At 31.0% G+C, this 213656-nt stretch overlaps 22 protein-coding genes and 2 long non-coding RNA genes across 41 annotated transcripts; 11 read left to right on the top strand and 13 right to left on the bottom strand.

Moving 5' to 3' along the window:
• Window positions 1-1025: 1025 nt before the first annotated feature.
• LOC128041189 (syntaxin-51-like) lies at window positions 1026-3379 on the bottom strand. The gene is made up of 5 exons (XM_052630604.1): window positions 2993-3379; window positions 1888-2090; window positions 1719-1819; window positions 1584-1628; window positions 1026-1318 (listed from the first exon to the last, which is right to left on the bottom strand). The coding sequence occupies exons 1-5, from the start codon at window positions 3205-3207 to the stop codon at window positions 1187-1189; spliced, it is 696 nt and encodes a 231-aa protein (XP_052486564.1). The 5' UTR covers window positions 3208-3379; the 3' UTR covers window positions 1026-1186.
• Window positions 3380-8087: 4708 nt separating this feature from the next.
• LOC105768504 (DNA topoisomerase 1 alpha) lies at window positions 8088-14571 on the bottom strand. 8 transcript variants are annotated; one of them, XM_012588456.2, is made up of 17 exons: window positions 14385-14571; window positions 13663-13720; window positions 12296-13494; window positions 11975-12169; window positions 11741-11821; window positions 11585-11644; window positions 11376-11470; window positions 11103-11259; window positions 10895-11020; window positions 10256-10336; window positions 9982-10072; window positions 9765-9898; window positions 9396-9464; window positions 9211-9300; window positions 8854-8957; window positions 8594-8762; window positions 8088-8517 (listed from the first exon to the last, which is right to left on the bottom strand). In XM_012588456.2, exons 3-17 carry the CDS (start codon window positions 13478-13480, stop codon window positions 8449-8451), a joined length of 2706 nt encoding a protein of 901 aa, XP_012443910.1. In that variant the 5' UTR covers window positions 13481-13494; window positions 13663-13720; window positions 14385-14571; the 3' UTR covers window positions 8088-8448. The 8 variants fall into 8 exon arrangements, with proteins under 8 accessions (XP_012443910.1, XP_012443906.1, XP_012443909.1 ...); XM_012588452.2 differs by having other exon boundaries at window positions 12296-13524; XM_012588455.2 differs by having other exon boundaries at window positions 13663-13771.
• An 8327-nt stretch (window positions 14572-22898) lies between these two features.
• Window positions 22899-24115, bottom strand: LOC105768505 (probable long-chain-alcohol O-fatty-acyltransferase 5). Its single transcript, XM_012588457.2, has one exon. It carries the CDS (start codon window positions 24098-24100, stop codon window positions 23081-23083), a length of 1020 nt encoding a protein of 339 aa, XP_012443911.2. The 5' UTR covers window positions 24101-24115; the 3' UTR covers window positions 22899-23080.
• A 5613-nt stretch (window positions 24116-29728) lies between these two features.
• On the bottom strand, window positions 29729-30985 carry LOC128041193 (uncharacterized). The gene is made up of 2 exons (XR_008195857.1): window positions 30411-30985; window positions 29729-30055 (listed from the first exon to the last, which is right to left on the bottom strand). It is a non-coding gene; the product is annotated as an uncharacterized LOC128041193 (long non-coding RNA).
• A 14351-nt stretch (window positions 30986-45336) lies between these two features.
• On the bottom strand, window positions 45337-46552 carry LOC128031945 (probable long-chain-alcohol O-fatty-acyltransferase 5). Its single transcript, XM_012588460.2, has one exon. It carries the CDS (start codon window positions 46477-46479, stop codon window positions 45460-45462), a length of 1020 nt encoding a protein of 339 aa, XP_012443914.2. The 5' UTR covers window positions 46480-46552; the 3' UTR covers window positions 45337-45459.
• A 2355-nt stretch (window positions 46553-48907) lies between these two features.
• Window positions 48908-50154, bottom strand: LOC105768506 (probable long-chain-alcohol O-fatty-acyltransferase 5). Its single transcript, XM_012588459.2, has one exon. The coding sequence runs from the start codon at window positions 50088-50090 to the stop codon at window positions 49071-49073; it is 1020 nt and encodes a 339-aa protein (XP_012443913.1). The 5' UTR covers window positions 50091-50154; the 3' UTR covers window positions 48908-49070.
• Window positions 50155-56422: 6268 nt separating this feature from the next.
• LOC105768507 (probable long-chain-alcohol O-fatty-acyltransferase 5) lies at window positions 56423-57529 on the bottom strand. The gene has a single exon (XM_012588461.2). It carries the CDS (start codon window positions 57495-57497, stop codon window positions 56478-56480), a length of 1020 nt encoding a protein of 339 aa, XP_012443915.1. The 5' UTR covers window positions 57498-57529; the 3' UTR covers window positions 56423-56477.
• A 5321-nt stretch (window positions 57530-62850) lies between these two features.
• On the top strand, window positions 62851-64141 carry LOC105768508 (putative lipid-transfer protein DIR1). Its single transcript, XM_012588462.2, has 2 exons — window positions 62851-63180; window positions 63915-64141. The coding sequence occupies exons 1-2, from the start codon at window positions 62865-62867 to the stop codon at window positions 63917-63919; spliced, it is 321 nt and encodes a 106-aa protein (XP_012443916.1). The 5' UTR covers window positions 62851-62864; the 3' UTR covers window positions 63920-64141.
• Window positions 64142-64799: 658 nt separating this feature from the next.
• On the bottom strand, window positions 64800-67204 carry LOC105768510 (probable aquaporin SIP2-1). The gene is made up of 3 exons (XM_012588464.2): window positions 66845-67204; window positions 65240-65500; window positions 64800-65148 (listed from the first exon to the last, which is right to left on the bottom strand). Exons 1-3 carry the CDS (start codon window positions 67127-67129, stop codon window positions 64984-64986), a joined length of 711 nt encoding a protein of 236 aa, XP_012443918.1. The 5' UTR covers window positions 67130-67204; the 3' UTR covers window positions 64800-64983.
• Window positions 67205-79445: 12241 nt separating this feature from the next.
• On the top strand, window positions 79446-85151 carry LOC105768509 (glycerophosphodiester phosphodiesterase GDPDL3). Its single transcript, XM_012588463.2, has 9 exons — window positions 79446-79725; window positions 80794-81087; window positions 81468-81583; window positions 81715-82222; window positions 82701-82739; window positions 82876-83160; window positions 83521-83663; window positions 83943-84423; window positions 84540-85151. The coding sequence occupies exons 1-9, from the start codon at window positions 79608-79610 to the stop codon at window positions 84836-84838; spliced, it is 2283 nt and encodes a 760-aa protein (XP_012443917.1). The 5' UTR covers window positions 79446-79607; the 3' UTR covers window positions 84839-85151.
• Window positions 85152-92091: 6940 nt separating this feature from the next.
• LOC105768511 (pirin-like protein At1g50590) lies at window positions 92092-95725 on the top strand. The gene is made up of 6 exons (XM_012588465.2): window positions 92092-92376; window positions 92514-92563; window positions 92645-92683; window positions 93009-93037; window positions 94482-94648; window positions 95115-95725. Exons 1-6 carry the CDS (start codon window positions 92258-92260, stop codon window positions 95614-95616), a joined length of 906 nt encoding a protein of 301 aa, XP_012443919.1. The 5' UTR covers window positions 92092-92257; the 3' UTR covers window positions 95617-95725.
• Window positions 95726-97525: 1800 nt separating this feature from the next.
• Window positions 97526-100634, top strand: LOC105768513 (beta-1,2-xylosyltransferase). Its single transcript, XM_012588466.2, has 3 exons — window positions 97526-98216; window positions 98631-98780; window positions 99428-100634. Exons 1-3 carry the CDS (start codon window positions 97536-97538, stop codon window positions 100148-100150), a joined length of 1554 nt encoding a protein of 517 aa, XP_012443920.1. The 5' UTR covers window positions 97526-97535; the 3' UTR covers window positions 100151-100634.
• A 1455-nt stretch (window positions 100635-102089) lies between these two features.
• LOC105768514 (uncharacterized) lies at window positions 102090-103098 on the top strand. Of its 2 annotated transcripts, none has more exons than XM_012588468.2 (2): window positions 102090-102377; window positions 102763-103098. In XM_012588468.2, the coding sequence occupies exon 2, from the start codon at window positions 102763-102765 to the stop codon at window positions 102949-102951; it is 189 nt and encodes a 62-aa protein (XP_012443922.1). In that variant the 5' UTR covers window positions 102090-102377; the 3' UTR covers window positions 102952-103098. The 2 variants fall into 2 exon arrangements, with proteins under 2 accessions (XP_012443922.1, XP_012443921.1); XM_012588467.2 differs by having other exon boundaries at window positions 102133-102377; window positions 102758-103098.
• Window positions 103099-105162: 2064 nt separating this feature from the next.
• On the bottom strand, window positions 105163-108043 carry LOC105768515 (40S ribosomal protein S8). The gene is made up of 5 exons (XM_012588469.2): window positions 107911-108043; window positions 107736-107808; window positions 106997-107330; window positions 106060-106229; window positions 105163-105485 (listed from the first exon to the last, which is right to left on the bottom strand). The coding sequence occupies exons 1-5, from the start codon at window positions 107912-107914 to the stop codon at window positions 105410-105412; spliced, it is 657 nt and encodes a 218-aa protein (XP_012443923.1). The 5' UTR covers window positions 107915-108043; the 3' UTR covers window positions 105163-105409.
• Window positions 108044-114867: 6824 nt separating this feature from the next.
• On the top strand, window positions 114868-117145 carry LOC105768516 (uncharacterized). Of its 3 annotated transcripts, none has more exons than XM_012588470.2 (2): window positions 114868-115036; window positions 115839-117145. In XM_012588470.2, the coding sequence occupies exon 2, from the start codon at window positions 115852-115854 to the stop codon at window positions 116950-116952; it is 1101 nt and encodes a 366-aa protein (XP_012443924.1). In that variant the 5' UTR covers window positions 114868-115036; window positions 115839-115851; the 3' UTR covers window positions 116953-117145. The 3 variants fall into 3 exon arrangements, with proteins under 3 accessions (XP_012443924.1, XP_012443925.1, XP_012443926.1); XM_012588471.2 differs by lacking the exon at window positions 114868-115036 and adding an exon at window positions 115080-115271; XM_012588472.2 differs by lacking the exon at window positions 114868-115036 and adding an exon at window positions 115337-115704.
• A 3073-nt stretch (window positions 117146-120218) lies between these two features.
• LOC105768517 (heterogeneous nuclear ribonucleoprotein 1) lies at window positions 120219-123204 on the bottom strand. Its single transcript, XM_012588473.2, has 5 exons — window positions 122948-123204; window positions 122731-122846; window positions 122237-122464; window positions 120975-122154; window positions 120219-120802 (listed from the first exon to the last, which is right to left on the bottom strand). Exons 3-5 carry the CDS (start codon window positions 122456-122458, stop codon window positions 120789-120791), a joined length of 1416 nt encoding a protein of 471 aa, XP_012443927.1. The 5' UTR covers window positions 122459-122464; window positions 122731-122846; window positions 122948-123204; the 3' UTR covers window positions 120219-120788.
• A 9940-nt stretch (window positions 123205-133144) lies between these two features.
• Window positions 133145-135842, bottom strand: LOC105768519 (scarecrow-like protein 5). The gene is made up of 2 exons (XM_012588474.2): window positions 135696-135842; window positions 133145-135113 (listed from the first exon to the last, which is right to left on the bottom strand). Exon 2 carries the CDS (start codon window positions 134972-134974, stop codon window positions 133448-133450), a length of 1527 nt encoding a protein of 508 aa, XP_012443928.1. The 5' UTR covers window positions 134975-135113; window positions 135696-135842; the 3' UTR covers window positions 133145-133447.
• A 13009-nt stretch (window positions 135843-148851) lies between these two features.
• LOC105767879 (zinc finger CCCH domain-containing protein 18) lies at window positions 148852-156328 on the bottom strand. The gene is made up of 7 exons (XM_012587443.2): window positions 155538-156328; window positions 155253-155420; window positions 154995-155174; window positions 149551-149621; window positions 149207-149374; window positions 149014-149128; window positions 148852-148924 (listed from the first exon to the last, which is right to left on the bottom strand). The coding sequence occupies exons 1-7, from the start codon at window positions 156326-156328 to the stop codon at window positions 148852-148854; spliced, it is 1566 nt and encodes a 521-aa protein (XP_012442897.2).
• On the top strand, window positions 150260-154374 carry LOC128041292 (uncharacterized). The gene is made up of 2 exons (XR_008196044.1): window positions 150260-150469; window positions 154260-154374. It is a non-coding gene; the product is annotated as an uncharacterized LOC128041292 (long non-coding RNA).
• Window positions 156329-165177: 8849 nt separating the features above from the next.
• Window positions 165178-174220, top strand: LOC128041172 (protein transport protein Sec24-like At3g07100). Its single transcript, XM_052630538.1, has 5 exons — window positions 165178-165372; window positions 166195-167302; window positions 167405-167543; window positions 173523-173561; window positions 174168-174220. Exons 2-5 carry the CDS (start codon window positions 166247-166249, stop codon window positions 174218-174220), a joined length of 1287 nt encoding a protein of 428 aa, XP_052486498.1. The 5' UTR covers window positions 165178-165372; window positions 166195-166246.
• A 4841-nt stretch (window positions 174221-179061) lies between these two features.
• LOC105767880 (heavy metal-associated isoprenylated plant protein 47) lies at window positions 179062-190423 on the bottom strand. Of its 6 annotated transcripts, none has more exons than XM_052630613.1 (3): window positions 190338-190423; window positions 189632-189710; window positions 179062-179494 (listed from the first exon to the last, which is right to left on the bottom strand). In XM_052630613.1, the coding sequence occupies exons 1-3, from the start codon at window positions 190341-190343 to the stop codon at window positions 179229-179231; spliced, it is 351 nt and encodes a 116-aa protein (XP_052486573.1). In that variant the 5' UTR covers window positions 190344-190423; the 3' UTR covers window positions 179062-179228. The 6 variants fall into 6 exon arrangements, with proteins under 6 accessions (XP_052486573.1, XP_052486574.1, XP_052486577.1 ...); XM_052630614.1 differs by lacking the exon at window positions 189632-189710 and adding an exon at window positions 179592-179670 and having other exon boundaries at window positions 190338-190419; XM_052630617.1 differs by lacking the exon at window positions 190338-190423 and adding an exon at window positions 189852-190326.
• On the top strand, window positions 181499-184673 carry LOC105768520 (protein transport protein Sec24-like At3g07100). 3 transcript variants are annotated; one of them, XM_052630612.1, is made up of 8 exons: window positions 181499-181751; window positions 181852-182001; window positions 182504-182660; window positions 182789-182916; window positions 183006-183328; window positions 183413-183601; window positions 183872-184127; window positions 184346-184673. In XM_052630612.1, the coding sequence occupies exons 1-7, from the start codon at window positions 181670-181672 to the stop codon at window positions 184103-184105; spliced, it is 1263 nt and encodes a 420-aa protein (XP_052486572.1). In that variant the 5' UTR covers window positions 181499-181669; the 3' UTR covers window positions 184106-184127; window positions 184346-184673. The 3 variants fall into 3 exon arrangements, with proteins under 3 accessions (XP_052486572.1, XP_052486570.1, XP_052486569.1); XM_052630610.1 differs by having other exon boundaries at window positions 183872-184112; XM_052630609.1 differs by lacking the exon at window positions 184346-184673 and having other exon boundaries at window positions 183872-184340.
• A 6392-nt stretch (window positions 190424-196815) lies between the features above and the next one.
• LOC105768521 (serine carboxypeptidase-like 44) lies at window positions 196816-201163 on the top strand. Its single transcript, XM_052631013.1, is given in 11 exon segments — window positions 196816-197070; window positions 197072-197100; window positions 197609-197713; window positions 197963-198055; window positions 198145-198237; window positions 198653-198738; window positions 199146-199448; window positions 199615-199748; window positions 199991-200086; window positions 200243-200357; window positions 200853-201163. Coding segments are annotated over 11 exon segments (1401 nt in total). The 5' UTR covers window positions 196816-196861; the 3' UTR covers window positions 200991-201163.
• Window positions 201164-207688: 6525 nt separating this feature from the next.
• On the top strand, window positions 207689-211985 carry LOC105768522 (serine carboxypeptidase-like 44). Its single transcript, XM_052631014.1, is given in 11 exon segments — window positions 207689-207974; window positions 208487-208585; window positions 208832-208930; window positions 209020-209040; window positions 209043-209111; window positions 209527-209612; window positions 210020-210322; window positions 210490-210623; window positions 210866-210961; window positions 211119-211233; window positions 211729-211985. Coding segments are annotated over 11 exon segments (1401 nt in total). The 5' UTR covers window positions 207689-207733; the 3' UTR covers window positions 211867-211985.
• Window positions 211986-213656: the final 1671 nt, after the last annotated feature.

Genomic DNA, 213656 nt, shown 5'->3' on the forward strand with positions numbered 1-213656 from the left:
TAGGGACTAAAAGCATCTTTTAACTTTGATATTATTATTATAAGCGGGATAATGTCACCTTTGGTATCTGTACTTTCATAAAATGTCTAGTGGTACAAATACTTTGAAAATATATAATGTGGTACTTGAATTATCAATATGTGTTATTATTATGGTACATGTACTTTGAAAATGTTTATTATGGTACCTAAACTATTTATATATGGTTTATTATGATCCTTGGTAAAGACGGACTATTATGGTGGCTTAGAGGGCTCTTTGTCCGGCCACCCTTGCAAAAAAAAAAAAGTTCGAAAAATTTTTAGAAAATTTCAATTAAGCCCCCAAAATTTTTGAAAATTTTCATTATACCTTTTATTTTTTTTTTTGAAAATTTTAATTAAGCAATCTTAAAATTTTGAAAATTCTCATTAATCTCACAAAAATTTTAAAAATTTTTATTAGACCCCCAATTTTTAAAAAAAATCTTATTAAACCCTTAAATTTTTAGAAAATTTTACCTGCCCCCTCCCCCAAAAAAAAACCTAGTCCCAACTCCCAGGATCTGCCATTGGTAACACTACTAGAAAATTACTAAATCAACTAATGAAAATTGGACACATAGAACCCTCTTTTTTAATTATCAAGTCCACGTAGATAATATAAAAGTGAAAAACTAAATAAAACAATAATTAAATGAAATTAAAAACAAATAACTAAACATATGGTTAATAAAAAAACCCGTACTTTCAAAGATAATAAAAATATTATTTAAAATCAATTGAAAATATTATTTTAAAGGAAAACTCTTTGGAGAAGATGATCATTTGCTTAAATGGAGAATAAAATATTTTTGGTTATGTAAGTTTAGTATTTACTTCTTCCTCATTATTCATATGTTTAGTTTTTTAAATTTTAATTTAATTATTTTTTAGTTTTCACATAATGTTATTTCATACATGCAGACTTGATGAATTAGAAAAACAAATTACGTGTCAAATTTTCATTGGTTGGTCTAACAATTCATTAACGGTGTTAACATTAAGTACCATAATAAAACATATATTGATAGTTCATGTATCACATTAGACATTTTCAAAGTATAAATACTACATTAGACATGTACTATAATAAAACACATATTAATAATTCATGTACCACATTAAACATCCTATTAAAGTACTGTTATGAAATGTGATATTATCTCTTACAAGTATTTGATGAGTAGGTATATAAGGACAAGCAGAACCACAATTCCAATGACAGCTAAAAGCATGCACATACACGACCATCCGCCATTGATGGGCTTGTTCATAATTCCCAAGTTTTTCTGCACTCTCTGATACAACAAAGAAAAGAAAACACAATACAAAATTAAAACTCTAAACAACCCAAAATTGTTTCTTTTTTAGAATCAAAGACTAATTTGACGCAACGTATAATGTTGAGGTTAAAATTGTTATTATGCTAATTTTAAAAGATGCCATGCCATCTTTCCATTAGATATTTAATGGTTGATGATCAAAAAAGAAAAAATAAAATAGTTGGATGATCATTTTGTTGAGTGATCAAAAAAGAAACTTATCAATAGCGAAGTGTTTTACCTGTAGATGAGAATCGGTGACATCGACATGTTGCCCGAGGTCGTCCTGCATAAGAGAGTGGAAGATAATGTAATGTTCATTGAGGATGAATTGAAGGCTCTCAATAAGACTATTGGAGAAAATACAAAAACATACAATTAGTGTGGTATGCAGATCAAGTTCTTCGCTGACCGCTAATGCGATGTGCTTCGTGCTTACGAGTGTTTCCTCCAACTTCTCGAGACCCTCATCTTGCTCTGCTCGTAAACTCAGTATCAAAAGTCAGAGCAATTTCACAAAGCTAGGATGAAGTAAAATAACTTGCCTTTCATTAGTTGTCGTTGAAGACCGATAAGGCCGGAGTTATCCAAACCGATTGTTCTACTCATAGTATCTGGCTTAGTTTCTGGCCCTAGTAAGCTGTCCCTATTAGCAAAGTTCGACATGTTGAATGCCGAAGCCATTTGATTCGATTTTGATCTCAAATTCGTGACCATGTCTTTGCGTCGATTCATCTCCTTATCTGTTCTGTAGCCAACATATCAAGCATCAACAAACAGTCGAAACTGGTTTATATCGAACCAGTGTCTTATAAATACCCTTGAAGACATATATGATCAAAAAACAATAATCCAACATTAAAGCCAGTTTGGATATGTAATCGAACATCGCAAAGCCAGTTTATGGTTCACAATAAAGTCATTCGAATACCCAAATTGAACATCGAAATATCATATCTTATAAACACCCTAGAGTACTTATAGGTAAAAAGATCTCTTCAATCTTTTTTTAATTTTGAAATTGAGCAAATTGGACTCACAATAAAATTAGAGAAATCTAATTTCTGTTAATTTTGAAAGTGACCAAGGACAACTAAGCACAATGTTAATATTTTTCGTCAATTGTATATAATTTTGATTGGTATATTTACACGTACTTACACAAATATTGAAGGATAAATTTATTAAATTAGGAGCAAGTTGACAGAATTTGTAAACTTTGAAGGCTAAATTTATTATTATACCAATCAAAATCATATACAGTTGACAGAAAACATTAACGTCCTGATTAATTGTCCATAGTTGCTCACTTTCGAAATTGAAAGGAATTAGATTACTTTGATTTTTTTTAGAGAGATCAAGTTGCTCAATTTCGAAATTAAAAAGAACTAGAGAAGCCTTTTTACCAAGACATGATCTAAAAGAACTAATCCAACATCAAAGCCAGTTTATCATACATGTTAATTACACGTATTTGAATATGCAATCAAACATCGAAGCAACATCAAAGCCAATTTATAGTTCATGATAAAGGCCAATCGAGTACCCCGATGGAACATCGAAGTACCTATCGTATAAACACCCTAGACGACATATACGATCAAAAAACACAAGATCCAACATCAATTCACTTCAACTAAGGTGACTTACAATGGCTTCCCAGTAGGTTTAGACAAGAGGGATTGCAATCCATCGAGTCGAGTCCCTAAGATCGTAATCTTCCTTCGAATAGCTGAAGCGTGACGCTGTGTTTCCGGTCCGGACGAAGGCAAGGAACCCTTGCCGGATATCATGCCATTGATATCATCTGCAATTTTTATTGCATCATTGTATTCTTTTATCCATTTATCTGAAGGAGATGCCATTAAAACCTTAAACAATAACAATAACCAAATCAATAGACTGATTCTTAAGGACCTAATATCTAATAATAATAAAGAAGAACAGATAAGAAATGACTTAAGCTACATTTTTAGCTTTAAAATTTAACAAAATAAACACTTGATTGAAAACCCATTAAGAAATGAAAAGTTTCAAAAAAACCCATACCAAAAAAATGTTAGAAAATGATTGGAATTAGCTGATTTTTTTTTAATTGAAATTTGGAATGTTGAATTGGGGAATGAAACGAATGCTAAGCGACAGAGGCCATGGCGACATTAACAAAAGGCCAGTCCAGGAATTATTTGCTTTCTTTTCTTTCTTTCTTTTTTTTTTTCTAAAGTTTGTTCCATTTCTTTTTTCAATTAAATAATTTTAGGTGTTTAATTATTAGTTTTAGATTAGATATTATAAAAAAATTCGAAACTTAAGATTATGAACCCAATGAGCTTAATTATCACAAGGATATTCCAAAAATAGGTAAAAGTAGGTTCCTCCATTGGGAGTCAGATTGTATTTTATCTCATTTATTCAAAAAGTAGGAAAATTAGAAAATGTACGTTAAATCAAAGACTGATATTCTTTATTAAAAAATTCATGTTCTGGAACTTGAGTTTGCCGGAGCAAAAATTAGCTAAAAACACTCCAAATCAACTCCAAAAATCATTATATCGTATTGACAAGATTCAAATCAATTTTAAAAGATAATCTAATCTTATTTAAATTCAATTTTAAGTCATACAACTATTCAACTCGAATCAAGAACCAAAGATTAACTTAAAATGTCAAAATAGTTTCAAATGTCCATGGTTATACAAGCCAATATACTCATAATTACTAAGACTAGCCTAAGCCTTTGTATAAATGTCAAAATACTAAGAAGCAAATACAAATCCTCAATTTACAACCCTTAAACCGAGTCGATGATGCAACCCTCCCCCTCCCAAGATAGAGTCTTAAGCTTCTTAGAAAAGCTTTCCACCTACACATTTTAACAACTAACGCATTAAGCTCAAAGAGCTTAGTAATTACACTCGAAAATTTCCTACTTAATCCTTATCTCATATTAGTGTTGAGCTTTTATTTTTAAGTATTGAATCTAAGTTGGTTTATATCACTTAGGGTCAAAGTTCTTAAGCACAATTTCAACTAATTAGTCACTTCATACACTAGAGGAGTTTACCATTAGCTAGGTTTTTCATTCTTTTATTGATCAATCACTTGGGTCACCTAGTCATTAGTTCTACCAATTACATTATGCACATATACCACTTATCCCCACATGCTTATCTATTTCATTAGAGTCATAATAGGTTTGTTTGCTCTTCACTAATCATTTCAATATCAAATTCTTATTTAATTGTTTTTAACTTGTAATTCTTAAATTTGCTCACATTTAATTCCACTTATACCCAATTTTTCATTCTTTTCACATTTTAATCAAGTCACTTTATTTATAGACATTTTAGCATATACCATTTCTATAAGTTCATTTATCAACACTTATAAACACTTAGCCCTACTCTAGTGGAATAGGACATGGATACTCGAGATTCCAACCGATCACACCATATGTATTGCACTAATTGTGCATCTAAACTAACACACCAAACACATAACAATCTAAGGTGCACCGAAGTGCTATTTCATAAGGCATCACATTGTCGAACCAAAGCGCGCACTAATTCCTATGGCATGTCAATTGTACATAATTTCCTAACTGTTCTACCAATCTTACTAAGGTAAAAATTATATTGTTGTTCATAGCATGTTTTCATTTTCACACATGTACACATTCATATATATACATACACATGCTCAAAATCCCTATGTACTGCCACATTCATTTCTAGGGATGGAGCAGAACTAGTGGGATGACTTTCGTGGTTTTTCATCAACAACTCATTATTTTGTTCAACCACCTAAAGGTATGAGATTAATTCAAACTATTTCTTAAAATCCTTTTCATGATATTGTTGTTGCAAGAGCATATTAGAAGTGTGAAAGGTTGAGAAAGTTTTCTCTAATAAATCTATATCAGTAATTTTCTATCCACACAAATTTAATTGAGAGGTTATTTGAATAATTCAAAGTTATACTCACTGATTTGAAATCTTGCAATTTGAGGTGCATCCAATCATAACAAACTTTAGGAAGGTTTACCTTTTTTTTTTATGGTCATATCTTTCTTTCAAATCATTCTACAATTCAAGTGGATCTTTTATGTTCAAATATTCTGCCTTCAAGATGACGACGGAGGAAGATCATAGCTTTGGTTTTGTCTTGAGATTCCTGATTGCCAATATATTTGAAATATATATATTATTTTTCTAGAAAGAAATATAAAAATAAAAATAAAATTTATCAAAAAGTTTGAAAGAATGGTGATGAAAACATACCAGATGATACACTGGTTATATAAAATTTCTAGCATAAAATAGTTAGAATCTCTGAAGTAGGCTGCAATGAGACAAAAGATCTTCTTTCTAAAGAGATTTGATTCGAAACTATTATATGTCCAAGGTCCAATATTGAAATAATTTCAGAGGTTTTTCTTGACTTTATCTGTGTCAGCACACCATTCGAAATGCTCGACTCTTTTTCAAATTTGAATCTGTTCATTTAGAATCTGGGTTTTTCTATTTTATTTTTATTTACTTATTTATTAGAGGTGATCATGGGCCTGGCTGGTTGGTCTGGCCCAGCGGTCCGCCCGAAATATTAGAGAGTTTGGGTAAAAATATAGGCCCAAAATATGAGTTTGGGAAAAAAACGAGGCCCGTTTAGAAAATCGGCCGGGCCTCGGGCAAAATTTTTTTGGCCCGGGCCTGAATATAATAAATATTTTTTTTTTTTAAAAACAAATTTCTCATTTCCCCTCCCCATTTCCCATTTCCCATTTCCCTAAGCCCGTATATTTTGAAATTTATTTTTTTATTTTAAAATTTAGAAATACTCTAAAATAAAAATAAAAATTCTTTTTTTAACTCTTTATAATTTATAAAATTTTAAAATAGTAATGGTAAAATTACACTTTGCCCCTCAAATGATAAAAAAATTAATTTAATCTTTTAAAAACGGGCCAGGCCAGGCCGGACTCGGGCTTAATATTTTTCCCCGGGCCGGGCCTGGATAAAATTGTATGCCCATTTTTTGGGCCGGGCCAGGCCCGGGCATAGGAAGTGGGCTGAATTTTTTTCTAGGCCCGGCCCATGATCACCTCTATTTTTATCTTTCTTTTTTTGACAAAAAGACTTGATTTTTCCAATCCAATCAATATAATAATAACACTATCTTCTTATCCTGGATTCTAAAATCATCTCATACTCCTACCACTGTTATTTCTTGTTTTTACTCTGATGGTTCCCTCCAGCCGTAGCCTGTGCCACCTTATTCGCCAACTTCTCTTGCAATACCTTTGCATCTCTGCTCATAAGACATAATTTATAAAACCACGAGTAGAAAGCGAAGGCGCAAAATTCACACAATAAAAAAAATTATAAAAAGGAATTTAAAGAAAGAAAGAAAGAAAGAGGGGACCTTTCATGGTGCTGCCAAGGGGCTAACGCCTATTTTTTTATAATTTTTTGAGTATTTTATATATATTTTTTAATTTTATGTATTATAAGATTTTTAAATTTAATTATATTTTAAATTTTAGAATCATGACCAAATTGGTATAATGTGTAAATACTAAGGGTTAAATTTGTTGTATTTTTTAATTAGGAGTAAATTAATTAAAATGGGTAAACATTGAGGGTTAATTTTGTTATTATAACAGGCAACGTCAGCATTCCATCTAGTGATAAAACTCATTTTAATGGTAGAGTGACTAAAATTGACAACTTATCAAACATGAATAACAAATAATAAAATTTTAAAATAAGTGACCAAGATAAAATACTAATAAACTCAGAGGACTAAATAGGTAGTTTGCCTTTTATATAATCTCATTAATTTTCTTTTCTAACTATTTTAAAAAGCATGATGGGTTCACCTTTGTCTTTCTTGGGGTGGATTCTTATTGGATTTCTGAAGCTTGTTTTTCATGGTAATGTATATTATTTAAGTGTGTCATGAGTTAATTTGGTATTAATTTAATTAAGAAAATTATTAAAATAGTCTTACATATTTTAAATAAGTTATATCGTTACAATGATACTTTTGTCTTTTATTTATTTAAAGAAAAATTCCTAAAAGTTTATAAATATTGAGTTTGAACTGTATACCACTAACATTTATAATATCTCATTTTACTATTTTAACCAATGTTTTATTTTTATATTTTTATATATTTCGATGTAATTGCACAATTTCTTTCATTCGCATTATTTGTATATATTATTAATATTATTGATTGAGTTAGTGTCACAAATTTACTCGATATCAACTCAAAAAAATCATTTTACTCACACTTTAAACTAATTTTTAATTTTAATTCGTACATATATACATATATGTTGTTGTTGTTGTTATTATTAATTTCAAACTTTACATTTGATTGAATGTTAAAACGCATGATGACAAATTTAGTCTTTTAACAATTACACATTTATCAATTCGACCCTTACTTTTTCTTTAACTAAATTTGACCTTCTAAAACCTTTCAACTCTGATTAAAACATTAAATTTTTAAGTAGGAAAGCTTACATAACAATCGATGATGTATACTTCATGTTTTTTTGTTTTTCCCGATACCTTAACCAATTTCCAGTCCCCAATTAAAACCCCCTTTTTTTTTCTTTTTTTAATTTAAAAATCCCACTCCATGTGTACCATCAGTGAAGTCAATAAAACTTGCCTAACAGTACAAAATTTGATAACTGGTCTCTTTTACACCAGGAATTGAACATGATAAAAGTGGTAAGAAGAAAAAGGGAGCAAATGTATAAAATTTAACTCTGTTTATGAAACATTGTTCAATGTATATCCAGTTCGACATTTAACAGTTAGTAGGGAATGTTGAAAAAGCAAACAATTTCTTTAGCAACAGGGATGGATAAAAGAAATGGGCCAACCAGCCCTTTGATTAGATTAGATCGACATATAACATGAATTTTTCCCTCTAAAACCGACAAAAAAAAAAAACATATGGAAAAATGGATCATCATTTCAACAAAGAGGGGAGTTTTGGTTGTTCCTTTCTCCCCCCCTTTTTTTTTCCTGGGGACTGGTAGGTCGGAGTAAGAATTTAATGGCGCCAACCTGGTTCTCGTTACGGATGATTAGAATCTGAAATCCGGATCCACATCCATTGCCCAAGCAAACTTTGCCAGAAGTGACTTGTTGAATATCTGTGAAACAACATCATACAATCAAGAAATTGAATAATGTGTGTCATTCTGATAATTATAACAAACATGGTTTTACCTTCTCGATGGGAACTTCATGCCGCTTGCACCATGCAACCGTGATTCGAGGGTCAAGGTAATTGATTTTGGATGTGCCCAGTGCTACAGTTTTTAGATCCTCTTTAGTCTGCATGTCCCGTTCCATCTTCTCAATCTTTACATTTGTTTGAGCTATCTTTTTCTCTATCCTGCATCGAAAATGAATCCATGAAAAGAAGTTCGATTGTAAAATTTGCATGGAAGCCTTTAAGAAAAAGAAAAGGGAACAAGCTATATTACGCTTCAGGGGTCAAGTTCCTCTTCTGCTTCCCATCAGCATCCTTCAATGGCGGCTTCCCTTTCTTAGCCCTGTCCAAATCAGTTTTTAGCTCTTTTAGAACACCCTACAAGCAACAAAAAAAGGTCAGTCTGATAGATATGGAATGGAAAAGCACCAAATTGTAAGGAAAAGCCAAAGTGACTATGTTGCTTCGACTCTACATTTTCTTCAAGTACCCATGTTTGAACCCAACATATATTCATAAAAGGGTGCAGGGATATGATCCTCCCAATACATGTAAAAGCTTAGAAAATTCAACATACTTGTGCCGGACACATCTATTGTTTTCCAAGAAAATTTCTAGCGAGAGTTATTACCTTGAGTTCTGTTATTTTCTCGGTCAACCTTGACATTTGCGCACTATGAGATTTTGAGATACTGCGCTGATGATTACAAATGATTGCAACCTGCAGGAAAAACAATCAAACTTCTAGATACAAGAAAGTTAAGCAGAAAATAGATAACTTCATCAGCTCAGCATCTAGCCAGAAACGGTCCTTACCTCCTTGTTTGCACGCTGATAAATTACTACTTTTTCTGCTACATCACCATCTTCGGTTTCTTGATTTAACTGCATTGAAGAAAAGAAAATCTAAATAAGCATGAAGCTAAAACTTTCTTTTAAAAAATTAATCCAACCATATCACACAAGTACAGACACTGCAAAAAGCAAATTTCCATGCACAGTATTGACACTCCTAATCTTGTTACTCACTACATTGAAAGTTCTCCTAAATATATTTTATATATAATTGTAATCGTTACAGTCCAATATATTTGTCTCATACACTTATTGATGACTTGCAACTAGGGTATGCACACAAACAATATTAGAGTAAAATGCATGCAGGTCATGCATAGGTTGACATACCATATCGTCCAATGTAATGGAAGCATTATAGGTACGGAAGACTTTCGCTGTAAGACCAGGCATGAGTTCCTTCAAATGAGCATTTAGTTTACTCGTATCAAGCTCATCAAAAAGATCATCACTTTTGCTTTTCCCTGCAAAAAAGAGAGATCACACCCTTTGGCTTAAGTCATATCATATATGTCTCAATTCTAGTCACAGGTAGTCAACAACTTACTAGTTTGAAACTGTCCAATTGCCTTGTATACAGGAAGCTCAACCTCTACCGTGTTCACGTATTGGATCGAATCTTTACCGAGGAAGTCAAACTGAATGAATAAAACAAGGACAAAAATGTTAACAACAGTCTCAGCTAGCAGATAAATGACTTGGCTTCCACAGAATTCAACAAAACTAACGAGTTTTAACAGGCAAATTCCCAGAAAAAATAGGCCCATTCTAACAGTTACCAAAGAAATACTATCTTTTCTCGGAGCATATTCCAACCTTACCTTCAATTTATTTGGAGGAATACATTCCACATTTCCTACTTTAAGCGTGCAACAACCAACGGTATCAGCTTCATCATCATCCTGCAAATGGCCAACCATAACATAAGGAATACCCCAAAAAAAAGAGGGTTGTCTGAAAGTTTTCTTCGTAACTAAAAGTTAATAGGACCCAGCAACTTTCAAGACAAACATAGATTATATATTGGTTATCAATATCTTTCAACCTAAAAGATAAAACAAGACCTAAGTAAAGACTACTACATGAAGTTGAAAGAGTTAAAAGGTCAAGAGAGAAGGAGACCAAAAAGAACTAAAAAAAAATAGAAAAGCAATAGTTCAAAATGATTCAATGGAAGATGCAATCAACTTTAACCCTTTACCCTTTAGCCTTTCTGCCCTTCTGCTATTACTAGGAGCAGCCACTAACATTTTCCATAAACATCAATAGAATGCACATAGGACCACCAAATATAATACCTGACTAACACAAAAAGCCTAATAAACTACATCAGCTCGGACATTTTATTTCCTCCATTGAATTCAATCCTACCCACACAATTAATGTACAAAGAGATGTTAATGCACTTGCACAAGTAAAAAGAAACACAAATTAGATTATCCATGGTAAACATGATATACCTTCTCATTACCCGCCCTAAGAGCTAATTTGTCAATTAGATAGGTAGCAACTGCTATTTGCCTCTTTGTAACATCTTTTGCTGTAAAATCCTTCGTATATGCTGCTCTGATGTTCTTGATATAGTCCTGCATTTAAAGTGCAAACATCCATTTATTTATATAGGGTTAACTAAATAAAAACTAAAAGCACCATCCTATTGCTTATTACCTTCAGCAGCCTTGCTTTCTCATATTTCTCCTTGTCACTTTGCCCTTTCAAAGAACTGCTAGCAGCCAAAAATACATATTTGAATTCTTTTGGATTAATGGGATCATTCCAGAAAGCTAACCATGTAACAGTATTGTCATGTTTTATATCTTTCCATCTGCCAGTCAGACAAAAAAAGAAATCTCAAAGTTAAGATCATTAGATTGAAAATAACCTTCAATCTTTACGTATATTATAGAAAATAAATGCTCTTCTTGTCTCTTAAGTCTTAACCTTTCACCAGGGATTGGACATTCTGGAATTGGGGCATCCTTTCCGATATTAATGGTAATGTCACATGGACGAATACGTCTTTTCAACTTTCCCATCTGAAAGCAACAATAAATAGAAAGAGCGTCATATAAGAATCCTATAAATGGAACTATGCGACTAAAGCATAGAGTTTTTTGCGACATTAAAGTTGTCACACATGTCATCAATACCTTGGGATGCTCTCCTCGACCTCGGAAAAGTCCAGGTGGTTCAACTCTGAAATTTCCTACCTGCAGTTAAAAACAATCATCTGAATTAAATCCAGAAGAAAAGAAAGTAGTTTTAAATGGGATAAATCAAATTCTACATTGAAGCTAAATCTTCACCTTCTCTTTGACACCATCTACAATAGCCCACATATACTTTTCCTCCTGCTTCAACTTTTCTTCTTTCAAAGCCTTCTTCTCCTACAAACAGTAACCATCCTTAATGATTGTAAAACCTTCAGATAGAATTTACTTTGAAGGAATAATACGAGAACAGATATCTAGGTTCTAAGATAGATGTCATAGAAAAAGCTATAGTATATTGAAGCCAAAAATTATTTACAACCAACTTACTTCAGAACTCATTTGTTTCTTCTTCTCTTTCTCCTGCAAATGCCACTCATAGATTGGAGTGAAATCACATTTGTCCAAGCTCTTAATGACATGGTTTCTACCCAGTAATTTACTCCAATCCTCCCAGAAATTCTTCTTGAACTGTGGTTTACTCATGTAATCGGTCTCTTGCATTACCGCAAACATTGTTGCCACCTGCAGAATGGAAAGATCACATTAAAATATCCACTAAAAATCTTGCAGACATTGGTCCTCACGAAAACACACGAAAACAGAATTGACATATAAACATCAAATATATTTAGAGAGTGAAAAAGAGACCTCCTCTTGTTCAGGAGTTAGATCCACTGGTTGCCCATCATATAGCATCTTAACCCCATGAGGCTTGTATGGAGGAGGGAATATGACACCATTGTGAACCAAGGTACTCCATTTTTTCTGTCCATCACCAGAACTAGGCGACAGCTTTGTTGACTTGCTATATTTAGATTTTTTCATATCTTTCTTCGACTTATTTATCTTTTTAAATGATGAAGATACAACCTTGGTTGCCTTTTGCTTCACGGATGATGTTTTACTGACTGATGAAACCGACTTTTTTATCCGTTGGGAAATTGGAATATGATCATCTTCATCATCTTTTTCTGCTTTCACAGTAACTTGCTTGGTTTTCATCGTTGTAGGAGTATCTGAAATCTTTGGCTTCTTAGCATAAGACTGATCTGATGAATTGCCTTTATCAAGAGGTCTCTTATCTGATAACACGGAACACTTTTGCTGCTTGTCCTTCATGATAGAACCATTCTGCTGAATTTTAGAAGGCAGAGGTTTCTTCTCATGAGATCCATATGGCTTACTGCTCGATGTCCCAGTATTGGACTTCATGCTGAACCTCGCAGACAAAGGAGCATCATCATCTGGATCTTCAGCAGATCCTTTTACCTCAATTTTTGGTACCAATCGCTGTGACTGGGCAGGAGTTGAAGTGCTCACCCCTTTATTGCCCTGGCTTGAGATCCCCTTAAGCCTTGCACTCAAAGGTTTTGAGTCATCGTCGTCTTCATCGCTGTTTGTTTCATCAGTACATTTAATCAGCCTTTTCTCTTCCTTGACAGCAGTAAACTTATTCTGCTTCAATGCTTGTTTTGACTGATCACTTAATGAAGTCGATGCCTTAGAACTAACCACTGGTGACCTCACTGGTGATGCCTTGGCGGATGAATTAGATGATTTCGGGCTCAAAATAGGTGATCTGGTGGGAGGTGACTTAGACGGCAGGATTGACTTGTTGGTCCAGGCAACGGAATTTTGACCATTAGGAGCTTGTACACTGGAGGCCTGTCTCCCAGACTGTCCATCAGACCTTTGAGATGATGCCTTCTTTACTTCTGAGTTTAACTGATTTTGCTTAGAGGACGAGGTATTACTCCTCTTGAAAACTACGGGCCCATCGTCATCCTCATCATCATAGTCATAAACATGTTTGGAAGGAGCCTCAACAGCCATTATCCAACCACAAACTGTGTTGGCATGTATATCAAATCAAATATCTGATTAAAACAGAATCCCAATTACTTTGGCAATAAAACATACTTTACATCTAAAACCCTTATAAATTGACAATAAATTAATTAAACAGATTATAATTACTGTACAAGCTTAATTGCTAAACCAATTATGCAACATACCTAAAATGCCAACCCAATAACTCGAAGAACCGTCAGAATCCCCACAAATGAACAAAGCCTACCATGCATATCCACATACAAAAAACCATCCCCCCGGCGTTAAATCATCCTAGCAATGAAATTAAATGGCTAACAATAATGGCGTAAGCTCGAGGAATGACCAGCAAAACAAACAAGAATTCCAAACAAATTCCATTAGATACAGAACACCCATTACTCCAAACACCCCAAATTCAAAAGGCAACCTAATAATAAGACCAATAATAAAAGAATCCACAAATGAAAAAGGCGTTTTCCTCCAAACCCATATGCATACACATGCAAATAGTCACCAATAAGAGCTAACTAATAACCATCTAAGTTCAACCTAACTTACAATGCCAAAAAATTAGGCAAAAAGCTTCAAGCAATGATAAACCTAAGCAATAACAATGGACCGATTGAAGCTTATAATCTTTGCTCCTTTCCCCCTAAATAAAACAGAGGTTTTTGCTTAAAAAACTTAACCCAAAAAAAAGTCCAAAACAGTGAGCTAAGGTATATAACCTAATCCAAGAGAAAATTATCGAATTTAAAACATTGAAGAATAAGAAAAAAAGAAGATTAACAAAACAAAAAAAAAGTTCCCAATTTTGAGTGGAAGAAAACCCTAAATATGAAAATTTTATGGGAGGCCAAAACAAAAAGAAGGGTGCTGAAATTAATGGGGGAAAAAGGGTTACCTTTAAAACAAAAAGATCAAAGCTTTGATAAGAGAGTGTAGATCGATTCAACCCTTGCTTTATTTCTTTTGATTTCTTAGTTCTTCTATTTATCAGCGGTTTTTTAAATAAAAAAAATGGAAATTTTTTCTTTGTATTTTTTTCTTTTTCTTTTTTCTCAGATTCTGAGCTGTGTGTTAAACTTCAACCGATAAAGTTTAACATATAGACAAAGTTGTGCAGTTTTGGTAGGAGAACAAAAGGTAGCTCAATGGGCCTTGGGCCTTGGGCCTCTTTGGGGATATTATGGGCCTTGTGCCCATATGATTTTAAATTTTTATTTTTACTTTTTTATTTGATGTATTTTTATGTATGTAATTAATATAAATACGGTAAACTACACTGATAATCACCCAACCACTAGTAATTTTTCCGGCCACTCAATTATTAGGAAATTTCTTTTTTGATTACCGAATTACGAAAGTTACAATATAGTCACTCAGCTTTTCAATTTTATCTTTTTTCACTATCAATGAGCTAACGGTGGTAGGTTTGAAAATTAGCATAATAGCAACTTAACCTTTAACATTTATAAATTATGTCAATTTAGTCTTGATTCTAAAAAATTTAACCCTCAACATATACACATTGTGCAATTAAGTTGTTGTGTTTTTTTTTTTTTTGCGGTTTTATTTTTCTTTGTGACGTCAAGGGTTGATTTTAAAATAATGAGAAAATATCAAAATTACTATCTTGGGATTTTGGGTTTTTCATTTTTTTGTATAGTTTCAATCAAATTTAGTTGATAATTTTTTAGCTTTTTAGGTGAAAAAAAAAAAAAAAAAGAATAAGAAGATTAAATTACACAATGTGTAAATGTTGAGGGTTATATTTTTAGAATTGAAACAATGCATAAATGTTGAGGGTTGAAGTTACTATTATGCCAATTTTAACTATTCTATCCATTTTGGGGTGATTTGGTAAAAAAATACAATTTTAAGAACTAAAAGAGAAAAGAAATTAAATGAAGGGTTAAACTGTGATCCCATGTCATCCATATCCCTTTCTAATAGGAAAATGAGAAATGTCATGTTTTTCCTCGTGATTTGTATTAGCAATTTTTAGTTGAATTTGAATTTTTTTCAAGAGGAAAAAGCTGAAATTTAGGAGAAAAAATTTTGATTTGTCATTCTCCTAATGAAAAGTAATAGAGATTATGTGAAATCACAGTTTCATACCATATTTCTCCCATGCGTAAATAGTTTTCTAGATTTATATATTTTATATAAAAGATAAAAATACACTCATAATAAGATTTTAGTCATTTCTCAACTAAATTAATATTCAATAAATAAATAATAGTATTGTTTTTATTAAAAAATAAAAATATTTTAAAAATTTTCAAATTAAATTAATATCCTTCTGCCAAGAAGTTTCCATGGTTGATTACCAAAAGAAAGCTTTGTGTTCAACTATTGGATTTGTGTATATAAAGTCAAAATTGAAACAATGATGGATGAAAAACTTAGGTGGGTTGACAGGATTCTCGATTTCTCTAAAATAAAAATTTTTTATTTAAATCTATTTATAATTTATAAAATTTTAAATTAATAATAAAACTACACGTTGACCCTCAAAATTAATAAAAAAATTGATTTAATTCTTTAAAAATTATAAAAATATAAACTATTAAAATAATAAACTTTAATTTTTATTATCATAAAAATATATAATTTAATTTCAACTCAAAAAAATTTTCTGACTTCACCAATGCTGAAGTTTAGGCTCACAAAGAGTTTTCTAAATACAAGATGGAGTTTTCATTTCCTTATATCCTAGACCACCGAAAGGATCTAACCGCTTGACCAATCTTATATCATTCTTTCCCCTAGTCTTATTGAAAGGCTTACGGAAACTATCGACTTTTTTGAAATAATCATTTGTCTAAAAAAATTTCTTAATTTGAATTAAAATTCAAATAAAAATAATTAATCATGTCCGTCATTGGATATAAAAGGGAAAAAGAGCTCAGAGATTGAGTTCAAATATGATATAAATTGTGTTATACATCAGTAATTACCGACTCGAGCCCTACTAGGAATCTGAGTCTTCGACCCGTGACCTGGATAGGTCCCACCAGAAGATTGAGTGCGAAACAAGCCACGAAGAGGACAACAAGGCGAGTTTGCGGACTTAGCTCGCAAGGCAAAGCCAAGAACCTAGCTCGTAACGCAAGGCCACAGATCCAGCTTGCAGGCCCAAGGAAGGTCACTGTCTCAGTTCTCATACACCCATGGAGCTCGTAGAAAGGGTCGCGTGCTCCGCAGGCAACCTAGACACGTGTCCACCAAGTATGAAGCCAGCCCAGAATGTTAGTCCTGGGAACATAAAAGACCGCGTGCTTCGTAGACACGTGCTTAGGAAACCTAGAGTTCTAAGAGAATGTCAGTACTAAGAGAATGTCAGTACTAGGGACAGAGAATGCCAGTACCAGAGGCAGTGGAGTCAAGACAAAATAGTGGGGCCCTATCATGAGCTATAATAACATCTGTAACTATAACACCCCCTACTCGTATTCGTTGTCAGAATAGGGCACGAGGCATTACCGAGTTTATTGAACGTTTTCAATAATTCTGAGTTATTTATTATTCATATTCTGAAAATAATCATAATGTCCCTTTATTGGGCCTCGAAGCCCAAAACATTCATTAGGAACCTACTGGGATTAAATCAGAATCATAGGGAATTTTCGCAGAATCCTAAATATATATATATATATATATATAGATTTTAGAATTTTTTTATTTCCGAATTAGGTGTAGGATTCATAAGGGCGTATCACATAACAAATCTTTTCATAAGAAATTGCATACCTGAAACCTGTTCACTCTTTTATAAGCTCAATTATATTTTTATCTAAACACTTACCATTCCAATGCACCTTATAATTAAACATATTACCATTCAATAGTAATTTGGCACTTGCCTAAACCTCAAGCAACAACATTGGTTAGAGTACTTTAATATTGACAATCTTATTTTCTCGCCATGTCTCACATAAATTTATTACTCGTCTTAATACACATAATTTTCCTTGTATCAACGTATCAAAGGTAGTCTCATATTTACATGTCATGATACATATCATTTTCTTGTTATTTCTTCTTAAATATAAATCATTCAATTCATTATGACAATATTTCATGTACCATAATTTTTTTTATAAGTTCAATGTCTATTTATTCCAAGAGAGTTCATAATCTTGAATATACATAATTATCGTGCAAGTTTCACATACATGTATTTTCCATATCATATTTCAGATATCAAATAATTATCATTTCTATGTATTTCAAGTTTAATTTCATGATTTTAAGTACTTATCATTTCCTATTTTTAGCCCGTTAAATTTCTCAGAATTTCGATGGATTTTCAGGGGTACACTTTAGTGTACAAATTCGGGTCCGTCAATTCATATTCATGTGCGCACATTTTCCAATTCAGAGAGCACACTCATGAACCTCATTTCTTACAATGGATTACCACCCAGCTAAATCCCCGCAAGAGAGCACACTCCAAGAACCTCATTTCTTCATGGATTACCATCGAGCTAAATCCTTGCAACGACAATTACTCTAATGAGCTTGAATCTGAATTACCAGTCCAGGCTAAATTCAGACCCTAATTTGGATTACTCGTCCGGGCTAAATCCATTTTCCACATATTCTTCAGGAGGCCTATATCAAGATCACCTGTCCGGGCTAGATCTTTTTCACACATATTCTTCGGAAGGGCTATATCAGGATAGGATCACCTGTCCGGGCTAGATCCTTTTTACCGTCAATTCCTTTTCAAAGATCCATCGAATTTTCCTTCCATTCAACCTGGATTTATTTTCCTTTTTATCAAATTTATCAAGGTTTCATCAATTTTCATACAATAAACATTCAAATCACATTCACATCAATAACATACATTTCAAGCATTTAAGAATATAATTCAAGTTACACGAACTTACCTCGTTACTTGTTAGTGTTTACAATTCCACTAATCCGATGTCTTTTCTTTTCCACATTCAAGTCTCGTATTTGAGTCATTCGGATCTTTATAAATAAATAAATAAACAATCAATTTCATGCAATTTGATCATTTTTGACTTTTTTACAAAAGTACCCTTAAAGTTTTACTTTTATTCAATTTAGTCATTGAGCCTAAAACGTGCAAATTATCCATGCTAGCTGAATATTCATATATATATATATATTTTTTTTCTTTCTCCTCCTCTCCATTCCACATCCTTAATTTATATAACATGCTTATAAGTAACATTATCTATGACTTCACTATTTACTTGTAAATTTATTCAAAGCTGTCCATTTGAGTCATATTCACTAAATTATTTTTATCTTGAGCTACAGAACTCAAAATTAATATCCGCTAATTTTCCCTGAAACTACACTCACATATCTTCTTACCATAAAATTTTCAGAATTTTTGGTTTAGCCAATAAGTACAGTTTATTCTTTAAAGTCACCTCCTTCTGCTTCTAACAGTTTCGACTCTTCTTCACTAAAACTTAATTATCTCATCGTACGGGATTCGAATGATGTCACCGTTTGTTTCTATTGAAAATAGACTCATTAAATATTTTAAACATATAAATTTAAGCCCCTATATATTTTTGTTCAATTTTTGATGATTTTACGAAGTCAGAACAGGGGAACCCAAAATCATTCTGACATTGTCTCACAAAATTTATTATATCTCATGATTTACAATTCCATTACTTACACCGTTTCTTCTATGAGAAACTAGACTCAATAAGATTTAATTACATATTTTTTCATCCCCTATTTAAATTTCTAAGATTTTTAGAAAATTTTCAAATTCAGACTATTGCTGCTGTCTCAAAACTGTTTTAATGTAAAATGTTGATAACTAAATTTATAATACCTTCCTTTCCTTTCTCTTCAATATTTTTCATCACTTTCTCTTATTTCCTTTACTAACATAACAAGAATATAGAATCTTATATAAGGAAACTCTACATTAACACTAATTTCCTACTTTTCAATAATATCAAACTCAAAAATATATTAAAATCTTAATGTTCTTACCTTTTGGTATTGATTTCAAACTTTAACTTGATTTTCTCTCTCCTCCAGCTTCTATTTCTTGAATCTAACTTGATATTCTAGCTCCCCATTGTCTCCTTATTATTTTTCTCTCTTAGAAGCTATGGAAATTCTTTTGATTTCTAAGTGAAAATGGTAGATTTTTGGTAAAAATGACCAAATTGTAAAGAAAAGAAAATTTTCTTTCTTTCTTCTTCTTCTCACGTTGATGCATGGGAAAGATGATGAATTCTCTTCATCTTTCATCCCTTTTATATTAATCATTTAATAATAAAATAATACTAAAAATCTTAATAAAATATTAATTAAATAACATTTATCTAATTAATTAATTAAAAATATCACCAACATCATCATTACCTTCTAGAATTCTCTCTCTCTAATTGACCATTTTGCCCTTCATTATCTTTTGAAATTCCATCCTCGTGTCACCACTTAATTTGGTAAAATTGTAATTTAGTCCCTCAAAATTCTTCACCTTTTCAATTTGGTCCTAATTCATTCATTTTCCTTAGTTTCTAGATTATTCCACCCTTAAAATATTTACACTACTTGTCCTTCAACTTTTTCATATTTACACTTTAACCCCTCAAATTTTGATTATTTACTCTTGGGTAACAAAACTTTTCCCACTTTTGCAATTTAATCATTTCTTGAATTAATATGTCATAATATACTTCCCAATGTTGTCATAACTCAAAATTCTTCTTTTTGTCACTTTATTTCCTTACTATATCAAAGATAATATCTTACTGTAAAAATTTTTGGGGTATTACAGTAACAACATGTATAAATACTCGAACACTCCTATTAATAACACGCGAGAAAATATTACTCAACAAATCAAAATTTTATTTCAATTGAAAATCTTTTATTATTACTGTAATAGCCCAAATTTGCCTGGGCCCAGACAAAAAAAAAACCAAACAAAAATAAATGATAATTGTCCAGTCCAAATTACAACCCAAATTACAAACCCGTTACCCAGGGCCCGATAAGCCCAAAACCTTAACTAGTTTCAGTAAAAAACTGAAAGCCTAACCCTAATGCGCCGCACCCCCTGCTACTCCCATGTCCGCCGTTCTTCCTTGGGTGCACCGCTCGCGCCTCGTCCCGAGACCTACCCCTTTGCTCAGCCTTACACCAAAACAACAAACTTAACCTCTGCTGACCACCTGCAAGAAAAGAGAAAGAAACAGGACTACCGAACAGAGGCCAAACAATGCTAAACAGTGCAAAACAGTAGAAGAATAATAAAAAAAAACAATATTGTAATCGGCTATAAAAGCCTAAGAATGGATTAATGTAAGGGAGTTTTTTCTTTGAATACAAACGAAACAGAGAAAAAGAAATAAACAAAAACTAAAAAAAGGTGATTACCTTGATTTTGATTTAGGGTTCTTTTTTTTTTAACTTTATTTTTATTTTATTTTATTTTAAGCACGAAGATACAAAAAGGAAAGGGAAAAAGAACTCACCGGAGTCATTCTGTGTTCTCGTCGTCGAAGGCTCCTTCTCCGGTGACAAAATCGGTTGTAGGAAAAGGTTGATGGTCCTTTTCCTTGGTTTTTTCGGGCGTTTTGAGGCCGGATTTGAGCTCAGGGGGTCAAGACCTTAAAAAAACACTTTTTTATCTTGCCGGCCACCGTGCGCGACGGTGCTGACGCCGGCGATTGGCGGCCAGCATGGTGGCCATCGATTGGAGCTTGGAGAGGATGAGAGGGGTTGAGAGATTTGGTGAATTTTTTTTTTAAATAGGGCTGAAATTAATTTTTTGGGGTTAAAAAAATTCTATTTATAGTATAGCCCATACACGTCGTTTTGGGCCCAAGCTTCAGGTGCCAAAACAACGTCGTTTTAATGTTGCCTGATTACCCGACCCACTCCATGGCTAGGATCTGCGTTTTTTTTAAGCGGAAGGGCTAATTGCGTTTTCAGCCCTTCTGCTTTCGTGATGCACTTCAATTTAGTCCTTTGTCGCCTTTTGGTTATTTTTTAAAATTTGGCCATTGATTTTTTTCGTGTTTCAATTGGGTCTCCAGTCTATTGATCTGCAGAGGAAAGGGCACGTGTCCTGGGGATGGGGCTAATTACTATTTAGTTCCCGCTTGTTTTTGCGCATTTAATTTTAGTATTTTACTTTATTTGATTACTTAATCTATTTATTTTATTTTAATTATTTACTTTAAATTTTACTTAGATTCTGATTTAGTCCCTTCTTTCAATCTTTTATTTTTTTCTTTGTATTTATTTATTCATTTATATTTACACTTTTTTTTCTTTCTTTCCATATTTTTTTGTTTTTTTTTTCATTTACTGTTTGTTTCTTTTATTATATTTATTATTATATCTATTATTACGATCTATTTATGCATTTTATTACAAATCACACCTACGATTTCATTTACATTTTAATTAAGCCCGTCATTTTCAATATTATATATAATATTTTCCTCTTTATTTATTTACATATTTATTTGTCTTCATTATATTTAAAAATGGGTATTGTCATTTCATGTGCATATTTTGTCATTAGAACTATCATTTATTTTATTATTGATTATTTATTTAATTAATTATTTTTTGAATGTTAATATTGGTATTAAAGTGATATGTATTATGAATTGCTTATTAGAGCATCTATGTTATTGCCGTTCATTAGCGTAACATTTTATTCATATATCAATTTTAATATTACATTAATTTTTACCTAAATTCGTAAAAAAGAAAATTTCAAAAATAAAGGTAATATTTCATATTTAGAAATTCGAAAAGTTGTGCCCTAACTTACTGGTTTTCGATTTTTCTCGCGTTAAACCTAAATAACCGAATATCCTTTTAAAACTAAAATAAATGTGTTTTAAATAAAAATAAAGGCAATATTCCATATTTAAAAATTTGAGAAGTTGTGCCTTAACTTACTGGGTTTTGATTTTTCTGGCGTTGAACCTAAATAACTGAATATCCTTTTAAAACTAAAATAAATGTGTTTTAAATAAAAACAAATGCGAGTTTATTCTCGAAAATACGAGGTGTTGTGTCCTAACTTACGGGATGTGACATTTAGTTTCTTCGAGATAAGGAGGCATTTTACATATTACAATTTATCCGAGTAATTTTTAATTAATATTAATAAAAAAAGATTATATTTTAAGTTCTTTTCGAGTTTTTAATTTTTGATATTAAGACACTAATTAATCAACTAGGTACCAATTTTTGGGCGTTACGAGGGTGCTAATACTTCCTCGTACGTAATCGACTCCCGAACCCTTTTTTTGAATTTCGTGGACCAAAATTGTTGTTTTAATAAAATCAAATCGTTTATTAAAAATAACTACTTTTCGAGGTAACCCGATCACACCTCATTAAAAAAAAATTGGTGGCAACTCCTATTTTCATTTTTGTTTTCAAAATTAAAGTCGACCCCTTTTTTAAAAAAATGGTTTCGACAATTACACTACGAAATCAATTCTCAATTAAATCCAAAGGAAGGAATTAAATGGCTCGATTTTTATTTATAATAAAATTGAGCCTTAGATATTTATAAAAGAAAAAATTGACTTTTTTTAAATTAAAATATATTCAAAATGTAAGCAAACCCTTTAAAAGATCCATCAACTTGCAGTACTCTCCTATGGCCTTCTCATCTACACCATTCCTCAACAACTGCGGAAGAAACAACCAAACGGCAGTCACCGCCAGAAATCCCATAGCCAACGCCCCGGAAACCACTGGGTGCAACCTCATTTTCTCAGGCACCACCTTCTTTACCACCACTTCCGCCGCCACCGCAACCCCATGTAAGATGAAAAACCATGTCATCTCCCAAGTAGGAGCCACACGAGTCACGTAATAATACATCAATTCATGCATCAAGCCGGAGACGACAAACACGGTGATGATCGCCGGCAAAGAAGTCCACCTTGATCCGACCAAACGAGTAGAAATACGACGCATTGGGTAATATACGGTTGGTCGTAGAATACTAGTAACGATAAGGTTCCATCTACGACCCCAGAAATCTTGTAAAGAGGTAGTTAAGAAGGGTTCATTGAACTGTGGCTCGATCTCGAGCCCAAACATGGCTCGAGCCGGGATTGCGGCCAAGGCTAGGGTGAGCTCAAGCTCAATGTACATATGGACACCGTACATTGCTAGAACTACATTTTTATGGAGATTTCGTTTGTAGTTATAACAATGGTAAAGCAAAGCTAATATTAGAACTTTTATAGCAAACAAGATTGATCTTTGGGGTGGTTTAGATTTGTTTTGAGATGAGGTTTTTTGTTGAAGTTTAATGGGAAGAGACGCTAAGGAAATGAAGTGAAAAAGGTTGGACGGTGGTGGTGAGAGCGGTGGTTGGTCGAAACAAAAGAGGAGGAGCTTGAAATTAGCTAACCAAGAGAGAAAGAAGGCGGTGATGCCAACAAGATGAACGGAGGAGACGGTGAGAGGTAGGTAAAGGAAGAAGATGATGATTGGGGTTAAAGAAAAAGGCTTGAAAATGCCTTTGGGGAGCTTTGATGATATGTAGAAACAATAACAAAGGGAAACTATAGCTAAAATCCATACCTTGATGAAATTGTGAAGTTCGTTCTCCATAGGTTGATCTTTGGATCTTTGATGAAGATGACGTTTAATGTTTAATGTTGATAAGGATTGTAGTACTTGACTTTACTTAGATAAGTGCATATTTATTGTGTATTTAATTGAATGTTGAAGATAGGTGCCTCCAATCATATCATAATGAATTTAAGCCTAGAATTTATTAGTTCCGAATTTTTGTTGGACATGATAAATATAATTTTGGTTGTGTTTGATTAAAATATTGATATAATTTTATAATTATTGAGTGGTTTTTTTATTTTAAAATATTATATTAGTGAATTTAATAGCGTTAACGATTAGATTTGAATTTTTAAATTCGAAAATTAAAGGATTACATTTCCAAAAGTAAAAATATAAAGATTAAATTTCAAATGTACGAAGACTACAAAGATATATATAGAGTATATTTTAATATTCAATTATTTATTTTATAATTTAGCTTAAAAATAATTAACCTAATGCGAAGCGTGGCAACAACTATACTAGCTATATTTCAAAGTAGAAAAATGAGAGAAAGCCCAATTTATCCTTTTCATAACAGTTACCTTGTTGTTATAATTTTCAAGTTGATTACGCGCACATCGCACCAATTGTTGATACAAAATGTTGGCTTAGTGTACATGGTGATTCATATACATCACTATGGAGAGCCGTTGATGATGGTTTTGAGAATTTTAATCTCTTTCTTTTTGATTTGATAGGGCCACAATTTGGTTTGGTGGTGAGAGAAAATCTTAAATACTCAAATGGCATGCAAATTTATTATTAATTGTATACTCAAATGGCATGCAAATTTATTATTAATTGTGAATTTAGTCCCTTTATTTTAATGTAGTCTATTTTAATTTTTGTATTTTTTGAATTAGTTAATTTTAAGTCATGTATTTTATAATTTTCGTTTTAGACATAAAAATTTATTTTCGATGAATTCGACACCCATCGCAGGTGTCTTTGGATGTAATGAAACAAGTTAATATAGTCGAGTCAATATGGCTTGAAGTGGTGGAACCAGGATGTTAACCTTAATAGGGCCAAAACTAAAATTTAATGTGTATTTAATTGAACGTTGTCAATTTCAGTTGGTTATGAAAACATAATTAAATGTAATTTAAATTATGTTCGTATATTTATGTGGCTTTAAGTCATTACCTTTTTAATTATATATATTTTTAGTTCGTTATTTTAATTATAACTTTTAAAATTTTTATTATTTATGATTATATTTGTAATTATAATTGTATTTGTAATTTTTTATATTTTTTTAAAATTGAATAATTTATTTCTCGGTTATATTTATTTAAAATTAACATAAAAATACACGATAACTTAAATAAAGAAAGTTAATTTGATATAAAATTGTTCAAGTTCAAACTTAAAGATCATCTGAAATTTGAAAAATTTAGATAAACATAAATTTAAAAATTGGTTTAGGCAAAAATGAATAATTTGCAAATACAGATTGCAAATACGTATAATTATCAAATATTAAATAATAAATATTAAATAAAATAATTATATTTCAAAAATATAAAATGGTATACGTGAATCTAGACAGGCTTGAGCAAATTATTTGCAAATACGGATTGCTTTAGGCAAAATTTGAAATCCATATTTCAAGTAGAGTCAAGTTTGGGCAACTATGTATGGTATTGATATCATTAAGTGTAAACGAGCCTCAAGCTATTAGTAACGAAGCTCAAGCTCGATTTAAGATTAAAATCAAATAGTTTGAACAAACTTAATTATACTAAATTAAAGTTTATCGATGTAAGAAAAAAAATCTTAATTTTCATGTAACTTCAAACTCGATTATTGATACTTGATTTGAACTCGAGTAATACTAATTAAAAATATTAGACTAGTGAGCAATATTTAAATTCAATTTACTCAAATTCGATTAAAATCAAGTTAAGTTAAATAGAATAGTTTGCTAACTCAATACTTATTAGTTATTATCCCTAGATATGGGTGCACGCAAGAAAAATACATTATTAAAATTTGACATAATGACTTATTTGGTCCTCTAATATTATAAAGAAAATAATTTTAGCTATTCAGTTAATTTTTGTTTTCTTAAATTTTTAAACTTGTATTTGTTTGTCAAATCACCTCCAAAATAAATGAAAATTTTAACTTTTACTAGCGTGGCATACACATGGATTGACAATTAATTAATTTTTTAAAATTTTAAAAATTCAAAAAATTATTTTAAAAATTAAATATTATTAAAATAAAAAATAAAAATTTTATTGGAAATATTTTTAATATTTAAAAAAATTAATTTCACACTAGACCTGTCCATGGGCCGGGCGGCCCGCCCGAAATATGGGAGGGTTCAGGTAAAAATATAAGCCTGAAATATGGGTTTGGGCAAAAAAACTAGGCCCATTTAGAAAATGGGCCGAGCCTCGAGCACCACTTTTTTGGCCCGGGCCCGGCAGGGCCCGGCCCGAATTTAATAAATATATATTTTTTATTTTTATTTTTTAAGTTTAAAATATTTTAAAATTTCTTTTTTTATTTTAAAAATAATTTTTCGATATTTATTAAAAATGGGCCGGGCCCTGGTTTAGGATTTTATTCCCGGGCTGGGCCTGGACAAAATTCCAGGCCCATATTTCGGGTCGGGCTGGGCCTAGGAGGCGGGCCAAAATTTTTTATGGGCCCGACCCGAACCCCGGCCGGCCCGGCCCATGGTCACCTCTATTTCACACCAAAGAATTTAATAGAATAATTTCAATGGTGGTAACAATTGCACTTGAGTTTTTAAATTCAAAAATTAGAAGACGACATTACTGAAAATAAAAGTAGGGGACTAACTTTTAAATATAAAAAGTGCATAGGGAATTAGAGCATATTTTAACTTTTAAATTTTAAATTTACAATTTCACATGAACAAATAGTCAACCGAATGCGAAGTGTGAGCCTAGAACCATACTTGTAACACCCCAAACTTGACCTAGATGTTACAGGCAAATCTGGGGATGTTATCGTAAATTGATTGAAAATTCTTAATTTGTATGTTTTGCAAATCATCGTAAACTCTATTTACACAAAAACCCAGTTTAATTGAAAGCATATCTTTCCTAACTATTTTATTGAAAACGTTGTGTGCTTACACTTTCCAAAATTTATAAGTTTGCAGCAGAAATTTTTAGAACGTTGAATTTTGGGAAAATACAGTTTGTTGTTTAGAAATCCATTGTTTTTGTAGGAAAACGATTGTTTTCAATAAAAACATTTAAATAGTTTCGTGTGGAAAATGGAAATAAAATCTAAAACAAAAACAACCCAAAATGTCTAGGCAGTCTAAAATATACAAAACAATTAAACCCAAATTAAAATAAATAAAGTGAACAAAAATGTTATTATATCCGAGCTCCTGTCGCATCGACTTGCCTAAGTCTGAGGGTTACCTAAAAGTGACAGATAACAGAAGGTGAGTTTTCAAAACTCGGTGTGCAACATTTCATATAGAAATCAATCAGATGTATGTATAAAAATATATATCAAAAACAAAACTTATCAAAGCACAACAGATACAAATAATCATGTCCCCATTTGCTACACACTATCTCTGACCATCTCAACACACTATATAGGTATTATATATTCATCCAGGCCTACACACCGCTTAGTGTCGGTATGACACTAATCAAAATATTTGTAGCAGAGTTGCCAGTTTATTAGGTGATTTATCACTGTCCAGAAACATATGTGGTTGAGCCACCAAATACGACAGGTTATTAAATTGCCTACACTTCATATAACAAATCCCATCCCAGATGCAAATGCAAAACTAATAGGTATCAGATATGTTTACGATGTACATGCTTGTCATGACAGATACAAAGCATAAATAACATTTTTCATATTATACTTCACGTATTACTGATTTTACCTATCTTATATCATTTCAAACATGTGTAATTATATCAAGTTTTATGCTAACAAATCATAAAAATCCATGTTTTATAGCTTAATTAATTATATACCGACCCTACGGAGGCTTACGTTCAATCCAGACGAAGTTTACGGTCCTAGGAAAAAATCTTATTTGTCATGCTCCTATTGAAAAGAGACAAGGATGACGCGGAATCACAGTTTCATACAATTCTTTCTCTATCCCCAACATCCCAATTCTTATTCAACTAAGTTCTCTAACTGAATTTAGAAAAAGAAATAAATATCTCTCAAAGCTCACAAAGAGACTCCCACTCAAAACCTTAACCACTAAAACAAACACATGATATAATTTAACAAATCAGGAATTCATATTTTTAGGACGTTGCAACACTAATACACCAAGCTTGAAATGTGTGCCACCTTCATTTAAGATTATATAACAACGGTAAATTTTAATTTTGGTATATGTGTTACACTTGAATTTAAGATCTAATCTTAATACTTCAACTTTTTCTTTATATAATTTGATATCTTAACTTTTACAAGGTGTCATTGATTAACCCAAATCTTTTATTTAATTAAAATATTTATATAACTTTTAAGAGTTATAAATACTGTTAGAAAGTATTTGTTAAATTCAAGTCTATTATAATATTTTTATATGACTACTAAATTCAGTATAGTCCTATACGATCAAGTTTAAATGACCGCTGCAGCTTTAAAAGTTAACCAAATCCAATTGATGGAAATTAAATGGCTCTATTTTTATTTATGATAAAATTCGATAAACCCTCTAATATTTAAAAAAGAAAAAAAAAGGTTTTTTTTTTCAAAAAAAATTATGATGATATTCAAAATGGAAGCAAACCCTTGAAAAGATCCATCAACTTGGAGTACTCTTCAATGATATTCTCTTCTACACCATTCCTCGCTAACTGCGGGAGAAACAACCAATTGACAGTTACCGCCACAAATCCCAAAGTCAACACCCTGGAAACCGCCGGGTGCAACCTCATTTTCTCAGGCACCACCTTCTTCACCACCACTGCCGCCGGCATCGCTATCCCATGTAAGATGAAAAACCATGTCACCTCCCAAGTAGGAGCCACACGAGTCAAGCAATAATAAATCAATTCATGCATCAAGCCGGAGACGACGAACACGGCGATGATGAGAGGGAGCTTATTTTAATATGGGTGGGGTTCTAATATTTAAAGTTTATAATATGTTAATTACGTAGATTATGTAATTTATACAGTATGAAAATTAAATAAATTATACCATAATGTAAGCATTAAAAATATGTTAAGTTTTTTATGTTTAGAAATTTAATAAAAGAAAAATAAAAGATATATATATTTCAAAAATATAAAATGAAATAGGTTAGCCTAAACAGGCTTGAGCGAATCATTTACAAATATGAGTTACTTTAGGTAAAATTTGAGGTCTATATTTCTAAGTAGAGTAATTGGTGTCATTAGGTGTAAATGGAGCTCAAGCTCGATTTATGATAAAAATCAAATAGTTTGAGCAAACTTGATTATACTATATTAAAGTTCATTGATGTAACGAAAAAAATTCTTGGTTTTCATGTAACTTCTAACTCGATAATTTATACTTGATTTGAGCTCGAGTAATACTAATTAAAAAATTTTCCCTCAATTTCGATTAAAATCAAGTTAACTTAAAATTTTAAAAATTACTCAATTTACACGATTTTTAATATAATCTGATTTTTATATTTTTATAATACAACGAGCAAAGAGGGACAGCTGTACAAGTCCAAATTTGCCCGGGGCCCATTAACCTAAAATACCCCAGCCTAACAAGCTAAAATTAAACCCAAAAACAACAGACCCAAAATGACCCAATAATAAAAAAACCCTAACAGCCCAAAATGGCCCAAACCTAAACTATTTTCAGCAAAAAAAAGAAAGAAAAAACCCTAGGCGCCGTACCTAGGGCCTTCAGGTCTCCTCTGCCGCACGTCCCATCGGCCACCCCCACCTGCATCTGACCCGCGCCGCACGTCTCCGTCAATGCCTGCAAACACGAAAAGAAACAGAGACAGAAAATAGAAGAAGCAATATAGACAATAGGTCTTTTGATTTTTCTTTACTTTTCTCTTTGGCTATATAAAAGCCAAGCACAGATCTGTAAAAGGGGGGGGGGGGGCTAAATCACTGTAATGGGGGATTTTTCTTTTTCTTTTCCTTCGGCTAAGGCCGAATACACTGTAAAAGGTTTTTTTTTTACGAGATTTAAGAAAAAAAAAAAGTTTTTGAAGGTTTTTTCCCTTAGATTCGCATCTTTTTTTTGTCCATCTTTTATTTTTATTTATTTATTTTAGATACTAATAATATAAAATAAAAGAGGAAAAGAGGAGAAGAGACCTTACCTGCGCCGTGCCGGAGGGAGGGGAGACGGGCGGTCTCTCTTTGCTTTTCTCGGGTACGGGCTCATTTCTCGCGGGATTCGGCCTCGAATCCGTGTCCTAGAGGCGACAGGCTCCAAAAGGGACCAAAAAGGTCCGATTTTGTGCCTCCGACGACCGTGTGCGGTGGCCGACGGACGGCGGCCTGATGACCGGGGACGGCCGGACCATGGCCGGATTTGGGGATTTGAGAGAGAGCTCCAAAACTCTGTTTTTTTTTTAAAGAAAGGGGGTTGAATCTGTTTTTTTAGGGGTTTTTTTTTATATTTATACCAAATGAAAAACGACGCCGTTTCACCTAGGGGTCTCAGCGCCAAAACGGCGCCGTATTGCATGACCCGTACCTGACCCGACCCATTACCCGGAGGGTCCCCCTGTTTTCGTTGGAAGGGCTAATTGCACCTTTAGCCCTTCCGCTTTTTTTAATGTTTTTTAGTTAGGTACTTTTATATTTTTTATTTTTACCCAGTTATTTTATTGCGATTTCAATTCGGTCCACTCTGGAACGATATCGTTTTGAGGAAAAAGGAAAATTCCCATTCTGGTCCTCCCGTATTGTGCGCGCGTTCAGTTTGGTCCTCCCCTTTTATTTTACTTTCGATTTTGCCCCGAATATTTGTCTTAGAATTCAAATTAGTCTTTTTTCGTTATTTTGTTTTTTTATTAATTAACTCAGTTTTTTTTAATTTATTTATTTATTTCTCACTATTATATTATTATATTAGGCTATTATTTGTGTATCATTGCTGTTATTATATTTCTATTTTATTTATTATTTAAGTTTAAATATCTTTTAATTTCGTATTATTATTATTATTATTATCATAATTATTATTATTACTATTATTTGCTCATTTGTGCCATTTAATTTTAGATTTAATTATATATATGCATATACATCTTTGATTTAAAATATATCCTTATTTATATTTTATATACACTTTATACTATATATATATATATATACGTGCATTTTTTATAATATATATACACATGTACATATTTTTTAAACTTGTTTATATGTATGTGTTATATATATATGCATATATGCATGCTTATATTTTTTATATACTTTATAATTTATACACACCTATATATCTACACATATGTTACTTTCATAGATATATATATGCCTATGTATATTCTTTATATTTTAAAATACACCTCTTCTTTACACAAATAGTTTATTTTTATATTTTATAATTCACACATATACATATGTTTTTTATACTTTATAATTCTAACATACGTACATATATATATATATATATTTATAATTTTATTCATTACTATTGTTTCATTTGGTGTTCATTTATATATTTATTTATATGCTCATTATTAGTATTATTTACTTAAGTGCTTTAGTTTATTTGTTCATTTACTTTTATTTGTGTATATATTATTGATTTCTTTTTATTATATATTTGCCATCTTATTTATTTATCTTTTCTTATTTTGCTTGTATTATTTTATTTGCATTATCATCATTATTATTATTTTACATTCATTTTTTACCCGGATTCGTCAAAATACAGAAAATTTCAAAATAAAAATAATATTCGATATTTAGGATCTTCGAGAGAATCAAGTCCTAACATATTAGGTTCCGATTTCCTTCGTTGAATCTAAATAATCGAAGCTATATTTTTATAAAACATCACTAAAAGCTTGTTATTGGGAACTCCATATGCCGTGTCCTAATGCATTAGATATGATAAGTTATTTTCTCAAGACGAGGATTTTTCTTATAAATGCAATATTCAATGTTTAACATTTTGAGAAATTATACACTAACGTATTGGGTAACGTATTGGGTTGCAATTCTTTTACATGGCTTAAATAATTGGATATCATTTTAAATTTTACTGCGTAAGTTTTTTAGACAAGCTCATTTCGGAAGAGGTAAAATATTGTGCCCTAACTCATTAGATGTGACATTTTTTCTTTCTGAAATAAGAGAGTCTTAACGAGTAACTTGATTTATATAAGTTTTAAAATAAAGGATCGTATTTTAAATCTCTTCAAAGTTTTCGATTTTCGACACTAAGACATTAAGTAATCAACTAGGTACCAATTTTAGGCGAATCAAGGGTGCTAATCCTTTTATATTTACATAAACTTTTATATTTAATAATTTTAAAATACATATATGCATATTTTTCCATATTTTCATAATTATATATATATACATGTTTATATTTACATAACCTCTTATATTTAATATCCTTAAAACATATATATATACATATATATATATTTCATATTTTATTATTTTATGTATATACATACATATAGTCCTCTTTATGTACATACACATGTCCACATTTTATAATTTTCATCTATTTTCCTTTTTTTTATGTTCATTAATTTATGTATTTATTTATATGTCCATTTTATGCTTTAGTTTATTTATTTGTTATGGTATATACATGATTTTTATTTATTTATTCAATTTTGCTCATATTATTTTTGTTCACATTATCATATTTATTATTCCATTATGCATATTATAACACCATACTTCAAAAAGGAAAAATTTTCTAAATGATGCAATATTTAGCGTTTGGAAATTCGAGGAAACGTGCACTAATGTGCTGGGTTTCGATTTTTTCTCGTTCAACCAAATAGCTAAATATCCTTTTAAAAATTTTAAAATAAGGCAATGTTTTGCGTTTGGAAATTCGAGAAAATGTGCCCTAATATGCTAGGTTTCGATTTTTCTCGTTCAACTAAATGGCCAAATATCCTTCCAAAAATTTCAAATAAGGCAATGTTTTGCTTTTGGAAATTTGAGGAACGTGCCCTAATGTGCTGGGTTTCGATTTCTCGTTTAACCAAATAGCCAAATATCCTCTTGAATTTCAATCCATATCATCCGAGTTTTTTTAGGATCGTAATTTAAATTTCTCTAAAGTTTTCAGTTTTTCGACACTTAGATATTAAGTAATCAATTAGGTACCAATTTTAGGCGTATCGGGGGTGCTAATCCTTCCTCGTGTGTAACCGACTCCCGAACCCGTTTTTCTAAATTTCGTGAACCAAAATCGTTGTTTTAATAAAATTAAATCGTTTATTAAAAACAACCACTTTTCAAGGTGATCCAATCACACCTTATCAAAAAAAAAAGGATTGGTGGCGACTCCCGTTTTTATTTTCATTTTTTAAAACCCAAGTCGACCTTGTTTTCATCAAAAAAATGGTGTTAACAGCTTGGTGACTCCACTGGGGACCCAAAATAAGAAAGTCAAGCCACGAGTTGATTACTTTTTGTCTTTTTTGTCGAAAATTAAAAATTTGGTTTAAATTTACGATCCTTTCATTGCATTTCATTCGTCTTTATTATAATTTCCATTATTGTGGTTTATGATTGCTGTGTTAGCTTAAATTTTGGCATCTTTCTGCACATTACAGTGCATGACCTTTGGTCACACCCTTTTAAGTGGGAGTGAGAAGCTACTCCTTCGTGAGGTTTTCACTTCCGTGCATGATAGTGGATCGCTTTCGGGATACATTCGTACCTATGTCTTCGTGAGATTTTCATCTCCGTGCAGCCATAGGGAAATGTATTCCCCTGAACCGAACTCGGTCTATATGAGCCTATAATGGGTGAAGATCGAGGAATCTGCTGGTTCGGGTACCCTTACTTTAGAGCCAAACCTCATGTAGTGAACCTTAGGAGCCCACCCTAGGTAGAACCACTTCGAACCCTTAGTATTCACCCAAATAGGTGTTCTATTTATTCTTGCTTGCTCTTGCTTTGTACTAACCTGTTTTTTTTGTTATGATTGTATTGCATTTTCATCATAAAAAGGTGTTGATTCACGTTCGGTTGTTAAATAGAGAGCTTGTCATAAGGAAATTGGTTACTTGATAAAGTGGATAATAATACTTTTGTCTGAATATATTCCGAGAAAACACAATAAGAGAAGGGTGATAGTTTAATGGAGGACTACACGACCATTGCTCTGTTGCCCGAGAATTCAAGATGATAAAGATTATTCGAGAGCTGCTGAACTTTCTTAAAGAGAAGCCAACGAGCGTCATGAGGGTAAGTGATTAACGAGTCGCGGCCCGGATCAAGCAAAAAAGAGATAGAAGAGACGTCCATTTTGAAGAGTTCGTGAGATTTATCTTACGCGCGGATGAAGAAAAGGATCGTTGTCTTAGAATATACGGGCAAGGCTGTATATATATCCGTTTTATGTAAATAGACTTGTTTTCTAGTAAAGTTGTTCTAATAAGAATTGAACCAAGAATCAACGTCTCTTTTTGCGTTCATTTCACGCATTTACATTATATAACATCATGTGCATTAAGGACTATTAAAAGACTCTAATTGAATAAAATTGTTTCAGTTAACCTGGAAAACTGACACATTTACGGAACTCGAGCGAAATCAAAGAACATGGATCAAAGATCAGAAAAGCTTGAACAACTCTGAAAAGATATGCAAGATCAGATACAAGAGCGATTGGAAAGAATTCAGCAAGATATGACAGAAAAGATGCGGAAGTCCCAGAACGACATGATGGCACAGTTAACGCAGCTGTTGAGAGGAGGAAATGACAAGGGAAAAGACCCTGTAGTTAATGTTGAATAAGGAAATAATGATGACCCCTTTACCGTCCAGGCTTCACCCCTCCGCACGCGCATACTCAAGCTGAGCTGAACCCACATAAATCCTCCGTTACAATCAGACCCCAGCAATTTCAGGACGGGTCCTTCAATGCCAATGAACTTTCAAGTAGAAGTAGGTCCTAATCCTGGAGAGAATCCTACTAATCCCATGGTTCCTGATCTCGACGACGTAGTAGAAATGGAGAAAGCAAAAGTGGATCTGCCAAAACAATTAGAAGACCGGTGTAAATGACTAGAGGAGAAGTTTAAAGTAGTGGAAAATGCTGATTACCATCGAGGAATGGACGCTAAAGATTTGAGCTTGGTACCCGATTTGGTCATCCCTCCTAAATTTAAAATGCCAGAGTTTGAGAAGTATAACGTGACAAGTTGTCCCGAAGCTCATATCACTATATTCTGTCGAAGAATGACCGGATACATCAACAATGATCAACTACTGATTCACTGCTTCCAGGATAGTTTGATCGGGTCAGCAGCTAGATGGTACAATCAATTGAGTCGGGCCAACATCCACTCATGGAAGGATTTGGCACAGGCCTTTATAAAACAGTACGGACATGTGATGGATGTAGCACCCGATCAAATTGTATTGCAAAACATGGAAAAGAAGCCTAATGAGAGCTTCCGACAGTATGCTCAGAGATGGAAGGAGGTAGCAGCGCAAGTTCAACCACCACTTTTAGAGAAAGAGATAACCATGCTTTTTATCGATACTTTGAAAGCTCCATTTCTCAATCACATGTTGGGCAGTGCCACTATGAGCTTTTCAGACATAGTGATGTCCGGAGAAATGATAGAGAATGCCATAAGATGCGGCAAGATAGAAGTGGGAGAAAGCGCCCAGAGGTCAGCTCCAAGGAAGAAAGAGCACGAGATAAATAATGCAAGCGTGTTTAACAAGGGCTATTCTAAACCAATCACGGTGGGACAAGCAAGAGCAGTAACCACTAATCATCAAGGTTCTTCAAGGCAGGAAACCAATCCTAGGCCAAATAAAGAAAGACCCCAATTGACACTCATCCCGATGACATATAGAGAGCTGTATCAGAGGCTATTTGATGCGCATGTGGTATCTCCATTTTATTCAGAGCCCGTACAACCTCTGTACTCCAAATGGTACGGTGCAAATGCCCAATGTGACTACCATGTAGGAATTACGGGGCACTCAATAGAAAATTGCATCACCTTCAAAAAGCTAGTTGAAAAACTCATCAACATAGGTATTGTCAAGTTAGGTGACTCATCTACTGTAGAAAATCTGCTACCCAATCATGATTGACAATAAGGTGAATGCGATGTAGGAAGAAATGTTGAGAAGTTTTCACATTAGTGTCATGCATGAAGACAACTGAAAAGAGGCCTTGTTAGATATCCACCCTTATAAACCTAGGAGTGTTCTAAGCAATTGAACTGCGGAAGAAACCCCTGTAGTATTTAGGGCTTGTTTAGAATAATATTCTGAACAACCTTGTTGCTTTTAGCCTAGAGGTAATAAGAACTCTTTTGTGAAATAGGCTCATGTCTGAACGTCGTTATTTTAATGGAATTGCATCTTTGTGATCTTTTTGAACCAATATTCTTTCATTTCTTATGAACAACTATGATTATTCTTTTATTCTTTCTTCTAAATCATTATTGCATTCATAATCATATTGTACATAACTTCATATATTCTTTGTATATTCTTTTGTACCTACAATAGGTCCCTGAATATCAAAGACATGAGTGACGCTGCTACAGACTCAGAATCTCATTTTGAGCGAGACATGTGTTTAGAGGAATCTCACGACTTTGAAGATGACATAGATTGTAGCCTATCTCAAGACTTATTGAGGATGGTAGAACAAGATGAAAAACAGATCCTACCTTATAAAGAATCATTAGAATCCACAACTTCTTCCTATGTGGGGCATGAATGTCATTGAGCCGATCTTACCAAAAATTTCTGGTGGTCAACAATTCATCTTTGCAGCCATCGATTACTTCACTAAGTAGGTTGAAGCTGCTTCATATGCTAGTGTCACGAAGTCGATAGTCAGCAAATCTTTAAAAATCATATGGAATGTCAAAAATGATCATATTTGACAATGCACTAAATTTGAACAAGGGCACGATATCAGAAGTTGATAGTCTGTTTGAGATTAACATCATGTCGTCTCAAAGTAAATAGTATATTAGAGGTAAAAAAACTCTTCCGGGGCAATGTCGTTCTCTTGGGCCTACCACGGTTTTGCCTATTAAAGACGAGATTCTTTCTCTCTAAGTTTTTAGACCCAATCCTGATCGATGAGGAATATTCAAAGTAATCCATCATGGTCAAATGCGCCAAAAGTAAATGATGCGAGCTCACAAAAAGTTCGCCCAAGAGAATCCCATGAGAAGGACTTGGTATCGAAGAAGATCCTTCCCACACAAAAAGAACTTCATGCCAAGCTGAAAAAACCTTAAATAGAATGCTTTATCTGGAAAAGCGTCAGTCTTGATCAGAGGGGATAACAAGGACATGCCTAATCCTAAGAGTTAAGATTCAAAAAAAAAGAAAAAAGAAGAAAAAAAGAAGAGAAAAGAAAAAGAAAAAAGGAGAGGCCAAGGTAAAAACCCGCAAAGGGCGCCTTGAGACCAAAGGGGACTTGAGTTGAAAACCCAAAAATGGCGACTCAAATTTTGGATCAAATTGGGGCATGAGGCGATCAGAGCAGCTCAAATTTTGATCAGATCGGGGCATATGGTGATCTTGTTATACCTGAATCAATAGGAAAGAGTAGGCGACATCTTGGGGCAGCGACAAAGTCCTATAGATCTCCTAAACACATGTCAAACTCAGAATGATCTTTCAAAGAGTTTGTACAGAGAAGTTCAAGCTACGATATCTGGGGCATCTAGTCCTCATACTATTTATATTGAATTTTTTATTCTTGGAATACTTCTTTCTTTTTCAAGATACATGTTCCAATCAATTCCTCTTTTTATTCTTGCTATCCTTGATAATTTATTCATTTCGAGCTATGCTCTCAAATCAATTCTATTTTATCTATCGTTATGATCTGTTGCAAGCATGTTGCATTAGAGTAATGATTAATGGACTAATAATACTTTCACAATGGAAGTTTTGCATATTACTCTAGAAGTTTCTAAATAATATAGAAACCTGAAATGGGACTATTGTTTAGAAAACACCAAGTTTAAAGGGTGAAATATCTAAGAAGGAAGAATCTAAGTTAAAGACTATCCTTTCGGATTTTGTTGTCCAAACATTAATGGAACAAAATGACAAGAGACCAGAGCTTCAATGAACAAACAAGTGATGTTTACCAAGCAATAAGAAAAGGTCTTCTGGGAGAAAAAAATTCTTCATTGTGCATAAAATTTTGGTATGACACCCTTGGAATGGTGTAGGAGACCAAGGAGTTTCAGATCCTGTATCCCCGATTTACAGTGGGAGAGATTTGAGAAGGAGCTAGATCTTATACTCCTAAATTACAGTAGGAGGAGGATGGTTTTGAATTTTATGTCCCAAATTAAGGTAGGCTTAACTTTGAAAATCGCAATGAATTGAACTCTAAAGATTACAGCGGGGGCAATTTGATCAAGTAAGATATGAACATTATCAACCGGACAAGATAGCATTCTGACGCGTTGGCAATAAAGCCTTATTGAGCAATGGGCCATAACAACTCAAACATGGAAAGATCATTTTCATTTTGCATTCATGCATACACTTTTAGCCAGGATATTTTGATTCATTTCGATCATAATCACTAGGCATAAATAAGTTCATATAGGTTATGTTCCCCAAAGAACAGATCAACGAAGATGGCAAGTCTTGCTTTCCTGAGTTGACAGCGAAACAGATCGAAGAAACCATAGATTGCAATTTAAAAGATTAAAGCCACAATGGCGAATCTTACTTCTCAGGCAATGCAACGGAATAGATTGAAGCAACGACGGTGAATATCGCTTCCCTGACATTGTAATTTAAAAGATTGAAGCCACAACGGTGAATCTTACTTCCCAGGCGATGCAGCGGAACAGATTGAAACTACGACGGCGAATCTCGTTTCCCCAACATTACAATTTAAAAGATTGAAGCCACAACGGTGAATCTTACTTCCAGACGATGCAGCGGAACAGATTGAAGCTACAACGACGAATCTTGCTTCCCCGACATTGTAATTTAAAAGATTGAAGTCACAATGGCGAATCTTACTTCCAGGCGATGCTGCGGAACAGATTGAAGCTACAACGGCGAATCTTGCTTCCCCGACATTGTAATTTAAAAGATTGAAGCTATAACGGTGAATCTTACTTCCAGGCGATGCAGCGGAACAGATTGAAGCTACAACGGCGAATCTTGCTTCCCCGACATTGCAATTTAAAAGATTGAAGCCACAACGACGAATCTTACTTCCAGGCGATACAGTGGAACAGATTGAAGCTACGATGGCGAATCTTCCTTCCTCGACATTGCAATTTAAAAGATTGAAGTCACAACAGCGAATCTTACTTCCAGGTGATGTAGCAGAACAGATTGAAGCTACAATGACGAATTTTGCTTCCCCGACATTACAATTTAAAAGATTGAAGCCACAACGGTGAATCTTACTTTCCCAAGCGGTGCAGTGGAACAGATTGAAGCTATGACGGCAAATCTTCCTTCCTCGACATTGCAATTAAAAAGATTGAAGCCACAACGGTGAATCTTACTTTCCAGGCGATGCAGCGGAACAAATTGAAGCTACGACGGCGAATCTTGCTTCCCCGACATTGCAATTTAAAAGATTGAGGCCACAACGACGAATCTTACTTCCCGGCGATGCAGCAGAACAGATTGAAGCTACAACGGCGAATCTTGCTTCCCCGACATTGCAATTTAAAAAATTGAAGCCACAACGGCGAATCTTACTTTCCCAAGCGGTGCAGTGGAACAGATTGAAGCTACGACGGCGAATCTTACTTCCCCGACATTGTGGTTAAATAGATTGAAGCTACAACAGCGAATCTTACTTCCCTGGCGGTGAAATGAAATAGATTGAATCTACGACGACGAATCTAATTTCTCCGACATCGCAGTTAAATAGAATGGAGATGGCAGACCTTATCTCTCTAAAGTTGCAGTAGAGCAGATCGCATCCAGTCCTATCTCCCTAAACAGTCCAATCTCCCTGGTTGGCAGTGTAATAGATTGAATATTTCAGATCTTGCCTCCCTAAGCAGTAGTGGAGCAGATCAAGTAATGACAGATTTTACCTCCATGTGATTACAATGGAGTACATTGAAGTCAGTAATTCTATCTCCCTGGTTAGCAGTGGAATAGATTGAAGATTGTAGATTTTGTATCCCTAAGCAGTAGTGGAGCAGATCAAAGATGGTGAATCTTATCTTCCTAAGGTAGTAGGGAAGTAAATTTAAACCACAAACCTCGCTCCCTGAAGTTACAACAGAGTGGATTGAAGCTACAAGTCGTATCTTTCTGAAGTGTAATGGAGTGGATCGACGCGACAAGACACAGTGGATCAAAATAAAGCTACTTAAAGAGAAACGACAAGAGAAGTCAAGACTCGGCGAGGCTGGGCAAAATTGGTCTTTTTATGTCTTTGCTCTGTTCTCGTTACACGACAACGAGCAAAGAGGGGCAGCTGTAAAGCCCAATATTTGCCCAGCCCAAATTAACCGACTTAGACTAAACCCAAAGCCGAATGGCCCACTTACAACACCCAAAGCCCAAACAGAACCAAGCCCAATTAACCCTCAACCCAAACCTGAAGCCCAACTGACATAACCCTAGCCCAAAAGAAAATACATCAGAAACAAATCAAACCCTAGGTGCGCCGCACGTAAGGTCCCTAGTTCTGCCACCGCCGCCTGCAGCCACCTGCCCACTTGCCACCACCACGGTCACGTCGCTGAATTGCCACTTGCGCCTGCAAGATCAGAAAGAAGCGACAGAAAGCAAAAAATGGGAATAAAAAATATGTAAAAAAATGGCTATATAAAAGCCATTCAAAATTGTAAAAAAGGGGAGGGGGGAGAGAACCGATCTGGAGGTTTTGTAAAAAAGGAGTCTCTTCCTCGTTTTTTTTACAAGCATTACTTAGAAATAAAAAGAACAAAAAGAAACAGATTTAAAACAAAACATTCAATGTGACTTTTCATTTTTTTTCCTTTTCAATACGTACTTAGTTATTTTATTTTATTTTATTTTTCTCTCTCTTAACAACAATATATATTAGTACAAGAGTATTTAAATAAAAAAATAAAATTTTACCTTTTTTGGCGGTCCTGTTTGTCGGTTTCTGGGCTCTGGCCGGAGGAGGGGAGAAAGTTTCTGGTTTTTTTTTTGGAAGAAACGAAAAAATGAAAATTTTGAAAGAAAATTGGCTTAAATAGCCGAACAAAACGGCGCCGTTTTGATGGGGTCAGGAAAGCCCCAAAACGACGTCGTTTTGGGCTCCTGACCCGAGACCCGACCCGCCTACCCCAGGGGATCCGCGTGTTTTGACTGAAGGGCTAATTGCACGTTTAGCCCTTCTGCTTTTTAATGTTTTTTAAATTAGGTTCTTTTAATTTCTTTAAATTTTACCCAGAAATTTATTGTGTTTTCAATTTAGTCCCTATTGGAACTCTGCGTTTTGCAAGAATGGGATTATCTTCCTTTTGCCCCTCCTAGTTTTTCAGCGCGTTTGATGTGGCCCTTCCTCTTTTATTTATTTCATATTTGACCCCAAATTTTGTTTTAAAATTTCAATTCGGTCCTTTTTCGTTATTTTGGTTATTTTATTAATAAATCTATTATGGTTATTATTTTTTATTTCCTCATTTACATATATACATATTTGCAATTTCCAATTTTGCTATATATATGTGTGCATGCGTGCATTTTTATATTATACATACATATTTCTATAATTTATTTTTATATATATATATATATATGCTTATATATATTTTATATTTTATAATTTTATATACATTTTGTATACATATACGTGCATATACATATTTACATAAACTTTTATATTTAATAATTTTAAAATACATATATGCATATTTTTCCATATTTTCATAATTATATATATATATACATGTATATATTTACATAACCTCTTATATTTAATATCCTTAAAACATATATATATACATATATATATATTTTTCATATTTTATTATTTTATGTATATACATACATATAGTTCCCTTTATGTACATACACATGTCCACATTTTATAATTTTCATCTATTTTCCTTTTTTTTATGTTCATTTATGTATTTATTTATATGTCCATTTTTATGCTTTAGTTTATTTATTTGTTATGGTATATACATGATTTTTATTTATTTATTCGTTTTTGCTCATATTATTTTTGTTCACATTATCATATTTATTATTCCATTATGCATATTAACACCATACTTCAAAAAGGAAAAATTTTCTAAATGAGGCAATATTTAGCGTTTGGAAATTCGAGGAAACGTGCCTTAATGTGCTGGGTTTCGATTTTTTCTCGTTCAACCAAATAGCTAAATATCCTTTTAAAAATTTCAAAATAAGGCAATGTTTTGCGTTTGAAAATTCGAGAAAACGTGCCCTAATGTGCTGGGTTTCAATTTTTCTCGTTTAACCAAATAGCCAAATATCCTTCCAAAAATTTCAAATAAGGCAATGTTTTGCGTTTGGAAATTTGAGGAACGTGCCCTAATGTGCTGAGTTTCGATTTCTCGTTTAACCAAATAGCCAAATATCCTCTTGAATTTCAATCCATGTCATCCGAGTTTTTTTAGGATCGTATTTTAAATCTCTATAAAGTTTTTAGTTTTTCGTCACTAAGACATTAAGTAATCAACTAGGTACCAATTTTGGGCGTATCGGGGGTGCTAATCCTTCCTCTTGCGTAACCGACTCCCGAAACTGTTTTTCTGAATTTCGTGGACCAAAATCGTTATTTTAATAAAATTAAATCGTTTATTAAAAACAACCACTTTTCAAGGTGATCCAATCACACCTTATAAAAAAAAGGATTGGTGGCGACTCCCGTTTTTATTTTCATTTTTCAAAACCAAGTCGACCCCGTTTTCATCAAAAAAATGGTGTCAACAGTATCAATGTAAGTTCTATGGTTGAAATTCTGTGAATGTTACTCTCACTTGTAACACCCCTAAATTAATTTGAACATTTGTTCGATAAATTTTATCAATAATTAAGTTTTCATATTTGTGGTTTAGTGCTCTGTTTATGTGTTTGAGATCGGGGGTTTGAGTATTTCTTTTTGAAATTTCTCTGTTTATTTTAACTTAACCTTTACCTTTGAACTCTCGACTTATATTTATTTCTACGCTAATTTATGTAAAAAATGAGCTTGTTGTTTTGATGGTTAGGCCTCTATAAACTTCCTAGTCTTGTGTTTGAATCTTTGTGCGTGCGTTAATGAAATATTTTTATGCTACTTGTAAAAGCTTGTTAGCTTTTTTTTAGTTTAGTTTGTATTGTTTAGAAGTTCTTTTTTATTTTCTCTTTCTTTTTCTTCACTTCACTTCACGTTTTCCTTTTCTTCTTTCTTTCTTTTATTTTTGTCCTCTTTTTTGTTTCTACTTGCTTTCATTGACTGCTATCAGGTTTAATTGGAAATTTTAAGTTTTTCGTTGCGTCAATTGAAAGGTTATTGTGTAAGTTTTGTTGTCTCGCGAAATTTCTTTGTTTGCTTTGAAGTTAAAAATGACTGTTGTTTGTTTGAATCTATGTTAATTGTGTGATTGGGGATTTTTTTAGGCGAAGGACTTGTGGGAGCGGTTACTCCAACGCACTGATTTCATAACTCGTTGTTACGTACGAGGTAACGGGTGTCTTTCGAGTTGGGGTTCTATGTCAAATTTTTCGACATAAGTTTGGGTGGTGCGCTAATCTTAGCGTTGCGTTGCGAATATTTGCTTAATTGCCTTTTGGATTACTGCTTTTAGGTTTTGAACTTCTTCCGGGTGCTTCTACATTGAAACCGTACCAGGTGTGTACTGAAAATCTGATTTTCTGCGATTTTTTAATGCCAGAAAACATGACTGTCGACGTCACATGGCCGTGTGGCTGACTGTGTAACTCACTATTAATGAGTTAGAGGCACACGGGCGTGTGTAAAGCCCTAAAAATAAGTCTAGTAATTTCAAGTAAGTTTACCGGGTTTCGAGTGAAAATTAAGAGTTAATCGGGTTTATTAGTAAATTTTTAGTTAGCTTAATTTCATTTAAAAATCGGGAAATAATATTTTGGAAAATTAAAATATTTTTAGAAAAATTAATTTTATAATTTTAAATAATTTTTGGGTAAAATAAATGTTTTGGGTCAAATTAGAATTGAAAAATAAATTAAAATAGGGGTTTAATTTAGAGAATTTAAAATATTAATTACATAGGACCGTTTTGCAAAATAAGGGAAATATTTGAGTGGTTCTATGGCAAATTACCCATATTTTTAGAATTTTGGAGGGAAATGATTATTTAGTAAAACAAAGGAATTGTGAGAGTGCCTCATGGGAATTTCTCCAATTTTTGGAAATTAGGTCGGGGTTCTTCAGTTCAAAAACGTTGCAGCCTCCTCACTTCACACACAATTCTCACCCAATTTCTAAGTATTTCTCTCGTTTTCCTTTTTCATTTTCGAAGTGCACATATCAAATATTAGATCTCATCTTTTATTCTCTCAAAATTCTCCGGAAAAAATTTCCAAAGTTGAGAAAAAAAACTCATCTGAGTTCTTCAAAGGTCTTGATCCAATGTTCAATATTAGTGATTCCAGATCGATTGAAGGTATTTTCTCAACTCTAAATTTATTCTAAGATTGACAGCAAGGCGAGTTCACGGACTTTGCTCGCAGAGTGAGCTCACAGACTTAGCTCGCAAGGCAAAGCCAAGGACCTAACTCATAACGTAAGGCCACAGATCCAACTCGTAGGGACCTAGGGAATTAAGGCCACTGTCTCAGCTCGCATACACCTAGGGAGTTAGCAAAAAGGGCCACGTGCTCCGTAGGCTACCCAGACACGTGTCTAGCAGGTACGGAGCCCGCACAAAATGTTAGTCCTAAGAATAGAAAAAATCAAGTGCTCTATAGACGCGTGCCTAGCAAACCTAGAGTTCGCAGAGAATGTCATTACTAGAGGCAGAGGAGTCTAGACAAAATAGTGAGGCCCTATCATAAACTGTAATAGCATCTGTAATAATATGTATAAATACTCAACCGCTCCTATTAATAACACACAAACAAATATTACTCCATAAATCAAAATTTTATTTCAATTGAAAATTTTTTTATTTGCAGTACGAAATCAATTCTCAATTAAATCCAAACGAAGATATTTAAAAAAAATGACTTTTTAAAATTAAAATATATTCAAAATGGAAGCAAACCCTTTAAAAGATCCATCAACTTGCAGTACTCTCCTATGGTCTTCTCATCTACGCCATTCCTCAACAACTGCGGGAAAAACAACCAAACGGCAGTCACCGCCACAAATCCCAAAGCTGACGCCCCGGAAACCACCGGGTGCAACCTCATTTTCTCAGGCACCACCTTCTTCACCACCACTTCCGCCGCCATCGCAACCCCGTGTAAGATGAAAAACCATGTCACCTCCCAAGTAGGAGCCACACGAGTCAAGTAATAATAAATCAATTCATGCATCAAGCCGGAGACGACGAACACGGCGATGATCGCCTGCAAAGAAGCCCACCTTGATCCGACCAAACGAGTAGAAATACGGCGTATGGGGTAATATACGGTTGGTCGTAGAATACTAGTAACCATAAGGTTCCATCTACGACCCCAAAAATCTTGTAAAGAGGTAGTTAAGTAGGGTTCATTGAACTGTGGCTCGATCTCGAGCCCAAACATGGCTCGAGCCGGGATTGCGGCCAAGGCTAGGGTGAGCTCAAGCTCAATGTAGGTATGGACACAGTACATTGCTAGAACTACATTTTTATGGAGATTTTGTTTGTAGCTATAACAATGGTAAAGCAAAGCTAATATTAGAACTTTTATAGCAAACAAGATTGATCTTTGGGGTGGTTTAGATTTGTTTTGAGATGGGGTTTTTTGTTTAGGTTTAATGGGAAGAGACGCTAAGGAAATGAAGTGAAAAAGGTTGGACGGTGGTGGTGAGAGCGGTGGTTGGTCGAAACAAAAGAGGAGGAGCTTGAAATTAGCTAACCAAGAGAGGAAGAAGGCGGTGATGCCAACGAGATGAACGGAGGAGACGGTGAGAGGTAGGTAAAGGAAGAAGATGAAGATTGGAGTTAAAGAAAAAAGCTTGAAAATGCCTTTGGGGAGCTTTGATGATATGTAGAAACAATAACAAAGGGAAATTATAGCTGAAATCCATACCTTGATGAGATTGTGAAGTTCGTTCTCCATTTCTTGATCTTTGGATCTTTGATGGAAATGTAGTTGACTTTACTTAGATCGAGAACCATGGTCATAATATGTTAATAGGTAATTGTAATTTTCAAAATTTTGGAATTTAGTCCATATATTTTAATTCCCAAGGATTTAATCTTTATATTTTTGAATTTCAAAATTCAAGTTCAAGTATCACTTCGATAATGTTAATAAACATTAACTTTATCCATTATTTTAAAGTGGTTTGACAAATAATATAAATTTAAAGACTAATGAAGGACTAAAATAAATTTTTTTATAAAGTTAAAAGGTAAAAAATTGTCATTATACCTTACTTATTTTTTAGATCTAAAGTCAGTGCTCTCACTTAATTTTATAATGTTGTCCTTCAGCAAAAAAGTAAATACGAAGTTGAGCAATAATAATAACACGTGAGGGACTGTGGAAGTGGGTGCTGTCTTTAGGACAAATCTATATCTATATATTCAAAGCACTGTCCTCCTGCCGTCAAGTGGTAAGTCGACTGCTCTTTTTTTTTTAAATGAAAAATTTTGTTTACTTTTGAAATTTAATCTATATATTTTAACTTTTTAATATAATTTAGTTTTTATATTTTTATAATATTTTTAATTATTTTAAATAGTTGATATAATTTATTTTTCAGTTAAAATATTATGTGGTTATATATAATTTGAATACACTATAAGTCTTAGAGACAGGTACCCGATGTTCTATTTCTTTTAGATTTGTGTCGCTTTTTTTTTTTTTACATTAGAACACAATGGCTAAATTTCAATTTTAGCTTCTAGACTATGCTAAAACTTGAGAGCCTCTATCCCGACGATGTAACGCCCCCTCGCCCTGACGACGCAAATGCCACGTCACGACGTGGCGACGTGCACCTCATGTTTTTTGGTTTTCTTCTCCTAGTTAAACGTTGTTTTTAGTTTTCTACTTAAACTATGATTAACCTACGGTTATTCTAGTCATATATGCTACGAATTTTAGTCTATAAATAGGCATTAGTTACTCTAGGTTACATACAAAAGAAATATTTAGATTGAGAGAATTCAGTTACTTGTTTTGAAGGGTTTATTTTTTTGAGGCTTTGAGATTTCCTTTGATTCTCTCCATCTTTTGTACTCTCTTTATTATAGTGAAATCTCTTTTTGTCTTTGTTTTTTTATCCTCTTTTGATGAGCTTTTTCACGTACATTTTACATGTTCGATCCTGTCGTTTTTACTTTATTCACTTGTTCATTGCATATAGGGTCCATTTCCCTACACTGTTCTCGTAGTTAATTTATCACTACGGAAGAAGTCAGAGATTTGAGGTTGTTTTTGAATCTCTGTAACTGACTTATCAATTGGAGGAGAGAGAATCTATTGTTTGAGATCAGTTCAAAGTCGGAGTCAAAAACACACCTAAGGCTAGAGTTTTCATTTTATCGGTTTATTAAGTTTTAATTTTGTTTTACTTATTTCTACTTTGCTTTTATTTTTATTTAATTTTTGTGATTTATTTTATATTCCAATTTAATCCCCTCAATTTTGTATAGGTTGGCATGAGTCGTGGACACGAAAATTGCCTGGGATGCGCTATTGTTATAAAGAGATATAGATTCAGGTAAATCAATCTCTGTGGAATCAACCCTACTCTCTATACTATAAATTTAATTTCAGTTTTAGACATAAAAAATTCGTGTTGGACATATTTCTAAACAGAGATATAAGATATGATCCAACCTGCTCAAAGCCAAATATAAGGAGGACAAACAGACAAAACTTTGACAATTCACATGTTGTGTTGTGTTTTAATTATCTTTTTATAGCCTATAGTCTAGATTATGGGGAAGTCACCAAATATTGCATGGCCCGTTTTCTTATACGAAACCATGGTTTCTACATCCTGGAAACCAAACATCAAACCGACATTTTCGAAATTCAAATTTTAAAATTTCAATACTAATCATATGATAATTATTAAATTTGGTAAGTTTTGTTATTTTTAAAATTTAATGTGGTAAGTAAATATATTATCATCTGTGTAATAATATGATAACTTGTTATTTCCATATATTACTCACTAAAAATACATGCAATGGCTTAACGATTATCACTTGCTTCAAGATTGAAATTTTAAAGTTCAAAAAATATAGGGACTTAAAATCTTCCACTTGAAGAATATGGAATAAATCTATAACTTTACGTAAAGTGCAAGACTATTAATTGAATTTAATCGAACAAATTTTAGCTGCTATTATGTGGGTTATGACTAAATGTCAAAATTCAAAAATATAATACTAAAATTAATTAAAGTAAAGTATAAAGACTATATCCATAATTTTGACAAAATACTAAGATTAATAGCAGAATTTACCTTTTTAATGAAATAAAAATATAACCATGAAAACATTCTTCATAGAACTTTGTTGTTTAAGTCAGACTCAGAGAGTTATGTACTTTCTACTCAAGTTCTCGTGATTGTCCTACAAACTGTATTCACATGTCTTCTTTTATATATATATATGTATGTATATATGGGTAGACTATGCTAGTAGTTAACCAAATATTAATATTTTTTTTTTCTAAAATTACAATGATATTCAAAATGGAAGCAAACCCTTTATCAGATCCATCAACTTGGAGTACTCTCCAATGTTCTTCTCATCTACACCATTCCTCACTAACTGCGGGAGAAACAACCAAACGGCAGTCACCGCCACAAATCCCAAAGCCAACGCCCCGGAAACCACCGGGTATAACCTCATTTTATCAGGCACCACCTTCTTCACCACAACTTCCGCCACCACCGCAACCCCATGTAAGATGAAAAACCGTGCCACCTCCCAAGTAGGAGCCACACGAGTCATGTAATAAAAAATCAATTCATGCATCAAGCCGGAGACGACGAACACGGCGACGACCGCCGGCAACGAAGACCACCTTGATCCGAGCAAACGAGTAGAAATACGGCGTATGGGGTAATATACGGTTGGTCGTAGAATACTAGTAACCATAAGGTTCCATCTACGACCCCAAAAATCTTGTAAAGAGGTAGCCAAGTAGGGTTCATTGAACTGTGGCTCGATCTCGAACCCAAACATGGCTCGAGCAAGGGTTGCGGCCAAGGCTAGGGCGAGCTCAAGCTCAATGTAGATGCGGACACAGAACATTACTAGAACTACATTTTTATGGAGATTTTGTTTGTGGCCATAACAATGATAAAGCAAAGCTAATATTAAAACTTTTATAGCAAACAAGATTGATCTTTGGGGTTGTTGAGATTTGTTTTGAGATGGGGTTTTTTGTTTAGATTTAATGGGAAGAGAAGCTAAGGAAATGAAATGAAGAAGGTTGGACGGCGGTGGTGAGAGAGGTGGTTGGTCGAAACAAAGGAGGAGGAGCTTGAAATTAGCTAACCAAGAGAGGAAGAAGGGGGTGATGCCGGCGAGATAGGCGGTGGAGATGGTGAGAGGGAGGTAAAGGAAGAAGATGAAGATTGGGGTTAAAGAAATAAGCTTGAAAATGCCTTTGGGGAGCTTTGATGATATGTAGTAACAATAACAAAGGGAAATTATAGCTAAAATCCATACCTTGATGAAGTTGTAATGTTCAATCTCCATAGGTTGATCTTTGGATCTTTGATGAAAATGAAGTTTAATGTTTAATATTGATAAGGAATGTGATTGCGTTTTCTTAGATAAGTGCATAGACACGTTCAAAATTTAATGTGTATTTAATTGAAGGTTGTAGATAGGTGTATTGCCCCAATCATATCATAATGAATTTAAGATATTAAGTGGGTATTTTTTATTTTAAAATATCAAATCAATGAATTTAATCGTGTTAACAACTAGGTTTGAATTTTTAAATTTGAAAATTAAGGGATTAAATTTCTAAAAATAAAAATATAAAGACTAAATTTCAAATGTACGAAAACTACAAAGACAGAGTATATTCTAATATTCAAATATTTACTCTATAATTTAGCTTAAAAAATAATTAACCTAATGCGAAGTGTGGCAACAACTAGACTTGTTATATTTTAAAGGAAACAAATAAGAGAAAGCCAGTTTGACCTTTTCATAATAGTTACCTTGCTGTTGGTTACTTTGAACAACTGAACTAGCTTGGTACTAAAACTCTTAGTAGTTGTAATTTTCAGGTTGATTACATGCATATCGCACCAATTGTTGGTACAAAATGTTGGCTTAGTGGTAGATGATGATTCATATACATCACTGTGGAGAGCCGTTGGTGGTGGGTCTGAGAATTTCAGAGATTGATAAAAAGGCTTCTTGAAGGGTTTTAACAAAGTTTATAGGTAAAAAGGGATATTCTAATTGTATTTGGGTAAGGGAAACGATTATAAAATTCATAACCTTTGAAATAGGCTCCTTGGAGGGAATTTGGAAGCTTGGTCATGATGCATCTTTTTGCACGTTGATAATGTGATTAATCAACATGTTTTTAGTGATTTATTGTAATTAATTTTGGACATGGATGCTACTAATTCGGTACTTTTTTTTTTACTATTTTCTATATTAGTACAATGCAAGTTTGAAATGTTAGAGTATAAGTTGCTTTCAAGGTTATGCACTTGGTAATCGTTAGTTGTCATGCTGGTCTCGTAATTAATTTATCACTAAGGAAGAATTTGGAGATTTGAGATTGTTCCTCGATCTCTATAACTAATTTATCATTTGGAGAGAATCCATTATCCGGGATCAGTTCAAAGTTGAAGTCAAAATTGTGCCTAAGGCTAGATTTTGCATTTTATCGGTTTATTCATTTTTTATTTAATTTTTTGTGATTTATTTTATATTCTGATTTAATCCCCCATCTATTTTGTATAGATTGGCATGAGTCATGGGCACGAAAACTATCTGCGAAGCATTTTGGTTATAAAGAGATACAGATTCAAACAGATTAGTCCTTGTGGGATCGACTCTACTCTTTATACTATAAATTTAATTTTGGTTTTAGGTGTAAGAATTTATTTTTGGTGAATTTGGCACCTATCATAGGTGTGTTTGGATGTAATGAAACAAGTTGGTAGTGTGGCTTGCCTCTTTTACACTTTTCAAACATGCATGAGACAGATATTTAGCAAAGGATTAATGTTTTACTATGTTGGTGAGCTTCCACATATAGATGTTGGTGAAATGTTAAAGATGAAATTCTCCTATTTTCCATTGGTCAAAGAGGTTGACTTGACAAGATCCATTAGGCAAGATGACACATATAACAATTACGAATATATGAAAACAAAAAAATGAAAAGACGAAGAACAAAAATTCATCGAGACATATCTTATTTACACTTCGCAACTTTACAATTTTTCATATGATGTTTTAACTCAAAAGTATCATTATTTTTGAGGAGGGGCCGACTCTTTCGGGAGAAGTCTTCAAAGTGTCGTATGTTGAACAGCCGACCTGATCCCCCCAACAACAGAAGCTATTGTCCCCTTGTCGAGGTTTTGTCCTTAGCCTTCATGAAGAGCCATGTACGGTTCATGGAGGGGGCACCTCGAGAGATAGGTACTTGCAAGACTTGGGAAAAATGTCAGTATGGGGCGTGTGAATAATAGTGGAGGTACTTGGGTGCGTCGCGATTCAAACCACCAACCAAGGCTTAAAGACAACATGTTTGCAAACATGGTACTCTTCATTTTTTTTTAAAACCTCGACACAGGGACTATATTGATTTTTGGGGGTTTGGGTTGACTGTCAGAGGACGACACTTTAAAAACTTCTTACAAAGGAACCGATTCTCCCCTTAACAATTATGATGACTATAACAGCCCGATTTTCAATGGTATTGGAAAAGCGATTTGAAACCTCATTTTCGTAAAACAGTGTTTGTAAATATTAATATTTAATATTTATGAAGCTATTATAGTAATATATTAAAGTTTGGTTTAGTAATTTTGTTGAATTGATAGCTAATTAAGGTTCAATGACTAAATTGTAAGAGTTTATCGCTAAAGGTTTTTAATTGGTCAAAAATTTAGGGACGTAAATTGCATTTACTAAAAGGTCTAAAGAGGTAATTTAACCAATTTAAAATAAGAAATAGTGGCATATGATGACATTCCCACTATCTTTGATTAATAGTTAATTAATTAAACTTAAATTAATTAAACTTAATTAACTCATCTTTAATTTAAACAAATTAAAAGGAAAGTCATCATCTTTTATTCATCTTTCTCTCTTGGTCGAATCTTGGAGGAGAGAAACCTAAGGAAACATTTCACATTTGACTTCAAAATTGGTATGTGTAATTAAATCATTTTCTTGTAATTTTATGTTTTTGAGGCCATGAAAGATTGATTTAGCTAGCTCATGTATCAATTTGTAAAACTGTTAAAATTTTTAAAAGTTTTCATTGATAATTTCTTAAATAAATTAGTGTTAAATTGATAGGCTTCAAGCTTAGATGTGAAAAAGGATAAGATTGTAAAGTTTAAATTGTTAGTTTTGTCAAAAAGGATTAAAGTGTAAAAATTGAATATTTGATGTGAAGTTTTTTTAACAATAGATAGTAGAGGGTCCTAAAAGGATATGAGTGAGATCGATTTTGAAATCTAAGCTCAAAATTGAAAGTTATGGCAATTTCGATTTTAGGGTCTAAATTGAATAAAATGTAAAACTTTAGGGGCATTTAGAAAATGAAATTGAACTGGTACATGCATATAATAGAATGTTATAACATTTTTAGTATTGATAAATTGAATTGAATAATTGTATAGATCGAGAATTGAACCAAATCAAGATAATTGGGAAAAGAAAAATTATCGATTAGTCCTTATGAAACTTACTAGGTAAGTTCATATGAAACTTACTAAATTATCTTTTGAATTGTATTTTTTCTATTGTATGTTTATATTTAAGTGAAATTGTGGAAATTGGCTTATTTGGCTATTTATGGACTAAATTGTAAAACATGAAAATGTTGGCTATACGAAAGGGTACAAAGTACCGATATGAATGTTACATGTTTATAGGATTTGTATGAAATATGCATTTTGATATAAGACTTGAAATGATACGATTAAGATAATGATGCTAGTGTGAACTTAGTAAAAGCTTAGAATACGTATGACATGTCATTAGGGTCAAATATGGAATCGGTCAGGGATTTACATGGTTATATGAGATCCAACATTTTTTTCTCGATTTATATGTATCGTTGGTTTAGCCTGGACTAGTAACCACAATACGATGTCAGCTTGTCTGAGCAATTTCATAAATATCAGCTTTTTTTCAGAAACCCTGATCAATGTCAACTTGTGTGAGCAATATAGTCACGTTTATCCGAAATGGTAACCTAACGGAAATGAAATCATTGTAATGATACAAATGTGGATTGAATTTTACATGTTTTCAAATTGAATATGAATTCTTTTGTACATGTTTCAAATTGAGTTGTGGTAAATTAATTTTGTGTAAAGTTCTTGATATGAAAATGGACTAATCTATTCATTGTATATGATATTATGTGTTAGCTATTTCAAGATATGTCAAATGATGCCATATTGAATGACAATGTATTTAAATTTTTAGTTTGTTGTAATATCAAGGTAAGTTAAATTTCATATGAACTTACTAAGCATTATGTTACTTTTTGTTTTCCTTGTAGATCATTACCTTGCAGAACATATCAAGTAGATCGCTTTGGATCTCACATTATCCTGTTTTTGAATCAGTAGCTTTTCGATCATTTTAAGTTCGGAATTGTGGATGTATATAGGCGTTTTGTATATGTTAACTTTCAATGTTGGACATAGCTTAAAACCTTCCTAATGCATGATTTTGACAATGTTAATGTCTAGTTGAAATGGCATGTTTTGGTAAATGTGTTTGAATTAGGTTTGGAAATTAAAATCGCATGTTTGAACATGGATTAGCATAGATACTAAATTGGTATTTGAATGGCTAGTTGGTTGGATGGATGATTTATAATTGAATGAGTTGAATTGGTATGTTTTGTGTTAATTTGAACTTATATTGAATTGATTGATTGGAAATGGTTAAATGACTTGTTTTGGTATGTTTTTGGTATGGTTTGATTCAAGTAAAGATGGGCGATTTGTTCAGTAAATTGAATAGGTTGTTTGGAAGCATTAAATAGGTACCGAATGGTTCATTTTTCTTAAAAACAGGTTCCACATCACGATTATGGTTCTCGACATCGCAACATTGGAAATTCAGAGAGTCTCGTTGCAACATATTGAGGTGCCCATGTCGCGATGAGGAAACACTGAAGTCACGACGACGGTTAATTTTTAAAACTTTACAATTTGGTCCTATTTCGTGCTCGGGTCAGTAAAAGAGCTTTAGTAAGCTCGATTAAGGCTCGAGTTTAATTGATTAACATAATGTAAATGTGTTTAGCACTTAATTACATGTTTGATTGATGTTTACTGTATAATTTACTATAGTTACTTCGACAACGAATGTGACATACTATAACTCGAACCCGACAATCAAATCGGGCTAAAAGTGTTACAATAACTATTGAATGCCATTGGTAGTCTCATTTTTTTAAAAAAAGACATCTATAATTAATATTCATGTTCCACGTATATTTAAACATAGATATAAGATTTGCTTTCTCAAAAATTTGTTTTATTCCAATCTGGTCAAAGCCAACAAAAGTGTTTGATAGAAACGAGAAGGACAAACAGACAAACTTTGTGTTGTGTTTTAATGATAGTCACTAAATATGGCGTGGCCCGTTTTCTTATACGGAACCATAGTTTCTACATCCTGGAAATGGAACATCAAGCCGACATTTTTAAGGTTAATTTCTGCTATTTATCCTTAATTTTTGCGAAATTTATATATTTAATCTCTATATTTTAATTTAATCATTTTTAGTCATTAAACTTTTCAAATTTTAAAGTTTCAATACTAACCGAACGGTAACTATTAAATTCAGTAAGTTTTGCTATTTTAAAAATCTGAGGTGGTAAACATATTATCATATGTGTAATAACATGTCAGTTGATTATTTCTGCATATTACTAACTAAAAATCCATGCAATGAATTAACGATTGTCATTTGCTTCAAGATTGAAATTTTAAAACTCGAAAAATACAGGGACTTAAAATGATCCACTTGAAGAATATGGATTAAATCTGTAACTTTAAGTATAGTACAGGACTATTAATTGAATTTAACTGCTATTATTTGGGTTATGACTAAATTTTAAAATTCAAAAATATAGGACAAAAATTGATCAAATTAAAGTATAAAAATTAAATCCATAATTTTGACAAAACATTGAGATTAATAGCAGAATTTGCCTTTTTAATGAAATAAAAATATAACCATGGAAATATTCTTCATAGAACTTTGTTGTTCAATTCAGACTCAGAGAGTTTTGTACTTTCTACTCAAGTTCTCTCATGATTATCCTACAAGCTGTATTCACATGTCTTGTTTTATATATATATATATATATGGGTAAACTATACTAGTAGTCACCCAATTATTAATAAATTTTTTAATCACACAATTATGAAAAGTTATAAATTAAATGATCATCTAGCTATTAGTAAATTTCTTTTTAGTCACACAACTATGAAAAATTACAAAATAATTATTAAACTATTCAATTTTGTCATTTTTGGTCCCCAGCTGGCTACCATAAAAATAGAAATACCCAAAACTCCAAGATAGTTAGGTGACCAAAAAAGAAATTTACTAATAGTTGGAAGACCATTTTATAATTTTTCATTGTTGAGTGACAAAAGAAAATTAACTAATAATTGGGTGAATATTAAATAGTTTACCTCAAAACCCTTGCTATAATTTAAGTGCAGGTGTGTTACTTAGCATTGTGTTTGATATAGTTTTTTTGAGGCAAGAAAAATGGCTAAGGTTAGTGAGAAACTGATGGTGTATTGCTTGGTAGCAATTTTTGTGGTCATTGCAATGGTGGAAGGAATTTAAATGGGTGGATTTTTATTTATGATTTTTTTCTAAAATTACAATGATAATCAAAATGGAAGCAAACCCTTTATAAGATCCATCACCTTGGAGTACTCTCCAATGTTCTTCTCATCTACACCATTCCTCACTAACTGCGGGAGAAACAACCAAACGGCAGTCACCGCCACAAATCCCAAAGCTGACGCCCCGGAAACCACCGGGTGCAACCTCATTTTCTCAGGCACCACCTTCTTCACCACCACTTCCGCCGCCACCGCAACCCCATGTAAGATGAAAAACCATGTCACCTCCCAACTAGGAGCCACACGAGTCATGTAATAAAAAATCAATTCATGCATCAAGCCGGAGACGACGAACACAACGACGATCGCCGGCAACGAAGCCCACCTTGATCCGAGCAAACGAGTAGAAATACGGCGTATGGGGTAATATACGGTTGGTCGTAGAATACTAGTAACCATAAGGTTCCATCTACGACCCCAAAAATCTTGTAAAGAGGTAGCCAAGTAGAGTTCATTGAACTGTGGCTGGATCTCGAACCCAAACATGGCTCGAGCAAGGGTTGCGGCCAAGGCTAGGATGAGCTCAAGCTCAATGTAGATGTGGACACAGTACATTGCTAGAACTACATTTTTATTGAGAATTTGTTTGTAGCTATAACAATGATAAAGCAAAGCTAATATTAGAACTTTTATAGCAAACAAGATTGATCTTTGGGGTGGTTTAGATCTGTTTTGAGATGGGGTTTTTTGTTTTGGTTTAATGGGAAGAGAAGCTAAGGAGATGAAATGAAAAAGGTTGGACGGCGGTGGTGAGAGCGGTGGTTGGTCGAAACAAAAGAGGAGGAGCTTGAAATTAGCTAACCAAGAGAGGAAGAAGGCGGTGATGCCGACGAGATGGGCGGTGGAGATGGTGAGAGGGAGGTAAAGGAAGAAGATGAAGATTGGGGTTAAAGAAATAAGCTTGAAAATGCCTTTGGGGAGCTTTGATGGTATGTAGAAACAATAACAAAGGGAAATGATAGCTAAAATCCATACCTTGATGAAATTGTGAAGTTCGTTCTCCATAGGTTGATCCTTGGATCTTTGATGAAAATGAAGTTTAATGTTTAATATTGACAAGGAATGTAGTTGACTTTACTTAGATAAGTGCATAGGAACGTGTAAAATTTAATGTGTATTTAATTGAATGTTGTAGATAGATGTATTGCCTCCAATCATATCATAATGAATTTAAGCCTAGAATTTGTTAGTTTTGAATTTTGGTTGGACATGATAAATATAATTTTGGTTGTTTTTGATTAAAATATTGATATAATTTTATTTTTTAATTTTAAAATGTTACATTAGTAAATTTAATAGCATTAATTTGAATTTTTAAATTTGAAAATTAAAGGATTAAATTTCTAAAAGTAAAAATACAAAGATTAAATTTCAAATGTACGAAAACTACAAAGAATAGGGTGTATTTTTAATATCAATTATTTACTCTATAATTTAGCTTAAAAAATAATTAACCTAATGCGAAGCGTGGACAGAACTATATTAGCTATATTTCAAAGTAGAAAAATGAGAGAAAGCCCAAATTGTCCTTTTCATAATAGTTACCTTGTTGTTGGTTACTTGACCAGCTGAACTAGCTTGGTACTGAAACTTTTAGTAGTTATAATTTTCAAGTTGATTATGTGCACATCGCACTAATTGTTGATACAAAGTGTTGGGTTAGTGGTACATGGTGATTCATATAAATCACTATGGAGAGTCGTTCGTGGTGGTTTTGAGAATTTTAGAGATCGATAAAAAGGCTTCTTGAAGGGTTTTAACAAAGTTTATAGGTAAAAGGGGATATTCTAACTGTACTTGGGTAAGGGAAACGATTATATAATTCATAATCCTTGAAATGGGTTCCTTTGAGGGAATTTAGAAGCTTCGTCATGATGCGTCTTTTTGCACGTTGATAATGTGCTTAATCAACATGTTTTTAGTGATTTTTTGTAATTAATTTTGGACATGGATGCTACTAATTCGGTACTTCTTTTTTCCTATTTTCTATATTGGTACAATGCAAGTTTGAAATGTTAGAGTACAAGTTGCTTTCAAGGTTATGCACTTAGTAAAGGTTAGTCGTCGTGCTGGTCTTGTAATTAATTTATCACTACAGAAGAATTTGGAGATTTGAGATTGTTCCTCGATCTCTATAACTGACTTATCGATTGGAGGAGAGAATCCATTATCCGGGAGCAGTTCAAAGTCGAAGTCAAAATTGCGCCTAAGGCTAGATTTTTCATTTTATCTGTTTATTCATTTTTTATTTTGTTTTACTTATTTCTATTCCATTTTATTTTTATTTAATAAAAGGTCCAAAAAGGTAATTTAACCAATTTACAATATGAAATAATGGCCTATGATGACATTCCAACTATCTTTGATTAATAGTTAATTAATTAAACTTAAATTAATTAAACTTAGTTAACTCATCCTTAATCTAAACAAATTAAAAGGAAAAGTTATCATCTTTTATTCATCTTCCTCTCTTGGCTGAATCTTGAAGGAGAGAAAACCTAAGGAAACATTTCACATTCGGCTACAAAATTGGTATGTGCAATTAAACCATTTTCTTGTAATTTTTATGTTTTTGAAGCCATGGGAGCTTGATTTAGCTAGCTCATGTACCAATTTGTAAAATTGTTAAAATTTTTAAAAGTTTTCATTGCTAATTTCTTAAAGAAATTAGTGTTAAATCGATAGATTTCAAGCTTAGATATGAAAAAGGATGAGATTGTAAAGTTTAAATTGTTAGTTTTGTCAAGACGGATTAAAGTGTAAAAATTGAATATCTGATGTGAAATTTTTTTGACAATAGATAGTAGAGGGTCCTAAAAGGATGCGAGTGAGATCGGTTTTGAAATCTAAGCTCAAAATTGAAAGTTATGGCAATTTTGATTTTAGGGTCTAAATTAAATAAAATGCAAAAATTTAGGGGCATTTAGAAAATGAAATTGAACTGGTATATGCATGTAATAAAATGTTATAAAATTTGTAGTATTGTTAAATTGAATTGAATAATTGTATAGATCGAGAATTGAACCAACCCGAAGATAATTGGGGAAAAGAAAAATTATTGATTAGTCCTTCTAGTCTCATTTATTGCTCTTTTTCCATGTAAGTTCATATGGAACTTACTAAATTATCTTTGTATTTTTTTTCAATAGTATGTTTATATTTAAGTGAAATTGTGGAAATTGGCTTATTTGGCTATTTATGGACTGAATTGTAAAACATGAAAATGTTGGCTATATGAAAGGGTACAAAGTACCGATATGAATGTTACATGTTTACAGGATTTGTATGAAATATGCATTCTGATATAAGGCTTGAAATAATACGCTTAAGATAACGATGCTAGTATGAATTTAGTAAAAGATTAGGATACGTATGGCATGCCATTAGGGTCAAATATGGAATCACAGGGATTTACATGGTTATATGAGATCCAAAATTTGTTGCGGATTCTTAGCCTATATGTATCATTGGTTTAGCTTGGACTAGTAACCTCAATACGATGTTAGCTTGTTTGAGCAAATTCATAAATGTCAGCTTGTCTGAGCAACCCTAATCCCTACCAACTTGTGTGAGCAATATAGTTACGTGTATCCGAAATGTTAACCTAACGGAAATGAAATCATTGTAATGATACAAATGTGGATTGAATTTTACATGCTTTCAAATTGAATATGAATTTTTTTGTACATGTTTCAAATTGAGTTGTGGTAAATTATTTTTGTTTAAAGTTCTTGATATGAAAATGGACTAACCTATTTGTTGTATATGATATTATATGTTAGCTATTTCAAGATATGTCAAATGATGCCATATTGAATGACAATGCATTTAAATGTTTAGTTTGTTGTAATGTCAAGGTAAGTCAAATTTCATATGAACTTACCAAGCATTATGTTACTTTCTGTTTTCCTTATAGATCATTACCTTCCAGAACATATCAAGCAGATCGCTTTGAATCTCACACTATCCTATTTTTTAATCGGTAGCTTTTCGATCATTTTAAGTTCGGAATTGTGGCATGTATATAGTTGTTTTGTATATGTTAACTTTGAATGTTGGACATAGCTTGAAAGCTTCCTAATGCATGATTTTGACAATGTTAATGTCTAGTTGAAATGGCATGTTTTGGTAAATGTGTTTGAATTATGTTTGGCAATTAAAATAGCATGTTTGAACATGGATTAGCATAGATAAGAAGTTGGTATTTCAATGGCTAGTTGGTTGGATGGATGATTTATAATTGAATGAGTTGAATTGGTATGTTTTGTGTTAATTTGAACTTATATTGAATTGGTTGAATGAAAATGGTTAAATGGCTTGTTTTGGTATGTTTTTAGTATGGTTTTATTCATGTAAAGATGGTGATTTGTTGAGTAAATTGAATAGCTTGTTTGGAAGCACTAAAATAGGTATCAAATGGTACATTTTTATCGAAAACAAGTTCCACGTCAGAACTACAAATCTCAACATCGTGACATTGGCAACTCAGAGAGTCTCGTCGCGACGAGGAAACACTGAAGTCATGATGACAGCTTGGAATTTTTAAAACTTTACGATTTGATCCTATTTCGTGCTCGGGTCAATAAATGTATTTAGAACTTAATTACATGTTTGATTGGTGTATATTGTATAATTAATTGTTAAAATTTAATGTCAATAATGACAATGAATCACAAAGAAAGAGAGAAAAATAGAACATGCAGAATTTTAGGTGGAAATCTTTTCGGGAAAAACCACGGGCTGAGGAGAAGAAATTCACTATGTCGAATTCGAATGATACAAGATAAGTATAGATTACGTCTATTTATAGGTTTGTAAAACCATATTCTAATCAAAGTCAAATAAAAGTAATGCAGCAAGATTAAAACACATTATTGTAATCAACATCAAATAGAGGAAATAAACTTCTATACGGATTTCACTTGTGCAGCATGTACTGTACCGCGGGGGATCTACAATGGGATACGACCTTTGCCCTCGTAGATCCCCCTATCTTGCCACTTGTATTTTATTTTTAACAGGGATTTGGGTCACATAATTTCTAACATTAACGATAGTCGCTTCAACAACGAATATAGCATCCTATAACTCAAACCTGATCGGATCTGATCGGATTAAAAGTGTTACAATGAACATTGAATTCCATCGGTACTCTAATTTTTTTTGAAAGACATCTATAATTAATATTCATGTTCCACGTATATTTAAACATAGATATAAGATATGCTTTCTTAAAAGTTTGTTTTTATCCAATCTGGTCAAAACCAACAAAAGTGTTTGATAGAAACGAGAAGGACAAACAGACAAAACTTTGACAACTCACATGTTGTGTTGTGTTTTAATTATATTTTTTATAGCCTATAGTCTAGATTATGATTGCATGGCCTGTTTTCTTATACGAAACCATAGTTTCTACATCGAACCGACATTTTTAAGGTTAATTTCTGCTCTAATTAGTCCTTATTTTTTTGGAAAATTTGTTGATTTAATCTTTGTATTTTAATTTAATCATTTTAGTGATTATATTTTTCAAATTTTAAAATTTCAATATTAATCAAACAATAATTGTTAAATTCAGTAAGTTTTACTATTTCAAATATGATGTGGTAAACATATTATCATATGTGTAATAATATGTCAACTAATTATTTCAAAATTCAAAATATAGGGACTTAAAATGATCCAATTGAAGAATACAAATTAAATCCGTAACTATACGCATAGTACAGGACTGTTAATTGAATTTAACTAAACGAACTCGACTGCTACGTACTATTTGGGTTATGACTAAATTTCAAAATTTGAAAAGTACAGGAATAAAATTGATCAAATTAATAGGATAATTTAACTTTTTTAATGAATTAAAAAATATAACCATGGAAACATTCTTCATTGAACTTTGTTGTTCAATTCAGATTCAAAGATTAAGTATTTTCTACTCTTTAAGTTCTCTCGTGACTATCCTACAGACTGTATTCACATGTCTTGTTATATATATATATATATGCATGTATGTATGTATATGGGTAAAGTAGGCTAGTAGTCACCCAACTATTAGTAAATTTCTTTTTAGTCACACAACTATGAAAAATTATAAAATAATCACTAAACTATTTAAGTTATCATTTTTTGTCCCCAGCTGGCAAACATAAAAATAGAAACACCCAAAAATTCATGATAGTTGAGTGACCAAAAAAAATTTACTAATTGTTGGATGATGATTTTATAATTTTTCATAGTTGGGTGGCCAAAAAGAAATTCTAATAATTGGATGACTACTTAGATAGTTTACCCTCAAAACCCTTACTATAAATTAAGTGCAGGTGTATTACTTAGCATTGGGTTTGAAATAGTTTTTTTGAGGCAAGAAAAATGGCTAAGGTTAGTGAGAAACTTATGGTATATTGCTTGGTAGCAATATTTGTGGTCATTGCAATGGTGGAAGGAGCTAAAGGGGCAACCATATGTAACATTCCATCGAGTAGGTTGAACCTTTGCCGGCCGGCGGTCACCGGGAGATACCCTCCACCACCGACCAAGCAATGCTGTCTTTTGATAAAACATGCCGACTTGAATTGTCTTTGCAACTTCAAGGATGCTCTTCCTGCCTTCAATATCAACCCTTCTCGCGCATTTGCATTGCCTAAGAAGTGCAAATATAATCTTCACATACCACCAAAATGCAGGGGTAAGTTCTTGGGGAAATAGTTTTGTTGAGGGTTAAAAGTTTTTAAAGTGTGATCTATATTGAACAGTCTGTCGTAGTGTAAGTGGTATTATGTTCCTTAAGTGGTAACCTGTATGTCAATGGTAACCCCACTAAGGGCGAGACGCTCATGACCCTTGGTGGGTGGTTGTGTGCCCAAGTACGGTCGAGGCACTTCTTTTATGAACCGTTTACAGCTTTTGGCTAGGGATGGTAAAAAAATCCGAATCCAACGAGTTTCGACCCCAGCCGATCCGTTAGGATTGAAAGTTTTTTGGAAAATTAGGTTCGAGGCAAGTTAGGTCAAGTTTAAGGTAAAACTACTGCATTCCGAGATATTTACAAAATTACCCCATATATATAATATTAAATTTTAAGCTTAAAAAAAGATAAATCAATTAAAAATGTAATATTATTTCCTTCAAAATGAAAAACAAAACAATTAAATTAAATTCGAATCGGATCGGATCGGATCGGATTAAATTAGAATCGGATCTCTTATTAAATTTCAAGTTTAGAGCAATTTTTTTCTTAAAAATCGAGATCGGGACAGATTGGTCAAGCTTCGAGTTGACACAGAACATCCCTACTTGTGATAGAGTCAAGGACAAAACCCGAATCAAGAGACAAGTTTGTAAATCATTGTTTTCTTGTTTGATAACATTAATAGTGGGGACAGTTTTGGTTTCTAACTGATATGTCTTGTTCTTTTGCAGGCTGAAGCACACTCGAATGTTCCCTCATTATCTGCTGAAGATTTTTTTTGGACCCTGCTTAGATCTTATATGTATTGACATTGTGTTCTTTGAGTTTTTCGTCTTTCTTGCAATAATCATTTCAGTTTTCTTCTTATTATTTTTGGTCATGTCCTTAATGATTGTATTGTTCATGAATGTTACTCGAATTCGAGTTTCGATATTTTATAAAGATTTTGATATATCAGTTCACAGAAATTTAATCGTAACCCAAACACAAGCAATTAAATCCATTTGATTAAATTTAATTACTAATCTTGTACTACGTGTATAATTGTAAATTTAGCCCATGTTCTTCAATTAAATCGTTCTAAATCTTTATACTTGTCAAATTTTGAAATTTCAATATTTAACGCAAATGATAGTCGTTAATCTATTGATTGAATTTTTAATAAAAAATGAGAAAATAATATTCGACGTGATATTACATATATGATAATTTGATGTATTATATTTTAGAAATAACATAACTTAATATATTTAAAATTTAAAAATACAAAGTTAGAAAAACATAAAATTATATCTACAACTTTCACAAATTACAAGAATTTTTACAAAGCAGACAATGTCACATGCAGCAATAGGTTACACTATAATACATACAAAACAAAGAAATCAATGCAAATATAGATTGAAATCCTATACTTTTAAAAATTAAAATTTAGTCCTTATACTTATATTTCTAGAAATTTAATCCTCTACTTTTTGTATTTCAAAATTCAGGTTCAGCTAATTTTTTTGTTAAATTTTGGGTTATTGACAACATTTTTTAATTACATAGCTACCAAATGAGTACTTTTTTTTATATTTCAGAATCCAATAGCAACAAATTTAACAACAAAAGAATTAACAGGATTAACAGTTAGACCTGAATTTTAAAATCTGAAAAGTAAGGACGAAATTCCTAAAAATACAAGTACAGGGACTAAATTCCTAATTTTCGAAAAGTCGCATCTAACCATGGAATTTACATACACTTTGAGTTATCATATCCTCAAGGTCACTGATGAGTTTCAACAAACAGAGGGACTCACTCTGGTTTAGCTTTTACATTCTGTTTCGCCTCTATAGCTGGTTTAACTGCCAACCGAAAAACCCAAACCGCTAACAAAGTCGCCTCTATCGGAGCGAGCCAGTATACGAGTATATGTTCCTTCGAGATATGATCTCCACGAGCATAAGCCCATCCCATTACCTACATGTTTTAAATAATAAAAAAAAGAGTTTGACCGTTAGGTTCTGTTATCGACCACATCGATCGGGACTAAGAAACGGTGGGTGCTTACAGAGGCAGGGTTCATGCATCCACCAGTGAGATTAGAGCCAAGAATATGAAGAGTTAACTTGGAGATGCTTGCGATCCACGTCTTCATAAAGAAACTGCTAGGGATCTTGGTAGTAAGCCCGAGCGAGATGATGACAATTGCAAATGTTAAGAATCCTTCAGTTAATGCACCTTGATGGATATCGACATTCAAACGTGGCCCGGATCCAATCCCCGGAAAGATCTGGATAATGAGCTTAACCCCAGTAATAGATCCAATTACCTGAAAAGGAAAAAAAAACCATACATAACAACATATCAAAGTGCAATGAAGTAAAAGCTGTTTTTCATCTATCATACAATCAACATTTGAGATCATAAATAGCTTTGGCAACATACACTGATCAACCGAAACATAGTTCAAAAATGTTCGGTTTATGGTCGTGTGAGAAACCATGTTACAAGTCATGTCAAAAACCTAAAAGAATGATGTACTAAGCAAAGCCAAAGGGCTAACGTAAAACAACGGTTTGTTCCCCTATCACTATTAGGAGTGCAAATGAAACACTGGTGACAGCAAGCTACTCGATTCGATAATTATCGAGCCGAGCTTGAACTCAAGCAACTCAAGCTATCGAACGAGTCAAATTCGAGCTTAGTAATACTTGATTTGAACAGCTCCTGAGCCTTATCGAGCTTTTCATATTTTATATTATTAAATTACATTATTACCCTTAATATATATTATTAACCCTAAGCTTAATTTTTGGGCAGAGCTCGAGCTTAATTACAAAAATCGTTAAATGAGTAGCTCAATTATATCTCAAACTGAAAAACAGATGTTCTATCAAGCTCAAGCCAAGTATCGAGCTTAAAATTTCAAGTGGAGCTCGAGTTTGACAGTATTCAAGCTCAGCTCACTTACACCCCTATTCACTATTAAGCATGTTTAGATTCTTGTCTAAAGAGAAACAACATTCTTTGAACAACCATGTACAAACAACAGATACCATACATATAAAATACCAGACACTTGGCTTGTAAATCCAAATCCTTGGTAAGTTTGGTAAGAACAAACAACATTATAGTTCCCTAAGTACTTGATGCAGACATGAAATGAGATAAACAATGGCAGTAGATTCAGTAAAAGTATGATGGAAGCCCTGTGCTAGAAGTCAGATTGCATTTTGCCCCTTTATTCAAAAAATAAGCATAAATGGTACATGGCGTGTCACATGTCACTCTATGATATTTCTTCATCCACGCCAATTTTTATCAGTATAAATGAATGAAACTTTTAACAAAAAAGATCAATTTGCTCTTTAATGCAATGTACAGACACTAGTAAAGGGAGCAAAATATAATTCAACTTCTAATTCAAGGCCTCCATAGTACTTTTTTACCAATTTTCAGGACTAGTTTGCTTTAGTAGAGCAAAATGGAATCCCCCCCCCAATGGTTACCTAGTGGATTCTAACAAAGTATCATGCACCAAGGCACAAAATCCAAACATCAACAAACAGGAAACATCAAAAGAAATCTAAAATTCAGAATTAACCTAAACATCAACAATGTATATAATTTAATCATTAAATATACATATAATTTGTTGTAAAAAGACATTAACCTGAGCGGGAATTCTGGCCCCAACAGTGAAAAGGAAGTGGGCGAAACCACCAGACACGGCGGAGGCTAAAACAGTCAAAGGATTATAAGCGCCGCCATTAGTGACCTTACCCAAGAAGGCGAAGAAGAACATGTTGATAACGGATAAAGAATTCTTCACAAATTCAGCCTTGGGTTGGTAATCAATCCCTAAAATTTGATTCACCAACAGCTTTATCAGAAAATTAGACCATACCCACATCAAGGAGATGATAAAATCGTATATAATCACCCCCCTCTTGCCCATCTTTTTTTTTTTTCTTTCTTTTTGAAATTTCAGTTTCTATTTGATCATATACAGATTTCCATTTAGCGCTTTTCTTTCAACTCTTTGTTTAAAGCTGACAAATTTCTCCAAACAAGGAACTTTCATGGAAAATTCTGCGAATGTTTTTTTATATGGGTTAATTGCAAACATAATCCTCCATTTTTTGTAAAAGTTCTAAATTCGTCTCTGAACATTTAACCGTTAGCCATCTTGTTAAATTTTTGGTAAAAATATGCTATTAGTTCTTGTACATTGACAAAATGTGAGATTTAGTCCCTTTATAAAATATTAACAAAAGACAATAAAATATTACTTTGGTTAAAGGTAGTAAAGATAAAATGAGAGTCGTAATATTTTGGGTTCAAATCTCTTTATACACGTATTTTCTAAATTCTATATAAAATGAAAGAATAAAAATATCTTTAAAATAATTTTTATAAATAATTCACCATTAAATTAATAATTGATTAAGGATGACATCAATTTAACAAAAAAATCTTAAATAATATATCAATGCTAAATATTTTGGTCGCAAAATTTTAAAATTAAATTATTATACGACATGATTAATAGCGAAAAATATGATATGATAATTAAATTAAATTAATTATTATTTAATGTGATTAAATTAAATTAAAATGTTATATATTGTAATTAAATTAAGGTAATAGTGGGTATCATAATTATATAAAACCAACTCCTAAGCGAGTTTTTAGTAGTTAATAAGGATATTTTAGGTAACATAAAAAATTAATAGGATATTTTAGGTAGTATCAAAAATCAATAGAGATAATTTATTCCTTAGAACTTAATACGGGAATTTTTTTTTAAAGGTAAAATCATTAGTTCATTCATTGAATGGAACCATACAATTCAGAGAAAAAAATAGCAAATACTCGTCGTAGATAGTGAAGGACAAGCTCTTTCAACACAACAACGACTTTAGCCTTAACATCAAAAGAACATTATGACACACTGATAATTGGCTTTGTCACAACTCAAGCACGACGTATCTAGAGTGATTGCAAGCACTTAATACGATAAGGAAATCAACCCTAGATGGTCCAAAGCAGCGAGCAAAAATCGACAAAAGAATCGAGCATTCACCAAACTAGAGAGGATGATAACAAAATCATCCGTAAAATCACTTGTAAAACTAAGATTACATGCATAAGCAAGACTAAAAAACGTATAACAAGCGTAGACAAAAACTTCTAAAACTAAAAACTTATTAAGTAATGGAAAAACAAACAAAAAAAACATATAAAATTTAAGACAACATGGGTCCAAATCGACATTTGAAATCATTAATTATTCTGAAATACTCTCAAAACAGAAATAGATTAAGAAGTTGACAAAGAGCCACCCACTTTTCAAGACCGTCATCTATCCATCACAACTTGTGAAGACAACAAAGATATCCACAAAATATATTTGTAAATTGAAAAGAGAGAAGACATGTGTAGTGAATGAGAAAAGATATTCATAAAATTTAATTTATTTTTAAATATATATATTATAAGAAGAAGACCTTCAAAGCTTTTTAGAAAGATTTAGATAAAATTAAAAATTGTTTTAGATGATTGAATAAATATAAGGACATGTCCAAATCATAAAACTGATGTTCAAAGCTCTTCAGCTCAAATCGAGATCTTGTGTTTAGAAACATATATAAAATCATTTGGAAACTTTTATGGGGTGATCGGAGGTGTTTGGGGTCTAATATAAGTTTTGGGGAGTTCAAAACAACCAAAACAATGCAAGGGAGTCTATCCAAGGGCAATGTGTCGATACCTATACCCAAGGTTTTGGTGCCTTAGTTTGGAATTGTAGCATTTTGACTACTCTCATTGATCTCTCAAATATTATTTATTATGGTTCAATTCAATTCAATTCAATCATTCTTTTGGGGTTATGGACTGATTCAACCCGTCAATCTAATCTAATGTAAACAATCATGATTATCAATTTTATATGTTGAACTACATAAATTTAAAGTTTGAGTCTCGACCCGTGACACTACCACCAACATAACCACAGATTATGTAACTTTTTGTTTTAAAATAATTTTGTAACTCATTAAAAAAAATGGGGTTTATGATTTGCATGGTAAGGCCCAGTTGAAACTTGCTGCTTGGATATCTTCTTGGTATCCATAACAAAGTATTAGCTATCTATTCAAGGGTATGGCTTGGATACCTTTTAAATTTAAGTGAAATTTAAGTTAACTCTTGTTTGCCGATTGAGTCTTAGTTCGATTGGTATAGATATTGTTGTCAATATAGGAGGATGTGAGCTCGATTGCGTTGAAGCGCTTATCTTCCTATTTATCGGTTGGAGGGCTATGGGTTGTGTCAAAAATAACAGATATGACCAAAACACCTTTATTCGAAAATTATTAAAAATATTAAATCAACTTAAAATTAATATTTTCAATGATTTAATTTGTTTAAGTACGTTCGATAATTGATTATAAAAAAATAAACTATAGATTTTTTCAATGAAAAAAATGTGAAAAATGATAAGTAGATAAGAAGCTACTTATCACTTAATGTTGAATTTTTAATTCGATTATTTTATTTTATTTCTTTTGACGTTACCCTTTAAATAATTTACCTTTAAAATTTTAACTATTACATTTATCAAACAGTCTAATTATATTTTCCAGGCATCAAAAAGCACCTTACTTGGGATTTTAATTGTTAAAATTAAGGAAAAATAACTTATTTGGCCCTCTTTATAAAAAAAATTTATTTTAGCCCTCTATTTATTTTTTCGCCTTTTTTAGCCGTTGAACTTGTATTGTTAGTTAAATCGCCCTAAAATAAATGAAAAAAATTAATTGTCTGTTAACTTTACTGACGTGGCATCCATGTGACAATCGACATGTATGACACGTTAACAATTAATTGTTTTTTTTAATTTAAAAATATTAAAAAATATATTTTATATACTTTTAATAATTTTTAATTTTTTAAATAACTTTATAATTTTTTTAATTTTCCAAATTAAAAAAATTAATTAATTGTTATCATGGCAATCCATGTGTATATCGCATCAACAAAATTAACATACGTTAACTCTTTCATCTATTTATGGAATAATTTGATAAATAACACAAATTTAAAGACTAAAAGGGACAAAAAATTTGGATAAGAAACACAAAAGTCTATTCTTGTAATATCGTCTCAATAGTTGATTGAGTTTTAGTTCGATTGATATGGGTATTTTTGTCAATGCAATAAGACGTGAATTTGAGTGTGCTGAAACGCATTATCCTCCTATTTATGAGTTGGTGAAGCTATAAATAATTCTAAGCATTACGTTAAAAAAAATAATCCAGATAAATTATTTCAATATATATACAGAAATATATATGTGCCAAAAACCTGACAGCATATCTCAGTATACAGAAATAACTAACACATGCTAAACCATGTGCTTTTTATTTATTATGAAATATAAAGACTATGATTTCCTAGAGTTATAAACCTATGGTTTTAACATTAATTTTTAAATTACTAAATAATTATTCAACATGCACCTACCCGTATACAAAAATATTTCCGGCAATAATTAGGGTTGTCGATTGAGTCATATCTCGATTGAAATAGGTATTATTATTATTGTAGGAGGATGTGGGCTCGAGTACACTGAATCACATTATCCTCCTATTTAAGGGAGGGGAGAGAATATTTTGGTTGAATGCACACAAAAGTTTTATATATATATATATATATATATATATATTAGTATTTACTCCCTTAAATAGGAGGAAAAATACATTTTAACATACTCGAACTCACATCCTCTTACATAAGCAACAATGCTGATACCACTCAACCTAAGACCATTCAATTCAATATATACCTCTTTTAAACATAGTACATACATACTTATTTAATATTGGACCAATTATTATAATTTTTTTATGAATTTTCATCACTTAATATTTTATTTATTTTTATTTATACTAATATTATAATATCAAAATCAATGAAGTGGTCCTCACGATTTGGGTTGTTTCTATATTACCCAAAAACAATCAAATTTTCTTTGAATAATTCAAAACAATATATATATATATATATATATGGGAAAAAAAGTAAAGTAGGTGTCTTGGAACGTATCCCTTAAAATTAGTGTCACCATCATTTGCCCTTTGAACAAGTCTTTTTGTATTTAAGGCACCTTCCTACTTACACCTGTTTTGATAAGATTGATTTAGGGTAAAATTTGTCACAAGTCCTTGTATTTTTAAAATTTTAAGAATTTAGTCCTTATATTTTTATTTTTATGATTTCGAAATTCAGGTCCAACTGTTAATCTTTTTGTTAAATTCAAGTTATTTACAAAGTTATTGTTTTAATTACATAGCTACCGAATGTCAACAGCAACAAATTTAGCCGTGTTAATAATTGGACATGAATTTTAAAATCTAAAACTAGAGGACTAAATTGAAATACTTTAATCATTTATTTATTCTTATTATAAAATGATTTTGGATTATTTATTTGTATGTATATGACAAGTTGGGATAATATAAAGAGAAACTTCCTCCCACAATAAAATATATCAAATTATTTATTTTACAATTTAGGGCTTCAGCAATGCCTTTGACTATGGTTTTAAATTGATTAGGTTGTTAATTATAAATTATAATTAGGTAGGAGAATTAAGGAATATAACATTAAAACTATATAATAAAATCGAGATTGTCAACTATTGGACTATACTCACCGAAATTATAAAATCAAATTATCTCAAAATAAATGAAAAAGTTAACTTTGTTGATCGACATACATGTAATCGTCACTTTAATAATTAATTTTTTAATTATTATGATATAATAAATATGTAGATAATGAATTATCATGTCACATTAAAGATGAAAAGTATGCTTTCATAAAGGTACATCAAAAAGCATGAAGTCTACTTTAAGATTATAAGTAGTGCAAAATTAGTTGTTGGGTAACCATCTAATTGAACTTTTTTTTCTTTTAGTGTCAACTATTTTGGTCAATAAAATTCATTTTTCCACATATGAAAAGGATATATTTCTACTTTATTTTTAATATTATGATTAAAATTTATTTAAAAGTGTTATGGAGATTCCGTACTAGAAGTGAGATTAGATTATAATTTTTATATTAAAAAATACGTAAATTTCTATGTGCGTTAGGTTAAAGAGTAAGCTGATCCTTTTATTAAAAGTTTTATCTATTTTTACAACTAATTTCTGTACGTCAGTAGAAGGTACATATGGTATGCCATGAGTCACTGTTTAGTTTTTTTATTGTTACAAAGGGATAAAATTTTCAAAAGAAATGATAAATTGATTTTTTTTATCTAACCTACAATGGCTAATTTGTCTATTTTTTTTTTGCGTAGAAGGGACAAAGCGCAATCTGACTCCTAATACAAGAACTTTCATGGTACTTTTACCCACTTATATTGTATTCCCATTGAGAATGTCAATAGCAAATAATATTATGTATCTATATTATTATTTTAAGTGTTCGACTAAATTGGTGTCACAAGTTAACTCGACACCGTTTCAGTCAAGGAAATTATTAAAATAATCTTACATATTTTAAATAAATTGTATTATTACGAGGGTACTTTTGTATTTTTTATTTCTTAAAAAGATTTGAAAATATTGATATTTAAACCCATACCACTAGTATCTATAAAATCTCTCCTTTACCACTTCAACCAAAGCTTTATTTTGATACGTTTACCCACATTAGTTGATTGAGTTAGTATCATTAGTCAACTCGATCATCGACTCTAGAAAGATGATAATAACATAATAAACAATCGAAATGCATTTAATATTCTTAATCCGATATAGTTAAATACGTAATTTTCATATATATATATATATATATATATGTAAAAGTTGGGTCATTTTAAAATTCTCTTGGCTTTTACATAAAGCAACTTGCAATTAATAAAGAACTATTGGATTTATTTTTTATATATATTTTGCTTTAGATTATTTAGTAATGTCTTTAATAGTTTTATAATAACCAACAAAGGTAGAATGGTACAATTATTGCCTTTTCTTTAATATAAACATAACCAATGGTACCTTTTCTCCCTTTTTTTGTAATTAATATTTTAATCATGCATGAAATCATAATTATCATTATAAAGAGTCTAAAGATGAGTTGGTAAAGATAGAAATTCCTTTATATAATTCCATTATCAAATTTTGAATTGAGATAATCTCTTTATATATATATTAGTATAATTTTTTTATATCGTTATGAGCTAGAAAATTTTTGGGGGCCAAAGTGTAATTTTATTATTACTCTTAATTTGAGATTTAATCCTCTACTTGCGTTGGGTTAACTAAATTATAGAGTAAAATGTAAAGGTTATAATATGTTCAAAGTACTTGTACTCTTCATATATTTGGAATTTAATCTCCATACTTTTATTTTCAAAATTATTTGATCTCTCTACTTTTTAATTTTTAAAATTTAGGTCTATTTGTTAACACCGTTAAAATCTTTATGTTAAATTTGTTGGTGTGACATTTTGAATTAAAAAAATACTCTATTGGTATCCATGTAATGAAAATGACATTATAATAGACTTGAATTTAATAGAGAATTTTAACGGTGTTAACTGTTCTAAAATTCACCTTAGCATTTTAATCGAATAAAATATTTAGACCAACTAAAGGCACTACAAAGTTGAAGAACCAAATTATGTCAAAATTAAAATATAGATATTTAAAGCTCACATTTGAGCGAAATATAGGATCAAATTGAAATTTAACCACTTTTATATAATCTTAAGAAAGTAGATGGATTAGAATTGAAATTGGCCATTATTTTCTCATGTCAAAAGAAAAAAAGAAAAGAAAAGAAAAGTATGAATAGGTGTCTAAATTATATCAAAATTAAAGTATAAAACTAAATCTCAAATTTGAGTGTAATATAGGATCAAAATTGAAATTTAATTATTTTTATATAATCTTAAAAAGTATAGGGATTAAAATTAAAATTAACCATTATTTCCCTCATGTCAAAAGGAAAGAAAAGAATGGACAGGTATCAAAATTAAAATATAAAATTTGAACAAAATATAAGAACGAAAACTGAAATTTAACCATTTTATATAATCATAAAAAGTAGAAAGTTTAGAATTGCAATTTAACCATTGTTTTCTTATGTATAAAATTAAAATTATATCCTCATTTATCTTTTATTTTATTTTAAAAAGAATTTAGTGCCCAAATTTATCTGTCCTTTAATCATATACAGCTAAGAGTCCAAGCATACAATTTTGAATTTGAATTACTTGAAATAAAATAATAAAAAGAGTTTAATATATTATTTTGTACTCGAGTTTGACTTTTTTAATGTGACACTTATGTTATTTTTTGGTCCAATTCGTACCTATATTCGATGAAGGTTACATATTTTAGTACCAAAATGTAACGATGTTAATTTCTTAGTGTTTAGTTCGATTTTTTAGTAAAATAAATTTAGTATTAATTATGATTTTCTTCAATCCCGTGTTTAAGTTTTCAAATGCAATCTGATGGATGTAAGTTTTATTAATAATATTAAGGTCAACATCAAAAACCAAAAAAAAGGAAAATCAATTAATGTTTTTATACATTGACTAAACCCAGCCAAAATCCCAAACCAAAACACAATTTGCCAAATCTTACAATTTCACCCTCAACATTTTATATTGACCCCAATTTGCTATTTTATTATTGTTCTTATTATTTGTTGTGGTGGGGTTTCCACCTTGTAAGGTCACCATTTGACGCGTTAAGATGATCTCACGGTGGTGGCAGCCAATGGTATGATCCCACGTGGTTATTTGCCAGGGTGGCAATAGGGTTTGGACACACACTACCAGATAGCTGTCCTCCAATCAGAAACTTGGTGGCTTAGTGCGCCGCATCCAGTTGCTGGCTCGAGCCGTGGGAAAAGAAACTGGGCTCGGTTTTCCTTTTGGATGGGATTGAGAGATTATAAAACTTGATCAAATTAGTTTCTTTACCGTTAAATGGGTTAGTTTAGGGTTGGTTTGGATAGGCGATTGGGTGCGGTGCTGTGTGTTTAGCTTACTTTTTTGTCTCACGCTACAATACCACTACAGTATCCAATCTCACCGCCACCGCTGTTTTTACTCTAACTACAGGTAAACGCACCGCCCATCCAAACTCACCCTTAGTTCTTGTATTGTTAAAAAAATTAAATAAGATCAAACACCATATGTTGTCCAAGGAGTTCACCGTCTCAGGTATAATTTGGGTTTGAGTCGCGTTAGTCGTGTTGTTGTTAGGGATTTACTCTCCTATTGTAATTCACAAAAAAAGGTCAAATTGGAATATAGTTAATATTTACTGTTTAATATTTTATGGTTTTGTAAATCAAATCTTTTGTTTGGAATTAAACTGCAATTGAAAAAAATATTTTTTTAAGATATTTTTAATTTATATAGTAAATGTTAACTTTGATACAAAGTGTGGACTAAATTGATCCTTTTAATAATAGAGGAACTATTTTGATCCAATCCTTATAATACATGGAATTCCTTTAACAATTTTTTTTTACATTATAGGGATTGAATTTGGACTTATTTGATTCCTTTCAATGATATTAGCATACTTTGTGCTTGGCCAAGTTTGTTTCAACCCAAATTTTAGACTCATCCATATTATTTTCTTAATTTTTAAATAAATATTTATATTTTTAAACATTTTTTTATATTTTTAATTTATTAAAAATTTATATGTAACCTCTTCAACCCGACCTAGACATTAAGCCCGAATTCGAGAGATTACATCGACCACCGAAATGGCCTAGTACATTCGAAGTTTTACAAAATAGTCATATTTAAACAATCGTTTTATTTTAGAAGAAAACTTAGGCTATTTTCATAAAAAAAATTCACGAATTAACAAAAACCGATTAAGCTTAATATTTTCCTTGTAACGATGACTACTTTTGAAAACTTAGTTAATTTTTAATTTATTTATTCTTCAAAATTTATTTATAATCTAGTAGAGGAAAGAGTGATATCTAGTTTAGTTTTAATAAAAACCGAAGTTCATGCATAATTAATTAATATCCATATTTCAACCTCCTAAAATTAAATTATGTGTCATGCATGCTATTTTTAAAAACCTAAGTCTCATGCCATGAATCGAAATTAAAGCAATATAGTCTCTGGATAACACAAATATTGAATCATAAATCTAAAATATTTTAATAAAAGTAAAACTGAGTCGAGACCCTCTGGATGTCGTGTCTGCGACCTAACCTAGTGGGTTATCTATAAAGATAAAAATAATAGGGGAGAGAGCTTATAAAGTTCAATCATGAGAAAATCAGTGCAAACAATAGATAAAACATATTGAATAATAATGCATAGAATAATCACAATCGAATAACAATTCAGAACATTGTTGTTTCAAATCAACTCAATACAATATCATTTCAAAATTCATAGTTTTGTATGCGCATGTTTATGAATGCAATGTAGTTTCAATTTAATAGAAAAAGTCTGACCCTACTCTGCTACACACCACAGTAAAAGTTCCCCATAACTCATCCATCCCTACACACTGCGTTGTGGATAAACCACCGATAAATTTGCAGATAAACTGCTGCTGGGCTATGGATACACAGCAAAATTCACAGATAATATCTACTAGTGGGTTGTGGATACACAACAAAATTTCGCAATTAAAATCTGCCACTGGCTGTGGATGCACAGCAAAATTTGCAGATAAACTGCCACTCTTCCTCCGTACATATTGTCCCACCCCATGCAATGTAATATGTCATGCTTTGTAATAGAACAATTCAACACTAGCAATAGGCATGTTTAACATGTACTCAATTCATTATTAACAATAGACATGTTTAACTTGTACTCAATTCATTAATAACAGTAGACATGTTTAATACGTACTCAATTCATTATTAACAGTAGACATGCTTATCATGTTCTCAGTAGGGCGGTAACAATAGTATCATTAACAGTTTATCGGTTTCACTTTAACATAAAGCATATAATATTCACAAATCATGTGATGTAACAATAGAACTTTAAGCATTTAATTCATAGATTCCAGAATTAACACAGTATCAGGGACTTAATTGAGCAAATAAAAACTCTAAAAATAATTCAGGGAATATACAAGGACTAAACTGCACATAATATAAATGTTTGGGCAAAACTGCGATATGGCAACCTATAAATAGGCTTATTATAATTTTATTCCAAATCAAAATAAAATAGGTCAACAACCTTCAATAGATTCAATCCTTCTTAAAGTAAATCTTGATCAACTTCTTAGTAAATAAGTTTCTACTTGAAGTAAATCTGATCAACAACTTATCCATTAAGATAACAATAAATTGTAGTCAAAGTTGAACTTCTAATTCAAGTCAAAATTATCACCCCTACTTGGATACGACTTTAAACTCCTTTAACCCTAGTTTTTTGGTCATAAAAAATGTTCAACACATTCTTTATTTGCTACTTAATATAAATCTCTAATATTATCTTTATACAAGTCAAAATTGCCAACAAAACAAAATATATCTGCTATGATCTAACTGTTGTTTAAATACGATATGAAACAATAGAAACAACGATCAAAGTTTCCAAAAATTAATTTCATATTTAATGTGATTAAACATGACACACATTAAGGTTTTTGGAAAAGCTTTCATAGGTGTCAAGATATTCAATAGAATCTCATTTCGCACCTCAAAGGGCTTGAAACTCATTGTTCGTTAAATTTCAAATTGACTCGACACTTGAAATTAAGCGGTGGAAAAATATATTTTAATAAATAATTATGGATGTTTGATAATTTGGAAAAAAGAATAATTGAATAAAAATTTCCTAAGGTTCTACCTGATGTTTTTTAAACTAGACTGGTGGTTGAACTCTTCAAACCACCAGTTCCCAATTTGATTGGTTTGTTCAGTTCAAAGTAAATAAATTATTAAAAAAATAAAAAAATCCAATTCAATTAGCTCAACTAGTTTTTTAGTCCATTTCAATCTATCTATATCACTTTTTAAGTCAAACGATTTTTTTCACTTTCCGAATTGGTACCCCGAATGGTTCATGGCCCAATCAACCATTCTAATTTGATTAAAAAACATTGGTTATACCATCTAACCTTTCAAATACCAATAAAATGGAGAAAAGAAAAATAATTTTTTTGGGCTTATGATAATCTTGTGGGATCGGTGACACTCAATACTTATCTTATTGTTTTATGACAAAAACCTCAAAAAAAAAGAGGCTTAATATATAGATTAACTCTTGAACTTGGCAACTTTTCTCAAACTAACTCTTAATTTTTTCTTGGATCACATTGGTCCCTTAGGTTGGCATTTGTTACACAAATCATTCCCTATGGTTAACACCATTAGTTTTTTTAAGGCTTAATAATAGATTGGCCCCTAAACTTAGCAATTTTTCTCACACTAGCCCCTAAACTTTTTTTTGGATCATATTGGTCCCTAAGGTTGGCATCCGTTACAGAAATCGACCCTTACATTAACACAATTTGTTTATAAAAAATTTGCTAATGTGGATAAGTATGGGGGCAACACGTGGAGAAATAAAGGGATGTGTGTTTAAAATGTTTTTGTTTCTTTAATGTTTAAAATATTCTTTAATTTTATATTTTAAACTTTTACACTTTCTTGCAATTTTCTAAAAATTAACCAAATTTATTTTTTTTTGATTTTCTAAACATATTTAATTTTTTAAAATTTTAACTAAATTTGTTATTTATATATATATTATTTTCAATTTTTATATATATAATTTTTGAGGTTTTATAATTTATATATTTCTTATATTTTTTAACAAAATTTTAAGATTTTTTTTAAAGAATGGTTAAAAATGAATTCACATGTAGTTCTTTTATTTCTCTTTGTGTTAATCTCGTGGTTGTGGTTGACCACATCAAAAAATTCTTAAAAGCAAGCAAACAGTATTAGCGAAGGGACCAATTTGTGTAGAAGATGCTAATCTTAGGGACTAATATGATCCAAAAACAAATTTTAGAGGCCAATGTGAGAAAAGTTATTAAGTTCAGGAGCTAATATTAAGCCAATAATAATAGCCAAGAACCTTCCTGAAACCGGCTCGAGCCGAGCTTAGGACAACGCGTAATTTGGTATAGCATTAGAAAAAAAAAAAACCTGATTTAAAAAAAGAAAAAGTCATAATTAAATATTATAATGAATTAAAATGGAATAATTATATAAATATTGAAACCAACCAAAAAAAAACAAAAGAAATAAAGACAGCCTAAAAAGTTCAGTATTTTTCTGTTATTCTTCTCCGTAATCTTGCGCGGTTGACGAAGGAAGGGAAGGAAGAAACCGTCGACGGAGATCAGTGGCGGAACTGAGCTGAGTTGTCATCGGAAAAGATATTTCCGGCAATGGGAAGCTTACGTGGCATTTCGGTTGCCATTTTTGTAGTTCAAGCTTTGTTAGCTTCAGTAACTTTGGTATCTGCTCAGGGATCTACCAACGGTTCTCGTTGGCAGACTCTAAGTGGTGCGTTTTCTCGTTATTAGAGTCTTCTCTTTGTTTTCTTTCTCTTTAAGTGATTACATGATGAGAAGAATCTCTTCTTTTTTTTCGTCGGTTTAGTTTCTTGTTTCAATTTTTCTTTTAGCTAGTTTTTGTGTTTGATTGATGAGAAAGAGGGAAAAATGTTGAGAAAGTAGCTTTTTTGGGATGGAAGCATGTTCAATTTTCCATATTTTGGCTTAATTGTTAGGTTTCGTCTCCTCAAAAGTGAAGGAAATGATAAGAAAATGGTTCAAACTAAGCTTACTTTGACTTTGAGCTGCTTGAGCTTTTAGCAGATTCGTTAAAGTTTATTTTCTTGTGTTATGCTTGAATTCTAGCTTTCTTTTCAGTGTTTTCTGTTTGTTTTCAAAGAAAACGGAGGAAAAAACTATGAGAAATGTATGTTTACTAATTTCCAACTCCATGCTTGTCAAAGTGGAAATATTTCCTTTATTTTAAATAAAATTTGACCTTTTTTTTAAATAGATTTTTTATCCTTAAAATTTAGTTATTTTCCATTTGGTTTCTGAGAAAGTTAATGAGCCAGGTTTTTTTCTCTATCAAAGTCAACTGCAATTAGTGTTTTCTTTTTTTCCCTAATAATATGTGTGTGGGTCATTTTAACTTTTATAGGTTTACTTGAAATATAAGGCTTTTTCTTAGTCTTATAAATTTGTTTCATTCGTTCACTAGTAAATCTTTTCGGTTTTGTTGATGAGAAAATGGAACAAATTGATAGAAAATGCACCTTCATGCCTTCCTGATTTACTTATTTGAATATTATTGTAATTCACTGAAGAAAGGCTCTCTTTTTTTTTTTCCTCTACCAAAGAGCTTGAGCTTTCTCCTATTGCTTCTACCTAAGGCTGGTTGAAAGTACGATGACCTCACCTGACAGCATTCTGAGCTATACAGCATTGGAACATTTGAGTCTATAGATGCAGAGAAAACTTTTAGCATTAGCATCTATAGCAGCAAAAAGTTCTGTAAAGTTTGTCTCCCTTTTTATATGATGTTCCATAAGATTAAACGGTTTGATTGCTTTTGCAGGGAAGGCACCCTCCGTCATAGCTCACGGTGGATTTTCAGGAATATTTGCTGACTCCAGTTTTGGAGCTTATAGTTTGGCTTTATTAACTAGTCTACCTGATGTCATCTTGTGGTGTGATGTTCAATTAACAAGAGATGGAGCTGGGATTTGCTTTCCTGATCTTAAGCTAGATAATAATTCTGACGTGGCAGTTGTATACAAGGATAGGCAGAAGACTTACCTTGTCAATGGGGTCTCTACAAAGGGATGGTTTTCTATTGATTTCACTCTTAGAGAACTTGGAAATGTCATACGTAAGTGTAGCTCACAATTTCTCTTATTTTTTTTCTTTTTTTTTTTTTTCATCATCAATGTTCTCTTAGTATCATTCATTACTTTTGCCCTTGCTACATTCTGATTATTATCATCATCTCCTCAAAATTAGTTATCAGTTTTGAATCTTAAAACATAAACACATTCCCTAATCACTACCTAGTTCAAGCAATTACGAGCAATCAAGTTTTTGATATGCTTGTGCTAGTTGTTATGTCAATATTAGGACCTATAGAGGTTCAGCATCTTTTCTAAATTTCTTTTGGTTTGACTTGCTTCAAAATGTACTAGTAATAAAATCTTCTCTTCTTTCATTTGTTTGATGTTTCACATTCTAATGTTCTGTTTGTTATTTGGACAGTAAACCAAGGTGTCTATTCTCGAACTAATAAGTTTGATGGCAATAGTTACCCAATTATGACTGTTCAGGAGACCTATGCACAGTTGAATCCACCTCGGTTTTGGTTGAATATTCAGGTAAAGAATTTGCAAATGCTTAACAATGCCATCTAACTTTTTCCCTCCTGTCCCTTCTTATCCCCTTGTTAAATAAGTATAACTCCACCTTCCTGTTTTTGGATTTAATTGACTGTCTTTCAATTTTGCAGCATGATGCATTCTATACACAACACAACTTGAGTATGAGAAGCTTTGTACTTTCTGTAACTAGAAATAGGAATGTAACTATTGACTATATCTCATCACCAGAAGTGGCTTTCTTGCAAAACATTGCCCCAAGTTTCCAAAGAAGTGCAACAAATCTTGTCTTCCGGTTTCTAGGACAGAATGATGTGGAGCCTTCAACCAATCAGACTTACGGTTCTCTCTTAAAAAATATCACATTTATCAAGACATTTGCCTCCGGAATTATTGTGCCCAAGTCTTACATATGGCCTGTAGATAAGGATCTTTACTTGCTACCTTCTACTTCTCTTGTCTTGGATGCTCACAAAGAAGGGCTAGAAGTTTTTGCCTCAGATTTCTATAATGATGTTCCATTTAGCTTCAACTACTCCTATGATCCAGTGGCCGAGTATCTTCAGTTTATTGACAATGGTGAATTCTCTGTTGATGGGATGATATCCGACTTCCCAATAACTCCATCAGCTGCTATAGGTGAGTTATACGCCTCTGGATGCAATATAAATCTTCATAGAATTCTTCAATTTGTTTTTGCATCTCACACACTGATATTTGCTTTTCAATTTAAATAATGGTTGAATTTAAAATATTCTTAAGGATCATTACTTGTCTCTGTGACTTGTGCTTGCAAATGTCTTACAAATTTCTTTAGTTTTCTCAACTTAGGTAGTATATCAAGAGAGCGCACCCAAGGATCTTGCACTTTGTTGGTTTTATTCTCATTAATTGCCTCATGCCATGGTTGCATCATATAAATAAGAGGATGAAGTGAGATTTTGTCTGCCTTTTCTGTCTCTCTTTACTCTCTTAGCCTGACACGCTCTACTGCCTACAAAATAAATTTGATTATTGAAAGAAAGATTGCCTTATTTTTACTAAATACCATTACGTTTCGCTGCTAATGGATAAGAACTTTTTTTGTTGAGATGCTAACTTTTGTTGAACATTGCAGATTGCTTTGCTCACCTTGGCAGAAATGCCTCCAAACAAGGTATGCCATTATATGATGCTTCAAAGTGAAAGACCTTAGGTTTTCTTGCTAGGAGTCAGTAGTAAATGATCATAAGATTGTGTGTTTTAAGGTACCAACTCAACTAAACTATTTTTCTTTTGTTGCAATGTTACAGTGGACCTTCTGGTCATCTCAAGTAATGGAGCAAGTGGAGACTATCCTGGTTGTACAGATATGGCATATTCAAAAGCAATTCAAGATGGTGTAGATGTTATTGACTGTCCTGTTCAAATGACAATGGATGGAACACCTATTTGCTTGAGCTCTATCAATCTCATAGATAGCACAACAGTTGCTCAATCACAATTCAGCAATCTTACAACAACAATTCCACAGATTATGCCGGGCAGTGGAATATTTTCCTTTAATCTGTCATGGAGTGAAATTAAAACCTTGACACGTAAGTTAAATTTAGTTTTCTTTCTATAAAATAGAAACATAACATGTTGGGAAAAAAAAAGTTTTCCAGCTCAATCTAGATTGAAGTTTGTACATTACATTGACTGGGTTTATAAAAACTTGACGCTTTGAGGATGCTCTTCATGTTCATGTTGATGGAGCATGAATAAAAAAACCTTGCTTTGGGAGATAATGGTTCCTTACATAGGGTACTTATTTCAATTTTGTATACTTTGCCTATCATCTAAATCTGTGTTTTAGTTGCTGACATTTAGCTGGCTTGTTGTTTCTTAAATAGATATGATTTGCATTAGCTTTTCATCAACTTCCTTGTTTTAATCTTTCATTACTTTCACTGTAGCTATAATATCAAGCCCACAGTCACAGTACAAATTGTTTCGAAACCCGAGGTTCAAAAATGCTGGGACGTTCTTAACATTATCCGAGTTTTTAACCATAGCAAGCAATGCTAGCTCTCTTCAAGGTGTCTTAATCAGCATTGAGGTCAGTTCTTTCCCTTCTATATTTTTCCTCTTCAAGTTCCTTCCATTGGAGTTTACTTTCATGGTTTTCATTTTCTATTTCCACACTTTATTGAGCCTCATGATGGATGTTAAGAGGTGAGGCACAGTAACTGAATGGTCGCTATTGTTTTCCGTTGTGCCATGGTGGTATGATTAGCATGGGAGCTTAATTATCCGGAGATGCATATATTTGTATTTCATAACAAACATTTTCTTGTGAAGGGTTGTTGACATTTTTGACTTGTTTATTCCTTTTCAGAATGCTCCTTTCCTTTTAGAGCAAGGATTTGCCGTAACCAATGCAGTGCTCGATGCTTTGAGCAAAGCTGGCTACGGTAACAAGACAGATCAGAAAGTCATGATTCAGTCAAGTAGTAGCTCGGTTCTAATGAAGTTCAAGAGTCAAACCAACTATGATCTCGTTTACAAGGTTGACGAAGATATTGGTGGTGCTCAAAGTTCAACGATTGATGACATTAAGAGTTTTGCTAGCGCTGTCGTCATTAGCAAGGATTCTGTATTTCCTGAAAATTCTGCATTCATCACTAGTGCTACGAATGTTGTACCGAGGCTAAAAGCTGCTAATCTCTCTGTATATGTTCAAACCTTCAGTAATGAGTTTACATCTCAAGCATGGGACTTCTTCTCCGACCCAACTGTTGAAATAAACTCATTCTATTTAGGAGGTGGTATTAATGGTGTTATTACAGATTTCCCGAAGACATCTAATAGATATCGGAGTAAGTACTTGCTGATTGAATTTTGACACTGCTATGTGCTGAAACTATAACATTTTCATCTCATTGTACTACCAGCTTTTATGAACACCAGTATTGACGTAATAACCGTTTTGTAGGGAACCGATGCTTGAACAGACGCAATCAAATTCCTGGCTACATGAGTCCTGTGCAACCTGGAAGCCTTTATGGACTAATCACAGCTCCTTACTTGCCACCAGCTGAAGCTCCAAATCCGTTCCTGACTGAAGCAGATGTCAACGAGCCCCCTTTGCCTCCTGTTGCTGCAAAAGCCCCAAGTACTTCTCCAAATGGTACTGCACTTGCCCCAACATCACCAAATGGACAACCTAAAGTTGCTGCAGCCGCCATCATGCAGCTATTGACTGTTTTTCTTGCCATTTCTCTACTGTTTTGAAGCCGTCGAAAACCTGGCCTTGCCCTAACACGTTTTACCCCCTTGTTGTCGTATGTTATTGCTTCCGTACCGAGTAGCTCGAAGGTCTTATTGCAGGAGTGGTGTGGCAAATACCACTTGTTCTTTTTGGTTCTCTCCCCTTCCAAAGTCCAAAACAGAAGTTAATTCTTTCACCTTTTAGTTTTGAAGGTTTGTTCATTCTTCTCTCTTGTAATTTTCCAAAACACAAAATTCTTCAAAGAGGTACATGTCCTTAATGGATCCTTTATTTGATTTGTGTATAAAGATATGGTGTGATTATTCTTTTGTGTTAGCACTTACTCTCTCCTTTGTTTTATTTCCTTTGATATTAGGCTCCAAATCTTTAATTTATTAATTCCTAAAAAGGGCTAATTATGGGTTTAGTCCTTAGTCCTTACACTATACTGAAAATTGAGATTTCATCTTTCTATTTTAGTTTTGTATTATTTGGTCCCGTTTTATAATGTTATTAGTGGACAACGAGGGGAACTTTTTTTTTTTAGCTAGCTTTAAGTATTCGGGTAATATACAAGTTATTATTGGTTGAACATTGGTTAACAAGAGACATGATTTTGATTGTGTAACTCTAACAAGCAGTGTACCTCTCTAGAAGAGCTCTCCCTTAGGGTTTCTTCCTAGGCCTTCGTCCTCGTTTGCCCTTCCCAGTGACTCTTCCTCTGTCAGCTCGACAGACCTTCTTGATTCCCTCTTCCTTTTTCTTGTTTCTATTCGTTGCATTCTCTTCTTTCCTGCATTAACTCCTATTTTTGTAATCATCTTCGTCGCCACCTTTTTTCTCCCCCTGCATTTAATCTACGTCACCCAATCCTTGCTAATCTTAACTAGTTTCCTCTCTCATGCGTTCCCCTCATTATTGCTCTTACCCTTCATCCTTTGGCTATCCCATAACCCCATTAATCTCATCATAACGCTACATCCTTCCCTGTCGTTTCATTTCCTCCTCCCTATTATCCTCAGGCCTTTTCTCTCATTGTTTCGACTTCCCAAGACACCATGACTTACAGACACTTAAAACGACAGAAAATAGGATCCCTTGGTCTTGTTTCTCTTCACAGTTTACTGGTTTCCCCTCCATCACTCTCTTTTTGTTCATCTCCAATCCTTTCCTTCTCTGATCCTCCTCCTCTAAATCCCAAGATCACCTTCCAGAGATTGTGCTTGGCCTGACAACAAATCTTCTAGGACCTCCTCTAAGGATGACTTTAGCATGCAACATACCATTCAAGCTGAGGTCCATCCCCATGCAAATCCAACACTCAGAAGGGGCCTGTCATCCCTTTCAGGGGCCTGTCATCCCTTTCAACCAGCAGGAGTTTGAAGTTGGTAGAGCACAATGGAATCATTACCTAATCAGATATATGCATGACTTTAGATGTTTCGATCCTCCTAATCTCAAACGCACTATCAAATAGACTTTGGAACACTCGAGGTAGGGTACATGTAGATTCCAGAAGTGGTGACATTTTCATTCTCAGATTTGATTCCATGAAAAAACTTCATCAGATCTTTTGAGAGGGGCCATACGCCATTCATGGTGCCCTACTTATGTTAGCTAGATGGTCCCCCAACATCACTTCCTCCAGAGAACTATTTGCCACCTCACCTGTTTGGATACAAATTTGGGGACTACCATTGGAGTATTTTCGTTCTTTTGTGGCAATCAGATTAGGCAGAATCGTTGAAAGGGTAGCGCAAGTGGACAGCCATGACGAGACTCCTTAAAACATTCGTTTTCTCGGAGCCAAAGTGGAAATAAACCCTTGGAGAACTCTAATCTCTGGATGTAACATCCAAAGAGATGACAAAGTTATGCAATGAGGCCATTTGCAAAAGGATGAACGATCACATGTGAAACACTGTTCCAGTGACCTTCAAAATGTTGAGTATATGGTAAACGAGCAAAAGAATGAGATTTGTGAGAATCTGGGATATGAAATCGAAAACAATGCCAATCAGACCCTTTTCAGAGGTTGCATTAGAGCAGCCATAGCCAGAGGCACCAACCGTTCCACTTACGTGAACCCTGACACTCCTCAAGTCTAATTTTGCATTAGTTCATCTTATCTTTTCTGCAGAAGAACAAGATTCCATTTTGGTTGTAGTTTAAGAACCACACCTCCAAGAAGTTATAATGCAGATCAAAATGATGAAGCAACCAACCCCACCCCATGGCAATGGTATTTCGAGTATGGCTAACCCTATTCCTATGGATGATGACGATGAGGAATCTAACCCCTCAATGGATGAAGATGAAAAAAATAGTGAAGACTTAACTCCCTCAAAAAGAGACTTGGTGATGAATGCTATTACTGGTGATCTTCCATCTATTCCCTCTTCTTCCCTTACATTTGATAATCATGCTTTAGCAATCATTCCACATTCTAGCAACCCTATTACGAATCCCTTCTTAGCCCCCATCCTTGATTTTGGCCCCTGTGATCTTGATGTCGAAATGGATGATTCTATTAGAGCCCAACTTCTTGCCTCTTTCATCAGGGCTAATGAACTTCTAAATTGCTGGGTCAACAGACAATTCAAACAGATTGAATGGATTATTGTTGACCTATCCTCTCACTTCCTCTCAAGGAGTACATATCTTAACTCTAAAGCTTATGCTATGACTTTTAACCTATGAACAATAGATCTACCAAATTTTGAGGTGACTTTTGCGAACTAACGCCTTCTCTTGATGATTCCACCAACCAAACTGAATCAATTGTTTCATCTCACTTAGAATATAATGGTTTGATTCCTGGAAGAAGATTCACTAATTCACACATATAATATTGCATGATGGAATCAATTTCACTTTTAATAACTTCTTTTCATGAGGTACTTTTGGATAATCGTACAGTATTATTATACATTTGAGGTTCGGCTTTTAACATAAAAATTAGAAAATTCAATCCAAAAGATTTTTTCACCCTTGCTCGTTTACTCCTTCTTAGCTCTATCTCAGGCAACTTTTAGCTTGCACCCATATATTAAGCTATTCACTTTGAATTTTCTTTTGTTAAATTTTTCAAAAAAAAAAAAAAAAAAAAAACACCCACTAGATAGTAGTGGCATGCTTTTGTGCTAATGATGTCATTTGATTTTAAACCTAAGATTCTAAAAGAAAATTGTTTATTTGTATTTATATTTAGAAATTCAATATATTAATAATTAAATGGCAAAATGATAAATTTAGACATTAACTTTGACCTTTTTTTTAATTTGACATTTATTTATTTTAGTTAAATTTAGCCATTAATCTTCCAAAACAAGTTAAATTGTTTTTTTTAACGGAAATATTGACTAAAACATTAATTTTTTAACGATGTTGGTGTGGTAACTCGCATGATAGCTCACTTATATTTCATACTAACATGACACTATTTATCTTGTAACGCCTCAAATTTTGTGTTTCTGGATTGTTAAAAATTGATAAGTGAAGTGATTTGGTTTAGTGATTAAGTGTTGTTTTAAGTTTGAATCCATTCCCTTAAAGTTTTAGGTATTTTTGTCTCATTCTTGATCTTTGAGCATCTGACTTACATCTTATTTTTGTGCAAGTGTTAACAATAATAAATTTATTGGTTCAATGATAAAGCTTTAGCTTATCTTTGATAATGCGCTTGAATCCTTATCTGAGTTAAATAGAATTATTTTTACTAATGATCCAGTGTGCCGCCCATCTAAGGATATTTGGGTTAAATTCGAATTCTTGGGTTAAATTCAAGTTGTGGGTAGTTTTAGATTTGTTTTAATTTTATTTTATTTTTTTAAATAATTTATTTCACAAACTTGGTTTGATAAAAAATTATTATTTTTAGCCTGCTCCCATGTTTATTTGTATTTGTATTTGAAATTCAATACATTAATAATTAAATGGCAAAATGATAAATCTAGCTATTAATTTTGACATTTTTATTAATTTGACATTTATTTGTTTCAGCTAAATTTGATCACTAATCTTTGAAAAAAGTTAAATTTTCTTTTAACGAAAATATTAATTTTTAACAATGTTGACGTAATAACTCGTGTGACAGTCCACTTATATTTCATACTAACATGATGTTATTTATCTTATATGTCACGTTAATAAATAATTTAAATTTTATAAAATATTCAAAAATACAAAAAATATGTATAAAAGCTCATAAAATTACACATGGGTTACCATGAAAACTGTCATGGTTAAAATTTAATATTTTAGTCAGTATTTTCATTAAAAATAACAATTTTATACTTTTTAAAATGTTGATGACCAAATTTAGCTCAAAAAATGTAAACGTTAAAGGCTAAATTTATCATTATACCTAATTAAATCTATTTTTTATTTTATGTTTTCTTTTGTTTTAAACTATTTTTATTTTATGTTTTCTTTTGTTTTAAATCATTGTCTCGTTTGTCGATTAAGCCTTAACTCAGTTGGTTTCATTGTTATTGTAATAATAAGAAAACGTGGGTTCAAGCACGCTTAAATACTTCTCTTCTTCTATTTTAAGAGTAAAAAGAGTTGAGTAGAAATAAACTTTATATTAAAAATATTATTTTAAAATTATCAAGTATATAAAATAATTTTAAATTAAAAAAGTATATATATATTTTTTAATTAAGCAGATTTTTTCAACTAAGCCCTAGCAATATTTTGAGCTTTGTTAACAAAATCATCTAAATATCCACTACCCTTCTTGATGTACAATTCTTTAGCATATGCTTCCCATATGTTTCTATTATTTGATAAAAGATTTCTCCAGTCTCTCATGTTAATTTTAAAAGTGGGCAACGAAGAAAAATTGATTACGGTGTTAATGTTTTTATTATTATCAATTTTACATAATTTTGTTTGGTACAATATAAATTTGGTCCTCAATGTTTATATATTTTGTTAATATAGTTTTGATTCTAAAAATTCAACAAATTTAGTCTCAACATTCTCACATATATTATGGGCTAAATTTGCTAGATCATGACCAAATTAAAAGGATGTGTAAACTTTAAGGGTATATTTGTTATCATGCCAATTAAAATTATGTACAATTGATAGAAGACGTTAATTCGTAATTAATTATCTTTAATTGCCTACTTTCAAAATTAACAGAGATTAAATTACTCCGATTTTTTAGAAGAAACAACTTATTCAATATATATATTGAAAGAGATTAAAAATGTTCTTTTACGACTTTCATCGTTAAAAAATTTTAGTATAGCGTTAGAAATTTTGATATCGAGAATATTAAATGACTTGCTAATGAGGTATGGATCCTCCCACTACCAAATCCATGGGTCACCACTAGGAGAAAGAGGTCTAATCATGAATTATCAACAACTTAATTTTCATAATTAATCATGATAATGCAATTAATTTATCTTTTAATAGTCATTACTTAGCTAATTTTAATGCACTTTCTTTTTCCTTTGTGTGTAGTATAAGCAAAATATTATCAGCACACCATAAATGAAAACTTTTTTTTGTCAAAGGAGTGATAAAAAATATTGAAAAACCACGATAGTTAGGTGAGATGGTAAGGGTCTCTCTTACCTTAACTAGTGATCGAGGGTTTGATCTTTACTCTGGGTATGGAGCAGCTTTAAAACTACCCCTTAATAGGCCTACAGAATGCGGAGGATTAATTACTGATCTCACTCCGATAAATACATTGAAAAAAATATATTAAAAATTTCTTAGTTTCTCATTAGACTATTCTTAATCCAAATTTACCATTTTGGCTAATTTTAATTATTGGCCTTCACAACATTATTTGAGTTTCTATTATCAATTTGAATAGATATTTTAAAAATATTAAAATTAATATAAAATAATGTGAGGAAAGACTCCTCATATTATATCATGAAAATTTCATGTATATCTTTTTATCACTTTGATTTTTAATTTTCAAAATTTTGATCCAATTCACATAGCAATTCACGATGCTTTGTTAGCGTGCATATATTTTTAAAGATTTTATGAATTTTAAATAATTTCAAATAATTTTTATTTTTATAAAGTGCACATGATAATTAGGGAAATTGCTACACTAATATCTTTAAAGTTTAATGATTCAGTCAATTTTTTCATTTAAAAGGTAATAATTTGAATAAATTTTAAAAGTTGAGGCTAAAAAGTAAAAATGATAAAAAGAACTTTGTGATTTTGCCTTTTGAAATTGAGATTGGGGCAACTTGTATTTCTTGTGTCAAGGGAATAAGGGTTCCTTTGGATAGGCAATGTATTTACCTACTGTTAGTATAAAAATAGCGTTAACAGTAAAATTAAATATTGTAACGATATTGTTGCATGAGACAACAAGAAAGCTAAACGCACCGCACTAAAAGTAAACGTCCATCCAAAAGGACCATAAGAACTATTCATTTACAAATTAATACGGGGTAGAATATCCTCCCTTCATATTTGTGGACCATTGCATTTTTCAAATCATAAATAGGAGGATAATGTGCTTCAGCGTATTCGAACTGACGTTCTCTTGTATTAACAACAATGCCCATGCAAGATAAATATTGCATGGCTCAAGTTTGCTTAGTTAGATATGTTCAAGATCATCACTTTATTAAAAATTAAGTTGGATATTTTTAAATTTAATTATTTGTGTTCGTGGTCAAATTCAAGCTTGAATTAAAAAAATTCCAATACTAATTAAAAAAAAAGGCATATATTAAAAACAAAAGCTAAAACATCTGTTTGATCCTTTCAATTTCGAAATTGAATAAGTTGGTTTCTTTAAAAAATTAATTTAATTTCATCAACTTCAAAAGTGAGCAACTAAGAATAATTAATCACGACATCAATATTTTTAGCCAATTATGCATAATGTGTAAATTTAGCCCTTTGATGCTTATATATTCTATGTAAATATTGACAAAATGTGTAAATATCACATGCTAAATTTGTTAAATTAAGACCAAACCGACAAAATGTGTAAGCTTTGAAAACTAAGTTTGTTATTATAACAATTAAAAATATGTAAATTTGACTTCGATTCTTTTTTCGAGAGAGACCAATCTATTCTATATCAAAATTAAGAAGGACCAAAATGATATTTTACCGAAAAACAAAATGCTCCTAAACTAATTTAGAAAATGTCAACCATTAATGGAATAATGATCATTACCACATCATGGCAACGCTATGATGACGTTTAACTTAGAGTTGAAGGTATGGTGAGTCTTTTAATTGGCCAACTCTTTGCCCCCTCCCTTTTGACCTTCCATAATTCACATTCTTTACCTTTTCTTCACAAAAATCCCAAAACCCAAAAGAATAAAAAAATCCCAAACTTTTTTTTTCGAAACTAGTGATATCTAGCTTCAGTAGCAGTGATTAATCGTCTCGTCGTGCAAGTGTTTTCTGAAAAGATAGACTACTGATTACAAATGCCCGAGGAAAACAATAGTTGTGTTGGTTTAAATGAACCAAGATTGGTAGTGAGGAAGTTTTTGGCTAAGCCACAATATGAAGGTGTTGGAGCCATAGTGAGAAGAAGCATTGGCAGGTAACTTGGGAATATATATATATATATATATATATATATATATATATGATCAATTTGGTGCTTATTTTTTTTCATTAAAATGAAGGAATTTGAGCAATTTAGATCAAAGGGTATATTTTTTTCATCTTTTTTTGCAGGTTTGAGTTGAGATACTTTGATCCTTTCCTTGTTTTGGATGAATTTTCAGGTTAGTGTCACTCTGTTTTTTGCTCTGTTTTCTGTCCTTTTTAATATCTATATTGTAATGTTTTGATTCTGGAAATTGCAGTCACAGCACCTGCTGGATTTCCAGATCATCCACACAGAGGTTTGATTTTCAGTTTTATATATAGGTTTAAATATGCTATTAGCCCATGCACTTTTATATAATTTGAGATTTAGTCCATATACTTTTAAAAGCCTCTTAATTTACCCATTTAAAAATCTTAGTCAAAATAATTATTATCATCGATAGTTTTCATTAAAATTTATCAGATAATAACTTAATCAACATGTCAAATTAATAATTTTTTATAAAAATACTTACGATTTAATGATTGAATTGGAATTTTTAAATAAATAAAAAAGTTAGGAACTTAATTTCTTTTTCTTTTTGGTTATTCTTATACATACTCTGTTTCTCTTGTTAACAGGATTTGAGACAGTCACCTACATGATACAGGTATACAATTTATCATTTTAAAGCTAAACCTACATACTCTGTTTTTTATTGAAAAATTATGTGTTGTTGTACATTATTAAGAGCGACAGTCACGAACTCCGAATATAATAGACCATAAAACTAACATGAAATATATCAAAATAATAACTTATAAAAGAAAAAGAAAAGTCAAATTAGATGTGATAGTTTAACTTTAAAGAAAGCAACTCATAAATGATAAATTGATAATCTATCCTACTTGAATGATTAGATATATAGATATGTATTGGGTACTGAGATATTTAAAGGGTTAAAATATTTGTATTTTTAGAAAAAATTAAAATTTGGTTTTATATTTTTATTTTTAAGAATTTAGTCCTTTTACTTTTCAGATTTTAAAATTTAGATTCAATTTTAAACATTATTATTTTTGGTTAATTACAACATCATTATTTAATTACATGGCTACCAAATAAATTTTTATTTCAAAATGTTACACTAAAAAATTTAACAAAAAAATTACCAATGTTAACGGTTGGACTTGAATTTTGAAATTTAAAAGTAAAGGAACTAAATTCTTGCAATTAGAAGTACATGAACTAATTGGGGTTTCTTTTTTTTGTTTGTATTTGACAATTTGTCGTTTTTTTAGGGTTATTATAACTTTTGCCTAGAGGTGCTCATGGGCCGGGCCGGGCGCATAAAAAATTTTGGCCCGGGTCCTAGGCCCAAGCCCATCCCGGCCCAAAATATGGGCCTAAAATTTTGCCCAGGCCCGGCCCATTTTTTAATAAATACCAAAAAAATATTTTAAAAATTAAAAAAATATTTTAAAAATATTTTAAAAATAAAAAAATTAAAAAATATTTTAAAATTAAAAAATTTTAAAAATAAATATATTTATTATATCGGGCCGGGCCGGGCCAAAAAAGTGGTGCCCGAGGCCCGGCCCATTTTCTAAACGGGCCTCATTTTTTTGCCCAAGCCCATATTTCGGGCCTATATTTTTACCCAAACCCTCCCATATTTCGGACGGGCCGTCGGGCCGGGCCGGGCCACCTGGCCCATGAGCACCTCTACTTTTGCCCCTAAATTTGGTAACTAAATCCACGATATACTTGTACTTTTTTTCCCACTTTGGTACTTGAATTCGACAAAAAAGTTTATTTTGGTCCCTGACCTTAAAAAATATAACGGTTTAATGATGTGACACTCCTAGATTGTGCTACATTGACATCTAAAAAAATAGTTGACGTAATGACATGACACAACTTTAGAGTTCTACATCATCAAACTCTTATAGTTTTTTAATTTCATGTATCAAAGTGGACGAAAAAAATATAAATATTAAAATAGACCTGGTTATTAAGTTTAGGGGAAAAAAATAAATTTAACCCTTTTTAAATTAAGGTTTTTAAACAAAAGTGTATGAAATGAAAGTTACCTTTGGTTGATATTGCAATAGGGGTCAGTTACACATGAAGACTTTGAAGGGCATAAAGGGACCATTGGAGCTGGTGATCTTCAATGGATGACTGCTGGGAGAGGCATTGTCCACTCTGAGATGCCTTCACCACATGGTACCCAAAAGGGTCTACAACTATGGGTCAATCTCTCCTCCAAATATAAAATGTAAGTTTTATTTTTTTTATATATATAAAAATGAGGTTCGGGAAAAGAAAAACTATCGTAAATATTGGGTTCGGATTCATAATTAGGTGACTATATAAATCGATTTTCTAAATCCCGGTTCAAATAAATAGACATTTACAAGTTTTATGAAATTAAAATGGGGATTAAAAGAGATCACAAATTTGCTAAATACTACCTTTTGCTCTAGTTCTAAGTGTTACATTTAAATCTTAAACTTATTAAATGGTCAATGATAAAATGTATCATTGTATTAACATATATTTTTGTAGTTTTTAAAAGGATTAAATCAAAATTTTTATCATTTTAAGAGTAAACTATAATTTTACCATTTATTTACTTACTGAAAGTACAATTTTTTATTTTTTGAGGGGGCCAATACCCTTGCTTGCCCCCTTCCAAATTTGACACGGGTGTCGGATTGATAGTTTTTGTTGAACATTTACAGGATGGAACCAAAGTATCAAGAAATATCAAGCAAGAACATTGCAGAAACCACAAAGGATGGAATCAAAGTTAGGGTTATAGCCGGTGAAGCCTTGGGAACAAAGTCACCAATCTACACAAGAACCCCAACAATGTATTTGGATTTCACTCTAGATCCCGGAACTCACCTCCAACAACCGATACCTAAACCGTGGAACGCCTTTATTTACATATTAGAAGGAGAGGGTGTCTTTGGGCAGTCGAAATCGTCGGCGAGTGCTCACCATTTGCTTCTTCTAGGACATGGGGATGGGTTAGAGGCATGGAACAAGTCCACTAAATTGTTAAGGTTCATATTAGTAGGAGGTGAGCCATTGGATGAACCATTGGTGCAATTTGGACCATTTGTGATGAACACTCAAGAAGAGATTGATCAAACAATAGAGGATTTTGAGAACTACACCAATGGATTTGAGAAAGCAAGGCATTGGAGATCTGAATCTGGTCTTAGCCTGGATTTTTGATTCTTTGTTTTTGGTTTAAGAAGTATCCATTGGTTATGTAATAAGAAAAATATAATTCTTTCTTTTTTTATACAATTATCTAATAAATTTATTTAAAATTTGATATAAATATCAAATATGGTTTTCGTTGAGATAGTAAAATTGAGAACGTAGAGGTCATTGTGCTTTGGGTTTGAATCTCATCCGGTGTCTTTTTCCACCAATTAACTTGTACCATTTGCAGTTTGGGAAGTACAGTTGAAACTTCAGGATCCGAAGGTGTTTCACCTTTAGCAAAATCGTTCTAGCTAGCAGAAGTTGGCTATGAAGTTTCGAGTGACCGGTGCAATGTGTGGACATGTATATAGGGAGAGAAGCGTACCCGGTAATTGCTACCGGAAGGGTGGAAGGTTTAGACCGAGCATGTGTTCCGATACATGTCGCATGCTATCTCCAACCTCGGTGCGAGTAGTAAGTGTGAGCGAATTGAGTAAAAGATGGTAGAGTTGATGGCAGAGTTGCACACCCCTTAGCACTTACGTAGGATTTGGTGTTTGGTTGGAGAAACAGTCCTGGTTCCTGTGTTTCCAAATTTGCCAAAGGATTAGGATCCATTCGTTGTACATGGATTGGTGTCTGAGTTCTGTCTTGTAATATTGTTGAATCCACTGACTAATCCATTCCCTGATGTATGGTACACCAAGTTGCTTCGGACAGACAGAATCCTAAGATCCAAACGGAAGGGGGATGTTCGAAAGAGATGGTCGCTGGTTTCGTCCGCTTGATCACATAGTGGGCATTGGGAAGATGTTGTGATATGTCGGGCACACAGTTCTGTTCGGAGAGGAAGGTAATTATTGCAAAGTTTCCAAAGAAATATTAGAAGCTTCGTAAGAATAACTTATATCTTTAAATTTTTAAATAATTAAATCAAATTTTTATCATTTTAGGGGCTAAAGTATAATTTTATCATTACTAATATAAAATTTTATAAATTATAAAGAAACTTAAATGAAAATTTTTCCATTTTTAAAAAAAGCCAAAACCCTACCAAGTCCTTGACTCTACCCCTGAGGCAGTGAATCCAATACGACACTTTAATGTATATAATTCTCTACTTATAGTACTAGATTTTTCATCTCTACTTTATCTTTTATAACAAAAACTATCCAAATCACAAAATATAGAATTAAACTTTCTACAACTACATAATTACAAACCAGAAATTTTATCACGCTATTGGTATTATGTATTTTGCATAGATTTATGTTTAAAATAATATATTTAAATTAATAATAATACATATACAATATGTATAGAATTAAAATAAAAAATTAGTTTAAATTGTGAGTAAAAGAAAATCTAAATTCTTATTTTTGACTTGAGGAAAATTCTTGAGGGATATATTTGAGTAATTTAAATAAGAATTTTATATAATTTTTTAAGTTTATTTAAAAAATGAAAAAGGTTTATTTCTCTTATTCTTATATTTTTAAGGGCTATTTAAATTTAATTTCAAAAGGAGAGACCTAACATGTAAATAGACCAAAAGTTTAAAAGCATTTTAATTGGGTGTGGTGAGTACCGTAATCCTTTTTTATTTAATCTAAAAAGGTTAATCGCTTCATTAGATCCCTAAACGTTTCATATAATCATACTTCAGTTCCACGCAGTCAATGACAGCGGCGACACCGAAGTTCACTGTTCAAAATGATTCTTTACCTACATGATTTTGAAAGCGGATTATTTTCGTAATTAATAAAAAATAAAAATTTCAATTTCATATAATTTTTTAGTATTCAAACTGATTTTTTTCAACAAAATCATCAAAACCTAAAATCTCAAAAATCTTAGAAACCTTAAAATCATCAAAATTTTAAAATCACAAAACCTAAACTATTTTTAAAAAATAATAATAAGAAAAAAAAAACATTCCACCCATGAACAAGGCAGAATTAATTTTTATCAAGATCTTCTTAGCTCTATTTGCTCTAAACTCCCTCTCTCTTTATGGTTACTTCTCCTCCAGCCACCCCAACCACCATCACCATCATCTGGCGGTTAACCACCGTAACACGACGGCGGCGGAGGGTTTTCCCAAAAAAATCCCACACCGTAAACCCCATTTGTCAAACCCCGCGCGACCAATCATCCCATCAAAGCCCTGGCCAACCATCCCATCATATCTACCTTGGTCTTTCTCCCCAACCGTAGCTTTAAATTCATGTGAAGCTTATTTCGGGAATGGGTTCACAAAGATATCCAACATTTTGCCCGTAAAGGCCGCCTTGAGATCCGGGTCTAGTTGGTTTAGGTGTCGTTACTCAGAGACTTTGAGGACTTCAATTTGTGAAGGTGGGAAGATAAGGATGGATCCCGGGAAGATTAAGATGTCAGGTGGTGGTGAAAAGCTTGAAGATGTTATTGGGAGAAGTGAAGGAAAAGAATTGCCTGAGTTTGAAGATGGAGCTTTTGTGGTTGAATCAAGGTTAAAGAGAAGGAAGCTTGTTGGGTATAAGTTCTTGCATAAAATTTTACCTGAGAATGTTACAAGACACCCTATAAGGGAATCAGTTAGGTCTATTGTTATTGTGGGTCAAAATGATTTTGATTGTCAAGAGGTTAGTTTACATTTTTCTTTGATATTTTAATGTTTACTGGGATTTCTAATTCTGGGTTTTGTTTGATTTAGTAAATTAATGCTTAAAAATGCAGATATGGAATTAGAATTTAATGCAATTCTATATGTTAAAATTAACTTTTCTTACTTGGTTTTAGTTAATTTTTTAGTTTAATAGCTGTTTGTGAACTCTTTGATTATAATGCCAATTTTGAACATGGATATAATTCGTAAGCAGAGTGGTTCATTTGTTAATTTTCTTCTAATTTTTTGCCCTTTTTTTATGGAATATTAACTTTATTCTTACTGTATTAGCTGTTTAGTTTCTTCATTCATCTTACTAATTCGATTCGATTTGTCGATTGTTGTTAGTTCTGCTTTTATGGATTCTGATGTGGAAAAGCTCTGATTACAGTGGGTAGAGGAACCTACATTGCTGGTAACAAGATTTGAGTATGCTAACCTTTACCACACGGTGACAGATTGGTACAGTGCTTACATGTCTTCCAGGGTTACCGGCTTGCCTAATCGGCCACATTTGGTCTTTGTTGATGGTCATTGTAAGGTATACATGCTTGGTATTCCGAATTCTGTTCCTATTGTCATCTTTCTTCTCTTTAGGACATTATCATTCTTTTATCACCATGTTGTTTTTCATTCATGTACTCGAATTTATGAGAAAATCACTGGCCTTTCAAGCTCAGGGAGTTGTCCTTTCTTGCCCGAAACAGATTAGGGTGGAATGCTCAGTTAGTAAAAAGTGAACCATGGGGAGAATACATGCAAAATGAATTGCATTCCATAATAAATAAATCCTGAGATACTATTCGAAGAATTTATGAGAAAAACACTGTTGTTTCGAGCTCAGGGAGATGTCCTTTCTTATCCGAACGGAATAGTGAGAAATGTTCGGTTAGTGCATTGTGAACATCAGATACCTATGTCAATCTAGCCTGCATCCCAATTACAGACAAAATGAATTGTATTCCATGGGCCCGAGATACAATTCAAATACTTAGATTGTAATATTTGCTTGATTTTAATTTCTTGGCTTCCCCAACCTAAAGTTCTATTAGTTCACCGTGTCATCAGCGGTCCTCCTTTTCTCTAGTATCGATATTTCGAACATCTCTGTTAAGTTTAAACTGTTTATCTAGTAATGCTTTATTATCCTACAATGCTGATCTTTTGTTCTTGGCTGAACATTTCCAGACACAATTAGAAGAAACATGGAAAGCTTTGTTTTCGAGCCTTAGATTTGCAAAAAACTTTACAGGTCCAGTCTGTTTCCGCCATGCTATTTTCTCGCCTTTGGGATATGAGACTCCATTATTCAGAGGGCTTAGTGAAGAAATAAATTGTCGTGGAGTTTCTGCTCATGATCTACAGCAAAATCCTGATATCCACAAAACTGCTCGAGTATCTGAGTTCGGAGAAATGATCAGAGCTGCTTTTGGATTTCCGGTAAACAGACATCATGCTGGTAAGGCAGCCTCAGGTCATAATGTTCTCTTTGTCCGTAGAGAAGATTATTTAGCGCATCCACGCCATGAAGGTAAAGTTGAATCCAGACTTACCAATGAACAACATGTGTTCGATTCATTACAGAGCTGGGCATCTGATCATCTCAAATGCAAAGTGAACCTGATCAATGGGTTGTTAGCACATATGCCGATGAAAGAACAGATCCGAGCTATTCAAGATGCTTCAGTTATCATTGGTGCTCATGGTGCCGGTCTAGCACACATAGTATCTGCAACACCTAACACAGTGATCCTCGAGATTATTGGCTGCGAATTCAAACGGCCACATTTTCGGTTGATAGCACAGTGGAAAGGATTGGAATATCATGCCATTTACCTTTATGGATCGTATGCCAATCCTCGAGCTGTCATTCTTCGGCTTAACAAGATAATAAAGAGTCTTGGTTGCTAAACAACGGATAATCCTTCCATCATATGCGTGTTAGAGTTAGCCTTGCACAATTTTGCTCATTTTTCCCCGATTTTTTTTCGGAACTAACCGAAGAATAGAATGAGATTTTTTTTTTTTTAAACTTCTTAGGTGTTCATTCCATTTGATGGATTGAAATTATAGTCACGGTACAAAGATAAAGGAGAGGGTGAAATCATTCTAGTTGATGATGGATATAGGCAATATCCACATTCATAGATGGATAAAAAATTAGGGTTTCCATATGGTTATCTTTAAATGTAAATTTACATGTTTGATTTCACTTTCTTTTTCCTTTGAATCAATTCCTTTGAAGAATTGAAATCCCTCAAAGATGCATATACACTTAAAATCTCTCAAAGGTGTATATACAATAATTCAGATATTACAAAATACAAATAACACTTGTGTAAAGAAATACAAATAGACCCAACAAGTGTTTTGGATCATTTGGGTTTTTGCATAATAGACTTTGTAAGTTCATTTCTCGTCTTCATTCTTACTTCATTGGATCATATTTATACTCTCTTATTGATTTGGAACCATTTGGAGTCATTACAGGAAGCTTTTAGCTGTTGGGAACATTAATTTCGTGCATTAACTGCAGTCTATAGGGTCAAGTATCGATCTTGACACTTAGTTGAGAATAGTCGTTCAAAAAACATTAGTCAGGTCTTGTGACCTTAAGAATAAGACTTGATACGTACCATGCTCCTTTAAAAAGGATTTTTGGCTACTGACTTGCAAGCTTTAATATCGATACACGGTTGCCTAGGCATCGAAGACTTGCCTGATAAATCCCGATACCATACCCCTCTAGAAAGTCATTTTAGCTATTATTTGGGAGGTATCGATAGTAGTTTTGACAACTATGTAAAGCTCATTTGCACCCCTACATTTTGAACTCAGCCTTAAAATTTATGTGTTAAGATCAATTTTTTTAAAACCGAAACGGTAGTCAAATCGATCGGGTTATCGGTTCGTTGATCCGATTAGTTGGATTGATTAGATTAAAAAATTATTAAATTTTAAAAAATTAAAATTAAAAAATTAGTTTAATCGATTCAATCATCAGGTCAACCGATCCATACTGGTTTCCAATCTAATCGGTTCAAAGTCATTCTCCCCACTAGTATCTTAACTGATTCTCAATCCAACCCGTCTAATCGATCAGGTCAGTGTGGTTCAACCATCCTTGGTTAAGATAACCCAATCTACGATATGGATCACGTAATGTTAGTCTATAAAAGAACAGGCTAGGACTAGACCTGATCAACGGTCGGGCCACTTGCTCAGGCCCAAAGGCCTACTTGTAAAATGGGTTTGAACAAAAAAATAAGACTTGTTTTCTAAATGGGTTGTGCTTCGGGTAGAATTTTTTCGCCCAAGCCCGACCCGACCCTAATCACATGCCTATACTTTTTTTTTACATACTTTCAATTTGTTGGGAAACATTTATTTTAATATTTGTAGTGTTATGTAGTATATTTTTTTAAAAATTTGTTTTTATATAAAAATCTAAAATAAATTATTACAGCCAAGCTTGGTTGGGCTCGGATTTGGTATTTTTAAAATGGATCGAGCTTGGAAAAAAATTTAGCCCCAGTTTTCACCGGCTCTGGTTGGGTTGGGTTCAAGCTTAGAAAGCAGGCCTAATATTTTACACCGGCCCAGCCCAAACCCGACCTAGCTCTTGATGAGGTCTTGCTAGAACTTAGAATCATCTTTTTTCTCCCTTGTGAAAAAGGGTTAATATAACATATGGTACTTTAGTTTGGCTTTAATATTTAATTTGGTATTTAAATTTTTTTTATTTTCAATTAATACATGAGTTTAACTTTAATATTCAATTTGGTACTCAGACCAAACAATATCAGGTGACCCTATGAACATTTGATACGTTTACTCTAATAAAAAAACATATGTACTTAATTGAAATAAAAAGCTCAAATACTAAATTAAACATTAAAACTAAACTTTTGTAAGGGAAAAAAATTAAGTAAGAAAACTTAGGTACCAAATTGAACATTAAATCCAAACTCATGCCCCAAATAGTATATTAAGCTGTAAAAAATAAAAACAAAAAAATCAACCCTTTAATGGATTACAATTGTTCTTATTTTTTGTCGAATCTGAAGTTCAAAACATTCCAATATTAGACAAAGTCTATTCCTTGGGAACTTGCCTGTTTAAAGCATTGCAGTTTGAGGTATGAGTTCCTTCTCTGTTATGTTTCAATTTGTAATATCATACAAATATGAAGTAATTATTTCATGTAGAAAAAAGGCATGAATTATGGTGCTTAACCATGTTTATAGTTTTATATCGTTCATGGTGTCATTGTAATTGGGTTAGATTGATTATGAACTAGGTTAAATCAATATAGTTCGCCAAGTGTTTGACAAATTGCCTCTGAGAAAAAGCATGTATTTACTATGCGGTTTATAACATGTTACCCACCTAAACCCGCGAAGGGGAGGTCTTAAATTGTGTACATTATTGGAACTTTCTTGGTTCTGGGATCTGTTGTCTGTGTTAACTCGAGCATTTTCATGGTTGGTTTATGTTACATGATTCTTTGGTGATCAGCAAAGATGGTTTTTTGCTTCCCATCTACACCTAAGAAGCTGGCAATGACTGTGGGTTGCTTCATTGCTGGTGCGGGCCTTTTTGTTGTTGGTACGTATCTCTCCTATATAAACGTTGCTCCTCAGCAAGCTCGAATTAAAGCACGAAATGACTTTGTTAAGGAACGGTTAAGAAAGAAATATGGCAAACCATAGAATTGCATTGCACTGTTGCTTCATCCTTGGTTCTTACTCACATTCTCTGCTCTCATTTAATGTTTTTATGGTAATAAGAGTTCGCATTAGAATGTTACTTTGACTTTGGTTTTATGGTAATAACAATTCTCTTTGTTGATTTGGTTATGCACTTGAGATTCACATAAGCTTTAGCAGATATCCTAGATTCGGTAAGAGTACCATGGATATTCTTGTATTAGGAATCGGAGTGCATTTTACCCCTTCTACTCAAAGAATAGGAAAATTAACTCCTATATATTAGATCAAATAATAAGCTAGTTCTTGATTAAAATTTCATTCATTTCTACTGTTAAGTATTTGTGTGGTTGATGGAGCAACTATACAATGACACGTGACGTGTACCTCATGCTAACGTGGAGGGATTAATTTAAGCAAAATGGATGGAAATTTTAACAAACAATAAATTTGATGGAATTTTTTACGTATAGATATCACTTAACATTAGAAATGGATGAAATTTTGAACAGAAGAAATAATTTGCTCTTTGACTTAATATATATGGACTAATTTGCTCATTTTTAAGTAGAGGGGTCAAGTGTGATTCGACACCTAGTACTGGTACTTTTACGTATAGATTCTTATTTTATATGGTTCATAACATTACTTGCTAGATGTGGCTGATTGCTATTATTTACACTAAGTCCAAGTATTATTATCTAAATCCAATTTTAAATTAATTAAATTACTCGTTAAATACTAAAATCTTGTAAATACTCAAAAATATATTAAAATAAGAACTTTAACGAAATGCATCTCATGAATTCGGATATCTAATTTCATTATTCGTAAAAGAAAAATGAATTTAAATAATGGATATTTGATTCCAAATTTGTTATTTACAAAAATAAAACAAATTGAAATATAAATATACCCAAATTAATATTCACATCTTCTTTGAATCCGTTATAAATATAAATAAAATATCGAAAATAAAAATTTCTTTGAATCCGTAACATTAAATTTCTTAAAATATCAAATACATCCAAATATTAAATACCCAAATATCATGCACGTGGAAAAATTAAATTAAATTAATTAGTAAAAAAATATCTCTTAATTTTGATATTAAGTAAATTGGTTTTTTTTAAATTAGAGTAATTTAATTCTTGTTAATTTTGAATGTTAGTAACTATGGATATTTAATCACAACAATAATGTTTTTCGTTAATTGTAAATTATTGGCCGATAACAAATTTAGTCTTCAAAGTTTCCATATTTTATCAATTTGGTCTTGATTTAACAAATTTAGTTCGCAACATTTTCATATGCTATCAATCGATCCTGATTTAACAAATTTAGCCCGTAATATTATATTACGCATTTTGCCAATGTGTACATAATATATATAAACATTAATGGCTAAATTTGCTATACCAATCAAAATTATGTATAATTGCCGAAAACATTAACATCGTGATTATTTGTCTTTAGTTACTTACTTTCAAAATTAACAATGATTAAATTGCTCTAAGTGAGAGAGATTAAAGAAGCGTATTTACCAAACTAATTAGAAGTGACAATTCAACGGGTTCAAATCAAATTATTTTAAATTTGGATTAGTACAAGTTCAGGGTTTTTCGAATTTGAACTTTTCTAAATTGAGAGCTTTTCTGAGTTAAAACGTCCTCAAGTTTAGATTATTCTAAATTAAGATTTCGTTCAACGCAATTTACATCTGAATATAAATTTAAATGTTTATTGTCATTTTACATTTTTCTTTTAAGTATAATATGACTTACTACTACAGTGTACCAACACTAGTTTAAAAATTACTATTTCATTTATTAAAAAATTTTAGAGCTTTTATAAAGAAAATCTCAAACCATACATGATTTATAATTTAATGTGCAAATTATATACATGAACTTTGAGTTTAAAAATTCTGATTTGATTTAATTCTTATAAATTATTAAAACAATTAAGATATTTATCCAGCATAAAAATAAATTAAGATATTTATTTTTAAAATGTGTATGATTAAATCAAAATTAAAATTTTAAATATACATTTGAACCACAAATATAATTTCACATATATAATTATACCAAATTTTAAATTCATTTTTGGATTTTCTTGAATGAGTTTTTTTTTTCAAACACAAATTTTATGAGCTCCCACCTTTTCTTGTTCAAGTCATATTTTCAAGCTCGGGCCTAGTAGTTTGACACCTTTAAAATTAACTAGAGAGCCACATCCCAACCAAAGTTGGCTCCATCTATAAAGTTCAAGATACTACCTTCAAAGTACAAAAAATAACATGCAAGTATATAAAAGTACACAATAATTAATATTCAAACTAAAAAAAAAAAAGCTCAAAACTAACACAATTTCAAATGTTCTCAAATGGTGAAAGTAAGGCAAAAAAAAAAAAGGACATTTTGATCTTAATGATGAAATACTCAAAAGCAACAAAATTTTAGGCAGCTCCCTTCCCCCTCTTTCTCTGCATCTTCTTCATGTAAAACTCCAGCTCTTTGCCCTCCAAGATATATCTATAAATCCCATTTCACATCATATTAGAATAACATTGATACTAGTTATTGTTTCCTAAAGGGTTAATGTAATTTTTGACCCCTGAACTTGATAATTAGGTCCACACTATAGTCTCGAAACTTGCAGCTTTTACCAATTTAATCCCTGAACTTGAATATCGTTGAAGTGTGATGTGACACTAAGATTCTGTCACATCAGCTTTTCCCAAGTTTATATATTTTTAAAAGTTTTGAGTGATTATGTGAAACAATCTCAAAGTGTCACATCATTACACCATAACAGAATCCAAGTTCAAGGACCATACTGAGAAAAGTTGGCAAATTCTGGGACTAATGTGGGGAAAAAATTTCAAGTACTGAAGTGAGCCTAATTGCTAGGTTCAAAGTGAATCCAAACATATCATCCAAGAGACTAACGAATCAAAACAATATTGCGAAGGATAATTAGTCTATTGGCTGTCTAATTAATATTCCTCTTCTAACAAAGCAATTATAGATGCTAATAATAAAGATGAGAAGTTGAGGGTATATGATGGAAGGCTTTTGTAAAATGACTTTTTAAGACATGACATACCCATCAGCACGGCCGCATTGACCAGGCCGTGAAGAGATGCACGCCAGTAAACGACCACTACCAAATTGCTCCTCGATATGGGGGTCAAGTGTGCGACTCTGCTGACGTTTCTCCAGCTTCCTCAAGACATGGCTGCTCTTCTTCACTTCCTCAGTAGCAGTTTCACCTTCCTATAGACAAATGGAGGATTAAAAGAAGAACCATACACATCATTACCTCCGTCTATTTTAGGGACTAGATAAAATTAGTCCTATTGTTAAATGGATCAATTTAATCTCTGTAATTTTAAAAAAGTCAAATAGAACTGAATTGTAACAGAGCTAACATTTACTGTTTAAAAAGTGACCATTTGCAGCTCAATTTCAAACAAAAGATTTCGTTTGCAAAATTATAACAGCTTTCGAAACAACTAACTCTGTTAAACAGTAAATGACATTTTTCAAATAATAAATGTTAACTCTGTTGACATTTGGCCTTATTTGATTCCTTTTAATAGTACAAGGAATAAGTTGGCCCATTTAATAGTAGGACTAATTTGATCCAAGCTCTATAATAGAGGGACCTACCAGGTACTTCCACCCATCATTATGCTTAACCTTAAGTCTTGCCTACGGTACAACTTGGATAGCTATAAAACTTCTATTTTGTAGGAAACCAAGTTCGAGAAGGTGCAGAAACAAACTTATCATAGCATGATAAGAATTAAACTCTCGTATCACAGATCACTCTAACAGCGAGGACAAATCAATTGCAAAAAGAACTGTGCAAAGACACCACTAAAGTGGAGGATAACAAGGTTCAATTTCTTTCTGAAAGACATGAAAAATACAAAAAGAATAAACACAAAGCATAACGACTACCACTTTATTAGAACATATTAATTCATCTGTCATTGAAGCAATATCTGTGAGATGAAAACATGAAAAGATAGTCCTACCTCTCCTTCTTTCTTGGCTCCTGCTGCTGCTTTCTTCTTGCGACCAATGTCAACACCATAGTGCTGGAGATACCATTGCTTGAATGGAGCAGCATCGACTTGAACAATAGCACTCTTCACCAGAGTTTGTGTACGAACCAACTCATTGTTAGACGCATTGTACACCACATCCAAAATTCTGGTCTTACGAGTCACAGCCTCACTTCCCCAGGAGTAGTTTCCTGTGTCAAGCCTCAAGGCACGCCACTTCACATTGCCACCTCGGACCCTAATCCTCCTGACCGTCTTGTTGCTGGATAGCTTTGTGTTTGCAGGTTGCCTTCCAAGCTCATACCTTTCAAGATAAATCACCAAAATTTAGAAAACGAGATAAAATCACATCGAGACATCAACTGAAATAACCTAATAATAATGAGAGAAAAAAATGGACAAGGTCTCTGGATCTAAACAAGCTAGAAAGGCTAAACTTTAATGGTAATGATAAGCAATTTGAATCGATTAGCAAAACCAATAAAAAAAACAAAATTTACTCCAAAATTTTCAACCACAATCAAATGAAGCTAAATCCAAAACTAAAGACTAAAAGTAGAACATTAGTTCAAGCAAATCACAAGAATAAAAGTTCCAATTTCTTAATCATTTTAAATTAACTTTCTAAGCAACCAATCACAGCCAAAAAAGAAAAAGAAAAAAAATAGAAGCACAAAGAAAAATGGAGGAAAAAGGGTCTGTAGATTACTTTCTCTTCTTCCTCCAAGCCTTCTTTTTGCCACCAGTGGCACGCCTCTTGTGCATGGAATCACGAGAAATACCTATCAGTACAAAACAATTAACCCCATTAAACAAGAGAATTAATAATAAAATTCAATGATTTAGAAGAGACTAATAACAAATTAAACGAATGTGAGGAATACCCATTTTGGCTTGGAAGGGGCTTTAGAGTGCTGAAGCAAAATCTCAAAGAAGAAGGAAGCTAGGGTTTGAAAGGAAGTGATACGCTGAGATTAGAAGATCGGTTATACACTCCGAAAAAAAAATTGAAAAAACCCTAGTTTTTATGAAATTACTTTTGTGTCCTTTTCGGATTTGGGTTTTATGTTAGATAATGGATAAATTATGGGTTTTGATCCAATAAATGTTTGGATTAATGATTTGGTCCTTTAAGGCCCAATACTAATGGATGCTTTGGAACCCAATTAGTCCTTCTTTTTTTTCTCTCCAAAGCACCTTCATAAGTTGCAAATCTTAAGCCTACAAGTTCGAGTTTAATACTTGTAATAATTGATTGTAATTATAATTATCGATATGATTAATTGTAATTTTAAAAAATATTAGTAAAAAAATTTCTTCAATCTCTTTCAATTTCGAAATTAAACAAATTGGTCCTTCTAAAAAAAATTAGAGCAATTTAATCCTTATCAATTTTGAAAGTAACTAACTAAGGACAATTAATCACAACGTTCATGTCCTCCATCAGTTGTACATAATTTTGATGGTTAAAATGTACCACAAGTCCCTGTACTTTTAAAAAAATAGGAATTTAATCCTTCTACTTTTTAGATTTCAAAATTTAAGTCCAACTGTTAACACTGTTAAGTTGCTTTTGGATCATCAAATCTTAGATTTTTCATAAAATTATATTAACTTAAAATTTTCATTTTATTACACCTTGATTTTATCATATGAATTCAATTTAACCATTAAACCTAATTATGATTGTTTATTTATACAGTTTATAATTATTTATTTTAGAGAATTTGATTTTATTTTAATATGAAAAGACAACTGCAACTTAATACAGTTTGGTATATAATTTCAACAAGAAATTACAAACATTATCATCACCACATATTTTTATTCATTAAATCAGATAAATGGATTATTCAGTTGTCACATCAGAATTAAATTATCAAAAATTTACATTTTGATGATTTGACTTTAAAAATTATAAAATAATTATTAAATTATTTAAAAATTTTCATTTAAGTCAATTGGAGTATTAAAACCGTTGATATATAACCTTTTCTATTTGCACCGCTACCACCAACTGAAAACTCTCATTTCACTTCTTTTCTATAGATCAATTTTTTTTTCATAAAACAACTTTGAACGTCATAAATATACGAACCAAAATTCAAACAACTTTCTTTTTTGATCTCCGACACTAACCGTCAATCAACCATACCGATCATCGAATCATCGCTTGGAACTTGCTAGTCAGACTTTGAAAAAAGCCTTAACGACTCAGTGACTTAAATAAAAACTTTCGAACAATTCAACGACAATTTTGTAACTTTTTAAAGTTGAATAATCAAAACGCAAATGAGAATAATTTACTTTAATTTTTTTCTTCTTAAATACATCAAGTGTCATATTAAGCAAACACTTTCAAACATGAATAATCTTCAACTTTTATGGGCATCCCAAGTTGAGCAAAATTCAATCTAGAAAAGAGTAACTTTCACCTTTGAGAGCAAAACAAAGTTGATGCCTTTTGGCTAATAGATAGAGCTAATTGTGTTGTTAATCATTTTAATTTCAAAAGTTGTCATCTACCAACAAAAGTTCTTCAAACATGACTAGGTTTTTTTACTTTGACAATTGGATTCTATAAATATAGATAACCCTTTTTTTTGCTTGATGTTATGGTAGTGAAATCTACAAGTTCTTAACACCTTTTTAGATTCCATAGGGCTAAGAAGCTTGTAGATGTGCTTTTATCCATTCTATATGCTAATAGAAGTGTATATCTTTGCAAATGTACAATTAAAGAGCAAAACAAGCTATAGTTTTAGTTCATGAAATGATACTAAAATTGGTCTAATCCATCTCCATCATCATTTAAGATAAAAAGAAGAAAGAAACAAAGAAAAAGGAGAAAGCCCCATTTCTATCAAGAATTCATGTGAGCCAAGGGGTCACCTTTGATTAAAATGAAAAAGATGGTTTGATTAGAGGGTGTTGTAGGCCATGTTTTCTCAAAAGTCTACCCCCATAGGTATTTTTATTATATTTTATTTTTTTTCAATTTTTTCCTTTTTTAAATTTCAAAGGGAGAGTTAAGCATCATTGATTAGTCTATCCCTTTTAAGTCTTTTCAATTAAAAGAAAAATAAATAAGACCCCACCTTATTAAATTTGTCTTTGATTTCTAGCATTTTGGGTTTGCAAAAAAAAAAAAGGGCATTTAGTTTGAAAAATACAAGATAAGGCTTCATGAAGAGGAATGATATCATCACACTTTTTCATTATTGAAATCATTAATTTAACTATTAAATTATATATAAAATCTTATGCGACATAATTTAAAATAAAATTTTAAAATAATAAAATATTGTGGCGTAGAAGTGTTCTTGGCTAGTCAAGCCAAGCTTAAGTATGATATTAACATACATTTTTCTTGCTCAAGCTCAACTTGACCCAAAATTTTATCCAAGTCTAAACATGTTTGTAATGACTAGCCCAAACCAATTTTAGACTCGTATTATTTTAAATTTAATATTTAATAGTTTTATATATTTTTAGTTTATTAAAATGTTATACATATAGAGCCCTTAATATAATTATATCTTACTATAGATTTAATTTTTGTACGAGTTATAAATTATATAATATATAAAAATAACACAATATAATATATTGAAAACTTAGAAATGGGTAGAGCCAAGCTTGGGCATTCAATGATTGAGTTTGAGCATGGCTCATTTTTAAACGGGCTTAATTTTTTTTGCCCAAATTTATTTTTTGGTCCTAATGTTTTTTTCCCAAACTTCCAAAATTTTTACCAGGCCTTCAAGCTTGGGCTAATAACTCGGCTCATGAACAAATTTATTGCGAAATAACTTTAATTAAAAACTAAAATAAAGTAAATTGAAAAAAAGAGAGTGAACGATAGTTTTTGTAAAAGTTTCAAAATTTTTATTTTACAATATTCTTTTTTTTCAAATTTTTATCTTAAATCATGTCACATAATATTTGATTTCTCATTTAACAAGAGAATTAACAATTTTAGTAATAAAAGGACCTTAATAATTTGAGGATGTAATTAGAATGTTTTAAAGTTTGAGGACTAATTTAGAATTAGGCTCATAATTTAGGAATGTTTGGTGCAATTAACTCTTTAGTTAAACACGTTTTAAGTTTTTTACTTTTCAGATATTTGAAATTTAGTCCTATTTTTATTTTAAAAGTTTAATCCGTTTACTTTTCAGATTTAAAAATGTAAGTACAATTTCTAACATTGTAAATTCTTATGTTCAGGCAATGATCATTATAATGTCATTCTTTTTGTTACATAGCTATTAAGTGAGTTTTTTCTAAACTCCAAAATATCGCATCAACAATTATAATAAAAGAATTTTAATAGTGTTAATAATTAAATCTAAATTTTAAAATCTTAAAAATAGAAGGAACAAATTTTAAAAATAAAATAAAGGACTAAATTCCAAATATTAAGAGTACATATTTTAAACTTAACATTTGAAATATTTTTCTAATTATTAATAGTGAAAAATTATAAGCTTTATTGTATATTTATATTTCCATTTTAAAAAATATAAAAACCTTTAAAATAATATAATTTATAAAATAAAATAAAATAAAAGTATTTCATCATTAAAATTAATAAGAGATATAAAATGTTTTTGAATAATAATATAAACTTTTAAATTAGTCCAAATTTGACCACAAAAATAGACAAAAATAAAAATAAAAATAAAAAATTTCCAACTTACAACCTAACCCAACACCAGTGAGGCCCCAATTAAAAGAAAAAAAGGGTAGTGCTCTCTCTCTTCTTCATCCCTTAGTGGGGGATTTTTGTCCCTAAAGTGAGAATTATCCTAAATCCTTACTTTTTGCTTAGTCTTGATTGTTCCAGAATCTCAAAATTTCCTTACTTTTTACACAAAATTGTTATATAGTTATAATAAAGAAAATACTCGATTAGGGTCTGACTCGGGAGTTCGATCTGACATAATAAAAAAAAATCCTAAACTTCTGAATGGGAGATTCATTGAGCCTCCATTTTACTTCTGTTGATTCTCTGTACCAACGCTTCTTATTACAAATATTTTTTCATTCAAGAAAAACAAAAGATTTTTATGTCTTAATTTTGTGGGTATTTAACACATCATTTGTAAGTACAAATAGTTGGTGAAATTAGTGACATTAATTCCATGTTATGTAATAATTATAGAGTTATCCCACAAAAAAGAAGATTGATTAATTTGCTATTATTGCCATTATTTCCCATCAATTAGAGCTTAGGTTAGTTGGATACATGGGAATGGATTTGGCTTTTATCATAAAGAAAAACAAAGTAGAAGAAAGTTTAGAATAGTCTAAATACACCTAATAATTGACCTTTCCAGATACTGTACTTATAATAGATTTCTATTTAATTTTTCGTATCTTTTAATTCTTGAATTTATATTCCCAAAATAGATAAAAAAAAGTTAAACGTCTGTTAACTTGGTTGACGTAATGATTCACGTGTATACCAAAGTTAGCAATTAATTAATTTTAAAATATTAAAAAATATTTTTTATAGTTTTTTAAAACTAATTAATTATTGTCATGGCATCTATATGTATGTCAAACTCTTGATAAATAACATAAGTTTAAGGGCTAAATAAGGTGAAAAATTAAATCAAGGGCGAAAATGATTTTTTTGTAAAGTTGAGGACCAAATAAGTTATTATGCCTATCAAATTTACATATGAACTTTGATTTGGTAAAATTATATACAAGAAACTTGAATTATAGTTCATATGTATACATGAAACTTTAATTTTGTTTTAATTATAGACATTTAAGGAAGTGGATATATACGTATATTTTCATATTAGATTAATATAATTTTTTATGGATGAAATAGATTGCCGTAAAATGGTGCTAATTCGACAATAATATTAATGATTTGTGACAATTGAATAAATCAAGTTAATGTATAATTTTAATATTTATCTCTTCATACAAATAATAACAAATATATATATTTGAAGTATTTTTATCATCTATATAACTATATATAAAAGGAAGGCATGGGAACCTTATGGGTAAACTTTAATTCTAATACCTCTACTTTTTTCAGATTATAAAATGGTTAAATTTTAATATAATCCCTGTATTTTGCTTAAATTTTAGATTTAACCTATATATATTTTAATTTTGACATAATTTGATACGTCAACTTTTATATTGCCATTAGTTAGTCTAAACACTTTATTCTAATTCAAATGATGATACTAATTTTAAAGAATTGTTACAATATTTTTATGTTACATTGATACCAAGATTTTTTTATTTCAAAATGTCATATCAACACGAAAGAATTCTAGCAGCGTAAATAAATGGACCTAAATTTTAAAATTTGAAAGTAGAGATATTAAATTTTAAAAATAAAAGTACAGCGATAAAATTACGAATATACTGAAAAATACAAAAGCTTTGAATAAATTGTAACTTTTAAAATTTTAAACTATAATTTAATTAAGAAATAAATAATTAACCCAACACGAGACGTATTGAAAATGTAATTGGGTTATATTTTTTATGTAATTAAATAAAATAAAAATATAAAAGTAATTATGTGTATAGTACATCTACATGTGATTATAAGTCAAAGTCTCAAAAAAAAATTAATATCCTAACATGCCATTCATGCATTTATTGACTTTAATGGTGAGACTGAATGCTGAAATTTATTATCTAGAAAGCAAGAGTTTGACTACAAACACCTAAGCATTCAATGTTTCAAACTGCCATTGAAGACAGGCATTAATATTTGCAGGCTTGCAAACTTATGGCTATCCTATTTTCCCTTTTATTTTGTCAATGAAAACTCCACAGGCAATTAATGGTTGATAAATATTAGTTATACATATATGTATATATCATATAAAGTAAGATATATATAATAGAAATTATTTTACGGATCATTTCCACATATTATTTATGGTTTCCTTTTAATTATTTTATGATATATTAATAATTTTTTTCACGTCATTGAATTTTTTTACTTTAAACCTTGAACTCGAACCTCAAATTTTGATCCCCAAACCTTGAAAGTTTAAGGTTCAAGTTTAAAGTTTAGGATTTGAGCTTGAGGTTTGGGTTTAGAGTCTAAGTTCAGGTCACACATTATCGCAAGTTTACAATCCAAATACGTAATATGTCGAATATTTTTGATTTCTCATTTCTATTACAAGTATCATCCAAATGACCATAAATCTATATAAAAAAAATCAATGCAATGAGAAATTATAAATATTTTTCATTCAATATGTTTTTATATATTAAGTACAATTACACTTTTAACTTCGATTCAAAGGGAGCTCTCATGGCTGGGAATGGATAGGCATTAACTACATCATTCGTATTTAAGCTTGTTTTTCAAAAGCATACAAAAACCATTGATTTCACTGATTGACTGTTGAATCACCTTGTAATCTAATGGATCTTGTTAATAAAAAGGGTTTTTTGTATTACAGGTATGATCCAAATGACTCTAAAGGTGAGTTTGGATGGGCGGTGCGTTTAACTGTAGTGTGAGACAAAAAGTAAGGTAAACGCACTACACCACACTCAATCGCCCATCCAAACTCACACTAAATCTATAAAAAGAATCAATGCAATGAGAAATTATAAATATAAATGCACCGTTAATTCTTAGTTGATGATAAAAGGAAAAAGGAAAAAAGAAAACTTTAAAAAGACAGTATTTTGATTCAAGAATTATTGCATAGTTAATAATATACAGAATAATTATGGAGCCACACATCCACATGAACTTGTCTCTGACAATGAACAGTTTAGGTAAAATAGAAATATAAAGGAAAAAAATACTGTATAATAAAAATGTATATAAATATAAAATTTCCCATGTCATTGTAATCATAAGCTTCAGATAAGGAAAAAAAATTAAAATATTCATAAAACATTACCACTGACCCAACAGCTCCAACAGCACACACTCTCTTTCCGACAAGCTTCCATACACGCCTCTCAGAACTGAGAATCCACTGGTTTTTTTTATTTGTAAGAGATTTTATTCTTTTGTATTCCTTTTTTTTGTTTTTTGGTATTATATAGAATACAGTGCTTCCTGTTAGAAACTACCAAAAAGGAAAAAGAAAAGAAAAAAATAAGAAGCTCAGTTCTTTACAAAGAAAACCCCAAAAAAAGGGACCTCGATTTTGGAACTGGGTTTGTGTTTTTGTTTAAAGTTTGTTTGACTTTAAAGTCACATAGACATTAGAGCCAGAGCCCCGAGGTGAATATACAGTTCATGTTTTTTTATTATTGTTATTTAATATTGATTTGGAATTGCTTTAAGTTGAGAGGAAATTTGGGAATTTTCATTGGGATTTTCTTTTTCCTGTTTTTACTCTTCCTTGGATTCTGGTTTTTGTGAAGAAAAATTAAAAAAAGTTGGTTGCTTTATTGGAATCTGAGCTTTAACTGTTGATGGGTCTTTGCCAAGTCTCTCAAACTTCAAAAATTTCAACTATATAATAAAATCTAAATGTTAGGTCTTTTTTAGATAGTTTTAAATTCTGGGTTTCTCAAACTTCAGAAATTTCAACTATATAATAAAATCTAAATGTTAGGTCTTTTTTAGAGAGTTTTAAATTCTGGGTTTTTCTTTTTTGGTTTTAAAAGGCAAATCTTTTGAGTTTTTGGTTGGTGTTCTTGGTTAGATAAAGGTTAATAATTAGGCTTCAATTTGGAATTTTCATATCCTAGTGTTTTGATTGAAGAATTTAGGGTTTTTTATTTGGGAATTGTTTCTCCTCTTAGAACTGATTTGGGGAAATTTTTTTTCTTTTGTTTTTGACAGGTTTCATTTGACCATGGATTCCCCACAATCAGTTGTGTCACCATTGAAGAACACAGTTATAGCTGAATCTGGTGAGAAGCAAAAATCCAACACAGAAGAAGCTGTTTTGTCCAAGAAAGACAACAACATCCTAGGTGTTCTTGAAGTTTATGTTCATCAAGCAAGGGACATTCATAACATCTGCATTTATCACAAACAAGATGTGTATGCTAAGCTTTGTCTCACCACTGATCCTCAAACCACTGTTTCCACCAAGATCATCAATGGTGGTGGAAGGAATCCGGTGTTCAACGACAACCTCCGTCTCGATGTTGGGAACATCGATTCGTGTCTTAAAATCGAGATATTCATGATGAGTAGAGTGAAGAATTATCTTGAAGATCAGTTATTGGGGTTTGCATTGGTACCACTGTCTGAAGTAATACTCAAGAATGGGAAATTGGAGAAAGAGTTCTCCCTTTCTTCGACGGATTTGTTTCATTCGCCGGCTGGTTTCGTTCAATTGTCGCTCGAGTATATCGGATCATCTCCCGATGTAATGACTATCCCTAATGTTGTTGTTGATGAAACCGTTAAGGATTCGGAAACGGAGGAGCTCGAAAAGATCGAGTTCCCGGATCCGAAAATCGTTAACGAGAACCAAATGATGGTGTCCGAGTACTTTGGGATCTCGTGTTCGAATTTGGACTCCAAGAATTCGGAAATGGGTGTTAATGTATTGGATTCAATCCAAGTCCCTGAGCTTGATTCTCCCCCAAGTAGTGTTTCCACCAATGGGGTTTCCCTTTCAAGCTCCGAGTCTTCCGATGGCGCTTCGAAAGAGAAAACCGTCGATGTGGGTGACGGTGACAGCAATTTATCCGGGGCGAAACCGGTTGTTTCCGTCAATATCGAGCCTGAAATGAAGGTGGTACAACAAGACATAGTGGACATGTACATGAAAAGCATGCAACAATTTACCGAGTCCTTAGCTAAGATGAAATTGCCTTTGGACATCGATAGTGGACCGGCCAAATCGGAGAATTCGAATTCGAGTACTACATCCGATCAGAAGACACCGGCATCGAAAAATTCCGGTAATCGAGTGTTTTATGGAAGTCGGGCTTTCTTTTAAAGCTTATATCTTCATCTTTTGAAAAAAGGAAGACACATAGGTGACTTCAGATTTTTAGGATGGTGACTTGTAATATGTTGTTTTCCTTGATGGCAAAAAATCATGACATTATGACTCACTGTTACTACCTTTGTTTCACTGCAACTGCTCTTAGTTTATATATATATATATATGAACCTTTCCTTTTTTATAATGGCACATCATATATTTTCTAATCATGATTAATCATATTCTTGTTATGTTTGGTCCCACCTTCCAAAGTATTTGTATTCGACACATATTCGGACATTTCACTTCAATTTCTACAGTCGAAGAATATTGAAGCAGATCTTCGAAAACAAGTGCGATGACAGGCGAGGGTGATGGAGACAATAAAGGGTTGAGAAATGCGAGAGTTACGGTTGTTGTGATTGTAGAAAGAAAGTCGCAAAAAGAATTTTAAAGAACTCGAGTTTGTCGAAAGATCAAAAAGTCTCAAATGAAACGTTTAATCCTCTATTTATAAACATTAAAAAGGAAGTTATTCAAAGACGGTTATAACGAGAAAGTGGGGATGAACATGTTAAACTAACGAGTAGTGAGATTGAGAGAAGTTGGCAAACGTGCTCCTATACTCTTCATGACATCCGAAGCAACCTAGGAATCCTACTAACCTTTCAAGTTAAGGCGTGTATCAAGCCAAAAAATGATTTTTCACTAGAGAAGCAACAAAGAACATTCGACTTTTGGAGTCAAATGTGCGATCAAATCACACCACCCAATATTACGTTATTTAAATATTTCATGTATCATTATATTAGATTATTTAATTATCATATAACTTAAAATTTTTTACTTTCTACTATCATGTTTAAAACGGACATTTTAATCTTACAATAATGAATAACACTAAGAATTAACAAATCGTATTTTTTAAAACATTTTTTCTAAAACACTTTTCAATCACAATAGTAACGGAGAACTATCCCTTAATTTCAATAAAAGTCATTTTCAACATAATATTATTCATGAGGATATCTGCTCTCAAGAGATGATATTTATTTCAACATTTTTAGTGTATTTAGTATATTATTTTTCAAAATAAAATTAATCTGAAAAAATTGAATAAATTAACTTTACGTTTCTTAAATTGAAACCTAAACTTAAAAATTAATTTAGATACCTTATATAAGCTTGACTCAAACCGGGGATAAGCTCTAGATATTACTTATAAGCAACTTGTATAAATTGGAGTATGTAGTAGTGGTGGTACATTTCTCGAGTTACGTGCAAATAAGTGAAATTTGCGGTGCAATCAGAGCCGTACAGTTATTGTCAAAACCTAGGTAAATGTCATTTTCTTTGTAAAAACAGAACCCAATTCCCAGGTTTTTTTTTAATAAAAATTAATCGATTAAAAAAAATTGAAATATGTATTCTTTGTAAATTCATTTAGAATTTAAAAATTTAGTGTTTTTATTTTTTAAAATTTTAAAATATTTTATTAAATTTAAGTTTATTATAATATTTTTTATAAAATAATTATCAAGCGAGTATTTTTTATTTTAAAATATTATATTAATAAATTTAACATTTAAACTAAAAGGTAAAAAGATTAAAATTCTATAAATAAAAGTAAATGGACTAAATTTTAAATTTACAAATAATATAAAAATTATGACATATCTTAATAAAAGTTCAAATTGCCAAAAAAAAAATTTAACTTATCAAAATCAAAGAAAGGTAAACGTACCATGGAATTCATTTTACTAAAAGTACCGTAAAAACGGGTAAACTAGTCACTGTATGTTAGATCAAGGGAGTATATTGGTCATTCTGTTAAAAATTCTATCTATTTCTACTGTTAAAAATCTAGTTCTTATATCTCAAAAATGGGTATCTACCCATGACACACCACGTGTAACTGTTTGGTTATTCTGTCAACTATATTAATTTTTAACTTTCATCTAACGTATAAAGACTAATTTACTATTTCTTACTATAGTTATAATGAGCTAACTTTCTAGCAGTGAAACAAATTATTAAAGTTGAAGTCAATCATCCATGTATGGTCATTCATGAATGAACCACCAGAACCTTTTTCTCTTTTGGACATACATTTGTGACCAAAAGTAGAGGGACCAACAAAAAACAAAATTCAATTTGGGGGCACAAAATAAATACATAAATAAATAAGAGATCCTGCCTAAACCAAAATGGCATTTTAACCTTTGCCCCCAATGTAAATTTGAATGAAAATTTTATCATCTTAAACCTGTGTTCACTTGGGGAAATTTTTTTTAAATGGACTCAAAATCCAATTACTTCGACCTCAAGTCAAGGTTAAATTATGCTATTAGTACCTATACTATTCGTAATCCTATAATTTGGTAATTTTAATTCTTATTCTTTTAAAATTTTAGTCCATTGTTTTCAAAATATTATCATATGCAAAAAAATCTCAACTAATACTAATAGATTTAACAACTATAGTTCATGTTAAGATTAAAATTTTGAAATTCGTAAAATACGAATATTAAAAACGATCCAATTGAAGAACATGAACTAAATTTACAACTAATGACAGAAATGAACCAAACATATTTAATTGTTACGGTTTATTAAAAACTAAAATTCCGAAAGTCAAATAAATCCCCCCAAGTATAGGGTCTAACAATGCAATTTGACCTCACTCTTATTCCCATCTAACATCATTATTATTATTTTAGTAGCAACTTGCAAAATGAAAACCCACATAACATATAATTTAACCTAATTAGTTAAAAAATAATATTTAACCTAGGGTCGGATTCGAAATTCAAATCTCAACATCTGCAATCTTTTTATCATAACCATCCCAACTTTTTTTATACCAAAAGTACCCAAAAAAGAAAATAGAAAACTTAAATAAAGTGAATTGGATAGTGGAAACCTACTAAAATCCACATATCAAAAAAGTTCATCTCATTATCATAAAATGAAAATTCACATAAAGTTAGGAGAGGACCACAATCATGGTAGTATCCATTTTTGGATGCCACTATTAAATAAATAAATGAAAGTGATTTGAAAACCCCAGCAAGAAAAATTCCAGTTTTCTATGGAAAAAGTAAGGATAAGAGCTTAGTATGGCCACAAAAATGGAAACCTATGAATAACACACCAATGGCAATTAATGATGCAGCACAGTCCGGATTCCGATTGTATCGGTATATCATAACCATAGAAAAACAGCATGTCGATGAGAGATGAGCAGCAACAGCAAAAGCAAATGCAAAGGCAAAAGATGGAGAAATTCTTGTAACTTATTTGATTGGGATTTTTTTTTATATGGACGTTTTCTCTAATGTTTCACACTAGCAAATCGAATCGAATCGAAACTCCTTAAAATCGGAGAGAAAAAACAATCCCGGATAATACGAAGAAGAATATAAGGACAAGAACCAGCAGCTTCGCCAGGCATTACAGCAGTTGAAAATTTTGAAAAAGAAAAAAAAGGGAAAAATCATTAATACCCTATTGTTCAATGTACCACGATTGGCACGCGTTCGAACCGATCTTCCGGAGTATATATATCCCGCATTCTGATTGTAAACCTCACTCAAATGCCAAGAAAGGAACCTAAATTTTGTTTTTTCACTATTTTAAATAAAGTAAAAAGAAAAAAATCAAATCTCAAACCTTGTTGAAAATCGCTTGAAACCGCTCACTCTGAATGTGTATATTTCAAACCATTAACCGTCGTTAGTGCCATAAGATCAATTTCCGTGTAAGCCAACATAGTAACGAGTCATATCGAATTTGTGCAAATCCATTCACCCTACATTATAGTATCTGATATCCGAATACCGGATCTCCTAGGCAGCAATTCCTGAAAGATGAAACAAAGAAATAGATGAATTAATGAATGCTGCAAAAGCCGGGATTCACCTCTCAAGCCTCAACATTCGGTCTTACGACATTATTAATAATACTGAATTTTCGGTGTTCATATAGGGGTAATCCGATAACAATTGTTAAATAGGCAAAACAAGCATGTTTACCTCTATTGGACTGTCTACTTGCGACATTGTAACTTCCAACATAATCCTCAGAGGGTCTTGTAGTAACATCTGCGGATGTATTGCCAAGTCCATAACCAAACGAGCTAGATCCATCCAAGTCAGGTGATGCAAACTTCCAAGTTGAGTCACCATAAACTGAAGCATTACGGTAAAGATCTCCATAGGAGCCTTCAATATTACCAGTTGACCCAGCAAATGATGATGGTGGTGCTGCAACAATGCCGATGTTTCTTCCATATCCACCCCCTCCCAAACTGTAGTTGTCATCGGCACTCCCACCAGTATAACCAGAAGCGTTCCCTCCACTTCGAGCGGGAAGAGAAGGTCTCCAATTTGCCCCACTATTTCCTAAAGAACCGAAACTACCATTTCCAGACCCTAAGTAACTAGCAGGACTGGAAGCATTTGTAGCATTGCTAAGGCCTACATTTCCCCAAACATTCCGAGTAGCAGGGCTCAAAACAGAATCGTTTCTTCCACTTCCGACACCATAACCAATTGGAGTATTATACCTGTTTGAATTCCCACCGTAATACGGACTAATTATCTGTCCGTATCCAAGACTGTTACCAAAGTTAGAATTCCCACCATAGTTCGCGCTCATTCCTGGTTCCATATTCATACCAATTCCGTACCCAGTGGTACTAAATGGAGAAAACCCGTTTTGCCTACTAGCGAGAGGATTAAACCTACCATCCATCCTAACTCCAATGCCTCCGATGGGACTTAGATTAAATCCTTGAGCATAACTATTGAGGAAGTTGGAAGCCCTATTTAAACCATAATTATATCCAACAACATTGCGGTTGGTAACACCTGGAGATAGTTCTTTAGGAACTGCTCTCTTGACCTCAACCAATTTCCCATTGAGTTCGTGAAATGTTTTATGTAGGACTTTGTCTACTGCTTCTTCCGAATCATAGGTGATGAAGCCGAACCCTCTCGGCCTTTGTGTATTATGATCATACATCACCACAACATCAGTAATTTTACCAAATTGATCAAAGTAGTTCTTAAAGTCAACCTCGGTGACGGTAGATGCCAAACCTCCAACAAAAATCTTTTTCGTTTGTCCAATACCGGTAGATCCAGTGACACCAACCACGTTCCGGTTTAGAACAATTTGATCATCCCTAGGAACAGCCTTCTTTGCCTCAACCTGAAAAATCGGGCAGTCAAAAACTTGAATCAAATAATTGCATCTTGATTTTAAAAAGGATAATTATAATCGAGGCTCTCACCTTGCGACCATCGATCATATGCTTATCCATAATTACCCTCTCAGCAACAGCAGAATCGGCAAAGACAACGAAACCAAAGCCACGGGCACGGCCAGTGACACGATCTCTCATGATCATTGCCTCCACCACTTCCCCGTACTTTCCGAAATACTCCTTAAGACGTTCCTCATCGGTGTCCCATGATATCCCACCAATGAAGAGTTTACCAAGATCAGATTCCATCTTTATCTAAAATCACCATCATTAAACCACCAATTTCAATCCCCAAAAACACAAATTCTAAACTTTGTTTTTCTCAAAATAATGTTTCCCACAATTGGATTCAAAAATTAAATTTCTCAAATTCAATCAGAATTCCGATACCAATTCAATAAAAGTAACTCTTTCACATCATCCTGAATTATCCAAATTATCATCAGCAGCTAAAATAGGATCCATCTTTATGCATAACAATAACAACAATTAAACACTAAAATTAAAAGGAAAACACATACCTTTTTATTGTGAACAGATAGAATCCTACCAAAGAAAAAATGGGGATCTGTCAAATCCAATATAGGATCATCTGAAAAAATACTTTATACACTAATCAGAAGACAACCCAGAATTCCTGCCAATCAAAAAGGAAAAAAAAAAAAACTTTAAAATTGAGACCAAATTATGTGGATCAAAACAAAAAGACCAAAGAGCATGAAGAAGATCAAAATTTACCATATTGGAAATGACCCAGATGAGAAAATGGGAAGGAAATTAAGATCTGAGATGAGAAATGATGATAGTGGAAACAGAAGTGGAGGTTTTATAGTTCATTTTCTTAAAAAAAAAAAAATCCTTTTTCTCTCTTTTCTCCTCCTCTTCTTTGGTTATTCCACTCCTCTTAATTAAATCAAAAGAAATGGAATTTGAGGAAAGACAAGAGAAGAGAGAGAATATATGGTGTGTGTGCGTGAGAGAGAGAGAGAAGGGGGGGGGGGGGAGAGAGATTGAGATTGGCAATCCTCTGGGCTAAGAATATTTGGAGTATTGATGGCAGGAGAGGGTGATTTTTTTATGGTTTTATTTATGTTTTAGCCCCTAAATTATACATTTAATTATATTAATACTTTTATTTTTCTCCCATATTAATACCTCAACTTTATTTCGGTTAATATTTCCACTCCAAATGCCAAATGGCATTAAAAAAGTTGGAAATCAAATCAGAGTTAGACACGTGTTTGGGTTTATGATAAATAAATTTTTAAATGACAAATAAAAAAAACTATTTAATTTATATATATATTTTTGGCATACTCACGTATTGTCCCTTAAATTTAGACATGTTGATAGCGGAGTTATACACCCAAATTTAAAGGTTTGCCTGAAATTTTGGGAGGGTTTAAAAAAATATTTAGCTTAAAAAATGAGCTTTGGTAAAAGATTAGGTCAGTTTAGAATATGCGTCGGACTCAATCTTGAATATTCAAGACTTGAACCAGGCATGACCTAATTTTTTTAAAAGTATGTAATGTTTTATATTATGTAATTTATAGCACATAAAAATTAAATCTATAGTAGTATTATATAATACTACTATAATGTAAACATTAAAAAATGTTAAGATGATTATATATATAATTTTAATAAATAAAAATATTAAATATTAAATTAAAAATAATACAAATATATATTTTTTTAAAAATAATAATATAGGCTGACCTAAAATGGGTTTGAGCTAGTTATTTACAAATATGGATGAGTTTGGGCAAAATTTTATACTCATATTTTTGTCCTTTCTCTAAAACTAGAACTCAGATTACCAAGTCCAATGTAACACCCCACACCCGACCTGATCACTAGATTCGAAAATCTAATGTCAGAATATGTTGCCGAAGTAATTCAAATTAGCTTACTACTTATTTACATCATTCAAAGAACATTTATCATATCAATCCATTTGTTCATCCAACACATCATACACATCCATCTTAATGTTTAAGAATCTAATTTATTAAGTTACGGGTTTATATTAAGTCAATTTGAGAGTTAGGACTTGAATCCGAACTCTATTATCACATTTTAGTGTTGTGTCTCAAGATAAAAAACTTTATATCTTGAGACAGACCTTATTTTACTTTTGAGAATTTTTGTTTTGATATCAACATGTCTCGAGATGCTAGATGTGGTGTCTCGAGGTAAGGCACCTTATGTTACAAGACTAGGTCTCGAGACCAACCTCGCTGTTTTTTTATTTATTTTAACTCTGATGTTTGAATGTATTGAGACAAGTGTTCTTTCTTTCTCGAGATCTCGAACAGGGCCAAACCTAATTAGCTTCGATGTTCTCTTGTCTTAAGACAAAAGCCACATTGTCTTGAGACCTAAAGGGAATTGTCTCGAGACTATTTTGACAATGTCTTGAGACATTAAACATATACATAAGCTATAAGGTAAATTTTATTCTTATGGTCTTGATACACGGTCTTGTAGTTTCAAACCCTAAATGCACATTTTCAAGTGTTCAAGCCATACCAAAATATACCGTAAACATACTTAAACCTTATCTCAATGTAAAATCATCAATTTATCACATACAAACACAATCAAACATCATCGAATCGTAATAATCAATACACCATTATCTAACCAACTAATTCACATATTCAAACACATATAATCTAGCATAATTATTTACTAGCCAAGGAACAAAACTCATATTAATAAAGTTTATATGCCAAGTATAAAAAATATCAAAATGTTAACTTAAACATCATGCCCAGAACAACCTAGGTACATGTGTAACGCCCCAAATTTCTTAATTTTGAATTGTTAAATTATGTCAAGTAATTTGTTATGGTTAAGTGTTCTGGTTGTGTGTGTGAGGTTCTGAGTTTGAGTCATTTCCCTTGAATTTTTGCTATTTTTCTCCCAACCCGACTTGAACATTTGGCTTATCTTTAATTTCTGAGTAATTGTTAGCAAGAATGAACCTATTGGTTCGAGTCCACTTCCCATCTTTTCCTAATTTTGTTTTCACGTCAGTTTCTTGTTGTTGCTAATTTTTCCTTCTTCTTTTTTTTTTTTTAATTTTCTCTATTCAGTTTCTGAAAACCATCTTTCTCCACCATGGTGTTCCCTCTTTTGGTTTTTTTCCATTATCGTCATTCTTGTTGTTAGTGTAACGTTCAGACTCGTTATTCTTTGTGCCATCGTTTGCTAATTGCTTGTCTCTGTGGTATTTTAGTGTTGTGTCTTCATCTCTTTGTAAGTGCCTTGTTTACTCTTTATAGGGGTGATCTTTATTTTTGTTCTTAATCAGTTTCAAAATGGAGGTAGGTGAATGTGTAGGTTGATCTTTTGGTTGTGTATTGATCGTTTATTTCATTATTTCTAATTAGGTGAAGATCTGGTGGCGGTTAACCCTTTGACGAATTGAGGGATCTTAGAATTTTCTTGCTTTCTTTAGGTAAGTGGTCAACTGCCTTGGTTATTACTGATTCTGTTTGTCTTGGTTGAATGCTTTGATGGTTTTTTGGCCGAATACTCTAACTGAGTAAGGGGCCAAATGAATGTCTCGATTTTGGTGTATTATTGCTAATTAGTTTAGTTGGATGTTGAATGTAGGAGCTAGAAGGGTTATTATAGTGTCGACATCGCATTTCAATTAGGTGTGTAACTCTAATCCTAAAAAATCAGTGAATAGCGTGAAGCCAAAAACTTTATTGTCGACACCACACGATTGTGTGCTTGGCCATTTGCTAGGCTGTGTGGGCCACACAGGCGTATGAGCCCAATTTGAGTAAATTTAGTTAGGGTCATGTTTTGAAGTGCGTTTTGAGGTCAGTGATTTTATAGGTTCTGTTAAGTGATATGCATGTTGTCTGATAAATGAAAATTGTTGTTCTGTTGTGATTACATAAATTCAGGAGGTATGTTTGCCTTATAAAATTTGTTTATGATATGCAAATTTGTGAGCACCGTTAGCATGTTTCTGATTAATTAAGTATATACGAGCATTATTATTCTGAATACATATGAATATATGCTATGTTGTTTCATGTGTATTTGGGGTGGGATATGATAATGTGACGGAGGAAGTTTTGGAAGATTCTGATCGACATTTTTGACAATTAAACACTAAATATATCTGATTCTGGAGGTTTTCAGCACTATATCTGGCAGTTTGACTACATATTTATGTATAGTGACATACAATCACTCATTTGGTGTGTGGGGTTGGATAGGTATTAATTACCCCATTTAGTGTGTTGGGTGGGACAGAGATAGTGTGTTGCAGATGAGGGTAGGAACTATATATGATTTGTCTAGATTGTTGTATCACTTAATATGCCATGCCATTTGTACCTGAACTGTCTGTTATGTTTCGACGCTTAATATTCCATGTCACTTATATTAATCTGCGAATGATTTTCTGTTGTCTGTTTGATTTATGGGCTAAGTTGCACACTATGCTTTATAGCTCATCCAATAATTTATCTTCTCAGGTAATCAACAGATTTAGGAGCAGGTGGCGTGTGGGAGCTCGGGTTGGATTTTAGCTAAATAAAAAGACGATTTATAAATTTAAACTTAATTTTGGACTTTTTGGACTGTATAAATGTTTTGGACTTTATTCTTCAGTTTTTGGATTTTTTGATGGATTTTTGTTTTCGATAGTCTGTGAATTATACGTTTTCACATTTGAAATCACAGTTTTCAAATTAAAAAAATCCTAAATTTCCGCTGTAAAACTAAGTAACAGATTAAGTGTTTTTCTATAAAATAAATAAGTCATACACATATTTATTAAAAACTTGTAAGAGTTTTGTTAAATTGATATTTTCGAAATATACACGTAACTAGTTTAAAATTTAGAGTTCTAAAATGAGCTGATGTAATTCCTCAAGATCCGATCATAATGTCTAGGCCGGGTGTGGGGTGTTTCAACATCCCATTTCAACACAGACATGTATATATATACATACAAAAAAGGCAGCAAAATGATTCTCGAGTTGAGTTGTTAAGATTGGGTGCTTGAACACTTTCAATCTACAGAAATCGTTGTCCAAGACCTGTGTACAGAAATAAACATTACCGTACAATGAGTATTGAATACTCAATGGTGCTAATATAATTCAAAGACAATGCATTAAGGATAAACTAAAGCAATTACATATAAAAGTATCAATTACATTAATGTATACTACTTTAACTCATCACATCATTTTTTAACTTTCTTGATCATTTCATGTTTCAGTATCAATTTCAATGCTTACTCATTTTGACTTTTATTATCCAATGATAAACATTAAAATTGATACTCAGATCTATATAATGAGTAAGCCCATGACACTCTGGAAATTTGAGATTGATTTATTCTACCATCTTTGGTTGTCTGGCAATAATGACTTTTAGTATTTGTTCGGACTATTTTATTTTGTCACCCCGAGTTGCCCAACAACGATGACTTTTAGTATTTTCTCATGACTCTCAAGGAATTGGAGCTAGTAAATCACTGGATCGGTGACCCTATGACATACAAATATACCCAGACTACGTCTAACATATTTTAACGAGGCATTAACATCATAATCACCATTGTAACACATGTCATCATAATATCAATGTATCAATATTTATATACATATCAAACACAATTTCGAATATTTATCACATATTCTATCATCACATTGGACCCATCTTTCTAACTTTATAGGGAAAAGATACAATTACCTTGATATTTATTCATATTAGATTATTACGACCAATTAATCTACGAAAGCAAATTCAAATTGAATTATAGAAACACAAACCGCAGTAGCTATTCGACGTTCGCCTTTTCTTTTTCCTTCATCTTGGACGTTCCAGCGTCGTCTTTCGATACATTCAATAATATCGTTTCAAAACAATATCAGTTTCTCAATCAAATTCACATAGTAACAATAATTAAACATAAATACATTTTTTTAATTTTAGTCCCTATAAACCCTATTAACCGAAATGCACGTAACCTTTGATTTTCCCGATTGAATTTAAAATCAACTTCATAAATATAGTACAAGGACCTCTTACTATCATTATTTGTTACTAAACCTCAAAATTTTTATCCTTTATAATTGAGTCATTTACAATACATAATTAATCAAATCATTTAAATATAATTCAAACTTATATTTCATACTTTTTATTATATTTGTAGCATATTGAAGCCATGTATTCTAATCCCTTAACATTCAACTTATCAAGAATCCAAACAATGGAAATTGAACCATAATTCCACTAATTCAATGATCAAGAAAATGGGCTTTAAGGATTTGGCATTAACAACTAAAAATTTATCATTAATTCATGAAGTAAACTTGCCAATTATCTTGATCATGGATCGGCAATGGTGGAAAGCTTAAAGAAATTTTCTTTCTTTTTGGTTTAGCCGAATAAGGAAGAAGAGAAAATAGTTTTTTTTGGTGAATTATAAGAAGAGGGAAAAACTTTAATAGTAACACAACTGGCGCGACTCAAACCCAGATCACACTTGGGTTGATGAACACCTTGACTATGAGGCCAACACACGAGGTTTAGTCTATATATACATGATTAACATGGTGTTTAGTTTAATTAAATTTAAGTAATTAACTAATTAAATGTTTACTTAGACTTTAATATTGGTTAGTGGTAAATGATAATATAACTCTCACTTAAATATTACTATGAATTACCGATTGAGTTTTAGCTCGATTAGTATGGGTATTGTTGCCAATTCAAGAGGACGTGAGTTCGAGTGCGCTGAAGCGTAAAAATATATAATTTAATTCCGACCCCTCGAAAAATTTTCTCCTTCAATGTTGGTTTTGCTTGGGTTTGCAAGTTGAAGGGGTGATAATGATGTTTGGTGTTAGTGATAACGGCAGTAATGAGTTTATGATGGTAATGGTTACTCCATTAGATTAAAACAAGATGATGAACCCATAATTTTTCTATTTTTTGGTATTGGGATCATGAAGAAGTAGAAGATATTGATGATGAACAATTATCCACATGAATCTTGATTTTTTTACTTAAAAATATTTAATTTTGTTTTTTAATATTTTTGGATTTTGAGGTTTTATATATTTATTTTTATTTATATATATTTAATATATTTTTATAATAGAAAGACAGGTGTCTAAATCTAATTGGCTTTCTTTTTATAATAAAGGTTACAGGTATAGTTTGGGGGCTAAAACATGAATAAAGCCTTTTTTAATTTTGAAATGTAAATTTTAGGGTAAACTATATTTATAGTCACTCAACTATTGTTAATTTTCTTTTCGATCATCCAACTATTCCATTTTTTTTCTTTTTGGTCACTTACTGTTAAATGATTAACGGAAAAATAATATAGCGGCTTTTAATATTGGCATAATAGCAACATTAACATTCAACATTTATACATTGTGTCGATTCTAAAATCTAACACTCACGTTTACACATTGCATAACTTGATTTTTCTTTTCAATTTTAAAATTAACTCTTAATGTCACAAATAAAAGTAAAAGCGCAAAAGAGATAGAGAGACTAAGTTACACAATTTATAAATGTCGAGGGTTAAATTTTTTGAAATCAAGATTAAATTGTTACGATGCATAAATATTGAAAATTAAAATTATTATTATGTCAATTTTAAAATTATCAAATTATCTCGCTGTTAATAATTTAATAATCGATGATCAGAAAAAAATCAAATAATTAGATGATAAAAAGAAATTGTATTCCTTAATTGGATTGCATGTTAGAACCAAATCATATACCAACTTTTTGCATATTTAATAATGAAAAACAGAGTTGGGGACCACTTTATTTAAACCTTGCATTATTTTATTTTTAATATTTGAATTAATTTTTAAATACTTTTTAGATTTGTAAACAGGTTGGTTGAAGTTTTTAGGCATGCTGTTGTTGTCTACTTTGGTGTTACAAATGAAGCTTATGGTACAGATTAAGCCTAGCTGGCTAGGGTCCAACTCATAAAGTTGATTATTTAAAAATTATTGGTTAACTCAAGGTTTCATTATAAGGTAATTTGTAAAAGTCGTGGATTTAGCTTTTGTACTTTAATTTGTTTTTTTTTTGGTTTATGTGTTTTGAAATTTTAAAATTTTAGTTTACAATAAACGGAAACGGTTAAATTTATTAGGTTTTACTATTTTCAAAATCTAATGTGACAAATATATTATCATATGTGTAATGTCATGTCAGTTTGTTATTTCTACATATTGCTCGCTAAAAATCCAATTAATGGATTAACAATTATTGTTTTGTGCCAAAACTGAAATTTTAAAATTCGAAAAGTATAAGGACTTAGAATGATCTAATTGGAGACTATAGACTAAATTTACAACTGTACGAATAGTACAAAACTGGTAATAGAATTTACAAATGGATATAGTTGCTATGGTTTGAGCTCTGATTAAAATTTCAAAATTCGAAAAGTACATTGAGTAAAATTGATCAGATTAAAGTATAGGAACTAAATCTACAACTTTTAGAAAGTACAAGGACTAATAGTATAATTTTAACCCTAATTCAATTTATTGGTGAAAGTACCATGGAGGCACCTATATTAGGAGTCAAATTGCATTTTGTCCCCTTTATTAAAAAATGGGCAAATTAATCTCCGTATACGTTAGATCAAAGAGCAAATTGGTCATTCTATTAACAATTCCATCAATTCCCGTTGTTAAAAACTAGTCCATGTACGTTAGCATGAGGTACACATGACACACCACGTATCATTGTTTGGCTATTCCATTAACTACATCAGTTTTTAACTATATAAATGGATGAAACGTTTAACACAAAAGATCAGTTTGCTCTTCGATCTAACATACATGGACTAATTCGCCCATTTTCTTAATAGATGGAGCAAAATGCAATCTAACCCCTAATACTGATACTTTTACCCATCATATCATTTATAGGATTTCTTGAAGTTTCCAAATACTAAACTCTTAAACCTATTCAAGACCTTGAAATTTGAGTTAATAATAATAATAATAATAATAATAATAATAATAATAAAGTACAACCCAATGTTCTAAATAATTTTCTAAAATTGATTAAACAACTTTATTGTAGTTAGATTGGTATAAATTTTGGTGTAAAGTGAAAGCAAGGTCCAATGCTTACATGTAGTTCATTAAAAAGAGATTGGCTTATACTCACCTTCTTATTTTAAAGATATTTAATGATTTGGCCTGCAAATTCTTTTATGGTATTATAAATGTAAAAATGTTGGAAAATTAAGTATTTTAGCTAATTTTGTGCACCATAATTATAATAGTTTTCATAAAATAAAAATTTAAAATATATACTTATAAATTAAATAATATATACCTCGACACATCTCGAGTGTTAGAAACTTAAAATTTACAAATAATTTCAATTTGATCCTAATTCTAAAAATTCAAAGAAATATATAAAATAAATACTTTTTAAAAATATAATAATAAATTTAAATTTTATATTAATTTAATATTAAATAAAATAAAATCTCTCACCCCAACCCCATTTAAACTGAAAATTTATTATAGTCGGGTATTCTCTATGTAGTTTACCTTAAATTGAACTCGATTACTTAATTAGATGGGTTTATTTTGGATTGAGGTAATTTGAGTTTTAAAATTTTAATTTATTTGCTATTAAGTCCATTTTAAGTTTGGGTTATTTTATATTTAGTTCAATTTCAAATTTAAATCATCTTAAGTTTAAACTATTTCATATTTCTAGAGCTTTCTTTTTAGAATAATATCGAGATGAGGTAATGGAATTCCCATGGATGTAAGGGAGGCACTCGAGGGGCCGGTAGGGACTTAGCCCTCTTAAAATAAAAAGTTGTATGTTTGACCCTTTAAATTTTATAAAATTATAAGTTAATACATAATAAAATTACACTTTAACCCTTCAAATATAATAAAATTTTAATTTTATTCAGTAACAAAATAATGAAATTATATTTTAACTCTTCTACGCGAAAACAAATTTCGGATTTCACCCTAAAACTATAAGTGCATAAATGCCGGTTTCCCTGTTAGAGAACACGTTGAGAGGGTATTTCGTGATCCCAAAGCTGTTAACATTACGAGGGAAAACACAATCATAGTGAACCCAATGTGATCCATTAGCCATGATATAATGGTCCCATTTTTCATTTTTGTTAAAACATTTATGCACATAGGAAGATAATATCTCTAAAAATTCTCCAATTATATAAAAAGATTTTAAAATATTGAACTCACTCGTATTAAAGACATATTTGTTTCTAACACTCATCAAAACTGTTATCAATGAAGAAAAGCTTAATCATAATGAACATATGATAAGAACTTAATAACCATGATACAATGGTTTAATGTTTCGTTTTTCTTGAAATATTCATGTTTTATGCATATTTGAGTACGAGCATGGAAATATGACTTCTAAGGACTTTTCAAATAAATGAAATACTTTAAAATAATTGAACATACATGTATTGAACAGTAAAAGTGTCATGGAAGCCCTTATATTAAAAGTTGGATAGCATTTTACTCTCTCTATTTAAAAAAATGGTAGATTCATCCTTGTATATTAGATCAGAGTAAATTGGTGTTTCTGTTAAAAATTCCATCCATTTCTATAGTTAAAAATTGATTCTTATATATTAGCATGAGGTACATGTGACACATTATGTGTCACTGTTTGGTTATTATGTTAGCATTCTAGTTTTTAAGGGTAAAATTGAATAAAAATTTTTAACAAAAAGACCAGTTTGCTCATTGGTCTAATATACAAAGACTAATTTACCTATTTTTTAATAGAAAAATCAAAATGCAATTAGACACCTAGTGCATGAGTCTCCATAACATTTTTACCTATGTTGGACAGATGTACCAGTATCCAACACCCACCCAGACCAAATTTTGAGTAACATAGCCTGATATAATTGGGCCAGTAGCCATGAATGGGGCCATCAAAGCTTTGGTTACACACATTGATGAATGATTCTCATGTAACAATATCTACAAATCTGATTGCTAATGGCTTTGTTTGAAAACTAAAGGCAAAGAAGAGACTGCGAGTAAGCTAATTCAAGCGTTTGGATGGCCAGAAAATACAATAGGAAAAAAGGGTATGATCCCAGAAATGAGAGAAAGAGCTTGTTCATCCACAGAGAAATCCCTTTTTCTCAAACTATCCTAATAAACAGCTACTTTATCTTGGTTAGCATCTCCATGCACAAGAAGCAACTATAGCTCGATTCATCCAGCCAAGAAGAAGAACCCCATCTTTATCGTCAAGCGTGTACTTATCACAGTAGCTTTGAAGCAGAGATTTAATGGTGGAATTGACAAATGAGCTTAATGGAAAGGGTTTAAAGCCAGCCATTATAAACCTTGATCTCCATTTCCCTAAAAGTTCATGTCGTTCGACTCTCTCAGGTCCTTCGCATGCTATAATGTTGACAATCTCCCGTGCCAGACAGTGCTGTTCAACATTGATCCGCTCCTTGTGATCCCTCGGTAGACTAACATCGATCGATTCAAAGATGGGTAAGAAATGGTTCATTGTCTCTAGGAAACGGGGAACGAATGGGGCGGTATTCGTGTTTGCTTCTTGCTCGACGAGCGTCACCACCTTTGGAGACAAACTCTTTGCCAACCTCAACAGTCTGTCCCGATGGTTCTGAGCGCCCACGCTTTCGTCTGGCATGTGGTGCAGCATCATAGCGAAGTTTACAGCAACGGCTTCACCAGGCTGAATTCTGAGGTTTTCGAATTGAACATCAGTAGCAGAAATAGCAGCGGCATGGAACTCGAACGGTACCTTACACAATTCCGCGACCTTGCTCAGTCTTTGCCTCACAATTTCAAGTCCTCCTCCTCTGGCATATGCTGATGTAGAATCATCAATACCTGTGATACGTATACTTGGAGGTCCACCTGGCCGAGCAGCAAGAGCAGGGATTAAGGTCAGCCATTGGCTTCCTTGTGCTATTTGGAAATCAATAATATGGACTCTACTTTCATCTTTCATGGCTTCTGCAATCGCCCCGTTTGCAGACATATACCCGAACTTGAAATACGGGCAGATTTCATAGAGTATGTGCATGTACGAAAGCAGTTCAGAACTAGCAGGCTCTTTGCATCTTAGGGATTTGTAGATAGAACTTCCTGAAGAGGCCAACCTTGCAACAAGCCCTTCCAACATGTAGGCTCCTAATCGTTGCTTCGGTTCACCTGAAACCGACACCATTTGACGCAATTGTGTCATCAAGCAGTCAGTCAGATGCATATCTTTATTTTCTATAGCTTTAGCACAAGCACAAAGAAGTTCTTTCAGGTCCCCTTGGGCGATCATCTCCATCATGTACTTCCACCTCTCTGATTCGATGGAGACTTCAGTCGATCTGCCAGAAGCCATGATAGCATGAACGTCGATATTATCAGAATCAGTTCCTAGCATTGCAGTTTCCAACTGTCTTATCATGTGGCTCAAGTCGTGTTCATTGTCTGTTACACAAGAATTACTTACAGGTGAACATGTATTGTCTGGGGAACGACGCAGGTCCATCGGGCAAGAGTTGTTTGGTTGCGAAACCGGACTGCCGTTTGGTGAGAAACTGGCTGTAGAAGAAGAATTCTGCACACCAGACGATGAATCAAGGGTGCAGTATTGTTCCAATTTGGGAGGCCAACAATTGGACTCCATTTCTTGCACCGTAACTTTATGATTCTGAGACGTTTGCATCAGTGAAACTCCTTCGATTCACCGCAACCAATCAATAGACGACAACAAGAGAGAAACACCGGAAAACTTATAGGATAAAACCCCCTTTGGATTTATTGCTTTAATGGCAGCAAAAGCACCTCACTTTGAAAGCCAACACCTAGCAAAATCAAATAGCAAAAATTCACCTTCAATTCAAACCCCCAAAAATCTTCACCAAAAGCATGCTTATTTATTGCTATTTTTCCTATGAACAAAACAGTTTATTCATTGAAAAAGACAAAATCATAACTGGATACATGCAACAAGCCTTTGAGAATGAAACAAAAATAGAAAAAAGAAGAGAGGGAAAAGCTAAAAAGTTCTATGTGACATTATAACAAACACCTTCCCTACAATAAAAGACAAAGAATCAAATATTCATCATATAGGGTCAAGCTACAAGATTTATGATTAAATCTCATATAAATAAAACAAATAAAGCAGTGGTTGAAGAAGAAACACGGTTAACTTTCAAATAGCCATGAACTTAAAGATTATAGCTTTACAATCACGATACATATTAGCTAAAAAAACCGAACAATTACCATAAAACGAACCCATTTCAAACACAAAATCACCACAAAAAAGAAGAGCTTTTAAGTATTCTAACAAATCAAAAGAAGAATAGAACAAAAGTTTGTAAATTTCAATACAAAATATACAACTAAGGGTTTTTTTTTTCCCTTTCTTTCTTGCATACCTTATTGGGTTGAGCACAGCTTTCAAAGAAGAAAGATCTGAGGAGAATCCAAAACTGAAACTGCCATGTCCATAATCTCTTAACATGTGCAGTCTGCACCTACCTTAACATTATAACAATCTTTCATTAACAGAATGACATTCTTCATTGTCATTATTACATAACTGCCACTGACAAATAATGTGATCTTTGTTGGTAAAATTGCCATAGAGGCACTTGTATTAGGGGTGAGATTATATTTTTAACTCTCTACTAAAAAATGGGTAAATTAATCTATATAGGTTAGATCAAAGAGTAAAATGGTGGTCCTATTAAAATTTTCATCAATTTTTATGGTTAAAAACTGATATCTATATATCAACATGAGGTACATGTGGTATGCCACGTGTAACTATCTAATTATTCAGTCACCCATACTAGTTTTTAATAATAGAAATGAAATAGTTTTTTTTATCAAAAAGGATTAGTTTGCTATATGATCTCTGTATAAGGACTAATTTATCCATTTTTAGTAAATGGGATAAAATACAATTTAACTACTAGTACAAAGAACTTTATGGTAGTTTTAATGATTTTTGTCCAACCCTCTTTGAATTATGTCACCATCTACTATGTAATATATATATATATATTAATAAAAAATTGGGTAAACTATAAAAATAGTCACTTTTTTTTGTTTCAGATTACATTTTAGTCACTTATGTTTGAAATGTTACGTTTTAGTCACTTACATTATCGTTTTGTTACGAAGTAATCACTCTACCGTTAAGCTTTGTTACCTCCCTGACGAAGATTGTACGTGGCAATCCAAATGGGTTTTAAATGTCAACTTGGATGTCCTACGTGGCAGTTCAAATTAAATTTATTTAATTAAAAACCTATTTTCATCCCAACAACTGGACATCCAAATTGACATGTAAAACTCATTTGGACTGTCACGTAGGACTACCATTAGGGAGGTAACGAAGTTTAACGGTAAAGTGAACACTTCATAACAAAACGATAACGTAAGTGATTGAATGTAATATTTCAAACATAAGTGACTAAAATGTAATCTGAGGCAAATAAAAGTGACTATTTTTGTAGTTTACCCTAAAAAATTATATGAATTAGAAAGGGTAAACTACCAAAATAGTCACTTTTGTTTCCCTCAAGTTATATTTTAGTCACTTATATTTGAAATGTTACGTTTTGGTCACTTATGTTAACATGTTGTAACATTTTAGTCATTCAGCCATTAATTGTAGTTAACGGTGTAATGGTAAGTTGACGTGACTCATTAAATCATCACTTCAAATAAAAATTTTAGGTTAAATTATACAATTGGTCCTCATATTTTTTTTCATTTTGAGCAATTTATTTATTTATGTTCTTTTAACTTTTTTATTTATTTTCCATTCTCTTTTGCTTCTCCCTCTATTTTCCTCCCTTCTCCATCTCTTTTAACGTAAAAGAATTTTTTTCTCAAAACGAAAAAAATATAAGGACCAATTGTATAATTTAACCTAAAATTTTTGTTTGAAATGATAATTTAACGTGCCACGTCAGCTTATCGTTACATCGTTAACGACAATTAACACCCCGTGACTAAAATGTTACAACATGATAATATAAGTGACTAAAACGTAACATTTCAAACATAAGTAACTAAAATGTAACTCGAGGGAAACAAAAGTAACTATTTTGGTAGTTTACCCGAATTAGAAATAAGTATTTAGTTAAAATGGTAAATCTAATATATTAAACATTGCTAGAAATTCTATTACACATGTATGCGTGTGAAAACCACACAAATTTAGAAAACAAATGTCATTTAAAATCACATAAAATAAATAATGAAACGTATGTTTTGAAACTAATTAATAATAATTAATAACACATGAAATATGTATATTATTAAAATAAAAAATTAGATTAAATTGTTTATCATGGTGTTGTCATTAATCTTGAGTCGGTGTCGAGTTAACTTGTAACACCAACTCAATCAAATACATTATTAATATGGTAATAAAGTGTGCATAATAAAATTAAAATGCATAAAATATATATATATATAAAAACTTTAGTTGAATGGTAAATTAAATGTTTAATTCAAGTAATTGGTGTGAGGGTATCTGATTGAGTTGGTATCACCCTCAACTGGGTCACCAACTCGGTTAGGAAAGTTACAGAAATACACTTCCACAGTTAAAAAAGTTATATTATGTGAGGGTATTTTAGTTTTTTTATTTAAAAAATCAATATAAATACGTTTATGGTGGGATTTAAACCCAAACCAATTGCATTAGTAAAAACTTAATGTACCACTCAATCAAAACTTTATTTTAATATTTCTTTACATTTTAATTTTATTATGCACACATTATTATTTCCATTAATTATATATTTATACTTACTATTATTTAAGCTATTTATTGAGTTGGTATCACCCTTAACTGGGTCACCAAATTGGTTAGAAAAATTACGGAAATGTCATTTCGTAATTAAAATAAGTTATATTATTTAAGGTACTTTAATATTTTATTTTAAAAATAATAAAAATATGCATATGGTAAAATTGAACTCAAACCAATGCATTAGTAAAATTTTTTTACCACCCAGCTAAAGTTTTATTATTATATATTTTTATACATTTTAATTTTAACACATTTTATTAATAATGTGTTTGATTGATTCTTTGTCACAAGTTAACTGGACATCGACTCAAGATTAATGACAACACAATTAATATTATACATATTTCACGTGTTATTATTAATTAGTTTCAAACCATACGTTTCATTATTTATCATATGCTACTTTTAAACACACATTTGTATTTTAAAATTTTGATTCCACGTGCATACGCGTGTAATAAGATTTCTATATTTTGCAAAAGAATCCTGCATATTTATTGAAAATTTAATTTATTAAAATTTTAAATGAGGGACAAAGATTGTAAAATTAAAAGTAAATGGATTATATTCAACCTTGGGTCGCTTTCTTGTGGCATTTAAAAGGATAAAAACAAATATTTTGTGAACCAACAAAGTCAGCACCAAACTTATTTTATTATTAATCTTTTAGTCCTTATCACTTTGAATTTTTTTATTTTGCTCCAATTTTGAAATTATTTGTGAAATGATGTTGCTCTCATGGCATAATTGAAAATGTCAACTGCTTTTTTAATGTTGAATTATTTTGTACGACGGATTGTACGGATAGAAAAGTCTAAAATTACGACCCAATAATTTAATAAAAATAAGTAACCATTTGATGATTATAATAATCAATCACATCAATTTTAAATACCTTGTGAAACATGATTTAAAGTCTTAAAAAATTACTTCTAGAACTTCTACCATTTCATATGTAAGACAAGAAAATGTATTTTTAAATTGGAGGTCGGATTATATTTTATTTTCTTTACTTAAAAAATAGATAAATTAATTTCTGTATCTTAGATCAACGAGTAAACTGGTCGTTCTGTTAAAAAATTCAACAATTTCTGTTGTTAAAAACTGATTCTTATATGTTGACATGAGATACACGTGGCACGTTACATGTCACTATCTGGTTGTTTCGTTAACTGCACCAATTTTTAATAAGAAATGGACAAATGTCATCATATTCATGTTATTCTTTGTCATAATTATTTTCAAACTAATATATTTTTGAAAATTTTAATATTTTATTTTATTTAAATTTAGACTGATTTAATTTATTTTAATTATTGAATTTTGGATTTAAATCATTACAAATTAAATATAAAGGGAAAAGTTTTATTTAATCTAAAATTAAGGCGTATTTAAACATCATAAAGTAATTGGATCAAAGCGTAATTACTACTCCATTTTTAGACCACAGAGTGCAACTATATTACAATATCGTATGTCATGTGGGGATGTTGAGGAGTATAAATTGTTACATAATTAGGTAATTTTAATTTTTTAAAATTTTAATTATTATAAAAAAATATCAATAATATTTGAAAAAGAAAAAAATCTAAATAAGTAACAAAACGTAAAATTAAAACATCGTATGCAATATGTTAGTTTAAAAGAGTATTCGACAATATGATTACTAATAAAATTAATAAGAAAAATAAATATCTACTGGAGCGAGTCTAGTAACTAATCATCTGCATTCTGTAGGCCTATTAAGAGGTAGATGCTGGCCACGAGTTTTAAAGTTACTCCATACTCAATGCGAAGATCGAACCCTTGACCACTGGTTATTAGTTAAGTATAAATAATTAATAATAAATACTATGTAATTTAATCAAAATTAATATAATTATTTATCATAAATAATATTTAACTTATTTAATTATTTGTAAGTCAAAATGTATCAAAATTATCTCTCGTCAATAAAAATTTCAAATTATTTAACGAAATTAGTAAAATAACAAATAATTATATTTAAAAAATGAGATACATGTCCTAAAATTAAAATAAGTACAAATTGATTAAAATATATTATGTAAATAAAAATTTCATAAATTAATTTATAATAAATTGTTTATATATTTTGAATTTTACACAATATTTTAAAATTTACACAATATTATGGACTTTGAAAATGCCTTATATAATTTAATTATCACTTTGGACTCAATTATATAATTTATCTAATTAAATAATACTCCAAAAGAATTAATTAATTTTCAAGTCATCTCTCGATTTGTTGAAAAATGTATTTATTGTAAATAGTAATATATACAATCTATTTTTCATTTATCATTTTCAACCATACATTCAAACAATTTTTATTATGCGATTCGTATAGAGTTATGATAAAAAAAGGGGGACTAATCTGACATATATAATTGGGGATTGAATAAATTGTAATTAAGTTCTGTCTCTTTATGTATTAATTACAAAGTTATTCAGTCATGGAGTCAGTCCACTAAAGTACCATAACTGATCTCTGTATTATAAACCATTATGAAAGTTACTTGTATCAAGCTTTTATCCAATGACCTTGTTATGTGTTTTATCCTCATAGGATAACGTTGTTCCCTTTAGGTTAACTTTGTTCAACTAATTCGATCCATTTTATCTCATGATCACCATTGTATCTTTCGCGATGAAAACGATCATAACTTACAAATAGTAATGGTTAGTCATTCATCCTAGACGAATGATTAGTGTCCACATTCCATTTTCATAATCCATATAACGTCAGTGCCAATGAGAGGATATTATTTACTCTTTTATTTGAGTTATGAATTTTATTATTGTAAGTGAAGTCATGTCATGCACAAACCATGTACCCAATGTATCGACATTCGGCCACTACCATGAGAGCTTAGGTTTTCAATACATTAAAGTGCATGAGCTATAAATACATTGCCTATCACTTAGGATTTTGCAAGTCACACTTTCGCAACTGAATAAATCCATAAATGAATCTAGAATGAATTCAGCTTGGGTCCAGTCTGATGCATTATCAATCTAGGCAATCACACCTATGCGTCTGTTTTTTGGAGTCATTTGCTCCAATAGTCAAGACAATCTATCTCCCCAATTGGACATAGAGACATAATAGTCCCTTATTTATTTGAATTAATTGCTCAATTTGATTCTACAAACTACTGGCAATTTAGATTACCTACTAATATGTTTATATAATATAACTTAATATTAGTTTCTTTCCTGTAACATGCACAAGTTAATTGTATTTAATATCATATATATTTTAAATTAGTTATTTTAATTTTAAAATAATAATTGAAAATTTAAGTTTTGAAAAAATATTTAATTTTGTATAATAATTTAATTTTTTAATTATTTAAACAATATTTAATGTATTATTAATTTAAAATACTATTTTAGAATTATTCGTTTTGAAATAAAATTTACAATAGTTTAATTAATCAAACATGTGATAAATTTATTTATTCAATCGGTTTGAAAAATTATTAGTTACGACAAAATCAGTGCACTAAAAATATAAATTCTACCACTTCCCCTGTCGTGTAAATAAGGGCGAAGGGAGGAGAGCATGCAGGGGCCCTGACCCACTAAAATAGAAAATTGTTGTCTTAGTGTTCTAAAAATTTATAAAATTTCAAGCTAACATATGATAAAATTATAGTTTAGTCCCTAAAAATGTTACAATTTTGATTTAATCCTTTCAAAAACTATCAATATATGAAATTATATTTTATTTAAAAAATATTAAAATTTTAATTTATTCCTTTAGAAACCTATGCATCAACAAGTTTTACTATTTTATTTAAAGAAAAAAAATATTGATTTTTCCTTTTAGGATTTTCTTTAAGGAAACACAAAAGCAAATGCAAATGGTAGACTTTGGATATGAGCCATGTTCTTTGCCGACCACCGAAGTGCCCTACAAACAATAATTCAAACTTATTCCCTTTGTCCTAATTTGTAGTCTTTTCCTTTTTTTAGTCCCTTTGAATAGGATTGATATATTATTTGGTATTTATATTTGGTTTAAATATTTAATTTGGTATCTGAGTTTTCTTTTTGTCTCAATTTAGTACTTCATGGCTTTAATGTTCTACTTGGTACCTAAATTTTTTCCGTTTAATACTTGAGTTTTTCTTTATCTCGTGCAAGTACCTAAGTTTGACTTCAATGTTCAAATTGGCACCTAAAATTTCCTTTTGTCCCAATTAAGTACCTAATTTTTTTTACTAGAGCACGCATATCAAATATTTATTGAGCCACATGATGTTGTTTAGTTTGTGTACCGAATTAAACATTGAAGCAGAACTCAAGTACTAAATTAAACATTGAAACTAAATATAAGTATCAAATGGAATAATAACATATTGAGATATATTGAATATTCTGTTAATATCCAATTAAGAAAAAAAAACTTTTTGAAAAAATTGCATCAATGAGTAAACTCTTCAAATTAGCCCAATATTTCCTCCCAAATAGTCCAAATCAAATATACAGGAAGTCAAACCTTTCAGCATTTTCTACACCTAAACAAAGAGGGAAAAAAGTAAAAAAGGGAAGCACACACACACACATCCTCAAATCCTTAATGTCTGAATAAAAAAATGTAAAATGTTAGACTTTGATTCTTGCTAAGGTGATTCATCTTCAAAGGAAATCATTTACAAGAACTTTTTAGCATCAATAAAAACAAATCATGATTAAGCACAAAATGAGGAAAAAAAGAAGAAAGAAAGTTGGGTCCTAGTCTTTGTTTTATTTGGTTAAAAGTCTAAGTTTTTAACTATTTTAGGAAGTTGACTTATCAATGCAACCAAGACATGGATCGTAGAACTTTGTTAATTAGTTAATTTTACTGTCCATGTTGAGTGTTTGTGGTTGTTTTTTCCAACAATATCTCGTATCTAAGGTTTGAACTTACATTCTTTTTCTTAAGAGTATAATGTGCTTTACCATTGCACCAAATACTTGTCGGTAATGGTAATTGATGTTAAATAGAAGATGTGAGGTAGAAGGAAAAAAGATGAGAGATTCAAGAGGGAAATGTAAGCATTGCTGCAATTATTTCAGATATTTCTTGGTATGCATAAATGCAATAACGACTAGACAGGAAAAAGGAAGTTGAACTACTTTATTAACGTGGCCATTAACGAATGGTGAATTATTATCATTTTTTACACAATCATTTATGTGGATTATCAATCAATAATTTAAGATTATAAAAAAGTAAAAAAATTAAAAATTATAGAAATTATTGTGTATATATGTTTTATCTATAGGGATTATGGTTTCGATATTTAACCCTTGTGGTATTGCAATAAGTGAGATAGATTGTAAAAATCTATAGTAGTAGGCGCTTGTATCGGTACAACTGGAGTGTTGTAGCGATATCACGGTGCCTTGGTTTCGATCACTTCTATTCAACTCTGAATCATTTTTAAAACCTTTAAATTGCTTAAACTTGATTTAGTAATTTTATAAAAATATTTTTAAAGTTCCAACTCTTTAAATAAGTTCAAAATTTTTTTCTTGTATATGTTCCAGTGACATCTCTCATCTGTACTGGTCGTCGAGACGGATGGGGGATATGACAGGGAGAGGGCTAGTCTGCTAGAGAGAAGAAGTGCTGGGAGGTTCCTCTCCTCCTTTTCCCAATTTAAAATTTGCCCAAGTGGGCCAAAGGCCCAAACCTAAAGTCCAAGTTCATGGGTTTTTTTTTATGATGGATGCCTACTTTTAATATCTATGATCCAAAGGTTTCAAAATTTATGTAGTATATTAAATATATTATTCAAATAATATTTCCACTATAAGATTTTATAGAAATGACCAAAATGCCCTGTATGACCAAATTATCATTTTGCCTCTATTGAGCTTTTCCACAATTTCCTCACTACAATAAGCATTTATCAAATTCAAATCTCACAAATTTATCTTTATCCTATAATATAGACCCATGGGTAGAGATAATTACACCATAGAGATCTAGTGCTCTTAGTGTGGTATTTTTGTCTATGTATACTTGTATTTTTTAAACAAATCGGTTTAATTAAAATATCCATTAATTACATTAATATCCTTTGTATATTGTTTTCAGTGGTTTTTGCATGCAAAGCAAAATGAAAGCAAATATAGACTCATTAATTATCTAATATTTAACTAATATTAAGCGGTATTACCTGGTCGGATTGTAATATGGAAAAACAACCTATATTAGTAGATAATCTAAACATGTTCTTAGTTTAATCAGAAACAAGCAAATTGATTGAAAAACTAATATGGTGTCTATGAAGTCCTATAAGAGAGATACCTTGTCTTGGGTATCGGAGTGGATGACTCCTAGAATATAATGATATAAATGTGACTACCTGGATTGAAGTAAATTGGATAGGACCTAAGTAGCATAAATTCTAGACCCATTTATAGATTTATTCACTTGTTTAATTTATATTGTGACATAGTTTAATCCTGAGTGGATGATGGACTATGTATGCGTGACTCGTACATTTTGCAGTAAATGAAAGCCTAAGTTCAAATAGATAAGGATCCAAAAGCTAGTATGTTAGGTATACAACTTCTGCAGTATGTAGCATCATTCCACAATAGTGGAATTTATATCCCAACTAAAGGGTAAATAATATCCTCTCATCGGCATTACATGTCAGATGAAAAGTAAACATGGTCATATGTCATTTGTCTTTGTGATAAATGATTTAATTACTATTTGATCGTAATTGACTTTCCATGAAGGAAGATGTAATGATGATCGTGAAATAAAATATGATCATATTGGGAGAACAAATTTTATCCCAAAGGAATTAAGACTATCTTATGAGTGTAACACATTTATGACAAGGTCATTGGACGAGCACTTATTAAGTAGATTTCAAAATTGTATATAATAAGGGAGAACCCAATCACGATACTTTAGTGGAATGACTTCGCATCTAAAAAATATTATAATTAATAGGTGAAAAGCTGAAAGTTAATTATAAATTATTTGAGCCTTAATTATATATGCCCAATCGGTCTTTCCACTAGCTCAAGAAAACCATAAATGAATTGTACGTAAAACCAATAGATATAATTGAATGGAAACTGTCACATCCCAAAAATTATGTTAGTAGAATCGAGTTATTAAACCGAGGGTTTGAGTTGGATACCAAAAATTAGGGTTGCAAATAGGTAATTAAAGTATTAAAGTAATACAATTGAGTTTTTATTTTATTAACTAGTTTAAAACCAAATTTAATTTTGAGGTCTAATTTGAAAAAAATGGATTTTAATTGAGTTAGGAACTAATTGGAAATAGAAGAAACATGAAGAGAACAAAAGAGCAAATTGCCCAATTTTTTAAATTAGTCTCTTACAAGGAGAACATCCACAGTCTTCCCTTTCCTTTCAAAACCCCAAACCATTCAAAATTTTTCTAAACCTAAAATCAGAAAGTTTCTTCAAAATCAATTCTTTCTTTCAGATTTATTAACCTCCCAAACACCAAAATAACCCCCAATTTCAAACGAGAATTGCGTTTTATTCCCCAAATTTTCCATTGTTCTTCTTGAGTTCAAATCCCAAATTAGATTTGTAGATCGTTGTTTTCATCGAAGTTGTAACAACCATTTTTCAATGGTGTTAAAAATAGTAGTTTTGGGACCACCATTACGACGAGAGAGTCTATAGATATATTTAATTAATATTTATGAGTTAAATATAGTATAATAGTGAATTGTGGTTTAATATATTTTATTAATTGATCAAGTTAGTCAAGGTACAAGTGGTGCGTACTGAAAGTCAAGTAGTTTTGGAAAATGAGGTATCAGGACCTCATTTCTGTAATTTGAGCCTGTGAATATTTTATTAAATATTTATGGAAATGTTATATTGGTGAATTGAAGACTAATCTAAAAATTTTAGTGATTGAATAGTTAACTAAGGAAAAATGACTAAATCGTAAAAAACATAAAACTTAATCGCATTTGAATTTTATTAATTAAATGGTTTAAAAAGTAAAAGTGGGAGGTTTTATGTTGCAAATGGACTATAATAAATTTAATAGATGGTTGAATATTATTTTATATTATATATTATATATTTTATGTTTTAATTTAATTATTAAAGTGATAATATTAATAAAACAAAAGTAAAACATGTTTCATCTTCTTCATTCTTTCATTTTTCACAACCGAACCACTATTTTTATACCTTAGGAAGCTTTGGTCAAGCTAAGTCCCTTGCATGTAAGCTAATTTTCCACTCGTTTGTTGTAAATTTTATGATTTTGAGATCGTTGTAGCTTAATCTAGCTAGCTCAGAGACTAATTTGTGATACTGTCAAAGTTTTAAAACTTTCCATTGATGTTCTTGAAGCTTTTTAGTTGATAATGGTTTAGTTTGAAGCTTGATGTTGAAATAAGACTATTTTGTAAAATGATTTTGTATAGTTTTTAAATTTAAGAACTAAATTGAAAATATGTTAAATTTGGCATGGTTTCTTGTAAAATTTCAGTATTAAAGGGTCTGATTATAGATTCTTAAGGATTTGGAAATATGAGTTTATAATTTATTGTGAAAATAAGTTAATTTCAATTTTAAGGACAAAATTGAATAAAATATAAACGTTTTGGATAATTTCAAAAGTTCCAATAAAATATTCATAAGCATTAAATGAATTGTTGAAAAGTATTTGGGATTGATAATTGAAATAAAATTACTTTATAGAGTAAGAACGATAGATAATCGAGGAAAAGGAAAAATTACTAATTAATCCTCGATATTACTATCCCTAGAGTTTAGCTCAAGTAAGTTCACATAGTATAGTTACATTTAAATTGTTTTATATTTGATTTGTGAATTTTTAATTGTTTGATAATAGTTTGAATTATGCACAAACTGGTACAACGGCTGAGTTATAAATTATAACACCCCATACCCGATGTAAGGCTCTAAAAATAGGTCTAGTAGTTTTGGGTAAGTTTATCGGGTTCCGAGTGAAAATTAGGAGTTAATCGGGTTTATTAGTGATTTTTTTGAAAATTTAGTTATCTTAATTTCATTTAAAAATCGGTAAATATATTCTGAAAAATAAAAACTATTTTAGAAAAATTAATTTTATGGTTTTAAATATTTTTTGGGTAAAATAAATATTTTGGATCTAATTAGAATTGAAAAATAAATTAAAATGAGGGTTTAATTGAGAGAATTTAAAATATTAACTAAATAGGACCATTTTGCAAAATAAGGGAAATGTAAGAGTGGTTTTATAGGAAATTATCCTTATTTTCGAATTTTGGAGGGAAATGAGTATTTTGTAAAACAAGGGAAATGTGGGAGTGGCTTGATGGCAATTTCCGTAATTTTTGAAAATTAGGTAGGGTTTTTCAATTTTAAAAAAACTGCAACTATTCACATTGCACACCATTTTCACTCGAATTAAGAGCTTTTTCTCTCGTTTTTTTTGCTCATTTTCATAGACCACATATCAGATAATAGATCTAAACTTTTACTCTCTCAAAATTCTCTCCAAAATATCCATAAATGTTTTTCAAAGTTGAACAAAAGTCATCCGAAATTTCTTCAATGATCTTGATTCAATCTTCTAAATTGATGATTTGAGATCAATTGAACGTAATTCTCAACTCTAAATTGATTTTTAAGTTGTTTTCAATCATTATTTGCTATTTGAATTGTTTAAACTAGATTTTCAAGTTTTGATTTCTTCTTTCTTGAACATGGAACTCAACAATGGTGAATCCATAATTTTGAGTTGGAATCCAAGTTTTAATGGATGTCTAAACTCAAAATATGTTTATTAAGAGGTTTTTAATCATAAAACAAGAGATCAAATTCGTTTGGTTGATCAATTTTGATAAATTTATTTTTAATTAAGAAATAAAATTATCACTAGTCTTTTTGGATTTGACTCTACTCATTGCTATCTAAAAACTTATATTTTGAGTAGGAATTTATTTTTGGCGATCTCGACAACCATACATAATCTTCTAGTGAGTGTTGAAGCATTTGGTTAATCATCTTTCTCACTCAAGCTTTTCATACGCTTTTTAAACTCCATTCATATCTTATCTTTGAATTGAGCTATAGTTGTTAGTTGATGCCTCTAAACATTCAAATTCTTGTTGGAGATACCCAACTTTCATTTGCAACCATGTAGAAATCTCATTCCTTATTTTCCAAAATAAAGCTCTGATACCACAATGACATCACTTGAATTTGTGGATGATAATTTAAAAAAACGATAAATGTGGAAATAGGAGAATCATTAACACAGGATTGATAGGGTAGAAAAGAAAGAAAAATTAGAGAGATAATTGTTGCAAGCATCTCCTCAATTGAAAGAATACGTGTCATGTATATTAGCAGACCATCACTTAGTACAACATCATACAGGTCTTATTTATTGTTAATATTTTTGTCTATAGAACTAATTTTGACAGTGGCTTAGTTGTGATCTTAATACGATATTTTAAAATGATTTTTTAAATATTTTTTTCGAAAAACTAAGTCGACAAAGCAAAATCAACTAAATATTTTAGATAAATTGTTTTGAGAATGTATATTTTAGCATTCTTAATAGAGTTTAAACATAAAATATTTGTTTAAAAAATATCTCAAAAGTGATCTACATAAAAAACTGGAAACATGATAGTTTGATAATAACGATAAAATGTGCAGGTGTCACCCTGGTATTCTAACTAGCTCTAACATGTTTTTCACTTGGCCTAGATGATTGTTGAAATGCCGCCACTTTCTATAGCAGAAGTGAAAGGGCTATCCGGCAGATTAAGTCCTTCGCTGCAGATACATGAAGTTTTGATTTGGAATAGATCATTAAACAATCAAATATGAAAAGAAAAAACTTGGAAAGAAAGTAACTTTTATACCTTTCTTGGTCATTGTTGTTCATCTCTACATGTTTGATTTTTCCATCAGATGTGGTGTTGATGTTGAGAGCTTCCAACAAATAATTGAACTCTGCCGACGGGAAATCGAGTTGATCTGCTTGGTGGAAAAGAAAGCGTTGTAAGGGTGGCCAAGGTAATGAATATACATATATAAAATGGGAAAGTTCACTACCTTCCGTGACCTTTAACTCATCCATGAAGTAACCGAAGGATTGGTGAGCTAGAGGCTTTTGTGACAAATTCATCTCTGACGAGTGCCTTCTTTGAAGCTTAAAGATTTGATCTTGATCTTCGATAAATTGCTTACGGAACAACCTTGACGTCGCATATCCTTTTGGAACTGAGAAAATCATACATTAGATACTCGATAGTAAACATTGCCTAATGCTTAAAACTATACAATATGAATTAACATCGTATTCAACAGAGCTAAGTCGAGTAATAGCCCCAAAAATGGCGAGTGTTTATGTAGCTATGGACCATAATTTGGATAAACGATGAAATGGAGGTACTTACTTGAGTGAAGCTCGGGTTCCATATAATATGAAGAGTAATACATGGGAGACTCGATTCTCTCGGGGTACTTCCTACACAAAAATCAAATGTAGCCGAATGATATAGAAACCAAAAAAATATTTAAAAAAAAAAAGAAGAGAAATGATTGTCATACTATGCATTCAATTCATGAAATTGGTGTAAAAATGAGAAACACTTATATTTCCTTGTAACACCCTAAAATTTTCGATATAGTAGTCGGTACTATTCTAGAAATGCATATAGTAGATTTATGAAGAAAATGAGTTGAAATTTATCTGAATAAAGTATATGGGAGATGAATTAGATATTAGAAGAGAAAGAATGAATGGTGAAATTTTAGTAAGGATTAAATTGAGAATTAAGTAAAAGTATAAGGACCTAAAATGTAAATAGACCGTAAGATGAAAATGGGTGGTGCAAATAAACATTTTTTTTAAATATGACGTTGAAAAATATGTTGACATGTGGAGTTGGACAATCGATGTATATATTAAATTGAGTAAAGTGGAAAAGTTTAAAGACCAAAGTATAATTTTACTATTTTGTATCAGGGGTCCAATTAGCAATTTTTACCATAATTGGTTGATATTTCAAGACATAATGATGAAAATTTGGTGGGATGTGATAGGTTGGTGGAATAAGTGGATTAAAATGAAAGAAAAGAAAAGTGTAGTGAGTTTAGCTAGATTCTTGAGTTTTGAGAGTTTAGAATAAGAATAAGATAAGTGATCTTAAGGTAGTGTAAGGAAGATAACTTGAGCATCTCATCATTAGATTTAGGAGGTTTTAATGCTTAATTATGTTTTTTTCTAACCTTAGTTCATCTTTTTTATTAGGGTTTGTAGCAAAGGAAGTGATCAAATCATCTAAAGCCAAAGGAAAGAAGAAGATTGAGGAGGTGTAACAGTTTTCAGTTTGTGCTTGTTTAATTCAATTTGTGGTATAAACTTGATTGATCAATTTAGCTTAGGAAATCTTGTTGATTTTATATTGTCGGTGATATTTGTTGGCAAAGACTTGATTTTTGCATATATGAAATCTATGCTCGACATGTTAATTGCGATGAAACAATGTAAATGAATATTATTGTCTCAAGTATGATTTGTTGTGAAGAATGTGGGATTGATTCTTGTGATGCATGATGATAATTAATATTGCTTGATGATTCTAAGACATGTAGATTGATAAACACCCTATTAAACAAAATTGGGAATGGTTTGAGTATTGTTGACATGCCATAGTGTTTTAGGCATGTATATAGGTCACTAGGTGAATTTTTGCATCTTTAAGTGGATTTTTATGTTGTTTTGAAGTATTTGGTATGTTTTGGTTCATTTTGAAACTTTTCAACACTTTTGGATTTAATCTGTGATGCAAATTTGTATGGTTTATGCATGCATTATAAGTGTTACAATTTACTTACCTAGTGATTTTTTTTATCTATTGTGGTAATAGCCATGATTTTATATGTGTTTGACTTGTTTTGGCATTTCAAATATGTTTTCTATTATTTGGTTGCATGCTGCTTATGTTTAGGGACCTTTAGAGACACAATTGCATGACTTGTAATGCTTGTTTTATGCATTTTTGGGCATGTGTCTCAAGATCACAAGAACATTTTCTTGTGATTCTTGCATTTCCAAGTGCAGGCCTTGATACATAGACATCAAAGTCTCTATATATGGTTGCATTACCTTGAGACATAAAACATTGAAGCTAAAATATAAAAAATTCAGTCCAAAGTCTTGAGACATTGTGCATTGTCTTGAGACATAAAACTTTGAAGCTAAGATCTGAAAATAAGGAAAGTATGTCTTAAGACATAGAGTCTTGCATTTTTCTTGTTTGACTTACAATTTGTAACCTGGCTCTATGTTTAACTTTCTTTGACCTTGGTTTATCATATGTGGGTCTAATTGAGTATGTTTAACACTTTATATCTTCTTTTAATTGTTCATGCCATGCTTGAGTTGTTTTAGTTGAATTTTTTTAGCTTCAATGATCGTTTTAATGTTTGCTTCGACAACGAATCTGGTGTCTTGCATCTGATTGTCTTCTAGGTCTACTGTAGGGTGTTACATTAGTTGATATTAGAGGGGGTTTGGGTTTAGCTGGTTCTAGGCCCAAAATGCATAATTTTTTTGTGATTTTGTCTAGGGTACATGCCATTAGGTGAACCAACCAAGTTTTATTGATAGTTAAGACTTGAATGTTGAATTTTTCTCTAGTTGTTATATGTTTGTATAAATTCAATATGTCTGTTGAATCTCTTAATGCATTAGATGAGGAGGTTGAGTTAGACCCTCAAATTCTCCCCTTACCTTAAGCTACTCAAACTGATGTGGGAGACAAGAATTATCCTAAGGCACTTGATGTTGGTGCACAAACTATAGTTGGTGGTCGAAATGCTAAAAATGATGATGCTCTATTGTGTACTATCGCAGATGCACTCCATAGAGTTTAGGGGGGCTACACCACAAGTTTGAATTGTTATGAGAGTTTGTAAGATTGCTACTAGGAAGCTTAAAAAATACGAAATAGTGGACTTCAAGGGGTTGAAAGGTGTTGATCCTTTCGCAGCAGAATCTTAGCTTGCAATGAATCAACTAGAGTGTGTTCAAGTTGAGTGAGTTCAGTGCATAATTCCCTTGTTAAAGGAAGAAGCTTACCAATAATGGTTAAATATAAGTCAGTCTATTCCAATTGAAAGGATAAATTGGGTTTTTCCAAGCGAGGTTCAAAAAGACGTATGCTAGAAAGTTGTATTTGGAGGATTGGAAATAAGAGTTTATTATGCTAATAAGGAAACTTGTTTGTGGCAAACTACGAGCAAGAGTTTCTCTGATTTAGTTGGTATGCTCCTAAGATGGTACCAATGAAAGTTGAGAGTTCCATCTAATTTCTTAGAGGATTGTGGGATGAGATATATGTACAACTAGTGGCCACCGAGTGAGAGTTTTCTGACAAAATTAAGAGAGCCAAGATGGTTGAGCAAGTTTTGGGGTTAGACGAGAAACTCGATGATAACCAAACTCAAGAGAAGAGAGTTGGTGGTTCTAGTTCGTAGTCTGTTTCGAAGTGAGCTAGAGATTTCAGAGTTTCTAAGTGATTTGTGCCTTCTAGGTTCCATTTTGAGGGAAGACGATCGCAGCAATATTTTGTTTCTATGGCTAGTTCAGGTGGACCTGTTTTGGTCTCTAGTACTTCGAAGTGTGACCACTGTGGCCATAGGCATGTGTGGGGAGTTTTGAAAGAAGATTGGTGCATGTGCCTTGGGGTAAGACTACAGGGGGAGAGAATGTTGTTAGGTGAGGTTAGAGGAGGACTATAGATAATACTGCTACTATTGGATTTGAGGCTAGAGCTTTGGTTTTGGCTTAATTTGTTCGTGCTCGTTATGGTGTGGACGCTATTGTTATGGTCTAAGGTATATATTCTTTTTTTCTATTCCAGTTGATGCATTGATTGATCCTTCTACACATTTCGATATATATAGTATTGTGATCTGTGGGTGGAGTGTTCCTATGGAATTGCCAGATATAAGGATTTCAATGTCTAGTCTTTTAGGGGTAGGGTGTGATTGTTGATAAGGTCTGCAATCATTTTCATTCGATGATTTAGGGAATTATGTTCTTAGCAGATTTAATAGTGATGTCATTTTTTGAGTTAGATATGTGATTTTGGGAATGTACTGGCTTTCAAGCATAATGTTATATTGGATAGTTAGAAGAGGTTTGTTATTCAATATTTGTATGGTAGTGTGCTGGAAGTTGTTGGTATGAAGTTTGGATGCTTTGCTAAAGTGATTTCTGCGGTGAAGGCTTGGAAAATGTTGAATAAGGGTTACAAGGTTTATTTAGCGTATATATTAGACTTGAAGGCTACATATCCTAAACTCGAGGAAACCCAAACTATTCAGGAGTTTACGAATGTTTTTTTCTACAAGTTAACAGGTTTATCTCTACCTCGTGAAGTCGAGTTTGATATTGAACTGTTACTTGAAGTATCATCAGTTTCCATTTCTCCCTATCGCATAACACCTACAGAGTTGAAAGAATTGAAGATGCATTTACAAGAAATTTTGGATCAAGGGTTTATACGACCTAGTATATCACCTTTGGGAGAACCGATGTTGTTCATGAGAAAGACGAACAATACTTGGCAATTGTGTTTCAATTATCTTCAGATGAACAATACTTGTGTGCATTATTAATGGTATCTTAGGGGAAGTCGAGTTTTCACACACATTGGTGCATTGTCATTAGCATTGTTGTTAGTGTACTGAAGTGCATTATCTTCCTATTTAAAAGTTGAGGAAGGGCATTATATAAAAAAAAGCAGATATGATAAGAACTTATAATGAGATTAATGTTAGAAAAAAATTATGAATATGAAATTTAAAATATTAGTCACTATGTAAAATTAAAATATATGGATTAATGGTGTAATTAATTAATGTTATAAAAGATAAGAAATAAGTTGAAACAAGTTTTAAATATGTATGTGATATGAATACTATATGTTTAGGATATGAATGGTTATGTATATGATATGCTATGATTCAATAACTTGTTTTATTTATGTTAATGAAATCATGATCAAGGTGAAGATATTATATGTTTAATGGTTTAAATAAAAATATTGATTGAGTCTTACCTCGATTGATATGGTGATTGTTGTTAATGTAGGAGGCCGTGAGTTCGAGTGCGCTGAAGTGTATTATCCTCTTATTTTAAGGACTTTAATGTATGAATGGTAATGTCTAATTGAAGATTTAATGGTGAGTTATAAGTTAATTTATTATATTTGATATCACTTAATTTTAATTGGTTACATGTTAGACAAAATATCTTATATCATATTTGAATTGGATTCTTGAAACTTAACCATTTGAGATCATATCACTCAATATGGACTCAAGCTCAAGCCATTTGGTATAAATTTTGTACTTAGAAATGGCATGTGGCATGTACATTTGATTGTGCAACTAGGTATGTTTAGTGTAAGTTTGTCATATTTTATAATTGATTATAAAATATTTAGGTTAAAGTTTGAGAGTATTTTGAGTAGGGGCGAAGTCAAAATTTTTTTTTAGGGGGTCGGAACTGAGTTGTATATTTTTATGATAGTAAAAATGTAATTTTTATAATTTTTTAAAACATTAAATTAAAATTTTATCATTTTTGGAAGGGTAAAGTGTAATTTTACCATAACTGTCAATCCCCTTATCAAAAGGGTTTAAGAATCATTAGCTAAATTACTATAGTAAAAAGATAATGTATCGATACCATACAAGAAAGTGTCGATACATGTTGTCTTGAAGCTTAAAATTCGAGTTTTTATGCTTGGTTTTGGGCACGACTTAAGCCATAACATGAGTTTTAAACCTCTATTATGAGATTAGATAAGAGGTGTTACCGTACTTGTCAACCAGCTTGGATTTTTCCCTGTAAGGTTTGACGAGAACACGAGCCCCGCAAACGTAATGCGGATTTCCTTTGGCCAAAATCATCTTCACAGTATCGGAACTAACAAAGGTTACGAACCCAAACATTCGTTTTTGTTGGCAAGGAATCCGTACATCTTCAACTTGTCCATAATTGCTACGCAAGTAAGAGAACTCTTTTAAGACAATGAATATGCAAATAAGCCTATAAAATGGCTTTAAAACATCATGTAACCTGAAATAATTGGAGACATCATCTTCACTAAATGTGCTCTCGGCCGGGAACGTAAGGTATATCTGCCTTGACCCGTTAACGATCGGACCTGGATCGTTTCGATCATTTCGATTTTCCATATATTTTGGTACATCTTCGGCTAAAATGACTGCATGTTGTCCATGCGGCCTGTTATTCAAACCACATAAGATTTCATGTTTATTGGTTTTAAGTTCTAATCGGAACTTAGAAACGTAAATGAACTAAATTCCTAATTTTCGAAAAATACAAGTTCATATCATGTACCTGTCGATCACTCGAATAGCAGTTTTCAATCTTGCGAGAAGCTTAGTTAAACTATAGCCTGCTTTTCCATGTCTTTGGCTTTCAGTAAGATAACCATCTGCTTGTAGAACTTTGCCATACTTCTCATAATATAACAACGGTAACGACGCGATCGAGACCGGATCGCCTCGTTTCGTTCTCAATAACTCGACTAATTCAACCTCTAATTTCTCTAGTGACATAACATGATCTTTATAACCAGTGGCACCATCCAAATGAACAAACATTTGAGGGAGATTATCCGAGACTTCACCATGAAAGTACCTACAATTACTCCCATGTTTGCAATACCCTTTGTTGAAATAATGACAAGTCTTAACCGGAAAATCGGGTACGTTGTTTTGATGCCGACGTAGTCCCGGTCTTACTCCGAAATTACAGTAACAATAATCATTGGAAAAACTATTATCACTTCTTAAGTTTAAAGATCCCATTTGATCATCTAAAGTGCTTGATGAGACTGGTGGTGAGAAAGAAGTGAACTGTGAAGGTATTTCGGAATTGAGAGTCGTCACCGAGTTCATCGACGGTGATATCGGAGGTGACCCGGATTTAAGGGCGAGTTGTTGAAGCTCAAGTTTGATTTTATAGATTACTTCTCGAATGACCTTATCAGGGCACACTGCTAATTGAGCAATTTCTTGCTCACCATGGTCTTGTAATAGAATGTATCCTATGATTTTCAATACATTTTCAGGCTCAAATTTCTTGATTTTGTTGAATAAAATTTGTGTATAGTCGGAAAATTCCATCATGCATTTAGTTGATCAACTTAAATCTGCAAATAACAAAAATATTAAGTCATAAATACAAAAAAAAGCACAAAACCCAGAAATTCTTTCAAGAAAATAGGAACTTACCAAGGAGAAAATTTGTTGGAAATGTAAAAGCAGCTGGTTACTGGTAGCAACAAGTAGAGTCGTTGTTGTTCTTTGAAGATATTAAATCCTCTTTTATGCTTCACTTTTCAACTTTTCATGTGATTTTTTATGGTTTTTTCTTCAACTATATGGATAAAAAAGATTTTTAAAGATTTCTTTTTAAAGTAAAACAAAACTTTGTTTACTTAGTGTTGGTAAATTTATACAGAAAAATTTCACCTTAAATAGTTTTTTTAAATTATAATTTTAGTGAGCTTAAAAAAGAATTTAAATATTCAAAGCTAGATATTTTATAAAAAAAATGAGTTAGAGAGAATTAAGGCGATATACTTTCTTACTTTTTCTTATTACTATACTCAAAAATCCCCCTAAATGTTATTTATTTTTTCTATAGAAAATGAGTTATTAAAATATTATTTTAAAAATCCCAATGTTCTAAATTTAGATTTGATTATGAATGATAATTTAATAATTTTGTGGTTTATTTAATTTTCATTTTTACAAAAAATTGGGAAATTATCAAAATGATTAAATGTGAGGATAAAAATGGTAATTAAAGGAAATTATTTATGAAAGTGAAGACCAATTCTACAGCTGGATAAGTGGGGTGATAGGTAAAAATAAGAATAAATGATTAGAAAAAATATTATAATTTTGGTAAATAATAAAAATAAGTAATGTTAGATTAATTAAAAGAAAGAAATTTTGGAGGGCTAAAAGGAAAAAAAGAAATGATTAGAGAGAATGGGGCTTTTCTGTTCTAATTATAGATATTATCTGGATCTATTTCCTTATGATTTTTGACTTTGTCATTTAGTTTTTTAAATAAAGGATTATGTATATATATAAAAAGCATGTACTAAATTTGTATTTAATTAAGTTTTTGTAAATAATTAATTAAGTCGCTTCGTTAAAAATTTTGCCATTGGTCATGTTGACTCTTAAAATAAATTAACGGACTAATCAGATGGTAACACGTGGTAGTTTACTGTTTAATCTAATATTTGTAACCTCTTCAACTCGCCCTGGATGTTAGACCCGAATTCGGGAGATTACATCAGTCATTGAGATGTCCTAGTATGATCGAGGTTTATAAAACAATCAATTTAAAATATTTATTTAATTTAGAAGAAAATTTAGTCTATTTTCAGAAAAGCTGACGAGTTATAAATAAATGTTTTAGTTTAACTTTCTTAAGTAACGATGACTTTTAAAAAAAAATTAATTTTCTATTTTTTTATTATTCACATTTTTCAATTTTAATCTGGCAGGGAAGAGTGATTTTTATTTGGATTTGATAAAACTATATTTCATGCCTTCATTGAATAAAAACTATATTTTAAAATTAAGTTAAATGTTATGTATGCTAAATAAACCTTAAATTTGAGTCTCATGCCATAAAATAAAACAGTATAGTTCCAAAATAACAAAAAATATAAAAATAAGTCTAATAATACTTTCATAAAAATAAAACATTTTTGAGCCCTCCGTATGCCCCGTTTGTGTTCTAACCTAGTGGGTTATCTGTAAAGATGGAATAAAATGGGGAGTGAGCTATGAAGCTCAGTGTGAGTTCCATAACAAGAAAACCATACAACAATAGACAAAACATTCAGAAAATTAACTTATAGGATAAATCACAATTAATTAGAAATACAAAATATCAATAATTTGAAACAACTAATCAACATAATATTTCAATGTTCATAGCCATGTGTAATTGCTTATGAATTTAATGTAAGTTTGGTTTAACAGTAGAAAGGTCCTACCCTATCGCTACACACCACAATAGGAGTTCCTCAGAACTCCTCTACCTTTATACCACATTGTGGATAAATCACTCATTGCAAATGACCTGCTAATGATAAGATATATTGACAGATGAACCATCAGTCTATGCAGATAAAAGCTGCTAATACGTTGTGGATGAACCATTGGTCAAGCAGATGACTGTTGACTAAAATAGCCATGGATAAACTACTAATCAAACAGATGGTTGCTGACTAAAATACGTTGTGGATAAACCACTGGTCAAGCAGAAAAACTGTTGACTACTTCCTTCGTTCAAAACATCCCACCCCGTGCAATATGCAATATAACATGGCAATACATACATATTTTTCAATAACAGTTTATGCGGTACATTATCATGCTTATCAAGTAATTCAGTAAAACAGTTTGGTTGTATGCTTTGCATACATTTGGTTAATAGTATCAGTGCATGTTCACATGCTTTTGGAATGCTTAAGATCATGCATAATCAACTTAATATTACATAATACAATTCTAATCATAACATGTCTCATATGCACATCATGGTATGCCTGCTAGTCAAAAACGATATAAACCAACCATAATAATGTTAGAACATATAACAATTTTTCATATTATGATCTCGAATCAAGCATATAATCACTAAAGAGTTTACTCATCAAGTTTCATGCAAACAAGCACAAAACACATAGACTTAGTTTAGATTCCACATAGGCTCGTGGATAAGGTTCGCATGAATGTTCGCATTAAAGGTTCACATGACTGTTCGCAATAAGGGTTCACATAAGGGTTTGCAGTATAATATACATAAGGGTTCACATAATAGTTAAAAGGATCACATATTAGCTTTAAAAGGAATCGCATAACAATTCACTAAAAGGTTTGCCTAACATTCACTACGGGGTTTGTTGGGATATGTACCCATGTTGTAGTAAACATGTAATTATTTTCTATGTATTTGAACGATGAATAAATAAATTTCACAATTCACTATTATATCTTTTTTGTATTTTTGTCTTTCATATTTTGCATGCATATCGAAATTGTGACTAGCAAATATTAGCTTATTAATTGTCTAAGTTCAAATTGATGATAAATGGCATTGTAAGAACATTATTTACATTTCAAGAAAGACAACTTATTTCAGTAAATAATCTAAATGAGTCTATAATCTCATAAAAGAATCAAAGTGAGCATTTGCTTCAAATACTGAGAATGATTATTATGTTATCTACAATTCCAATTAAGGAGATGACTAGTCTTGGCTATCGGAGCAGTTGACTCCACATGTAGAGATATAGATGTATTCAATGACAAAATGATACATTGGACTAGACCCAAGATAAATTAATTTTGAATATGTTTGTGAATTAATTAACTTGTGACATTCATGGTGTGATTTACCGAAATCCTAAGTTAGTAACTGACCATGCGTATGTAGCTCATGTGCTTTGATATAAGTAGAGGCTTATGCTTTAAAGATGATCGAGCTGATAGCCAGTATGTTGAGTACATAACTTGTGTATGGCATGGCTTTACTAGCAATAGTGGAATTCAAAGCTCAATTAAAGAGTTAACGATATCCTTTCATTGACATTGTGTGGATTGATAAATATGAAACGTGACCACGAGTTGCTTGTTCTCGAACGAGCAATTTATCACAGTCATTTGTTGGCAGTGATTATATTAATCATTAAGAAGACACAATGGCAGCAATGAGATAAAACAGAACTGTATTGAGTGAACGGATTTAACTCAAAGGAATCAATGATATCATATGAGGGTAACACACACATGATGAGGTCATTGGACAATGGAATTGGATGAATTGCTTTCGTAAATAGTATACAATAAGGAGTTTTCAATCATGGTACTTCTTGTGGACTAACTTCATGATTAAGTAATTTCGAATTATTGGAATGATGCTTTTGGACATAATTTCAATTACTAGAGCTTAATTGTATATGTCTGATTGGTCCCTCCGCTAACTCAACAAAAACTCGACCGGACTGCTTTTGAATTAGAAAAAAATTTTACGACTTTGGAAATAATTTAATTGAGTCAATTTATTTGATGTAGAATTAAATTGGGCAATCGTAATAATTGTTAAACTAGAAAATTTATTAAAGAATTTCTTGAAAAATTAATTTGAAAAATCTAAGTGATTTTTGCGAAAATTAATTTTGATCAAGTAAAATTAAATTAATCAAATTAATTAAAATTAATATGATATTTTTGAAAATTAATTTTCAAGTCAGACAATTGGCCCAATGGGTAATTGAACTTGAAAATTGGATCTAAGATCGTAAATTGGGCCCGGGAGCCCAAAACTGAGACCAAGACCCAAAAACTGGTTGAATTGGGTCTGGTATGTGAAACTGGACTGACGATCCAATCGGTGGCTGGATCGGACCGATCGGGTCGTCATTGGCTCGGACCAAACTGGCAGAAATCGGACCAGCTCGGGGTGTCGACAGCTACGATAGCAGCATTCTGTTGGCTAGAAAATGGTCGATGACGGTGGGTCTTCGGTGGTTGAGCATTGAAAAAATGACACTCCTATTGGGACTCTACCAAAGAATTTGATTTCAGATTAACTATTCCAAAAATAATAAATTTAATATTAAATTTAATTTAATACTTATCTTAATAGTATTTTATTAATTTAATAAGACTTAATATTAAATTTAATCTAATATTTATCTTGATGATTATTATATTAATTTAATATTAAAGTGATTAAGTTTAATCATAATTGAAATCTCTAAACTCTCTCTATATAAATAGAGCCTTGGGTAATTATTTTTCACATTTGAATTGAAGAGAAAGTTGTAGAGATAAAATTTTCTGAAGAAATTATTTCAGAAAATTTCTAGAGATATTTTTCTTATTACAACTTGGCTCAAAAGTTTAGAGAATTGCGATATTACTTGATTGGTAATTTTTGTGAAAGTTTTTTTTATTCGAAGCGAGCCTACACTCAGCAAACATGAGCTTGAGAATAGTGAGTCCATCCTAAACGAATAGAAAATGTACAATTTTGATTAAGTGTTTATTACTTTAGATATCACAACCAAGTTCTTATTTTGATTTTTTTTTAAAACTCTTATTTTTCTTTAAATTTATTTTTCGCTGCATTTTTCAAACCCGATTTTCCAACAGGGTTCGCATAAAATTTACTAAAGGGTTCACATAACATTCACTAAGATGTTCGCATAACATTCAGTAAGGGGTTCACACAACATTCACAAAGAGGTTCGCATAACGTTCATTAAGGGGTTTGTATAACATTCATTAAGGGGGTCATGTGGTCCACATGGGCGGCCCACACGCCCATGTGGTAGGCCGTGTAGTTTGGGTTAGGTTTAATTTTGCCTCGGTTTCCTTGTAAAATAACACACACATGACTTTCAAGGTTTCGAACGATGATCCTATGTCCAAGTCTGGCTCGGGATACCTACAACAAGTCTTACGATCGAAAAATATGTAAGAGTTAATGTCAACTGGCTTGCTTCGGGCCTTGCGGACTAGAGGAATGAGCGGATTGGTAAGAAAATAGAAATTTTAGTTAGATTTCGCAATCCAATTTTGTTGAGTGCAAACTGGGAAAGCTCCGGGCTTGCAGAGGGGACATTGTAATGCCCAAGCATCAAGGTTAGATGTGAGACAGAATGATATCAACTGGCTCACTAGAATGGAACCGTGACGATAGTTATCAACTAATTCTTCGGGACGACACCGTGACAACGATTTATAGGTTCCATAGAGCCACACCGTGACAACGGTCTAAGGCTCTATGAAGCGACACCGCAATGACGGTAAGGTCTTTAAGGGTGACACCTCAAAAATGGTTTAAAGGTGTATGACCATAGCTCGACTATGGCAACCAATAGAGTCCACTGGGACAATAAAAATGGGGTAGTCTGCCGGGACAATAAAAATGGGGTAGTCCATCGGACAATAAACACAGGGTAGTCCGCCGAGATAATAAATATGAGGAAGTCTGCTAAGATGTTAAACATGTGGTTTACATGTATAAGACCATAACTCAACTATGGCAGTATGTGCTATCCACAAATCAGTAAATCGGGAAACCCGCCAAAGTATAAAGAAGAAGTTGCATTGTGACTTGAGCAACCAGTCATCAGACAGAATGGGCCTGACGCGTTTGGAGACACATGCTAACGGACAACTAATGGGATTTGTCAAAGGAAATGAGGATTAGAACCTAGGAAGTGTATTAACTTAGTTATGCGAAAAAAGAGGGAAAGATTCTTTAAACAAGATGGTAAATGTAATATTTGCCTAGGAAAGTCCACCAAAAAAGTCACGGATTCTATAATGTTTAAGCATATACAGGCTCAAATTTGAATCGATGAAAAGGTAGCTAAATGAGTAGGCACCAAGAGTATTCATGGGAGGAAATGTCAACTCAAGGCTGAATGGCTAATAAAGTTTGCCAGAAAATAGTAAGAAGCACTAGAAATATCTTGAAGGTCTACCAGCGGTGGAAACTGTCAAGAGATACCTAGGTAAGAGATAGTTTGTTGGGAACTACCGGTCAATCGAAGTATCTAAAAGTAATAGATTGAAAGAACAGGTACCATGGGGTTACATTGAGGTCCTGAGTCCATTAAAGAAAAGTGGATATCAAGAAGAGACATTATTTAGAACAAAGGTTTAGGCTAAGGAACCGCGGTCAGGGCGATTATTCGTATAACCACAATTAGGGCAAGATTTAGTCCCCTAAACACGATTGTTATATGTGCGTTAGATTTTACAGAGGTCAGGGCCATTTAAGTTCACAGAATTTCCTCACGAATCCTAGGGAGTTTTACTCTACGCACAAAATATTTTCTCTTAGAATTTAAAGCAACCCTTTTAAAGTTGAATGAATAAACTCACTAGGTTTCTTTGAACTTATAGAAATTCCTGCTGACATGGCAAGAAAGCCTCCCAGCTGGGCGAGCTTTCTCTAACAAAGTTACTATTTCCAGGGTTGAAAAGCTTGACGCTTCAAATAATTCAGACACTTTAAACATTTCTTCAACACGTTTAGAATATATTTCAGTGCACTTTGAAGGTTTCCCTTTGCAAACAGACCATTCAATGCTGCTATAAAATGACTTTTACATACCAAGCTTCGTCATCCCTCACTCATATAATTTCTCTCTAATCCTTTCTATTTCTCTACTATAAACCATTTTTCGGTCTTAAAATTTTCAGTCGCTAAAAATATTTGGTTTACATTCGAGGTACTCTTGAGTCGTCGGTGATGCAATATCACTCAGAGCTGCACACATTTCATATATCATGCCGAGAAGGGATCATTGCCTCCGAATCCTATCCTAGGAAAGCCGATTATGGGGTGATTTTGCTTTCTACGGTCAAGGGTAGAAGTCGACGTGGAGCCTCAATTGACGATCGTTATGCGGTAATGGATCGAGATATAGCGGGGGAGCAATTTGATGGTTGTTATGTGGCCACGAGCTCAATCTTTTTGAATGCCCGAAAATGATGTCCTATAAATACCATATAGAAGTTTGAGGGCATATTCATATGGAAAAAATCTGGGGCTTCTAGCTATAATTGGTGTAATTTTTTTCTCCATTTCCAGGCAACCAATACCTTTAACCTTCCTTCTTATTCGAAGGTCGGCACCGTCGTGGATGCAAAAGGACTCTTAGGTGGGGAGCAATTGTTGTGGTGTAGTAAAGGTGATGCTTCTTCAGAGCGACGACGATTGTCGTTATTACACAACCCATTAATAACTACAATCGCTACTGCGCGAACCCGAGTTTGACCTCTACTGTGTCGGAACATCCGCTCACCTCTTGAGAGCCCTTTTCTGTCCACCTCGGTGTCAGCCTTCGGACAAGAATGAAAGGTTAAAGATACCGGTTGCTTGGAAATAGAAAAAAATTACGTTGATTACATCGAAAGTCCTTAGAATTATTTCGAATGGTTATGACCTCAGTCTTATGTATGGTATATATAGGGCATTGTTTGCAGGTACCCAAAAAGCTTAAACTTTTGATTGTGTGACAACTGTTACCTGGCCCCCCGATTATACTCGAACCCATGACCGCATCACGACCGCTGGCTAGGACCTTCACATTGACTTCGACCCCTGATCGTATCAAGCATTATTACCCCGAAATCAAATTTCCCCATGATGAGTTTCTAAGGTCATGGTCCTATCCTGCCATGACATATGAAATGATGTGTGCTAAGGCGTATTATCACATCTCCGACCCTTCAAAATTACTTAAGAACTTCTGTTATTTCAGTTGAAAACCCAAAACACTTTCAAAATACCCTAAACCCTAACCTTAAAATAAAAACTCTAACCCTAAAATAAGCCCTAACCCTAAAGAGAAAAAAGTAAAACACATCCAATTGGACAAATTTTTTGGAAAGCGCATCCAACTGGACGAACTTTTTAGAAAGCTCGTCTAGCTAGGCGCGCTTTCCTGACACCTGTACAGAAAGCTCACCCAACTGGACATGTTTTCTATTAAAATCAGTCTATTTCCCTAATTAATTTTAAAATTGGCCTAAAACCCTAGTTAATTAAAAAAATAGCCTATTGACCTTATTGTCAATTTATCTAATCTCACTTATTTCTATTAAGCTATTTATGAATTGGTCCAAACTCCAATTAGTTCCAACAATGTAACAATTTGACCCAAATTCAGTTGTAGTTGGTTTTAAATTTTACTTTTGTCTAGCCCTAATTAAATTCCAATTATTTATTTTTTAGAAAAAATGCAAAAATAGAAGAAACTGCTGCCCCAGCAGGCCAGCCAAGCCATTACAAAAAAATAATAAAATAAATATAAAAAAGTAAACTCCAGATCTTCCAAAACGACTTCATACAAGCAAGAAAAACGTATAAAACGACGTACGTTTACGTTCCTTTTTATTTATTTATTTATTTTTAAGCTTCCTTTTTCCTTCATCGATCTGCAATTTCTTAAGCAAGTTTTCTTTTTTTTCTTTCTCTCTTTAGATCTCCCTTTCCACAAATTCCTTTTACAACGCCGTCGTTTTTCTATTTGATCTTCAGTTTCTTGAAAAATCATTGTGTGGATCCTTCCATGGCCAGTCACTGAAGCTGTTCGCCGCTGAATACGACACCGGTTAGTCGTTCTTTTTTAAGCTTTTGATTGTTTTGGCGAAGATATTTTTTTGGGTTTTCAAAAAAGAATATTTTTTTTTACTCAAAACTGAAGTTAAGTTAGTGTAAAGGGAAATTGAATTTTGGATTAGTTTATTGGAATTTCAGTTTTATGAATGATTTGTAAAATTTGAATCTCAACTGTTTTTGTTTGAATTTAGATTAGTATTGAATTAAAGGAGCTGGATTTTAGGGAAATTAATTGGAATTGAGTTGAATTTTGATTGTTTTAGAGTGTTCTCGAAGTTTCTTTTGATTGTTAAACTGTGTATTATAGTTAAGATGCAAATATTAAGTGCTTAAAACTGAATAAATTTTTATTTAAATAAAAAATCAAACACTTTTCGAGTTCAATTATGTTTATATGTGATCTTCAAATAATCATATTTTAGCTATTTGGAAGTTAATTTATCAACTCAAGATTATGCTTTTATATAAGACTTTTGCCTTAGATTCATGGATGTGGTTGATTGTGGCTGGCATGGAAGTTAGCATTTGGGTGGGGAGGGGTGGGTGGGGGGGGGGTGGGGTGGAGGGGAGGTTGAATCAGTAATATTTCCTTTTAGTTGTGGGATGCAGGGAATTATTGAGCATGATAATTTTGAAGGAAAAGTGAAATTTTGAAATATTTAGTTTTTCTTGGTGCATTTGGTGCTGCTTGATTCTTGGTGATGTCTGTGGAAAATTTTTGCCTTTTCTGGGTGATTTGGCTATGAAGTTTACTGGTGTTTCATTTATTACCTTTTGTGAATGCTCACTATTGTGATATTACTTATCCTGGCAGGGTTAGTTGCGGGAGATTGCCTATTCATAACATAGTCATAATATTGAACACCATGGGGACTGAAAATCCTGGTCGTCCGAATTTCCCCATGCGACCTTCTGCTACCCCTTTTGCTTCTGCTCCGCCAACTGTGAGACCTTTTTCATCATCTGGTCCTGTGGTGGGATCAGAAAGCAGCAACGTTAGACCTGCTCCACCAGGTGCACCCCCAACTATGACGCCTTTCTCGTCAGGTGGACCTAGACCACCTGCTCGTTTTAGTGATCCACCAGTTCCATCTCCGCCCTTAACATCTGTTCCACCTTCTGGGGGATCTTATCAGCGATTTGTAACTCCACCGTTTCCTTTAGCTGCTCAAGCACCCCCTGCTCGTGCACCACTTGTGGGGCAGCCACCATTTCAACCTCCTGGGAGTCAAGTATCAGTGCCACCACCTTCTTTCCGACCACAGACACAAGTTCCGCCAGTGCCAATGGGATCTCCACCACAAAATGTAAATTTTCCTCCATCCAGTGCGAATGTTCCTCAACCTCCATCTGATTCATCATTTTCGGGGCCCAGACCCAATTTTCAGATGGCTTCCCCCCTTCCAGATCATTCTGCGACCAGGTCGAGCTTCCAGCCACCTTTTCCTGGATATCCAGGCAAGCAGCCTGCAGTTTCACAAGCACCGTCACCTTTTCCTGCTCAGCAAGGAAGTTTTATGCCTCCTCCTGCACCGCCTTCTCCTTTTGCTAGTCAGCAAGGAAGTTATGCTCCTCCTCCACCAGTAGCAGCTAACTTGGGCTACCAATCAAGGGACCAAATGCAGCATCCAGGCTCTGCACCTCCTACTGGCAGCATCCAAAGCTTGACCGAAGATTTTAGTTCACTCTCCATTTCATCTATGCCTGGATCAATTGAGCCAGGACTTGATTATAGAACACTTCCTAGGCCATTGGATGGTGATTTGGAGCCAAATTCTTTTCTTGAGATGTATCCTATGAATTGTGATCCTAGATACCTACGGCTTACTACAAGTGCTATACCAAATTCTCAGTCTTTAGTTTCAAGATGGCATTTGCCTCTTGGAGCAGTTGTTTGTCCTCTTGCAGAGGCTCCTGAAGGGGTAAGTGCCTCAAGAATCATAATATTACTTTTAGTTGTTTAATAACTGTATTTTCATGAAGACTTAAGTTTTTCCTGTCAATTACTGTTGCTTCATGTTCAGGAAGAAGTGCCTGTAATTAATTTTGCTTCGACTGGTATCATTCGTTGTAGAAGATGTCGCACATATGTGAATCCCTATGTCACATTTACTGATGCTGGAAGAAAGTGGCGTTGCAACATCTGTTCTTTACTGAATGATGGTAAACTCAACCTAGGAAGCAAAGATATAATTCAATGTTGCAAGTGCAATGAGTCGCATCAAGTTTTCTAGTTGTGACTGATGTTTATGGCATCAGTTTCCATGCCATACATTCTTTTATCTGCATTTTTTTTCTTTGGAATATCAAATATTATTGGAGGGCAATGAGCTCATTACTCGCATAGACTTCCAATAAAATATAACAGTTTTCTGCAAGGTTGCTTGTCATGGGCATCTTGCCTAACTTTTAACTATCTCATTACACTGGTAAACTGCAAACTGCAAAATGTAATTTTCAATTTACTAATAGGTGCAGTATGGAGTATCACATAACATGTCAACTAACTTCTCTTTATTGGTTTAAAATAAATATATTAATAAATTTTTTAATAAATTTGAATATATATTCTAAGAATAATTAAATGATTAACTAAATAGATATCATAGTTTTTTGAGAAGAATTTGAATTCAAAAATTTGTATTGAAAAATTTGAAAATTTTTTATTCATAAATTCCTTAAGAAAAAAAATTAAATTTTATAAATTTATAAATTAAATTTAAAAATTTAATTCCTATAATTAAATGTTTTAAAACCTTTGGTTGAATTTAAATGAATTAATTTTCCAATTACAATTAAATTTTTTAATTTAAATTTATTTTTTTTAATTTTAAAATTTTTAAATCAATTAAAATTTCAAATTAAATTAATTTTTGAATAAAAATTAACAAATTTGACCTAATATTTAAATTTAATATTGAATTTACCTAAATAACTTTATTAAATTGAATTATTAAACATTCAAAATTTCAAATTTATTAATAAGATCTTATTAAATTAAAGTATTATAAAATTATAAGAAATTTACTTGTAATAATATTAAAAAAATTTTAATAACTTATTCCTTATTACTCAATTCTGAAAAATTTATTCTAAAATTAAATATTTTCAAACTTAAATTTTTTAAATTAAAAATTTATTAAATATTAAATTATACTATAATTTTAAATATAATTAAGTTTATTTAATATAAATAATATTTTAATTAATTTTTTTTATTTAATTAAATTTTCAAAATACCAAAAGGATCTTTACTAAATTTAATTTAAAATTAATTTTAAATTTTTTTAAATTATATTTATAAACCTTTTTAATCAATTGATATTATTAAATAAAATATTTCAAAATAAAATTTATAAAATGATTTAAATTGTTAAAAATAAATATGAAATATTTTTAATATTTAAAACTTTTTTTATTAAATGAATTTTATTTGACAATATATTTTTTATTTAAAATAAAATCAAATTTGTTTAATTAATAATTTTATTTAAATAATATTTAAAAATTTTAATATTATAAATAAAAATTATAATTCTAAATCCATATTTATTATTACTATATAATTAAATTTATTTCTTTATAAATTTAATTATTAATTTAATTTTAATTTTAATTATTAAATAGAATTATTAAATTTTAAATTATTAAATTTTATAAAAAATTGAAATAAGATTAATTATATTTTAAAAAAGAGATATTTAAAATAATATCGGTTTAACTTGAATAATGTTTAACCTTTACCTATTAATTGATTTACGGAAATTTTTTAAGTTATTAAGAAATTTATTATTAATGAAAAATTTTTAATTTTTTTATTAAATAAAAATTTATATTACTATTAAAAAATTTTTTTATTAATATAAAAATATTAAAATTTGTATAAACTTGTTAAAAATTTAATGAATGTCAAATTGATTAATTTAATTTTCATTGAAATAATATATAAATAGCTTTCAAAATTTAATTATTGATTATCCCTACTTAAAAATTTTGATTATTAATTTTCATTAAAAATAATATAAGTTAATTAAAATTTATTAAAAAATTTTTAAAATTATTAATTTTAAAAATCTATAATTAACAATTTCATTTGTAATAATTAATAAAAAAAAAATAAATAGCTAATAAATTTAATTTAAAATGCATTTATAATAATATTTATTAACCATTTAACTTCTTTAAATTAAATAATGATTTGATTTTTTAATTAATATCAATTATTAAGCTTACTCATCTAAGGAAATTTAAATATAAATCTTAATTTTATAAAAATGCAAAATTTTAAATAATGATTTAAAACAACATCAATTTAATATAAATTTTATTTTGAATCAAAATTATTGAAACTTGAAAAAGTATTTATCTCCATTAATGAATCTACATTAAATATCAATTTGTAAAAACCACTTATAATTATAAATGTTTTGGATTTAATTTAAATTGTTGGAATTAGTTTTGACAAATTTACTAATAGGTCAAACCTTAAAATTAACTTTTAATTTAATGGGAAAGTTTCCCATTATTTTATTAGTCTTCTTTTATTTATTTTCCAAATTTACCTTAAGGTTTTAATGGAGCCTACCAATTATTTGGTTTGTAAGTAACTGTTTTTGAATCAATAACTTTAAAACATCCTATTGGTTAAGGTTACTATTAATATTTTGCTCTTAAAACATACCTTTAAGTTCATTCTGACATTTTAAAAACTTATAAATTAAACTAAATTGAGATTAATTTATAATTAAAGATTAATTGTTATAAATTGAAAGATGATTAGAAATGGTTATAAAAGCATGTACTGAATGAGGTTAGAGGTGCATTAAGGGGGTTAAGATTAAATTCTAATTATAATAAATTTTTATTAAAGTAATTTTGGTAGTGCAATTTAAGGTTTTAAAATGTTAATTATTAAAAAAATTTTAAATTAATATTCATTGAAGTAAAAGTTTTAACTTTTAGTATTAAAGATTTATTATTTAAATTTTTAAAATTATAAGAAATTTAAGATTTCATAAAAATAAAGAGTATTTAAAAAAATCAATTAGTTTTAAAAATATTTATATCCTTTATTAATAACAAATAAATGTTTTAATAATTACCCATTATTGCTATATTTTAAAACATACTATAATAAAGGCCAGGTTCTATTTGCTAAATTAAATTTATAATTTATATTAATTAATAATTTAATAAATTTATAAGTTAATAAATATATCACATTTATGGTTAAGAGATAACTATTAAAAAAATTGAATTTTCTATTTTAACTACATTTTAAAGTTAATTAAATAATATTTTAAAAGGTTAACATTAGAATATTAAATTTAAAGAATAAATTTTTGGAGTTTTAAAAATTTTAATATTGGAAGTTTCAAAATTTTAAATAATTGTTTAATTTAATTAGATTCATGTTTAAAATTATTTAGTTCAACTAAATTTCCATAATTCAATTATTTAAAATAAATTATTTTACATTTTTGTTAATTCATTAATTAAAAAAATAAATTTAAGCAAGATTTATTAATTTTAAAATTTGCAATTTAATATTTGAAAGTGGTATTGACTAATCATTTCCAATAAATTGAATCTAATTTAAAATTATAAATTAAAAGGAAATTTAATTAAATTAAATTAATTCTTCATTTGTTATTTTAAATAATTTAAAGGGTTAATTATTTATAAATAACAATTTTACAAAACGTCATTTTTAAAATTATATTTTCAATTTTAAACCTTAAGTTTTTAATCAATTAGAACCCAAAATAAGGCAAAATTTAAAAAAATGTTAAATTCCATATTACCAAACTTCATAAAATATCCCTATTTCCAATTATAGGATTAATTTTAAGTTTTTGGCAATAATTGGAAAGATTTCTTTATTTTTATATCAAAATATTTTTTTGGTTTAATTGTGGTATTGGTAAAGCTAATATAATTGAATTGCCTCAAGATTTTGGCTTAAAAATTCTAATATTGTTAATAATATTTATAAACTTTTAGTCATTTAATTGGGAATATTCCTTTTAAAAAATAAAAATTTTAAATAGTTTTTATTTATTTTTAAAAATAAACTCCTTAGGAAAATTAACTTTATTAAATTTACTAATTCCCAAAACTTTTGAAGGAATGCTTTAAATTTAATTAGGAACCGGCTAAAAAATGGCAAATTAAAGTTTAAATTTTTAGATTTACTTTAGGTAATTTCTAGTTTATAAAATTTTTGCAACTGTTAGATGAAACTATATTAATTGAATTTCCCTTAAATGAAATTTTTTAAAGAAAATATTTTTATTTTAAACTGTTTAATATCATTTTAATTTATTGATTTTTCCAAAAATTTTTTATAAATTTTTTTACAAGTGTAAATATCTTTTGTTTTAAAGTTTAAATAACCTTTTAAAATTAAATACCAAGCTTGGTTAAAACCTTCCATCTTTGAAGTCCAAAATTGCTTTAATCCCATGGAATACAAAGTTTTAAGATCTATTTTGGATTTGTTTTTTTTTTTAGAATTTAAATAATGTATTTTTGTTTATTTTTCTGTTGTATCCAATTGGTTATACTGTGTGGCAGACTGGCTTCTGTGTTTTTTAACGATAATAATGTGTTAGATTTAAAAAAAGAATTTAAATTATTTCTTAATTAATTTAATTTAAAAGAAAAAACTGTTCAAACGTATTTGCTAATTAAATTAAATTTTTTAAATTTTCCAAAAATTATTTGGTTTAATTAATTATTCCATTGCCTAACCTATTTTATGTTTAAAATTATATTTTTTTAAAACTTATATCACCTTTTTTAATTAATTAAAATTTATGGTTAAAATAATTTAGTAATTTTTTTCATTTTAAAAGTATTTAATTTTTTTTTGTTAATTTATTACAAAGTTCTGTCCTGGGTAGATCTCATAATACTAAATAATTACTTAGTATTTATATTTATTGTTAATGAATTTTTGAACCAATTAATTAATTAAAATATTTTATATTAATTATAATTTTTAATAAAGTTAGATAAATATTGGATTTATTTTTATTAAAAATAAATTAAACTAATTTAAAAATTTTTTATAATTAAAATTTTTTAATAGTTATTACAAAGCATATATGCTTTTTTAAAATTATTATTTTAAAATAAATAATGATAAATTCCCTATATAAAATAAATTTAATAATTTTAAAAAGAAAATTTTAATTATAAAAAATATTAGTTTGAAATCATATACTATCAATATTAAAAGTAATTTACCTTTATAAAATTAATTTTTTTAAGAATTTTCTAAATTTATTTAAATTTTTACTTTATTGAAAAAATTTAATAAATTAAGTTTTAGTTAAAATAAATAGTAATTTAAATCAAAATTTTGATTCGGCAAGATAAAAATGATTTTAATAAAATTAAAATTTTTAATTTTAATTTTAATTAAATTAACTTTAAAAAATTTATTTAAAAATTAAATAATTTTAAAATTAAATATTTACATTTTTCCAAAATTAAAATTTTAAATGTTAAAATTAAAAAATTTAAATTTAAAATTATTAAATAATAATAAATATTTAATATAAGTTTAATAAATAATTTTTTAATTAATTTTTGAATTTACTTTTATAAATTAAATTATAATTTAATTTTAATAATTATTAATATACTAATATAATTTATTTTACATAAATTGAATTTATTTACTATAATTTTTAAAAATGGAATATTGTTTCAAAAATCAAACCCAATAAAAAAAACCATTTTTAAAAAATTTAATCCAAATTTAGAAATTTTAAATTAAAAATAAATGATATTAACATTAATAAGATTTTTAACATAATGATAATTTAAAATTTTTTCTAATTAAAAAAGTCTTTATTAAATTTTTTAATCTTTAAATTTTTAAATTTTATTTTCAAATATTTTAATATGAATTATATAAAACAATATGTTAATTTAAATAAGTTTAATAATTTAATAAAAATTTTAAAAAATTTTTTAAATTTTAAAATTCTTAAAATATATTTATTTTAGAATTTAATGTTAAATTGCCTAATTTTATTTTAAATGAATTTATTAAATTTTAAATTATTATTTTTTTTTTTATTAATATATTTTAATATATTATAGCTTATTTGATTCAACTTCCATGTTCAGTTCCTGGTGAGTATTTTGCGAACTTGGATGCCACTAATTGTAAATTATTTAGTAAAGAAATTTTCCTAATGAATTTAATTATTAAATATAATAATAAAAGTAATTTTTCTAATTTTTTATACATTAAAAATTTTTAATTTAATTTTAAATTTTTTATTTAAATTAAATTTAATTTGTAAAATTATAATAATATCATTATTTAAATTATTAAAATTTTAATATATAAAATAAATTAACTTATTTAAGATTGAAATTAATCTTTTTCATATAAATTTATTCCAATTTTTAAATTTTTCCCTAATTAATTATGTTAATTTTCCTTAAAATTAATGCCAAATATTTATGCAATAACACTTTAACAAATATTTTGAAAAAAAATTTATTTTTACAAACAATTAATGTTTACATTTTAATAATTAATTGTTAAAATAAAAGGATTATAACTATTAAATTGTTATCAATATACTATAATTTTTAAAATTAATCTTGGCTTTTTCACTATAAAAAAAACAAGGCTAAGTAATCAAACAATCAATTGGTTACTTAATTTATGGAATATTCTTTAGGAAATTCTTTTTTTAATGAAAAGCTTTTAACTTATTTTCTCTTACATTATAAAATTTGCTTTTCAACATGGTTTTGAAGATTTCAACCCATCCCTTACAAGCTTGGGTCCTTTGGTCAAACGGCACCATTAAAACTTTTTTTGAGTTATTGAAAACAAATTCTGAAGTTATTTTAGTTTTTATTATTTTTAATGGTTATTAATATACAAACTTTGCAAAGCAATAAAACTTTTTCCATTTGTGAATGTTACATTTTTAAAAACTTCTTTGAAATCAAACCACCCTAAATCAAATGTTGTCCTTTTAATGTATGTATAAAGTATTAAATTTGAGTTAGAGAAGAATGGTTTTAGAAAAAGGTTAAAAGGGTGAAGCTAAGAGAAAGGGTTTAAGGATGGTTTCAAGGAAAGACTTTTTCCTTTTCTAGCGTTCCTAACTATTTTAGTAAAGTGATTTTTATTAAAAGTTATTGCAATTTTTTGGGTTTAGAAAAAAGAAGGTATGAACACATTTGCCAAAACGCTGTCATGTTTTAGCATGCTTTAGAAATTGGAGTGTTATTTTCTCACTTCCCCAACACATAATCATCATCATCGTGTTTCTGACTCTAATTCATATCCCTACCTGGTAACCCATACATCGGTTAAATTTGTATGTTAAATCAAAAAATTAAGTAGGTTTTTTTTTTTTGTTAAAATCTTCTTTCAATTTTATCTCCGAATATCGGTATGAGATACACATGTTATGTTAGTATGTTGTACATATATTGTTTAATTAATTTGTTTACTACGCTATTTTTAATTAAAAGTATAAATTAATTAATTTATTCTGTGATTTAACTTTCTAAATAAAGAAAGTAAAATGCATGGTATTTTTACTCATTAAAGTAATACTCAAATTAACTTAAGTGATTTGAATAAATAATTTAAAATGATATAACTGTGAATTAGTTTGAAAAAACAAAAAATGTAATTATAACTAATGTATTTCTTTATCATTTAATATTAATTTTTAATTTTGTGCCTACCAATTATTGCATACTCTAATAATTGTGATTTAATTTTCATCCATTCACAATCATACAAAGTTATTTTCCAATTTTATCTAACTTTTCATTTTATTTTATTATTTTCTATCCGATATTTAAATTTATTAAATCATCAACCAGTTATGCACAAATTTATTAATGTTAATAGTAATTACTCTTTTTTTTTTTAAATTTTCATAAGCATTTTTTTGAAAGAAAATTTAAAGATTATTTAATGAATTAGTAATGGTTTAAATTATTTTCATTAATTTCAACTCTAAGGTAGTGTTTGGAAAGTCACTTAGATTTGAGTGTAACTGTTTGTGATTACAAAGGGGTGACACGTTTAGGTAACCATTGTGATTAATGGACCTCACTAAATTGCGTGTAATTAAAGTACCTCAATTATACTTTCCAATTTTTAGGGAAATTGTGATAATTGGAGCAATTACATAGGTAATTACACTCAATTTTTTTTTAAATATTTTTATACAAGTTTAAGATATAAAGTTATATTATAAGCATGTACATGTATGGGTGTTTGAGATGATTATGATAAAAAAAATTATACTATAAATCCTAAAATATATTATAAAAATAATTTGTGTATTTTATAAAATTATAATAAAACTTTTATTATTTAAAAATATAAATTTATGATTAAAATGTTTACTATGAAAAATAATTTACATGTTATAAAAGTATTATAATATATTTATTTATAAAAAAATAAAATTTTAAAGTTGTGGAAAAATCATATTATTTATAAGAGGTATTATAAAAGTTATTAGACACTTTATAAAATATTTTTTTAATAAGGATTATATACTATAAATTTTATATTATTTTACTTAATTTATGTATTAAAAAATGTTATAACTTAGCCTAGGTCTTTTCCAAAATTAAATTTATGTAAGTTTTATAATTAACACTACATGATATCTGCATCGTGAATATAAATATTATATGGTAGATACTAATTATATAAATATGAAAGGTTTTCTTACATCATACCATAGGGTATGATACTATTTGAAAGAATAGAGCTAGATACGAACATTAGAGATAGCTCGTGAGCTCTTTACTTTGAGACATTCAAGGCTTTGAAATGTAGTTCAAAAGACATTTGTTGTTCTACAAAAAGATTTCTCATGTTAACATCACTTTAGTATACCATAAAAAAAAGTTGAACCATAATAGCATGTTATTAATGAAATGATACAAGTATTTTTTTTAAAAAAATTTAAAAAATAAATAAACGCAATTTAATTAACACATACAATTAATTTGCCCATCGCATGCACATGTACGAAAACTAGCTTATTGATAAGTGACATTATATAATTAAATAATAGATAATTATTTAATATACTAATAGTGAAAATTTTAATTCCATAAATAAGATTAAGATTTGATCATGTATTTTTAAATTATATTTTTAAAAATAAAATATATGATAAAATCTCAACCCACTTATAAAATAAAAATCTCCACTATTTATACACCCAATAATTACCCATAATTTAGAAATAAAGGAATAATTAAAAGAATGGTGGTGGAACATGCATATACTACCTTCCCATAATACTATTATAATAAGTAGACTTCCTTAACCATATATATATATATATATATATTTTTTTTTTCTAAGTAAATTTCTGGAATCTATATGCAAAATTCTCTTTCATTCGAAAAATTAAAAATTTCAAATTTTGAGTTAATCGAATCGAGTTATTCGAGTAAACTCGAATAAGTAATTATAGTTTCGAGTTCGAGTCGAGTTGAAATTTACAATTCAATAACTCGAATAATTTGAATAATAAATTGGTGTAAATACCCTTTGGTCCTTGTCAATTTTGAACATGGGCAAATTAATCTCCTCTCAACAAAAAATAGAAAAAATTCCAAATATTTTTCAAAATTTAAAATATTTATAAAATTCCAAAATTTAGAAATTTTTAAATACAATTCTAAAGAATATATAACTAAAGTTAAAATTTTAAAATTTTCTAAAACAATAACTTTGGGGACCTAAATAAGATAATTAATGATTCAAGTTTACCATACTAAAGTATCTTATTATTATTATTTTATTATTTTGCTTTGAATTTTTTTTCAAATATATATGGTTTCAAATTTATGTGCTCTAATATGAAATTAGTTATACTATAACAATATTTTAATTTGACATGTTTAATTTTTAAATTTAACATTGAAAAATTTCACTTAAATCAACCTTTATAAACTGCTCTTTTTGACACAATGTCTAGAATTATCAATAGCCCCCCCAATCTATAAATAGGAAGATAATACGCTTCAACGCACTTGACCCACATCCTTTTATATTGACAACAATGCCCATGTAATCGAGTTAAGACTCAATCGGCAACATTAGTGAGTTTTTTTTTTTAAATATGCTAATGCAGACTTTTTCTACTATTCATATATAGGTGAATATTTGGTACATTGACAATGTATTTTTTATTCTACAAACAACATTAAAAATAGACACGTGTCTTCTCACTAAATTTTTTGAGAAGTCTCTCTTTTTTAAATATTTATTTTAAAAATAATTTATTATACCTTTATAGACACTTGTCAACTCATTGACTATGCTTGTGGAGTCTAAAACTCCAATGACAAGATACCAAATAATTTCTCTTCATATATTTTAAAATTTATCAAAATATACTTTAAATTTTGTATTTTTTATGTATGAAATTTAGTCCTGTTTTTAATTTAATACTTTTAATTTTTTATTAAATTTAGATTTATTATTTCTTCTTTTTGTTACAAATTACCAATTGAATATTTTTTAATAAAATATTATAGCAATAAATTAAAAAACCGATTTTATTAATTAAATCGGAATTTGAAAATAGAAAAGATAAAAAGAAACTAAAATATTGAAAATAAAAGTACTAAATTTGAAATATAAAACTTGGAGCTAGACCATGCATACGTGTCTATTATACCCACCATACTATTATATTACTTTTGACTTTCTTAACGGTGAAAGTTTTTGCTAAGTTGGATTGGATACATTAATAATTTTATTATTAAATAGAATAATTTAAATTTTATATTATTAAAAAATAAAATAAAACAAAATTGAAATAATGTTAATATCTCTGTTAAAAGATTGATATGGGAATATCCATATCATGGAGGAAAGGTTATTGACAGTTGAAAGTGTAATGTGATAATGCTCTCTTAGTTGAATTGATTTTAGTCATGCGAGTCAGCAGATAGTCATTTGACTGAAATGCCTTGTCCATCATTTATTGAGTCAAACTTGGAAGGTCCTTGTTCATATATTCGAGGTCACAAAATATAATAGTTGATTATATAGCCAAGTGTATGGCGACTAATCTTCAAACCAATGAATTTTTGAATTTTTCGCTTTAAGCTCTCTTTTTCCACTAAAAAAATTATATGAAAATTCTTTTTTCGCAATCTAACTTTAAATAAAATTTCATTTACGAAATTATAAAAGCTTTCAAAATATTAATTTTGTTAAGCGTAAATGTTATTTTAAGCTAAAAATATTTACTATATTGTAATTTAAACTTATTAAATTTTTAATAATATAAAGATAAAATTAACGTATTTACTAATAGAAAATTAATTTAATTCAATCCTTATATATATATTCTTTATCTCCAATTTCCACTTGCTGTGCTGAATTAAACTAATGAAATTAAAAAAAAACCTAAAGATTGAATGAATCATCAATGATTCACATGCACATGCACATGCACTTCCTTATAGTCTGGAAATATTGTATACATATAGAGAAATTTCATCTCTTCAAAACTCTTCAATTAGATTTGATTTTAGCCCATTTTTTGAAGGTTAATTATGATTATGATTGCCTTACAAATCATTCAAGGTTACCTCAACATAATATTGTGAGGTTATACTAAACACATATAGACATATAAAATTTTTTGAAAAAAAGTTGAATTTACTCAAACCCACACAATACATAGAGACAAACCTATTGGTAACATAAAACAGAGCTAAGAATAAGGAAAAAAAAGGCAGGCCTATAATTGGAGTTACATTGCTAATCAACATGGCCTTATTGCTGATAGTAATGTGCTTTTAGTTTCACATAATAGTACAAGGAGCTGGAGTAGGATCAGGAACCACTCTATAATATTCAAACGGCTGTGGTTGACAGATTATAATTTGAGGAGACGGGGGCTTTGGCGGATCTACTGGTTTGGGTGTATCTTTCACTTCTTCAACTATTTCAATGCTTGCATGACAAAGCTTCTTCCTTAATGCCTCGGTCAAACATGCTGCATCCACCCCATCACCTAATATCATTAGCTTGTCCTTTTCTGGTCCATGTAGTGCCACCGATGTCACCCCTGCCAATCCATTACATGAGCTTATAAAAACACATCAATGGTTTCATTAATTATGTTTTTATTTGGTTGAATCAATAGATTCATTGTTAAAACATACCATATGCAACAGCAGCTACTTTTAAAGCTTTTTTTCGGCATTTGCTGCAATGCATTGACACTTTAAGAACTATCTTTTGCTGCACATTTGAAACACAACTTAAACATCACAATTTTGAAGACCCTAAAATGTTATTTTTCATTGAAGAAAGTTTAATGTATATAAAAATGTTGATATAGAGGAATTGGAGAGGAGTTGGCGGAGGAAAAAGATGGTTTACCCTAAGAAGGGCAGAGAGCCGTTGCAGAAGAAGGGTGGTTAGGGAGATGGATAGAGAGAAAAGGTGTCTTCTCTTCCTTTCTAATGAGGCGAGAGGGTTTTCATACGAGTAAGCATCTCATAGGTGAGTGGTTCACATCCTTGTCTCCTAGTGGTGGTGGCGGTATAACCTTTTGGTGATGTGACAATTTAGAGTGGTTTTACTTCAGCCATGTAGTCCAATTGATGCTATGGTTGTAAGTAAGAGTTTTATAAGCCTCGAGGTTTGAGTACTCACATGTAAGTAAACTGTATTAACACTTCTTTTGAGTCATACAGGTTTACTAATTGAAGTACTTTCGACTCTATAAATCGACTCTCAAGAGAACACAACAAGAAGCAATTTCTACCAAAGAATCAATTGAGTATTTGATAAACATCACTTCGAAGATTTCTTCGGAAGTAATCACCTCCATTAACAAAGAACATAAATTGCTATATACTATACCTTCATATTCTCAAGCACCGAAAAGAATGTAGCTTCTAGACAATTAGGCTTTTCCAATAGCTGATCACTTGAAAATTAAAGTAGCCATTGGTAGCTCTTTATATAAGGTCATGACATCTAAGGTTTAAACTCATACATAATATATATTATATATATATAATATAATTTAATGAAAGTTTAAGAATTAAGTTAGTAGATGATCCACAATTTATGGGTTCAACGCCAAGAGCTAACCTATTCAAAAAAAAAAAATCTTTTGGTAGTGTTAACTCAATCTTGAGTTAAACACGTTAATTAATTAAATATGTTTACAAAAGTCAACTATTATTGTAGTGATTAGTTGTTAACAATGTGAAACGAATATTTTTAAGAGTTTTAAAGGACATGATTGAATAATATTGGAGTTGATGTTAGAAAGTCAAATAGTTTAAAAATTATTTGGAATTTAGTCCTTTGGTTTTCAAATTTTAAAATCTAAGTTCAATTGTTGACGCTGTTAAAAATGTTCTATTAAATTCAAGTTTATTACAATATCATTTATTTGTTACGTGACTATTAAGTGAGTATTTTCTTATTTCAAAACATCACACCATCGAATTTAACAAAAGAATTTTAACAGTGTTAACAATTTGACCTGAATTTTTAAATATGAAAAGTAGATGAGTTGGGACTAAGTTCCAACTGTTCGAAGAGTATAGGAGCTTGTATCATATTTTAACCAAAATTTCTCAACATATAAGTAGAGGATTTTAAGGTTGGCTTTGACGTATTGATCTTACGTGATGGCTGATCTCATCAACTACATCTTTGCAATGCCAACATTTACTAAATAAATACAATCATGAGAAAGGGTTCCAAGTATCATGAATAATAATATAAACAAGTTAAATACACATAATGCTTCATGTTTAGGATATTTTATGCATGTTTAGGAATTTTTTTAAGTAGGGTTAAGGTATTCTTAATATCATTTTACAATGAATCTGATTCATTGTGTCATAAATTAGTAATATCATGATTCAAGACCATTAAGTGTACACATGATCAGATTATCTATAATTATCCCCATAAAAATTACAAACCCCAATTTGAAAAAGGAAACATGGTGAGTTATTTTCTCCACCGTTTCTACCGTGAGCCTTCATCAATGATAAGATTCCTTCTAGTTTCTTGCTGATGTTTGCGTTATATATTTGGTTGTTTGGCAACCTGTTTATTGCAGAGTCAACTTGGGGGAAAGTTGCTAATACTCCAGAACACATTGCCTTCCCTAGGATATGGGCGCTTGAAGTTGCGTGGAGATGATATCCGTGTGTATGGAACTGATAAGGAACATACATTGAGATTGCCGGAAGATCCTTTCTACAAGCAAATGGCTGCTGATCTTACAAAGTACCAGATAGGGGTTAATATTTATGCCTTTAGTGACAAATACACTGACATAGCTTCCTTAGGTACAAAGATCAGTGCCCTTTTTTTATGTTAAAAATGATATAGATTTTTACAAGAGCTTTTAGTGATACTTGATGTCTCTTTTATGAATTTTCAATGTAGGAACCCTGGCAAAATATACTGGGGGTCAAGTGTATTATTATCCAAGCTTCCAATCAAACTTTCATGGAGAGAAGCTGAGGCGTGAGTTGGCCAGAGATCTTACTAGGGAAACAGCCTGGGAAGCAGTTATGCGCATAAGATGTGGAAAAGGTATGTAAATTCTTTTTTACTTATTGTTGTAGCTATTTGTAACTTATGCTACGTTTGGTTAGAGAATTATTTTTTCCACATGTTTTAGTCATTGGTTAACTATGAACTAATCACAATTGGTAATTTTTAGCCACTCACATGACTTGTTTGTAGCAAAGAGAAGGAAAATTTTTCGCTTATTTTAAAGGGGTCTTAATTTTCACTAGAGTTTTTACTCATCTTTCTAGTTGCATGTTTAAATTTGTGTTAACTATTCTTTATTTAATATCTAACTATTTTAAAGCATGTGTTAAATATGCTTTTTACTCATGTTATTACACCAGTAACCAAACGTTGCCTTAATGCCATGTAGACATAATTCCAATGTAGTTGGGTTAGCTAGATTTTTTTCCCCTTCCATCTGTATGCTGGCATGGGGTAATGCTCATATAAAATGCTATTACGACCCATGTTTTTTTGATAACAAAGCAACTTATTCATGTTATCTGTTACTTTGCACCAGGGATTAGGTTTACATCTTACCACGGCAACTTTATGCTGAGGTCCACAGATTTACTAGCACTTCCAGCTGTAGACTGTGATAAAGCATATGCAATGCAGTTATCCCTTGAGGAGACACTTCTTTCTACTCCAACAGTATATTTCCAAGTTGCTTTACTGTATCCTTCAAATGGCAAGCTTATTATATCAGTTTTAATTTATTCGATTATTCCCTTGTCAGCTGAAACTGATTGTTTTATAAGTGGAAAACGATATGGATTACTGATGTTTCTTTAACAGTTTAAAGATATACTGCATCTTGTGGAGAGAGGCGTATCAGAGTACATACCGCAGCTGCCCCTGTTGTTACAGATTTGGGGGAGATGTACCGCCAGGCTGACACTGGTGCCATTGTTTCTTTGTTTTGTAGATTAGGTGAAGTTAATCAAAAGTCCCTCTGCAAGAGTGCTATTTGTTTTGGTTGATCTTATTCTTATGTTTTCTAATTGACTTATGTTTTGCAGCAATCGAGAAAACATTGACAAGTAAACTTGAAGATGCTAGAAATTCTTTGCAACAAAGGATTGTAAAAGCGCTCAGAGAATACCGCAATCTTTATGTTGTGCAGCATCGGTTGGGAACTAGGATGATCTATCCAGAGTCTCTAAAGTTCTTGTGTTTGTACGGATTAGCACTGTCTAAATCAGTACCTCTAAAAGGAGGATATGCAGACGCTCAGCTTGATGAACGCTGCGCAGCAGGTTTCACCATGATGGCATTACCCGTTAAAAAGTTGTTGAAGCTTTTATATCCTAGCTTGATTCGAATTGATGAATATCTTTTGAAGGTGAAATATTTGAAACCTTTAAATATATTTCAATAAAGATGTAGATTTTGCAAACTGAACATAACTTATGTTTCATATTTGCAGCCATCTGCTCAAGCTGATGATTTCAAAAACATCATGAAGAGATTGCCTTTGCTCGCAGAAAGCCTAGATTCGAGGGGCCTTTATTTGTATGATGATGGCTTACGCTTTGTTATTTGGTTTGGTAGAATGCTTTCACCCGATATAGCAAGGAATTTACTTGGACCAGAGTTTGCAGCAGAATTATCGAGGGTATGATCTCTTGATGAAACTATTCTTATATGTTTAATCTGTTTTAGTGACCATTTTATGGATTAATGAAATTGATATCATTGTCGGTAAATATATAAGATTTGCTTCAAATGCTAGCCTTTATTGTTATATGAACTCGTCTTTAATAGGACTGCGTGAATTGTAATCTTGCTCGTATTTTTCTGCAGGCTAATGTTAGTATTTGAAGTTGAATGCCTCGTTATGAGGTTTCTACTTAACTGGTTCTTCATGTTGTCTCTTTAAAATCAGGTTGCGCTTACCGAGAATGATAATGAAATGTCAAGAAGGCTGATGAAGATGTTAAAGAGACTAAGAGAGAGTGACCCTTCGTATTATCAACTTCCTTATCTTGTAAGACAAGGTGAACAGCCGAGGGAAGGTTTCCTGCTGCTTGTAAATCTTCTTGAGGACCAGATGGGCGGTACTGTTGGTTACGTCGATTGGATAATGCAAATACACCGACAAGTCCAACAAAATGCATGATATACGGGTAATTGTTCAAGAGGTGGCTAAACTTTCATAGTCTTCTTGAACTTAAGAACAACTATTGTTCCTTTCATTTGGGATAACTTTTAGTCTAGTTTTCGGTTGAGACAAGCAAGTTTTTCGAGTCAGGATCTTTAGTCAGAGTTAATGGTGTTTGAGTTAGGGGCTTCTTTTTATGGAATTACATTGTAATGAATCATCATTTGCTTTTGATTCTGATTACTTCAAATTCCACAGGAGTTCATCATCTTACGTCGTAAAATTCATCTGTATTGTCCGGTTTCCTCTGGAGCTTGTGTGTTGAACCGATGGAACCAATCGGTCTGAAGATTTGCAGGAAAGAATTTTTTGTTCATTACGAAATTCAATAACTAGGAAAAGAGAGAAAACACCTGTGCTTCTAGCTATTCGTTATTGCAGTGCTTGAGAATTTAAGTTGTGTATGTGACATTTAAATTATTGCCTTGCAATTTTTTTGGGTTTAGAAAAAAAGAAGGTATGAACACATTTGCCAAAACGCTGTCATGTTTTAGCATGCTTTAGAAATTGGAGTGTTATTTTCTCACTTCCCCAACACATAATCATCATCATCGTGTTTCTGACTCTAATTCATATCCCTACCTGGTAACCCATACATCGGTTAAATTTGTATGTTAAATCAAAAAATTAAGTAGGTTTTTTTTTTTTGTTAAAATCTTCTTTCAATTTTATCTCCGAATATCGGTATGAGATACACATGTTATGTTAGTATGTTGTACATATATTGTTTAATTAATTTGTTTACTACGCTATTTTTTAATTAAAAGTATAAATTAATTAATTTATTCTGTGATTTAACTTTCTAAATAAAGAAAGTAAAATGCATGGTATTTTTACTCATTAAAGTAATACTCAAATTAACTTAAGTGATTTGAATAAATAATTTAAAATGATATAACTGTGAATTAGTTTGAAAAACAAAAAATGTAATTATAACTAATGTATTTCTTTATCATTTAATATTAATTTTTAATTTTGTGCCTACCAATTATTGCATACTCTAATAATTGTGATTTAATTTTCATCCATTCACAATCATACAAAGTTATTTTCCAATTTTATCTAACTTTTCATTTTATTTTATTATTTTCTATCCGATATTTAAATTTATTAAATCATCAACCAGTTATGCACAAATTTATTAATGTTAATAGTAATTACTTTTTTTTTTAAATTTTCATAAGCATTTTTTGAAAGAAAATTTAAAGATTATTTAATGAATTAGTAATGGTTTAAATTATTTTCATTAATTTCAACTCTAAGGTAGTGTTTGGAAAGTCACTTAGATTTGAGTGTAACTGTTTGTGATTACAAAGGGTGACACGTTTAGGTAACCATTGTGATTAATGGACCTCACTAAATTGCGTGTAATTAAAGTACCTCAATTATACTTTCCAATTTTAGGAAATTGTGATAATTGGAGCAATTACATAGGTAATTACACTCAATTTTTTTAAATATTTTTATACAAGTTTAAGATATAAAGTTATATTATAAGCATGTACATGTATGGGTGTTTGAGATGATTATGATAAAAAAATTATACTATAAATCCTAAAATATATTATAAAAATAATTTGTGTATTTTATAAAATTATAATAAAACTTTTATTATTTAAAAATATAAATTTATGATTAAAATGTTTACTATGAAAAATAATTTACATGTTATAAAAGTATTATAATATATTTATTTATAAAAAATAAAATTTTAAAGTTGTGGAAAAATCATATTATTTATAAGAGGTATTATAAAAGTTATTAGACACTTTATAAAATATTTTTTTAATAAGGATTATATACTATAAATTTTATATTATTTTTACTTAATTTATGTATTAAAAAAATGTTATAACTTAGCCTAGGTCTTTTTCCAAAATTAAATTTATGTAAGTTTTTATAATTAACACTACATGATATCTGCATCGTGAATATAAATATTATATGGTAGATACTAATTATATAAATATGAAAGGTTTTCTTACATCATACCATAGGGTATGATACTATTTGAAAGAATAGAGCTAGATACGAACATTAGAGATAGCTCGTGAGCTCTTTACTTTGAGACATTCAAGGCTTTGAAATGTAGTTCAAAAGACATTTGTTGTTCTACAAAAAGATTTCTCATGTTAACATCACTTTAGTATACCATAAAAAAAAGTTGAACCATAATAGCATGTTATTAATGAAATGATACAAGTATTTTTTAAAAAATTTAAAAATAAATAAACGCAATTTAATTAACACATACAATTAATTTGCCCATCGCATGCACATGTACGAAAACTAGCTTATTGATAAGTGACATTATATAATTAAATAATAGATAATTATTTAATATACTAATAGTGAAAATTTTAATTCCATAAATAAGATTAAGATTTGATCATGTATTTTTAAATTATATTTTTAAAAATAAAATATATGATAAAATCTCAACCCACTTATAAAATAAAAATCTCCACTATTTATACACCCAATAATTACCCATAATTTAGAAATAAAGGAATAATTAAAAAGAATGGTGGTGGAACATGCATATACTACCTTCCCATAATACTATTATAATAAGTAGACTTCCTTAACCATATATATATATATATATTTTTTTTTTCTAAGTAAATTTCTGGAATCTATATGCAAAATTCTCTTTCATTCGAAAAAATTAAAAAATTTCAAATTTTGAGTTAATCGAATCGAGTTATTCGAGTAAACTCGAATAAGTAATTATAGTTTCGAGTTCGAGTCGAGTTGAAATTTACAATTCGAATAACTCGAATAATTTGAATAATAAATTGGTGTAAATACCCCTTTGGTCCTTGTCAATTTTGAACATGGGCAAATTAATCTCCCTCTCAACAAAAAATAGAAAAAAATTCCAAATATTTTTCAAAAATTTAAAATATTTATAAAAATTCCAAAATTTAGAAATTTTTTAAATACAATTCTAAAGAATATATAACTAAAGTTAAAATTTTAAAAATTTTCTAAAACAATAACTTTGGGGGACCTAAATAAGATAATTAATGATTCAAGTTTACCATACTAAAGTATCTTATTATTATTATTTTATTATTTTGCTTTGAATTTTTTTTCAAATATATATGGTTTCAAATTTATGTGCTCTAATATGAAATTAGTTATACTATAACAATATTTTAATTTGACATGTTTAATTTTTAAATTTAACATTGAAAAATTTCACTTAAATCAACCTTTATAAACTGCTCTTTTTGACACAATGTCTAGAATTATCAATAGCCCCCCCAATCTATAAATAGGAAGATAATACGCTTCAACGCACTTGACCCACATCCTTTTATATTGACAACAATGCCCATGTAATCGAGTTAAGACTCAATCGGCAACATTAGTGAGTTTTTTTTTTTTTTTTAAATATGCTAATGCAGACTTTTTTCTACTATTCATATATAGGTGAATATTTGGTACATTGACAATGTATTTTTTTATTCTACAAACAACATTAAAAAATAGACACGTGTCTTCTCACTAAATTTTTTTTGAGAAGTCTCTCTTTTTTTTTTAAATATTTATTTTTAAAAATAATTTATTATACCTTTATAGACACTTGTCAACTCATTGACTATGCTTGTGGAGTCTAAAACTCCAATGACAAGATACCAAATAATTTCTCTTCATATATTTTAAAATTTATCAAAATATACTTTAAATTTTTGTATTTTTTATGTATGAAATTTAGTCCTGTTTTTAATTTAATACTTTTAATTTTTTATTAAATTTAGATTTATTATTTCTTCTTTTGTTACAAATTACCAATTGAATATTTTTTAATAAAATATTATAGCAATAAATTAAAAAACCGATTTTATTAATTAAATCGGAATTTGAAAATAGAAAAGATAAAAAGAAACTAAAATATTGAAAATAAAAGTACTAAATTTGAAATATAAAACTTGGAGCTAGACCATGCATACGTGTCTATTATACCCACCATACTATTATATTACTTTTGACTTTCTTAACGGTGAAAGTTTTTGCTAAGTTGGATTGGATACATTAATAATTTTATTATTAAATAGAATAATTTAAATTTTATATTATTAAAAAAATAAAATAAAACAAAATTGAAATAATGTTAATATCTACTGTTAAAAGATTGATATGGGAATATCCATATCATGGAGGAAAGGTTATTGACAGTTGAAAGTGTAATGTGATAATGCTCTCTTAGTTGAATTGATTTTAGCTGGCGGAGCTGCAGATAGTCATTTGACTGAAATGCGCCTTGTCCATCATTTATTGAGTCAAACTTGGAAGGTCCTTGTTCGTCATATTCTGAGGTCACAAAATATAATAGTTGATTATATAGCCAAGTGTATGGCGACTAATCTTCAAACCAATGAATTTTTGAATTTTTCGCTTTAAGCTCTCTCTTTTTCCACTAAAAAAAATTATATGAAAATTCTTTTTTCGCAATCTAACTTTAAATAAAATTTCATTTACAGAATTATAAAAAGCTTTCAAAATATTAATTTTGTTAAGCGTAAATGTTATTTTTTAAGCTAAAAATATTTACTATATTGTAATTTAAACTTATTAAATTTTTAATAATATAAAGATAAAATTAACGTATTTACTAATAGAAAAATTAATTTAATTCAATCCTTATATATATATTCTTTATCTCCAATTTCCACTTGCTGTGCTGAATTAAACTAATGAAATTAAAAAAAAAACCTAAAGATTGAATGAATCATCAATGATTCACATGCACATGCACATGCACTTCCTTATAGTCTGGAAATATTGTATACATATAGAGAAATTTCATCTCTTCAAAACTCTTCAATTAGATTTGATTTTAGCCCATTTTTTGAAGGTTAATTATGATTATGATTGCCTTACAAATCATTCAAGGTTACCTCAACATAATATTGTGAGGTTATACTAAACACATATAGACATATAAAATTTTTTGAAAAAAAGTTGAATTTACTCAAACCCACACAATACATAGAGACAAACCTATTGGTAACATAAAACAGAGCTAAGAATAAGGAAAAAAAAGGCAGGCCTATAATTGGAGTTACATTGCTAATCAACATGGCCTTATTGCTGATAGTAATGTGCTTTTAGTTTCACATAATAGTACAAGGAGCTGGAGTAGGATCAGGAACCACTCTATAATATTCAAACGGCTGTGGTTGACAGATTATAATTTGAGGAGACGGGGGCTTTGGCGGATCTACTGGTTTGGGTGTATCTTTCACTTCTTCAACTATTTCAATGCTTGCATGACAAAGCTTCTTCCTTAATGCCTCGGTCAAACATGCTGCATCCACCCCATCACCTAATATCATTAGCTTGTCCTTTTCTGGTCCATGTAGTGCCACCGATGTCACCCTGCCAATCCATTACATGAGCTTATAAAACACATCAATGGTTTCATTAATTATGTTTTTATTTGGTTGAATCAATAGATTCATTGTTAAAACATACCATATGCAACAGCAGCTACTTTTAAAGCTTTTTTTCGGCATTTGCTGCAATGCATTGACACTTTAAGAACTATCTTTTGCTGCACATTTGAAACACAACTTAAACATCACAATTTTGAAGACCCTAAAATGTTATTTTTCATTGAAGAAAGTTTAATGTATATAAAAATGTTGATATAGAGGAATTGGAGAGGAGTTGGCGGAGGAAAAAGATGGTTTACCCTAAGAAGGGCAGAGAGCCGTTGCAGAAGAAGGGTGGTTAGGGAGATGGATAGAGAGAAAAGGTGTCTTCTCTTCCTTTCTAATGAGGCGAGAGGGTTTTCATACGAGTAAGCATCTCATAGGTGAGTGGTTCACATCCTTGTCTCCTAGTGGTGGTGGCGGTATAACCTTTTGGTGATGTGACAATTTAGAGTGGTTTTACTTCAGCCATGTAGTCCAATTGATGCTATGGTTGTAAGTAAGAGTTTTATAAGCCTCGAGGTTTGAGTACTCACATGTAAGTAAACTGTATTAACACTTCTTTTGAGTCTTACAGGTTTACTAATTGAAGTACTTTCGACTCTATAAATCGACTCTCAAGAGAACACAACAAGAAGCAATTTCTACCAAAGAATCAATTGAGTATTTGATAAACATCACTTCGAAGATTTCTTCGGAAGTAATCACCTCCATTAACAAAGAACATAAATTGCTATATACTATACCTTCATATTCTCAAGCACCGAAAAGAATGTAGCTTCTAGACAATTAGGCTTTTCCAATAGCTGATCACTTGAAAATTAAAGTAGCCATTGGTAGCTCTTTATATAAGGTCATGACATCTAAGGTTTAAACTCATACATAATATATATTATATATATATAATATAATTTAATGAAAGTTTAAGAATTAAGTTAGTAGATGATCCACAATTTATGGGTTCAACGCCAAGAGCTAACCTATTCAAAAAAAAAAAAAAAATCTTTTGGTAGTGTTAACTCAATCTTGAGTTAAACACGTTAATTAATTAAATATGTTTACAAAAGTCAACTATTATTGTAGTGATTAGTTGTTAACAATGTGAAACGAATATTTTTAAGAGTTTTAAAGGACATGATTGAATAATATTGGAGTTGATGTTAGAAAGTCAAATAGTTTAAAATTATTTGGAATTTAGTCCCTTTGGTTTTCAAATTTTAAAAATCTAAGTTCAATTGTTGACGCTGTTAAAAATGTTCTATTAAATTCAAGTTTATTACAATATCATTTATTTGTTACGTGACTATTAAGTGAGTATTTTCTTATTTCAAAACATCACACCATCGAATTTAACAAAAGAATTTTAACAGTGTTAACAATTTGACCTGAATTTTTAAATATGAAAAGTAGATGAGTTGGGACTAAGTTCCAACTGTTCGAAGAGTATAGGAGCTTGTATCATATTTTAACCAAAATTTCTCAACATATAAGTAGAGGATTAATTTTTTTAAGGTTGGCTTTGACGTATTGATCTTACGTGATGGCTGATCTCATCAACTACATCTTTGCAATGCCAACATTTACTAAATAAATACAATCATGAGAAAGGGTTCCAAGTATCATGAATAATAATATAAACAAGTTAAATACACATAATGCTTCATGTTTAGGATATTTTATGCATGTTTAGGAATTTTTTAAGTAGGGTTAAGGTATTCTTAATATCATTTTACAATGAATCTGATTCATTGTGTCATAAATTAGTAATATCATGATTCAAGACCATTAAGTGTACACATGATCAGATTATCTATAATTATCCCCATAAAATTACAAACCCCAATTTGAAAAAGGAAACATGGTGAGTTAATTTCTTTATATATATATATATAGAGTAAAAGTACAAATTAATATTTCAACGCTTTAAATATTATATTTCACGGTTTATTTGTGTAGATTATGTAAGTCAAATTTGATCTAAATTTAAAATTTCTAACCATTTGTTTTATGTAAAAAATTCAACTGTTGAATATATAATATATAGAGTATTTTAGATGGAGATGATAGAGATATCAGATTGAATCGAAAATTTATATGCATGATAAGTAAAATTATATAGATAAATTCAACAGTTGGATTATTAAAATATTAATCATATAAATAGTTATGAAAGTATGTAAAACAATCTTTAGTTTTTACATTTTTACACTAAGTGGATTTGATGGGAGTCTCAAGGCTCAATTTTAGGCTTACGCTATCTCAAGACCCAATAATAAGGTCAAATGCCAAACAAATCAAACAAAGATTTGATCAAAGACAATATGTGAGGACAAATTTTTTCGAGGAAAGGGGGAATGATACATGCACGAAATGAGTGTAACTTATTGAAGTCAATCCAACCAAACTGCCAATTTTCAAGATGAAAAGATTAGTCAAGTTGCAACGAATTTTTGGATGTGATCTAGACATTTATAGGCTTAGATGTTTGAATAGCCGTTCAAGAGCTATCTTTTATCTTCGAAACACACTTTGAATCACTCAATTTTAAGTTTAGGAGCTCAAGTTATGATTATTTTAGTGAAGATTGCACGAACAAAGTTTTTGGATGAGGATAATACGGAAAGTATGAGTTTCGGAATTTTTATTCAAGTTTAAATAATATTGGGTTCAAGTTTTAGGCTTAATTTTTATCATACACAAGCTCAATATTGTATTTATTAAGTTTTATTATTTTATTATTTATTGATTCCAAATTTTGAATAAATTTTAAGTATTTTTAGTTATTTAGGAGTTTTATGTCAATAAGAAAATTTAGTTTAAAACTAATTTTTAAAAAAGTTAATTAGAGTTTTATTTGGATTTACTTAGCTTGTCTATATAAAGGTCTCTTCATTGTACACAATTATTCAAAAATCAATTAATTCATTAGTTTGAGTTTTCTTTTTAAGAATTTATCTTGAGTTTTCTTTTAAAAGAGTTTTAACAATTTTTTTTCAAATTTTGAGGATCATATTCAGGCTTTTTTTTTTGCTAAGTTTTCTTTCTTAAAGGAAAATTAGAGCAGTTTGTAAGGGGTTGTAGATTCATCAGATTTTAAAGTATAACCCCCCAAAGTGTGCATACGAGATTTGCTGAATATTGTCATATAATTTAGTGGTTAAAGGCGTGGGTCTGGGGTTCAAGTCCTTTCGTGAGCGGTATGACAATAAATTTATGTGTTGTTTAAGTAAATTCAAATGTTTTAAAAAAACTGTTGAGACTTAGTGGATTAGTGGGCTTGTTAGAGATTTGTTGGCAGGGGGTGTGGGGGTTTGAATTTAATTTCTTTTTCTTTTTCTTTCAAATCAAATTGTTCTCTTATTTTTTTCAATTTTTTTTGTAAACTATTTTGATTTCTCGTCTCTTTCTACCTTCGCTATCCATTTTTTCCCCCTTTCTTTTGTTCATCGTTTCTTGCGCCACCTCTTGCCATTTTGTTTCTATTCCTTTGTGTTCTTTTATTCCATCGGTTCTGGGTGCCCGTCTGTTTGTGCCTTCACTTGCGTTCTTGTGGGTGGCTATCGATTCTGCTCTCTCATGCAATAGTGTTTTTTTTTTTTGGGTATTTGTGAGTAAGTTTTGTAGAGTTTATAAAGGTTTTTGGTTAATGTTTTATTACCCTTTCGAAGCTTGGGTTAATACAGTGTAATATTCACTGTTAGGTGCTAATCAAGAAGATTGGAATTTCCCTCCTACGAGTGGGTTGTTTTAGGGGCTGCTGTGAAAGTGGGTAAGTATGAATGTTCAATTTTAGTTGGAATTGCTCATGTTTGTGTTTTAGCCAAGTGAATGGCTCGGTGAGAATTGAGGAATTTCGGATTGATTTTGGGCGATCTATTGTCGTTTTTAGGTTTTCGCTATCTCGTAGTTGCATTCACGCAACGAGCGAATTAGGTGAACAAGAAACCTAGAAAATAGTGAAAGACGAAAGCTGAAATTGAGTACTATCGACGCCACACTGCCGTGTGATAGACCGTGTGTGACACGGTTTGGGCTATTTTGGGCCATGTGGACCACACGGGCTGGGCTATTTGGGTCGTGTGGGAGCAAAAATTAAAATTTTTCTCTAGGGCCGTACACATTGCTTCGATCGGTTGTGGACCTTCCGTAGGGTCGGCATGTGATTAAATATACTATAAAACATGAAATTTGATCATATGTTATTATGAATTTTGATATCAGTAAATGTACCTGAGATGTCATATGATAATTCAAATTGAGTGTGACGTCAAATACGTACATGATTTGCATTTGAAATGTTATGCATGATTTCTATTCTGTCTATACCTGATTCTGGGGTGGGATATATTATGTGGAGGAAGTGTTTATGAGAGAAGCGATTTTTTACTCATTATATTGGTAGCACTGCTGCGAATATTCTGAAAAGTGTCATATCGACACTAAGTGATGTGTAGGGCTGGATGGGTCTTTAAGACCCTACATAATGTGTAGGGATGGTTGGAGATGGTGTGTAGCGGATAGGGGTAAGATTGTAAATTTGCATATGATTCTGATTCTATATGAGATATACATTTGTATCTGGTCTGCTATGTAATAAATCTAAAGTTAAATCTGCGATTCTGTTTTCTTTTAAGTTACATATTGAGTTATGAAAACTCATTTTCTTTGATTGTATGCTAGTTTCAGGTAACCCTCAGACTTAAGCGAGTCAGTGCGATGGGAGCTCGGTTATATCCACATTTTCGTAAACTCAATTTATTTAAATTTGACTTATTTAAAGTTCTAGTTTAAGAGTTTTGTAAATTTTGGACTCTCTGGACATTTAGGATTATTTTTGGTTTGGATTTTATTTTTGATTTTTGCGTGATACCGGTAAAATGATTTATCGAAAATGTCTATTTTTCTGCAAACAAATGATTTCAAGAAAACAAACCTGGTTTTCCAAAATATAATGGTCTAAGAATTTTCGCTGCAAAGTAACTAATTTTTTGAAAACATAATTGAACATGGATTCAACTGCTAACTAAGAATAATTTCTACTAAATTGGAGTTTTCTTTAGTAACAGAATTTGTGCTATTTTTCAATGTTTCTAGAAAGTTAAATCTTCAACCATTTTATATAATCACTCCAGATGCGCCCATAACGTCTAGGCTAGAATCAAATCAAATTTCTTGACATATCCTACATAGAAAATTTGTAGTTGTGCTGCTAGAATAGATTTGGTGGGTATACTGCCAGAATTGCAGTAAAACTGCTAGAGCACACTTCTCCATCATATATCATATCCTACCCCAATGCACATGCAAAAACATACCAATATCTCATGTTACATGATCATAATGAAACAAATTTATTAATGCTTACACAAGTTTCATTAAAACAGATTATGTCACATAGCCTACATAGAGTTTTACTAATCAGAGTTATGCTTTACTAACATGCAAACATTTAGATTATGTATTTCACGGTCTTACTAGATTACAAAATATCTACCTACCTATTTTCAAAAATCTCACTTTTAGCCAAATAGGGGCCACAAACTACCCAAAATAGGCCCACACTCTTGTGTGGCCCACAGACCTTACTTGACCAGGCCGTGTGGCCCACGATCTACCACATGGCCTACCAAACGGCCGTGTGACCCACACTACTTCCCACAGGGTTTACCACACAGTTGTGTGACCCACATGGTCTACCACAAGGCTTAACATACAGTTGTGTGATGTACATGGTCTACCACACGACCAACCACACGACCGTGTGATGCAGTCTGCCAGCTTCGATCACAAAATTCTAGATTTTTTGTGATTTTTTAGTGTTCTCGGGTTAGAAAGACACACATGAACACTTTTGGTATGTTGTCTCAACAACAAAAATTTTGGAATCCACATACGAAATCCAAATCGAACCAATTAACTAATACACATACTAATACAACCTAAATAATCGGTTCCTATAAACTAAACGAAACTAACCTTTAATTTGAACATTTAAACACTTACCCTTGGAGAAGAACAAGAGCCTTTAACAACACTTAACTCACTAGAGGATCATTGTGTGTCACACAATATTCCTTTATCAATACAAGAATGTTCAAACTCAACATTAAAACAAATTAAAAGTCCACTTAACTCCATGTGAATTGAAGAAGAACACCACAAAAATATGGAAAAATATGAAAACCACAAAACACAAGGAAGAAAACAGAGGAAGTGACTGCAAGAGAGGAATGAAGAAGAAAGAACAGTAGAAGCAATTTTTTTATCAGCCCAAAGTTCATAGGAAACAAAAGAAAGAAGGAAGACTGTGAAGGTTTATAGGAAACAAACAAAGAAAGAAGAATGTGAATTGTACCTGCATACTACTGCTCACTAAGAATTTGAATGTTACCCACATACTACTGTTTTGGGGGAACATGAAACCTAAGGACAAGTTGAAGCCTTATCATTAAACCAGAGAAATATCAACAAAATTCAAGGAAGGAATCAAACAATTGAAGGAGCTCTAGCACACAACCAAAACACTTAACTACTGAACCAAATCAAATAAACCCATAAATTATAAAATTTTGGGCGTTACAACTCTCGGTTCACTAACCCAATTTCTACTAACCCGGTTTTTGGGATGTGACAATATTTATTTCCCTAAAAGAAAATATAAGCACAATAAAAAAAGGGAATAGAAAATGGAAAGAGTCCAAATCAAATAAATACACCTCCATATATATATCTTATCATTTCGAAAGGGAAAGCACAATAGGTCCAACATGAAACTCTCTTAACCCAACCCTTTTGTGGATAATAAAAGCATTTTCTATTAATGTACTCGAGCATTGTCATTACTAAAAATAAAAATCTTACCCTATTAAATTCAAAATTCAAAATATGAAGTTTAAATAAAATGGGAAGAAATTTACATTTCATTTTATTAGTTACCTGGAATCATGTTTGTCCACGAAATTAATGAATATGTTGATGCTATATCCTATAATATATTTATATCAACTAAAACTGTAATTCATAAAGGTTATTCATCACAAAAAAATTATTAGGCAAACTAACAAAACAAAATAATGCCTAAAAACAATGACAACTTGAAACCTAAGTTTCACGGTTTCAAAATGTTAGCTATTAAAACAAGATATTTAATTTAAAATAGAAAAAAACAATATATAAGTTAGCTCTCTCTCCATTAATTTTAAGCATTAAAAAGTAAAGAATTCAATAAACATTTGTTACCCTTATCTCTTTGATATTAGAATAATTTCAAATGGAATTTCGGGGAGTAATCTTTGTTAGTTTTCTTATTTTTCAACTTGGAGTTAACTCCAATGCCTTTTCAATGAATGATTTGATAAGCAAATTGCCAGGACAACCAGATGTTAATTTCAGGCAATTTGCTGGATATATTGATGTGGATGAAAATGTCGTTGGTCGAAGTCTTTTTTACTATTTTGTTGAAGCTGAAAAGATCCCTAACTCAACCCCTCACTGTTTGGCTAACTGGAGGTTAACTTCTTTGAATTTTTTTATTGTAGTTTTTGATGTTATGCCGATTTTCAGTAGGTATCCTATATGAATAAGTTAGATAAAATTTACTATGCTCAAGCGAAAGCAAAGGAAGCTAGGGCTTGACCCCATTGGTTAAACGTTACAAATGCTTTTTAGCCTTTCCCAAAAGCTTAGAATTCAATTTAATCCCCTTTTGCCCCTTCAAATGGAAACATTATCACTTTTTGCCCTCGTTAGAAAGTAATTATTCAATTTAGGCCATTTCCATGCAAAGATTTTAGCTTTATCTCCATCCCTAACACAAAATTTATAGCCTTTCCCTGATTATGATTTTTCCTCATCTGGAAAGCCATACGTTTAAACATATATTGAATACTTGTCGAACTAGACTAGTCGTTACGTTAGATCGAACCATTACTCTATTTTTCTAGCTTTACTTAAGTCTAGCTGATAAGTTTGTTTGATTACTCACATATAATAAAATCTTTAGTGTAATACTATTCAGGACCAGGGTGTTCTTCAGTTGGAGATGCCTTTGGAAGTGTTGGTCCTTTTATTGTTACAAAAGATGCTCATGGTCTCCAAACAAATATCTTATCTTGGAACAAAGGTTGTCTAACTTCCTACGCTTATCTTTTATTGATATTTTTTTTGTGTGTATATATATCATGTTTCATTCTTATTTTTTCATATCCATATAAATTTATCAAAATATATTAAATGTTTTAGAACTATATATAAAATGTTACACTACGTCTCGTTTTCATTATTGTGATTAAATGAATTGCATTGTCTTTCTTATATTGTTTTTTTTTGTATTTCTATATCTATATAAAATTCTGTCAAATATATGTTTCAGTATCAAATCTATTGTTTATCGACTCCCCTATTGGATCTGGATGGTCGTATTCAAACACAAGTAGTGATTATAATAACGGAGATGATAGCACTAGTAAGATCGTAGTATATATTCTTCATTATTAATTAAAATAGTTTGGATATTATATATATTGATAGTTTTCAATTGTTTGTTTCGTACAGATAAAATATTGCTTACATTTATGCAAAAATGGTATGAAAAATATCCAGTCTTCAAGTCAAAAGATCTATATCTAGCTGGATCAAGTTTTGCAGGTGAACAATCTCTTATCTTGTTGTATACCAACATATTTTTAATACACCAAAACATACTTAATGAATAACTAAACAAAATATAATGCGCATATAGTCTTTTCTATCTATATATTGTACTTTATTATTTACATATCAAGATTGCAACACTTATATTTTAGATTCAAACTCAAATAATTAATCAAATTTCTTATTAAATTAATAATTTTGTAAAAATAATTCAAAAAATATAAATATTTTCATAATTTATTTTTTTGAAACATACTTCTCTAATTGAATATGTCAAACTAATTATTTAATAGAAATATAACAATCAAATGATCTTGTCTTAATACGAGTTATGGATAAGTCTCTATGCAACAATACAAACAATATAAAATGTTAGTTACTATAATTAAATTTGAGGATTTTATTTCAGGACACTTCGTACCAAATCTTGCTAATGCTTTACTCGACGACAACAAGCAATCCAAACAGTCGAAATTTAACCTCAAAGGATTGGTTGTAAGTAAAATTGTATCTAATTAATCAAATTTAATTGCCACTTTAATATATATTTGCATAAAAGGATTAGTTAGAAATGTTCATGCTTGAGTAACTTGCCTAATTCGAGAAGGCTTAGCTTTATTTTATTGGATTAGGATACCGACTTCTATGTTTTTGATCAAGCCATTATCACTGTTATTATTGTTCATTAGGTTACATCATAGACAGTACATTTTGATTTAAATTAAGCATCCACACTATCATAAAAAAAATAAAATTACGCTGAAATATTCGGGCCTAGATAAAACAAAAATAACATGTGTTGCAGCTCAAATCTCCCGAAAACATGGTTAGGTTCAATTCAATGTTAATTTAAATATTTTATGGTGAACTTTATTTTTTTTAATTGTAACTATTTTGAACAGCTGGGAAACCCAATGCTTCGTAAAAAGCTAGACGATATTGCAAAAATTGATTTCTTTTTCTCTCGGGAGATGATAAACAGCTCGTTGTATAACGAAATCAAGAAAGAATGCAACGCCATTGATGAAAATAATTACTTTTCTAGCATCAAAACCACTTGGAGCACAAAATGCAAAAACCTTGTGTTTGAGGCCGATTTGGCTGCGTTCAAGACCGATGCTCATAATTACTCCCCACAGAAGCTATTTGATGTGTTTCGCCCTCCTTGTGCTGAAACTGAGCAAGATTTGAACTTAGGAAAACAGGTTTTCATTTATTTCTTTACATTCCTCTTACTTTACTTCAATTTGAAACTGCGAATAACATACGTTCGTATAGAATCGAATTAACTGATCAACCGAGTAGAGCTAATTTGTGTTATTTTCTTTTATTGGTCATAGCAAAAGCATAAAACTTTATTTTTTGGTCCAGGTTCCTATAGTTAGCACAGAAGTAGACATGTGCCATCCATTAAGGGTGCAATTTTACTTTAATCTCCCGGAAGTTCAAAAAGCTTTCCATGGGAATCAAACAAACTTGTCATATAGATGGAAGGGTTGTTTCACGTAAGTTCTCCCTTAAAATTTGAAAATAATTGATGTTTTTTTTTTCCAGATATGTTGATATAACTACTTTTTAGAAATTATTTTAAATTCAAGTTTTAAGACTCAGCGGTCAATTTTCCTTATTTCCATATTGTCACCTCTTGTTTTGGTAAAATAAATAAATTACTTATTTATTGAGGTGGATGTTGTGTAAAAATTGTTAACCGTAAAATTTTCATTATATGTCACTCTTATTTATTTAGAGCTAATTTTAAATACAACGAAGCTGATAAGGACCTTGACATGCTTCCTGCGCTTAAAAATCTTCTTCAACTATCCGTTCCCATTACAATATTCAGGTTGGTATTGTATTTGTACGCCCTACTTTTTCCAATACTTTCTTGAAATAAGTTAAATAAGTATGAAGAATCGAAGTGAAAGATTTTGAAAAGAAATTCTCGTGCCATTTGACTGATTTTTTATTTTATTTTATTAATATGATTACAATGTTATAGTGGAGATCAAGATGGTATAATACCGATAGAGGGAACCTTACAACATTTGGAAAAGTTGGCCGAGGAGTTAAACATCAAGTTAACAAAAAAGGAAACATGGAATTTTGGAACCAAGGTTTTATGTTTACACATTTAATTAAATATATTACCTTTTTTTATATATTATGATTAGATATATTTAAGCATCAAATTATCCACCTGATATGGTTACCAATTTGGATCTAAACTTGAACAAGAAATTTTAAGTGTTGACTCGATTGGCTTGATTAGCGCATTCAAGGCAAGCTCACACTACTTACCTAGTTCAATGGGTTTGACCAATACATTCTAGGCCGTGAACAAGATTTTTCACAAATTTTGGGCAACTCGTCCTGAATTTTTATTTAAATATGAAAATATTAATGTAAACATATTTTATATTTACTAAATAGTTAGTCGAGCCAATAGGTTGGCTCGAGCTAACTTAATCATAAAAAAGTAAATATATTAGAAGAAAATAATTTTGCAGCATTTCATATATATTGAACAGTGGAATGGGTTTTCTTTTTTACTATTTATATTTATAAATTTCTATTTTAATACAATAAACTTAACTATAAATATTTAACAGGAAGGAGGGTTGAAGTATGAATTTGGGGACTTACTAAAATTCTTGACGGTGAAGGGAGGTAATCATCATGTTACATCTTCTCGACCATCACAAGCGTTTTCTATTTTCACAAGTTTCACAATTAAATGGATGCATTGAGGATTGGTGATGAAACTTATGGAGCACACGATCATGATTCATGTTGAATCCATTATTCACCATAATAAGACTTGTCGTTGTAATAATTTATTGCGATGACATGTATTATTTTATGATGCATGGACATCATAAATTTTTATATTATGCAATAATATAATTAGTTAAATCATCTGAAATCTAACGAATAATTATTATTTTAATAAAATCATGCAATTTTCATACATGAAATTAACAAATAAAGAGAACTCAACCCAATATGCGTAACAATTTTTTACTGATACATACTCTAAAACAATGTGAATAGTAATTTCTTATATTTTCTTGATCATAAGTGTATTATATAAATAATTACGAAAAAAGATGGAGTAATACATTTGCGTAGTACTTATTATAAAAGACGATAACAATATGTACACAAAACCCTTTTCCCTTAATCTCTCCTACAAAAGAAAACTTAACCTTAGATTTGCGTTACTGTGTGATTGGGCACCGCCTTCTCCCTTCTATTACTTCCCTCTTTATTTTACTTTTTTCGATTTCCTTCGTTACCCCTTGTCGGGGTGGTTTTGGAGCAACAATTTCGGGAAGCAACACGATTGAGCTTGTTTCATAGCCGAAGTCTCATCTCCTGCACTAGGGTGCTTGTTTTCATTACAAAGTCGGCATTGTTGTGGAAACATCAAAGAACAAGATGAGTGTGCTTTTTTGGCACATTGGGGTGGACAAAAAATGGCTTCCAAGTTTGTTGTGTCTTGGCCTTTCTTTGTCCTAGTTCTTTTGTTCGACTCTAGTGTCTCCCTTGTCTTTTAAATTTTAGTTTTGCTTTAGCCCTTGGGTTGTAGTCAAGAAATACGACCAGGTTGCATACATGCAAGAGAAAGGCTTGCGAATGCGTAATGACTTGATGCACCAATTCTCTCGAATTACTTTCCTCCATGCATTCAATAAATTAGTATAAGAAAACCTAGTCTTTGCAGGCCTTATTCCAAGAGTTATTTTGTTCGATTTTCGATGCATTCTACCACCTTTTTATATCGCTCTGTATTGTCAAATGCTTATGCAACAACTTTTACTTTAATGATAGTTTCTGTTCATTTGTTAAAATTACACAATTTCCCAATCCATGTACTTAAACAAGTATCAAAATATGTCAATAACTTCATTTCTCCAATCAATTACGCTCTCTTCTTTTATCTTCATTTCTCAATAGCTCAACTTCTCTAGATCAAGTAGTCAGTATCATACTAGTGGATGCAAGGTTTTTGTTTTGGTAACCGTACTAGTGTATTTTATGTTTTGTTTCAGCCTTATTGTTGTTTCTTAAATATATTTTCCTGCTTATATCTTAGTTTCTCGATAAAATATATTATATATGCAAATATACCATAACAATATACATTTAACAATTTATTGAAATATATATATTTTTAAATATTAATTGCATCCAATGATTATATTTTATTTCTAAATGTAACTATAAAATAAAAATCTTACTTTTTAAGACAAAATAGCGTAAATTTTTTATTGAAACTGTGAAAATCTTATGCCAATCGATATGTGTAACACCCCAAACTCGGCCTAGACGTTATGGCTGAATCTGACGATGTCACATGGTAGTGCTTTTTGACAAATATGTCGTCGCTAAATCCCCTTTTCTATTTAACCCTTTTTTTTCATTTTCTTATGTTAATTTCAAATCGTGTCGTTCGTTTCCAAAACATTATTCATTTACAAATCGTTATTAGATTTCCAAATGTTTTTTTATTGCGGAAGCTTTTAAACAGTTTGCGTATTCGTTGTATTTTTGATAAAACATTAATTTCATTTGAAAACCCGAGTTTTACCTAATACTAGCAGATTTAAATCATAAAACCATATAAAATCTAAATTTAAACCAAAATCCGTAAAGGCCATAATTACAGCAAACTACTCCCAAATAAAAGTAAAATCATAAATAGGTAATAAACAGGGTAAAAGAAGTCGTGTGGCCACCACTGAGTCCTCCGCCGCATCGATCCACCTATATCTTGGGATTACCTGTACAGATTAAACAAAAGGGGTGAGTTTGCGTAAACTCAGCGTGTAATCCCCATACAGATGTATAGACAGGAAACATATAATCATAGTCTGGGCTTAAGCCCTTTTCAGTATCAGTATCAGTCCAGTTTGGGCCTTAGCCCATCTCAGTACAAAAATAGTCATGCAGTAAGGCTTTAGCCCATCACAATATCAGTAGCAATAATAGATATGCAGTCACAAAAATCCTACCCATCCAGCCTCTACACACCATCTTCGTCCAACCCTACACTCCATGTGGGGATATAATCAACCCACCCATCCCTACACTCCAAGTAGTACCGAATGTGGCACTAGACAGTAGTTTGCAGCTGAGCTACCAGTAAATTAGGTTCGAGGCCTTTCAATACACTTCCTCTGAACATTAAAATCCTCGAACCCAATGCAATGCAATATACAGATATGACATGCTATAACATCATATCATGCATGTAAACAGGGCATACAGTATCAAATCAGTGGGACATCATCAGGCTTAATCATATCAAGCATACAGTCATTTCAGTCAACTAGGGGTCCAGGTAAGCTTACTGACCCTACAGTATGTCCACAGTCGACTCAGGCGACCCGTGCAACCTTAGCAATAAAACAGTGAAAATGGGCCTACAAGCCCATGATGTTCGCCTATTTAGGCCCACACACCCGTGTGGCCCACATGGCCCAAATTGGCCTTGGCCTCGTGATCCATTTTAATGTAATCTGTGCTAGATAATTATTCACATGTGTTTCCACTATTTACTTATATGATCTTTCAAAGTTGTCTACTTGAGTTACTGTTACTAAATTATTTATATCTTGAGCTTCAAAATTTGAATTAAGATCCGCTTGATGTATTTGAAGCTAGACTCAAGTATCTTTCTACCATAAAATTTCTAGAATTTTTTGTTTAGCCAATAAGTACGGTAAAATCTTTGAACTTACCCCTGCTCTGCTGTCTGACAGCTTCGACTCTTCTTTGCTAAAAATTAGTTATCTATTAGTACAGAATTTGGATGATGTTTCCATTTGTTTCTATTCAAAATAGACTCATTAATAATTTAAACATGTAAATTTTAACCCTTAATTATTTTTCTCCAATTTTTTATAATTTTCCAAAGTCAAAACAGGGGAACTCGAATTCATTCTCACCTTGTCTCACAAAGTTTGTTATATCTCACGACTTACAATTCCATTACTAACACTGTGTCTTCTATGAGAAACTAGACTCAACAAGCTTTAATTCCACATTTTTTCATCCTCTAATTTGATTTCCACAATTTATGAAGATTTTTCAAAGTCAGCCTACTGTTGCTGTCCGAACAGCAAGCAATTTCGGTTTTCGCCAAATTCCTTATTTTTGCGTTTTGGGTACACATCTAGTTTTGTTTGATGCTAAAATAATCCCCGAGCACTCCAAAGCCTATAATTGAGCAAAAAACACCATAATCAGTCTTACCTCGTGATTAATCAAAATCCCAAAACCAAAATACTTACCCTTAAAACGATGAACACTTACCGCAAAACTTTAAATTGGTAAGTTTACGAAAATCACGATGAGAGCCATAATCCTCACGAAATGTTGCTACCAACACCCTAGAAATAGACTATTGAACACAAAATAATATCTTAAAAATGATACCCAACAACTTATTGAATTTGCACAAGTGCTGCTTAATGCTACGAAATCAAGAGGAAAGAAAACAAAAGATATCTGAGTAAGAAGTAAAGCAAAAAGAAAATTTTGACAGGGATGGGGGAGAAAATATCAGAAAGATGAAGAGAAAAATGACTCTCTTTTTTTTTCGAAAGAGGAAAAAATGATCAGATTTTGGATATACTCCCCCTAATTCACTCAAAAAATCGCTCCCAAACTTCACTACACATCCACCACTCAGAAACCTAGTTTAGCACAACTCTTGCCGAAATTAGAAGCAAAAAAAAACAACCCTTGCCATCCCAAGGATTCGAACCCATGAGACCTCCACCAAAATAATACACCATTTAACCACCAGACCAGCAGGCTCATTCTAATGCAATGCAATATACAGATATGACATGCTATAACATAATATCATGCATGTAAACAGGGCATACGGTATCAAATCAGTGGGACGTCATCAGGCTTAATCATATCAAGCATACAGTCATTTCAGTCAACTCGGGGTCTAGGTAAGCTTACTGACCCTACAGTATGTCCACGGTCAACTCAGGCGACCCGTCAACCTTAGCAATAAAAGAGTGAAAATGGGCCTACAAGCCCATGATGTTTGCCTATGTAGGCCCACACGCTCGAGTGGCCCACATGGCCCAAATTGGCCTTGGCCTCGTGATCCATTTTAATGTAACCTGTGCTAGATGATTATTCACATGTGTTTCCACCTTATATGATCTTTCAAAGTTGTCTACTTGAGTCACTGTTTCTAAATTATTTATATCTTAAGCTACAAAATTCAAATTAAGATCCGCTTGATGTCTTTGAAACTAGACTCAAGTACCTTTCTACCATAAAATTTCTAGAATTTTTGGTTTAGCCAATAAGTACAGTAAAATCTTTAAACTTACCCCTGCTTTGTTGTCTGACAGCTTCGACTCTTCTTTGCTAAAAATTAGTTATCTATTAGTACAGACTTTGGATAATGTTTCCATTTGGTTCTATTGAAAATAGACTTATTAATAATTCAAACATGTAATTTTAATCCTTAATTATTTTTCTTCAATTTTTGATAATTTTCCAAAGTCAAAACAGGGGAACTCGAATTCATTCTAACATTGTCTCACAAAGTTTATTATATCTCACGATTTACAATTCCATTACTAACACTGTTTCTTCTATGAGAAACTAGACTCAACAAGCTTTAATTCACCTCACGATTAATCAAAATCCCAAAACCAAAATACTTACCCTTAAAATGATGAACACTTACCGCAAAACTTTAAATTGGTAAGTTTACGAAAATCACGATGAGAGCCTTAATCCTCACGAAATGTTGCTACCAACACCCCAGAAATAAACTATTGAACACAAAATAATATCTTAAAATGATTCCCAACAACTTACTGAATTTTGACAAGTGCTGCTTAACACTACGAAATCAAGAGGAAAGAATGAATTAGGGGAAACAAGGGAACTTCGGCAGTAGTAGAGGAAAGAAAAGAAAAGATAACCGAGTAAGAAGTAAAGCAAAAAGAAAAATTCGATAGAGATGGGAGAGAAAATATTCGAAAGACGAAGAGAAAAACGACTCTCTTTTTTTCGAAAAAGGAAAAAATGATCAGATTTTGGATATACTCCCCTAATTCACTAATGAAATCGCTCCCAAACCTCACTACACATCCACCACTCAGAAACCCAGTTCAGCACAACTCTTGCTGAAATTAGGAGCAAAAAAAAAAAATACAACCCTAGTCATCCCAAAGATTCGAACCCATGACCTTCACGATAATAATACACCATTTAACTACCAGACTAGCAGGCTCATTCTAATGTAATTTACCCAACAATCAAATAAAAGCCTACTGAATAAGAGTAAGGCCCAATTCATTCAAAATACCAATATTTTCCCAAGAGAAGGCTTAAACTTGAGACCTCCCAAGCACTCCCAAAACACATAACCACTAAAGCTAACAGATATTTGTGTTATATTTTCACAATAACGAAATTAGAAATTTGGGGGCGTTACAGTATGGGCTAGGATAAGCCAAAATAAACTGAAACACAGAAAAACCAAAACAAGCCAATTGATTTACTAGTGAATCAGTACAATCAGAATCTAGTGAATGGCGAAATCTCAATTTTGATTCACTAGTTCTGTCAACAAAACATGAAACCTAAGGATAAGCTGAAGCCTTACCATTAAACCAGGAAATATCAACAAAATTCAAGGGAAGGGAATCAAACACTGGAGCTCTAGCACACAACCAAAACACTTAACTACTGCACCAAATCAAATTTCTTAATATAATCAAACCCATAAATTATAAAATTTTGGGTGTTACCACTCTCGATTCACTAACCCAATTTCTACTAACTCGGTTGTTGGGATGTGACAATATTTATTTCCCAAAAAGAAAATATAAGCACAATAAAAAAAAGGGAATAGAAAATGAAAAGAGTCCAAATCAAATAAATACACCTCGATATATATCTTATCTTTTCCAAAGGGAAAGCACAATAGGTCCAACATAAAACTCCCTTAACCCAACCCTTTTGTGGATAATAAAAGCATTTTCTATTAATGTACTCGAGCATTGTCATTACTAAAAAATAAAAATCTTACCCTATTAAATTCAAAATTCAAAATATGAAGTTTAAATAAAAATGGGAAGAAATTTACATTTCATTTTATTAGTTACCTGGAATCATGTTTGTCCACGAAATTAATGAATATGTTGATGCTATATCCTATAATATATTTATATCAACTAAAACTGTAATTCATAAAGGTTATTCATCACAAAAAAATTATTAGGCAAACTAACAAAACAAAATAATGCCTAAAAACAATGACAACTTGAAACCTAAGTTTCACGGTTTCAAAATGTTAGCTATTAAAACAAGATATTTAATTTAAAATAGAAAAAAAACAATATATAAGTTAGCTCTCTCTCCATTAATTTTAAGCATTAAAAAGTAAAGAATTCAATAAACATTTGTTACCCTTATCTCTTTGATATTAGAATAATTTCAAATGGAATTTCGGGGAGTAATCTTTGTTAGTTTTCTTATTTTTCAACTTGGAGTTAACTCCAATGCCTTTTCAATGAATGATTTGATAAGCAAATTGCCAGGACAACCAGATGTTAATTTCAGGCAATTTGCTGGATATATTGATGTGGATGAAAATGTCGTTGGTCGAAGTCTTTTTTACTATTTTGTTGAAGCTGAAAAAGATCCCCTAACTCAACCCCTCACTGTTTGGCTAACTGGAGGTTAACTTCTTTGAATTTTTTTATTGTAGTTTTTGATGTTATGCCGATTTTCAGTAGGTATCCTATATGAATAAGTTAGATAAAATTTACTATGCGCAAGCGAAAGCAAAGGGAAGCTAGGGCTTCGACCCCATTGGTTAAACGTTACAAATGCTTTTTTAGCCTTTCCCAAAAGCTTAGAATTCAATTTAATCCCCTTTTGCCCCTTCAAATGGAAACATTATCACTTTTTGCCCTCGTTAGAAAGTAATTATTCAATTTAGGCCATTTCCATGCAAAGATTTTAGCTTTATCTCCATCCCTAACACAAAATTTATAGCCTTTCCCTGATTATGATTTTTTCCTCATCTGGAAAGCCATACGTTTAAACATATATTGAATACTTGTCGAACTAGACTAGTCGTTACGTTAGATCGAACCATTACTCTATTTTTCTAGCTTTACTTAAGTCTAGCTGATAAGTTTGTTTGATTACTCACATATAATAAAATCTTTAGTGTAATACTATTCAGGACCAGGGTGTTCTTCAGTTGGAGATGCCTTTGGAAGTGTTGGTCCTTTTATTGTTACAAAAGATGCTCATGGTCTCCAAACAAATATCTTATCTTGGAACAAAGGTTGTCTAACTTCCTACGCTTATCTTTTATTGATATTTTTTTTGTGTGTATATATATCATGTTTCATTCTTATTTTTTCATATCCATATAAATTTATCAAAATATATTAAATGTTTTAGAACTATATATAAAATGTTACACTACGTCTCGTTTTCATTATTGTGATTAAATGAATTGCATTGTCTTTCTTATATTGTTTTTTTGTATTTCTATATCTATATAAAATTCATCAAATATATGTTTCAAGATCAAATCTATTGTTTATCGACTCCCCTATTGGATCTGGATGGTCGTATTCAAACACAAGTAGTGATTATAATAACGGAGATGATAGCACTAGTAAGATCGTAGTATATATTCTTCATTATTAATTAAAATAGTTTGGATATTATATATATTGATAGTTTTCAATTGTTTGTTTCAATGAGATAAAATATTGCTTACATTTATGCAAAATGGTATGAAAAATATCCAGTCTTCAAGTCAAAAGATCTATATCTAGCTGGATCAAGTTTTGCAGGTGAACAATCTCTTATCTTGTTGTATACCAACATATTTTTAATACACCAAAACATACTTAATGAATAACTAAACAAAATATAATGCGCATATAGTCTTTTCTATCTATATATTGTACTTTATTATTTACATATCAAGATTGCAACACTTATATTTTAGATTCAAACTCAAATAATTAATCAAATTTCTTATTAAATTAATAATTTTGTAAAAATAATTCAAAAAATATAAATATTTTCATAATTTATTTTTTTGAAACATACTTCTCTAATTGAATATGTCAAACTAATTATTTAATAGAAATATAACAATCAAATGATCTTGTCTTAATACGAGTTATGGATAAGTCTCTATGCAACAATACAAACAATATAAAATGTTAGTTACTATAATTAAATTTGAGGATTTTATTTCAGGACACTTCATACCAAATCTTGCTAATGCTTTACTCGACGACAACAAGCAATCCAAACAGTCGAAATTTAACCTCAAAGGATTGGTTGTAAGTAAAATTGTATCTAATTAATCAAATTTAATTGCCACTTTAATATATATTTGCATAAAAGGATTAGTTAGAAATGTTCATGCTTGAGTAACTTGCCTAATTCGAGAAGGCTTAGCTTTATTTTATTGGATTAGGATACCGACTTCTATGTTTTTGATCAAGCCATTATCACTGTTATTATTGTTCATTAGGTTACATCATAGACAGTACATTTTGATTTAAATTAAGCATCCACACTATCATAAAAAAAATAAAATTACGCTGAAATATTCGGGCCTAGATAAAACAAAAATAACATGTGTTGCAGCTCAAATCTCCCGAAAACATGGTTAGGTTCAATTCAATGTTAATTTAAATATTTTATGGTGAACTTTATTTTTTTTAATTGTAACTATTTTGAACAGCTGGGAAACCCAATGTTTCGTAAAAAGCTAGACGATATTGCAAAAATTGATTTCTTTTTCTCTCGGGAGATGATAAACAGCTCGTTGTATAACAAAATCAAGAAAGAATGCAATGCCATTGATGAAAATAATTACTTTTCTAGCATCAAAACCACTTGGAGCGCAAAATGTAAAAACTTTGTGTTTGAGGCCGATTTGGCTGCTTTTAACACCGATGCTCATAATTACTCCCCACAGAAGCTATTTGATGTCTTTCGCCCTCTTTGTCCTGAAACTGAGCAAGATTTGAACTTAGGAAAACAAGTTTTCATTTATTTCTTTACATTCCTCTTACTTTACTTCAATTTGAGACTACAAATAACATACGTTTGTATAGAATCGAATTAATTGATCAACTGAGTAGAACTAGTTTGTGTTATTTTTCTTTTATTGGTCATATCAAAAGCATAAAACTTTATTTTTTGGTCCAGGTTCCTATAGTTAGCACAGAAGTAGACATGTGCCATCCATTAAGGGTGCAATTTTACTTTAATCTCCCGGAAGTTCAAAAAGCTTTCCATGGGAATCAAACAAACTTGTCATATAGATGGAAGGGTTGTTTCACGTAAGTTCTCCCTTAAAATTTGAAAATAATTGATGTTTTTTTTTTCCAGATATGTTGATATAACTACTTTTTAGAAATTATTTTAAATTCAAGTTTTAAGACTCAGCGGTCAATTTTCCTTATTTCCATATTGTCACCTCTTGTTTTGGTAAAATAAATAAATTACTTATTTATTGAGGTGGATGTTGTGTAAAAATTGTTAACCGTAAAATTTTCATTATATGTCACTCTTATTTATTTAGAGCTAATTTTAAATACAACGAAGCTGATAAGGACCTTGACATGCTTCCTGCGCTTAAAAATCTTCTTCAACTATCCGTTCCCATTACAATATTCAGGTTGGTATTGTATTTGTACGCCCTACTTTTTTCCAATACTTTCCTGAAATAAGTTAAATAAGTATGAAGAATCGAAGTGAAAGATTTTGAAAAGAAATTCTCGTGCCATTTGACTGATTTTTTATTTTATTTTATTAATATGATTACAATGTTATAGTGGAGATCAAGATGGTATAATACCGATAGAGGGAACCTTACAACATTTGGAAAAGTTGGCCGAGGAGTTAAACATCAAGTTAACAAAAAAGGAAACATGGAATTTTGGAACCAAGGTTTTATGTTTACACATTTAATTAAATATATTACCTTTTTTTATATATTATGATTAGATATATTTAAGCATCAAATTATCCACCTGATATGGTTACCAATTTGGATCTAAACTTGAACAAGAAATTTTAAGTGTTGACTCGATTGGCTTGATTAGCGCATTCAAGGCAAGCTCACACTACTTACCTAGTTCAATGGGTTTGACCAATACATTCTAGGCCGTGAACAAGATTTTTCACAAATTTTGGGCAACTCGTCCTGAATTTTTATTTAAATATGAAAATATTAATGTAAACATATTTTATATTTACTAAATAGTTAGTCGAGCCAATAGGTTGGCTCGAGCTAACTTAATCATAAAAAAGTAAATATATTAGAAGAAAATAATTTTGCAGCATTTCATATATATTGAACAGTGGAATGGGTTTTCTTTTTTACTATTTATATTTATAAATTTCTATTTTAATACAATAAACTTAACTATAAATATTTAACAGGAAGGAGGGTTGAAGTATGAATTTGGGGACTTACTAAAATTCTTGACGGTGAAGGGAGGTAATCATCATGTTACATCTTCTCGACCATCACAAGCGTTTTCTATTTTCACAAGTTTCACAATTAAATGGATGCATTGAGGATTGGTGATGAAACTTATGGAGCACACGATCATGATTCATGTTGAATCCATTATTCACCATAATAAGACTTGTCGTTGTAATAATTTATTGCGATGACATGTATTATTTTATGATGCATGGACATCATAAATTTTATATTATGCAATAATATAATTAGTTAAATCATCTGAAATCTAACGAATAATTATTATTTTAATAAAATCATGCAATTTTCATACATGAAATTAACAAATAAAGAGAACTCAACCCAATATGCGTAACAATTTTTTACTGATACATACTCTAAAACAATGTGAATAGTAATTTCTTATATTTTCTTGATCATAAGTGTATTATATAAATAATTACGAAAAAAGATGGAGTAATACATTTGCGTAGTACTTATTATAAAAGACGATAACAATATGTACACAAAACCCTTTTCCCTTAATCTCTCCTACAAAAGAAAACTTAACCTTAGATTTGCGTTACTGTGTGATTGGGCACCGCCTTCTCCCTTCTATTACTTCCCTCTTTATTTTACTTTTTTCGATTTCCTTCGTTACCCCTTGTCGGGGTGGTTTTGGAGCAACAATTTCGGGAAGCAACACGATTGAGCTTGTTTCATAGCCGAAGTCTCATCTCCTGCACTAGGGTGCTTGTTTTCATTACAAAGTCGGCATTGTTGTGGAAACATCAAAGAACAAGATGAGTGTGCTTTTTTGGCACATTGGGGTGGACAAAAAATGGCTTCCAAGTTTGTTGTGTCTTGGCCTTTCTTTGTCCTAGTTCTTTTGTTCGACTCTAGTGTCTCCCTTGTCTTTTAAATTTTAGTTTTGCTTTAGCCCTTGGGTTGTAGTCAAGAAATACGACCAGGTTGCATACATGCAAGAGAAAGGCTTGCGAATGCGTAATGACTTGATGCACCAATTCTCTCGAATTACTTTCCTCCATGCATTCAATAAATTAGTATAAGAAAACCTAGTCTTTGCAGGCCTTATTCCAAGAGTTATTTTGTTCGATTTTCGATGCATTCTACCACCTTTTTATATCGCTCTGTATTGTCAAATGCTTATGCAACAACTTTTACTTTAATGATAGTTTCTGTTCATTTGTTAAAATTACACAATTTCCCAATCCATGTACTTAAACAAGTATCAAAATATGTCAATAACTTCATTTCTCCAATCAATTACGCTCTCTTCTTTTATCTTCATTTCTCAATAGCTCAACTTCTCTAGATCAAGTAGTCAGTATCATACTAGTGGATGCAAGGTTTTGTTTTGGTAACCGTACTAGTGTATTTTAGTGATTATAATAACGGAGATGATACCACTAGTAAGATCGTAGTATATATTCTTCATTATTAGTTAAAATAGTTTGGATATTATATATATTGATAGTTTCCAATTGTTTGTTACGTACGATAAAATATTGCTTACATTTATGCAAAAATGGTATGAAAAATATCCGGTCTTCAAGTCGAAAGATCTATATCTAGCTGGATCAAGTTTTGCAGGTGAACAATTTCTTGCTTCTTTTCTCTTATCTGGTTGTATATCAACATATTTTAATACACCAAAACATACTTAATGAATAACTAAACAAAATATAATGCGATCTCTAGCATATAGTATTTTCTATCTATATATTGTACTTTATTATTTACATATCAAGCTTGCAACACTATTATTTTTAGATTCAAACTCAAATAATTAATCAAATTTCTTATTAAATTAATAATTTTGTAAAATAATTCAAAAAATAAATATTTTCATAAATTATTTTTGTAACATACTTCTTTAATT

Source organism: Gossypium raimondii, chromosome 5 (assembly GCF_025698545.1).
Source record: "Gossypium raimondii isolate GPD5lz chromosome 5, ASM2569854v1, whole genome shotgun sequence".
Lineage (NCBI taxonomy): Eukaryota > Viridiplantae > Streptophyta > Magnoliopsida > Malvales > Malvaceae > Gossypium > Gossypium raimondii.

What these genes read in the sequence shown, in the direction of transcription:
- LOC105768510 (XM_012588464.2), bottom strand. Translation starts at nt 67,129, where the DNA reads ATGGGCAAGAGGGGGGTGATTATATACGATTTTATCATCTCCTTGATG. An exon ending in GGGCCAGAATTCCCGCTCAG is followed by an intron (nt 65,501 to 66,844) that starts GTTAATGTCTTT and finishes TTTCCTTTTCAG; the next exon opens with GTAATTGGATCTATTACTGG. An exon ending in GATGCATGAACCCTGCCTCT is followed by an intron (nt 65,149 to 65,239) that starts GTAAGCACCCAC and finishes TAAAACATGTAG; the next exon opens with GTAATGGGATGGGCTTATGC.
- LOC105768516 (XM_012588470.2), top strand. Translation starts at nt 115,852, where the DNA reads ATGGATTCCCCACAATCAGTTGTGTCACCATTGAAGAACACAGTTATA.
- LOC105768515 (XM_012588469.2), bottom strand. An exon ending in GCTTGGAGGAAGAAGAGAAA is followed by an intron (nt 107,331 to 107,735) that starts GTAATCTACAGA and finishes TTATCTTGAAAG; the next exon opens with GTATGAGCTTGGAAGGCAAC. An exon ending in GAGCCAAGAAAGAAGGAGAG is followed by an intron (nt 106,230 to 106,996) that starts GTAGGACTATCT and finishes ATTTGTCTATAG; the next exon opens with GAAGGTGAAACTGCTACTGA.
- LOC105768509 (XM_012588463.2), top strand. Translation starts at nt 79,608, where the DNA reads ATGGGAAGCTTACGTGGCATTTCGGTTGCCATTTTTGTAGTTCAAGCT. An exon ending in AGAACTTGGAAATGTCATAC is followed by an intron (nt 81,088 to 81,467) that starts GTAAGTGTAGCT and finishes TTATTTGGACAG; the next exon opens with TAAACCAAGGTGTCTATTCT. An exon ending in GACATCTAATAGATATCGGA is followed by an intron (nt 84,424 to 84,539) that starts GTAAGTACTTGC and finishes ACCGTTTTGTAG; the next exon opens with GGAACCGATGCTTGAACAGA.
- LOC105768511 (XM_012588465.2), top strand. Translation starts at nt 92,258, where the DNA reads ATGCCCGAGGAAAACAATAGTTGTGTTGGTTTAAATGAACCAAGATTG. An exon ending in CAGTCACCTACATGATACAG is followed by an intron (nt 93,038 to 94,481) that starts GTATACAATTTA and finishes ATATTGCAATAG; the next exon opens with GGGTCAGTTACACATGAAGA. An exon ending in CTCTCCTCCAAATATAAAAT is followed by an intron (nt 94,649 to 95,114) that starts GTAAGTTTTATT and finishes GAACATTTACAG; the next exon opens with GATGGAACCAAAGTATCAAG.
- LOC105768505 (XM_012588457.2), bottom strand. Translation starts at nt 24,100, where the DNA reads ATGGAGAACGAACTTCACAATTTCATCAAGGTATGGATTTTAGCTATA.
- LOC105767879 (XM_012587443.2), bottom strand. Translation starts at nt 156,328, where the DNA reads ATGGAATTTTCCGACTATACACAAATTTTATTCAACAAAATCAAGAAA. An exon ending in GGAACCCGAGCTTCACTCAA is followed by an intron (nt 149,375 to 149,550) that starts GTAAGTACCTCC and finishes TGATTTTCTCAG; the next exon opens with TTCCAAAAGGATATGCGACG. An exon ending in TGAGTTAAAGGTCACGGAAG is followed by an intron (nt 149,129 to 149,206) that starts GTAGTGAACTTT and finishes TCCACCAAGCAG; the next exon opens with ATCAACTCGATTTCCCGTCG.
- LOC105768517 (XM_012588473.2), bottom strand. Translation starts at nt 122,458, where the DNA reads ATGGAATCTGATCTTGGTAAACTCTTCATTGGTGGGATATCATGGGAC. An exon ending in ATATGATCGATGGTCGCAAG is followed by an intron (nt 122,155 to 122,236) that starts GTGAGAGCCTCG and finishes CCGATTTTTCAG; the next exon opens with GTTGAGGCAAAGAAGGCTGT.
- LOC105768506 (XM_012588459.2), bottom strand. Translation starts at nt 50,090, where the DNA reads ATGGAGATTGAACATTACAACTTCATCAAGGTATGGATTTTAGCTATA.
- LOC105767880 (XM_052630613.1), bottom strand. An exon ending in AGTAGCTGCTGTTGCATATG is followed by an intron (nt 179,495 to 189,631) that starts GTATGTTTTAAC and finishes ATGGATTGGCAG; the next exon opens with GGGTGACATCGGTGGCACTA.
- LOC105768519 (XM_012588474.2), bottom strand. Translation starts at nt 134,974, where the DNA reads ATGCAAACGTCTCAGAATCATAAAGTTACGGTGCAAGAAATGGAGTCC.
- LOC128041189 (XM_052630604.1), bottom strand. Translation starts at nt 3,207, where the DNA reads ATGGCATCTCCTTCAGATAAATGGATAAAAGAATACAATGATGCAATA. An exon ending in TCAACGACAACTAATGAAAG is followed by an intron (nt 1,820 to 1,887) that starts GCAAGTTATTTT and finishes GTTTACGAGCAG; the next exon opens with AGCAAGATGAGGGTCTCGAG. An exon ending in TCACCGATTCTCATCTACAG is followed by an intron (nt 1,319 to 1,583) that starts GTAAAACACTTC and finishes TTGTTGTATCAG; the next exon opens with AGAGTGCAGAAAAACTTGGG.
- LOC128031945 (XM_012588460.2), bottom strand. Translation starts at nt 46,479, where the DNA reads ATGGAGAACGAACTTCACAATCTCATCAAGGTATGGATTTCAGCTATA.
- LOC105768520 (XM_052630612.1), top strand. Translation starts at nt 181,670, where the DNA reads ATGGCTGCTGATCTTACAAAGTACCAGATAGGGGTTAATATTTATGCC. An exon ending in TATTTCCAAGTTGCTTTACT is followed by an intron (nt 182,661 to 182,788) that starts GTATCCTTCAAA and finishes AACAGTTTAAAG; the next exon opens with ATATACTGCATCTTGTGGAG. An exon ending in TTGCAGCAGAATTATCGAGG is followed by an intron (nt 183,602 to 183,871) that starts GTATGATCTCTT and finishes CTTTAAAATCAG; the next exon opens with GTTGCGCTTACCGAGAATGA.
- LOC105768504 (XM_012588453.2), bottom strand. Translation starts at nt 13,480, where the DNA reads ATGGCTGTTGAGGCTCCTTCCAAACATGTTTATGACTATGATGATGAG. An exon ending in GTCGAGGAGAGCATCCCAAG is followed by an intron (nt 11,471 to 11,584) that starts GTATTGATGACA and finishes TGTTGCTTTCAG; the next exon opens with ATGGGAAAGTTGAAAAGACG. An exon ending in TTCCTCCAAATAAATTGAAG is followed by an intron (nt 10,073 to 10,255) that starts GTAAGGTTGGAA and finishes TTATTCATTCAG; the next exon opens with TTTGACTTCCTCGGTAAAGA.
- LOC105768514 (XM_012588468.2), top strand. Translation starts at nt 102,763, where the DNA reads ATGGTTTTTTGCTTCCCATCTACACCTAAGAAGCTGGCAATGACTGTG.
- LOC105768508 (XM_012588462.2), top strand. Translation starts at nt 62,865, where the DNA reads ATGGCTAAGGTTAGTGAGAAACTTATGGTATATTGCTTGGTAGCAATA.
- LOC105768507 (XM_012588461.2), bottom strand. Translation starts at nt 57,497, where the DNA reads ATGGAGAACGAACTTCACAATTTCATCAAGGTATGGATTTTAGCTATC.
- LOC105768513 (XM_012588466.2), top strand. Translation starts at nt 97,536, where the DNA reads ATGAACAAGGCAGAATTAATTTTTATCAAGATCTTCTTAGCTCTATTT. An exon ending in ATGATTTTGATTGTCAAGAG is followed by an intron (nt 98,217 to 98,630) that starts GTTAGTTTACAT and finishes CTCTGATTACAG; the next exon opens with TGGGTAGAGGAACCTACATT. An exon ending in TTGTTGATGGTCATTGTAAG is followed by an intron (nt 98,781 to 99,427) that starts GTATACATGCTT and finishes GAACATTTCCAG; the next exon opens with ACACAATTAGAAGAAACATG.
- LOC128041172 (XM_052630538.1), top strand. Translation starts at nt 166,247, where the DNA reads ATGGGGACTGAAAATCCTGGTCGTCCGAATTTCCCCATGCGACCTTCT. An exon ending in TTGCAGAGGCTCCTGAAGGG is followed by an intron (nt 167,303 to 167,404) that starts GTAAGTGCCTCA and finishes CTTCATGTTCAG; the next exon opens with GAAGAAGTGCCTGTAATTAA. An exon ending in CTGTTCTTTACTGAATGATG is followed by an intron (nt 167,544 to 173,522) that starts GTAAACTCAACC and finishes TTCCATGTTCAG; the next exon opens with TTCCTGGTGAGTATTTTGCG.